The 288,358-nt window shown below is 38.4% G+C and overlaps 1 protein-coding gene across 14 annotated transcripts; it reads left to right on the top strand.

The window, feature by feature from the left end:
- Window positions 1–8,387: 8,387 nt before the first annotated feature.
- LOC126469755 (CTTNBP2 N-terminal-like protein) lies at window positions 8,388–233,266 on the top strand. Of its 14 annotated transcripts, none has more exons than XR_007586065.1 (12): window positions 8,389–8,808; window positions 70,124–70,225; window positions 76,889–77,128; window positions 84,884–84,988; window positions 99,401–99,580; window positions 110,818–110,978; window positions 118,324–118,544; window positions 140,839–141,018; window positions 167,027–167,166; window positions 172,735–173,085; window positions 178,673–178,739; window positions 231,373–233,266. XR_007586065.1 is itself a non-coding variant. In XM_050096972.1 (12 exons), exons 1-11 carry the CDS (start codon window positions 8,683–8,685, stop codon window positions 178,676–178,678), a joined length of 1,812 nt encoding a protein of 603 aa, XP_049952929.1. In that variant the 5' UTR covers window positions 8,389–8,682; the 3' UTR covers window positions 178,679–178,725; window positions 231,373–233,266. The 14 variants fall into 14 exon arrangements, 13 of the variants coding, with proteins under 13 accessions (XP_049952927.1, XP_049952929.1, XP_049952930.1 ...); XM_050096972.1 differs by having other exon boundaries at window positions 178,673–178,725; XM_050096973.1 differs by lacking the exon at window positions 231,373–233,266 and adding an exon at window positions 183,747–185,755 and having other exon boundaries at window positions 178,673–178,725.
- Window positions 233,267–288,358: the final 55,092 nt, after the last annotated feature.

Below are 288,358 nucleotides of genomic sequence, written 5' to 3' on the forward strand. Positions count from 1 at the left end.
GAGATTCAAGTTTTCTTTGAACCGTTCAGCTATTATATCATCGGAGTCGGGTGCTCGGTAGAAGGAGCCAATTATTATTTTGGTACGGCTGTTGAGTATAACCTCTACCCATAGTAATTTGCAGGAACTATGTATTTCAACTTTACTACAAGATAAACTACTACCAACAGACACAAACACACCACCACCTACTTTATTTAATCTATCCTTTCTGAACACGGTTTGCGCCTCTGTGAATATTTCGGCAGAATTTATTTCCGCCTTTAGCCAGCTTTCCGTTCCTATAAGGATTTCAGCTTCAGTCCTTTCTATCAGCGCTTGAAGCTCTGGTACTTTCCCAACACAGCTATGACAATTTACAACTACAATACCGACTGTTGCTTGGTCGATTCTCGTCGTTTCTTTGCCCTGCACCCTTTGAGACAGGAGCCCTTTATGATCTTTCCCGAGACTGTATAACCTAAAAAACCGCCCATTCAACGCCACACAGCCCCTGCTACCCGTGTAGCCGCCTCCTGTGTGTAGTGGACACCTGACCTACTTAGCGGAACCCAAAACCCCACCGCCCTATGGCGCAAGTCTGATTTCAATGTAGATTTTCTAAACGATTCTGATAGTAAAAATGATCAGGAAACTTTAATTGAATCCTTCTGTAATTCAATTTCCAACATGCATAGATAAATACAGTAGGGCCCTCAACTGATTAGTTCTGTGCTGCACTGTATAATCAGCAACATATGCTCTCACTGATGATGACAAAGTGTCAGGACAAATAAGGTAACGCCTCACTGAGCACATATATCTCAGTAAGAATAATCAATGACTTCATGACAAACATTTTTAACCGTCGAGTGGGAGTGGGTATGGGGTGCAATTTTTACATGTGTAAACAATAGTTGTCATTATTTTACCAAGGTAAACATGTGTGAGTAAAATCACAGATCAGTGTTAGTTTAATTAAACAATGATAAAATTAATTTGCATTATATGTGCTAAATCACGGTTTAATTAAACAAGAATAAAATAAACCTTTAATTATAGCACTCTATTGCCTCATACATGTGTCACCCCACAGTAATGATGCACTCAAAGAATTAAACAGCACAGTTGGATTAGATCCCTGCCACCCCATATTTTATTACTAATTATCTTGTAGATAACTGCCTGATTGTGGGATTGTGCAGCTAGCTCGGAATCTTGGCGTTTCCTTGCATAGATCGTAAATTTTTTCTCACCAAGGTTGCTGTTTGTTTTATATTATTGCTGCATGTGGGCATATGACAACATTAATTATTACTGTATTTGCTGAAGCAATAATGAAGGAATTGGTATGGGCTAGCAATTGGAAAACAACAGTGGAACAGAACACTTCAATACTATTTGTGACTGGCGCACTTTATACATAGGCCCAGACACTTGAGGGTTTAGAATAGTTTCCAAGAGGAGACTTGGGATGAAATTTATAATGAACCAAATGCTGACATGAAATTTAATGCAATCAATGATAAATTCATATCATTATTTGAAAAAACCTTTCCACACAAGTTAATTAGAGAAGACATTAAATAGCAATGAAAGTGTCCACGAATCACTTGAGTGATTAAAGTATCTTTAAAAGGAAAAGGAAAATGTATCTTTTGGCAAGAACCAGTAAAGATCCTGACATAGTTGCTCCCTACAAAAACTACTAAAAATTACTAAGAAAAGTTATTAAAAATCAAGGAACATGGACATTGCATCAGAAATTAATAAGTCAGACAATAGACTTAAGTTTACATGGAATGTAGTGAAATGAATGACAGGACAACCTGTCACAGAACAGGATAACACCACTACTGATTTACATGGAAGGGCTATAAATGATCAGTCACAGATGGCATGTATGTTTCATTATAATTTCATGAATTCTGTAGAAAATATGGGACAAACAGACTGAAAGAAAATCAAAGCAGTGCTTTGGTAAAGTAAATCAGATGAAATTCAGTCATATGAATGTCTCACCTATTTCTCCTTCTGAAATTGAGGAAATTATATATTAGCTCAAAAATCAAAGCTCATCTGGATTTCATGGTCTTTCCATCACAGCACTAAAGACTAACTCTAGACTTGTCTGAACAGACCTCGAAGGCCCAACACTACTAAGCCACTGCTGTGTCATCCTCAACCTAAAGGCATCTTTGGATGCAGATATGGAGGTGCATGTGGTCAGCATAATACTCTCCTGGCTGTTGTCAATTTACGAGAGCAGAGCCACTACTCTTCAGTCAAGTAGCTCCTCAATTTGCACTTTGAAACACTGCAAATCTTGAGGAGAGTCAAATCAGGAAGTTTACATTCTTTGCATATTTTCATTCAATAATGTTATCTGGAGTAATGTTCTTGGATACATAATATTTAAGAATGTCTTAGCTGCTCAACAACGCCCTGTCAGAATAATATCTGGTGCTCAGTCATGATCATCTTCTACACAACTGTTTAGGAAGTTGGTCATTGTGACTGCTGCATCACAGTGTATTTACACCCTCACAAGGTTTGTTTAAATAATCCACAGCAGCTCAAAAGGAACTATGATGTCCACACTTGCAACAAAAAAAGAAAAAATGATGTTCAGTGTCCCACATTAAAGCTATATTTAGCATGAAAAAGGTTGCACAATGCTACTGCCAAAATTTATAATCAAATATATAAAATATCTGACAGATAGCTAAGTTAAATTTCAGAACAAGCTAAAAAGGACCTCACTGACAACACCTTCTGTTCTGTAGAAGAATTTCTGTTCTTGTAATCTGTAAAAGATGCTGGGTAATCAGTACTAATTCTTGTTAGTATTAAAAAAAACACTTGTAAATAGTAGGCATGTAGCCATATTTAATGCGAAGGTGTAACTTATAATTACATATCATTACGATTAAAGCCAATTCACACTGGCCATCAAGGCACCGTCACGTCAGGGTATAATCACGCTGCCCATCACGCCATATCACGTCAGTTCAATTCAAGTCATGAGATCTCAACTCATATGATTATCCTCAAATGCTTTTTTGCTGGAATTGCGGTCTTTGCAAAATGATTTTTGACTTTTTTACACATGAAGTGCACATACACAACGTGGTAGCTAATATAAGTGGATGCTGAAGCCCACATTTGTATGAAAATGACATTTATCAGACTCAGATGGTTTGCAGCTTGCAGGGATGGCTTGTATATTAGAGAAGGAAGTCAGAAGCGTGAAAGAAGAAAAAAAAACAGAGTGTTGGTTCGAAAAATGTTATTATGGGGTACAGGAGGGAATTTCCACAGACTGTAGGAGCTCAAGGAAGAGGGCTCTGCATTTTATAAATATTTTAGAAAGTCAAAGTTCCAATTTTTTCATTCATTATGTCATATTGTACCCATAATTGTTAAATGGAACACAGTGCTATGAGCTGCCATCACATCCCATGATAAATTAGCTTAAGATTAAATTCTGTTGCCAGTCCAGTGCGAATATTAGTGCAGTAGTCATATCTCTCTCAGTATCTTTTCCTTCAAGATTTGTGGATTTTCTTTAGATCTTGTATTTGGTTTTCGATAGTTCAAGCCCAGTATTGCTACTGGAACCACATAAATATTGACCACTGATGCTAGCAAAACTGTTTTGCATGCAATCCAGAGAGCTACTTAACAGTAAATAAGCCTACCACAAACACAAATTTAAACAAATATTTCTAATATATTATTTGATGAATACTTCACAAAAAAGCATTTTGCCACTTTCCAGTGTCTGAAGGTTTCAGTCCATTTCTATATCAAACATTACCAATGTGTGACAACATGCAAATAAATTTCAGTTACCAATCAACCTGATTCTATCCAAGTAGTTTTTTCACTTCACGTTGCAGCCATGTTTCAGTCAATTTCATTATAAAATATTAATTATGATACAGGATGTATAAAAATCCACTTTATAAATGTAATAGAGTGCACGTAGTTTACTATGCTCATATTGTACAAATCAGACTGGTGCCTCAGTTAATCTTTTATTATTCAGTATTTAGAAAAGGAATAACAAAATGAAACAACTTTCAACATATAACAACAATAAAGACTAGCAAAGACTTAGAATAACATCTGATGCCAACTATGGTTCAAATGGCTCTGAGCACTATGGGGCTTAACTGCTGAGGTCATCTGTCACCTAGAACTTAGAACTACTTAAACCTAACTAACCTAAGGACATCACACACATCCATGTCTGAGGTAGGATTCGAACCTGTGACTGTAGCAGTCATGCAGCAGTTTTCAAATCTAACATGACAGTATACTTAAAGAAGACAGTTTTTGATCAGTATGTCCTACCAGTTTTAACATATGGGTGTGAAACTTGGACTTTAAATGAATTTTTCTAAAGGAAACTTAGAACTGCTCAGAGAGCTATGGAAAGATCAATGTAAAGTCTCACTAAGAAAGATCGACAGAAAAATGTAGACATTCGAGCAATAACAGGAGTAAAAGATATAGAACGGGTTAAGACTCTAAAATGCCAGTGGGCGGGACATATTGCATGAACGAAGGATGGAAGATGGCCAAAATTAATTTTAGAGTGGAGTCCCAGAGAAAAACAAAGACCACCAGGGAGACCACCTGATCGCTGGGATAAGGAACTCAGGAAAGTTGTGGGCTTCAGCTGGCAGAAGACAGCAGCGGACAGAAAACTTAAAGAGGCTACATCTTGTGTAGATTGAATTAGCTGAACAATAAATACCGAACAGAGACAATCTTAAGAAAATAGCAATAAAAATACCACATTTTGTAATTACTGCCTCAGAAAGAATACCCAAGCTGGTATAAAAACACATAAACTAATAACCATTGATATAGAAGAACCAAACGATCTGTCAATATATCAATCATAATCTTCCTCAGTAATGCGCAAATAATTAATCATTAACTGACATTAACAAGAAACTAGCAGACAGGCCACAAAATTAGTCACTCCTCATATCAGCATTAATCCCGCAAGCCTGAGAAAAGGTTTTAACGAAACCTTTGAAATGTAACAATTTTCAAACTGGACAACTCTTAATTACTGTCAACACATTAGAAAGACTCTTGTTAGGAAAATCACTGTATCAAGCATGCAGTGAATCAGTCTTATCTAAATAATCGTACATTACAACAAACACTTTGAAATGTGCCACCTTCAAGAATTCATAACAGGCAAATAACATAGGTGTATTAAAATGATTCTGTCAGATACTCGTCACCTTGAGTACTCCATGAATTGGACTTTACAGAACAAGCATACACTAAAACAGTACCCTAAGAATTAAAAGACAAAATATATCTTCTCTTACTCTCTGTGTGGAGACAAGAGGCCAAGTTTCTCTCACAATCACAACTTGTCCACACCAGATATTTCTCGTGGAAGATAAACTACAACTGACATGTCTTATTTTTCCGCTATAATATGCATCCACACTTAAAAGTTTGGAGGGTGATAGAGTGCCCCACCAAATAAGCTATATCAACTCAGCCAGGGCTAATGCATGCCTTCCAGTACAACCATCATATCCAATTATTGGAGCTGTTCTGCCATACCACCAGGACTGATAAACAGCTTGGGCAAACGATTCCAGAGACCAGCAGTACAGGCACACTGCACAGTCCAGAGTCTGCTCAAGTTCACCATGACATCATTAACTGTCCAGCCCTGTTCAGACTGTCATATGCCACTCCGCCCATCACTGTGCCCTCTAGCATGCACCAGCGCCATGTGACCTCATCACACAATCAAGTGGAACAGACGACATCTCCATCCCTACAGAAGGGGGAAAATAGTAAATAGATGGCACCAGTGCTGACGTGGAACACCAGACATGTAAGTATGTAAGTTCCTGAATATAAGAGTTACCTTATTTTTCTTGTTTCTTGTTCGTAAATGGTAATACCAAGACATATCCAAATTCCTTGTAAAAGTGGCCTATGAATGAATAAAGCTGCTACACTACTACTAGTACTACAAATACTCCTACTCTAGCTAGGTAGAGGTCTTTGACTGTCTCATGACACCTTTGTCAAAGTTATTCGACTGGATTTTCCCAGTAGATATTTGCCTAAGCGAAGGAGAATTTAAAAAATTAGAAAGTAGGACAGCATCCTGTGCAGACTATATAAGTTACAACTAACAAGGAGAGGTCACCACTTTTTGAAACCACTTATATGGTTGTGTAGATTATGGTCCCATGTATCACACCATGCAGTCACAGTCATATAAAAATAATTATGGCACTCATTTCTACAAAAATGTAAATAAAACACGTGACAGGACTCATGCCCACTACTTTCACCATACTGTCCAAGTAACTTTTAACACTACGTAACAGTGGGGTTTCAAGGATCAACCTTGTTATTGCAGTTTTAGTCACCTAGTGGACCACAGGAAATTATGTTGATTGTTCGCAAACGAAGACCCAACAGAGTAAATGATTACAGGTTGTGATATAGTACTACCTAGATGTAGAACTCTGATCTCAGAGCATGGGACTTACTTGTAGGTGTGCCTGCAGATTCTTGTCTCTTACACAGTCCGCCATTTTGTAGTTATGCAAAAAGAATTTCCACTGGTCTGTACATGAAATAGAATCCCTTTCTTATTACTGGCTTTGAACTTCATATCAATAAGCGGTGTAATGGGCTCGTGTAAGAGTAAAATCGAAAATAATTTAATTTTGTTTTCCCGTGACATTTCTTGGCAGCCACATTGTAGCTACGCAAGAAACGAAATACGAGTAACTTTGGCCGCCATGTTCAGAGAGCTGGAGTTTGACATCCATATAGTATAGAGATCAGTGTGTAATACCTTGGACCGTAACGTACACAACTGTATATGTGGTTTCAAAAAGTCAGTCTCACCCTTCGAGGCCAATGATGAGCCAGGGGCCACGTGGTCACTCATTAAGAGATATTTCAACAGAATACAACACCGTACAACAATCACCTCACGGTGGCTACTACTCAACCACGATATTATTGCACTTGGCCGTTATCAGAAACACGCGGTGACGTTACAGTAAACAACTACAGTTGTGTCGAAGGGCCGGCCTGGGTGGCCGAGCGGTTCTACGCGCTACAGTCTGGAACCGCGCGACCGCTACGGTCGCAGGTTCGAATCCTGTGTTGGGCATGGATGTGTGTGATGTCCTTAGGTTAGTTAGGTTTAAGTAGTTCTACGTTCTAGGGGACTGATGACCTCAGAAGTTAAGTGTCATAGTGCTCAGAGCCATTTGAACCATTTTTTGTGTCGAAGGAAAACGTGTCGCATAGTCAATGCTTTCAGGTCAGTATACTACCAACGCCGATTACGCTCTGGCCAACAACAAACAGATCGAAGCACTCACACGTGCAATAATATGGTGATCGGCTAATACATTGTGCAGAGTTCTGTATTAGACCACTGATGTTAGCTGTGTCCCGACACAAAACATGTGCAGGCTAATGTAGACCGACTCCTACCGACTTCCGGCGATACAGAAATAAGTAGCCCTTGTTCATCTCTTTATGTACAGAAAACCTTTATAAGTAAGCATGCTTATCAACAGTTCCTGTCTTAATAACGTGTAATTTGTCGCAAGAGATAAGTTTATTAAATATTGTCATATATTAACCATTGTAAATAAAAACGTTTGAAAATGTCAGCATTTGGTCACATTTTATTCGTATTTATCGAAAAACATTTGCGTTTGGTTGATGCGAGGATGCGTTTTACTAAAATCTAACGAAAAATATTTCCATTTCGTTCAGTTCCGTACGGTGTACAAATAAATTTTAATTGGAGTTATAGCAGAACTTGGTTCGAAGCTTTTTGCGTTGTATGGTTAAAAATATTATATAAATTTAGTTTTGAAACTTCTTACTGATACGGCAATTTTAGTCACTTATTTCCTGAAAACAGGGCACATGTTGAATTCCTACAATAATATGGAACGTTGGATTGTGTCTGAACAACAAAATGTTCGGGAACTGAAGTCTCAAGCAGGGGACTGCGTTCATATATTACGGGAATCCATTCTGCGTCTAGAGTGACAAACATTTCTTCATAGTTTTATGTACATAACCCTGTATTTCAACTTGTTTTGGAAACACTCTGTTGTGCAAGACCTTTCCTGACGTCGTTGTGTAACAGTTACAACGCAAATGAACAGAAAACTGGCACTCTACCGCTCATTTCTTATTCATACTTATGTAGTTAAAAATAAAGTATGTTTCCATTTATAGACTGAAAAAAGGATGGATGAATATGCTGTAATTGCAGTGTTAAGCGTGGAGATTGCTATCTTCTGGTTGCTGTTTGGAATTATTTAAGTACGATGAAATACATGACAATTTTGACCATAGACTGCTATTCAGCTGTAATAAATATGATGCGTAATGGGTAGAATATGGGAATAAAAAACAAGATTCGACTGTAGCAAAGGTGCCAAAAGAAGGCTGCCAACACACAATTTTACGAAGTCTTTGTAGCATTCGTATCTTTGCCTAAATGCAAGTGAGATTGTGTCATGTGTATGGTGCTACTGGTGCGGTGGAAAACGTATTAGTGGTTGTGGGTGGTTGGGTGTGCGAAATGTGGAAAGTTCGATGAAACATGAGAGACAAAAACGCGTAGAACGGTGTCCGATGATCTAGGAAAGTGGTTTCAAAATGGCCACAAACACAAATGCAACAGCAGAACAAAGCGAAGTTACGATGACAAAGTCGCCGCACAATCGCCAAGAACAGACACCAAATTTTGAGCCACTTGATAAATCATCGAGTAACACTTTGAAGGTACCTGTATTGTGTATGTAAAAAAGAGTGTATATACGTTTTTCCTTGTGTATTCCTAATTGTAGTGCCACCTCAGGGATCTCAATTGCTGGAATCATGTAAATAAAAATTTAATAACTAACACTGCAAACGGTTAAATACTTTCGTATATCATACTACCTCCTCAGCTGCATTTTTCCAGAAAAACGGACTTTTGTTTCAGATCTAGACAAGAGTGAACTGTTGTGGTCGTGTATTTAAACGGATTTTTTTTTTTTTTAAATCACTTCTTGACAAATTATTCTCATGGTCGCCTGTAGGAACGTATATAAAAAGAGAATACTCGCAGGGTTAAATATGTGTGAGAAGTGCACACAAAGCCACAGTTGTTGACATGTTAATTCTGAACTGTTTGTAATGAGAACATGATAAACATGTTAAGTAAGAACTTCCATTATTATTTTATTTACTCATGAGGATGTAGATAGCTTTTAGGCTACATAAGGCGGATTCCTCAGTTGTGTAGATACAGTAATCCATATCTGTTAAAATACAGTTATTATTGGCCAGTACATAACTGCATATTTACATATAGGTACACGGAAAGACACTTTTCATTCAACATATGGAAGCTATAAAGCAAAATTTACTGTAAACATTAATGATGGTTGCTACTCGTACAAGCGTTTACGAGTTACAATCGTTTATAGCTAAATTGAAACATTACTATTCAGTTATTCAACAGCAATGTAGAATGGTTTTTCTTTTCAGTCAGTGTTCTATAACCTTTCGGATTTTTTAAATTGCCTGCTGCCGCACCTCCCCCTGGTAATTTCTTAATGAGTTAATGCTGACAGTTCTATTAGGATGTGTTCCATATGAATGAACTGTAGTAATGCAGTAAGCATCCATTTTTAATCCCAGAAATGAAATTAGGCCTCCTAAATTTCATCACAATGTTGATCCATATGCACTTCGAAAATTTTTTATTCATCTGTGTAACAGTTACATTTTGCGCCTCCCTCCCTCCCCTGGGCTTCTGCAATTTTAGCAGTTGAGGTATACATACATGTTATACAAAAAGATTAGATTAGATGTTCTTTTCATTCCAATTGATCTATAGCGTGGAGATCATCCAGGATATGGAACATGTCAAAAGAACAAGAATACACAAGAAATATTTACAAACAAATTTCAGCACACTACTATACCTTTCAGAGCTCTCAGGTGATGGAAGTGGCATGACAGAAAAAAAAATTCATTTATGATATAATAAACACTTAATAGAAAAATCATTTTACAACATTTATTTACAGTTATCACATTACTACACTGAATTTGTTTGCTATATTGAACAGTTTTTTGAATTTATGTTGCTGTCTTGATTATTGACTATGAAAAGTGCATTAAATTTGAAGTACATTTTGCTATGGTATTGGTCAATCTGATCGACAACCTTTTTCATCTTCACATCCATTGGCTATGCTACCTTGCAACTAATTTGTCATCATTCCCTTTTGCTCTCTGCCAATTATGTGTTCCTTCTTATTATTATTATTCTTTTCCCCTCAGTGAAATGTTAATGTTGTGTTATTCAACATATAACCTTCTGTTTACTGAGAAAGTGCTATATATAAAATGCTGTGTACAACACCTGTTGTATATATGTAGAATCTGTTCATTTTAGTAATCATCTCAGTACTTTTACACTAGTTGGTGTCAAAATATTAGTTAATACACTTCCCAACTTTGATCAGATTTTCTTGTTTGATACACAAGGACTTGGAAATGTGGGTTATAGAAACAGTTGCATAAAACATTTTTCACACAGATGTGCAAACTCAAAATAAATATTGTATTTGTTAAAAAAGGAAAAAGGCTTGTTATTAAGACGGTCCACTTAAAGGTTTTGTGTACAGTGTACTACTTAACATTTAAATTTCCAGTTTAGTTCACGCTGCGAACAATCGAAAGGGATTTGTGGGTAATAAGGAAAAAAATGGAATCCTTATTTGTAATTTTCTAAATTATCCCAATGTTGTCAGTAATTTTTGTCGGTAAACATCTCCACCTTTACACTATATAGCTCCATTCACCCATCACAACCAAAGATATAGAAATGTCCATGTTGAATAAAAAAAGTCTCATTGTATTTCACCTTATTAAGTCATTGGTTATTTCATTTTTATCCATTAGCCAAACATCATGTGTGTTATTTTGATGAATTGTGTCATATAAAGTGTACATAATCCATCAATACTCTGCCATTCAGGCAACTTTTGTGTGACATACTTATGTATCTTATTGATACCAGTGATTCTCTTATATAGTTTTGCTTTAAAAATCTTGAGATTAAAGCTCATTTTTGCCAGTGTTTGCTTTCAAATATGTTTCCCAGAAAGGATTGTGGCTTGAGCAAACACAATTTTCTTGTTTTTAACCCATATGTGTTTGGGTCGACAGAAGCGTCTGATCCCACGCGTCGGCTTTGACCCGTGACGTAAGGGTGTTGTGTGTGACGTCACGACGGCGCGGAGTTTGGTTTGAGTGTGGCTGTCTCCAGTTCTGTTTTATCTTATTTTATTTACTTTTCTGGTCTGTTCGTTCTATCTCGTGAGATTTTTTTAAAAATTTAAAAACACTTATTACTTATTTTAATTATCTGTTTCCTCGAATTTCTGTTTTAGTTTATTATATTTATCTTTCTGATCTGTTTGTTCTATCCCGTGAGATTTTTTTTTTTTTTAAAAGACAAAAAACACTAATCAGCTACTGAAGCATCTTTATCTTCTATGGGTTGCAGGGGTTACGACCCCTGGGGTGGTGGGTGGGTATTCATGCATGGCTGTCTTCACTTACACGTTGTAGCTACGCAAGGCGACTAAATTTGTTTATATTTAGTTTGCCCCCCACCCAAAACACCTCATTTCCCGCGCTTGTCTCGTTAGTATCATTAGGCTTCTTGTGGAAAGTGTGTGTGTTTGTTTTTGTTTCCGCCATATTTGTGATGTCATGGGTCAAAGCAGACGGGTGGGATCGGACGCTTCCGTCTTTCCATGTGTTTCAATGAAGTATCAGCATCATCAGTGGTTTCACTTTATTTTCCGTCAAATAATGAGTAAAAATGTGTGTGATACAGTTCTAGTATTATGGTTATTATGTTCATAGCTTTTTAACAAAATACATACTTTAATAACACATATTGATGTTTCTGAAGCTATCTGTCTGCAGTACCGCAGATAATTTTTGTACAATTCATCATCTGCAGCTAATTTTCATTATAGACATAACATACTGTTCAATAGACATAATGTGCTGTAAAGACATCCTAATTAATTGCGGATGAAAAATTGTTCAGTCAGTATGGCTTTAAATTTACAGTTCACCTGTGTGCAATATGGGGAACTGGTTAAATCACTGAACATTCATTTCAAAGGACAAGAATTCAAAGTCCCATCCAGCCAACCATTTTTATTTACGTATTTTTTTTTTTCTCTCTCCTGTAGTCATTCATTTGCCTTGCCTAAAAGACCTTCAACCTCATGCAAAAAAGGTAATTGCAGTTCTCTTTTCTGATGATGCTGATAACTAAATAAGTGTTACTGCAAAGGGATAGTGAGGGTGGGGGGATGTTTCCTACAATAATTGGGATATTTCAAGAGGTCTTGAATATATTCTGAGTAGAATGTTGTGCCTAAGATACCATGGATAACAACCATTGTGTGTCTGTACAGGGGAAGAAAAAAAGGTTTCTTAAAAGACTGGTGTTTAGCTGCAGGCTCAGCTATCGTTTCATGTTAGTGTCTAGTTTGGTAAGTGGAAGAGGGGTTGATTACTTGTTTTATTGGAATCTGTGGTGTGGTGAACTATTGGTGGACTGAAAACTGGTTAATCACAGCGTAAGATGTAAATGCTGTTGGAATGCTTAAGTGTAATTTTACACTTCTTAGCTGGCTTTGAAACACCTGGAGGTATTCGGAAAAGTTCAGAGCAACGTCATCTATGAGAAACTAGGGATGGTCATTACCTTCTATACTGTCTAAGACACAGCTTAACTGCTGTAAAACTTGTAAACAGCTACACACAGATGCCCATGATGTGTATGATTTTATAGCTTGAACTGTAGTGTCAAAGACATTGGAGGGAGACTTTCTTTGTGCTTGGGCAAACTACATTGAGCCATATTTATGTTTTGTAAAAAAATCTTGATTGATGTAGAGTCATAAAGCTAACACATTTTTCTCAGGAAAGTGATTTGAATGTGAAACACTACTTGGCAGATGGTTCATTGACCCATATTTTAACTATTCCTCTACCATTCCACTTATGAATAGCACATGGGAAAAACAAACTTAATTGTATCAGTGAGAGCTCTTATTTCCATTATTTTATTAAAACAGAAATTTCTCCTTATGTAAATTGGAGTCGGCAAAATATTATTGCATATGCAGGAGAAATTTCATGATTCATTCGTTGTGAAAAGGTCCAACCACAACAAGAAATGCCTTTCTTTTAATAATTGCCACCCCGACTTGTATTTCATATCCACAACACTCTCTTCCTTTTTTTTGTCCTCTGAGACTCCAATCTGTTGAGGCTCACATACCATGGAACAGTACTTCAGAAGAGCACCATCTCTAATGACTTTGTTGTTGATGGGATGTTAAACCCTGATCTTCCTTCCTTCCCTACTTCCAGTAGGGGATGAGAATGTGTGATGTAGGCAAGTCTTTAGTTTGCTTTCCCCCCACAACATTTTCTATGTGATCTTTCAAATACAAGTTGTTCATAATTGTAATCTCTAGGTATTCAGTTCAATTGACAGCCTTTAAATTTGAGCGATTTATCATGTGTGATAAATGTAACAGATTCCTTTTAATACTCGTGTGTTTCACCTCACCCTTTTCCTTTCTTTAGAGTCAGCTGCCACCTTTCTGCACCATGCAAATATCTTGTCTAGATCATTTTGCAATTGGATTTGACTTTCTGATGACCTTACTAGAGAGTAAACAGCATCATCATTTGTGAACAATGTAAGGGTGCTGTTCAGATTGTGTCCAGAATAATTTATATATTTTAGGAAGAGTAGGAGAGCCTCTAACACTGCCTTGGAAATTCCAGTTATCACTTCTGTTTTACTTGACTTCTCTTGTACTTGATGACATCCCATCAGTTACTGGGAACTGTGATCTGACAGGACAAATTCAGTTGCACAACTGTGGTGATACACCATTAGACACCCAATTTGCTAAGATGCTGCTAGCAAAGAGCAGTGTCAAAAGCCTTCTGGAAATCTATAAATGTGTAATCATTTTGAAATCCCCTATCAGTAGCACTCATTACTTTGTATGAATAAAGAGGTAGTTGTGTTTCACAAGAATGTTGTTTTCGTAATCTGTACTGAAAATGTCAATAGATAATTTTCTTCAGCCTTTTAGATGACTCACTACAGAAGTGCACAATTCAATGTATAACTAGAGTGGTTATTGAAGTGTACTCTTGTTACAAATGCAATTAATTGACTTCATTATAGTGCTTTGGGCGTTTGGTAATCACTTCTGCAGAGTATGTAGTTGAGCCTTAGGAGGTATTGATATTACTGCAGTACATTAATATTTTTATAGTTTGTAAGGGAATGTTTTCATTTTGGTATTGTAAATGAAAGCACAACCCCAGTTATGGTAATATTTATCTTAATCTAGTTGAAAACAAATGTTTCATATTGGTTGTATTGGAAACAATATACAGAGTGTGTTCAACTGACAGATGCAGTGGTGGTACTGCACCTTTCTCTACTAGTTTTCTGCTGTTCCTCTTCACCATTGTTTTGTTCACAGTCTGTAGTTTGGTTAGTAGGAGTCTCAATTTTAATTTCTCTCTGTGTGCGTCTTTTATTTTTGTTCGCTTTGCAATATGTTATTAATTTAAGTCTTGTATTATGTGCTTTATCTGCTACAGCATTTGCCTTCTTGGGACTGTCTTGCTTTTTTCTATTATCTAACCTTTTAACTGACAGTCACCATTGTGTGTAATTTATTTCAGTCTATATATTTACACACTTTGTTGAGGTATTGTTGTCATTTAAATTCACTGATTGAGCCCCACTTCCTCTGCACAATTTGAAGTATTTTAATTTTGTATCAACAGTTAATCATGGTAGTTACATTGTGATAGTCTCCATAGTTCTTGTTACTGTTGCTTCGGAGATCATGATTTCGTTTCTTGGTGTCCCCCTTTTTTTTGTCATAATGGTTAAGTGGAAAGGGAAAGAGATATATTTAAGCCCCAGAAGCTTGCTGCAAAATGGCACAAACAAAATTGTTTCTCATTTTGTCAAATGCAGATGAATAAAAACAGTCAGCTTTTATCCTTTCCGCTCCATCACCACACGGCACTTGACGTTGCGGATGCTGTTTTGCACTCCAATGTCGAATCTGACTGTACTATGCATCAGTGCTGATAGTACTCCCCTCCAAGGAAGCCTACATTAACTCGGTGTCACTCTCTAGCAGTTGTATTGAGAAAAAAGTTGTAGTTATTAAGTTCGAGTTAGTAGGTGTGAAATGGCTAGTTCCTCATGCACAGTAATGTCTGAGGAAGAGATTTTAGAGAAATATCTTAGTCAAAACAAGAATGACAATGTTTTTGATGATGGTAATGATTCAGTGAAACAGTCTGAGTGAAATGACAATGGAAATGGTCTACACTGGAGACTTCCAAAAGTATCGCACAGTGAAAAGTTTTGTAGTGTAATGCATATGTAAATATATTTGAATCAAAGTGCAATTTTTGTATTAATGTATACCCTAATTGTTGGCCAGTGGCCTCACTGTTTCCACAAAGAAACTCTCACAATTCTCGGTGGTGCATAGGCCATCCAGGGTGGCTGTAATTTAAATAAAAGTTCCCGGAGACACCCTATGTCTGCATTATGAAGTCAAAGCAGAGTCTTGAGAGTCTTCAAATATCTCGCAAGGTTTTCTGCTGGAAGCTGAAAGGAAGATGTGGTCTTGTTTGTTAGTTAGCTTCCCCACCTAAACTTACTGCTTCCACTCCTAAATTTATGTGACATACCGTAGTATCTTGTTTTGATCGTGCATTAAATATGTTGTCTTTAAAACTCCCATGGAAAATTAAGAGGATTTTCTGGCAAGAATCATAACTTGCAATATGCTTACAATGATTCCTGGAGTGACCAGATGTGACAATGTATTTCAGTGATGTAGTTGCAGTGCAACTGCCATGTCATTTTTAGTAACTATTGTAAGCGTAATTTTTATTCATTCAGCCCATATTTATTATGAAATTTAAAGTTTCACTTTGTGGAATAAGGCATTCGACTGAACCATTTTTTTGACCATCCTCTATATTTTCTGTCATTTCCTTTTATTTGTTGATTGACAAGAGATATAAAAGCTGGCAGATGCACAAACGTGTAGAAACTGGTACTACTACTTCAGCAAAAGAGGATTCATATTTTGAAAGTGTGGGTTTCCAGTCTCGTTGTGCTATGTGTGTTTTATTTTTATAAATGCAGGAATTGAACTAGTGTTTAAGAATTAAAAATGTGTGTTACAATCATGGTGTTATAGAATGAGATTTTCACTCTGCAGCGGAGTGTGCACTGATATGAAACTTCCTGGCAGATTAAAACTATGTGCCATACCGAGACTCGAACTTGGGACCTTTGCCTTTCGCGGGGAAGTGCTCTACCATCTGAGCTACCCAAGCACGACTCACGCCATGTCCTCACAGCTTTACTTCTGCCAGTACCTCTTCTCCTACCTTCCATACTTTACAGAAGCTCTCCTGCGAACCTTGCAAAACTATCACTCCTGAAAGCAAAGATATTGCTGAAACATGGCTTAGCCTGGGGGATGTTCCCAGAATGAGATTTTCATTCTGCAGCGGAGCGTGCACTGATATGATTCATATATCAGCACACACTCCACTGCAGAGTGAAAATCTCATTCTGGAAATATCCCCCAGGCTGTGGCTACGCCATGTTTCTGCAATATCCTTTCTTTTAGGAGTGCTAGTTCTGCAAGGTTCGCAGGAGAGCTTCTGTGAAGTTTGGTAGGTAGGAGACGAGGTACCCTACTGGCAGAAGTAAAGCTGTGAGGACAGAGCGTGAGTTGTGCTTGGGTAGCTCAGATGGTAGAGCACTTGCCCGCAAAAGGCAAAGGTCCTGAGGTCGAGTCTCGGTCCGGCACGCAGTTTTAATCTGCCAGGAAGTTTCATATCAGTGCACACTCCGCTGCAGAGTGAAAATCTCATTCTATAACACCATGATTGTAACACACATTTTTAATTCTTAAACACTAGTTCAATTCCTGCATTTATAAAAATAAAACACACATAGTGTGTATTGTAAACTACTGTGGCTGTCTAGAAATGAAATCTTGCCCTTGGGACTTATGTGAAGAGCTTGTGTGAGAGCCTAAATTAACTACAATACAACTGAAGTGCAGAAGTGAAATAGGGACAAACAGCGATGACAGCTGTCGGCAGATGTAAAGGTGGTGTAGGGCAGAATGCAATTGATAATACTGCACTTGGGTAGTGCAGTTGCTGATAAAAATCTCTGAACAAATGAGTAATTAGTTTCATGTGTTAAAATATCACATATTGAGAACAGCATTGTTACCAGATTATACTGCTAGTCTTTTTTAACACATTTTTTAGGTCGTTCTGTTGCCCTTCTACCTATTCAGTACAAATTTTGCAATTGCTTTTGAGCTGATTTCCCAATGAGCTAGATACTTGACATTTTAAAGATAGCTCAGAACTGATGACAGTGCAATAATGTGAGGGTGAGAACCACCTACCTTTGATAGGGTGAAAATGGGGTGACAAGGAAGCATAACGGAGTTCCTGTAGGATGGCTGTGCTTAGCAGATTGCGCCACAACCTCTACAGGCACACTGTGCATAAATTCCCTGCTGCAGAAAGAGTCTATGACAGTCTATTCAATTTATTGATGCAGCTCTCTGACGCCGTGCAATTTCTAGCAAACTGGGTGCACGTGTAACTTAGAACCTGGAAAAAATTACTGTGACAGCAAGCCCCCTCCCTGAATCCCCCCCCCCCCCCCCCTCTCTCTCTCTCTCTCTCTCTCTCTCTCTCTCTCTCTCTCTCTCTCTCTCTCTCTCTCACACACACACACACACACACACACACACACACACACACACACAAACAACATGCAGCCCTATGAGTTTGTGAGGATGTGAAAACCTGGTACAGTATCAACCAAACTTGGTGTATACCTGACTTATTTTACTACTCTTTTTATTAACTCACTCTCATGTCTGTTCATTAGGTAGAAATTTTCCTATTGGTTTTAAATTAACTTCCCAGTGAGTTGGACACTTGTAACTTTCAGCATATTTCAGACTGGGATGACAATGCAATATTAAAGCACTTTTCTTGTGTGGTGTGTGGTGGAGGGTACATTGCATATTGCTGCCATTCCCCCTTTTTCCTGTTCCAGTTGTGAATGGTTTGCAGGATATAAACAGTTGCTGGAAGCCTACAATGTGAACTTGAACCATTCTAATTTTTATCTTCAGTCTTTTCACAAGATAAATATGAGAGGAGGGAGTATATTGGTAAAATAAGGTGAAGAGAAACTGTAATAAACCTGAGTTTTACCAAGTCTCTGTTGTAATTTCATCAAGATGTTGGAAATTGATTGAAAAATTTTACATGGAAAAAATGGAAATAATTATTTATTTAAAATGTAATTTTTAATATGTTTTATATTGGATTAAATGGTATAAAATAATTTTCCATAAAAAATTAACACTCACAAATTGTCAGAACTAACTGTAATGGTTAGGATTCTGTATGAGATTACACAAAGTTATTTTATACCATTTAACCTACTATAAAACATGTCATATTAAAAATTAATTTTTATTTAAATAATTATTCTATTACATCTATTTGTTAACTTTATCCATTGAGATGAAAAGTTTGAACTTCCAGAAGAAGCTATTTTTGTTTCCTTTAAGATTCAGTAATTATTTGCATTTTGTGATCAGGTGAAGTCTGTGAAGCCTGCTCACATTATTTACTTGCAGAGTAACTAAAAGTGCATTCTCTCGGTGCTGCCCTTTTTGATGATGATCACTAGGGATCAGTGTTTCTGTGATGGATGACATTTCATAGCTTTCAGATACCTGCTACAGTTTTATTGGTAATGCTTCCAGACTTGAAACATGTACATTTTTAAGAAATGAATTTGATGATTTTAGGTGCCATAACTGATACTTCAAAGGCAAAAGTCATTGGTCTAGTCTTGCTAGTGAATGGGTAGGTTGCAATGTTTTGAGACATTAATAGATCCTGAAGTTTTTTGCCTATGAAAAGCCAAAAATTACAGTCAAGAGTGCACAAACTTAGTTTACCAATACAAAGTTGCTGCCCAGACAATATTTTAAACAGACCTTACGCCGTCAGCAGCACAGTCATTGATGTTGTAAAGAGAGATTGAAAGCAACATACACAAATCACAGTGGTCATCATAAATGAATCCATCTGGCAGGGGTAGAACATTTCATTTTAATGAAATAAGAACAAAGTTGAACTGAGGTGTTACACCATGCTATAAATGGTGGTTGATGTGATGTGCTGAGAGATTGATGGTGACACTGAGTGTCTTGCAGTGATACCCTTTGTAACTTTGCTGTTTCTGTCTGCTCCACATGACCATCTTCATTGCTGTCTGGAGGTAATGTAGAATGATCAACCTGTTTCCGAGATAACCAAAAATTAGGTTCAAATGACTCTGAGCACTATGCGACTTAACTTCTCAGGTCATCAGTCGCCTAGAACTTAGAGCTAATTAAACCTAACTAACCTAAGGACATCACACACATCCATGCCCGAGGCAGGATTTGAACCTGCGACCATAGCGGTCGCTCGGCTCGAGACTGTAGTGCCTAGAATTGCATAGCCACTCCGGCCAGCCAAGATAACCAATCTCCCTGTAAACTAGTGCTGTGCCAATGCTGTATTGAGCATTTGTCTTTCCCATCAAGTGTAATAATTCCTATTGATTCATTGAAGAGAGAGTCTCTGTCTGTTGCCCTCTTGGGTTGAATTTTTTCTTTCAGTATCATACTGTAATTATATAGATTGCTTGTAGAGTTGTTGTCCTACCCGTAATTTGTTGCTTTTTCTTTTTTGCGAAGAAAATAATTTAGTCATTTAGTATTCTGCTGTGCAATAGACAGTTGGGGTAGGGAGATGGGTACAATTACCTATTCTAAAAATGGTCTACAAATTGTAATTTAAAATTCATCTAATTAGAAATAGATGTCTGTCCTTTTTATGACAAACAAGGAACAGGTGCAAAAAATTTATGTGAGGGGCCATTCCATACCAAGAAGTCCAGGAAAAAAAAAATGCTTGTTTGTCCTTCCTCAAAAAATTTGGTATTTACTGGATGAATTCCCTAATGTTTAGAGAACACAAAAAAATTTTTAAATTATTTTTTGTTTGTCATTTAGAAACAGTGGTCATTTTTGTTTCAAGCCTAAAGCAATTTTTTGCATTTGCAAGCAGCTGCAGTTTTTTGAATTATTCAGTAATGGATTGCCCTAGGCTTTTCAAATAAAAATAATTAAATTGAACACACCCTGGCCTACAAATTAAAACCATTATCACCTAACTGAACGTATTTCTTAATATGTTTTTAATAGCTCAAGGCTATCTAATCTAATCATTGTCTGGAAATTTAAAAAAAAAAAAAAAAAAAATCATTTTTTTTTACCACCAGTTTTCAAAGGAATAGTAAATTGTGAGCCTCAGTATTTTTTGTGCTTTTATGCTGTATAGTATAGTTCCTTTTTATAAAGTACCAATGATGATAATCTTATACCTAAAAAATACATATTTTAGAAAACAGATTTTTGAAGTTGTCATTTTTTTCTGCAGTATCTTTGTTAGAGGACCTAATAAAAACCTGAGAATTGCAGATGTAATAAACCGTTATGATATCAAACATCAGTATAAATTTCAACTTTCAAATACAACTAGAAGTTATGAAAAAAAATTTCAAATGTGAGTCAGAAATACATTTAACATTTGTGATATTAAGGCTGATGGAAAAAGTCAGTTACATAATTTAAACACATTAAATTAAAGTAAGAAATGATTATTTGCCGAAAGTTTCGATAGGCTAGGACACAGCATCTGCAAGTTTGTACTGTAATGGTGGTTTAGATAAAGAATTTTGTCTCACACAAGGAACTATAAAAGAAAAGTAGAGTCAATGTGCCATATCCTTGGTGTGTTGCTTGCTATTAAATTAATGGCTCTGAGCACTATGGGACTTAACATATTAAATTAAACAAAAAACCTAAGTGAAGGGAAAAAAAGCTTGTGCCATGAATGCAATAATTGAGAAAGTGGCAACTCTTGCGAGAATGAATTTGGAAGTTTCATTTCAAAAGGAAATTTGCACTAAACTAGATAGGAGTTCTACAAATGCACCAACTGAGCGTGATGATTTGCTATGTGGCAGAAACTAAATGCCGTATTTCAAATAAAGAGGACAAAATGATGATTATCTATTGCTAAGTTCTTGGAGTCAAGCAAAAGTTTATGATGAATTTAATGTGTCAGAATGTTTGGTTACACTAACGAGACAGTCAGTAAAAGAATAAGGCATTTTACCGGCATTACGAAGAAAAGTTCATCTAATTTGATAGCCGAAAACACAGTTGTAAAAGTTATTAGGTTTTATGAAGATGACAACAGCCATTTGATGCCGTGCAGAAAAGATTTTTTTATCCTGTGAAGGGAAAGAGTAGTAAATTTCAAGGAAAAAAGTTTAATATTGTGTTAATTAAATGAAATGTTCACTGAATTTAAGAGGGAAATCCCTGACATTAAAATTGGAAAGTCAGTATTTTGTGGGTTGAGACCAAAATAGTGTACTATTGCAGGGGCATGTGGCACCCGTAACACATGCGTTTGTTTGTATCACCTGAGTGTAAAGTTAATGATAAATGAGGCCAATCTGAGACTTGACCATAAAGATCTTAAGCTTTACTTGACATGTTTGAAGAATCGGAAGAAGATGAGTAGATGCCTGACAATATAGAATACCGTGGGTGACCCAAGACAGAACAGAAATGGTGACAGTCATAAAACCATGAGAAGATTATTTTGAAGTGTTGGTAGCTAACCTTGAAAATCTGAAAATTCATCATGTTATTGCCAGAGCTCAAAGTAAATTTATGAAAGATCTTGGCAGTTGATGGATGCTTAGTTCCAGTCGATTTCTCTGAAAAGTATTCCTTTGTTGTTCAAGACAAAGTTGAAGGTTACCACTGGGTAAACAAATAGGCCACAGTTCATCCATCTGTGTTCTGTTATAAAGATAGAGATAAACCAGAGTCACAGTTTTTGTGTCATAAGTGGCCACTTTGAACAGAACAGAACACAACACAACACAACACTACAGCAGAACACACTTTTCAACTGCAATTAACAAACTACATAGAACTGCACCACTCTTTCACGAAAAAACTGACCTACTGCTCTGATGGTGCTGCAAACCAGTGAAATAAAATAAACCATACCATCTCCTTTCACAAAAAACATTTTAGACTTGGTGTAGAGTGGCACTTTTTACATCATGGCATGGGAAGGTGGTGTGTGATGGCGTCGGGGGCACAACAAAGCGAGCTGTCGCAAGTAGTTGTCTGCGACAGACCTATGAAAACAGGTAAAAGGTATTACCTAAGTTTTTGTAAAATGTGAGAAAATACAAGAACTCTACAGCAATGTCTTGGAGGAAAGGTTCAACACTTGTCACAAGAGTAAAAGCACTTCATCTTTTTGTTGTTTTATACCCCAGTCTCACAACTTGCTCAAATTGTAATTTCATATCAACATCCCAATAGTGTGTCTCCTCAGTGTGGAAAACTAGTACCACTGACACCTTTGTCTTTACATTGTGGCTTGTGTTTATAAAGAACAGTTTTGGATTGCCGTATTTGATAGAATTGGTTGTCAAAACCATGATGTGCACGTTACATTTTACCACCCACCAGGACCAAAGATATCGCTTAAAAATTTGAGAAGGATCAACTTTGGGTTGAAGCTCTCTATCTCTATCTCTCTCTCTCTCTCTATCTCTCTCTCTCTATCTCTCTCTCTCTCTCTCTCTCTCTCTCTCTCTCTCACTCACTCTCACTCTCTCCTGGAATTAACAACTGTGACTGGGCTAAATTTTAACCTAATGTCCAAATTAAGTGAAGAAATTTCTCAGATGTTCAATGAACAACATAGTAAATTCAAATAAGATGAGAACAATATAACGTAGTTAGTTGGCTCATTTTCAGTATAAAAAATAACAAATAATCGTAGATATGTTTAAATTAGGTAATTGATATACTTTATACCATTAGCCTAGATATTGTGGATGTTAAAAAACTTTTTTTAATCATATCAGTAATTTTTCATAACTTCCAAGTGAATCTCAAAATTGCAATTTGTACTGAAGTTTGCTATTGTAAAGGTCTTTGAAGTGTGTAATTTCCATATTTTTATCTGGACCCCTGACAAAGGTATTGCAGGCCAAAAAAGGAAAAAATTCAAAAAATCCATTTTTTAAAAATGTGTATTTTTAAAGTGTAAGCTTCTCACCATTGATATTTTATAGAAAGTAACTGTGCTAAATAGTGTATTAGCCCAAAAGTATTGAGGCTGAGAAATTACTCTTTATTTGGAAAACCAGTATCAAAAATTGAATTTTTTTTCATTTGTGACCAATAACTTTGAGCTACTAAAAATGTTAAGAAATGCATTCAGCTAGGTGGTTTTAATTTGTAGGCCACAGTTGCTGAACTAAATGCTTTTTATTTGAAAGTCCCAGGGCAACCCATTACTGAATAATTGAAGGAAAAAGAAAAAGAAACCCTCAAGTGGTATGATGTGACCCTCAGTTGTAATACTCTCTTTAATATGACCCAGATTACAGCACATACTATCCCATTCTTTTATGTTCTTTATTGTTCCCTATGCCTTGTAATCGCCCTTGCTTTCTGTTCCTTTAATTCTGTACTTACGGCATTCCCATGATGATACTGTTTACATTGCCATGTTCTGACAATTACTTGCCCCTTTTATTTCTTTATTTTCTGTGCTTGATTCCCAATCTTACCACTCACCCAGCTCTTTACTCATATTAATCTAATCTTTATCATTATTAACTTCAATTTTATACAGTAGAAACTTGTCATCATGCCATTGAAATATGCTTCATTCTACGTACGTGAGGTTTATGGACAGTTTTATACTGTTATAACGTTCAGGATTTGTAACTACTCAAGATTGTCCTGATCTATTACTGCCACCTGTGCTTCTAAGTCTTGTTAATAAAGTGCATAAAATATGTGATATTTGATCTGAGCTTGGTGCTTACAGGTTTTTCCCCTTCCCTCGGGCTATCAGGGAGTGGAATGGAAGGGATGAGATGTAGTAAAAGTGCCAGACTCTTTCTTCCACACATTTCACTGTGAGTTGTGGAGTATTACTGTAGTTGTAGTGTGACCTAAGTTTCTCATGATCTTATTGTGGGAAAAATTCAATTGTACCTTGACAGAATTCAGGTCTTAGCACTATAAGCAAAGGGTGTGTTAGTTATAATTCTTATTACCAGAAGATTTCTTCACTTAAGAGGTTGTGTGCACAAGTTAAAATATTTGGACATAACTTGTCAACCGGAGAGAGACATCATATAGCATTACTGATAACAAAGATGGACACTAGGTAATGGACATACGATTGTAGTGGTAATACATTCGTAAATATAAACAACTTTAGGAAAATAATTATTGTACTTACAACAGTCCAGTTTAACGTAGATTAAATGCTGAAGTCTGTATGTAAACAAGGTACAGTAGAGTCCCGTTAATCCAAACTAATTGGGATCGGACCTTGTTCGGATTACCGATTTGTTCATATTAGCCGGAATTATGGTAACGAGTATCTAGAATGAAGTATACCAAGCATATAAGTAGGTACATCATCGCAACAAATGGGAACAAGTGTGGGAACAATGACTCACTCTCACTCCCTGCCATTGTTGTTGTGCATTGTTGAGATCTTTGTAGTGCCTGAGGTCAGTGCACTGCCAGTTGACTCGCAAAGCACTTGGTTGTGTTAATTATTGATCGCTGGCACTCATAGTTGTATTGTATTCGTTCAGGTGTAGTGGTGTACGTATTTTCATCATGAGTAAGCAGAAACATACAACAATTACTCTCAAAGAAAAACTGAATGCTTTGAAGTGGATAGACAGTGGTGAGAATGTATCTAAACTGGCAAAGGAACTGGGTGTTGTTAAAGCAACCATTTGTGATTGGAAGATGAACCGAGTGAAGCTTGAACAGTCCTGTGCAACGTCTTCGGGAAGAACACTCTAAATTCGACAGACTTTGAAACAGTTCCAGTATGATAAAGTGGATGAAGCTCTTTTCCTTTGGTTTATGCAGGATAGAGAAAGGGGAAATGGTTATGAGTCTTTTAGTGAAAGTACGGGTTGGTTGTACAGATTCAAAAAACGTCATGGAATCAGTCAGCTAACAATTACTGGAGAGAATCTTTCTTCTGTCCATGATGCAATGAAGGAATACTTGGGTGAGTGTGAAAAAATGATAAGAGAGCGAAAGTATTCTGCCCAACAAATTTATAATGCTGACGAGACTCGCCTTAATTTTAGGGCATTGCCAACAAAAAGCCTGGCACCAAAAGCAAAAAACTATGCTCCTGGTTTTAAAATGTACAAGGATCGTGTGGCTTTATTAGCGTGCAGCAACACTGCTGGTAATCACAAGCTGCCTTTAATGCTGATCTGCTAGGTCCAGAGCTTTTAAAAACTGCAACATGAAGTCCTTGCTGGTATATTATCGCAACCAGAAAAAAGCATGGATGGATGGTAAGCTGTTCAAAGAATGGTTGCACGGCCAGTTTGTTCCCTTTGTTTGACAGTTTTCTAAGGAAAATCATTTGTCTCCCCGTGAAATCGTTTTGATTGATAACGCATCATCTCACACCAGCATTGAGGAATTATGTGATCGAGAAATTATGTGATCGAGAAAATATGGCAAAATTTTTGCCACTGAATGTTACACCACTTCTACAGCTGATGGACCAGGGTGTATTGCAAACATTAAAACTGATTTACAGAAAACAATTTTTAAGACTGCTGATCCAAGATGATAGCATTCTTTTAGTGGACAAAATAAAAAAGACCAATGTGAAGGATGATGTTTATTGGGCCGTTGAGGCACGGCAGAATATTTCAGAAAATACTCTGAGAAAATCGCGGAGAAAACTGTGGACATCTCTTGAATTTCAGGACATCCTAGTTGAAAATGAAGAGGAAAATCTACTACAAATGATACAAACAATTCCTGGATGTGAAGAAGCTAGTGAAGGAGACATAAATGAGTGGATGGCAGTGGATGGGGTATGTGTGGAGAACATTACTGACACTGATTTAGTAGCTGCTGTGACTCAAGACCCGGAGGAAGTTGACTGCTATGACGGAAGTGACAATGAGTGTGAAAGCTACACACAGTGACGTAACAGAAGCCCTTGACCTCGTGCTATGTTATTTGGAGCAACAGCCTACTGCTACACCTGCTGATTTGATGTTTGAGGCGATGGTGCAACTATGCGTCATATAACAGATTGTCTTAATTATGCCAAAAAACAATGACTGAGTTTTTGTCATCTAAAAAGTCCGCTGTATTTTAGTAAGTTTGACAGCTTTTATTGCATTGTTATGCATTGTTTAAACCTAATGTTTTCCTGCCAATTTTTCTAATATTGGTTTACTGCATTGTGTAAATTAAAATAGTGTGTATATACGGCAATTTACTGCACAGTTTTCCATACTTAGATTAACATTTTTCATGTTCGGATTAACCAAACGTTCGGATTTGTGGGACTCTGCTGTATTTGTCTTCTACCATTCAGTTAGTTTGGAATGGCTATCAAATTTGATTGACCTTTACATAACCCATGTGAAGATACAAATACACTGTGCAATACAGTTAAAGGGTCACAGTTTTGAAACACTGTAATTCTCTCCCATTGTGACACAGAAGTTTCAACGTTACCTCATAGGTGCTTACAACCTTCGTCAGTAGTGGTGCAGAAGTGTGGTGGTGCTTTGCGACATCACCTTGGGCTCATCGATGCTTCAGACAGCAAGTTGTTAGCACGTGGGGGAAAAAAAAAAAAAGGTTCAGAGCTCAGAAGTTCAAGTGATGTGTACTGTGGGTGTGTCACCCAGTGGGAAATTAGTCACACCTCCTCTTACCCACATTTCACCTCCTTCTTTTAATGCCTCTGTGATGGTGATCAGAACCACAATGCCCAGCATAGAAATCACATGATTTTCTAATGGGTGGTTGCGGAAAACTTTTCAGGTGCACCACTGCTCAGAATCAACGCAAAGAGACCCCAGGAGTTGGCATAAGCGGTGTGAGTAAAACCACCTCTACCCTTGGGGCAGTGATTCCCATAAATTTCATGGATGGAAACATCAGTCCACGGTGTGGTGAGTGACAGGACGATGTTTTTGACAACTTTTGACACTGCTCACATCCCCTGGACAATTCACACCTCTCTAACAAGGTGAATTGCTCAGAGGGCGTCAACAGTGTTGAACTTTGTCAAGATCATTGTCCTGTTGCGCATCACACTTTGAACTGTGGTTTCTGACTGTGAACTGTGTGGGAATCAACACCTCTGCGGAAGTGGTGGTTTCTTTGACACCCTTTATGCTTCCTCTTGAGGCTTTTCATTTCGATTCTGAATGTCAGTGTGTTTGAAATGTTTTCCTTGGCCACTCATCTGTGTGATTTCAATGCTGGGTGTCGCTGTTCTGACCTCTATTGCAGAGGCTTCGAAAGAAGGCGTGAAATATGGGTAAGGGGGTGTGATGACCTTCCCATGTGTGTGACATCCTCAGTGACATTGGACAGAAGTGTGGTGAAATTTGGTGCCAACGTGACATCATTCAGCCACCTTACACATCATATTCACTTCTGAGCTGTGTCCCTTTTTTTTTTTCCGCGTGTGTTGACACCTTGCTATTTGAAGCTTCACTGAGTGCAAAAGTTATGTTGCAGAGCCTTATAGAGAAAGATTTTAGGCACCTTTGAGCTATATTTCAAAACTTCTTTGTCATGATTTGGAGACAATTACAAGAGTTAAAAAAAGTGAGCCTTTAAACGTGTTGCAAAGTGCAACTTGGAGAAAGCAAATTTCGTGCTTCGAAAACAATGCAATAAGATGAACCAGTGAGGGGGTTCCAGGGGTTTTGTATGTCAGATGTTAAATCTTATTGAACAAATATCAAGAACAAAATGGTGATAGCAGGGATGAATTGTTAATTTGATGACACTTTACCTTCAGCCAAAGGATCATGATGTAAGGAAATTTAAAGTCTTGAATAGCACATGAATAAGAAACCAGATGAGGAGAACAGCAAATTTCATTTTACTTACTTTTTTGTGCTGCAGGACATTATGAAATACTTTTAATTTAGCAGTTATGAGAATGACTCTTACAAAGATGTTTTGTAGTCTGCTAGATAGTCAACACCTCACTTCAGAGAATATTTAATGACAAAACTTGAACACATTGGAATAAAGTATTTCACCTGTGTTGTTAACTCTGTGATAGGAACCTATGGTTGCAATTCATTTAAGAGAGCAGAATTTGATGACACTGACATGCATTAGTTGAGAATTTAGTACAAAGTCTGAAAGAAAGTGGCAGATGGTGCATGCAGTTGTACAAACGGCTATCCATAATCTCTTTATTTCCACAAGAGTTGTGTAATAGTAACTTCAAAAATGGCTGAAAAAGGCATTGGCTACGTCTCGGATCTAGGACGACAAAACCAGTTGATTCCAGTTGCACTGTTTGTGATAGAATTGAATAACCTGCATATGTGAATCTGTAACAATAATGAGTGCTGTGGGATGATTCACTTCCTTGTGAGAACGAAGGATCTTTGCAAGTTAGAGAACATAAAAAAGTGCAATTTGAAGCTAAGAAATATGTCCAACTGTCCTTTACTTAGCAAATGAAAAGGCTCTAAAAAGTCTCTTATTCCCAGGCAATCTGTATCTTCCAAAGACTCATTTTGGAGTCGTCCACTCCAGTTGAAGTGTGATGATATGCTGGACAGATTAGGTGAGGTTACAGATACACAGCCAGAGCACTTAATATATGTTGGTACAGGTTTACTGTGTTAAGCACTGATCATTTTTATTCACTGACATGGCATTTTATTAGCCGCTCAACTTCATTGAAAAGACCAGCCTGGAGGGAAGTGACACTGGAGGGAAGTGCATTTCTTTCTTGAGGTTCTATTTGTGGGTAGCATACGGAAGGTGTTCAAAGTGTTCAGCCTGAGCCCAGTTATATTCATTACATAATTTGAGGAGTGATAAACATTTCAGGTTTATGTTTAATTTCTTGATATGTAGTTAATTCCCCTTTTGCATTAGTTGAATTTCCCTTTGTGTTAACGTTGACATAGATCAACACAAAGAAAATTTGTACAGACTTTCACAGCAGTGAACCACTATTTTGAATTGTGGAGGTAGATGCTGTGATAAACAGCTGGCCTCAGTTTTCATCCTGCCTGTGTCAGTTAACACTTCCCAGACTGCATCCCCAAGGAAGTGGACAAATATGTCCCAGAATGTACTAAATTCAGTTTCAAAAATTCTTACAATCATTGATATACAATTTACCCTGATTTGCCTGTCACTTTAAGTGAATGTTAGTGTAGTTCCTCTAACAAAGTCCTGGCCAAATAAGCCCCTTGTTGTCAGCTATATTTTTGTTGTTATGCATACTAAACGAATAGGAGTATGTATTATGAATTCATAGGCCTTTTTAGCAAAATAATTTGTGATACTCTTCTCGAGTTTGGAGCCAGATTTTCAAGTCAAGGTGACACAATATTTTGACAATCGAACTACCTGTCACCTACAGGTGAGACGCTACATTGTCAACTTGGCATAAAGACCTGGCTGCAGATCCGAGAAGAGTATCATGAGAGTATGTATATTTTGGGAACAGCATTGCTGTTAACGTCGATATAATATTTTATATAAAATACTCGTTTGCAAGTATTTTATTTCTTGTTGCACATAGATTATTATTCATGGTACTTCAAGTTTTGTGACATTGTTTCATAAAGATCTAAATTTTTGTTACTGTTCACACACTTCGAACAATATGGAGAATTTTCTTGCAGAATCGTAATTTCCAACCAATATAAATTTTCTTTCCTATAATTCACATAGTGTTAATGTGTTCAGCTATGGCTGTATTAGAGATCCATACTATTTGCTCAATAGATAAAATACAGTGCATTTTAGTTACAACAGAGGTAAATTTTGAAGTTTGGGACTGGAATAGTTTGTGTGGAAAATGAATGTAATGTGGTTAATAATCATTTTGAACAAACTAGTATATCAAATTAAGTTTATACATTTCTGTACCTGACACAGACGTATTACGAAGTAGTGAATTCCCTGTGCTGCCAATATTCTTCACTACTTCATGTACATCTGCATCTATATCTATACTCCACAAGCCACCTTATGGTGCATCGTGGAGGGCACCTTCTACCAGTACCAGTCATTTCCTATACTGTTCCCCTCACAAACAGAGGTAAGAAAAAAAAGACACTTTATATGCCTCTGTACGAGTTCTAATTTCTCTTATCTTACTTCATATGCCTTAAATGAAATGTACGTTAGTGGCAGTAGAATCCTTCTGCAGACAGCTTCAAATACCGGTTCTCTAAACTTTCTCAAGAAGAACCTTGCCTTTCTTCCAGGGATTTCTATTTGAGTTCCTGAAGCATGTTTGTAATACTTATGTGTTGTTTGAACCTACTGGTAACAAAACTAGCCATCTGCCTGTGAATTGCTTCAATGTCTTCCTTCAGTCTGACTTTGTGTGGAATCCAAACACTTCAGCAGTACTCAAGAATGAATCGATTAGCGTTCTATAGTCAACCTCCTTTACAGATGAACCCCACTTTCCTAAAATTCTCCCTGGAAACTGAAGTTGAGCCTCGCCTTCACTCCCTACAGTCCTTAACATGATCTTTCCATTTCATATCGCATTGCAACATAATGCCTAGATATTTAACTGATGTGACTGTGTCAAGCAGCACACTACTAGTGTTGTATTTGAACATAATGGATTTGTTTTTCCTACTCATCTACATTAACTTACATTTTTCTATATTTAGAGCTAGCTGCCATTTATCACACCAACTAGAAATTTTGTGTATGTCTTCTCGTATCTTCCCACAGTCACTCAATGGTGACATCTTCCCATGCACCACAGGATCATCAACAAATAGCTGCAGTTTGCTGCTCACCATACTCGTAAGATCATTCATGTATGTAGAAAATAACAACTGTCTTGTTACACTTTGCTGGGGCATTCCTGATGATACACTTGTCTCTGATGAACACTCACTATCAAGAGCAATGTGCTGGACTCTGTTATTTAAGAAGTTTGAACGCCATTTACATATCTGGGAACCTATTCTGATTGCCCATACCTTCGGTAACAGTCTGTGGTGGGAGGACCATGACAAATGCTTTTCAGAAATCTAGCTTTATGAAATATCTGCAAAGCTCAAAAGTGTAGTACAGGGACCAGCTAATGGTTGAAATCTATATATGAAACCTTGGATTCAAGTTGTACAGAAACAATTAGTATTTCATGTACTGATAATTGTAAAAAGTAGTAGTGTGTTTTCTATTCCTGATTTAAGATGGAATGTGTTTTGTTCCTGATTTACATTATGAAGTTTGACAGTAACTGTATCACAGGCGGTAAATAGGTAAACTCTGTATTTAATTTCATTGCTCATTGTTCATCATTTCACAGTAATGAGAAATTAATGCAATTCTTAATTTTGATGTGTTCTGGTGTATTTTATTTCATTTCTGTAAGCATGCCAGTTAATATCATAGATCTGTTGGAATAATTAGTTGCAGGAAGTGTTATTTATTCTCTCTTTCCTTTGGTAATGCTTGTTATTCTCATTTGGTTAGGGAAATATTTGCAGCTAACATTGATTTATCCATGTTAATGGTGGTTTGGTAGAGTGGCTGTAGATTAAATTACTTCTCACAGCACAACATTCATTGGGAGAGTCCTTAGAAAATGTAGTCCATCAACAAAGGAGGTGGCTTACAAAACACTCGTTTGGCCTATACTTGAGTATTGCTCATCAGTATGGGATCCGTACCAGGGCAGAGGAGATAGAGAAGATCCAAAGAAGAGCACCGTGTTTCATCGCAGGGTTATTTGGTAAGTGTGATAGCGTTATGGAGATGTTTAGCAAGCTCAAGTGGCAGACTCTGCAAGAGAGGCGCACTGCGTCGCGGTGTAGCTTGCTGTCCAGGTTTCGAGAGGGTGCATTTCTGGATGAGGTATTGAATATATTGCTTCCCCCTGCTTATACCTCCCGAGGAGATCACGAATGTAAAATTAGAGAGATTCAAGCGTGCACGGAGGCTTTCCGGCAGTCATTCTTCCCGCGAACCGTACGCGACTGGAACAGGAAAGGGAGGTAATGACAATGGCACGTAAAGTGCCCTCCGCCACACACCGTTAGGTGGCTTGCGGAGTATAAATGTAGATGTAGATGTAGAACAGCCGGCCTCTAAGCATAAATAACACTGTATAAAAAGTGGCTGGCTGCTGTATTTCTTCAATTAATTTGTGGTTATTGTTAGCTCAGTTTTCTAACACTTCAAACAGTTACACAAATAATTTAACTGGGTGCCTATGCTTGTAGGAACATTGTGAACAACAAAAATTCAGATATAATTTGTAACACTGCAGGGAAATCTGAATGTAGTAATGGGAGACTTATATCCACAGGAGTTTCAAGCAATAAGGGAACGTGAACTGTAGCCACCTTCAAAGTTTTGTACAGAACATGGAATCAAGTGTTCATCTTCATTTACGAAGCAGTGTCCTGGTGTGTTTCTCATTCGCAAAATGACTACCAGATTGATAGTCTTTATTCACATCATTCACAGTTATTTAAACTGCTTTTCTGATCTATATAGCTCACCTCAATCACTTTGAATAAGGTTTTCTATGATTTCATTAAATTACTTCAGAAAAATTCCAAAATGGTTTCTTCTACAGTAGTGTAGCTTATTTCTGCCATTTTCCCCCCTCAGTTTCTCTCTTACTATATAAGTATTAGTTGGTTGTTAAAACATGTGAAAACAAGTCACTGTGATGCCAATTAGATCTTCTCAGCATAATATAAATTATATATTATATTTTGTAAATTTTGTTACTGAAAATTAAAGTACATTGCTTTTCCAAAGTTAGATGTAGTATGTGTGCTACGAATAATGTTGTGCATTGCATAGTTCAGCTTGCACCAGTTTGCCTCTGATGAGCTGGCTAAATATGCCTGTGTCAGAGTTCAGTGAGCTGAATAATGAACTCACTACTGCTCTTGTTTACCAGCTGACTAGTTGAGCAGAGCATGGGTTCAGTGAGCAGTTAAGTGTCTCCAGTAAGCAATATACACATCGTGGGTTGTGTACGCATTTACTAGTTCCTCTGACATTAGCTAACTTCCATTTAGCACTGAGATTGGTAGTTGTCCATTTTCCTTATAAATCTGCCAAGAACTTGTGCATCCCCACATCAGCAGTTTTACTGTATGACTATATCTTTTCTCAGACTTATTCTCTATTAGATTTCCTGCTGAGAACCTAACATACTTGTAGGATGTCAGTTATGGCTTTTCTCACTTTGTTCCTTTCATTTTACACCATATATTTCAGTTATCAGTCTCCACATCTGGGTTTGACATCCACCTTTTCAAAATTCTTTTACAGAATGTGCAGTCCCTGATGGAAAGCTCACCCAGTTCACTTGTGGCAGTAAGTTACGTGTTACATAGAAAATTTAATAATAATTAATTACGTGTTCCATAGATCATTTGAATGATTCTTTTATCGAAATGATGCGGAACAAATTAGTTTACGGAATATGTATACATAAGTAGTGTTAACATTAATGAACATACAATTTTTTAGTTCTCCTCGTGCCATTAAGCTTAATCCATGTAAGGGTCGTCAGGTACCCATACAGTGTTTGCCCCTGACAACATAGGGATCATACTGTGGGTGCCCAAGCTGTCACTTCCCCAGGCATGTTGAGGAGTGGATGCCTGTCTTCTTGGGGGCACCATGCCACTGAGCACTGGCCATTACACCAAGTGACCTTTGCTCTGGCTAAATGGCACTTTGTTTGGAGTAGGCAGCACCATAGCAAGTATTTGAATTCATAAAATAACCAAAGCTATCAGGTGATGGCCATGAGGCTCTGATAATCTCTTCAGACTGACCGCAGTTCAGTGTAGGGTAGATCATTGCAACCCTAGAAACCTACTCTCCTTGGCCATGCCATGGGAGGAAAACAAAACCATGTGACTTGCAGACACTACTCCTGTCAGCTCCTGGTGTGTACGTGAACAGTGTCCTTTTCTGTGTCAATGTTCTTTGTAGATAACATTGCAAATCTACTTGGTAATGTACCTGTTACCATAACATCCCAAAGAACCTAAACATGGTATAGTGATTAGTTATTCACCGGGATCTAATGCTGTAGATGGAAGAAGAGCTGTGAAAACACGTGGAGAGACAATGGATCCATTGTGTATGTCATGTGCATCGAGGCCTGTTTCACTGCAAAGTAGACACTGGCGTATTTATCCTCACTTTTGAGCAGAATTAACTTCCAGAGGAAGTCAAAATATGATTTACTGCTGTCATCCGAAGCCATATTTCGCACTTTAAATGCCAGTGCTTGGGTGTATGTCTTCCCAGTGTACACATGACCTTATTTGTGAAGACTGTGGCCAGTCACTTCACAAAAATGTCACATGTGCTACCACCTGTCTGTGTCAGTTGTGGCAGCGACCATCCTTCCTGTTCCCTGAAGAGTGCTGCTGTAATCAAGAAATGCAAGATCCAGAATTACCTCTCATAATTTGGAATTCAAAAAAATATTATCATTTGTATGCAGTCTCAGCTTCAGCCACTACTGTGACAAGGTCATCATTAGTACCTGCCAACGTATTTACTCCCTACTTCTTGACCTCTGTTAGTCACCAAAATAAACTTGACTGTGGGGGCAATCAGTTGCCCTCTCTAGTGGCACCTGCAGCACCATCTTTGGTAACCACTCCCAGCATCTAGCTGGAAAAGCAGCATACGCCTTCAGTGTTAATTGAGACTTGGCTCCTTCTGAAATCCCTCTCCCCAGACATCTGCAGACCAGCAACCTGACACCAACCAGTGGCTGAGGGAGCCATGTACTGTGGGTCCCAGGGCTGCCCAGTGTTCTTCTGTTCCTACACCCACAGTGCATAAGTCCTCACAAGATTCTCGACTGGCAAAAGTTGTGAAGAAGAAATCTTGGGAGAAGTCTACTCTGGTTGACCTCCAGCAGCGGCAGATCCTCTCTGTACATCATCACACTCCAAACTAATGTTTGTCGTTGTTCACCCACACCAGTGACAGACAGTGATCCTGGGGCTTGACCTGTTCTGTCCCCTTTACACCTAAGTGGTACACCCACAATGCGGTGATCTAATATACTTGCAGTACATATTACTATTACCTACCAGAACAACTACTAATTTCTTCTTGTTCTGTGATCTATGTTGCTCTCCAACAAACACTTCACTGATGATGATTCTCCAACCCTTCGAGGTTACCGAGCATTCCCAAGAGAGCATCTGGAGGGTTCTTCACATTTGTTCACACAAATGCTGTGAGTGGATTCCCCTCCATAGCGCATTGAAAGCAAGAGCAGTGTGATGCAAAAAACACAAGTTATAACCGTTTGTAATGTTTATTTACCTCAAGGCAGGGCAATTTCTTACTTTGAGATTACCACCTTAATCGAACAACTCTCCCTCCCTTTCACCTACTTGAGGATTTCGGTGCACTGTGGGGAAGGGCCACCTCATCTGGCAGGGACCTTCTGGCTGACCAGCTTCTTTCCAATCCTGACGTGTCTCTCCACAATGACTGTACTCATAGTACCACTTATGACACCTTTTCGACTATCGATCTCACAGTTTCTTCTCTCAATGCCGTGGCTTCGCTACAGTGTTCACTGTATGTCGATCTTCGTGACTGTGGCCACTTTCCGGTGATCTTGTCACTTCCTTGTCACTGCGTAATGGTCCACATAATATGGTGGGCTCTTCAAAGAACCTCTGAAGTCACCTTCATCTCCTCTGTCAGATAGCATTGGTGATGAGGTTGTGGGAGACTACTCCAATCTCCAGTGTGATCGCTCGCACTGCTAGAACTCCTGTCTGCCTTTCTGCAGGTCCACTCTGCTATCTGCTTTTGTCATGATGGGCCAGAGACATTGCAACAGCTATTCATGATTGTCAAAGGGCCCTGCACTGTCCCATGTGACATCCTTCACAGCCCCACATCATCTTTTAGGCAGCTCCATGCTAAAGCTTACCATCTAATTAACTGCAGTAAGAAGAAATGTTGGGAGTGTTAAATCTCCCTCTTAGGAACATATGCCTCTCCATACCAAGTATGGGCCAAGCACCATAGTCTACTGGGCTGCCAGAGATGAATTGTCCCAGACCTCCTCCTTCATGTTGGTATATCTACAGATGGATCAGTTCTTGCCAAATGCCTTGTGAACCACTTTGTGAATTCATTGGTGTCCTGTTCTTACCAGGCAACCTTTGAAATGCATGAAGACAAGTTGAAGACATCCTCCCATCCTTTACCTCTGTCAAGCCAAATTATAAAGGGTGATTCTTATTAATGCCTAAAAACCCCCAAAGTGATGTAAAGGATACTGAAATAATTTAATATAAGGCACATGGGAATGTGCCTTATATTTCCCAACAAATGTTGGGAAATATCTCAAAAGTGCATGACAAATGTTGAATGTGTGATGTCACCAGATGATGTACCTTGCCACAAGTGCAGCAAGTGGGGAGTGGGTTTGTCAATCCTATCCTCGTTGGTAGGGTCTGCACTACACATTGCTCTGCTAGGGTACTCTATTTTCGTAAATGTAAACTGATTCATCACAATGTTATATTACCACTACCATGAGCTCTACTGTATCACATTGGGTAATGCAAGAATGCAAACAGAATACACTAGCGGATTGATGTATAGCATTGTTCCCAACCAGAAAGGGTAGGATCACCAAGACCAACCACTGCACAAATGGTGAGGTAAGTCGTCTGGTGAAAGCACGTGTTCAAAATTTTCCATCCGCTTTTGGGGTATTTCCTGACATTTATGGCTGCATATGTTTTATATAAAATTACTTGTCTCAGCATCATCTACAGCTTGTCAGGAGTTTTTAAACATTAATGAGAATCATCCCATACAATCAGCCATTCATTGACAGGGAACTGCTTCAGTCTCTTGACTCGTCACACAATATGGTTCCAGGCCCTGATTCAGTTCATAATCAGATGAGCCAACATCTGAATATTACTCAAAGTCGCTATCTTCTGAGTCCTGAACTATATTTGACTAGAAACTATTTTGCTTCTGTAGTGGTTAGATAGTATCATCTTTTCAATCCGTAAACCAGACGCAAAACCAAACGTCCATTGACATCTACTGACTGCAACATGCTCTGCAAACTGCTTGAGATGATGGATGGTAACCCAATGATTTATTTTGAGTTCTAAAATCATGGGGCCTTCTGTCCCCCTATCATTGTGATATCTGGAAAGTATGAGCTACAGGGGTCCATCTGGTTAGGTGGGAAACAGCACTCCAACAGACTTTTTCTAAATGCCAACACCTCATTGCAGTCTTCTCAGCCTACGTAAGGCATATGACACCATTTGGCACCATGCCATTTTACTCAACCTCCATGACTTGGGCTTTCAAGTCTATCTCCAGATTTTTATTTTGCAGTTTTTATCTCACTGGTTGTTTTGGGTTAGAGTTGGTCAATCACCCAGCTCACCATTGCTCCAAGAAAACGGTGGCCCAGAGGGCTCCATGCTGAGTGTTACTCTTCCTCCTTGCCATCAATAAGTTGGTGACCTCTATCAGAGCACTGGTCACCCACATGCTGTATGTCAACTTCTGCCTTTGGTATAGCTCCCAGTCTGTAGTCTTGGCTGAAAGCCAGCTTCAAGGTGCCATCTGAAGGGTATTTGCTTGGACCCTTTCCCATGGCTTCCAGTTCTATTGTGCAGAAACAATACCATGCATTTCTGTTGTATCACTGTCCAGTCTGACCTTGGTGAAACAATCACAAAAATAATTATGCAAATGAACAGAAAAAAAAGAGATTTTTTTCTTTTGTAACTCTAATATAAACACAAATCAATTTGGACAGGACTCCAATTAATGTCAAGATGTTTTTACAGTTACCTATGTGTATCTGGTGTGATGCCCATGAAAGATTAATGTAATAGTATTCACAACACCTAAAGTTTACAATGAAAATGAAGAAATACAGCTCCACTAATAAACTTAAAGCTCATCCTCTCCTTGCATAAAAAGCCAACTCATCTGGCCCTTTACATGCTTACCCTCAGCCGAAACCACTTTTATGAGGACTATATTTCCTTTTTAGGCACCCATAATGAATTCAGCATTTCTTGAGTCCACCTAAACACAACATAAGATGAGAAGCACCTAGTCCATGTGGAGTACAGCAAGTGAAATAGTACATCATTAGAGCATCAATTAAAGGAACATTATGTATTTGCAGCTACATTGTCCTGAGTCTGCTGTAATTATTTAATAGTGTCCGAGGAGACCTGGACAAAAAGCATCAAGGTATTTAGAACCCTATACATCTGGAACAAAGCAATGATTTATTCAAATGAAAACTATGTCATTTTTTAGTTCTTAATAATGCTTGAAATGTAGAATGTTTGTGCCACATCAGTTTCAGGATTATATTTCCACAACACTTTTAATGTATGCTGCTGTTAATCATCTAAGGAAATTCCCACAGTAACCTACAGAACAGTTTAGGGTTTTGATACCACTGCTTTCAATAAGGGTTAACAGTTCATCTACACTTGCTTTCTACAAGTCATCATACAGAATTTGCCTGACAACTTCTGCAGTGCTGTCAGCCCCCTGCTCTTCCTTTTTTTCCCCCATCTGCAAATGATGCAAAACCAGTTTGAAACTAAGTGTAGGCGTTCTACATGGAAAGTGCACTACTTCATTCTGGAGCCTAAAGAAAGTGTGTGTTTGCTTCTGTCATTTAATTTGCTTGAGACAATAATCACTGGCACAATACTAGAAAGCAGCACTTCAGCAAATTTCATTTCTGTATTATAATTTTTCTTTTTTTACGAAGTCTAAACAAACTGCTGTTTCCTGTGTGTTAAGTGCTATCCATATTCCAGTTACATATAGTGTGTTTTTTGCTTCTACTGACAGTACTTCATAACAACTCTCACTCTGCCTTGTTTTGGAATGAATTTATTCCAGTACTTCAAAAATTATTTAAATAGGCCTATATCAATCAATTATTGCTGATGTAATTTCAATTAATAAAATAACATAATTAACACACAGAGTTGCTGAGATGCTAGAGATAGGAGGCAAAATTGTGGTTGACAGACTACAAGCTATCAATGTGGGAGAGTGATGTAGTAGATTGGAAAACTATTTTGATTCACCTTCCGCACAAAAAAAGATAAGTCAAATCCAAAAAACTATGGACAATTGTCTCATCTGCACATTGCTTACAAAGTAGTTTTTTGTGCCCTCATTCCGGGTTAGAGCAACAGACACAATAGAAGATAGTTGAATACTGGGCAGGTTTTCCACAGCGTTTGACCTTATGTGGAACATGTGTGAAACCTGAAGATGATACTACAGGACTGCAGTCAGTTAGGGATGTTGTCACGTATGTCATTTTTTAAAAAGCCGTGACCTGAGTGACTGTACTATACTGTTTAATATACTGCATGAAAGTGGTGTGGGTAAAAAAAAAAGCTAACTAAATGCAACACGCTTTAACAAACACAATCTTTTAAACTAAAATTAATGTGCAACATCTCTGAAACACTTGAAATAAAAACAGGCATAAGACGCAAAGTCAGCACACAAAATACTTTGGTGAAATTATCGAGAACATTTTCAATGACAAAATAAGTGATATAACTCATCCAAAAAATTGTGTGAAGTTTACACAACCATCTGGAATATTTAAAACAAGAAATCTCATCCCACCAACGCCAAAGTACATCACTACTAAACAATTTGTCTCCCAGAAGCACTGTATGCAGTGGACATAATCATCAGCTGTGAATGTAAATGTCACTGAGGAGATGGAATAACAGATATTGTGGAAAACATTCAGACACATCATACATGATGGTATCTGGATGCACAAAAGTACAGCAGAATTGTATTCCCTGATGGAACTCTTTCAAGTGCACTTGTAAGCAGCCATTCTCCATGCCACTAGCCAACAGACCAGTCATACAAAACCCTGAAACTACTAACAAACCAGAAACAAGCAACAAAGCAGCAAAAGATCCAGTAAGCAGTGCATTAAAATATTTCTGTGCCGTTATAGTCATGCGAAAGAAAACGCCAAACTATTATAAACCTGAAAGTGTGGGTAGAAAACCATCAGACTTTTCCACACTTGTGTTGTCAGACATGTCTGAAGTGTAGAAGTAATGGAGTATGGAGTCGAGTAGAGGGAAGCTGAGAGTACCTCCTTTAAAGAGATTGAGAAATGTTTGTGGTGAGTGTTCCAGAACCATATCGACTGCTCCACTAGCTAATATGGGAAACTATCAGGAGTATTTCCAAGATACACAGTAGACCACCTGTATCACCATACTAAACTGGTGTCTTCTAGCATGAACGGAAATATTGCCTAGACCAGGGCTTCCCAACCTTTTCAGCTGGTGGACCCCTTCTTCAGTCGAAAATCCATGGCGGACCCCCTAGTCAGTCAAGAGCACAGTAACTTTAAATTTCAGGGCGAAACCCATGGGAACGGAAAGCTTCTTAATGCAAGTGCCATGTTCCCAATGACCCCCCCCCCCCCCCCCCCCCCCTTGAAGTATCAATAGTCTTTGGTTTAGAGATGAATGAAAACAACTTGAAATTAACGATCCAATTTGAATTCCCATTGTATCCAGACACTTACTAGTGGATTTACTCACTTCATTCAAAACACTATAGCCTGATTAAAATTACTTGGTAATTGAAATTTCACACGATGGAGCTGTCTTCCTCCAAGAGCAATCAACGTCATGTCCAAACTGTTCGCTGTTGACAAGCTGCTGCTTATGGTCTGTTCACTTCCACTATTTGGCTACTGCTGTGTAAGGAGCATGAAAATTTCGTAACAGTCGTGTGTGCGTGTGCATGTGTGTGTGTGTGTGTGTGTGTGTGTGTGTGTGTAAGGGGGGGTTCGTGAAATCCAAAGAAAAATGTTCAAATGTTTGTAAAGTCTTCCTTTGGTCGTCCTCCCTCCTCATTCATTTTAACTGGAAACTTCCTTTGTTGTGAAGGCAATGGAGAAACTGCACCCTTCTTCAGTGATCCTCACTTCAGCCATCGATCCATGTTAGAAGTAATAAACTGGTCAAAAATCGACTTATAAAATAGGTAGTGCACTGACAAAGCAAGTTTAACATTTAATGATGCCTGCGACCGCATACGTGCCAGCGAGCGCTGTGATTGGTCGACAGAGCTCGCTCCGCGCATGCGTAAAAGGTTTCAGCGCATCTAGCGCCGTGAGCCGCCGCACAAACGACCACCGTATTGTTGCTAAACAGTCGATCAGAGAAGCCGTATTCTCCGGCGCTAAACTGTGTATGCGTTCTCACTTAGGAACCGCAAAGGCTGCTTGGGGATCACACACAAAAAAAAGTGATGAATTTGATTTTCACATTTTTATTCAGTAATTTTACTCATTATTTTACACGATTTGATGAAAGGTGGCCGCGGACCCCATAGAAAGAGCCGGCGGACCCCTAAGGGGTCTGCGGACCACAGGTTGGGAAGGCCTGGCCTAGACAATAGCAGAGCATTCTGCTAAGATCTGCCACCTTATTGCCAGCATTGAGTTGTTGTGAGGACTGTCTTTGGTGCTGAATCAAATCAGCCAAATCAAGTGAAGCATGATGTGACACGTTGGAGACAAAGGAAAGGAAATTGTTCTGCTGGAACTTTACAGTACACCTTAGCAGACAAGTGAATTTCCTAAGTTGTGAAGGCTGGCAATTCTGGTCCACTTCTTCCAGTAGTTACCTATGTGTCATCATGAACCCCTGTGTGTGAAAGATCTTGGAATTAATTGTAAACTGTCACATTGTCTAATAGTTTTTGATAAGTTGTTGGACACTACATGTAGGCACAATATTTGTGGATGGCTCCGTCAGTGTCTCTACAGAGACTGTTCATGTATCCAAATTAATTGTGAAGCATTATCTTTCTTGGTTGAGCAAAAAAATGGGTCCACAGTAAGGATTTAAATTTCACTACTATTCATTTGCAGAAGATTTGGCACCTGCTTGACGTATGGATTAGTGAAACATAAACACCTCAAGGTCATCGACACTTTCACTATGAAGATATTAGTTGGGCTACAGGCACTCACAGGACCAGTCGCGTACGTAACCTCTTCTGTGCTGAGGCTTGGTAGTTGCTTCTTGCCTCCCGGCGGCAGCAGCAGCAGCAGCAGCAGCAGCAGCTTCATGGTGTGTTTGGTGTATAGGATCCTTGTCATTCCAGACTCACTATTAATTGTCCAGTCATTTAACAGGCTTTCAAAAAATGTCTTTAAGGGATGAGGCTAAATTGGATCTGCTCAAAATATTACCTCGTGGCACTTGAAGTGGAACAAATATCAGCCTTAACTCAAGGTTTGAGCCATTTGCTATGCTGGCTACTGAAGAAGCCCAGAATTATTTTTAGCTTTGTAGTAGTACATACTATAGTTTTACAGACCTTCCTCTCGTCACATTATTCTAGATGCAAAGTTAGTAAGGTCTTGTCAATCACTTTGAATAAGTGAACTGTGTTCCCCAAGACAGCATTGAAAGGCTATTTTGCACTAGTTATGGACAGTATCATGCCCATCACAAGGAGCTGCATTCAGTCTGTTTTGTTTGTGAAAAATTAATTTGCCCATCAGCCTGCAACAAGTGATCTTGAATGCAGTGTAGCCATTGTGACATGATAGAGGAATAAATCTTTCATCTGCTCAAATTCTCTTAGTGCTCCTCAGATCCTTTGGCATATGTACCCTACAGAAAAAAAGTGCAGAACGTATGGGAATCCTTTCTCGCACACAACAACAGGTATAGGAGGCTGCATTTGGATGCATATCAGCATATCAGGACACATGAGAATAAGGGATAGATAGTAAGCTGATAGACCAGACAGTGAGACCCTGTTAGGATGATGAAATTGAACATAATGCAAGTCCCCTGCTAGCTACAATTCTTTTATTCAGTTGATTCGCTCACAGTGGGAAGATATGGCTGTAGGTGAGAGACAGCAAGAGCTGTGAATGGTGATACATATGATTTGATATGGCATTCCTCCTACTGCTGAGTCAGAATGTCCATATAAAGTCACAATAAATGTTTTCAATGTAGAAAATAATTTCCTTTAATTGATGGAAAGGCCTTCTTGTTATGGTGTCTATGGTGACCAAATTTCAATTTGTCATGTTTGAATGGAACACATTTAGTGGACAGTAGTACATTTAAATGGGAATCTGTGTGTATTTCAGATGAGGTGTGTGTCTTGACTCCAGCCTTAGTTTTAGGTTTAAGATTTTAATTTGATCATCCTACTCTCATGCAGTGGAAGAGCAATGACTGTAGATGTTGCACATTTATGGCCTTTCACAATTTACAAATAAGTGCTTTACATTGCATAGTTCCATTATTTTTGTAGAGCTTATAATTGTCAACTCCTCAGTTCTGAAAAAAAAACTATTTTTCATATTATATTTAAAATGAGAGAGAAACAAAGCAATTGCCATATTCTGCTTATGGAATGTTCAAACTGGTATACAGTTGGATTTGAAGGGTTTCTGGCAAACTACTAAGTGCTCTTACACATAAAGTAATGTAATGAAATATTTGAAAGTGAATCTAAAGTCCTATACCGTTTATACACATAGACATAGATATCACTGCAATTAATCACAACAATTAGATATCTTGGAGTATCTGTTCAGAGTGGTTTGAGATGAGATAGACAGGCCAAACAAATCTATCCACGGAGAAGGTAAGGCAAATGCCAGACCAAGATTTGTTGATAAAATCAAGGGAATGCAATTGATGTATGAGGGAAACTGATTAAAAAGTCCTCATTTATCCCATTCATATGCATTGTACATTGGTATTGGATCATTATCAACTCAGCTCGATAGAATAGATAGAGAAGATTAAAAGGAGACCTGTACAGTTTTCCATAGGTTTGTTTGTTCAGCATGAGTGTGTCACAGATATATGCAATGAACTCTAAGATAGTCACTGTAAGAATGTGGTTGTTCATCTTTAAGAGCCGTACTCTGAATATCCCATGTGACTATGTTCCAGTAATTAAGAAACTTATTACTTTCTACAACATGTGTCTTGTATTATGACTAAGAGCTTAAAATACTTGGGCATTTAGAGAGGGATACTGACAGTCACTCTGCCCATGTGTCATCCGTGAATGGAACAGGAAGAAAATAAAATAATATTGCCACAATGTATACTCTCTGACACACACCATACGGTAGTTTGAAGAGTGAAATAAAAGTACAGATCTGTTGAGGGCCTTCAACTAACACACCAACTCTACTTCTTGTTCAGGTAGCTTCCAACTGACAAAGATAAAAAAACTGACAGTGTTGGGGACTGAACCATGTGGCAGTTGGATGACACCTCAGCTAAAGAGGGGATCCATTAGCTCATGGTCATATTTAGTGTTTATTGAAGAAAAGCTTTGTATCAGCATACTCTTAATAGTATGTTATGGTTGTCAGCCATATTATCCTCTGCAAATACTATTAGATTTTTTTCTGTATACGAAGCCTAAGTCAATTGAAGCTATTAATGTTTTTCAATTTTGTTTTAATAGACTGGATGATGGGAGAAAGCCAGAACCAATTAATACTATAAATTATACACCAAAGTGTGATTAAAACGGACAATTATTAAAGAAGTCCCAAATATGACCAGTGACTTGTGTGTAGACTTTATGTATCTTCAGTTAATAATGGTATATTTTTCTTTTCTTTTCATAATAAGACTAAACCTCAGTGACATCCACCTACTAAAGAAAATAGAATGCATCCCAAAACAACTGATTAATCTTCCATACAAATTTCTTCATCCTGGTGGTTCATTGATATAAATAATGGTGAATTCCAAACTTTGAGACCTTACGACTGATGTTCTAGAAGCTGTGTGTGAATAGAAGCAACAGGTGAAAATGGTGCAGGTTAAACCTAAATAAAACTTCTGGGGAATCCTAGAATGGTTCCTTTGGCATTCCTCATAAGAACTCAAGTTGAAAAAGTGGGATATGTTTCCTGATTTGCTTTCTTTCAAAGTTGGGAGAGAAAATTCAGATAAATCATGAATCAAGTGGTGGGATTCAGAGAGTGGATTCAATCTTTCACTTTTACCCTTTTATAAAAGTTTTATCCAATACAGACATTTGCACCAAACTTAGGAAACACTTTTCTCTATTATAAATGGAACGTGGCAGTTTTCACCTGTTATCATTGTTACATTAGGAAATTAAACTTCTGTCTGATAACGTACTTGGAAGACAAGGAGAACAATCACACTTCTTTTTTTTTATTGCAATACACAACATAAATTGTAGTTCATCCTGAGGAAATGTTCGCATTCTTTAGAAATTTCACAGTTGATTTAGTATCTATGTCATCTTCAACTGAATAGTATCTTGGAATCAAAGTAAAAAGTGAAAGGAATTAGAAGTGAAGGAACTAAATCCCAATGAACTATGTGATACAAATAGAGGATAACTTAGTAAAGCTGTTATTTCCTGTGTAGTAGTGAATTGTGTACTGTTTTTCTGTTTCTTAAATTTTTTTGTTCGTGACTTCCAATTTGTTTTGTCATTTTAAAGTTTTTCTTTGGAAGGTGTTTTGCATAGTTTGAGATTTGATTTTGTTTGAATAGATTAACATTCTTTGTTGACTATACATATTTGTGTCATTGAAATATGAGGAAATTAGAGATAAAGTAGATGATCTGTTAGTAGATCTAAACTCAGGTGCCAACACATTTCACAGCGTGATTTTCCTCTCCAGATTTGACACGGTGTTAAGTCCGGTCCATAAAAAAGACAGCTAGTTAAATTTGTTGGGGACTTTCAATATTGACTTAACTGATTCTCTCTTCTGTAAAGAAAAATTTTAAAAATAAAAAAAAAAAAGGTTGCTGGCCCTACTTGGGTCATACAACCTGATGCAAACACTGTCTTTTCAAACTACAGTACATATAAACTTTAATAAAATTATAGATGGTATTTCCATAGATTCTGTAGGAGTGAGGGCCACACTAAAAAAAATAGCAATGTGTAGTCAGATTATGATGCACATACAGTAATGCTGAAAGGAATCAAGGAAGTGTCATATACCAAGACAGTAAACAAAAAATTTAGAGATATGGCTCTCCTTGCAGTGCACTCAGTTTAAGCCAATCTTGAAGGACACATTTAGCAAGAAGTTTACAGTACAAGCATCTTCAATAAGAAATATGACATGTTTCTAGGAACTATCATTACTTTCCTTGACAGTTCTTTTCCATCAAAAATCACAGAGAGAAATGCTGTCTTAGAAATAACCAGTTCAGATAACTAATGGTATTAGGGTATCACGTGGGAGAAAGGATGAGTTGTATCATGATATTAGGGACAGTTACAGATAAACTAGAGAATTTCACTACAGATGATACAACAAAATGCTCGTCTATATCTCCAGACAAGCTAAAACAATGCATTACATCAAAAGAATAGAGAGATCTTAGAACAAAATTAAAACTATATGGTCAATTGTTAAAGAAATATATGAGCTGAAGTTGCGTGGTCACAGTGTCGCGCACCTTCTGTGGCGGAATGATTTTGTAAGTGATCCTCCAGAGTTGTGCAAAACATTTAAGTACCCATTTCTTGTCAATAGTTTGAAGAAGGTAATTTATATGAGAGTAGTGGTCTCGGTACACACACTTTCTGAATTTTAACATTTGTTGAATTTGTTAACATTTGTTGAATGAATTTGTTAACATTTGTTGAATGAATTTGTTAACATTTGTTGAATGAATTTGTTAACATTTGTTGAATTTGTGAACGTCTGACTCTATCAAGATAAGATTTTTTCTGTGCTTACCTGATTTGATGTGTACTATGCCTTTTCTATTTACTTCGCTAGTTTGCAGTCTCAGTATATGATAAATATAAGATGTTAAATTGGTCTGATGCGCTGTACAGTCCTTATTACACTTCACATTACAAGCATGGGTGTGTATGGCTTTTTGTCAAGAACTAATTGCTAAATGTCAAGCAGTCTTCAACCCAGATGCATACTTCGGCAAGTGTTCTGATATAATAATTTGTTTTTAAGTGGTAGTCTGCGGCTGTTTTAATCGTTTCTTGGAATTGTTTTTAAGTGGTAGTCTGCGGCTGTTTTAATCGTTTCTTGGAAGTCCATAAAATAACATTTGCATCTGCATCTTAAGACCTGAACCAAATGGAGAGAATGCAACTTCTGAAAGCAGAACAAAGAAAAAATGTTAAGGATAATGATCTTACATGGACACAAGATTGTGGTATCAGACTTGCCAGAGGCTGATGGATTCATTCTGCAAATAAAAATTCATCATGTGCCATTCTATGTAAGATTGCAGTCTGTAAAATAAATGTGGAATAATGCCCTGGGCAAATTCTAATTCTCCACACTCCATATATGTTAACATTATTAGTTACCATCTAAATTGGTACTGAATCTCCATGTTAGCTCATTGTGTGACAACTGTATACAGTTTTGACAAAAGAAATTAACTGTCAGAATTTTTCTTTACATTGGTATCTTTGTCTCTGACATTTCAGCATTGTTAATCATATTTCATGTTTTTTGATTCTTATTTTATTTTTGGCCATTGAAAGGGTTGCACATACATTGATATGTTCAGCTACTTTAAACTTCCAGGAAAAAATGCTTTGAGGAATTGGCATTAAATTTTGCATTTGCTTGTGGCATCCAAGGAAAAATCGTACACAAAGCATGGATGATGGAAAGTTGTTTGAACTAATCCTCCATGTCAGCATGCATATCTTTGTCTGGGCAGTGAGGTATGCTGTCTACACTGGAATGTTGACAGTTTGCTGCAGCGGGTCCCGATGTTGATGGAAGAACCAAATGTGACTGTTAGCTGCAGCTGTTGATCCCCAAGACAGTTGGCAGCATTGGATTCAAATGAGCCTTTTAATGAAAACTGTGTAGGAGTTATGTCTGTATATCCATGCAGGCAGTCTGATTTCATATGGTTTCTGTGTCTTGATGTGACATAATTACTAGTTGGACTCTGTGCATTATATTTCTGAGTGTTTGTATCACTTGGGCCAGCATGTAAAATGAGTAACCTGTTGCTCCTGTTGTCAACCTTTCTGTATGCTGGGTCTGTGGATGCACGTTGCTTTAGGACTGACATTAGAGTATACTGCTATCTTTCATTCAATTTTTCTGCTGGGTGTTGTGTTTCATATGGAGTGGTTCTGTACTGGGAAAGGAAAATTAATAGGCCTAATGGATTACACTTACTGTTCTTCTGTTTTAGCTTTGTCATGTGAGATTTCAGTGTTCTTGCAAATCTCTCAGTGAGTCTGTTTGCTTTGGGGTAAAAGGGTGCAATTTTGAAATATAATATACCATTTGTATTGTTTCCATAGAAGTTATGTGTGACATTTTATCATACAGGGAGATTTAAAAAATGCATCTGTTGACAATCAGACAGTAGCTTCCTAAAAATGGCCCAGCATAACCTGTATAAATATGACCACGGTTCTGATGACTTGGCACAGAAAATATTGCTGTGGGGAAGCTGATTGTTATTTTTTATTATTTAGTATTATTTAGCCAGCATCACATTTATGTCTTTACGTAAGTTTTTTCCAATATCAGTGCCCACTGGCAGTGTATTTGGTATTTACTATGCCCAAGTGGCATTGCTGTAGCATTGGAAGTGCTTTTTGTTTTAGCCCTTCTGCAATCGACACTCATGTGTACTCCAATATGATTTAATTTCTGGTTGATTGCTTAACTTTTTATCTAAAGACCACACAGATTGAATGTGTTGTTTTATTTTGGGTAGTAATTGATCTTCTCACTCTAGTTTTGCTATCAAGTTAGCCATTCAGTGGAAAATTTTCAACTGTATCTTGACATACAATATCCAAAGCAAAACATGCATCAGCAGAAGAATTGAAATTCTTGTCCTATGTTGGCAGCCATGATAGCAAATCTGTGTTCATGTGTTTCAGTATGTATCTATAAACTATTTCATAATTGTAGAATGAGATTGTCACCTGCAGCGGAGTGTGCGCCGATATGAAACTTCCTGGCAGATTAAAACTGTGCGCCGGACCAAGACTCGAACTCGGGACGAGTCTTGGTCCGGCACACAGATTTAATCTACCAGGAAGTTATATTTCATAATTGTAGTTTGATGAAAGCAGTGTGCGTTGCTGTAAGCATTGTGTTGTCCTAGAAGGACCCATATTATTGGGTACTGTTATAGCCATCAGTGGCTTATGACCCATTAGTAGAATGAGTCTTTGACTGTAGATGTATTCATGGGACTTTTTGTCCACAGCAAGAGGTTCCTTTTTGATTTGACTATAATTCCTCTGAGCAATAGTTAGCATTTTGGACACAAACACAATCAGCGTTTCTAGACCAAGTTAAGTCTCAAGTGATAAGACTGCACTAATCCCTATTCAGAAGCATCTGCTGCATTGGTTACTGTTTTAGTTGGATCATATGTGTTGAGACACTTGGTATCTAGTAACTTTAATTTTAATTTGTGAAATGTATGATAGTATTCATTGTTCCATATTAATTTTGTTCCCTTATGCAACAGTTTGTGAAGCAGTTCATAGGGATGAGGCATGTGTAATGAATTTTCTGGAATAAGTAATTTGTCCTAGAACAGGACATAACTGCTCAAGATCTTTGGGAGCTGGAAGATTCTTAATTGTTCTAATGTGTTGTGGTGTTGACCAGATGTCATGTTGTGACAGAATGCATCCTAAGTATTGATGTACTTTCCTTTTGTATATTTTAAACTGGCTTCTCGTAAAATCTTAAATATGCATTCCAAACTGCTCAGTAACTCTTCAGGAGTTTCTCCTGAGACAGTGATATCCATGAGGTAGTTCACAGTGTTAGGTGCTTTCCTAATTAATCGTTCAAAGTATTGCTGGAACAAACTTAATGTACTGGCAATCCCAAATTGTAATCTTTTGGCTCCATAAAGTCCAAACATTGTATTAATGACACACGAATTTCTGTGTTTCATCATCCACAGGTATTTGTAAGTAACCCTCCATCAAATCTAGTTTTGCAAAATATAAACTGCCAGGTAATTGAGACATTAATTCTTCCATTGTTTGAATTGGATAAGAATCAATATTTGGTTGTTCATTGATCACCACCTTAAAATCACCGGAAATCCATAATTTACCTTTAGGTTTTTGTTCAACAACAGTTGATGTTGCTCATTGACATCTAGTAAATGGTGATATGCACTTAGTAATTTTTAATGCTAGTTATTGCTTCAGAAGAATGGTGTCATACGTTTCTAACTTTTTGTTAGAAACATCAGCATGGATCTGATTTGCCCACTCATTTATTATGAAGCCTAGTTTATTGAATAAATTAAGATTCAGTAAATTTGTTGCTTAGTGCAAATTTACTGCTATGGTTCTGGTCTGTCCTGTAAATAGCTTCTTTGCGAGATCAATTATGAACTGCCCATTGACCGATCTTTGCTGGTCGCTGTAGCTAAATAGTGAACTTAGAAATTAAATTAATTTCTGTGAACCTGTTTTTTTCTCCGTGCCATAGATAGATAAGAGAAATGGACAATCCCATGTTAGATTGAAATTTCAGTGGCACTTCATTAATTCCGTGTCACAGATAAAACCTTACTGTTAGCAGTGGTTAGTACACTGGGCTAACATTTGTGAGGACAATGGTTCAAACCCACGTCCAGCTATCCAGGTTTAGGTTTTCTGTGTTTTTCGTAAATCAGGCAAATGGTGGGATGGTTCCTTTGAAAGGACGTGGTTGATTTCCTTCTCCATCCTGGATACAATCTGAGCTTGTGCTCCATCTATAATGACCTCGATGTTGACGGGATGTTAAACTCAATCTTCCTCCCTCTGTCTCTCCCTCCATTACTTGTTAGCTGAAAAGATAGTATTCATTTTATTCTTTGCACATAAATTTTTATCTGTTTGTGTTCATCTTGGACATCATTTGTAGTGCAAGTATTTCTTTACTAATATATGTGCTTTGATGTCTTGTTATATTGTCTGATGTGCTTTGTGTTACACAATTCATATTTATGAATTACAGTATGTGCTTTGTTCATTTATGAACAAACAGTCTTAATGCTGTTGAGTAATATTACAGCATGCACACGACCATAATTTCCCTCTGTTGAATGTTTACAAACAGATGTTCCCTTTTCGTGCCTTGTTGCTGTGACAGATGTTCGTTTTCGTGACCTGACCATGTGGGCTGTTGTTGACTTATTGTGAGCACACTAGTGGGTTTGAACTGCAGCTCAACAGATGGAAGCAATGTCTGTTCATGCGCCCAGATTAAAGGCAAACATTCCAGCAATTATGGACTAGTCAAAATAAGAGGTGTCTTTCTTTAACTTGGTATCAGGCGAGTGCATAGTAACCATGTTACAGTTTAGTCAGTGTAAGACTCTTTGCATTTCTCATTTTCATATAGAATTGTCATTTCTAGGGAGCTGCTGTAATTATGGTGCCCGCTTTTCGTAACCTTGAGTGTGTGTTTGTTTTAAAACACCTGAAAAATTTATGCCTGGGTATTACTATGGGTGCTTGAGCTTCTAAACAAAATTGTACATTATCTTTAATCTGTCACCAGATCTACTTTAGGATAAAGCTTGTGAGTTCATTTGAAAATTTTCACATCAGTGTTGAGAAGAAGAAAAGCTGTTCACTAAACATTACCTGATAATTTGTGAATGATGAAATGGTGCTTAAGTAGTGAGGCATAGATCATCCAGGATCCTATCTTCCAATTGAAAGCTAGAAAGGGCAGTGGTGTCATGAAATTTTGTTGAACATCTTGTTTCTGTTCTAATTTTGATAGCCATTTCTCGAGAAGTTCTTGTGTTGTAGAGATTTTTGAAGAAGAAGAAGAAGAAGAAGAAGAAGAAGAAGAAGAATGGGTTGTATGGTTGAGCCCTTTCTGAAAAATAAAATTCTGAACAGTATATGAAATTCTGAAATATCTTCGTGAAAAGGAATTAAGTGAAACCAAAATAGATAATATTCAGACTGCCACACTAGTTTAAAGGTAGAATTTCTATCATGTTGTTAGGGAAGGTTCATGTTCACTTGTCAGGTTTTTACTCTTTTGTCCTCAAAGCAAAATGTTTGTCATCACTGTTTTTCATAATCAGTAGTTTTTTTTTTTTTTTATATCACTTCTGTTGCCAGGTTTTTGTATTTTATTCACCAATACTTTTGGTGTCAAACATAAATGTGGCAAGAGGAACAACAAAGTAGTGCTGTTATTGATATGGTTTGCGTTTATGCACAAGCTATACAGCCTTATCACAGGGCCAAATATATTTAAGCAAAGTATTATAAAACTGAAGGCAACACAAATTAGCAACAATTTACAGTAATTTGGTAAATGAAATTATAAATTATGTAACTTGAGTTGAAGATGATGCCTAACTTTGTGCACTTGTACTGATTAATCTTTGAACACTGGTCTAGTCCTGAATATAGTGAATGATGACTAACATTACTACTAGAACATCCAGATGGGTCTTCAGGGTGGCAACTGTAGTTAATCCTGATGCTGTCTTGAGGCACAGTGTTGATACATCAAACCAACAATTGATAAACATTCAGAGTGGAGATGTGCATCCACTTATATCCGCATCTGGCATATGGATGTTCACTTTTGAAGTATTTGTATGCCTTTAGGTGGAACCATGACATACTTTGGCATCTGACCGTAACTATGTTGCGCCTCTTTGGAGGCTGGTTTTCTCATGTGGCACCCTCTTTGTGTATGATCATGTGTCATATCTTCTGGCAGACTTGGCGACTTGTACTCTTGATGTCTAAGATCAATAACTGATAACACTATCAAAAAAGTAAAGAAAGTAGTCATTAAGTCGTTGAATCACTGTTTGTGTGGATGCTTATGATGTTAGTCTGTCATTTGGCTCATTCTAAGCAATTTTTCACATGTTTTGACCATGAGATGTGAGACAGAAAAATTAATTTAAAATTGTTGGATTTTGACCCAAACCATTCAAATCAACGGTGCTGAAGATCTGCTGAATGTAGTTCATGACAATTCAGATAGGCCATTTGGGTTATATCTGATGATGAAACACTTTCTGAGGAATTAAGGTGCAAAAACTCTCATGAAGTTCAATGTAATGTGTAGGTTCTACTTTCAGTGTTCTTGGATTTCATTAGTATTGTGCACCGAAAGTTTTTACCACCAGGTTTTATGGTCAGTAAAGGCTGCTGTGTGTAAATTCTATGCCATTTGTGTGAAGTACTTGGAAGATTAAAGGAAATTTTTTTATGATAATATTCTTGCTGCTTGCTCACACTTAACTTCTTGTCCATGCATTTTGAACCATAAACTATATTGTGGTGATGTATCAGCTCCTGTACTCCCTGCACATTGGCCTCAAGCTGAAAAGAACTGTAAAAGATGATGTCTTATCATCACTGAAGATGTAGAAACAGTATCACTGAAAGAGCTAAATGCGATACACAGAACTGTGTTGCAGAAGTGCTTTGAAGACTGGAAAAACAGTGACGGAAATGCATTACATCTCAAGGGGTGTACTTTGAAGGGGTTGAAATTACATTGAAGACCCAAAGAGACTAGTACACCTGCCTAATATAGTGTAGCCCTTCCCCGCAAGCAAGAAAAAGTGCCGCAACGTGACGTGGCATGGAGTTGACTAACGTCTGAAGTAGTGCTGGAGGGAACCGAAATAATGAATTCTGCAGGGCTGTCCATAAATCTCTAGGTGTTCAAGGAGGTGTAGGTCTCTTCTGAACAGCACCTTGAAAGGCATCTCAGATATGCTCGATATTGTTCATGTCTGGGGAGTTTGGTGGACAGCGGAAGTGTTTAAACTCAGAAGAGCATTCCTGAAGCCACTCTTTAGCAATTCTGGATGTGTAGGGTGTCACATTGTCCAGCAGGAATTGCCCAAATCCGTCGGAATGCACAATAGACATAAATGGATGCAGGTGGTAAAGACAGGATGCTTACATATGTGCACCTGCCAGTCGTATCTAGACATATCAGGGGTCCATTATCACTCCACCTGCACACACCCCACGCTATTACAGCCTGCACCAGCTTGAATAGTCCCCTGCTGACATGGAGGGTCCATAGATTCATCAGTTTGTCTCCATATCCATACATGTCCATCCACTTGATACAATTTGTAACTTGACTTGTCTGACCAGGCAATATGTTTCCAGTCATCAACAGTCCAGTATTGGTGTTGACAGGCCCAGGTGAGGCATAACGCTTTGTGTTGTGCAGTCATGAAGGGTACACAAGTGGGCCTTTGGCTCTGAAAGCCTATATCGATGATGTTTTGTGGAATGGCTCGCATGCTGACACTCGTTGATGGCCTAGCATTAAAATCTGCTGGAATTCGCAGAAGGGTTGCACTTCTGTCATGTTGAAAGGGTCTCTTCAGTTGTCGTTGGTCCTGTTCATGCAGGATCTTTTTCCAACCGCAGCAATGTCGGAGATTTGATGTTTTACCGGATTCCTGATATTCATGGTACACTCGTGAAAGGGTCGTACGGGAAAATCCCCACTTTATCGCTAGCTCGGAGATGCTGTGTCCCATTGCTTGTGCGGTGACTGTAACACCACATTCAAATGCACTTAAATCTTGATAACCTGCCATTGTAGCAGCAGTAACCGATCTAACAACTGCGCCAAACACTTGTTGTCTTATATAGGCGTTGCTGACCACAGTGCCATCTTCTGCATGTTGTATTTGAATATGCATGCTGATGCCAGTTTCTTTGGCACTTCAGTGTAGTATTGACGAGTTAATATAGGTAGGTTTTCTAAAATAAAAATTCCCCATTTTTATAACACTACGTAAGTGTTGTCATTTAATTACAAAGGACATTCAAAAAGTTTTGCGTAGCCGTCTCTCTCTCTCTCTCTCTCTCTCTCTCTCTCTCTCTCTCTCTCTCTTTTTTTCAGGAGGAGTATGAAATTTTTTGTGAACATACTTGGAACAATTAGCTATACATTCGGCCTACGCAATGTAGCCTCCATCAGCTGTGACACACCTGGCCCAACATTCTTTCCATGATATAAATGCACTTTGGTAAAATTCTGGGTATTGACTTTTACACCATTGCTTGACACAGGAAATAAGGCCTTTCTCACTACCAAATGTTTTACCACGCAGGTGGGCCTTCAGATAACCAAAGAGGTAAAAATCAGACAGAGTCAAGTCTGGGCCGTAGGGAGGATGAGGAACAATTTTCCAACCCATTTTCCCGATTTTTCTCCTGTGTCTTAAGGGCTCTATGGGGTTTGGCATTGTCATGGTGTAGTCCAGTTAGCTGACCTTAAAGCTGTTGTCGATGGGTCTTGATGGCACATCGCAGCTTGTCCAATGACAAACAGTAATGGTCTCGGTTAATTGTGGAGCCAGGTTCCAAAAGGTCAATGAAAATGATACCACACTGATTCCAGAAGAAGGACGCCATCACCTTTCGGCCTGCTGTTCGTGAGAGTCTTCGTTTCTTCTTCCGAGGGGAACCCGGATGATGCCACTCCATGGATTGGGTTTTGCTCTCAGATTTGGACAAAAACAACCATGTTTCATCCTGGGTAATGACACCGTGAAAACACTGTTTCTACTCTTCAGTAAAGGTCTTCTTCAAACCCTCGCACACATTCTTCCTCATTGTTTTCATTTCTCTTGTCAATAATCTAGGCACCCAACGTGCACAGATTTTTCTGTACCCTAGTTACTGCACCGCATCGTGGATTGTCCAGTAGAGAGAAATCACCTACTTTAAACCTCTGCAGCCACCGCTGGATACTGCTGTGATCCACTGTGTCCTCTCCATAAATAGGGAGCAACTTCCTGTGAATTGATGGGGCAGAGTCATCCCTGGTCTTGAAGAGGAAGTCCAGCACCGACCGTTGTTGCAACCTGCCATCTACTTCACGGTCCATTATGGCTCACCTGTAAATAAAAGAAAATTCTTTTATATACCAACTTATAGCTAAATGTTCCAAGTATGTTCACAAAAAAATTCATTCTCCTCCTGCAAAAAATAAAAAATTAGAGACTACCGTGCAAAACTTTTTGAATGCCCTATGTATTAATAAAATTCACACAAGTACATTGTGGTGGAACAGTTTCTGGCTCTTATTTATTTAACCTGATCTGGTAAGGGCCATCCGGTCTTCTCGACATTGGGCCAGGGTTTTACACATACAGTATCATTTTTAAACCATAGTTACCAAAGAAACAACAATTTTAATGTGACAAACAGTATTAAAATGATTTCTCTGTCTATAGAGACAGTGTGAGTAAATGATACTGACTATGAACTAAGAATATTAATACTGGCATTAGTTCTATTACTACTCCTGCTGCTGCTGCTGCTGCTGTCACTAAGAGTAATATAATAATAATAATAATAATAATAATAATATAATGGAAAAAATATCAATGATGACATGACAGTGGCAGGTCTAAAAAGAATGTTTGCAAAATGGAGATTTTCTGATATAGTGAGTCCTGGGGAAAAGAAATTTAAGGAGATTGCACCAGCAAAAAATACTGGGAAATGGGGGTGACAAGTGCATACAGGGCCCATGGTTGTCATTATTGTTGTTTCAGTAGATATGTCATTAACTATCTTTTTAAACTGGAGATGTATTCAGTTCTTTAATACGGTGAGGGAGGTTATTCCAGAGTTGGATTTCTGCTACTGAGATGGACTTCAAGAAAGTGGCTAATGATTCAGAGGTACAGAAATGATTTTGCTCTGATGGGAACATATGTTTCTGCCATGTTGTTCAAAGGAGAGCCTTAAGGTCAAGGAGAGATATGAGGGACAGTGTACATTGATAAGACTGTAGAAAAGACAGATGGTATGGCAATCTGTGCACTTGTCTGCATGCAACCAGGATAGCTGTGCATATGACAGTAAAATATGACTAAAGAGTTAAGCATCACAGATGTAATGAACACAGGCATTCATAACTAGTTCCATCCACCATGAGCTCTCATGATAAAGACCTTGCAGGATAAAATCGCTGTAATCAGTGATTGGAAGTATAAATGCTTGTAAAAGTTTCTTTTACAGGTGAAGAGGGAAGAACTTTTTTGTATTTTTGTTGGACATGGAGAGATGCTGATACTTTCTTGCACATTGCAGTTATGTGCTGAGTCCAATTTAGATTTTCGTCTAATGCTACTCCCAGACTATTTGCTGAGGGAGAGAAGTTGATACTTGCCCCGTTTAGGATTAAAGATGGTAAGGATTCCCAATATTTTGTACTAATGAGCATATAAAGACCGACCAGTACCATGTGGATTTTGGAGGGGTTGAGCTTTAACAGTCTATACTCTGCCCATTTTGATAAAGCGCGCAGGTTGGTATTGAGGTTCTCAATAACGGTCTTCATCTTTGTTAGTATTGCACTTAGACACAGTTGGAAGTCGTCTGTGTGTATATAGTATTTGCAGTACGGCCAAACTGATGACACATCATTGACAGACAATGAAAAGAAAAAAATCAAAGAATGGAAACTTCAGGTTGGAATATTATAGAACCTAATACTGAACCCTGGGGAACATGTGATACTATCTGCCTCCATTGTGACTTCATGGTGCTGGACATGACACAGTGTGGTGAGACATTAGGTATGAACAAAATCAGTGCACTGCACTTGCCAAGAAATTTAGACTGTTAAGTTTAGCAAGTAAGTCTAAGAAGCATGTGATAGTTGCCTCTTGTGCATTCATGGCAAGCTTGAGGCCATCTCATACCTTTATTAAGGCAGATAATGTGCTGCAATGTTTGCAGAAACCTGATTAGTATTCTTCTAGTAGACTGTTCGTAGTTACATAGTTTATTAGCTGGTCATGGACTTGTGGACTAAATATTCTAAGGCCTTGACAGCACAGGAAGAATGCAAATAGGTCGTTAATGAGAGGGTGCTGTGGAATGTCTTTTTTAGGCGGTGACTTAACTAGGCCCAGTTTCCAGATCTCAGGGGAAATACTTGTGGTTAAGTAGTGGTTGGAGATACCTGTTACAGTGGGCAAGTAGCGGGTCGTAATAACGTTCATTATTTGGATTGTGGTGCCATCATGTCAAGTAGATGCTTATCTGATAGGTATGATGGCTTTTTGGATGGTATTGCAAGTAACATGCTTTAGGTGGAATTTTTTGTGGCCACAGTCATTTACCTTCATAAAGTAATCAATGAGTCTCTGTTCTGTTTGTCGTTCAACTGTGATTGTAGGTGACATGAAGTACTGGTTCAGTTCTTCAGCTGGGACAGTGGGATCAGCGGCAGCTTTTACCTTTACCAAGACCATGCAGGTTTTTCCATAGGACACGTGGTCTATTTCTGTTGTTGCTTAATGTATGGGATGCCTGAGTGTAGCATTTCTTGTGGCTTGACTGACTCTGTTCTGCTTCTGCTTGTAAGCAATATGATTTTCAAGCATAGGGCATAGTTTGTATGCCGAATGTGCAGCATCTCTGAGATATTTGAGCCATTTTAGTTCTTCAGTTAGCCAAGGTGCAGGTGTCCTTACTTTTCCAGTGTTTAGGGGAGCATATTTGTCATATAGTTAAGTAAGCTTGTTAGTAAATCCATAAAGTTTTTCATTTATCTCCAAGGAGGGAATAGAACACATCCCCCAAATTATTGGCAATAATTTTGCCAAAAAACAGAAGTGTATCACCTGCTACAAATGGCTGTAAACCACGGGCCAGTGTCATTTTTGTCAGTTCTCAAATATATATAAAATGAAATAATACTCATGAGATATACAAGGTGTTGGTGATTATAGAAGTATAGGGAAGATTCACAGCTGATACTTCTTATGATTTTGCTTCAGAAATCACAAGAGCACTTAATGCTACATTGGAAAATGTAATGACACGACTTCTGTAATGTTGTCTGTCTCTCAAATGTTCCTTTGCCTTATGGCTTTGTCAGAAACTAAAAGACAGATTGATTATGTTTGGAATGTACATTTTCAGACACTATTGTAGTCCGATAAAAGCCATAACATCATTAGTCTCCATGTTGGTCTATTGAATTGTGGAATATCTGTGTCTGTGTAATGGCTGTTTCATTACAAACGGCACCTATGACTCCATGGAGGAACAATTATAGCTTCCTTGCATGACAAATTTAAATGTTCATTGACTCTGTACTTACGTTTTAATTTAATACACCAGTGAGCCAAAACATTGTGACCACTGCCCACTGTGAGTTTGAATGCCTCCTGGCAATGTTGCGAGCACATGCTACGGTAAGGAAAGGATGTAAGCAGAAGAGAGACAAATTGGTACTAATGATAGTGAAGATACGAGCAGCAAATGCAGAAACCTGTCGCTGTAAGCGGTTTTGACAAAGGGCACATTGTTATTGCCCTACAGCTGGAAACGAGAATCTCTAAAATGGTGAAGCTTGGCATACTGCTGTCATGAGCACCTATGGAAAGTGATTGAAGTATGGTGAAACAACAAGTAGGCCATGTGGTATTGAACGACATGTGTCTTCACAAAATGTAGAGGTCAAAGGATCACCCATTGTGTAATCCAGGAGAGGCAGCAATCTGTGGCAGATCTGATGACAGAGTACAATGATGATGCAGACAAAAGTGTTTCAGAGCACACTGTTCAAATGTCATTGTTAAACACGGAGCACCACATCACACAGCCCCTACGTGTTACTGTATAGATCCAATGACATCATCAGTTATGATTGCAGTGGGAATAGCATCACTGAGGTTTTACCGTGGATCAATAAAAACGTATCGCCTGTTGAATGAATCACACTTCTTGTTACACCAGGTCAATGGTTGGGTCCTTACACGGCGTTATCCAGGTGAATGGCTGCATGAAACCTGCGCCACACCACAGATGCAGGTCATTTAGGGCAGAATTATGCTATGGAGTGCAGTGAGTTGTGTCCATGGGATCTGTGGCGGTAATCAGAGACAGCATGACAGTGTTGAACTATGTGAACATTATTGCAGACTATCTGCTTTGCTTCATGCTTGAAGTCTCCTCCTACGGCAATGAAATCTTCCAGCAGGATAAATTTCCATGTTGCATGGTCAGAATTGAGCTACAGTCGTTTGAGGGGCATTATAGTGAACTCAAATTGATGTTTTGGCCAGCAGGTGGGCCTGATCTGTACCCACAGGAACACACGTCAGGTGCCAGCTGTGTGCTTATAAAACACCATCCTGTAATTTGTAGGAATTTTTTGACTTGTGCATAGATGTCTGGTGCCACATACTTCTGGAATCCTGTCGAGGACTTGGTAGAATTCATGCCAAGCAGAATCTCTGTTGTACTGTGTTTGAGAAGTGGAGCAACATGCTATTAAACACATGGTCATAATTTTTTGGCTCATCAGCATAGGTGCTTAAAGCAATTTGGAGGACGTGGTTATGTTTATCTTGTTAACAACAGCAATATGTGGTAATATCTTATGAATGTCATATAGATCTCAGTTCAAGACACTTTGGATAACAACATTACATGACTAGTGAAATGCCACACATTTTGCATAAAGTATTACATTACACTGTGTTTGGCCAGCAGTAATATTTGATATTGCCACACTTATATTTGTGAAACCAAGTCACTGTTTTGTGAAACTGCAGGGATAGGATCTATGTGTTGTGATACTAAATCAAAGAGGTACTTGAATATGTTATTCAGATCTAGATTCCAAGCAGCTTCTCTTAATCAGACGCACTTGACACTGGTGGCTGTAAAGTTCTGCTGAACCAGTTATGTGGCATTATCTCATACATGGTTCAGTCTGTAGCATGTCTGATATGTGAACAGGCTACGGGAGAATTGGTTATCTGATGTAGGCCCTACTGTGTAAAAGGCATGGTGTTTATGGCAGATAACTATTACTGGTCATTGTCTAGCTGCAATATAGTGCCAAAATTATTTATTTCACTGGTGTTCTGGGAAGTAATATAGTAAGAGAAAGTCACAGGCTGCCCAAAATGTTCAAGGATTTTTCCCATGTCAGCAGAGGTCTCATTCTGTATGTACTTCCTGTTCAAAAGACACCTATTAAATATACAGGGTGTCCATAAAGTCCTTTTACAACTTCAAAATTTTATTACAATGGCAGTTGTTGAAATATTTTAACAACATTTCTTTTATTGTAATCAGTGTTTATAAAATTTTTTTTGACAGTGTTTAATAGACCTCTATATGGATGCCTTTAGTTGCATGAAGCACATCAAAACTGTACTCAATTTCTTGCCATGTTCACTGTAGCATAGCGTCATTAATGGTGGCAATGGCATTATGAATCATTTGCTTCAAGTCAGCAATGTCCCGTATCTGTGTTTGATACATGATATCTTGTACATACCCCCCGTAAAAAAAAAAAAGTCAAAGGGTGTGATATCTGGCGAACAAGGAATTGGCCCATCCCTCGCAATCCATCTGCCTGGAAATGTTTCGTTGAGGAACTGATGAACATGCAGTCCCCAATGTGGTGGTGCACCATCTTGCTGGAATTTTCCAGTGGTGCTACATATTCGGTCAGAAGGTTGAGGTAAACATCTACAGTAATTATTGACCAATTATTCGGTTGCATATGATTCCAGACCACACATTCACTTTTGGACTATTCTGGTGAAGCTCCCTAGTCACATGGAGAGTGTTCAGATCCCCCGACTCGCACATTGTGTCTGTTTAATGTCACAGAAACATGAAAAGTTGCCTTGTCACTGAAACAAACTCTTGAGGAATGCTTTATCCTCCGAAAGGTGTTCCAGCGTGTTGAGTGCAATCTCTGTCTTTTTTGGCTTGTCATTTGGCTCAAGTATCTGCAATAGTTGCACTTTGTAAGCATACAACTGTAAGTTCTTGTCGAGGACCTTATGCACAGTTGAACATGGTAGGTGCAACTGTCTGGCAGCAGTGGGGATTGACTTCATAGGTGAACGAGTGAAGACGTTTAAAACGCAATCTTTGTTTTCCTCAGATGTTCTTGGTCACCCGCTCCTCCCTTTATCCAACACTGTCCCTATCTCCATAAATTTTTTGTCATGTGCGGATTGAAGGGTTCAATGGTGGATCTCTTCCATACTCCGTTCTGAAGTTTCATTGAGTCTGAACATCCGATTTTGTCTCAATAAACCAGGACACACATTGTGCCTTCTCTTGAGGAGTTGCCATTTTATAGAGGTTGAGTTCCTTCCGTTAACAGAGTATCTGAAACACGAAATTTTAGTATATATAAAAACTTTAGTAAACAGTGATTACAATAAAAGAAATTTTGTTAAAATATTTCAACAACTGCTGTTGTAATAAAATTTTGAAGTTGTAAAGAGACTTTATGGACACCTTGTGTATGAGGGTTGCCACTTAATGAATTATCCTGTGAATGCTATACAGCAGTTGGATACCAGTGCTTTACAGCACCTGGACACCAATACTTTACAGGCTTGTATTGGGGCAGTTTGCAAGTAATATACAAATATATGCCACGCGTACTTTGATTCCATACCATGATGTATATAGGGAATGTGATTGTAGTACTCTAAATGTCAATTATTTATTTGTGTCACAGTGCTCATTTATAAATTCATTACTTTTATGAATGTGTTTACATCTTACCATTTTTTGTATCATACACTGTATTTCACTGTCCAGTTTGTTTATAATGCATACTTTTATGAGAGAAAATTGTGTGGCTATTCTATAAACACAATATGGAGGATTGGCTTGACTACAGAATATGTATGGTTTGACTTTGATGAGAAAATTATGCAGTGCAGTTGAATATTTCATGTAGTCTGAAGGAGGATTAAAATTTTGAGGTTAATTGTTCACTGCCTTTAGGTTTGTATTATCTAAAGTAACATTTCAGATCAGTTTAGTTTTTGCTTAGTGTGTAATTCAGTTAATAAGAGAGGCATAAGTGAAACAATCCTTTTATAAATAAGAGGACAAGATTTAATTTCGTGTGTATAGCAAACTGTTCATGAACCATAAAGTTTGCAAAATAGGTTTACATTATTTCTGTGCCAGCCATCAGCAGTGTTCATCTCCTTGTGATGTTGTGTGGAAATTGGTTTTGGGGGGTGGAATGCTAAGAGTAATTAATTCAGTTTGTCACATTATCAGCTTCTAGCACTTTCTAATGTCTTTCAGGCAGTTCTGTGTTTGTTGTTGTTATATCGTGAGCAAAGGGCTCACAACAGCAAGTTAAAAATTAGGGTCCAGGTCAACCATTTAGATTAGATTTACTTTCATTCCAATTGATCCGTAGTGAGGAGGTCCTTCAGGATGTGGAACATGTCAGAAAAACAACAATACACGACAAATATTTACAACTAAAACAAGTAAGCTAATGTACCATTCCACAGGTCCCAAGTGGAATGATCGTCATTTTTTAATGAACACTAAGAGTCATTTTACAAATACTAATGCACTGAATTTAAAATAAAAAAGGTTTTTATTTATTTATAAGGTAATAAACATGTAATACAACTACTGTAATACTTCATCTACATCTACATCTACATTGATACTCCGCAAGCCACCCAACGGTGTGTGGCGGAGGGCACTTTACGTGCCACTGTCATTACCTCCCTTTCCTATTCCAGTCGCGTATGGTTCGCGGGAAGAACGACTGTCTGAAAGCCTCCGTGCGCGCTCTAATCTCTCTAATTTTACATTCGTGATCCCCTCGGGAGGTATAAGTAGGGGGAAGCAATATATTCGATACCTCATCCAGAAACGCACCCTCTCGAAACCTGGCGAGCAAGCTACACCGCGATGCAGAGCGCCTCTCTTGCAGAGTCTGCCACTTGAGTTTGCTAAACATCTCCGTAACGCTATCACGGTTACCAAATAACCCTGTGACGAAACGCGCCGCTCTTCTTTGGATCTTCTCTATCTCCTCCGTCAGACGGATCTGGTACGGATCCCACACTGATGAGCAATACTCAAGTATAGGTCGAACGAGTGTTTTGTAAGCCACCTCCTTTGTTGATGGACTACATTTTCTAAGCACTCTCCCAATGAATCTCAACCTGGTACCCGCCTTACCAACAATTAATTTTATATGATCATTCCACTTCAAATCGTTCCGCACGCATACTCCCAGATATTTTACAGAAGTAACTGCTACCAGTGTTTGTTCCGCTATCATATAATCATACAATAAAGGATACTTCTTTCTATGTATTCACAATACATTACATTTGTCTATGTTAAGGGTCAGTTGCCACTCCCTGCACCAAGTGCCTATCCGCTGCAGATCTTCCTGCATTTCGCTACAATTTTCTAATGCTGCAACTTCTCTGTATACTACAGCATCATCCGCGAAAAGCCGCATGGTACTTCCGACACTATCTACTAAGTCATTTATATATATTGTGAAAAGCAATGGTCCCATAACACTCCCCTGTGGCACGCCAGAGGTTACTTTAACGTCTGTAGACGTCTCTCCATTGATAACAACATGCTGTGTTCTGTTTGCTAAAAACTCTTCAATCCAGCCACACAGCTGGTCTGATATTCCATAGGCTCTTACTTTGTTTATCAGGCGACAGTGCGGAATTGTATCGAACGCCTTCCGGAAGTCAAGAAAAATAGCATCTATCTGGGAGCCTGTATCTAATATTTTCTGGGTCTCATGAACAAATAAGGCGAGTTGGGTCTCACACGATCGCTGTTTCCGGAATCCATGTTGATTCCTAGATAGTAGATTCTGGGTTTCCAGAAATGACATGATACGCGAGCAAAAAACATGTTCTAAAATTCTACAAGAGATCGACGTAAGAGATATAGGTCTATAGTTTTGCGCATCTGCTCGACGACCCTTCTTGAAGACTGGGACTATCTGTGCTCTTTTCCAATCATTTGGAACCCTCCGTTCCTCTAGAGACTTGCGGTACACGGCTGTTAGAAGGGGGGCAAGTTCTTTCGCGTACTCTGTGTAGAATCAAATTGGTATCCCGTCAGGTCCAGTGGACTTTCCTCTATTGAGTGATTCCAGTTGCTTTTCTATTCCTTGGACACTTATTTCGATGTCAGCCATTTTTTCGTTTGTGCGAGGATTTAGAGAAGGAACTGCAGTGCGGTCTTCCTCTGTGAAACAGCTTTGGAAAAAGGTGTTTAGTATTTCAGCTTTACATGTGTCATCCTCTGTTTCAATGCCATCATCATCCCGGAGTGTCTGGATATGCTGTTTCGAGCCACTTACTGATTTAACGTAAGACCAGAACTTCCTAGGATTTTCTGTCAAGTCGGTACATAGAATTTTACTTTCGAATTCAATGAACGCTTCACGCATAGCGCTCCTTACGCTAACTTTGACATCGTTTAGCTTCTGTTTGTCTGAGAGGATTTGGCTGCGTTTAAACTTGGAGTGGAGCTCTCTTTGCTTTCGCAGTAGTTTCCTAACTTTGTTGTTGTACCACGGTGGGTTTTTCCCGTCCCTCACAGTTTTACTCGGCACGTACCTGTCTAAAACGCATTTTACGATTGCCTTGAACTTTTTCCATAAACACTCAACACTGTCAGTGTCGGAACAGAAATTTTCGTTTTGATCTGTTAGGTAGTCTGAAATCTGCCTTCTATTACTCTTGCTAAACAGATAAACCTTCCTCCCTTTTTTTTATATTCCTATTAACTTCCATATTCAGGGATGCTGCAACGGCCTTATGATCACTGATTCCCTGTTCTGTACATACAGAGTCGAAAAGTTCGGGTCTGTTTGTTATCAGTAGGTCCAAGATGTTATCTCCACGAGTCGGTTCTCTGTTTAATTGCTCGAGGTAATTTTCGGATAGTGCACTCAGTATAATGTCACTCGATGCTCTGTCTCTACCACCCGTCCTAAACATCTGAGTGTCCCAGTCTATATCTGGTAAATTGAAATCTCCACCTAAGACTATAACATGCTGAGAAAATTTATGTGAAATGTATTCCAAATTTTCTCTCAGTTGTTCTGCCACTAATGCTGCTGAGTCGGGAGGTCGGTAAAAGGAGCCAATTATTAACCTAGTTCGATTGTTTAGTGTAACCTCCACCCATAATAATTCACAGGAACTATCCACTTCTACTTCACTACAGGATAAACTACTACTAACAGCGACGAACACTCCACCACCGGTTGCATGCAATCTATCCTTTCTAAACACTGTCTGTACATTTGTAAAAATTTCGGCAGAATTTATCTCTGGCTTAAGCCAGCTTTCTGTACCTATAACGATTTCAGCTTCGGTGCTTTCTATCAGCGCTTGAAGTTCCGGTACTTTACCAACGCAGCTTCGACAGTTGACGATTACAATACCGATTGCTTCTTGGTCCCCGCATGTCCTGACTTTGCCCCGCACCCGTTGAGGCTGTTGCCCTTTCTGTACTTGCCCGAGGCCATCTAACCTAAAAAACCGCCCAGCCCACGCCACACAACCCCTGCTACCCGTGTAGCCGCTTGTTGCGTGTAGTGGACTCCTGATCTATCCAGCGGAACCCGAAACCCCACCACCCTATGGCGCAAGTCGAGGAATCTACAGCCCACACGGTCGCAGAACCGTCTCAGCCTCTGATTCAGACCCTCCACTCGGCTCTGTACCAAAGGTCCGCAGTCAGTCCTGTCGACGATGCTGCAGATGGTGAGCTCTGCTTTCATCCCGCTAGCGAGACTGGCAGTCTTCACCAAATCAGATAGCCGCCGGAAGCCAGAGAGGATTTCCTCCGATCCATAGCGACACACATCATTGGTGCCGACATGAGCGACCACCTGCAGATGGGTGCACCCTGTACCCTTCATGGCATCCGGAAGGACCCTTTCCACATCTGGAATGACTCTCCCCGGTATGCACACGGAGTGCACATTGGTTTTCTTCCCCTCTCTTGCTGCCATTTCCCTAAGGGGCCCCATTACGCGCCTGACGTTGGAGCTCCCAACTACCAGTAAGCCCACCCTCTGCAACTGCCCGGATCTTGCAGACTGAGGGGTAACCTCTGGAATAGGACAAGCAGCCGTGTCAGGCCGAAGATCAGTATCAGCCTGAGACAGGGCCTGAAACCGGTTCGTCAGACAAACTGGAGAGGCTTTCCGTTCAGCCCTCCGGAATGTCTTTCGCCCCCTGCCACACCTTGAAACGACCTCCCACTCTACCACAGGTGAGGGATCAGCCTCAATGCGGGCAGTATCCCAGGCAACCACAGTCGTAGTCCGATCAGGGGATGCGTGGGACGAGCTGGCCGTCCCCGACAAACCCCCATCCGGACCCCCACAGTGATGCCCATTGGCAACGGCCTCAAGCTGTGTGACCGAAACCAACACTGCCTGAAGCTGGGAGCGAAGGGATGCCAACTCAGCCTGCATCCGAACACAGCAGTTGCAGTTGCATTATTTACAATGAACACATTACTGCACTGACATGGTGCAGAAGTTAGATTATACTTACACACACACACACACACACACACACACACACACACACACACAGATTTTCAATGAACACATTACTGCACTGAAATTGTGCAGAAGTTATGTTGTACTTATATACAAATCAGTTGGTTTTACTAAGAAATTTATCAATGGAGTAGAAGAAGTTGGCCACCAATAAATCCTTTAGGCTTCTCTTAAACTGAATTTCATTGGTTGTTCAGCTTTTTATGGCTGCTGGCAAGTTATTGAAAATGTGTATTCCTGAATAATGCACACCTTTTTGTACAAGACTAAGTGACTTTAAATCCTTGTGAAGATTATTCTTATTTCTAGTATTGATTCCATGAATTGAGCTGTTGGTTTGAAAAAGTGATATATTTTTAATGACAAATTTCATTAAGGAATAAATATATTGGGAAGCAGTAGTTAGTATCCCTAGTTCCCTAAACAGGCTTCTGCAGGATGTTCTTGAGTCCACACCACATATAACTCTTACTGCACTTTTTTGTGCCCGGAAAACTTTAGCTTGGCTTGATGAATTACCCCAAAATATAATCCCATATGACATTATGGAATGAAAGTAAGCATAGTATGCCAGCTTTTTCATTTTAATATCCCCTATGTCTGACAAAATTTGCATTGCAAACGGAGATTTGTTAAGATGCTTCAGCAGTTCTGTGGTGTGCTCCTCCCAGTTGAATTTATTATCAAGCTGTAATCCCAAGAATTTAGCACTGTCCACTTCTTCTATCTTCTTGTCGTCATATGTTAGACATATACTCTTGGGACACCCCTTACAAGTTCTGAACTGCATGTAGTGTGTTTTTTCAAAGTTTAGTGACAAAGAATTGGCTAGGAACCAGTGATTAATGTCCACAAATATTTTATTGGCTGATCTTTCTAAGACTGCACTTGATTTGCTATTTATTGCAATGTTTGTATCATCGACAAACAAAACAGACTTGGCACCTGGTAATGTTACTGATGAAAGGTCATTGATATACACAAGAAAAAGTAAGGGCCCCAATGGAATTTTGTTTCAGGTATGTTGCTTCATGATGCACAATAAGAAGTTAAATATTGACTTAAACTGTATTTTAGGTTTCTTTGTGCAGCTTTTTAAAGTAATTACATTGTGTCTGTTTCTATTAAATGGACAAAGTAGCTGTCATGTTACCATGATGGATAAATGAAGTTCAGCACAAAGCAGTTTTTCAGAATGTATCCCCTCCTCCCCCTTTTGTTTAACAGTTTCGAAATGGCTCCTTTATTTGCAACAGTTAAGAAATGAGCTGCTGAATTCAATGTGGTTGTACTTTTATTGAAGATAATCCATGTGAAAGTGTCTCAAAATTGCAACCACAGATGAAAAAATTGGGGATGTGCAAGATTGGTTAATCAGCAGGGAACAGACATGAAACAGCCGATGCCATAGGCATTTCAGATGCCAGAGTGCTGCACATTTTATGAAATAATTAATGATGAGATAGCTTTGTTTAAAATGAGTGCTGTGTTTGTTGAATGCTGACTGAAAACAAACTTGAGGAGGAATGCTTGGACATTTTAAGAAAGAACACAACTGATTTTATGCTCAAATGTGTTACTATGGAGAAAATGTGGATTCACGACTCTGTCAGATATAGGACGTTGGATGGAAACTGATGGAGAAATCTCTTTCATGTACTGGAACAGATGTCAAGAGTTTTGTGGGATACAAAAGGTCTTATTGATTACTTTGCAAAGGGTAAAACAATAAGTGGTGGATTTTGCCACCTATTATCTCATCTATTCCAAGTTCTAAAGAAATTTGTGGTTGGAAAAGTTTTGATGTCGGTGAAAAGACTATAGCAATTGCAAATGTGTATTTTGCAAACTTTTTCGGAATCACAATTCAGGTGTGAAATCTACTCACTGGAATAGAATTTGTGCAAAGTTTACGTACTGAAATGGGCATATATTGAAAGTGAGTGAGTACTTTTTTCATGATAGTTATTTTGATTCACAATTTGTGCCTTAAATCAGTTTAGTTGAATTGTAGAACCATGCATGAGTATATTTTTCATAATTTTTTTTTTAAAGATATAGCCTGAGAAGTATTCACAGCTCTCTTGTAAAGAAAGAGTTGTTTGGGGGAACTCCTGGATTTTTATATATCTGTTACTTTTTTGTTGTTGTGCATTGTTCATTATAAACATCGGCAACCCCTTTTTTTTTGTTTCAGAGAAATCCAAAGATGGAACTCAGCAAGACTGATCTTCTCAAACTTCTTAGTTATTTAGAAGGCGAACTTCAAGCACGAGATATTGTCATCGCTACCTTGAAGGTACTAATATACAGTGTCATAGCTATGTGAAATATTGCATGCAGTTTAATGCTATGTATTGCAAAACATACTGTTTTGACATTATCTCTCTAACATTAATATGGGATGTGGTTTTTAAAAAATTTGTTGTTAGCCTATATATGTTCAAATAGACAATTTTACATTTCAAGTTCCACATCATATCTAATAGTTTACCATGTTATTGCTTGAAATTTGCTTTATAAGTGTCAAATTGATGTGGTGGACTTGGAACTGGTAATGCTATACGCATTCATACATATGTAAGTTTTTGCATTCACTTTAATACTTTGAGGAACACACAATATTGAATTTTTTGTTTCCTTCAGATAGCTTAATTTTTTTCAGGAAGTGGCGAGTTTGAACAGTACATGGGGATGAGGATATTTACTATGTACATTCAAATTCCTTAACACTATGAAAGCACTAATCATCTAATGGTGCAGTCTTGTAAATTCTATGTTTAGATCATTTCTATTTATAGTTTCATGCGAATGAATGGCTGGTCCACAAGGTAATGTATTTATATATTTTTGTGGAAATAAGATCTGTTTCAGTATAAAAGGGAAGGTACAGTCAAGATGTTCAGCTCTTGAAAGTGCTCTTGATGTGATTCTCAGCTTGTGATTCCTGTAATTGCTCTTCTAGCTTACTTCTGCTGCATGAATACTGAGCGCCAGGAGAATTACCCCACAGTTTTATTGCATATTGTAGATTTGACTAAAAAAAGGCATAGTTGTTGTTTAGTAACAAACATTTTTAATTTGCTTAACAGAAAGACTACTCTGGGTAGATTGTTACATAACTGTTCTGTGTGGCTGTTCAAAGTCAGTTTGGGATCTAGGTGGATTCTGAGAAGTCTAACAGAGTTGGAATCATTTACTTTTTCATTTAGCTTGTGCAGGAAGAAGTACATAGTTTGTCTTGCTATTGTTTAGGAGAAGCTTGTTATTGTGGAGCCATACGGCAAACTTTTCAAGCATTGCTTTTGTTTTGTTTTTTTCCTCACCTCCTCCAAGTTGTTATCCACAGTAATTACAGTAGTGTCATCACCATATGTTACAGCCTTATGAGGCAAGAAAGTAGGCAGGTCATTCATGTTCACCAGGAAAAGGAAGGGTCTAAGTACTAAACGTTGTGGTTAACCTCTAACAAATGGTAGGGCATTTGATTGACAGTTATTTACCATAACCACATTAGTTCTGCTATTCAAGTATGATTTAATTAAGCCAGTTCATTATTCTTGATACCATAGCACTCAAGCTAATTTATAAATATTCCATGCAGCACAGTATCAAATGCTTTACTTAGATCTAGTAGTAAGGCACAAGTTGAGCAAGTTTCCTCAAAATCGTCAAGAATATCAGTGACAAGTGTTTGTACTGCATTTACTGTTCATGAACCAGGCCTAAAACCAAAGGGTAAAGAGGAAGACAAGATTGTGAGCCTCAAAATAACTGTGAAGTTGCAATTTAATACGACATTCTATTACTTTGGATATTATTGATATGAGCAATATTGGATGATAACTATAACTTTCAGTCCTGTTTTTGTCCCATTTCTTATAAATTGGGATAACAGTAGTAACCTTCAGGATCTTGGAAAATTTCCATGTCTGAAAAGTATTATTGACCAGAAAGGTAAGAGGGGTAACAATAATATCAATTGTTTGTTTAAAGATGGTGTGTGAGAAGCTGTAGAGATTTTCACTGTAGGTTTGTGATAAATTTGAATACTTTTTGGCAGGTATCCAGTTTCCATTTAAAAGACAAGTTATTTAGGTCAGGTATGCTGTTAAGATTACTTCCAGAAGGTCCATCATCTGGTGTAGAGGTAGCAGGAGCTTAGCATTTAGTGCTGTTAACAAAGAATTTATTAAATAATTCTGGCAACATAGGAGTTTTTTGTCTGTTTTTGTGTTTCCATGCTATTTTATTATATTCCAGGTAGTTTTACTTTGTTCCTGGAATTTTCAATAAAAGCACCATTAGCTCTCTGCTTTGCTGTCTGTATTTCTTTGTACCTATCCTACAACTCTAGGTTACCAGTTTTAGCCATTTTATGTAGGACAGTTACAGCGTTTCTCAAGTTACATAATTCAGTTGTAAGCCAGTTGTTCTGCCTTTTTTGTTTTATGCACCATTTGTTTTCACCTTTGTAATTACTTGTGGGCAACAGCTTTGAACTAAGCTTGTTTGTATATTAATAAATAAATTAATTAAAAGTGGTGTTCTTGTCACAAGTATATACTCAATCCCACATGATAATTTTTGCTGTATCTATGGAACAGCTTTATAACAATTTCATCTTCTTAATGTGAGTGGGTTGTTTAGGAGGATAGTTTTCACAGTTGACCATCAGCCATAGACTGTGGTGGTCAGATAATAATATACTCCATACTGATATTCAACTTTCATCAAATTGGAGATTGTTATCCAGACATGCATCTAATCAGGTTGGCTTGTCATTCACGCAGTAAAAGTTGTTGTATCTTAGCAGGTTTTGAAAGTGGGTGACAGTTGGTGTGTTATGTGTGATGTCAATATTTACATCACCAATGTATGTTATCGTGTGGTGCCTGTATTTTACTAGCATTATAGTCTCAATTTGATCAATAAACAGATTCATATTGGAGGTCGGGATGTGATAAATAGAGAGAAGCACTAACTTTGGTTTATAAAATAATAATGCAACAGTTTCAAAAAGTTATTCCGTGCAAAAATTGATCAACTTTTTGTGTTACAAAGTCAGTGTTAAAGTTTTTGTTTACAAAAATAGCAACTCCTCCATGTCTACTTTTGCGTCTACAGTACACACTAGTTAATTGAAATCCTTCTGCAATATACAGAGCAGTCTCAGCATGTGTTTGTTTACACAAAAAATCATGGCATGGGTTTGAGTTTAGGAATACATCTATATTGTTTCTGATTGATTGCACATTTAGATGCATAATTAAAGCTCTATTGTCAGCAATGATAGGTAGAGAGTGTAATGCTTTGGTATTTACAGTTTTGGTTGCACTGGGGTATGATAGTCCATAAAAAAATCTTCACTACAGTTACTCACATACGTGCTTTTGGTGCAATGAACAAGGGGCTGTTGATGTGACTGTATCTGCAGTTCTGGCTGGTCCACTGCTGTTGTTTTCTGTTGAAATGGCTGCTGCTGATGATTCAGTAATGGGTTTTACACATTGTTCGTACCACTCCAGTTGCCTGACTGTTTGTAGGAGCTTACTTTCAGTTGCTTCACTTATCAACTTTCCAAACATGCATTTTCCTTTACTATTCAAGTGAAGTCCATGACTGATAAAACATGCTGTATGCTGACATGTATTGATTTGACATTACTGGACACTTTATATGTTGGTAGCTTATTAACATATAAAATAGTTTTCAATGAGTATCCACTGCAAAATGTTACGTGTCACTTCTCTCTAAACCATACATTGCAGTTATCTGCTGTTTTGAAGTGTTTAAGAAGTTTTGGGTATTTGATCAATGCACAACATAACTATTAATTTTGTTATATAACTTTAAATGATAAATAGTAAGGTTTCATGTTCAGTCTGTTGACTTAAACATTCACTGTCAATGTGCATACCAAAAGATTTTGGCCAGTAAAAATTTATTGCTTTTTTTCTGTTTTCTTGTAAACCATATTCCATACAGTCAACAGGATTACAGACACTCTACGTACCATTCTTTGTTTAAAAGTTAAGAAATATGAACAATTTGTGCCATTGTGTATGTGACTTAATTTTTAAGTTGTGGCTAATGTTTGTGCAGTCTCTAGCATAACTGTGTAGATATGAAATAATTGGTCAGTATAATCATTGTACTATGCTTAGTTACAAAGAGAGGAACCAAATTTTATGACCCATTTCTGAGTATTGCGTGAGTGTTTGGGATCCCCACCAGGTCAGATTCAAGGAAGATGGTGAAACAAATCTGAAGCGTGCTACTAGGTGTGTTACTGCGTTACCAGTAGATTAGCTCTACACACGAGTGTTTTGGAGATACTTCGTGAATTCAAATGGGAATCCCTGGAGCGGAGAGAACATTCTTTCTGTGAAACACTATTAAGAAAATTTAGAGGACAAGTAATTGCAGCTGACTGCAGAATGAGTCTACATACTTTTCGTGTAAGGCCTGTGAAGACAAGATAAGTGAAATTAGGACTTTTACAGAGGCATGTAGATAGTTGTTTTTTCCTCGCTCCATTTTTGATTGTGTTAGGAAAGTGGAATAGTAGTGGTACATGGTACCCTCTGCTATACACCATATGGTGGCTTGTGAAATATGCATGTAGGTGTAGATGAGTGTAGTTCACAGGTTAACAATGGGTTTGTAATGTGTACAAGTTGGATTCTTGTTGTAGCTACACTTTTAAAAATAATGTACCAGTATCCTGTTTGGTTACTCTCCCATACAATTCAACACCCATTTACGTCATCATCTTCTTGTGAAGTAAAGATTACAAAATTTTGTTTGGGAATGATTATTTCTGATAAAATGTGTGCATTGTAAAGGTATGATTCATAATTTTCAGTATAATACACATTTTACTTAGCTTCTTGGGCTTCTAAAAACAAATTTCTTTATTTCGAAACTATACATGTGTACAACAGGCAGTTGCCATTTCACATTGATCTGTTTTGACATTCTACATTTTATGTGAATTTATGGTTTCACATGATCTGAGTAATTTTCAGTCCTTTTAAGATTTCCATTTTTTTGGTGCCACCAATTTCTCCAAATTCATTCTTGTGTTCTGATGCACTGGAGGAGTGATTTATGTTTTAGCTTCTTAAAATGAAATACAAAGCAAGGTGGAGCAGTCGTAAGACACTGGACTGGATTCTCATGCAGGAGGACAACAGTTCTAATTGCCATCCAGATTTAGGTTTTCTGGGGGTTGCTAAGATGGCTTAAGGCAAATGCTGTAATGATTATTTTGAGAAGTATATAGGTAACTTCCATCCTAGTCATTCCCCAGTTAGAGCTTATGCTCTATCTGTAATGACCTCACCATAAATGGATCATCTCATGCTTTCCTCTGTTTCTGTTGTGAAGTTCTTAAATTTAACTGTAGCAGATATAAATCTCTCGTGTGACATTATAATTGTAGTAGTTGATAAAAGTTTTGCCTGTTCTTTACAGATTTCTTTTCCAAAACTCAAAATGTCTAATGACTTTGACACTTTCGTAACAAGAGGAATGAGTTGGTGCAAAAGTCTCTTTAGTGCCATAAATCAGAATATGTGATAAGTCATGTATGACTGTGGTTACAAAGTAATAATATTAATTTGATATGTGGTTAATGGTTTCTGCTGCGTGCTGGACTTTTCTTCAGGCAGTGTTAGGCCGAATTTCAAAACTTGGGCTATACTTTTGTTTTCAAGACTTCTGGAAGTTTAAAAATGTGTCCTTACTTACAGCTGTATTTTCTATTTACTCTCAAGTTTTTCGATCAGATCCTTGAGACTCTCATTGTTATAACAGCAAGTTCAATCCAGTTAAGTACTCAGTGTGTTTGAAATATCTGTACATATTAATAAAAATAAAATTACAAAACCAAAATACCTTTGTAGTGGCTGTTATAAGCAGTGGGGCATTACTTAGGACTTCTTTAATTCTTTACTATTGGGGTTTCATTAATACTATGAAATTTTGTAAGAGTTTGTTAAATTTATTTTTACACACAAATGCTTTTAAAATGTCATGGACTGAAACCCTGTACTTATTGATTGTAGTTACTGGAATAACTTTTCATTTGCCCTGGCTTTACAAAAGTTGACGATCACAATGTTTAAATAATTTTACATTGGATTGATGCTCTGTAGGACTAAGCAACTGTGTAATCTTTCGTCTTCCTCCTTCTTCTTCTTCTTCTTCTTCTTCGTTTTGCCTCTCAGACTGTGGGTATTGCTTGTTTACATATTTTTAGTCTTCATAGTAAATTTTGTAATTTGGTTACTGGTACCACACTATTTTGTAATCAATATTAACACCATCAGTAGTTTGCAAACTAAATATTGCAAATGCTGTTCTGTTTGTTTAGTTGTATTTCTCAATTTCTCCGGCTGAATTTCATTTGGTAGTAGCACAGTTTGTTAAAAAACAATGGGGGTGCTTGTGTTAATGGCTGGGGGGGGGGACTCAGTCATACTTCAGATCCAGTTGTATCTTCATTACATGTGCCTCATTGATCAGCCAATAATATGCATTGACAGGGATATATGGTAAATGGCAGGTACAGTTAAGTAGTTTAAAGCAACTGATTCTTTACTTGCAAGGGTGGTATCTATTTACTGTGAATACTGGTCAGTTTTGTTATCCAGTTAGTATATCACTTATTGTTAAATAAAACAAATAAATAGAAAAACTTCTTAAAATTTTTACTTTTTAGTCAGCAGCATACTTAAACAATGCAAAGAGTTAATGTTAGCACATTGGAACTGCACTGTGCACGTTTCGGATAAGATTACTCTCATGTGATCAGATTCATTAACTCCATTTAAAGCTATTAGTTGCTGTTCAGGAATTTGCACATGTCTTTACTTACAGTAAGTCAGCTGAATATAGTAGTTTCTTAAAGATGGGGTGATAGTTTTTTTTATGCATGTTTGTAATTTTGTTTCAGTCTGAGAAATTGAAGCAGCTGTTAAATCAGGGGCGATACAGAGTGATGCCTGCTAATGATCCAGTAGCAGCTCTACAGCGAGATAGCTTTGCAGCAGCAGAACCTAGAGTTGATGAGGCAGAAATTCGGGCCATTGCAAACCAGCAAATGGCAACATTAGACAACTTGATTTTACAACATCGTCGAGCTCAGATAAAACTTGGTCGTATTTTGAAAGAAGCAGAGGAGAGGCATCGCAAGGTGAATGATTCTCTCTTCACCTTCTGCTTAGTATTTCATACAATTAAAATCTCTCAGTCTATATAGGCCTAATGAAACATTTGGCTATGAATTTAATTTAAATATTGTTAGATTTTTTGTTATAAGATGAAATACTATCTGCACAATTTTGCAGCTTTTGTGTTAGAAGATTATAGCATGGACTGCATTGATGTATGATGGACGAATATAACACAAGGGAGCAGAAATGTCAGAAGTGTAACACAAAGTGCCCCAGCCATGGCTTGCCTATTATTTTTACTATATATTGGAGTTAAGATGTGCTGATACATGTATAATGTAAGCCAATGGCCCAAGTTCCATCAAGCTGTGTTACCTGACAGTGACACATCATGTGAAAGCTCTATTCCTCCTTAATTTTGCACACCAGTGCATTGTAAATCCCAGGCCCAAGATTACAATATTTGCAAAAACTTTAATTTTTGAATATGAAAAAATTAAGGAAAAGTAATGTTATATGAAAAATACATACGTGTATTTCTTGTTTTCGTTATTTGGGGTGTAGTGTCTGTTATAGCTGTTCATGGATTAAAGGTTAGAACCAAATACTCCAAACTATCTGTGGAACTGTTTGCCATAACTTGAAGGGAAAAAAATAAAAGCTGAACCAATTTTTTTTTAATGTGAAGGAAAACATTTGTTTGCGGAGTCTGAACATGAGTAAGGACCAAGAAGAATGAGAGCCATATAGGACAGCCGAGATAAAAAAAAAATCTGTTCACACAGATAGAGATAAGATATGAAACAAAACACTGAAGATGACATTAACTGTTATACATTGATGAACAAATTTGACACCAGAAAAAATCAGTAGGGCTTCTGAATAGCAAGGAAGACAACAGGATTGAGAAAATTGATTATCAATTGAAACCTGTGCTAAATGAAGTTGTGTTTCAATGTTTGTTTGGTGGAACAGACCAGCAGACAGCTTAGATTTCTTGAAAGAATAGTAATTTATAATAATAATAATAATTCCCGTGGAGGCCCGGGAAAAGAATAGGCCTCCGGTGTGTTCTGCCAGTCGTAAAAGGCGACGAAAAGAACAAACCACTAATAGGGCTAACCCCCCTTTTAGTGTGATTAGTTGGTTCAGGACAGAACTAAAGAAGCCTCGGACAAGCGCCGTCATGGTCGGGGACGACGCTTGAACCCTATGCCCACCCACAATGGTAACGACACTGCTAGCCAACTGGAAAATGATTCAAATTCAAATAGAGGTGTTTTGCAGGATATGCTTCCTGCAACCACCCTAGAAGGAAAACAAAGACAGAGGATGAGATGGTCAGATGAAGTTAATCGACACCTCACGTTCTGTTATTACCAAGCAACAAACCTAGGAACCAACACAACTGGATACATATCACAAGTATGCACAACATTTATTACCAGATACCCAGAATTAAAATTTTTAACAGAACAACGACTAGCTGATCAGATCCGTGTAATAATCAAAAATAGCAGGATACCCCAGTCAGAATTAGAAAACATCAAACAGCAAGTACAGGAACAAAATAATGTGCAATCAGAAGAAGAAGAAAATACAGTAATGGACTCAAACATCCCGGAGCAAACAAACAAAGAACAACACGCATCAATTAAACAGTCAGAGGAAAACGAAATCTTAAGACAGCCACCAGAACAAGCACAAATAGAACACGAAGTGACACACATGTTAGATATAGAAGAAAAATTTCAGCTGACATACATAGAATACAAAGACACAAATACAGACATTAGACCATTCTTGCATAGACCGCCAAATAACCCACAAGTCGAAACAACAATAAAAACTATCAACACAATCATACACAACAAAATAAATGAAAACACAACTATGGAAGAGTTACAACTACTGGTTTATATAGGAGCACTCACTACACTAAATATACACACTATGCAGAGATCAAAACCAACCAACACACAGAAGAAACCCACAAAACCAGCATGACAACACAGGCTACAGATCAGAATAGAAAAACTGAGAAAAGACATCGGACAGCTAACGCAATTTATAAGAAATGAAATGTCAGAAAAAAAGGTTAGGTAAAATCTCACAACAAGAAGTGATAGAGCAATTAGATGAAAAGAAGCAGAAATTACAAGCATTGGCCATACGACTTAGAAGATACAAAAAAAGTGAAAATAGAAGGAAACAAAACCAAACATTCAACACAAACCAAAAGAAATTTTACCAGACAATAGATAACACACACATTAAAATAGACAATCCACCAAACATAACAGACATGGAACACTTCTGGAGCAGCATATGGTCAAACCCAGTACAACATAACAGGCATGCACGGTGTATACAAACAGAAACAGACACATACAAGATGATACCACAAATGCCTGAAGTGATAATTTTGCAACATGAAGTCGCCCAAGCAATTAATTCTACTCACAATTGGAAAGCCCCTGGAAAAGATAAAATAGCAAATTTCTGGCTAAAGAAGTTCACCTCAACACATCTAACTAAATTATTTAACAGTTACATTGCAGACCCATGCACATTCCCTGATACACTTACACATGGAATAACTTATCTGAAACCTGAAGATCAAGCAGACACAGCAAACCCAGCTAAATATCACCCCATAACATGCCTACCAACAATATACAAAATATTAACTTCAGTCATTACACAGAAATTAATGACACATACAACACAGAACAAAATTATAAATGTAGAACAAAAAGTCTGTTGCAAAGGAGCACGAGGATGTAAAGAGCAACTGATAATAGATGCAGAGGTGACATATCAAGCTAAAACTAAACAAAGGTCGGTACACTACACATACATTGATTACCAAAAAGCTTTTGATAGTGTACCCCACTCATGGTTACTACAAATATTGGAAATATACAAAGTAGATCCTAAATTGATACAGTTCCTAAACATAGTAATGAAAAATTGGAAAACCACACTTAATACCCAAACAAATTCAAATAATATCACATCACAGCCAATACAAATTAAGGGGATACGGAATCGGATTTTGGGTTAAAAAATCGAATTTTTTTTTATTGGCGTATTATATTCTGCCATGTTTCCTCTTTAAAATGACGTATCATACATAGCTCTACTACAATTATAACTATTTTATTTTTATATATTTGTGAGATCGGGTATTGCGCTTTAGTTATACACGTCTCTCGTGGCTGACCATGAACTTTTTGGCAGTACCTTTAAAGTGACATGAATTCAAATATCCCGGTTTCCAGCGACTATTTATACACTAGTTGCCCGAAAATGTTTCTCTCTGGTTTCCTCAAGTTACTCTTTGACTTTGTGGCGGGACTGTTTTGTAAACAGTGTGATATAAGAAAGTAGTTGTTGTTGAGTTATTTCGTATTTAGTGCTTCATTTTTCGCAGTGAAAATGCCTAGAGCTAAAGCAAAAGTATTTAAAAAGCGTGTGAACTGGCAAAAGAAAAGAAATAATGATTCATTAGCAAAGCAAAGCAGTTCATCATCATCACTGTTGGAAAATGTGAATCCACTTATTACTGATTTGCCGAACGAACTTACACCAAATGAAAACAGTGCTTCTCATAAAAAACTAAGAGATTTGGAAGAGAAATATAATTTACTTGATAGAGGGAATGAAGTTTTTGAACTCATTGATACGAATATATTGTGTGAAGCTCTTGAAAACAGTTTGTGCTGCAAAAAATGTCATGGAAACGTTTCTCTGAAAGTAGAATCCCATGTTGGCCTGGCTGCCCAGTTTAATTTAATATGCAGTGTTTGTAAATACAGCTGTAAGTTTCCAAGTTCGGTTTCAGTATCTGTAAATAATGGATACAAGAAAACTGAACTTTATAGTGTAAATATTAGGTTAGTTTATGGATTGCGAGCAATTGGTAAGGGCAAAGCAGCTGGTGATATGCTATGTGGTGTTCTAAATCTTCCAAGTGCACCTTCAAAGTTTGAAGCTTACAATTATGTACTAGGATCTGCAGTTGAAGATGTAGCACAGAAGTCAATGCAGGTTGCTGTGGAAGAAGCAGTGGAAGAAAATGACGGCAGTCGTGACCTCACAGTGGCGTTTGATGGCACGTGGCAGAAAAGGGGCCACACCTCCAACAATGGTGTTGTAACAGCAACTAGTGTTGATACTGGCAAGGTTATTGATGTTGCAATAATGTCTAAATACTGTAGGTGCACAGGCAGGCTGAAAAATGAACACAGTGATGACTGTATTGCTAATTATTATGGTAGTAGTGGTGGCATGGAGGTTGCTGGGGTGAAGAAAATTTTTCATCGCTCTTCACAGTGGTATAATGTTCGCTATGTCAAATATCTGGGAGATGGTGACTCTAAAGCATTCAAAGAAGTTTTGGAAAGCAAACCATATGGGAACAGTGTAAATATAAGCAAACTTGAATGTATAGGACATGTGCAGAAGAGAATGGGTGCCAGGCTGAGAAGGTTAAAATCAGTTATGAAAGGGAAAAAACTAGATGATGGGAAAACCTTGGATGGCAGAGGAAGATTGACTGATTCCATAATAGACCACATTCAGAACTGCTATGGCCTTGCAATCAGGCAAAATACAGGCAATCTTGAAGAAATGAGGAGAGCTATATGGGCTTTATATTTCCACACCGCATCCACGGATGAGCATCCACAACATGGTTTGTGCCCCAAAGGTGAAAACAGCTGGTGTAAATACAATAGGGGACTAACAACAGGAGAGAAATACATTCACCACCACAGTCTACCATCAGCCATCATGGCAGAAATAAAGCCCATTTTCAGAGATCTGGCTGACAGAAGTCTTCTGATGAAATGTCTTCACGGAAAAACGCAGAACCCCAACGAGTGCTTGAATAGTGTGATATGGCATCGTCTCCCAAAAACAGTGTTTGTCGGAATTAATACACTACATTTTGGTGTGTATGATGCTGTGGCAACCTTCAATCTTGGAAATATAACTAAATGCCAGGTCCTTCAAAAGTTGGGTATGTGTGTTGGTTCCCGTACGGTACGTGCTATGTTCTTTTTAGATCAGCACAGACTAAGGCATGCTGATAATATAATCAAGACATTAGTGAAAAAAGCAAGACAGGTGCAGAGGGGTGCCAAAAGAAGACTTGAAGATGATTATGAAGACTGTGAAGGGGGTATTAGCTACGGATCAGGAATGTTTTAATCTTCTTTCTCCGTTTCCCGTAAGTTTACTTTTTACTTCATCTAGGAACATTATCTCAGGTACTGGTCAACCTAGAAGTCTGAAATTTTTATGACGTAGTGACATAGGTCCCTATTACATACTGAAACAACGATTTTTTAATTACTTGATTTACAAAAGACTTAGGGGTGATAGTCTAGTAAAAAGCGATGGAAAAAATTTACTTAAAAATAAATGTACAATATCTCTGTAAGAAAATACTTTGACAATAAACTGTTGTTTCAGTATTGTTGTAACATATGAATGCACATACAGTAAAATTTTTACCTCTCTGTCTCCAGTAGTTTGTGAGAAAATGTTCCCTATAGTAGGCATATATTAACATTGCGGGGATAGGTGATTCCGTATCCCCTTAAGTGTGGAATATACAAAGGAGACTCATTAAGTCCTTCCTGGTTCTGCCTTGCTCTGAACCCACTATCCAACATGCTAAATAATACAAATTATGGATACAATATTGCTGGAACATACCCACACAAAATCACACATCTGCTATACATGGATGATCTAAAACTACTGGCAGCAACAAATCAACAACTCAACCAATTACTAAAGATAACAGAAGTATTCAGCAATGATATAAATATGGCTTTTGGAACAGACAAATGTAAGAAAAATAGCATAGTCAAGGGAAAACACACTAAACAAGAAGATTACGTATTGGATAACCACAGCGACTGCATAGAAGCGATGGAAAAAACAGATGCCTATACATATCTAGGATACAGACAAAAAATAGGAAGAGATAATACAAATATTAAAGAAGAACTAAAAGAAAAATATAGACAAAGACTAACAAAAATACTGAAAACAGAATTGACAGCAAGAAACAAGACAAAAGCTATAAATACTTGCGCTATACCAATATTGACCTACTGATTTGGAGTAGTGAAATGGAATAACACAGACCTAGAAGCACTCAATACACTTACACGATCACAATGCCACAAATATAAAGTACATCAGATACATTCAGCAACTGAAAGATTCACATTAAGCAGAAAGGAAGGAGGAAGGGGATTTATCGACATAAAAAACCTACATTATGGACAGGTAGACAATTTACGAAAATTCTTTATAGAACGAGCAGAAACTAGCAAAATACACAAAGCAATCACTCATATAAATACATCGGCTACACCACTGCATTTTCATAACCACTTCTACAACCCTTTAGATCACATAGCATCAACAGATACGAAGAAAGTAAATTGGAAAAAGAAAACACTACATGGCAAGCACCCGTTTCATCTAACACAGCCACACATCGATGAAGACGCATCCAACACATGGCTAAGAAATGGCAATATATACAGTGAGACGGAAGGATTCATGATTGCAATACAGTATCAAACAATAAACACCAGATATTACAGCAAGCATATTATTAAAGATCCCAATACCACAACAGATAAATGCAGACTTTGCAAACAACAAATAGAAACAGTAGATCACATCACAAGTGGATGTACAATACTAGCAAATACAGAATATCCCAGAAGACATGACAATGTAGCAAAAATAATACATCAACAGCTTGCCTTACAACATAAACTTATAAAACAACATGTTCCCACATACAAGTATGCACCACAAAATGTACTGGAGAACGATGAATACAAATTATACTGGAACAGAACCATTACAACAGATAAAACACCACCACATAACAAACCTGACATCATACTCACCAATAAAAAGAAGAAATTAGCACAACTAATCAAAATATCCATACCCAATACAACAAATATACAAAAGAAAACAGGAGGAAAAAATTGAAAAATACATCCAACTGGCTGAGGAAGTCAAGGACATGTGGCATCAGGATAAAGTTGACATTATACCAATTATACTATCAACTACAGGAGTCATACCACACAATATCCACCAGTACATCAATGCAATACAGCTACATCCAAACTTATACATACAACTACAGAAATCTGAAATTATTGACACTTGTTCAATTACCCGAAAGTTCCTAAATGCAATATAACATATACCGTACAGTTAAAAGAAAGTCGCGCTTGATCAAGGTCTGCATCACCTTCCATTTTTAACCAGACATAACGTCTGAGACAAGAAAGAAATAATAATAATAATAATAATAATAATAATATTTGCTGATAAATTGTGTGGTGTTTGTATCTAAATACGTTTCTGTCTACTGCATGCTAGATGACCCATAATATTATCTCTGCTTTCTAGATTGTAATGCTTCTCATTTTAATTTTATTTCTTAGATAGTTTTTGTAGATTTCTACACAATGCAATGAATATATAAGAAGTAAGTTATCAAGACCTAGGAAAGAAGAGTATGCGCAATGAAACTAACTGTATAATATGAAACACCAGCTAAATTTTCTACTGGTACATAATAATATTATTCAAAAAATCACCGGCCAAGGTGGCTGTTTAAAAGTAAATGCTGGATTTTACATTACTGCATAAGCTAAATCAATTTTATTTAAACATTTTTAATAAAGCTTCTATTTATGTTTTATGTAATGATGTTACAGGTAGTTCAAGAACTAGATGAAGAAAAGAGAAAACATGAACATGATACAGCTCAGGGTGATGATATTACATATGGGTTGGAAAAGGAACGTATGAGACTCAAACAGGTATGTGCTGAGACAGTTTCTACATGTATAATGGACCCTTATTTTAATAGTATTGTAACACACAGGTTTTAAGAATCACAGTTACAACATTGAAATAACGAAATGGGTAACAATTTCCTTAGATAAAAAAATGTAGCAGCAGTTTATGGAAGTTTATGAAAGTAATAACTGTTGTAAATTTGAAACGATAGTGTACATTACGTGGAGCAAAAATCCAGCGTGTTGAGTTTGTAACAAGACCTGGCACAAGATTCTATCAGTAACATCAAATGTTTCCTGAGAGTTACGTTATGTCCTCATTTCAGCTCTAAAAATGACGTATAATGGAAAACATGGTACAAACACAGAGTTGTATCAGCGTACTCATCGTAAATATATTTGTCCATTACATGATATTCTGAGGCAAAATATAGCAAAGTATTTTTAGTATTAGGTTTTTACACATTTTCTCTGTTCTTACCTCTGCTCTGGCACTTCTGTTGCAGGACAAATCCTGCCTCCTACTATATTGCCCCCTCTCTCCTCCCCCTCCACACCACCTATGTCACGTCTTTCCTATGTCTTGCAGTAGCTTGCTGTCACCTGCAAATGAAGATGTGGGAGATGGTAAATTGTTCTCTTTCAGTTTTTATCAAACAAATTTGTATGTGTGGAAATTTTGATCCATTCACATTTTAACCTAAATATACTGCAAATGACATACTGTCCTCTGTTTCCAATATGGAGTGAATTTTAGGGTTACTTCATTCAATGCGATGTTATTTTGGCAGCTACACTTAAAGATTTTGTAGGTCAGAAGCCTAAAAGCACTGAGAATCGTGAATTTTTGTGGGAATTGTCCATTTGGATGAAGCCAGCTATATTTGCTCCATTTCTGGACGTCTCACTCAGCCAGGCAACCCAACTAAAAATCACAGATGTTGTTTACTAAAAGGGAAGTAGACTGGCCACAGAGGCACATATTACGAGCCTCCACTGAAGCTGGTAAACAGCCACATGATGGCAAGTCTTGAAGTTGAGTCATGGATACTGCCGTTTGATACCACTGCTTGTTCTCCACTGGAGTGAAACTACGTAGATAAATTATGGGACAGAAGCCATTTGGCGTACGTGCTAAGCAGATCACTGGGTGCAAGCGATATCATTGTTTTTCTGTTTTTCTTGGCACTGATTTGTCAGAAGCTCCAGAAATAATTTAGATTTCTTGGGATGTGGAATTAACTGTGTGCTGCACTACAGTGTTAACTGTGTTTCATAACATTTTAGCTGAGCTCTGCAACTTTGTTAAAATTTATATAGCGGATTTAAGGAAAAGTCTTCCTTGTATAATACGATATTGCAGTGTGTGTGTTGTTGAGTAGTATGATGCAGTGTTCCTTCGGGCATGCATGAATATCCCAAGGAATAGGCAGTGCAGTGACTACAGCCATTATGAAATACATGAAATGCGTTCACAGCTGCAAATATGGACAACCAGCAGCTGTATAATTGAATGATGGCAATGAAGATTTGTGCTAGACCAGTACTCAGACCAGGATTTCCCATAAGGCTATCCAAGCATGACTCACAGCCAGATCATCAACTATGTGTCTACAACCTATACTTGTACATCCATTATGTATATTTCTGTATAGGGATACATTGTAATAGTCACCTGCCCGGTGTTGGCTGTTTGGAAAATTGCATCATACAAGACAAGTACAGCAATATTGCATTTATCCGCCAACACTGGCAAGTGACTTTGTATTAAAATTTCTCCTCTTTATGGAAATATGTATAATAGCTGTATGACTGTAGGTTGTAGAAGACACACAGATGAAGACATGTGGAAGTTTGGGTGTGGCCGTGAGTCATGCTCAGATAGCCTAATGGTAAGGTGACCACTCACGATAAGTGCGAAATCCAGGTTTGACACAAACTTTCGTTGTCATCATTCCATTATATACCTGATGGTTCTCCACATTCACAACATTTCATCCTTGTGTGATGTTACAAGCTATAATTATTCTATAGTGCTTTATTCATGGTAAAGGTTTCCATACATAATGAGGCCAGTGTTCAACAAACTTTGCTGTTTATTGGATCTATTCAGTAATAAGCACATTGGTGTATGAAAACTAACAGTTATAGATTACATGAACACAGTTCTTATAGAGAATTCAGGCTGCAAATATCACAGGCTTTCACCAGCCCTTAACGAATTAAAGTTAACTACAAGCACTACTAGATCGCAACTTCATCCCACTAAACTCCTTCATCTTGTTTTGTAGCTCTATATGGTGTCTAAATTGGATAATATTTATACAAATACTACAACAATTATTTAAATAGGTTTCTTTCACACAGTTTATGTTAATGTTATTTTAGTTATTAACACAATTAAATACCTTTCTTTAAGCCTCTTAGTAATTCATATGCCTTTTTAAAAATGTTAGTGGTCCTACTTTTTATGGAACAGTAGCCAAAACATTGGTAGTTTTATTACACTTTGCAGTCGCACATGCGGAAGGATTTTATTGGAATGGACTTGAGCTGTGAATGCAATGCTCTTATATTAAATAATAATCATTATTTATAATGAAATCTTTAAATCAAATCAAATTTCAAATTGTTTCATGTTGGGTGAAATGAAACGCATTTGTCTAACCACTGTAGCTCACTATTCCAGAAAAATTTATTAGCTGTGTCAACATTTTTAGAGGAAATTTTAAATGTCAAGCTTTTATGTAAAACAGAATTTCCTTAGCAAAATTTTCTACACCATAGGAACCGGTAAAACATAAATTACTCTCAGTATACTACGAAACTGGAAAACATCCAGTGAAATAATTGTGACATTTACTTTGTATTTGTCTGAAAGTAAATTGCAGCAAAGGGGAAGAATTATTTTAGGAGTGATACTACAGCAAATGGAGATACACTTTGGTAAATTTCACTTTGTTTTCTCTGTAGTGGTCTCTGAATGTGTTTAAAAAGTTAAGAAATGCAAAGTATTTGAGCAAAATAAATGTTGTGCCATGAAATTCCTCATATGCTCAAATTGTGTAGTTTTCTTTCAAGATATCTGCTGCAGGCATTTAGCCAATAAATAGTTGATGTCAATTCACGTTTACTGAGAGTGTGATAAAGATAGTAGCAAAAAATTGCAGTCCAGTAGATGGACAACATTAAATTAAATTCGATTGGATTTGATTAGATTCAGTTTTCATTCCATTGACCCAAAAATGAGAGGATTCTCGCAGGTGTGGAACGTGTCAGAAAGTATAACAAAAGAAATGTAGAACATTCGAATATACTGCTCACTTCCCTGATCATTTGTCAGAAGATAATCAAAATATGTGAATACATCACAGTGAACTGAAATTGCTAATATTAACAGAATTAATACACTTTCAGAATGAAACATAGTTATGCACTTTTAATAAATTTATCAGACTCAAAATATCTAATCTTGACTGTTGTTACAAGTGCTGTCAAAAACGAAATCTGACATTTTTAGTTAAGCTGGTCTAACACTCCCTGTTAAGTTATTTAATCTATAGCATAGGAGTTGCATATCAAAAAATCTTTCATACTCTGTTTAAACTGTGCTTTATCTGAAATCAAGTTTTTAATGTTTGCTAGCGATTTATTGAAAATGTGTTGGAGCAAGGTCTTTTAGGTCTTAATGTCGATTGTTCATATTCCTAGTATTGATACTATATATTGAGCTATTTGTTGGAAATACACACAAATCACTTACAACTTTCATTAAGGAATAAATATACTGAGAAACAATGGTTAGAATACCTAGTCCTTTGAACAGGTTTCTACAGTATGTTCTTGAATTTACACTACAATTGAATGTTATTACACACTTTTGCACTCTAAAAACTTTTGCTCCGTTTGACCAGTTACCCTAGAAAATGATCCCATATGACACAGTAGAATGAAAGTAAGCAAAGTATGCACTTTTTTTAATGTCTCCTATATCTGATATAATTCGTATTGCAAATACTGACTTGTTTAGGCGCTACAGTAATTCTGTGGTATGCCCTTCCCAAATGAGTTGATTATTAAGTTGTAACTCCAGAAATTTAACACTGTCAACCTCTTCGATCTGCATGTCTTCATTTGTTACACACATGCTGGAAGGAAATCACTTACAGTTTCTGAACTGCATATAGTGTGTCTTTTCAAAGTTTAATGACAGTGAATTAGCTTTAAACTATTTATTAATGTCAGTGAAAATTTGATTAGGGACCATTTCTAAACCTATACTTGACTTCCTATTTATGGCAATATTTGTATTGTCTATGAACAAAATAAACTAAGCATCTGACAATGTAATACACGAGAGGTCATTAATATACACAAGGAAAAAGCCATGTACCCAAGGTGGAACCTTGAGGAACACCACATGTAATTAATTCCAAATCAGTTGGAAGTCAATTTGTTATCTAATGAATTAATTACTTTCTCACTTTACATGCAAATAACTGTCTCTACATTGGAACCCTGAAGGCACCCAAATTGTGTCTTGGACAATACATTATTTGCAGATAGATACTAAAGAGGGCACTTGAACACAACTTTTTCAAATATTTTTGAAAAAGCTGGCAAAAATGAAATTGGTCAATAGTTTGACGGTATCTCTTTATCCCTGTTCTTGTAAAGAGGCTTAACTTCAGCACATTTCAACCAGTCTGTAAATGCTTCACTGATAAAAATTGATTACACAAATAACTTAAGATAGAACTCAGTTCATATGAGCACTCTTTGATTCACTTTGTTGATATGTTATCATAACTGCTAGACTACTTTGATTTTCAGGATTTTAGGATGGATGTGTGGGAGACGTGAGTGTCATTTCCATGTAACTGAAGTTATTTGTAAAGACTGGTCTCAGACACTTCATTGTACTGTTTACTGAACCTGATAACCCCAAGCTGTCAGTATCACAAACAATGTACTTGTTTAAGAGATTTGCAACACTATATGCACTTGTTACCACTGTCTCGTTTATTTTTAGAGCTAGCTGTTACTCTTCCTTTTTGGCTCCACTTCTCTCTCTCTTTACTATATCTCGTATAGTTTTTATTTTGTTGCCTGACGTAATTATCTTTTTCTCATAATAAAGCTGCTTAGATTTCTGGATTACTTGCGTCACTGTTTTTGCAGTATTCTTTGTAATGCATTACAATACTAACATCAGAGCTGTTCCTGGATAGTAGATGGAGTGTCCTTTTTGTCCCACATGATATCTTTATTCCTTGTGTAATTCGTGGTTTATTTTGAGATTTCTGTTTGAATTGAGTTACCTTTGAGGGAAAGCAATTTTCAGGTGATGAATTAACTTTATTAATGAATGCTTTGTGTTTTCCATTTGGGTCAGATGTATTGTAAACATCTATCCAGTTCATGTCTTTGAGCAATCTCCTAAAATTCTCAATCTTTCACTGGTTTATTAATCTCCTGCACTCAGATTTCGTAGTTTGTATATCTTGTAATGTTTCAGCATTTAACGTAAGATGATACATGGCATCAGATAGTCCTTTTACTATTGGTTAAAACCAATATTACTTTTTTCCCTAGATTTGTCTGCAGACGTATTATCAATAGCAGTCTTAGAGCATTTACTTATCCCAGTTTAAAAGTTCACAGTAGGAAGTAAATTCAATGACAGTATCACTGATTGATTGCAATAATTGTTCACTGACAAAGCTTTTCCATAAATGCACATTAAAATGACCAGCAACCACTCTTTCTTTGTTTTTTCCTCCTGTGAGATGGGACAAAAGATCCAAATTTTTTTATGAAGAGGTTAAGGTTCCCTGAAGGTGCTCTGCATATACTTCCTATTATAAAGGACTTATATGAAATACTTTGTCTGTTGTACAAGCTTCTAACTTGTGCTCTGAACAAAATTTATAATATCAATATTCTGGAAATTAAAACAGTGTCTGACAAATGTGGCAACTTCTCCTTTCTCCATATTTTCTCTATAGAAGTAAGAGGCCAACTTGACTCCTGTAAGATTTAACATATCTATGTCAGTAGTCACACGATGTTCAGAGAGACAGATTATATAAACTAGTTTGCTCAACTCTAATTCTTCAACACAAATAAGCAACTCATTAAGCTTACCCATCAATCCTTGGATATTCTGATGCAATAAGGATAACTGATTTTGTACTCTGGCTGAATTACAAATGGATGAACCTAATTTTTCTGTTGATTTTTTTCAATATCTCCGTTTCAACCTGGGACTGTTTGCATGGATTGTACATTAAAATTTGCTTTCTGGCTGCCTGTTTTGTCCCACATTTCTTTTCCCTTCTCCCCCCGTAACCTTCCCAGATCTTGTCAAAATACTTCATGGCTGAACTGCCAGATATTAGTGTCCTACAGGCATGATATTTCGGCAAACAACCACATAGCCATCGTCAGGTAGACTGATGAACCAACTGATTTGGGAGGAGAGGGGGACGGGTGGTGGTGGGGGGGGGGGGGGGGGCTGGCTGGCACCGTGCTTTTATCTCCGGCTTGTTTCCCCTCTGATCAGTCACTCCATCGGCTGTTGGCACCCAGCACCTCTAGCCCCACAGCACCTACTGATCCAGTGTTCTGTCCCAGATGCGCATACTGCCGACACTTAAGCCATTCCTCTGCCTGCCTCCAAAGTCAGTTTTTTGTCTAATGTTTATTAATTTTATTTATTTACACATCAAGTTCCATAGGACCAAATTGAGGAGCAAATTTCAAACGTCATAGAACGTGTCAGTAACTGAAATTACAACATAAAAGTAATAATAGATAAAAATAAAATGTTTATGAACCCAAAAAAAGTCAGTCCATGAATTTAACAATCAACAATACTGCAAGAATCAGCTTAATTTTTCAAGGAACTCCTCGACAGAATAGGAGTGACCCATGAGGAAACTCTTCAGTTTTGATTTGAAGGTGTGTGGATCACTGTTAAGATTTTTGAATTTGAGTGACAGCTTATTGAAAATGGATGCAGCAGTATACTACACACCTTTCTGCACAAGTGTTACGAAAATCCAATCCAAATGCTAGTGTGATTTCTGCCAAGTATTAACTGAGTGGAAGCTGCTTATTCTTGGGAATAAGCTAATACTGTTAACAAGAAATGACAATAAGGAATGTATATATATTGAGAGGCCAATGTCAAAATACTGAGACTCATGAACAGGGGTCGACAAGAGGTTTGTGAATTTACACCACTTATAGCCCAAACTGCCCATTTCTGATTCCTCTTCTTGACTGTTCTGACAGCAGGGTCCCATGCCTTGCTAAGTATCTAGCCGCTATCACGATTTATCTGTGGTTCCATTACTCGAATCTCAAGAGATTGCTTGATGACACAGTTCCAGAATTTGGAGGTCTGTGACAGAACCTTGGTGTGGCTGTAGTTTGTTCCATGCAGTTCAATCAGGCAACGTTCTGTGACTGCCGATTTGTTAGGCTGCTGAAATATGGCATGGCATTGTTGTTCTTGGCAATGATATTGTACAGTACGCACAGCCTGACCTATGTAAATCTTACCACAATTGCAGGTTATGTGATGGACCATGGATATCTGCAGTCCAAGGTCATCTTTCACACAACCAACTTGTGCCTGTGTTTTGGCTGGTGGGCGGAAGATCGTCCTTACGTGGTGTTACCGAAGAATTCACCCTGTCTTGCTGGATAACGTGCCACAAAAAGAAATGAATGCAACACCGGAGTCATCCTGAGAATCCTCTTCTGGTTCCGCTGGTCATATGGAGAGTGTAGGACGTAAGGCTCTCTGAATTTTGCCACTCCTTGTAGTCATTCTTCTGGAAAACTGCCTTCAGATGTTAAAGTTCTTCGTTGATACTTCAATTATCATAGTGCGAGCCCTATGTATCAGTGGTTTGAACACGCCATTCCTCTGAGCCAGATGACGGCAGCTGTCAGCGTGTAAATGTAGGTCAGTATGTGTCTTCTTCCGATAAACGTGGTGGCCCAAAGTGCCGTCCACTCTTCTTATGACCAGAACATACAGAAAGGGGAGCACTTCCTTCTGTTCCACTATCTTCCTATGTCCACAGCCAATCCTGTACAACCATTGAGCCTTATATATTTCCGCAGTTCCCATGCCACTACAATCGTACACATGAAAGAAACTACAACGACCCTCACACCACACCCTGGATCTAACAATCCAATTGCAACTCGTACACTTCTCTCTCATGGCACTCAAATTTTGGCTTTGGCCTAAATTAAACAAGAATAACTTCCTTGACTGTGTTTATATGTTAAACAAGAATAACTTCCTAGACTACTCAGTCAATATATTAAATTTCTTAAAAAGATTATGCCTAAAGTTTGGACACTAATTCAAAAATTCTGGAGAAGTAGAATGTACATACTGTAATGGATCTCTCTGATCATGCTAATGTGCTTTGATTTACATGCATGGCATTCATACGTAATTTGAAGTATGCAAGATTGATATAGTCCATACAGGTAAAAAACTAAAAACAACCACTGTGGCTTTAACTTCTTTATACACTCTTGCAGTACAGTCTTTGATCTAAAACTTTGTCATTGGGTGGCTGTTTCAGAGAATAAGTCTGTGTAATTTCCTAAAGTTGGCAATAAAACTGTCTGCACTGTAGAATGTGGAAGTTTCCGAAGGAAGTGTCATTCTCTGCTTAAGCTGTTGTAGCCTGCTCATTGTTTAATGATAAAATGTGTGGTTTAGTAAAGTCACAAGTTCAGAGTTAGCGCCTTCCTTTAATTTTTAAACTGCAGTTTGGGTGTCTGCTAAAAATATCAGTCTGATACCCCAAAGATAATTTGCTTCACTTTCTGATTCACCAGTAATAGCAAAACCATCCAGAAACATTTCCACAAAAGAGCTTTTTGCTGCATCAAAATAAAGAGTTTATGCTTGAGAGTTTCCTCACTGTACTGTGGCAACATGCCACTGGTCAGCCGACATCAACCACCTGGCACTGTTTGGCATCCACCAAATTGATCATGACTCGGCTCTCTTTGGACACATTTCTACTCTCACCGTGGCCAGTGTAGAGTCATTTATTATTGTAGTTAAATTTTCCAAACAAAATAACGTTGGTAAACCAAGTTAACAAAGAGCAATAATACAACATGTGTAGGTTGCAACACGTGTCTGTTTTAATTGCGATTTTTGTTATTTGGAGTTCCACTACTTACCTTGCAGTTACTTGTTAGTTGAAGCTAATTAATGTTGTTTTTAAGAGTTATAAAATAAGTATTGCAAGTGTAAAAAGTCTCACGTTTGTGGTATGACACAAACTAATGAAAAAACGCTACTAAAATATGCATTCTACTACCACAAGCAGTACTGCACACATTCAGTTTTTTTCATTTTCTTCATGGACTTTTGAACCTGCTTTTTCGGTCATTTTGTATGATTCCCATGCACTGTAGACTTACTTGATTTGGAACTTTTGTTATTAATAACTTGCGAAATGTCAATGTGGATGCTCACATTTTCAAATTGATGCTGTGTTGTCTTTTCATTTGTGTTTCTCTTGTTTTGAGGGTAGTACAAATGGTAGTGTTCTTAAGGAAAACCTTTTTTAAGCTTGCAATGATCAAAAGATGTGTTGCATACTCATAATATTATCAGCATAACCACAGGCGATGCACCAAAAAAGTGAATCACATTTGGTGAATGAGCTTCTCAGTTTTCAGTGTGCTTGAGACAGGAAAACAATTATGACAGTTATTGGTATATGATGTTTAGTTTGTAATCAGGTCATCTGAGTGTTATTAGAAACTACACGGTAGTCCCTAAACCTACTTACAGAAATGAGAATAAAACTCATTGTCATATAGTTTCCGTATTACAGCCTTCAGCATCTGCATCTTTGAGACCCAGACTATACTCACTTCTGAGGCCACTTGACAAACATTTCAGCTATGGAAACACATTTTTCCTACCAGTAGGACAACTGGAACTTTGCAGCAGTGCTTCATATGTTTGGCAACTCTGTAATTGTCAAATTATTTTTTGGATGGCACAGAATTATCCTGCTGAATTACTTGAGATTTTATTGTCATTTCCATTAAATAATCAAAGTGATTTTCACTTAACGATTTTGAGTTCAGAAAGGTCATTCCATGCAGAAAATACAACTGATCCTGCCTTTTATGTTTATCTGTGCTAGCCACCAATGGGGCAGTAAGGGAGAGCTGAATGCTGCAGCTGTTATCTAGAGCTAAAGTAACTGAGTTGCACTGTAAAGTGAAGGCTACATTGATGATGCCTCTTTCTGCATCTGCTTGACATAATTTTTGGGTTTTGTGAGTACACAATTGTATTTATGAAACTGTGGTGCTGAGTAATTCATCAACTGGGTTTCTTTGTGTCTACTCCCAGCAGCCACATTTCATATTAATAGAGTATGACACAGAACGACACACAAACAAACACTGTTTTGAAGTCCAAAGTGTGTAATATCTTAGTAATTCATATCGATTTTTGCACATTAATGTTACAGATTACACAATAGTTAACATAAGAGATAAATTGAGCATGAACAATGAATTCTATCACAGTATTTAAAACAGTCTGACAGTGCTTTGATATTTTACCAATTCAGTGTGTGTAAAAACATACTGAGCTGCAGTTAAAGATGTCAAGAAGCCAGGTTATAGTTCATTTCTGTCCAGAAAGGAATTTTTGTGGTGGTTGTTCAGTAAGGAGCAGGAAGTGTAAACATTTGAGGGCTCAAGTTCGAAAGAATACATGTGTGAGGGATGACTTCTCTAACTCTTAGACAGGTTTCTTGTATTACCATATTTTACAGACTATAGAATCCTATGGACTATAAGACACACCTTAATTTTCAAGCAATTTTTAAAAAAATAACATTTTCACCATTTTTATTATTAGATTGCAAAGCCAGACTAAAAAAATCTTAGTTTTTAAAACCGAACTGACCTTTAAAATCCCTGAAAATTGTAATCTGAGATTTCTTCTTCTTCTTCATAATCGTTATCCTCTTCACATATAAGATCGTCTTTAGTGCCATTGAGAGCATTACTTAGACTGCATTCCGAGGAAGCTTTAACACTAATAATGTTTTCTCTCATTCTAGACTATGACTGTTTTATCCATTGACACACTCGTTTGATTGTAGGTCGTTTTAACATTCCCTTCAACATGAATTCATGTTGAGTTTCATCCAGTGTCCATTTGTTCCATTCCTCTCTCATATACTTTTTACATGGTTTATCAAGACATCAAGAGGTTGCAGTTGTGAAGTGAGTACTCTCGGATTGACAGCAAGCACTGTATTTCTCTGTCTCAATTTCTCTTACACAGAATTTTTCAAGTGACTGCTAAATTGATCTAGCACAAGAGGGGGAACTGTTCATTTCCTTCTCTCCCACACTCTGTTAAACCATAATTTCATACCAGCCTCCTCCTGTCTAACCCTTGTCATGTACACTAACACCACCATCTCGTGGTATTTCGGAAGGTTTTGGCATTGTTTTGTGCTTGAAAATGGTCATTGTATTAAATTTAGTACTGTCAGTACAAAATGAAAGGACAACAGGGTAGCCCATTTTTTCATGTCCACTTGTTTTTATAGTTACACTTTTTGCACTTTTCATGGCAACAGTTCTGTTCTTTGGCACATCAAATGTCAGAGGAGTTGTGTTCATATTCACCATTGGCTTAGTTCCACACTGGTTTTCTTTCAGTGTTGAATAGTAAATTGATGGAAAGAAAATATTTTCTCTTCATACTCTTGTAGCATTTTATGAGATATTGTGGTTTTGGTTTGTGTGCTAAGTCAATGATGTGTCCTAAACATGGAACTCCACCCGTAAAGTCTGTTAAGTTCCACTGTACAGCTAGGTTGTGAGTATGTGTTTGAATCATTTTTGTATTAATTCCAATGCAATTTTGACAATGTCCTTGAATCCATTTCAATATGTCATCTAGTTTTGGCCAGTTTGCATTCAGTCCTCTATTTGCACATATAGTCTTCCACATATTTTTTTTTTTTTTTTCTTTTCTCCAGTTCCTTTTTACTAGACCACCAGTCGTGAATGGTTTTTTCTGTTGTTGGAGGGCCGAAATGCTACTCAGCTGCTCTGCTTCCATGTTCTTCTGCGTATGCTATTACTTCCAATTTATTGCCTGCATCATATGAATACCTTTTATTTGTTTCCATTGTGTAAATAGCTACAACAAAAATATTGTACTGTTACCGATAACACAAACCACTTTAAGTTCAAGTTCACTGGCACTGTTGACTGCGATGACACATCATAGATGTGTTCTAGGTTTGTGATGGCAGGACGGGAGGGAGACACTGTTAGCAAGCTTGTGAATCCCCACAACTCATGTTCGTCACATTGGTGTACTGTCAGTACAAAATGAAAGGACAACAGGGTAGCCCATTTTTTCATGTCCACTTGTTTTTATAGTTACAGTTATAGTTATAGTATAGTTATAGTTATAGTTAAAGTTTTTGCTGCCAGGTGACCCCAACATTGCCAGGTGGAGATAGGTTTTCCAGGCAGAGATAGGTTTTTTAAGAGTGGGGGAATTTTAAATCAAACGCTGGACATTTTTATATATTAATTTAGAGTATAAGACCCACCTGACTTGTGGAAGCAATTTTTCGAAGAAAAAAATGCGTCTTATAGTCTGCAAAATACAGTGTTATTAACATACGGTATTATTAAAATACGATATTATTATTATTATTATTATTATTATTATTATTATTATTATTATTATTATTATAAAAGTCACCAGTGTGTGTTGTCATGCAATAGCAACACTGTATGTGGTTCTGTTGGTTGTTTTTTCTTACGCTGCGACCAAAAGATGTCACAGTTGTTGCCGGCGCCTGTGATGGACACAGCCATGGGAAGGAGTTCATAGTGCACAACACCCTGTTTATGCCACCAGATGCAAAATATTATCAGTCAGTTTGCCTTTTTGCCCAAAGAGATGTCCTTTGTCATGGCTCAGCCATTAATTTCTTTTTAAGAAGTTAACATAACTCATTACCAGTAAGAATGCTCAGTGAGCAAACTGATGGCTTACAAGTGAAACTGCAGTACTCTTACACCCAACTTGTGAACCTTGCCTATTGAATCCAAGTGTTGCAGTTGGGGTAAATGATCACAGTTCATCATATGTGTCATTTATTAAGACTTTCTGAATGTGGAGAATGATTCATGCCAGAATGATTTCCATGAAGCAAGAAAATTATTTCCTGATGTGATTTGCCCCCGTTTCAAGCTGCCTCCTGTTGTCTATGAAACTCAAAGTGAACAATTTCTAACAAATGAACATTTTTCCTCATGACTTTATTTTGTAATGCTTAAACCACATTCGTAAGATTTGAGTATGCTAGTCAAACCTTTGACTTTAAGTTAAATACTGGAACTCCAAATATAAAAAAAAAATTAAATATGATAAATACATTCTTGGTGTCCTATGTCTGATGTCACTGCACTTCATTCACTCAGTTTAATGAAGTTATTTTGTGTGGAAAATCAAATTACAGTAATTAACAATTTTACGCTAGCCAGTGTGAGAGCAGAAAAAGTTATCAAAGGCACACTGTCATGATCACTTTTGTTGATACCAGCTGACATCTGGCTGCCACTGACAATGGCCGGTTGCCACAGTATGGTGAGGAAACTCCTGAGCATAAATTGTTCTTATTTTGATGTAGCCACGAGCTCTTTTGTGCAGATGTTCCTGGAAGGTTTTGCTTTAGCAGACACCTGAAACGTGTTTTAAAAATAAAAGGAAGAAGTGGACTCGAATTCACAACTTTGTGTCTACATTGGGTAACTTTCACTAGTAGATCATGAGTGGACTGCAATAGCTCACGAGGAAGACAACACTTCCTCCAGAAAATTCCCCATCTACATTGTTGCCAGGTTTTGCATATGGCTGGATGTAGAATTCTTGTGGGTGGCAAGTTTTATTGGTACCTTAAGTAAATGACTCAGATTAGTATGTGTGGGAACTAGCCGTTGGCGAGGTTTTATGTCAAAGCCTGTCCTTGTACCAATAAATTAATAGCTTTCTTTGTTTCTGGATCATTTCTAAAGCTAAACTGAATTATGCTCTTCTGTAAACCATCCCGTAAAAGAATTCGTATGAAATTTGCAACATTAATACTAGTGTATGGTCATAACCATTTAATTATCTTCATCTTCTTGGTAAGTGGCTTAATTTACCAATGCCTAGTAGCTTGTGATTCACAAAATAAATGTGTGTGTAGTCTGGCTACTATGGGCTTTTTTAGATTATATTTCCTTACTGTGAAATACTAACAGAGAATTTGCAGTAGTAGTGCCTCTCTCTTATGTTAGTTATTCTTTGAAACTGTTTGAATTGTTATGTTTTAGGAATTGGAGTTAGAAAAGCAAATGAAAAAGAAACTTGAGAAAGACCTAAAGAAATCAAATGATACGTTGGAAGAAGAAAGATCTCGACAAAAACAAATAGTACTTTTATTGCTTGCAGAAAGAAAAAGATTAATCATGAAGTACATAGAAGAAAGAAAACGGTCGGAAGATCTAGCTCAGGTGAGTCTTAACATTTTATTTTTTTATTTTTTTTTTTTTAATATAAACAAGTTTATAGAGCAGCTAAATTGAAAGTAGGGTATCTTTCTTCAGTTTCTCATTCTGAACTTTTGGTAAACTGCTGTTCATGAGGATTTAAATTATAAAAGCATTTGGAAAAAAGAGAGATGGTACTGAACTTCTGGAAAGCATAGCTGTTAAAATAGCATCACTGAAATTCTCTCTGGTACATCCCCCAACTCAAAAAAGAGAGGAGATATCACTAACTATTGTCACTAACTATTGCCACCTAGACGAACTCCAAAAGAATGATAGTAGTTGAAAAGTTTGTGGGACAAATGTTGCACAAGGCAATGGGGGCCAAAATATGATGTTGGTTTCTTGTTGCTAGGTGCGGTCACGTCAGAGATAGGAAGATCAACTTCGTTTTTTTTAAATGGGATGCTATAGTTTGGTACTTATTTTCTGATGGTGGCTCTCGAGATTAGTCCAATGATGTGTAACAGTAAGGTCTTTGAAGGTCAATGAAGGTCAAAAAGGTGGCATGTACATTCATTTACAGAAGGTGTTTGAAGTGATGACCATTGGCATCAATGTAGTGCTGCAATCTTCTTATCATGGCTTGAGTGCTATTCCTTAACACTTTGGCATTTATCGAAGCACATGCTCTGACAATTCTCTCTTGTATATTGTGCAAATAGTAAATATTCGCAGAATACGGTGTATCCATCTAACGTGCCATGCAATGCAACACTAATAGGAACAGTAAGACTAGTATCGTCGAACAAGCGAAAGTGAATGGTGTATTCCTTCGAAGAACAAGTAAATATGTTTCTCATTTATGGAGAATGCCAACGAAATTCAGTGAGAGCTAGAGACTTGCACTCTGAAAGGTGTCCTCAATGCATTCACACTACACGTCATACATTTAAATATGTGTATGATAAATTAAGAACAACCGGATCTTTAACACATATCGAAACATATCCGGCAAAGGGAAGTTACTAACGAGGATACGGAAATTGGTACCCTAGCCACTGTGGTTTGGGATCCTTGTGTTAGTTCGCGTCAAATCAGAAGGGAATCTGGCATGAGCCAGAGTAGTGTTGTTCATGTTCTGCATCACCATAAATATCATCCTTGTCATATCAGTCTCCACCAAGAATCAACTGGTGTGGATTGTATGCATTGCATTGAATTTTGCTGATGGGCTCAACTTCAGATTCAGAGGGATGACACATTCATTAATTTGATTTTATTTACTGATAAAGTTACATTCACAAACCATGGAAATGTTAATTTGCATAACATGCATTATTGGGCAACTGAAAATCCATGTTTGCTGCGGCAAGTTACACACCAAAAACCGTGGTTGGTGAATGTATGGTATGAGATTCTGGAAGACAGAATTACAGGCCCCAATTTCATCAAAGGAAATCTTAATGGTAGGAAGTACACCACATTCTTACAAGAAACATTAGGTCTGTTATTGGAAGAAATACCTTTAGTAACAAGGAACAGAATGTGGTATTGTGAACCATGGATGAAGGGTATCAGACGGATGCCATATTCCTTGACTTCCGGAAAGCGTTCGACTCGGTGCCCCACTGCAGACTCCTAACTAAGGTACGAACATATGGGATTGGTTCTCAAGTATGCGAGTGGCTTGAAGACTTCTTAAGTAATAGAACCCAGTACGTTGTCCTCGATGGTGAGTTTTCGTCGGAGGTGAGGGTATTATCTGGAGTGCCCCAGGGAAGTATGGTAGGTCCGCTGTTGTTTTCTATCTACATAAATGATCTTTTGGATAGGGTGGATAGCAATGTGCAGCTGTTTGCTGTGGTGTACGGGAAGATGTTGTCTTTGAGTGACTGTAGGAGAATACAAGATGACTTGGACAGGATTTGTGATTGGTGTAAAGAATAGCAGCTAACTCTAAATATAGATAAATGTAAATTAATGCAGATGAATAGGAAAAAGAATCCTGTAATGTTTGAATACTCCATTAGTAGTGTAGCGCTTGACACAGTCACGTCGATTAAATATTTGGGTGTAACATTGCAGAGCGATGTGAAGTGGGACAAGCATGTAATGGCACTTGTGGGGAAGGCAGATAGTCGTCTTCGGTTCACTGGTAGAATTTTGGGAAGATGTGGTTCACCTGTAAAGGAGACCGCTTATAAAACACTAATACGACCTATTCTTGAGTACTGCTAGAGTGTTTGGGATCCCTATCAGGTCGGATTGAGGCAGGACATAGAAGCAGTTCAGGGGCAGGCTGCTAGATTTGTTACTGGTAGGTTTGATCATCACGCAAGTGCTACGGAAATGCTTCAGGAACTCGGGTGGGAATCTCCGGAGGAAAGGAGGGGTTCTTTTCATGAATCGCTACTGAGGAAATTTAGAGAACCAGCATTTGAGGCTGACTGCAGTACAATTTTACTGCCGCCAACTTACATTTCGCAGAAAGACGACAAAGATAAGATAATCGAGATTAGGGCTCGTACAGAGGCATATAGGCAGTCATTTTTCCCTTGTACTGTTTGGGAGTGGAACGGGGAGAGAAGATGCTAGTTGTGGTACGAGGTACCCTCCGCCACGCACAGTATGGTGGATTGCAGAGTATGTTTGTAGATGTAGATGTAGATGTAGATGTAGATGTTGATGCTATCAACACGATGGTTGTCAGCCACATTTTTCGCTGATGGCTAGAAATTAGTTGCAGAGAGAGTTCCCATGTCGTTGGATTGGACATGCAGGATATGTCGTGGTCGGTTCGTTTGCCAGATTTAGCGCCTCTGGATTTTTTCTGATTGAGATTTGTAAAAGACATTGTTTATAAAGATGTTCCCACTACACCTGAAGATACGGAGAAATGTCGGAGCATGTGCTTCGATAAGTGCCGATGTGATAAGGAATACCACTCAATCCATGATGATAAGACTGCATTACTGCATTGATAACAGTGGTCATCACTTCGAACACCTTCTGTAGATGGACATTCATGTCACCTTTTTGACCTTCATTGACCTTCAAAGACCTTACTGTTACACATCATTGGATTCATCTCGATGGCTGCTATCAAAAAATAAGTACCAAACTATAGCATCCCATTTAAAAAATAAAGTTGACCTTCATATCTCTGAAGCGACCCCACCTAGCAACAAAAAACTGTCAAATTATGGCCCCCTGTAGTCCCATGCAATTTTTGTCACACAGACGTTTGTCCCTGTCGTACTATTGGAGTTATTCTTGCTGGCAATGGTTAGTGACACACACACACACACACACACACACACACACACACACACACACACACCATTATTGACCTACGGTATTTGAAGGCATTTGGCATGTATAGCCTTAAGCACAAAATTAACATGCTGTTTTCTAGGAATGGAACTGTTTCAGAAACAGATATTTATTTATTTTAACTTCGTACGTGTGGCATGCTACTGATGTTAATAGTTCTTTAAAACTGAATAATAATAATAATAATAATAATAATAATAATAATAACCCACAAAACCAGCATGGCAACACAGGCTACAGATCAGAATAGAAAAACTGAGAAAAGACATCGGACACCTAACACAATTTATAAGAAATGAAATGTCAGAAAAAAACGAAAAAGGTTAGGTAAAATCTCACAACAAGAAGCGATAGAGCAATTAGATGAAAAGAAGCAGAAATTACAAGCATTGGCCATACGACTTAGAAGATACAAAAAAAGTGAAAATAGGAGGAAACAAAACCAAACATTCAACACAAACCAAAAAATTTTACCAGACAATAGATAACACACACATTAAAATAGACAATCCACCAAACATAACAGACATGGAACACTTCTGGAGCAGCATATGGTCAAACTCAGTACAACATAACAGGCATGCACGGTGGATACAAACAGAAACAGACACATACAAGATGATACCACAAATGCCTGAAGTGATAATTTTGCAACATGAAGTCGCCCAAGCAATTAATTCTACTCACAATTGGAAAGCCCCTGGAAAAGATAAAATAGCAAATTTCTGGCTAAAGAAGTTCACCTCAACACATCTAACTAAATTATTTAACAGTTACATTGCAGACCCATACACATTCCCTGATACACTTACACATGGAATAACTTATCTGAAACCTAAAGATCAAGCAGACACAGCAAACCCAGCTAAATATTGCCCCATAACATGCCTACCAACAATATACAAAATATTAACTTCAGTCATTACACAGAAATTAATGACACATACAACACAGAACAAAATTATAAATGTAGAACAAAAAGTCTGTTGCAAAGGAGCACGAGGATGTAAAGAGCAACTGATAATAGATGCAGAGGTGACATATCAAGCTAAAACTAAACAAAGGTCGGTACACTACACATACATTGATTACCAAAAAACTTTTGATAGTGTACCCCACTCATGGTTACTACAAATATTGGAAATATACAAAGTAGATCCTAAACATAGTAATGAAAAATTGGAAAACCACACTTAATACCCAAACAAATTCAAATAATATCACATCACAGCCAATACAAATTAAGCGTGGAATATACAAAGGAGACTCATTAAGTCCTTTCTGGTTCTGCCTTGCTCTGAACCCACTATCCAACATGCTAAATAATACAAATTATGGATACAGTATTACTGGAACATACCCACACAAAATCACACATCTGCTATACATGGATGATCTAAAACTACTGGCAGTAAACAAATCAACAACTCAACCAATTACTACCGAGCGAGGTGGCGCAGTGGTTAGCACACTGGACTCGCATTCGGGAGGACGACGGTTCAATCCCGTCTCCGGCCATCCTGATTTAGGTTTTCCGTGATTTCCCTAAATCGCTGCAGGCAAATGCTGGGATGGTTCCTTTGAAAGGGCACGGCCGATTTCCTTCCCCATCCTTCCCTTGCCTGAGCTTGCGCTCCGTCTCTAATGACCTCGTTGTCGACGGGACGTTAAACACTAATATACTCCTCCTCAACCAATTACTAAAGATAACAGAAGTATTCAGCAATTATGTGACTATGGCTTTTGGAACAGACAAATGTAAGAAAAATAGCATAGTCAAGGGAAAACACACTAAACAAGAAGATTACGTATTGGATAACCACAGCGACTGCATAGAAGGGATGGAAAAAACAGATGCCTATAAATATCTAGGATACAGACAAAAAATAGGAAGAGATAATACAAATATTAAAGAAGAACTAAAAGAAAAATATAGACAAAGACTAACAAAAGTACTGAAAACAGAATTGACAGCAAGAAACAAGACAAAAGCTATAAATACTTATGCTATACCAATATTGACCTACTCATTTGGAGTAGTGAAATGGAGTAACACAGACCTAGAAGCACTCAATACACTTACACAATCACAATGCCACAAATATAGAATACATCACATACATTCAGCAACTGAAAGATTCACATTAAGCAGAAAGGAAGGAGGAAGGAAATTTATCAATATAAAAAAACCTACATTATGGACAGGTAGACAATTCAAGAAAATTCTTTCTAGAACGAGCAGAAATTAGCAAAATACACAAAGCAATCACTCATATAAATACATCGGCTACACCACTGCATTTTCATAACCACTTCTACAACCCTTTAGATCACATAACATCAACAGATACGAAGAAAGTAAATTGGAAAAAGAAAACACTACATGGCAAGCACCCGTATCATCTAACACAGCCACACATCGATGAAGACGCATCCAACACATGGTTAAGAAAAGGCAATATATACAGTGAGATGGAAGGATTCATGATTGCAATACAGTATCAAACAATAAACACCAGATATTACAGCAAGCAAATTATTAAAGATCCCAATACTACAACAGATAAATGCAGACTTTGCAAACAACAAATAGAAACAGTAGATCACATCACAAGTGGATGTACAATACTAGCAAATACAGAATACCCCAGAAGACATGACAATGTAGCAAAAATAATACATCAACAGCTTGCCTTACAACATAAACTTATAAAACAACATGTTTTCCACATACAAGTATGCACCACAAAATGTACTGGAGAATGATGAATACAAATTATACTGGAACAGAACCATTACAACAGATAAAACACCACCACATAACAAACCTGACATCATACTCACCAATAAAAAGAAGAAATTAGCACAACTAATCAAAATATCCATACCCAATACAACAAATATACAAAAGAAAACAGGAGAAAAAATTGAAAAATACATCCAACTGGCTGAGGAAGTCAAGGACATGTGGCATCAGGATAAAGTTGACATTATACCAATTATACTATCAACTACAGGAGTCATACCACACAATATCCACCAGTACATCAATGCAATACAGCTACATCCAAACTTATATATACAACTACAGAAATCCGTAATTATTGATACGTGTTCAATTACCTAAAAGTTCCTAAATGCAATATAACAAATACCGTACAGTTAAAAGGAAGTCACGCTTGATCAAGGTCCGCGTCACTTTCCATTTTTGACCAGACATAACGTCTGAGGAAAAAAAAGAAAGAAAGAAATAATAATACTAGTAGTAGTAGTAGTAGTAGTAGTAGTAGTAAAGCAAACAAGTAAAACATGTAGATTGTGTAACAAATGTATAATGAGTATAAGTTACAATTTTATTTCTTTTTTGCACAGCAGAAAAATCCTCTATGGTATAGAAAGCCTTCTTTTTAAGCTAACTTTATAGTACATTACTAAAGGTTGTTAATGAGGTAGTGTGTGCGTTTTGTGGGAGTGCATTGAACAGTTTTACTCCAAGGTGTGTGTACATGTTGTGAGTCTTACTTAGTCTTGTAATGGGTTGGTAAATCTTCCCTTTATGGTGCATGAAATGATTGCCTTAATGTGTAGCCCTCTCAGTTTTCTTTCTTGTAGACTAGACAATTAACTGTAAATAATGATGAGACTGCCATTATACCCAGTTTTTCAAAAGTGACATACAGGATGTGTTTTTAAAACACTGTCTACACATCTGTTAGCGTTTCCTGCCATGTAGAAACTCTTTTTGCCCTGGTGGAGGTGCCGCAAAGCAGTATGCAGTATGTTACGTGACTATGAAAAAAATACATAACAGGAGCTAAGAATCGTGTTTCTACTCACACATACTCTAAGTTTATGCAGTAGGTATATGACTCTTGACAATTTAGTGCATATAGAATCTGTTTCCAGGTTCCAAGGTTGGAATCTGTGTCATAAAATCGTTGTTGGTATTGTGCAAACTATAAATTCCATTTTCAGTTTTATTCTGGTTTAGAGTTTATACATTGTCTTTAACCAAGGCATTAGAAGTTCTTAGGTAGGTCTTGCTTTGTTCCTTTAGGTGCTATTTCGTCATTTACGATTGCAGTGGACATGGTATCATGTGCATACAGAACAGATTTAGACGGCTTGATACTAGGCTGGTCATTAATGTAGATTAAAAACCATAAGGATCCCAGCATGGAACCTTGAGGCATGCCTGTTGTCTCATCTACGATCCTGAGCTCGTATTGTTGAAGTGTACCCTCTGCTTCTTATTGCCAAGATACAATTTTATAAAAGCAAGTCCTGTATCTCAAATGCCATAGCACTTCAGTTCATCTGTTAAAATCAGATGACTTACATAGTTAAATGTCTTGCTCAGATCAATGAGTTGAGCATCAGCAGATGGTTTTGCTTCAAAGGCACTGAGTATCATCGAAGCATTTTGGACTGCTTTCGGTGTAATGAATTTTCCCTGAAGACATACTGAGTGTTTGTCAGTGTTCTATTGCAGATGAAATCTTCTTCAGTTTTCTGATGCATGCTGTGTCCTACTATTTTTGAAAGTAGTGATACAAGAGAAATAAGACAGTAATTATCAGTGCCTAACTAGTCTCCATTTTTGTGTAGGGAGAACAAATCACAAAAATCCAGTTTATTAGTACACAAAGTGGTTGTAGTGTAATGTCTGTTGTCTTTTTAATAACAAAATTTGACAGACCATACAAGTCTTCTAATTTTGCTATGGCCACTGCAGTGTCAGTGACAGCAATTTGTGCCCACTTGAATACACTGTATTTACATGATTATAAAACAGGGTTTTTTCCCCCAAATTTCTCATTCAAAAAATACAGGGTCATCATATATTCAACGATTAAACTGTTGCTGCTGAGGTCAACATTTTTACACTGTTTGGGAGGTTAATATAGGGATCCTCTTACACTTACAGATAAAGTTTTGGCTATTGAGATGTTGTGCACTATATTTTGAAGAATTCTGAAGGGTAGGGCTTAGCAAACAATGCATTCATTCGAATAGGCTTGAAATTTCCCAATATGCCGAAGCATTGGATACAGTATTGACCTTGCTTGAACAATCACGTGACATTTCACTTGCAGCGCTAATGCTCTGTGCAGGGGATACATGAGAAACTATGAACTAACCACAATGACAATCTAATGCTCTGTTAAAAGAAAAAGGCAATTTTGTGAAACACAGGAGGAAATAGCATTAAATTCTGTCAACTTACAAACTTACATATGGGTACTGAATACATATTTTACATTTATGCTGCTTTTTAAATAAAGGTAACATTCACAGATGTAAATCTTGTCGTTCAGAAAACTATTACTTCACTATTCAGTATTCTATTTGGTTATGAGAAATTTTAATGATTTACCAAGTGGGCTGCAAATGAGAAATTCGATCACTGTTCACATATTAGAACACCAGGAAAAAAGTCACCAGCTTTTAGTCAGCCTTAGAACATGATGGTATGATTAAGATGAAATGAGAAAGAAAATTAATCCAGAATCAAAAGTCTAACAAATGAAATAAACCACATTAAACTGACTGTGACTGTTATCACAAGAATAAATTATGGCAGAAAGACCCTTTGTGGAGATCGTGCCGACAGACATCACTAGATTGTGGGACGAGCGAAAGTGCAGGAATTGCAATGAATTGTGAGTCCAATCTTTTATTTATGTATTACTTGCTGTTGTTACGTGTTACCTACACCCAAGAAGTACTACCGTCTGTGTTTCAGTATTGCTCAAGCGCAACACTACGGAAGGGTTGGAGGGGAAACAGTGACTTAGTTTGGTGGAGAACTGCAATGAGTGCAGGATGGGGAGAGGTGGTGAGTGGGCTGCCAATTTTGTTGTGCTGCTAACGCAGGGAATCTGTACTGTATGCTTTTGCTTTTTATGAACATCAACCATGTCGAAACTGCAGATTCAGAATAGAATTGAGTTTAAAATTGGGCTGTTACTCAACAATAGCATACATTTATGCAGGAGATGCTAAAAGCCTACATGGAGGCCAGTGGCATACATATGTATTTTGTGCAGCGATGTTGTCGATGCTCACGATGAGGTATGACGGGAACAATATGGGGTGTGCCAACTGCTGGTTCTACACAGCCAGTGAGAGCACGGCGCACAGACGATATGTTTGTTAGCAAGAGACATTGTAACATTCTTGGATCAGTATAGAAGTAAAAGCTGTTACATATTTTTTGAAAAAAAGTAAAAAAAGCTGTGTTCTTAGGTCCCACCATAACAACCACCTCAGAAACCACAACACATTTGGAAGAAGTAGCCAGATATTTGTGGCAACATAGATATAAGTTTCATAGCTGTTCTGTTAGGATGTTGACAGTGATGATGGTTAAAAATAGTGATATCATAGACGATAGGCAAAGTAAACAAAAAAGACAGTAAAGATAAAAAATTAATATAAACAATTTATTTCTGTTTCTGTTACTCCTTGTATTATCAAAATGTAGACAATGAATAAATGGCGTAAGTTTAAAATAGTTGTCATGTTAACTTTTTAGGCATATATCTTAAGTCAGTAAAAAATTTGTAATTTTGATTAGACATAATACATTAAAAAATAAATTTTCTCAAGGAACCTGTCAAAAGGGGGGGGGGGGGGGTGTTATATATAGGGTCGTTTTGGTGGTAGATGTTTCAGGTATGTTGTGCAATATGAATAGCCTTTTTTTCTAGATGTTCATTGATGCCTCATTTATAGTTGTCATTTTGTTGACTTGTATGACCTTTGTTACCAGAATTAGTAAAGAAGTTATTAATTTCTTCAGTGTAATATTGGTACTATTACAAATGGTTCTATTAGTATCGTCCAGTTCTAATTTGATAACTCTATGAGCAGCCTTGCATTTGTTTTGTGAGTGCCGAATATAGTTACCATTTGCCACTCATTTCTGTTTTATAATTCTGATCTGTGTCTCTTTTTAGTTGAAGGTGCTGAAGTCTATCCTTTTTCACTTTTCTTTGATCTGCTGTAGAGGTTGATGACCTATGTTCTTGATTTTTTTGAGTTCGGGTAAACTTTTATGATTACTTTTACTTGGTTTCCCCTGTTGACTTTTTAATACTTTAGAACAGCACTTATTGAACATATTAGAAATAAGAATGACCAAGCTGTCAAAAGCTTCACCATCATTCGTAAATTGAGACCAGAAGTTGGTCCATTCTACTGTACACTGCTCTGATCTGAAAGCATTGATGTGATTATTGTTAATAATATATTTTGGTTGTTCACATTGTTCTGTGGATTTTTTTATCAGCAATTTTAACCATTTCTCTTCATGATCTGGTAGATACATAGTATTAAAAAGCCCTAGTCATACATATTTCTTTCTACATTTGTTATAACGTTCTCCAGATATGATAACAGTCTCGTTATCTGCCCAAAACATATAGTGTGACTGAGGACATTGAGCAAGTATAACAACTTCGTTGTTGTAATCCTAATATCAGTTTTAATATCACCAAAGATAAAAATTTTATGTTGATTATATTTTTGCAAGTGGGAAATTGTTCTACCTAGTATGTCTGTAAAGACGTCAATGTTGCTGTCATGGGTACAGTATACAGACAATTAGTTTGGGGTCTGCTAATAATACAGCAGCTGTGTCAGATACACTTTCAGTGCAGAAGATAGTGAGGTACGTGTGACCTAATTAAAATTATTGGCAGTCTCCTGTGAGAAAACCCAGCAATAAATTGATCTCTCTCTCTCTCTCTCTCTCTCTCTCTCTCTCTCTCTCTCTCTCTCTCTCTCTCTCTCTCTCTCTGTGTGTGTGTGTGTGTGTGTGTGTGTGTGTGTGTGTGTGTGTGTGTGAGAGAGAGAGAGAGAGAGAGAGAGAGAGAACATAAAGAATTAAATGGTAAAATTTTTACTTGCTGCTTTCCTAGATCCTTGCTGAGGAGAAGGGACGCATCGATTCAATGGCTGAAGGACTTGAGGAAGAAAGTAAGAAATCATTACAGATGGAGGCAGAACTGGAGAAGCAGCTTGCACAGTTTGATACAGAGCGACAACAGTTGAAAGCTGCGGTAGCCAAAGAAGAGAAGAAGTGAGTTTGATATTTGATTTCATACGTTTCAGTTTTTGTGAAAAAGTGTGGCAATGCATTTCAGAAACGTTCATTCTCTGCTGCAAGCAACTCTGTTTTGTTAAGTTGTGTTTTGACTGCTGAATATCACGACAGAAATAGTTACTGTATAAATGAATGCATTGGGTTTGTTCTGCAGATATTCTGAGTAAGCTCAAGGGACACAGTTGTGATGAGCTACAGAGAACTACTTTGTTAGGGACAACAGATTCAATGTCTTGAGTGTTGTGAAGTGATGTACACTTTGTCAGGATCTAATAAAAATAAAGGAGCAGAGGGTGCAAGGTACAATACATTTACTTCTGAGAGAGAACTTAGAAGAGGGTTCAAAAACTGAGACAAGCAAGCAATAAGAGGGGAGTGATTACAGCTGAAAGTGAGCGGTGAATGGGTAGAATGTTTCGAGTGAGAAGATCAGGTGGTTGATGCTAGTAAATGTTCAGTTGGACCTTTCAGTCTTCATTTCCAAGGCACTCTTTCCCTTAAAAAACTGTTTTGTGCCATAAGATTGAGAAATGCATACAATATGTGACGAGACATGATTTCCATTACCTTTCTTTCAAACTGAAGTGGTCAAAGAAAATTAGGTGTAATCAGGTACTCCAACTTTTTCTTGGTCAAAAGGCTGGTAGGGTTTTGGCAAATGGTGTGAAGGTATCGATGAGCAAGTTGACAATGGTTTTACCAACCGTTGCTTATTTGAATGTATTCATTCAGTAATTCATTCTATTGATTCACTTGTTTACCATGACCAGGTTAGGACCAAATACCTCACATTTTACAGTGTAGACATTCATTGATACATGAAATTACACAAACTATTTGTACTGTAACTGTCTTTCTTAAATTATGATAACTATTACACAAAATGAAAACTTACAGAGATAAGAAAACAAGAAAAGAGAATAGGAGAAAAGGGGAGGGGGATGATGAAAAGAGTTAAAAGGGGTGTAAGAATACTGAGACAGCAGCATTTGTGTGAGTAGGCTTTAGGAGAAGTAAAGTGAGAGCTATCCATTCCCTGAATGTCTTGGCTGTATTGGAGAAAAAGTTTGGTAGTTAACAAATTACAACCGGCAATAAAACCAGATAACCCTCCATTTTGGTGGATTTGAGGTCTATTTTGAGGTTAGTATCAAGAAAAATGTGACTATGATTAGATGAACAGAAAGTGACAAGAATAGTTAGGCAGCAGGATGTGGTCTAGGTCTTTGGACTTTGAATTGAAATAATAGAGGTTTTAGCAGCTCTTGAATATGTGATTACTGTGGCCCACAGACTGCCTTTCCTGTGTGACATGAGGACATAAAAGAAATTTTTAAGACACAATGTATTTCGACTAGTTACCAGTTATCTGTGCTGTTTTCATGTTTTGTAGCTTCTATTGTATCTCAATCCAGTGTTATATCAGTATTAATTTCAAACTTTAATAAAAATATTGTTTAAAATCTTGTACAGTTGTAGCACACTATCAGCAGCAGCAACCATCAAAGTTTTTGATGTTCTATCAATATTTCACATCTTATGCTTATTAAGGGGCTGTGAGACATTTTCCAGATCAGCACGTGAGTCCTATTCTATGATTACAGTGCAGTGTTGTGTATGGTTCAGTTAAAGGTCACTACAAAAACTAACAGTGATGCGGAGACTGGATGTTTGTAAAAGACAATGTTATTTCTGCTGAGATTCTACAGTTGGTTATGTGTTTCATGGATCATTTTGTATGATAGATTGTAATGAAGTGGAATGAGTCATTTTACAATCAGATCACAAATTGATTTGTTCGTATGGTTACATTCTGAACATCTCTCATTTTTAAAGAAAAAAGATATACAGATGTGTAAAGCTGGTAAGTACAGATTAGTAACTCACATTACAGTAACAGAAATTTTTCTACAGGCTAGAAGGATATGTCAAGGAGGAACTTTGTCAATTTGTTTCCAAATTTTAGTTTCCTGTCAGTCGGACATTTTATATCACTGGATAAGTGATCAAAAATTGTTGTTGCAGCATAGTGCAACTCTTTTTGTACAAAAAACAACCTTAATGTGGAGTAATGAATGCCATTTTTCCTTCTGGTGTGGTAATTATGTACATGACTGTTTCTTTTGAACTGTAGTGGATTATTTACAACAAATTTCATGAGGGAATAAATATTCTGCGAAGTAGTAGTCAGAATACCCAACTTCTTAAACAGCTGTCAACAAGATGATTGTGGGTGAGCACCACATACTATTCTTACTGCACGTTTTTGTGCAATGAAGACATTCTTTCTTAAAGATAAGTTACCCCAGAACATGATTCCTTATTACATTGTTGAATGAAAATATGGAGAACATGTTAACTTAACGATTTGTCTCTCCCCAAGATTTATGATGATTCTAAGTACAAATGTGGCTGAACTAAGTTGTTTTAGGAGTTCCAAAATGCCCTTTCTCCAATTTAAATTCTCATCAATGTGGGCAACTCACAGTGTTGGAAGTTTCCACCCTGTTTATTATTTCCTCACCATATGTTACATTTATTATTGGTGTAGTACCTCTAGATGGGTAGAACTGCACGTGTTGTGTCTTTAGCTTTATCTTTTCTTCTGTTTGTATTCGATTTTCTCTCTCTCTCTCTCTCTCTCTCTCTCTCTCTCTCTCTCTCTCTCTCTCTCTCTCTCTCTCTGCGTGCGTGCGTGCGTGCGTGCGCGCATGAGATCTGCAAAAAGAACTAATTCAGCTTGTTGTATATGAGATTGAAGATCATTTACATATATGAGGAATAATAGTAAACCAAAGAGTTGGCCTTTGGGAACCCCATACTTGTTTTTTCACCAGTCAGAATTATGTCTACGGACTATATTGGTTGACTTACTAAGTACAACTTTCTGCATTCTTTTGTTTAGATATGTTACATTTATATATTGGCTATACCATCAGTCTCATAAAACTAGTATGTAATGCTTGCAAAATCTGGTGAGTGAACATGTAAACGGCATTTTCAGTGGAGCAACCATTCTGAGACCCAAAACGTGATTTGCTAAGGATATTATTGTTGCTCAGGTGAGATACTATTCTCGAATGCATCATCATCTCAAATATTTTGGAGAATGGTGTCAGCATTGAAACAAGTCGGTAGTTATTGACATCTTTCTCATCACCTTTTTTAAAGAGGGGTTTAATAATAGCATATTTCAGTCTCCTTGGAAAAATGCCACGAGTTGGTGATGCATAACATATTTCAAATAAGGCTGGACTTATTACATGGGAACACATTTTTAGTACTCTGTTGAAAATACAACCAAAATAAAATGAGCTTTATTTTTGAGATACTGCATAATTTTCTTAATTTCAGAAGGAGAAGTTGGTAGTATGTTCCTATGATTGAATGTTGTGTGAGTTACTTCAACATACTGCTGTGATTTTTCTCTTGCACTTCTTGTCCCTATGTTTCCTACTACATTTAAGAAATTATTATATACATTTCCCACCTGTGAATCAACATTTATAGCTCTTCCATTCAGTTCAATTGTGATGCTGTCTTGTTCTGTGGCTGGTTGTCCTCCCTAGCCTTAAGTGTGTTATTGTAATTACTGATTTCTGACATTATGTACATGTTCTTTGATTTTTAAATAATCTTTTGTAGTAATTTTAAGTAGTTTTTGTAGTGTGCAACTACAGCAGGATCCCTACATTTCCATTTTCCTTTCACAAGATGCTTCAATCCCTTTAATAATCAATGGTTTTTTACATGGCTATTTAGTGTCCTTTATGATCGGCTTATGCGGAAAGCTATTTTCAAATAATGATAGGAATTTATTATGGAATAGATTAAGTTTTTTATGTTAGCATTTGGTTCATTGTAAATTTCATCCCAGGTTAACTACTGTAAACTGTTCTTAAAAGTATTTGTGCTAGAGTCATTAATTATTCTGATTTCCACTGAGCAGTATCCATACTGAAGGCACTGTGTTATTTACCGTAACTAACTGTGCATCATGATCAGCATTTGTTACTGGGTAAACAGTTATTTTCGTGCTTTGAGCGTCACCGTAGAAAACATTATCAGTTTGGGACCTGCTGTCTGTATCCACCTCTGTTGGGAAGTTAATTGCTGAGATCAAATTGTAGGATCCAAATAAGGTCTCCAGATAATTTTTCCTATCAAAATCCTTTTGAAAATCTACGTTGAAGTCACGATAGACTAGTAACTGTGTGCTGCAGTCTGGCAGATAACACAGTAAGGATTCCAAATTGCTCATAAACAGTTCAAAATTTCCTGTTTGGGATCTGAATACAGTTACATTTGAAAGTGAACTATTTTTCAGTACAAACTCACAAGCGCGCACACACTTATGTGCTGATCACAACAGAATCTACTTGTCTCATTGTTTTTGAACTTGTGTTCTGTTTTAGTGTTTTAATAGCTCCACTTTTTCCCATATTGGTTCTGCATGAGGCCGCTGTGATAGTGTAATCTTTCGTATGTAATTTATCTAATCCTAGGGTTATGTGATGCTCAGACACACACAGGATATCTATCTTTTCAGAGCTCTCTATATTTTTTAAACAGAAAATCAGTTCTTCTCCATTATTACTCACTCCTCTAATATTTTGATGGAAATAGGCTAACCTTACTTTACTGTGCATTCTTAAGCATTCAGTGGGCCCCTTCTGTTGTTTTCACTTCTTTCAAAACAGGATGCCTGAAGCCTGATTCTAACCTAAAAGATGTGCCTTTCCGACATCATTATCCTCAGAGATCTTACTATGTGTGATGGTGCACTGCCCCCCACCCGCTGCAGTATATTATCTGCAAGATGATCAGATAGCCTATTTTCCCTCTGCTATTCAGGTGTGGGCATGTCTAGTATATCCACATCTCCCAATTGTACCAACAGACACTGTACTCGTATGAGAGTTCATTTCAGTCAGCAGCAGCCTGCTGAACTCGGTGTTAACAAAGCTTACAGCTGTGTTAACCCAGGGTTGATCATGACACTGCAAGACCTACACAAAATGCACACTGTGTGTGTGTGTGTGTGTGTGTGTGTGTGTGTGTGTGTGTGTGTGTGTGTGTAGTTGCTTCTCCTATTTCATCCAGGTCGCCCTAATACTGTAATTAATGTTCTGGAGTGTGTATTCAAATCAACTTTAGCAAGCTCTGCTACAAAGCCATTTTATAGTGGATACATCAATGAGTGTATGTAATTTTATATTAAAAGAAAAAGTGACACTGAGAAACAATACAATTATGAGAAAGAATTGCTGGCCAGTGAAATGAGGTGAAATATTTAGTACTGCCAGTAGACACATAAGAAGGAGCAAAGCACTGGTCTAAATTTTGGAACTATTAGGTGTTTCCTTGGGTTGGAGAAATGGGTATGTTGGGGAAGGTTAAAAAAGAAGAGCATGTCACTCAAAGCTGAAGATAAGAGCAACCCACTTAACTGTGGGTATAAGTGACCTAGTCTTTCTTTATAACCTTCTCCAACCTATCCCACCTGTTGTAGGTCACTCTCATTCTGAGGTTTGAGTGACTTGCCCTTCTATTAAGGAAAGGCAAAGCTACATCTCTAGCATTTGTAGACTTAGAGAAAGCTTTTGATAATGTTGACTGGAATACTCTCTTTCAAATTCTAAAGGTGTTAAGGGTAAAATACAGGGAGCGAAAGGCTATTTAGAACTTGTACAGAAACCAGATGGCAGTTATAAGAGTCAAGGGACATGAAAGGGAAGCAATGGTTGGGAAGGGAGTGAGACAGGGTTGTAGCCTCTCCCCAATGTTATTCAATCTGTATATTGAGCAAGCAGTAAAGGAAACAAAAGAAAAATTCGGAGTAGGTATTAAAATCCATGGAGAAGAAATAAAAACATTGAGGTTCGCCGATGACATTGCAATTCTGTCAGAGACAGCAAAGGATTTGGAAGAGCAGTTGAACGGAATGGACAGTGTCTTGAAAGGAGGGTATAAGATGAACATCAACAAAAGCAAAATGAGGATAATGGAATGTAGTCGAATTAAGTTGGGTGATAGTGAGGGAATTAGATTACGAAATGAGACACTTAAAGTAGTAAAGGAGTTTTGCTATTTGGGGAGCAAAATAACTGATGATGGTCGAAGTAGAGAAGATATAAAATGTAGACTGGCAATGGCAAGGAAAGTGTTTCTGAGGAAGAGAAATTTGTTAACATCGAGTATAGATTTAAGTGTCAGGAAGTCTTTTCTGTATGGAGTGTAGCCATGTATGGAAGTGAAACATGGAAGATAAATAGTTTGGACAGGAAGAGAATAGAAGCTTTCGAAATGTGATGCTACAGAAGAATGCTGAAGATTAGATGGGTAGATCACATAACTAATGAGGAGGTATTGAATAGAATTGGGGAGAAGAGGAGTTTGTGGCACAATTTGACGAGAAGAAGGGACCGGTTGGTAGGACATGTTCTGAGGCATCAAGGGATCACAAATTTAGCATTGGAGGGCAGCGTGGAGGGTAAAAATCATAGAGGGAGACCAAGAGATGAATACACTAAGCAGACTCAGAAGGATGTAGGTTGCAGTAGGTACTGGGAGATGATGAAACTTGCACAGGATAGGGTAGCATGGGGAGCTGCATCAAACCAGTCTCTGGACTGAAGACCACAACACAACAACAACAACAACAACAACAGCCCTTCTATTTAGCTTTCCCCAACCTATTGCTCCCCAGAGGTCTTGAAAAGGGAAAATTAATTTTTAGTTCAGTGTTCCATCAAATAAGCAGCTACCACAAAGGATTTATTTCTGAATATTAGAAAACTAACTGTTACTTAAATTAAATAGCAGTAATATTGAATACACTGTACCATTTGATGGACCATTAGAAAGGAAGGCACAAGAACCTTCTTTATTGCATTCTGTCTCGATGCTGGACCATGTCTGCTACAAAAAAGGATGAATAGAGCTCTACTTTGGACCACCACCTTGTTTACTGAATATTAGTAATCATTTCTTTCTTTGAGTATTTTTTAAGGCTGCTATGTAGTAATTAAGGCTGTTACTGGATGTATGTTAAATGACACAGGGAATGAGTTGAGTATTGTGTGGATGGTTTTAGGATGATCTAAGGAGCGCATATTGAATGATTGTAAGTTTGTGACCTACTCATAAGAAGCTTGGACAGTGGCTGCTGCTGAAAGCATATGATGTAACAATGTATGTAGGCAAAAAAACATTTTATGGACTTCTAATACAATAGCATTTTTCTGTGTATGTTGTTTGACATTTGTGAAAAACTTTCTACCTGTCACCATGTTTCTGAATATTTTTCCCGTGTTACAAGGAGCAAAGAACTGCAAGCAGAACTGGAGAGAGCTCAAGGAGAACTAGACAGTCTGCGAAAGCAGCTAGCGGAAGCTCATCAAGTTGCCATGTTTCAAGCTGGTGCAAGCCCCCCACGAATGGTTCTACCAGCTCGTCCTGTGCTGACTACATCACCACCACAACCACCAGCAAAACCTGTGGTTATACTACCACAGACTGCACCAAGACCTCAGCCTCCATGTGAGTCTCTCTCTCTCTCTCTCTCTCTCTCTCTCTCTCTCTCTCTCTCTCTCTCTCTGTGTGTGTGTGTGTGTGTGTGTGTGTGTGTGTGTGTGTGTGTGTGTGTGTGTGTGTGTGTGTAGGGGGGGGGGGGGGGCAATTGTTCAATATATGTTTGTTAATATAAAACTGTATTCTGGATCTAAATAGTCATTACTTTTATAGGTTTCCATTCCCAGTTTTCAGCACCAGTACTCTTTTGTATTGTGAACTGATATCAGTTTCAAGAAACCCAAGAATTTTTCAACAGCAATAATAGTGTCACCTCCTGCATTGAAAGCACACAATGTGCCATAACTAGGGACATGAAAAATCGCATTTGCCATGAATGTAAATATAGGTGGGAATTCTACTTCAAAATGCGAAATTATTTAATAAATGTGATCTCAGAGCAAATTGTATCCAGGTGAACTATTTGATTGATGATAGTTTTAAACAGCTTTATTTTCTAAGCACTGAAAAAGTAACCAGAATTTTGGTTAATGGTATTGCACAACATTTGGCGAAGCCTAATTTGGAAAGGGAATATGCATAAGAATGTGTTTTTTCAAAATAAAGAGCACACTTGTGCGCAATATCAGTGTATTTGTAAGTTTGTGCTCTGGTGCCCCTCAACTATAGGTTGTTGAATGGTCTCTCTAACACACTGTTCATGGAAACATAGGATTAAGCTATGGGGCCTAGCATCTTAGAACAAAGAAATGCGTGTGTTTGTCTGCTAGTGAAAGGTGGTTCTATGTTGACACTTAAGCATAGCAGTTACAGGTGGTGACTGTCTCCAACTACAGTTTTTTAAGGTACTGGTAGGGATTGGGCTTGAACTTCTTTATTTACAATGCTGCCAATCTCAGCATGTAACTGCACGTAGCCATTACCAAATGCTTTGTGCATTCTGCTGTACTTTGGGTTGTGCGTTGCTCGTTGTTTTCTTGTCTTATTTTGAAATTAGTGATGAGATTAACCCTAGTCCATATCGAGGCTTCAGTATGGACCTCACAGTAGAAGAAGGGATTGGCAATCCCTGTGACCATGTGTCAGTTGTGCTTCCACAGGAATACAGAACACAATATAGACTGGCTGCCCTGCAAGAGGGAAGCAGGGTTTGTCCTCCCACATTGCTTCTCTTCCTGTGGGTGGTTAAAGTTCCCGTTTAACACTTGCAGTGAACTGATATGTTACGGGGATACAGAATGCCCTATGTTTACAATGTTCATTTTTTTCACAGAATACAGACATATGCTCCGCCTTTCTAGTGAAATAATTGTTTTTGGAAAAAAAGTTTAGTTTATGAGATACTATATTTTTTCTAGATGTTAAAAAGGTTATACATTTTAACAATTATTTTAAGATTAAAGGAGACCACTCACTGAAAAGCAGAAGCATTGAGTTGCTCCGTAGCTATGGAGCTAGTGCTCCATAGCTAGGATCATCGAATTGTCCAACAGCTTCCTCTTGATGGCTCTACTATGCTATCCAGCCATTTTTGAATAGATTTTTACTGCATTATCTGAAGACCTAAGCTGTTCCTTTTCCAAACAGAACACAGCTGCAGCAGTTTGCAATCCTATGCAGAGCCCCCTCTTCTATGAAACTTTGCACTCTGTTATATTGCACTGTTTGAATGATGAAACAGCATTAGAAACGCCATGGTGGTGAGTGTTTATACCCGTAAACACAATTATAGGTAGTCTGTTCCATATCACATTGGTCACACACTGATTTGGATTTGGAGTCTGACCATGAAGAGATTTCTATAGTAGACTAATACCTGCAAGGTCTCAGATTATTGGTTTTATGTCGTCCCGTTATGGCAGGTTGCAAATGATGAGGGTAGTGTATTGCTGTTCTATTACTTTGCCTCTGTTGTACTTGCACCAGCTATCTCCCCCTTTGGATGTAGTCCATATTGGGAATTCTCTTTGCTTGAAGCTGTGTCAAAAAACAGAGCCCAGACAGCTCTTCTCATTAATTCTGCATCTGCTGTAATCTGTCATATTGCTAGACCATAGCACTTCCAAATATGGTCTGTAGCAGCATTTGTCAGCCTGTTTTTCCCATCTGCAGTTTTTCATATGTCTGTTTCTTGCATTTAATGCCAGCCTTAAGCTGTTGAATGATTGATGCTATCCTTTTCTGAATGTGGCCAGCAGACTTACAGTTTGCAAATGATCCCAATGTTCCCATAGGGGATTAGTTCCTCAATTTCTTTGAATGCCTCTGAGTCACCACCTCCAATATAACTTGTGTATCTAACATGTATCACATTACTGAGCGTTGATAAATACTTGTTACTCCAGCAACTTCCGTACCACCACTTGAACAATAATGATTTGCTATGCACTCTTCTTCATATTTATTTTTCATTTTATCCTTTCATCTGCAATTCTTGTAAAGTATTGCCACATCATCTGCCTTGCAAGTGTCCATACTTGTAGCTGGTAAAACACCACTCGGAGATGTGTGGCCTCTCTTCTGCCAGCTCCCATCAAAAACTATGTGGACAAGTCCCAGTTATTATTTTCATTAACAGCTTTCTCAACAGCATATTTCATATTTTCCTGTGCTACATCTTCAACAGCAGAGCCTATTTCCAATGATGTGTGTGTCAAATTTTGAGGGTGGAGCAGGGAGGTCCATCACACAACATAATGTGACACCTGCAGCCCTGCCCTTACCTATAGACCATAATTCATAAACCAGTCTAATATTTATATCATATAGTTTACCTGTATCTGCAGTAATATCTGAGGAATAGGGAAAAAATCACTGTTTTTGCAATGATTGCACATCAACTCTAATTCACAAGCAGGTCCTACATTTATGTTTGTTTTCAGTGAAGCACCACACTTTCCACATTATTTGGAGCATATATTGTTTACCAAAATGTCTGATAATAAAGCCACATTAATTATCTCATGTTTTGTAGTCCCATCATTTAATCTGTTGTATTGCTCGTTAGTTCCAGATAGTTTTCTTTTTGAAGCACTTTCAGTTGTAGTGACGGCATCATCACCCAATGTATCACTACCAGTTTAGAGGTTAGACACTATTGGGACATCAAATACTGATGTAGACAATGCATCAGATGAATTCTTAATACTCTTTACTTTCTTGCGCCAATTACATGCTTTTTAAATACCTTCACACTAGGTCTTGGCTTTTTGAAGGGAAGAAAACTCTGTGACTTTCACAACAAGCACATATATTTAGTCACAAAAGAAGCAATACAGATGGTGGAGAATCAATTGTCAACTGTCTTGCAGTGTATCCAGTAGAAAAGATAGCTCTCTTGTGCTCAGCTATACATCTAGCAAGGCAGGCTATATCAACCATGTTTTGTATCTCATAAAATGTCGTGAAACATTAAAAAAAAAACTATTTGAAATACTTCTGTGCATGTTATCTAGATATTCTCTCATAAAAAAACCCTCATTCCATGTGACTCTAGAGACGTGAAAGCAAAATCAGATAACATATTTTGACCCTGTTGAAGGTCTTCCTGTTGAGCTCGAATAGTTAGTTTCTATTCTACTTCTACTCTTAAGGATGGGTCACATTGCTATGAATGCTCATTTAAGTGCTTTGCAATGTGCTAATCAGTGTTTATATGCTACAGGTTCAAAATAAGTTTTCTGTAGATTTAGTGATTTATGAATTGGGTAGGAAAATAAAGATAATGATTTTTCCTTTGTGGGGGACCACAGTCATGTAGAACTTTTTAAAAGAAATTTCCACCATGAGGCTGTAGATTTGTAGTCATTTATTTCACACAATCATGATTTTGGCATTTTAGCCATTCTCAAGCGCAATTTGAAATCACAAGAAAGACCAGATATATGCCATTTCCACGATGACATGTAATTAAGGCTAATCGATCAAATCACACTTGAAAATGGCTATAAAGACAAAATCACAGTTTTTTTTAAAATAAATGAGTGCAAATCTACAGTCAAATGGTGGAAATTTCTTTCAAAATTAAAATGGAGACAATTTTGAGAAATGCTTTCGATCACAGAAGCACTCTGTTCACAGGTAAGAAAATGCTTCTGCTTCTCAACTGAACCAATCATTTATTAAATCTTAAAAAAACCCAAAAGAATAAAACAATCGAAGACAACTTCAGAACCAAGAAATATTGATGTTTTTCCAAAAGCAAACATTTCAGTCAATAGGCTGTTGTTATACTGAATAAAGACTATGAGGTTGGTGCATTAGTTTGTAGAATTTATGTTGATATTCTGGTTGCTGTGGGTTTATTTATCGACTGCCTTTTTTATTTGTATTCCACTGTTGTTATTTGAGTTTACATATTGTCATTTTGAGATCGTGAGTGGAGCTGTGGTCACTAGAAAATGGAGTGTCAAGTGGAGAAATCAGAATATTTCTGACATTCTCCTATTTGAGTTTAGCAGAAGGGTGACAGTAGCTGAGGTAGCCAAAAACATTTCCGCTGTGTATGGGTATAATACCAATGGACAGAACATGACAATAAAATGGTTTTCTCATTTTGAGGAGCATTGTTTTGATGTTAGTGTCCCTCCACATTTGGGAAGATCTTTGGGGTTTGAAGAAGCTTGTTTGAATGCTTTAATCCGCAATGATTCACATCAGTAGACTTGGAAACTGGCAAATGTGATGAACTGTAATCATTCCACCATGTGACATTTGCATGCAAAGAGGAAGGTTCAAAAATCATATGTATTGGTACTGCATGCTCTAAGCCAAAATAAAAGAAAATCTGTGGGTGGCCATGGGTACATCTCCGTTTGTTCGGCGTCAGTTGGCTCACGAACAACACCCACCTTTCATATCCTGTGTTTCTGGTGATGAGAAATTGTAACAACTGAGACATTTTGCAGACGCAGTCCAAGAACAGTGACGAGGAAGACTTTGTGAACTCATGCTCCTCCATAATAATGCCCACCTGCATTCTGCTAGACTGACAGAAAACACTATATAGGAGTTCAGTTGGGAAGTCATTCTACACACACCTTATTCACCTGATCTTGTGGCCTCAGATTTTCACCTTCTCTGCTCTCTATCGAACTGTTTTCAATGAACTTCCTTTCTAAATGAAAATACGCTTTGAACTGTGCTTGACCAGTTCTTCCCCTCCAAACAACAAGATTTCTACAGTTGCGGAATGAAAAAGTTACCCAACTGTTGTAAACACTGAAGGAGAGTGTATTATTGATGACTAAAGGATGTGTTACATGTATGTATCTGCTGTGTTTATTAAACTTTCAGAAAAACACTACGAAATTATGCACCAACCTAATATTTATTCTCTTTTATTATTATTATTATTATTATTATTATTATTATTTTACATCTTTCCTCCTCCCTCTCTCCCATTTTCAAAGCACAAGTAATTCATCTTCTGGCACATAGTGTGTAACTGTTTGAATTTGAACTTATAATCATTTACAGACAAAGAAAAAGTAGATTATGTTTTCACCAAAAATAGATGCAACATTTTCAGGTCCCTAGCTGTAAGTCCTTACCGCCAGCCCAATGGCATTATACTAGTAGAAGAAATGTGCTTGTGCTTTCTGAACATGGGTCATTGTTTGCTATTGATCTCTCGTTATGTCCTCGTGTACATTGTTCAGTGGGAACTGGCGGATAGTGTGCATCTGGCAGCTTAGCTATGCTCTAAGGGAAGCTGGCAAAGTGAGTGCTTGATAAGGCTAACTAGATGACTCACAGCCAACTTTCTGTGTTCATCTTTAGAGATAGCATGTAGGAATGGGGAGATCTAACGATAAATGTGATGCAACAAGCTGTTGATGCATGTATTCCAAAATACTTCTTGTCACTTGGTGCAGTGAGCAGTGCCCCTTTGCCATCATGGGCAGGGAAGATGCTCTGTGTATGTTCAAAAGCTGATCAGTTGAAGAGAGCCTAACAAATTTGTGGGTCGCTAGTGGCCAAATACCACCAAAGTACTAAGAAGAAGAAGAAGAAGAAGAAGAAGAAGAAGAAGAAGGAAAGAGTGTGGCAAAAGTTCCCACAAATCATTACACCAACATTTAATTGTTAGGGAGACAGTCAGGTGGATTTCAGTCAGTCATGCTATGATGAGGATTTGTTTTCTCCAGAACATGGTGCAGCTTTTTACTTGAACTACTGTCACCACTGTTTAGGGTCCAGATATACACCTCCACATCTTTCCATTTCATATACATATTTCACATCAATATTTGAGTGAAAGGTTGTGTTGAGTTCTTTGAAGCCTGAGAGTAATTTCAGATGTATTTTAAAAGTAAATGCTCTAAACATGTAGTTCAACTAGTAATTTACAATAATATAGATAAAAATCAAATTTTATCGTCGTACAGACCAATTGGTCCAAGTAGGGAGGAGAGAACTCTGTCCTTGGCTGAGTTTGCCCTGCCCATCTGCTGAAGATTTGCCTAGGAAAGCATCCACTATATAAAAGTAGCATTATAAGCAAACTTGAAGGCACAGGAATAGCTGAGAAGAAATTGGATGCATGTTTCCAACAGAGAGAAAATAATTTGGATAATTAAAGACTTTCCCTCCTCCTGCAAAACCAGAGAAAATTGTAGCATTGGGAGTCAGGGAAATGAGTAAGCAGCAACCCTTCAAAGAACCATAATGAGGATGTGCTGTCCCTCCATGAAATGCAATGTCCTATTGAGTCGGAAAGTCTTGTATATCACAACATACAAAGTTATTTTTCTCAGTTGAACAGTCAGCGTACACCCAGTCCAAGCTTAACTGCAGAAATTAATGTCAGTTCAACCAGGGGCTCCAGCTCATAGTCTCAGATTTGACTGAAATTCAGTACACTAATTCTACCGTGTGTGGAACACTCGTGTACAAAGTATTAGTTTCCCCTGCCAAGTAGTTCCAGAATTACGGCTTGTGAAAGAAGGTGGCGTGACCCGGAAATTGCAACCCGCATCTGGCAATCTATCTTCAGACCCAACTTTAGGTCTTGATAACTTTGGAAATATTCCACACAGTCCAGTGAAATTTTTACAACCCAGTAACATCCATTTAGGGAACACAATCCATGAATCAAAACACCAACAACCTATTTTTAAGGGAAAATTCCAAAATGTGATTAAAAAAAAGTAACATGTTAAAAGGTACATATTGTAGGTGCCCTCTATGCCAAATATAATTCACTCAAAAAGGGTATAAATTTTTTGTGGTAGGCTTAATGTGGCCTAAACACACACAGAACTCATCTTGCCCATATCAGTCACAAAAACTGAGTTACATGCACACGAAAATGCAAAAAATTGAAAAATTACCTGAAAAACGTGGATTTTCGAAGTGTGGTAGCACAAAAGGGCAAGTGGTATCAAAGTTAAATTTCACACACTGCATAAGTAGACCATAATGATATATATCTCAAACTTTCAATATGTTATTGCTAGACATTTGTGTACAATGGAAGTTGACATACGTATTTGGTGATGTGGCCATTGTTCCACAACACAACTTTGTAAAAAACATCGTAAACTGTTCTGCCTCTTCTTATCCTCTCCCACAACTGTTTAATCACTAAGCAACAACATGTAGATAGATTAACACAACCTATCATTGTTTACTGCACCTTAACTGCTAAAAACCAATTGATTGTGCTTCGAACAGAAGTTCTCCCACACTTTAGCTAATGTACATTAAGTGGCAAATTGTACTGTCTTCCTGACACTGTGGTAGGAACTGGAACTGTCATAAGAATATGTTCAAAAGGAGTCCAACACCTGTCTGCCAAATGTGGCCAATGAAATGATCTTGCTGGTCCTGCTGGTGCCATGACTTAGCTGAAGGCTATGCTAACTATCGTCTCGGCAAATGAGAGCGTATTGGTCAGTGAACTGTAGCTAGCTACGTCGGCTGTACAACTGGGACGAGTGCCAGGACGTCTCTCTAGACCTGCCGTGTGGTGGCGCTCGGTCTGCTATCACTGATAGTGGCGACACGCGGGTCCGTCGTATACTAATGGACCGCGGCCGATTTAAAGGCTACCACCTAGCAAGTGTGGTGTCTGGCGGTGACACCACAGATTTCACCCCATCTTTCCAAACATAGAATGATTGTATGCCAGAGATATTTTTCTGTACCCAGGCAAATAATTGAAGAGGTGTTAGAATGTGACCTTCTGTAGGGTGCTGCAGACTAGCTCGTGATGCCATGCACTTAATGGCAATACCAATACCATCACATACATTTTTACCACGACTTACGAAAAAATTCCATTCTGCGTGAATCTGAAAATCATGGTAATGCCTGCATAAATTTTTGACATTTTTACAGTTTTTGTACTGACTAGGTGCCCCATCACTGAAGTATTTCGCTAAATGTATGTGAGGCAGCTCGTTTTTCACATATGCCATGACAGTGCGAATGTGGGTATGAACTGCAATGGCATCATGAATTAAACAGTCACTAAAAATGCACAGGTTCACGACAGACACATCACCTGATTCACCTCTATAGTAAATCGCAAATGGCTTGAGAGTTGCTTGACTGTTGTCCCAATGATATCCTTGGATGGCATCTTGAACTATAAATGCATAATTTTCTGAAAAGTATAGTATTACTATAATTTCATCTTGTTTCAAATTATCCTTACAAAACTGGAGATAAGCAGACTGTACGGTTGCTGTGTGTGGTCAGTTTGTCCGTTTTTTGACAACACATTTCAACAAAATCTTCCACTGTACTTTGCTTTGTTTCAAGACTTGTGCGATCCATGTGTGTCCATTGTTTATAAGAAGAAAGTTCGTCGTCATCCATAAGGAGTTCACCATACAGTTTGTTATTCATGTGTTCTGCAAGATTTGCCTTACCAGGACACTTTTCACACCTGTGTATCATGCACTGGTAGGAACTGATGTCACACACTAGCAGCTTCATTGCACCTTTGTAATCCAGACCAGAATCCTTTATAGCAGCAAACATCAGCTTAGCATTTTGATGGGTCTCGCATACACAAACTTTGTGTGTGCACCTTGAACTTATAGGCACTACCCATTTTGGCTGAAGATTGAAAAAAATATGATAAACCTACTTTGGTATTGGGATACTTTTCCTTGAATTCTACATATAGTTCTGATATGTTGCATAGCAACAGTCTTTTTTGCATCTGTACACGTACATTTCCCATTTTCACCATTACATAGTCTTTTTTTTTCCAGGCATTATTCAGCTGTAGTCATTATTTTCGTAAAACTCTGACACTAGCACCTTTATTTCTGAACTCAATTGCTTACACTGAGCCTGTTGAAGTTGTGGAAGCACTCCTTGGGTTGCTCTTATTTTCCTAGCTTGCCTTACCATATATGTAGAAACATTGAATTCCTTTGCAGTATAGTCAATAGACTAGCTGGAAGGTGCAAGGGTAAGAATAGCTACTTTTTTCTGGCGTGTGGATATGGCACATTTTTCTTTCAAATCATGCAAAATTTTGTCCAAATCGGAGCATTTCTGGCATGATTTCTGTTCCTTTGGGTCAAATAGTTCTTCCTCTTCCACCATTAGTGTGTTAGCTATTTTGTGTTTTAATTCCATTTGAGCTTCTTGTAGTTTTCTTCTACCATAGCTGGGCCTCTCTCTTTTCCCAACTTTGTGTGTCTTCATGGGAGACAAACCAAGAGCAGTCACTGAAGTATTTAATTGCTCATCCGCTGTGGTTGTAGGTGGCTGATACTCTTCGTCACTCTTGTGTAAATTATCAGAACATTCATTTTTTTAGCAGTGTAACACACCTGGAACATAACTTTTGTCCTGGTTTCATGTTAAGTCCCATTCACTGATTCACTTTGAATACTGATTTTATATCAATTCACTGTCTTCTTATGAATCCGAAATGGATCAAAACAACTTCTTTGTAGGAAAGAATACTTATCCAGAAACACTTTCATACGATGATAACAAACACTAAAGTTTCCAGGAACTGTACTTCTTGTGCCCACATGGTGTATCCCAGATCTCCATAGCAACAAATCGTGGTCTGATTCATCCAGATCATCCAGTACAAAGTGACTGCCACATTTTGTTCCATATGTTGTTTTATGACATTCAGATGCGTGAGCTCTACCAATATTTCAACTTGTTTGAACAAAAGCAACACTAGTACACTTTTCTACCTCCATACTGACTTTCCATAACAGTACTGACCAGTCTGAACGAGAATCATAAAAACATGAGTAACCTGTAATTGTTGCTTGTTTCCTTTGTTGTTCCTGTCTAACAATGGCCCATTCTGTCCCTGAAAACTACCATTGTTTAACTTTCTGTTGCCTAATGGTTCCCAACTATTGCTGCAGCTTTATCTGAAACAAGCTGTCTGCATCATCACTATTATTTGCTGAATCGTGTTAAAAGAAACATAACCAAATACATATCTGTCAGCCTTTATTGTACACAAATGCCTTGCAATAACAAGTTGAAATTTTTCCACATATTATATAGTGGTCTACTTACGCAGTTTGGCTTCAATATCACTTGTCCCTTTTGTGCTACCACACTTACAAAATCCATGTTTTTCAGGTAATTTTTCAAATTTTTGTATTTTCGTGTGCATGTAACTCTGTTTTTGTGACTGATATGGGCAATATGAGATCTGTGTGTGTTTAGGCCACATTAAGCCTACCACAAAAAAATTATACCCTTTTTGAGTGAGTTATATTTGGCATAGGGGGCACCTACAATCTGTACCTTTTAATGTATTACATTTTTTAATCACATTTTGGAATTTTTTATTTTCCCTCCGAAATATGTTGTTGGTGTTTTGATTCATGGAGTGTGTTCTCTAAGTGGATGTTACTGGGTTGTAAAAATTTCATTGGATTGTGCGGAATAGTTCCAAAGTTATTAAGACCTGAAGTTGGGTCTGAAGATAGATTGCCAGATACGGGTTGCAATTTCAGGGTCACGCCACCTTCTTTCACAAACCATAATTCTGGAACTAATTGGCAGGGGAATTTAAAATTTTGTACACGAGTGTTCCACACTTGGTAGCATTGGTGTGCTAAATTTCAGTCAAATGTGAGACTATCAGCTGGAACATTTTCTCAAATTGGTTGATTTGAAATGGAATGACCCAAATCAAAGGAGACCCACACATAGTCCATAGAATGTGCTGAGCATAAAAGAATGCACAAGCCGAAAACAGTTTGCTGATCAGAGCGCTGTCTGTGGTGCATGTAGACATGCTGCTGGGTACTACTGAGGCAAAGAGACTGATCTGGTTTGCTTCCAGCTGCGAGCCATGTGATTTGGTGGCAGTGGTACTGGTGTGAGGCTGGAGGAACCCATGAGTGCAGTGTATCTTGCAGGCTGAAATCAGATGTCAGTCTGTTTGTCAGGTAAAAGTACAGGATCCTTCTCATCCCTAACTTACCCATAGTCTGCAATTCTGTGATATGGCTGCTGCTTAGGAGGAGAGGTTTGGGTTGAACATGTATTGCGCTGGTAGTTTTTCAACTTTGTCCCCTATAAGAATAGGATGGAGACCACTGTGGTTTGAGCCTGCAACTTCTTCCGTTGGATCCCAGATAACACCCCATGAGTCAGCCTAGCATTTCAGCAGCATTTGACAATCCAGATGTTGTGCTGTGATGCTGATGGAAACGGCTGATGATGCTAGGAAATGCTCTCTGTAATTGAGAGATTGATTATGAAAGGTTGCTGGGTAATCATGGCTGTTGTTATTTTGGTAGCAGACCATGGTTTGTCCAGTGGCGTAGAATGTAAAAAGCCGACTGCCATGACTCCCAAGGATATTTACAGGTATCCAATCTGACAAATGTCCATGTATGTGGGGCAGACCTCGGGGGTTGGACTCTCCTGGAACTCCAGCATGTATGCAGCTGACTGGTGGAGGGCCAGCAGCATAATTCATGGAGGATTTCCACATTTTTCTAACTCTGTATGGGAATAGACATATAAATATTTGGGAACACTGCGAGTACCAGAAAAGTTAATACGAACATGGTCCCAAGGTTGTTGAGGCTTCAGCCGTGGAGAACATGATTGCTGCTCTAAGAGCAAGCCAGACTTGCATGTCTAATCTTTATGTATCTTGGCAAGTGTATATGATGTTGAGTCTTCATTTGTGAAAAACGATTAGGCCATTTGTGATAGTTCTAATACGTGTAGTCTTAGAAAGTGTGATATGACTGCGTCTCTATACATTATTTGGTAATGTAGGGCAAAAAATTTTCCAAAGGTGTAAAATTTTCACTCTCTGTGGTTACAAGAAATGTTTTCTATTTGTGAGTAATTTGTTTGTGCTGCCATTAGTTTCTGAAGCAAACATGATGACCTGCTGGTGCTGTTGGCATCTTTGTGTGGAAGTATACCCTGTGATGCGTGTATCATCTGTCTTTAAAGAAGCTAGATGGACACATAGTCTATTTTGGAAGTAATGTCAACATCTGGATTGCCTTTTCTTACACTCACTAATCCATTCATATTTAATGGTCTTTCACAATAATTTTTTAAAAAGAAAGTTAAAGTTTAGCAACCTTTGAAATAAATTTTTCATCAAAGAATTGCCACAGTAGTGTTATTTAGACAGTTAATACATTTGCAGTGTCACTTCGTAAGTTGCTGGAGGTGTCTGTGAAATGTAGCTGCACCCCCCCCCCCCCCCCCCCCAAAAAAAAGAAAGAGGGAACCACCTTCAGTTCATTTATTAACAGTGATTTCACAATCACTGAATACATGTTATTGATTTAATGACCTTTTGAGTTTTGAGTCATCCAGATCTGCATTCAGTGTGTTGCAGAGGGTAAGTGGTCAGGCATGGAAAAGCCTGGTGTGGTTTTTTTTTTTTTTTTTTAAGAGAGTGTTATGCGGTCTGCGTTTTCTACTGCAAACATAAGATTTGGCTCAAATAGTGATGTTTATTCTTCACATAAATCATCTGGATTGTTGAAAGAAATTGCTTGTGAGGTTATGCTGATTGGATCCAGAATTTAGGTCCAAAAGCATGGAGGAAATGTTTCTCAGCTAAAAATACATTCTGTTTTAGAGGATGTTGCAACAAACAGATGTAATATGCTATTGAATTTTTTGTATGTTGTTACTGTGACTTGTCTATTTAATTAAATTTCATCTTGCATCTGATGCAAACCTACGTGCACATAAGTCCCATTATTAATGAGTGAAACATCTGCACCTGGATATATCTGGGAATTCACTGGAGTATCTAGCATCACAAGTGAATGCATTAGCTTCTGTGAGATGAATACAACCTAGTTATCCCATCACAGCTGCAATGTGGTGACACTGGAGACCTTTGATACTGACACATGCATGTTGTTGCATTACATCTCACTTGTGGCAAAAAGTATGCTATGTCCCAGTGATGACCATTGTGACCATTTTCATTGCAGTATGATTGGAAACATTCTGGGCAAGCCAAAGAGGTTGAAATTCATTGTCTAGCTCCAAGTGTTACTAATGATCTCTTTAAAAGCTATCAGAATTGTATTGGCCAGTGGATATAGACAGGCTTTGAAGATTAGGATTAGGGTGGTGGTGGTGGTGGTGGTGGTGTGGTGGTGGTGGTGGTGGCGGCGGCGGCTAACATTCTCTTTACTTTGTTTCCACGGTAACTCCTGTAGTTCTGCAACATCCATTTCATTCAGAAATGCATTTTGAGCTGCCTGAACTATTTCAAGTATTAACACAAAAGTCACTTATTACGGACTTTACATCTGAATATTTACGGGCTGGATTTTCACTGTAGAATTCACAGTGTGTGAGTGATTGAGGTGCCCTTTCTTGACACAATAAAAACTTAATCATGTCACTTAAAAACTCAGTTCTTCAGACCAAAAACTGAATGACACACTACTCATCTCTGTAAATGGCAAACTACAGGGGAATGATACGGGGTTAAAAGTACAATGAAGTTCAAAGCTTGGAGTTCGAAAAGGAAACAAAAGTGTGTTGCAATGCTGGATAGTTACTGTACATGTTTGAAAGTGGATATGGAGGGGGCTGTGATATGCATCTCAGTCTTCTGGTTCTTTATGGAGTGTTTCAAATGCAGGAGCCAGTGCCAGATGTACCATCAAGTGCTGACTTAAGAGTTGCATAAGTTGTTGTAACAACTGAAATTGTTCCTGATGTTCTCGTCACTCTTTTGTGTTTGCTGTTCCGTACAGACCTCTGCTCTTGGTGTTCTATTGCTGCATTTTCCATAATATTTAATAATTCTGGGCACATAGCACATTGTAATTTGCTGCATATAGTGAAATGCATGTGAAAAAATTTTGCCATTGCCAGTGTATTGTGCAGATAGTATCTCCAGTGGGGTGTGACATGCACACCCATTCATATGTCAGTTCAGCATTAGCATCTGAACAGATCATCATCATCATAATAGTAAACATAATCCACTTCCCGTGGTGTATCTTATTTGGCAGTATGAACTCTCTCCCTGGGACAAACAACAGAACAACTTAGAATGAGAATAAGGGGAAGTGTGAATTACCTGAAAGGGAAGAGAAAAGCCCATATTACGCCACGAACCTGAGGTGTGTACATCTCTCCAGCAGCAGCCCAAGTGTACATATTTGGGAGTGCAGCCTGGTTAACATCAGCCAATTGGACAATACATGTGGGATATTCGTGGCATGAATTTGTGCATGCACGTCAGTCAGCAACAATGTGCAAAACTCAAAGGGGAATGTCTGATTACTTACAAAGTCATTCATTTTAATTAAAATTTTGAGAGAGATTAAGGTTCCTATTTATTATTCAGTAACTGTTATTCTCTTATATAGCTATCACGAAATTGTTATTACTGTTCTGACTTTTTGGCTCAACTGTTTGTCTTACATTTATTTATTTATTTGTGTGCTATTTCTTTTAGTCTCTTATCTACATACAAGGTGAATACATGAATTGCCAATAAATATAGATCATATTGTTTTAACATAATTGCGGATGTTCTAGTATAACCAAGCATTTTGTTGTTTTGGGGGAGGGAGGTTACATTAAATATCTAAATTAAAAAGATGTTTTAAAAAATACTTGTTCAGACAAGCATATGTTTATCTGAAGTCATGTTTATACATCATTTTACACATGGAGGATGCATTTGATTTTGGAGCTGTTTCCCTATTGGTGTCTGTAACCCATAGGATTAGGGCAGAATGACAGTGAGCAAAAGCCAGATGTTGCCAGACTGAATCCTAGGTGGGAAGAAGGAACAGAAACAACATCATATTGTTGCGTCCTGCCTACTCGTGAAATAAGGGGTGCCTAGGAAACCTGCTTTCCCGGATTGATAGACAACAATTCAAGCAAATTGTATTTATGAATTTTATGTACAGAAAATAAATGATAGTATTTAACTTTAGGAGTTTACAGTGGTGTGTCGCAAGCAATTGGCGACAGTCAAATAAGAAGTTTCTTCAGTATATACAATTCCTAATACAAGTGAAACAATACAGTTCATAAGTCGCTGCTGTAGCATTTGTAAAATGGCTAGTTCTGCACTTGGCTGCAGCCCAGTGGAATGAGACTTACGTTCTCTATGCCTAGAGGCCACTGCTGCCTTAGTGTTGTCGTAGGGGGGGGGGGGGGGGGTGTCGGTCAGTGTGCTATTGGCTGATGATGTCATCTCACAGCCCTCTCTGCTCTAACGTTCTTGACCATCGTGCCGCCGCTTGACATTGCGCTGGAACATTCCTGCCTGCCCCCCCCCCCCCCCCCCCCCCCCCAAAGTGATGGACCGTCGACGTATGGAGAGTGAAATAACGGCGGGGGAGGCAGGAGTTTTGATGCTGTGCTGGACTGGAAGTTGTGGCTGCAGGGGATGCCAGGCTTCCAGTCATATCACACCATTCGGCCTTCGCGCTGAGAGAAAATGACCAGAATGGTATGCATCCACCTACTGAGGCCCATAACCAGATGTCAAAGGCGTCGGCTGCTGTGACGTGGCCGGGTCCAGTTCCATTGGTAGGATGAGAGGAGATGGAGGAGGTGAAGGCTCAGTCCCCATGGGGTCATCTTGTGGTGTGGTGATGACACTCTATGGTGGCTGCTGTGGCCATGCTGTCCTTGGGATCCTTGAATCTGGGGGAGAGACACAGAAGGATCACCGTGCACATAATAGTGGCGAATTTGATTGTGATGTCGACATTGCAATCCGTTGGGGCCTGAAATGATATACATGCATGCGCCAAGTCGACGAACGATCTTGCGTCACACCCTTCATGTGCTGCCACTAAAAACCCAGTAAAACACAATATCATGCAGCGTGAAGCAATACTTGCGGCCTTCCTTCGGCACCGGATGCTGAGGAGGGTGGAGCAGATGGAGCAGTGTCCAGTGGCGGCGGCTATGAAGCATTTCTGCCGGCGATGGCCCATCTTGTGGATGCAAACGATAGGAGGCGAGAAAGAGTTGCAATGCTTGATTCCTGGTGTGTGTGGTACGAAGTTTGGCCATCTGCTGCTTGAAGATTCTGACAAAACGTTCCGCTTCGCAATTTGACTGTGGATGGAATGGTGCACTAGTTAGGTGCTGTATGCCATTGCATTCACAAAATGTTTCAAATTCATTTGATGTGAACTGAGGCCATTGTCCGGCACTATAACTTCAGGCGAACCTTTTAAGCAAAAAATAGGGGGCAACGCCTGAATTGTGCTACGTGACGTTGTCAAGTTCATTGACGCAGCAGAAGGAAATTTGCTATGCGAGTCTACCACAATCAATCAGCGAGTGTTCCAAAAAGGTCCCGCAAAGTCTATATGCACACATTGCCATGGTGATTGCGACTTAGGCCAAGCAGAGGACTTTAGTGACGTCATCTGCTCTGTTTGGGTGGCCATACCCTGCCAAGTACTGTGTCGACGCACTAACTGTTTCATATGAACAATCCCCCAGTGTCCTTGGTGAAGTAACTGCAGCACTTCTTTTTTCAAAGCTTTAGGGATCGACACATGTGACTGTCCACTGTCGTTTTGTACAAGAATCGCACCTTGCTGTGTAGCGAGCCTAGCCGACGTGCAAAGTATCGGTTCACTACAGAGTTCTTAATGCAATGCAATGAGCGAGGCCAAGATATATGAACATAATTTAGCAAAATGTTCAAATCTGTATCAGCTCCTGTGGCCTGTGCAATTTTCTGATAGTTCAGAGGAAAGGATTGAAGCAATTCAGAGTCCTGAGCATCAATGTGACAAGAAGATGCAGCAGAAGCATCAAAGTCTGTATCAGGGCCAATCGGGAGACGTGAAAGTGCGTCTGCATTACCATGTTCAGCTGTCGGAGTGATACACTATCTCGTATTGGTATTGAGACAACAACAAATCTCATCGTTGCAATTTTTGGGCAGTTCGTATAGGAACCGTCTTCGTCGAACGAAACAAGGGCTGCAATGGCATGTGATCTGTTACTAAATATAATTTTCTGCAATAAAAATAGTGGTGGAATTTGGTGACACCATACACAATAGCCACTGCCTCGTTCTCTGTTTTTGAATAGTTACACTGAGCTTTGGCAATACTTTTTATGCAAAAGCAATAGGCCTGTCTTTATCACCATTTCTGTGTGAAAGCACTGCACCAATTCCATAAGAAGAAGCATCAACTTGCAACACAACTGGTTTGTCAGGAGCAAAGTGAACTAAGCAGCGATCACTGAGCAATGCATCGTTTAAGTTTTTGAAAAGCTTCTCGGCACTCAGCTGTCCCAGGAAAGGGACATTCTTGTGACATAAGCGATGCAATGGAGTTGCCATTTGTGCAACTTTTGGTATGAACCGAATATAATAATTCATTTTCCCTACAACTGACCGTAATTCTGTGAGATTGTGAGGAACTGGCAAATCTCGTATGGCTAACAAATGTGACGGGTGAGGATGTACACCTTGACTGTTTATGACATGACCAGTGACCAAGATAGTGCAACTCAGGTTAAAAAAAGTCACACTTGTCCCATCTACACTTGTGCCGTGCATCAGATAACACATGAAACAAAGCACACAAATTTTCAATGTTTTCTTCAAGTGCACAACCTGCTATGACAATATCATCCAAATAGTTTGAACAGTTTGGTATCTAAGCAGCCAGCTGTTCCAAATACCATAGAAAAATGGCAGGTGCGAAAGCACTGCTAAAAGGCAAATGCAAATATTTAAACATGGCTAGATGAGTGTTCAAGAACACACACTTTTTGAGATTCTGCATTGAGTGGTTTTTGAAGATCTGCGTCATGGAAATCAATTTTCAAAAAGTAATGACCAGCACCTAATCGGTCTTGAGATGCTCTGGGCATGCAAGGGATATGTATCAATCACAATTTTTGGATCAACACAGGGGTGAATGTGACTTGAAGGGTTGGGGAGTAAACCAGTGGACTTGCCCATTGACTAGCTTGTATGGGCCCAATAGCTCCACAATCTTCAAATGCTTTAAGTTCAACAGCAACTTTATCCCGTAATGCAATGGGAACAGATTTGGTCGGGCAAAATTTTGGTTGAGCTTTGTCTTTCAGAGTAATGTGTGCAAAAAACATTGTTAGCCTTGCCTAAACCTTCAGAGAAGAGTTCCGGGAATTCTTTAAACAAGCTGTCTACACTGTCTTTTGTATTGAATGCAGACACAGACAACACATTGTCCTGAATGTGTAAGCCAAACAAATCAAAAGAATCAGGGCCACATATGTTCTCACAATTGTGTGATTGTTGCGCAGTGAAAGTCACAGTTCGTGTATGGGAGCGATACATAGCAGGCAAAGTACATGTTCTGAGAATGGGAATGTCTTGTCCATTATAAGCCGTCAGGTGCGTGCTAGTTTGACAGGCATGGGGAGCCTAACAGGTCACTTGTGTTACTATTCAGCAATGTAACAGAGGCACCCATGTCCAACTGAAATTTCACACGTTTTCCACCAATATGCAAAGGTACAAAAAGTTTGTTGGACTGGCATAGCACTGAAGACACAGTTTGCTTGCTAGTTTTGCTAGTGCCTGTTGGAGGCTTTGAATGCACTGTATTGATTACATGGGCCTTGTGACTTGATTTTTGTGAGTGGGCCAAATTCTTACGTTGTACCATTGCAAACATATGGGTTGTATGTGTCCATTCTTGCTACAAGCGTAACTCTGTGCTTCTCAGGATGGACAGTCATGGCAATTGTGCCATGAATAGCACTGCAGACATGAATTAATTCAGTTCACATGTGTAGAGAGCTGCTTACACTGTGAGAGAATTGTTTACATGGTGTGGTGCATGCAAACTGCCACTGCCTAGTGGGCCAGTCACAAGCGAGGGACTCGAACCGAAAAATTGCTGGCTGCTCAATTGATCAACCGGCACAGTACCTGAATCGTACTGATCTAGTATTTGAACTACATGCTGACAGGATGGTCCCAGACTGTTTCAAAATTTGTTCTTCAAGTCTGACATCAGTTACATTGTACACGATCGCATCACGCAACATCACATCTGAAAATAAAGCACCACGAGCACATTTCAATTTGCATTTCTTCGTCAGACAGACCCTGCAAAATCTGTTACCCGCTTGCGATAAGTTTGTTCTGACCGTTTCTTGCAATTAAAGAATTGATACCTAGCTGCTACCACACTCATTTGTTAGTCATAGTTAGCGACTCTACAACCTGATCATACAAAAGTTCACTCAAAGTGGCGTTAGGAAATAGCTTCTGAATGAGTCTGAACACTGCACTTCCTACCGTGGACAGGAAATAGGGAAGTTTCACAGTACCTGGTACGTTGTGACCAAGTATGTTGGTTTCAAACTGTTGCAACCACTCGAGCCATTCCTCTTCTTGTTGATGAAACTGACGAAAAGGCCGTTTAGCACTTGGAGCTGCTGTAGGTGGCTGCTGTAGTGCATTCATTTGATTTGCCAGGAGCTGTTGGACCGTATTGAGTAATGATGCAATCTGTTGCATCTGAAACTGAAACATCTGTGTTAGCTGCATTGCATCTATCACTTGCATCTGAGGCGCCTGTGCAGGGGATGGGTGAGGTGAGTAGCTCATATAGTAGGATACAAAGGCAAGCAAGAAAAAGAAATACAAAAGCAAAGAAAATTTCTGCAATGCCCACCTGAAAACACTGATTAGCAAAAACACTATAAGAGATTGTTAAAGCAAGTAAATACATCCCTGCAAAGAGAAACAAATGTAGAATTAAGGCACCAGCAGAACACAAAAGAAAATTTCCGTGGCCATGAGTTGCAGGTTTTTTTTTTTTTTTGAAGGCACATTGCCAGTGTTGTGCCCTGCTTACTCATGAAATTAGGGATGCCTAGGAGATCTGCTTTCTGGGAGTGCTAGACAAGAAGTCAAGCAAATCGTATCAATGAATTATATTTACAGAAAATAAATGACAAAACTTAACTACGGGAATTTATAATGGTGTGTCACAAGCAATTGGTGACAGTCAAATAAGAAGTCGCTTCAATGTATACAATTCCTAATACAGGTGAAACTTTATAAGTGGCTGCTGTGGCATTCGTAGAATGGCTATTCTTCCATTGGGCTGCAGGTAGGCAGAGTGGCACTTATGTTCTCTTCGCCTAGAGGCCGCTGCTGTCTTGGTGTTCTCTTAGAGTGGAGCCGGTCAGCATACTATTGGTTGACGTTGTCTCACAGCCCTCTGTGCTCCAATGTTCTTGACTGTCATGCAGGTGCTTGACGTTATGCCGGTAATGAAGTAATTGAGCTCCCATAGATCCACAGGAATTTTGGAACTTCGTGAGAGTGTACATCTCTTGTATTGACAAGCTGCTGTCGATGATACTGGAAGGGATTTATTAAAGTGACACAGTAATATGAGGCAATTTCACTTATTTGGAAATAAGAATTAAATCACTTATTTATTCATTTGGTAACTTTCTCAGCAACTATTGCCAGTTTATCCTGCCTGGCATGCCGAAATAAAGCAAAATGTACGATCATAAACGTTTGTCGATTAAGGTGCTACGTATACATATGAGACATCACACATGTAAAGTAATACATACATTTACTCAGAAATAATCAACCCTGAGTGTACCTTATTATGATACCGTGGGTTGGGAGGATCACCTTTTGTCACTATATGTTTGGATTAGGAGACTTAATGCTTGTTTGTTTGACTCCATTACTAGAACATGGAGCAGTCAGTACAAAGAATGCTTTTTGCAAACAGCATGTATAAAAAATAATGTGTGCTGTGAAAATACTGTTTTTGTTTAGTTACTACATTTGTGAAAATTTACCCATTAAAATGTGTGCAAACGCTCCAATATGAAAACCTACAGAGATCAACAATGATAGTAAACAATAAGAAGCAGAAAGCAGACTTGGAGTACCCCTTCTGTAGATGCTCATTACTGCCATCAGGTGCGCATGCGCGGGTTCCTAGGAGTGTCGAACTGCTGTCTATTTTTGAGTACGGGTAATGTGTCTGCTAATTCTTTCAGTTCCACCAGTTCTACCACCAGATGGCAGTTGCTGTATACCTGCTTTATTTGTGGGGGGATCATCATGTAATACCCCCCTTCAAGGAGGAACAGGGATACAACACACATGCATTCTGTTGCCACAGTATTCAGTGCTCTTATCCAATAGATTTCTGAACTCTCAGCATTGTCCTATAGTTCTCCATAGAGTACTGCTGACTAAGAAAATTGCAACCGAGGTGGCTATTTTATTGTAAATGCTTCTACCTTAGATCCTCGTCCTAGGTCCAAGTACTGCCTCATGTAGCCTTTACCAAAGCTTCAGGTTATCCTGACAAAGACTGTTAAGTTCATTGTATTTGAATTCACCCAACTTTAAATATTTGAGCGTGTGCGCGCACGCGTGCACTCCTACGCACTTACACACATTTCTAAGAACAAAACTTCTAAAGCTAAACTGGAATGTTGGTCATTTCTACATTTAAAAAAATTGTAAACTAACAATACTGGAGGAGCTGTTTTGAAATAATGGAATAACTGATGTGCAGTGAAAAGTGTGATGGTACTACCAGTGAAATATGTAATTAACTGCAGTGAACTCTTGGTTAAAATAATGTGGCTATTTTGGATACTAACCAGGTTGCCGAACATTTTGGTTTGCAATTTATTTAGGGTAGTACAAGCATATAGAAACTGAAAAAAATTAATTTTCTCTTATACAAAAAATTAAGAAAGTTTAATGTTTACAGACACTTTGAGTAATTAAATAAATTATTATTTTTTATTTTTTTATTTATTTATTTATTTATTTATTATTTTTTTTTTTTTACAGCTGTTGGGCCACTGACACCACCAAAAGTAGGCACGTGGACTGTAAGTGATGGAAGTGTATCACCACCACCACCTTCACAGTCTGCACAACCTCCTGCTGCAGGGACTCCAATGATGAGTAGTGTTGCCAAAGTTGTACAACCTACTGCCACTGTGTCCAGTGTACCTGTGTGTGGGCCAAGTGAGTGACTTTTTATACTTTATGGTTATTCATCTCCACATCCGTCATATCTCTCATCCCCCCCCCCCTCTCTCTCTCTCTCTCTCTCTCTCTCTCTCTCTCTCTCTCTCTCTCTCTCTCTCTCTCTCCACACACACACACACGTACGTTTAAACAGTCATATGAGGTTATATTATAGTTTCAAGTTATTTGTGGTATTATTAATGTTTAACCTTCGTAAGTATGAATGTGCATTTTGAAGAGAAGCAAAAATAATTGGGTGTTCAATGGAGCACCCAAAAGTAAAGAGAATTTTTTTCTGGCAGTTGCTAGAACATTAGTTCTGAATTCTACTGCTAGATGTCTTCACTAGACACCATTTTGTATCAGTTGTCTTAGCAACGTTGGTATGGGAACTTTATTGTGGTCAATGTGATTGTTTTTGTAAGTGATTTTTCAATGTCAGTCAGTAAAATACCAGTGTGCTATCCATCTGGCTCTGTTCACTGTTACGGAAATCAGCAGCATAAACCATTGCAATGCTTCAGATGGATTATGGAAAGGAACATTTGAGCCAGATGAGGGTTTACAAGAGGTGTTCTTGTTTTAAAAGTGGCCAAACATCAATTAAAAATGAAGCACAACCAAGTTGTATCTAAACTTCAAGAATGGACAAAAACCATGTTGCGATAAGGTTTGATCATTATAGAATTATTGGTCAACTGGTGGAAATGGCGGGAATATCCAGGAGTTCATGCCAACAGATTTTAACTGAAGATTGGAAGTTGAAACGTATTGCAGTGAAACTCGTTCTCATTGTGCTATCTGACAACCACAGAGGCAGTCATTTATGCATATGCAGGGCATTGAAAGAACAGCCAGAAATTGATATGCATTTTGATGCAAAAGTCATAATAGCAGCCTACCACCAGAATAATAATAATAAAAATAATAATAATAATAATAATAACAATAATAACAATAATAATTTTTTTCCCTTTGTAACTGTTCTTCACAACATTGATTGGTTTCTTCTTCATTTAAAGTTGGAAGACTAGAAAATATGATCTGCATTCACACTATTTCACGTTCATCAGATATCTATTTCTTTGACTCTGGTTAACATTGAGGAAATGCCTTTTCTCATCAATAATCATTGTTGCAGTTCCATGGAATCCTAGTAAGAAATCCAAAGAGGACTGTTAACCTTAGAAGTCTATTACTTCTGAAGAAAAATTATTAATTGCTTAATTAAGTAATTATTCAGTACTGTGTATTATTCCGGGCGGGAAGGAGTGCCTGGTCCCCGGGAGAAGTTAAAAACAGTTAGTAGTGACAAAATAAATGCTGGCAGTTGCATCTGCAAAAATTGTCCTGCACAAATAATGAAGTTTGACTTTTTGTTTTGTCATAGCATGTTCTTATTGTTGAGTTGAACAGTAAAAGGAAGGCCAGTAAGAGAGAGAGGAGAGGGAAGAAGATACAATAACTTCAGTTCTAATGTTGTTAGTTCCTTTCTTATTCACACTGCCAACATGAATTAATTTATACCGTTTTGGTACATCTATAGAGTCTTAATCCACAACCATCATCTTGTTCACTAAATACAGAATATCAGTGCAGCTGTGACTTACCTTCTTCCAACAATGACAAGCTGAAGAAGTAGCACTTGCAAGGTTAAGGTTGGGACATTGGCCACATGACTTTCTCTTACAATGCATGGAGCTACCAATGTGTCAAAGATGTGGAACACAGCTGTTGAAACAAGACATTTTAATTGAATGTGCTTTATGTGATGACCTGAGGGCACACCTGGGTCTATTACAGGATGTGCCCTCTATTTTAACTGATAATGAGGCAGGTGTGGTTTGTGTTCTTAGGTTTTGTGTGATTTCGGTGCTCATTCCTAAAATATTGGGTGTGAAATTTTTAGTGTAGAACGAAGTGACTTCGCCACCCTTTGCTTCTGAGTAGTCACCCAGTGACAATAATCTGGTTCCCTTTTAAACAGGTATTTTATACTTGATTTTATCTGGTTGATACTTAATTAAGCAATTAATAATTTTTCTTCAGAAGTAACAGACTTCTAAGATTAACAGTCCTAAGCACTTGCTCTCTCCTGTTCAAATTTTCGGGTTGTCATTTATGAATTCTTTTAGTGAATAGTAACATTTCTGCACTAGTTTCTCGTATAAGGAATTTTTCACTTTGTTGTAAATTTTCATACCCATATAATGTGGAGTTTGAGCATAAAGTTTCAAACGGTGTTAACAAATACAATTTCAGTCTATTTTTCCGTGAAACTTCCTGGCAGATTAAAGCTGTGTGCCATACCTAGACTCGAACTCGGGACCTTTGCCTTTTGCGGAAAAGTGCTCTACCAACTGAGCTACCCAAGCACGACTCATGCCCCGTCCTCACAGCTTTACTTCCGCCAGTATTTTTCCATTCCTCTCTGTCTTCTGCAGTCCTCTGCTAATTGTAGCCTGTGACTTTCTTCAGTTCTTTACCCCAATGATTGCTTGGTGTGCCATGTGGTCTTGTCTTTCTCTGGGACTTTGATATTGCATTTGTCCATCCTCTGTCATTTCTTTGTGCAATGTGTTCTGCGCATTTCCATTTTAGAGCCTGTACCTATTCCACAACATTCCTAACTCCTATTATTGCTCTGAAGATATCTTCACTTCTTTCCCTATTTTTCATAATGAGACAGAGGAGTGACCTATCCATAGCTCTGTGAGCTGTTTGAATTTTTCTTTTGAAAAACTTATTTAGAATCCATGTTCCACAGTTGTGTTAGTATGGGAAGAACAGACTGTTCAAAGACAACCTTTTTAAAGTTAAAAATGGTTGTTTCTTCCATAAGCCCACCAATCTAGCTTGATTCGGCAAAAAATTTCAGGTTCTAAGCCTCCTTGGGTATTAATTAATTATCCCAGATAAACATTTTTCAGGTAGTTATTGTTAAATATTATTTGTTTTGCAGTTGCTCGCATGTTGCACGTGGTATTTGTTTTGGACAGATTTATATTAAGCTCCACTTTATTGAAACTCTTTGATAAATCCGTTACAGGGGATTGCAGTTGTATCATGTTCTTGTGTAGGACTGCCATATTGTCTGCATGTTTTAAGTTGGTGAGTCGTCTTCCATTTATTGTAGCTCTCCTTTCTTTCCTATTAATTTTAGACAAGGACTGCTATAAATAGTTTTGAGAATAGGTCACCCTACTTTACACCTCTTCCAATGGAAAATTCTCTCATGCGTTTTCCTGTACTGACAGAAGCCATTGAGGTATCACATATGTTATGTAATATGTTTATGTACATTATTCCCACACCTTGTTCGGTCAGTGCTTGTATAACAGCAGTGTGGCTGGCAGAATAAAAAGTCTTTTCAAAGTCCATAAATGCCATGCATAGAGGCATTTCGTATTCATTGGCTTTACTAATAATTACTTTATGCTATGTGTGTATGTGGTCACTTATGCCATTACCACTGCGGACTCCTGCTTGTTCTATGGGCTGTGCATTTTCCACATTAGTATTGATGTGATTTGTCAAGACTTTAGTAAAGACGACGTAGATAACAGGGAGTAAACTGATGGGATGGTAATTCTTAAAATTGTGAATACTTCCTTTTTTGTGTAAAAGATTATCTTTGCTTCATGGTACGGGCAGGTATACTGTCGTTTGTATACAAACAATAAAGATTTTAGCCAGATATTTTTGTGTTTCATCACTAGTAAGCTTAAGTGTTACAGTTGTTAGACCATCATGACTCCCTGCTTTGCCATACTGCATTTCATTTATAGCTTTTCTTATTTCCTTGGGAGAATTTCTGGAACTTCATCATTTTCATTTGCATAAGCTAGTGTTAATGGTTCATGCGTTTTTGGTGTGTGTGTGTGTGTGTGTGTGTGTGTGTGTGTGTGTGTGTGTGTGTGTGTGTGTGTGTGTGTGTTTTTTTTTTTTGAAACTTCTTGTATACTCCAGAATTTCTTCCTTATCTGTTGTGTGAACTTCATCACTGTCAATTGCTAGTATTAATTTTTTACCAATTGTACACCTTACATCTCCATTTATTCTCTAGTGCTAATTTTGTGGCTTTTTGTCATATCGTGTTGTATTTGCTTTTATTTTCTTCCTTATACACTGACTTAGTTCTTCATATTCTTTCTTGTCAAAAGTAATTTTAATTTTTTATCTCTCATCTCTCTGACAATAAGGCCCTACTGCCTTTTTGCCTTATGTAGGAAACACGTCCAATAAGATCGGTCGTATTTTATGGAAATACGATGTGAAATGTGTTTTCCGACCTCCATCTAAAGTTAGAGCACTTTTGAGTTCCGTTAAGGATGATCCTGGACTGCTTAAGGTGGGTGTATATCGTATTCCTTGTAGCTGCGGCATGGCATATATTGGTCAAACTATCAGGACCGTGGAGGACAGATGTACTGAGCATAAACGGCACACACGATTACAGCAGCCAAATAGATCTGCTGTTGCCGAACATTGCTTGCATACTGGTCACCCCATGTTATATAATAACACAGAGATATTGGCATGCACGTCCAGCTATTGGGACAGTGTCATTAGGGAGGCAGTTGAGATTAAATTAGCAAGCAACCTCGTTAACAGGGATGGAGGTTTCTGTTTAAACTCTGTTTGGAATCCAGCTCTCTCCCTTGTCAAAAAACAGAGGAACAGAGTCAATGCTGCCTCACCTGCGAATTCGTAGTCTCACTATCGATAGCTCTGACTTTGGTCATCTTTGGTGGCACTAGTGTTCTGTGTGTGTGTGTGTGTGTGTGTGTGTGTGTGTGTGTGTGTGTGTGTTATCTTTCCTGCTTCTGTCGGAGAACCGAGGTATTAGAGGTATTAAATTTGCATGTACGCTGCCTGTCCGTTGCAGTTTGCCTTGAAAATGGCGGGGTGTTCTCCCGCCGAAATATCGGCGGTCGCTGAAAGTGTTACATCTACATCTACATTTATACTCCGCAAGCCACCCAACGGTGTGTGGCGGAGGGCACTTTACGTGCCACTGTCATTACCTCCCTTTCCTGTTCCAGTCGCGTATGGTTCGCGGGAAGAACGACTGTCTGAAAGCCTCCATGCGCGCTCTAATCTCTCTAATTTTACATTCGTGATCTCCTCGGGAGGTATAAGTAGGGGGAAGCAATATAATCGATACCTCATCCAGAAACGCACCCTCTCGAAACCTGGCGAGCAAGCTACACCGCGATGCAGAGCGCCTCTCTTGCAGAGTCTGCCACTTGAGTTTGCTAAACATCTCCGTAACGCTATCACGGTTACCAAATAACCCTGTGACGAAACGCGCCGCTCTTCTTTGGATCTTCTCTATCTCCTCCGTCAGACGGATCTGGTACGGATCCCACACTGATGAGCAATACTCAAGTATAGGTCGAACGAGTGTTTTGTAAGCCACCTCCTTTGTTGATGGACTACATTTTCTAAGCACTCTCCCAATGAATCTCAACCTGGTACCCGCCTTACCAACAATTAATTTTATATGATCATTCCACTTCAAATCGTTCCGCACGCATACTCCCAGATATTTTACAGAAGTAACTGCTACCAGTGTTTGTTCCGCTATCATATAATCATACAATAAAGGATCCTTCTTTCTATGTATTCGCAATACATTACATTTGTCTATGTTAAGGGTCAGTTGCCACTCCCTGCACCAAGTGCCTATCCGCTGCAGATCTTCCTGCATTTCGCTACAATTTTCTAATGCTGCAACTTCTCTGTATACTACAGCATCATCCGCGAAAAGCCGCATGGAACTTCCGACACTATCTACCAGGTCATTTATATATATTGTGAAAAGCAATGGTCCCATAACACTCCCCTGTGGCACGCCAGAGGTTACTTTGTCTGTAGACGTCTCTCCATTGATAACAACATGCTGTGTTCTGTTTGCTAAAAACTCTTCAATCCAGCCACACAGCTGGTCTGATATTCCGTAGGCTCTTACTTTGTTTATCAGGCGACAGTGCGGAACTGTATCGAACGCCTTCCGGAAGTCAAGAAAAATAGCATCTACCTGGGAGCCTGTATCTAATATTTTCTGGGTCTCGTGAACAAATAAAGCGAGTTGGGTCTCACACGATTGCTGTTTCCGGAATCCATGTTGATTCCTACATAGTAGATTCAGGGTTTCCAAAAACGACATGATACTCGAGCAAAAAACATGTTCTAAAATTCTACAACAGATCGATGTCAGAGATATAGGTCTATAGTTTTGCGCATCTGCTCGACGACCCTTCTTGAAGGCTGGGACTATCTGTGCTCTTTTCCAATCATTTGGAACCCTCCGTTCCTCTAAAGACTTGGGGTACACGGCTGTTAGAAGGGGGGGCAAGTTCTTTCGCGTACTCTGTGTAGAATCAAATTGGTATCCCGTCAGGTCCAGTGGACTTTCCTCTATTGAGTGATTCCAGTTGCTTTTCTATTCCTTGGACTCTTATTTCGATGTCAGCCATTTTTTCGTTTGTGCGAGGATTTAGAGAAGGAACTGCAGTGCGGTCTTCCTCTGTGAAACAGCTTTGGAAAAAGGTGTTTAGTATTTCAGCTTTACGCGTGTCATCCTCTGTTTCAATGCCATCATCATCCCGTAGTGCCTGGATATGCTGTTTCGAGCCACTTACTGATTTAACGTAAGACCAGAACTTCCTAGGATTTTCTGTCAAGTCGGTACATAGAATTTTACTTTCGAATTCACTGAACGCTTCACGCATAGCCCTCCTTATGCTAACTTTGACATCGTTTAGCTTCTGTTTGTCTGAGAGGTTTTGGCTGCGTTTAAACTTGGAGTGGAGCTCTCTTTGCTTTCGCAGTAGTTTCCTAACTTTGTTGTTGTACCACGGTGGGTTTTTCCCGTCCCTCACAGTTTTACTCGGCACGTACCTGTCTAAAACGCAATTTTACGATTGCCTTGAACTGTTTCCATAAACACTCAACATTGTCAGTGTCGGAACAGAAATTTTCGTTTTGATCTGTTAGGTAGTCTGAAATCTGCCTTCTATGACTCTTGCTAAACAGATAAACCTTCCTTGCTTTTTTTATATTCCTATTAACTGCCATATTCAGGGATGCTGCAACGGCCTTATGATCACTGATTCCCTGTTCTGTACATACAGAGTCGAAAAGTTCGGGTCTGTTTGTTATCAGTAGGTCCAAGATGTTATCTCCACGAGTCGGTTCTCTGTTTAATTGCTCGAGGTAATTTTCGGATAGTGCACTCAGTATAATGTCACTCGATGCTCTGTCTCTACCACCCGTCCTAAACATCTGAGTGTCCCAGTCTATATCTGGTAAATTGAAATCTCCACCTAAGACTATAACATGCTGAGAAAATTTATGTGAAATGTATTCCAAATTTTCTCTCAGTTGTTCTGCCACTAATGCTGCTGAGTCGGGAGGTCGGTAAAAGGAGCCAATTATTAACCTAGTTCGGTTGTTGAGTGTAACCTCCACCCATAATAATTAACAGGAACTATCCACTTCTACTTCACTACAGGATAAACTACTACTAACAGCGACGAACACTCCACCACCGGTTGCATGCAATCTATCCTTTCTAAACACCGTCTGTAGCTTTGTAAAAATTTCGGCAGAATTTATCTCTGGCTTAAGCCAGCTTTCTGTACCTATAACGATTTCAGCTTCGGTGCTTTCTATCAGCGCTTGAAGTTCTGGTACTTTACCAACGCAGCTTCGACAGTTGACAATTACAATACCGATTGCTGCTTGGTCCCTGCATGTCCTGACTTTGCCCCGCACCTGTTGAGGCTGTTGCCCTTTCTGTACTTGCCCAAGGCCATCTAACCTAAAAAACCGCCCAGCCCACGCCACACAACCCCTGCTACCCGTGTAGCCGCTTGTTGCGTGTAGTGGACTCCTGACCTATCCAGAGGAACCCAAAACCCCACCACCCTATGGCGCAAGTCTAGGAATCTGCAGCCCACACGGTCGCAGAACCGTCTCAGCCTCTGGTTCAGACCCTCCACTCGGCTCTGTACCAAAGGTCCACAGTCAGTCCTGTCGATGATGCTGCAGATGGTGAGCTCTGCTTTCATCCCGCTAGCGAGACTGGCAGTCTTCACCAAATCAGATAGCCGCCGGAAGCCAGAGAGGATTTCCTCCGATCCATAGCGACACACATCATTGGTGCCGACATGAGCGACCACCTGCAGATGGGTGCACCCTGTACCCTTCATGGCATCCGGAAGGACCCTTTCCACATCTGGAATGACTCCCCCCAGTATGCACACGGAGCGCACATTGGTTTTCTTCCCCTCTCTTGCTGCCATTTCCCTAAGGGGCCCCATTACGCGCCTGACGTTGGAACTCCCAACTACCAGTAAGCCCTGGCTGAATTCCCGGAAGTTATTTGAAAATAAGGCCCTAGTTTGAGCTTTTAACTTCCTTGCATTTTTAGTAACTTTCATTGAGCCCCCTACTTCTTTTACATATTTCGTTATTGTTTCTACTAGTTTTTCCTCGACTTTTCTAATTCTTCCAAAGAGTCCTCCAGAATTCTTTCTTTTCACACTTAATTTATTTGTGTTGATAGTTTCTTTTTTCATTGATATTAGTTTCCTTCTTTCTTGCTGGATGTTTAGGTCTACCTTTATTACTGTCAGTCTGTGACCCCTTTCAGTATTAAATTGGTTTTAAATTGAAACAGCTTTATTATTGTTTTTTTAATTAGCAATAATAAAATTTATTTCATTCAGAGTCTTGTTATTTGGAATTATCCATGCCCATTTTCTGTTACAGTGTTTCTTAGGAAAGGTGTTCATGATAAATAAATTATTCTTTTCAGCAAACTGAAGAAGCCTTTCAGCTTTTTCATTTCTTTCATCGATTCCATGGCAACCTACTGAAACATTTCCTTGTTGTTTAACATCAACTTTGCATTTAATATCCCAATCCTCAGTTTAAAGTGAGAGAGTTGTGTCCTTTATTGTGTACGTATTTTACCTCCCTGAAAAATGTTTCTAATTCATCATCATCAGAATGGCTGGAAGTAAGAGCATATAGTTGCACGACTTGGAACTTTTCTCTCTGTGATATTTTTACAATATTCAGTGTGATTCTACTTGATGTTCCTTCTATTACTGATACTTAACCAATTATGTTCTTATTTATTAGGGACCTCATTCAGTTTATTGTTAATTCTGGTTCTCCTGAATGTTATGCAATGTATTCTGAGTTCAGTGTCGCACATTGTTCCCCTGTACACCATACTGCTCTCAGACCAACAACAGATCATTTGGTTTCCACTAATTCCTCCTCAGTTTCACTCAGTCTGCGTGCGTACACAAGTGATTACCAGTTGTATGTGTGGATGTACAGAGGTCTGACATTTCCAGCATTAGTAGGTTTCTGTAAGGGTAACATTAAAGCAGTCACATCCCAAAGATCCAGATTAATCCAGAATTTTTTACATTAGGATTACTCTTCATATACCCCTCCGCGGTGGCGGGAATAGAATAGACTCATGGTCATGCCTTGCTGTTGTAAGAGGTGACTAAAAGAAGTCTTATGTGAAGTGAAGCTTTTACATTAACGTCTTGGCCGTATTAGGACACTTGTCAGTTTCAGCTCACTTCACATTCTTTCACCCAACCTTTTTGGCTTAATTACCTATGGTTTGGCCTCCACTTTTCTAAATTCCAGAGAACTGTGGGCTGTTTGGGGAAGGGCACCTTATGTGGTCCATCACAGTGCCATGTGATGTGATCTTCTGCACTTACTATTAGAGTGAGTTTATGTTCTCACCCAAAATCCAGTGCAGTACCCAACACATCGTTGGGGAGGGTCATCATGTACCTTCATGGTTGTAGGGATTGTGCTATTGATGCCCGAGCTGTAACCTTACCATGTATGCTGAAGAGCAAGTACCTACCTAGTCTGGAGCACTGGGACTCCAGGCAGTGGTTACTATGCCAGCTAGCCTTTGTCATGGCTAAGGTGGTGCACGTGGGGGGTGACGTAACAGTGGATAGATAGCAAGCTTTTATACAGAGGCTTGCATCATCATGACGTTTCTGTCTTTGGCCACGCCATTATGTTAGTCAGGTGAAAAGAAATGGAGGTGGACAGTTGACCCAGTCCTTGGTATGCTCTAGAACTGACAGAGAATCTTTTTGGGTCATTCCATGTCAACTCACCAGGGCCTCATTGCTCGATCATCACAGATACCATTGAAATTTTATGTGAACATTCACTCATGTCCCCAATGAACATTGGTGAAGTTAAACCCCTTTATGCCGAGTGTCACAAATCCACGTAGTACCAGTGCTGTGCTAATAACTATTTTTGAGCACCAGTGCCAGTAGTTGCTGATTCTGCATGAAGCTACCAACACCTCTGACAAGTGCTGCATTGTCATGAGTGTTTCAGGTGCCTCAGAAACACCCCGTTTTAATTTTTATCTTTCATCTAGAAATTTATTCAGGTATTAAGGGCTTAACATTCATTAAGACAATATTGGCTGAGTTACAGTCACTTGTTTGACTCCATACACGACTTTTCACAGAGTAAGTGTAAATTTCTGGTGACTTTGAGTTGTATCTTGGGCAGTATTTTTGTTGAAAGAAGTGAAATTTTGTTATCTTGTAAAACTTCTTGCTTTCTATTAAGAATAATAATCAAAAGAATTTTACAAACGATTTCAGCCAGAAAATTTTAGGCAAAAACTCCAAAAAAAAATTGTGTTTTGCTTCTTACGTCTGAGCAACTAGAGGTATGATCAATGCGGAACTTCACTTGTAATAACCTTACAACCCAAATATAAAATTTCATTTATGTGCCACTTTCCAATACTGAATAGATTAAGTATAAATTTGAAGATTTTCGTAAAAAGTTAAAAAGTCCAGTGTTTTTGACCTGATTTTGCAGAACACTGTACTCTTTTTGAAACTGGGCCCATTTGGAAGACCAGTTTTTTAAACTAATGGGCTTAAGTGCAAAAAAAAAGAAGAAAAGGCATAATTGATTATCCTGTTCATGCTAACAATGCTAGATAATGTGAATCAAAATTGGGTGCGAAAATCACGACACCAAAAAAAAAAAAAAAGTTTCAGATTGCAGAGTAAATGCATGTTGAAGGTGCAGTGGTTAGTATCGTAATACAAGGATGAGGAATACAAAATTTCATTCACCTGCTATTTGCCAACAATGTAAAACTTCTTCGAAAAAATGACAACTTTTTATGAAAAGGTGAATATATAGTGTATATTCGACACTTCTTTTATAAATACCATTTTCTGTTGAAGCTTGAGAACCAGAGTCATTTGAAACAACATATTTTAGCCCCCTCCCCTTACCCTTCCCCCCCAGAACAGTGGGTTTCATTTCCAGCATGGGCTAACAATGTTATATGAATTGGGGGGGGGGGGGGGGGGGGGGAAGTAGCCGGAAAAATTATGCTGCGAATAAAGGCATGATAAACATGAATCTTCAGACACAACAATTTAGTGACAAGGTTTTCCAGCATAAAATACTCATGTACTGCTTTCTAAATTTCCACAAAATCAGTTCACACTTTCTTTCCATAAAAATTACAAAAATAGATCATTCAGTTCACTTCTAGAAAATGTTTTCCATAACTGGGTTCAAACTAATCACAATTGGAAATAACATTTTCAAGCATTCAGAAAATCACATTAGATTTTCCAATGTTCACTAACAATACCCGAAAGTGACTGATGGAATGTGCCATGGCAACAGGCTACATTGCAGCAGCCTGTTGCCTGTGTTTCATTGCATGTGCCATCTCAATGTACTGGGTTGGTCCATGGTGACATTGTCACTACTGGTTCAAGATTATGAATTGGCTACCCCGTCATGGTAGAAGTCACACCTGATAGTTACACAGTACCAGCCAGTGGTAAGTTTCTTCTTGCAATTTCCAAGACTGTAATTTGGTTTCCAGTGCCTTGTGGTGGTACTTGTCTGCTTACAAAGCCATTTACTGAGGACTGTATATCAGATTCTTAAGACAATACAAGTATCTCACACAAGTGACAAGCCAAAAGTAATATCTATTTTGATTTTATACTTCTGAGCATTGCAGTTTACATTCTTCAGAATTTTTGAGCTACTTCTGCAGTTCACTTTCTGGAATTTGATACTGTCGGTCACTTGACGATATCGAAGAAACAGTGGCCGTTGAAATGAGGTGTTTGGGTATGCAGTCTGTCTTGGACCAATAAAATGAATGAACTGGGCCTTTGGGCTGCATGAATTATTTCAGTGCATAATTTTGTTCCGTTGATTTGTCAGTAATGTTGCTGATCCACAATTCATTATTGTACACTCAGGCAGTGTAATGCTCATGTAACAGCTCCGTTAATTTTAGACTTAGCGTGGCTGTGCTAGGTACTCTATCAACAAAATTTACTGAGGATTGTTTCTATTTGGAACCATGTGCTCAATGATAGCAATATTATTATTGTAAATTAGAAAATGGGCAGCATCAGTCATTGGAGATTTGAAATCATTTATTGCAGCAAATCAATTTCAGGTGCTGTGTGACCATCTTCAGTGCAAATATTAAAGTGTTGAAGACTTGTATTATAAAAACACATATTACAACTTCAGTTGGCTGTCACTACAGAAGAACATAGCAGCTAACATACAAATTTCGCCAGAAGGTACAAAATGCAGTGAGTCGCAGCACAGAAAAGGTAATTTGTTCACATGAGGGTGTGTTGTGCCCAGAGAGTGAAAGTAGCCATTAGCTACAAAACTATGCGTTAGGAACACACAGAAGGACCACTACAGTGTTCTGTGAGGCAGGAATGATGGCCCAAAAAATATTGTGTGTCTAAGAGCTCGCAAGTAGAAAAGACCAGCAGAAAGTCCCGAAGAAACTTAAACAAAGACATCATGGAACATGAGGCTTGTGCGGGGGTGTTGGAAGGATTTACACCGTAGGAATGAAATGCAAAAAGAGGAAGGGGTGAGGGAGGGCAAAGAAAGGATCTAAATCGCGGGAAATGAAATGAGGAAGAAGAGGAAAGCAAAACATGAAGGGGAATGAGGAAAACATGTAGTGAAAAATACCCAGATAGGAGGAGGGCAAGAGGAGCGGTGTCAACCTCATAAGGACATGCCGTCAACAGCTGCGTAATTTTGGCAGAGACATCAAGCAGCGGGGTCAGCAGTGGGTTTGGCTGTAGGAGGGCAACCATTGTGCAGGACAGGGTGGCAGCTGGGTCCACTTGCTGTGATGCCAGACAACTACACTGGGATGCTGACCATACCCTCATCGCAAAATTTTGTCCGAGGCAGTGCCATCCTCGGGAAGGAGCAAGATATGGCTGCAACATGTGGAGCAGCATCTGGTGCAGCCAGATGACGATGTTGCCTGGCTGACGGATGAGACTGGATGCTCCTAGGACGTAACTTTTCCTCATCACAAAGTTTAATGTTGCACCACCCTTGTTAGGAAGGCCACTCGTGGCCGCATAATTAAGGCAAAGATGCGGGGCAGGAGTACCCACGTTGGGCATGGCTGGAGGAGTGCAGCGGCTGGGTGGCAGATGAGTCCTGGTGCTGTCGGAACGGATCATTATCCTTGTTGCCAACTTGTGGCCTGGACTGTGCCGCCCTCAGAAGTAAAACCGGCCATGGTCACATCTCCTTGGCAAAGACATGAACTGGCAGGGCAGCATTGGATACGGCTGGGGGAGGGGGGGGGGGGGGGGGGGGGAGTGCAGTAGCAAGGGAGGACAACAGTGGAAATTGACTGCTGTTGTTGCAGCATGTACACTTTAATCATTGCCAACTTTTATGTCCCTTGTGTATGAATGCAAACAATTGATGATACCCAGGTGGTAGTATTTAAGTCCACTTTTACCGGCACAACACACAAAAGCAAAGTTCAGTATAAGGCATAGAGAGTAACACACTTGTAAGATTGTCCTGATTTGATATTAGCATGACAAAATCAAAGTCCATGGTTATGTTGGTCACAATGGTCCCTACTAGGCACAAGTACATGGTTCGTTCCACAGAAGCAATATCAGTTCAATGGCACTGAGTCCCAGGAAGGCCAGTGTAGGAAGAGGTGAAGGCTCTGAGAGGGATGGCTAGTGGCTCGCTGTGACTGATGCGAAGTGTCATCCCTGGTGGCTGCTGGAGCGACGTCGTAGTGGTGTGGATGTGGTCCTTGGGGCTGGACTCGACAAGAGCTCTGACTGTGGACTGCAGAACAAGGCCAACGTTAAACCTGGAGAGTGAGAATATGCTTCTTGCTTGCAATTGAGCTGCAGGCAGAAGGATATCGCAGATTGGTCAGCGAACATGTGATTTGTGGATACAACATAGGCCGTGCTATTACAGTGTTGCTGTCACCAATGTGCCCACTGCTAGTGTGCAAGGCTGGTGCCTCTGGTGCACCTGCTGGAGATTAGCGTATCAACATGCATGTTACTGTGAGTCCACAGTAATGTTCCCAAAACACGCAGAGTACTTGCGATGCTCTGCACGTGACTCACTCCGGAGGATTGCCTGCAGCACTGCAGCAGACTAGCTGCTGGTTGTGGGCATCATACCGCAAGCAGAAGTGGCTGGTGAAAGGCCAGGTATAACAGGAACCTCATAGGGACAAGAAGGATAAATCAAAAATTAAACCAATTTCTACTTTTCCAGGCAATCCCCCCCCCCCCTCCCCCTCCCCCATTCTCTGAGTTCAAGCCTATGAATACCAGTGAAGAACTGCACATTCAGGTGGAGCATAACTTGGCAGCAAAGTAATTTGTTCTTCCGTTTTCCTTCACTGCTTTATCAGAGTCCAATCTAATGTTTCTTCAATGTAACTGTAACAGCTCCGATCACCATCAGGCCAAACTCCATCAAAAAGTGACTATTTACACTGCAGTTTGCGTGATGTTTCAGCAGACATGGTTCTCAGAAACTTGATTCCCCATTATTAAAAATTACAAATACTACTGTACAAATAGTAATAATGTTGATAAGACATCAGACCTGCACTCTCATTTCATCTGACACAGTTAGCAGGTGCCACCAACTACTGCATTATAAGCCATGATTGTTCATGTCTACATGTCAGTTAGGGTAATAGTATGTAATATCTGTGTACCCCCTCCCCAGACAAATCTATACCATATCATGCGAGCTGGTGGAACAACTGCCTCCACCCTTCCTCCTACTGGGGGACTTCAGTGCTGACAATCCTCTGCAGCAGCCAAACCATATCTAGCAGCGGCCAAGTAATAGAGCAATTAATTCAGAAATCCTTAACACCGGCATTGCGTCACATTTCAACACGGACCATGGAACATACTCACCCATACATATTACAATCTGCAAACTGACACTTTACTCTTAACCATGTGGTCTGTCCATGGTAACCTCTGTGGCAGTGATCACTGGCTTATCGCTCTCTCTTTCTCCACCCGTCAACCAGTGGAACATGCACCATGTTGGTGTCTTCAGAAAGCCAACTGGCAAGCTTTTGCCTCTAAAGCAATTTTTGAAACTAGTCAAGAGAAGGATATTCATGGAGTGGTACAAAATGCTATGAAAGGAAATCCAGAAATACAGAATCAATCTGAAACCCCTTGTCAATAGCACTCAACACTTCATGCGAATAAAGGGCTAGTTGTGTTTCACAAGAACAATTTTTTCGAAACCCATGTTGACTGTGTGTCAATAGACCGTTTTCTTCGAGGTAATTCATAATATTCGAACACAATATATATTCCAGAATCCTGCTACATATCGACATTAATGATATGGGCCTGTAATTAAGTGGATTACTCCTACCTTTCTTGAATACTGGTGTGACCTGTGCAACTTTCCAGTCTTTCGGTATGGATCTTTCATCAAGCAAACGATTGTATATTATTGTTAAGTATGGAGCTAATGCATCAGCATACTCTGAAAGGAACCTAATTAGTATACAGTCTGAACCAGAAGACTTGCTTTTGTTAAGTGATTTAAGTTGTTTCACTACTCCAAGGATATTTACTTCTATGTTACTCATGTTGGCAGCTGTTCTTGATTCGAATTATGGAATATTTATCCTTTCGGAACACCATTAGGTTCTTAGCAAAAATTTTGGCTGAATTTATCTCCGGCTTTAGCCAGCGCTCAGAGCCTATAACGATTTGAGCATCAGTGCTTTCTATTAGCGTTTTGAGTTCTGGTACTTTCCCAACACAGATACGACAATTTACAACTGTTATACCAGTGGTTCCTGTATCTATGTTTTTCCTGTGTTTGGCCTACACCCTTTGTGACTGAAGCCCTTCTTGTGTTTTCCCGAAACCCTCTAGCCTACAAAATCGCCCAGTCCATGCTACACAGCCCCTGCTACCTGTGTAGCCACCTACTGAGTATAGTGGACACCTGACTCCGCAATCGGTCCTGTTGACTATGCTACAAATGGTCAGCTCTGCTTTCGTCTTGCAAGCAAGACTGGCAGCCTTTACCACTTCTGTTAGCTGCTCGAAACCAGAGAGAATCTCTTCTGGTCCAAAGTGACACACATCATTGGTACCGACGTGAGCAACCACCTGCAGTTAGCTGCACCCTGTGCTCTTCATGGCATCTGGGAGGACCCGTTCCACATCTGGAATGACTCCATCCAGTATGCACACGGAGTGCACGTTGGTTTTCTTTCACTTCTTGGCAGCCATGTCCCTAAGGGGCTCCATAACGCACCTAATGTTGGAGCTCCCAACTATCAATAATCCCACCCTCTGTGATTGTCTGGATCTTGCAGGCTGAGAAGTTTCCTCTGAAACAGGACAGATGACATCATCTGTCTCACTGACAATGTCAGCCACAGAGAGCACCTGGAACCTGTTTGTCAGACAAACCTGGGGAGGCCTTATGTGCAGCTGCCTGGGAAGTCTTTCGCCATCTGCTACGCCCCATGGCAACATCCGACTTGACCGCAGGTGAAGGGTCAATATCAGTGCGAGCAGTAACTGAGCTGGCCAACGGTGAGGGCTGATCAGAGGACTCAGACATGCTGGACATCCATTGGATCCCCACGGTCGGCCCTCAACAGTGGTGCCAATCCACTGCAGCCTCAAGCTTGTAACTGAAGCCATCACAGCCTGAAGCTGGGAGCGAAGTGTCACCAACTCAGCTCGCATCTGCACACAACTATTGCAGTCTGTGTCCATACTAAAGACCGCGGAAAACTAAACTCTGCAGATAAACGGGCTATTGGCACGTGCTGCGCAGCTTTATTGTAGACCCTGATGAAAAATCAGGAACTGTGTTTAACAAATTAGATTCATACGCAGAGATTGTAGAACCTAACTAACGAAGCACTCGGATGAAACTAAAGAATTCGCCCCGATTAGGAACTGGTAATATGTCACAAAATCGGTTTACTTTCTGTTGTAGACAAAACTGCGAGAACTGTGAGAACTGTGGCTATTAGATATTAAATTAACATGCAGAAACACAAGAAACTAAACTATTAAAGCACACAGACGATATTATTAAGTTCGCTCCTGGTTAGGAACTCATAAAAGTCATAAAATTGTTTACTTCCCTGTTGCTGCTTGGGTCTTGGCCGTCTGCTGCTGTGTTTTTGGAATCAATCCTAGTTGACATGGAGGAGGTCATTCAGTTCAAGATCCTTAAATTTGTTTGTGCTTGGAATATGTTCTAAGATACTACAACAAATCTATGTCAAAGGTATTGGATGGTAGTTTTGTGGATCATTTCTACTACTCTTCTTGTAGACGGGTGTTACCTGTGCTCTCTTCCATATATTGGGCACAGTTTTTTGTTTGAGGGATCTATGATAGAGTGCAGGAAGAAGAGGAGCTAACTCAGGTGCAAATTCAAAATATAATCTGATAGGGATTCTATTGGTCCCTGGAGCTTTGTTCAAATTTAACAATTTCAGCTGTTTCTCAACACCACTGACACTAATACTTATTTCACTTATCTTTCAGTGGTTTGAGGATTAAATTGGGACAGTTCTTGTGGGTTTTCCTGTGTAAAGGAACATTTGAAAACAGAGTTAAGCAGTTCAACTTTTGCTTTGCTACCCTCAGTTTCAGTTCCTGTCTCATTCGCTAGGGACTGCGCACCAACTTTGGTGCCACTAATAGCCTTTACATAAAACTAGAATTTCTTTGGGTCTTGTGAAAGATCATTTGACGATCTTCTGTAACAGTAGTCACTGAAGGCTACACGTTTTGCCCTTTTAACAGCCAATTGCATTTTATTCAGAATCTCTCTCTGTCTACAGTCCTACGTTTTTCTGTATCTATTACACAGTAGTATCTGTTCCTTTAAAAGTTTATTTACTGTGACTGTATACCATGGAGGGTTCTTCCCATTATTAACTGTTCTATTGGATACATATCTATCTAGTTCACAGTCAACTATTATTTTAAACTTGAGCCATAGTTCCTATACACGATTCTGCCCTGTGTTGAAAGTTTCAGATTTGTTGTTGAGATATGACAATACTGATTTTTTATCTAATACATATAATGAGGAAGCATCTAGTAAATGTTCCACAGGATGTCTCTATCACACCCACCGCAAACAAAACTGTAATTTTACCAATTGATTGTTGAATGATTAATGTCTCCACCAATGATTACAGTATATTTCGAGAACTTACATACAAGCCAACTGATATTTTCCCTAGTTTTCAATTGCATCGGGATTTGAGTCTGGTGGATGACTTGAGGGCCCAGTTATCATTTTATGCTCACACCTGATGCTGAGTCATGCCCAAACAATCTCGCATGCTGCTTCAATTTCTATATTGGTGAATTTGAGTTTCTTGTGTACAACCACAAATACACCACCTCCATTGCCCATTAGCCTATCCTTTTGATGTTGATGTTGTTGTTGGGTTAAGTTAAGTATCAAAGGTGGGTCAGATATGATAGTCGGATGCTTCTATAGACCACCTGCATCAGCAACCGTAGTAGTCGAGCGCCTCAGAGAGAACCTGCAGAACGTCGTGAAGAAGTTTCGTGATCATACTATTGTAATAGGGGGAGACTTCAATCTACCAGGTATAGAATGGGATAGTCACACAATCAGAACTGGAGCCAGGGACAGAGACTCTTGTGACATTATCCTGACTGCCTTGTCCGAGAATTACTTCGAGCAGATAGTTAGAGAACCAACTCGTGAAGCTAACGTTTTAGACCTCATAGCAACAAATAGACCGGAACTTTTCGACTCCGTGAATGTAGAAGAGGGTATCAGTGATCATAAGTCAGTGGTTGCATCAATGACTACAAGTGTAATAAGAAATGCCAAGAAAGGAAGGAAAATATATTTGCTTAACAAGAGTGATAGGACACAAATCGCAGAATATCTGAGTGACCACCATCAAACGTTCATTTCTGAGGAAGAGGATGTGGAACAAAAATGGAAAAAATTCAGAAACATCGTCCAGTACGCCTTAGATAAGTTCGTACCGACTAAGGTCCAAAGCGAGGGGAAAGATCCACCGTGGTATAACAATCATGTACGAAAGGTACTACGGAAACAAAGAAAGCTTCATCATAGGTTTAAGAGTAGTCGAATCATAGCTGATAAGGAAAAGCTGAACGAAGCGAAAAAGAGCGTAAAGAGAGCAATGAGAGAAGCATTCAACGAATTCGAACATAAAACATTGGCAAACAATCTAAACAAGAACCCTAAAAAGTTTTGGTCATATGTAAAATCGGTAAGCGGATCTAAATCCCCTATTCAGTCACTCGTTGACCACGATGGCACCGAAACAGAGGACGACCGAAGAAAGGCAGAAATACTGAATTCAGTGTTCCGAAACTGTTTCACTGCGGAAAATCGTAACACGGTCCCTGACTTCAGCCGTCGCACGGACGCCAAAATGGAAAATATTGAAATAAACGATATCGGAATTGAAAAACAACTGCTATCACTTAGTAGCGGAAAAGCATCCGGACCAGACGAGATACCCTTAAGATTCTACAGTGATTATGCTAAAGAACTTGCCCCCTTTCTATCAGCAATTTATCGTAGATCGCTGGAAGAACGTAAAGTACCTAGCGACTGGAAGAAAGCGCAGGTCGTTCCCATTTTCAAGAAGGGTCATAAATCAGATGCGAATAATTATAGGCCTATTTCGCTTACGTCAATCTGTTGTAGAATAATGGAACATGTTTTGTGTTCTCGTATTATGACGTTCTTAGATAATACAAATCTCCTTCATCATAACCAACATGGATTCCGCAAACAGAGATCATGTGAAACTCAGCTCGCCCTATTTGCCCAAGAAATTCACAGTGCCGTAGACACTGGCGAGCAGATTGATGCCGTATTCCTGGACTTCAGGAAGGCATTTGATACGGTTCCGCACTTACGTTTAGTGAAAAAAATACGAGCTTACGGAATATCGGACCAGGTTTGTGATTGGATTCAGGATTTCCTAGAAGAAAGAACACAACATGTCATTCTTAACGGTTCAAAATCTGCAAATGTAGAGGTAATTTCGGGAGTACCGCAGGGAAGCGTGATAGGACCTTTATTGTTTACAATATACATAAATGACTTAGTTGACAACATCGGTAGCTCCGTGAGGCTATTTGCAGATGACACGGTTGTCTACAAGAAAGTAGCAACATCAGAAGACTCGTACGTACTCCAGGAGGACCTGCAGAGGATTAATGCATGGTGCGACAGCTGGCAGCTTTCCCTAAACGTAGATAAATGTAATATAATGCGCATACATAGGGGCAGAAATCCATTCCAGTACGATTATGCCATAGGTGGTAAATCATTGGAAGCGGTAACGACCGTAAAATACTTAGGAGTTACTATCCGGAGCGATCTGAAGTGGAATGATCACATAAAACAAATAGTGGGAAAAGCAGGCGCCAGGTTGAGATTCATAGGAAGAATTCTAAGAAAATGTGACTCATCGACGAAAGAAGTAGCTTACAAAACGCTTGTTCGACCGATTCTTGAGTATTGCTCATCAGTATGGGACCCTTACCAGGTTGGATTAATAGAAGAGATAGACATGATCCAGCGAAAAGCAGCGCGATTCGTCATGGGGACATTTAGTCAGCGCGAGAGCGTTACGGAGATGCTGAACAAGCTCCAGTGGCGGACGCTTCAAGAAAGGCGTTACGCAATACGGAGAGGTTTATTATCGAAATTACGAGAGAGCACATTCCGGGAAGAGATGGGCAACATATTACTACCGCCCACATATATCTCGCGTAATGATCACAACGAAAAGATCCGAGAAATTAGAGCAAATACGGAGACTTACAAGCAGTCGTTCTTCCCACGCACAATTCGTGAATGGAACAGGGAAGGGGGATCAGATAGTGGTACAATAAGTACCCTCCACCACACACCGTAAGGTGGCTCGCGGAGTATAGATGTAGATGTAGATGTTGTTGTTGTGGTGGTGGTCTTCAGTCCTGAGATTGGTTTGATGCAGCTCTCCATGCTACTCTATCCTGTGCAAGCTTCATCATCTCCCAGTACCTACTGCAGCCTACATCCTTCTGAATCTGCTTAGTTTATTCATCTCTTGGTCTCCGTCTATGATTTTTACCCTCCACGCTGCCCTCCAGTACCAAATTGGTGATCCCTTGATGCCTCAGAACATGTCCTACCAACCAATCCCTTCTTCTAGTCAAGTTGTGCCACAAAATCCTCTTCTGCCCAATTATATTAAATACCTCCTCATTAGTTATGTGATCTACCCATCTAATCTTCAGCATTCTTCTGTAGCACCACATTTCGAAAGCTTCTATTCTCTTCTTGTCTATACTATCTATTGTCCATGTTTCACTTCCATACATGGCTACACTCCATACAAATACTTTCAGAAACGACTTCCTGACACTTAAATCTATACTCGATGTTAACAAATTTCTCTTCTTCAGAAACGCTTTCCTTGCCGTTGCCAGTCTACATTTTATATCCTCTCTACTTTGACCATCATCAGTTATTTTGCTCCCCAAATAGCAAAACTCCTTTACTACTTTCAGTGTCTCATTTCCTAATCTAATTCCCTCACCATCGCTCGACTTAATTCAACTACATTCCGTTATCCTCGTTTTGCTTTTGTTGATGTTCATCTTATACCCTCCTTTCAAGACACTGTCCATTCCGTTCAACTGCTGTTCCAAGTCCTTTGCTGTCTCTGACAGAATTAGAATGTCATTGGCAAACCTCAAAGTTTTTATTTCTTCTCCATGGATTTTAATACCTACTCTGAACTTTTCTTTTGTTTCCTTTACTGCTTGCTCAATATACAGATTGAATAGCATTGGGGAGAGGCTACAACCCTGTCTCACTCCCTTCCCAACCACTGCTTTCATGTCCCTTGACTCTTATAACTGCCATCTGCTTTCTGTACAAATTGTAAATAGCCTTTCGCTCCCTGTATTTTACCCCTGCCACCTTCAGAATTTGAAAGAGAGCATTCCAGTCAACATTGTCAAAAGCTTTCTGTAAGTCTACAAATGCTAGAGATGTAGCTTTGCCTTTCCTTAATCTTTCTTCTAAGATAAGTCGTACTGAAAGGAGTTTTGCTATTTGGGGAGCAAAATAACTGATGATGGTCAAAGTAGAGAGGATATAGAATGTAGACTGGAAATGGCAAGGAAAGCGTTTCTGAAGAAGAGAAATTTGTTAACATCGAGTATAGATTTAAGTGTCAGGAAGTCGTTTCTGAAAGTATTTGTGTGGAGGGTAGCCATGTATGGAAGTGAAACGTAGACGATAAATAGTTTGGACAAGAAGAGAATAGAAGCTTTCGAAATGTGGTGCTACAGAAGAGTGCTGAAGATTAGATGGGTAGATCACATAACTAATGAGGAGGTATTGAATAGAACTGGGGAGAAGAAGAGTATGTGGCACAACTTGACAAAAAGAAGGGACCGGTTAGTAGGACATGTTCTGAGGCATCAAGGGATCACAAATTTAGCATTGGAGGGCAGCGTGGAGGGTAAAAATCATAGAGGGAGACCAAGAGATGAATACACTAAGCAGATTCAGAAGGATGTGGGTTGCAGTAAGTACTGGGAGATCAAGAAGCTTGCACAGGATAGAGTAGCATGGAGAGCTGCATCAAACCAGTCTCAGGACTGAAGACAACAACAACAACAACAACAAGTCGTAGGGTCAGTATTGCCTCACGTGTTCCTACATTTCTACGGAATCCAAACTGATCTTCACCGAGGTCGGTTTCTACCAGTTTTCCCATTTGTCTGTAAAGAATTCACGTTAGTATTTTGCAGCTGTGACTTATTAAACTGATAGTTCAGTAATTTTCACATCTGTCAACACCTGCTTTGTTTGGGATTGGAATTATTATATTCTTCTTGACGTCTGAGGGAATTTCGCCTGTCTTGTACATCTTGCTCACCAGATGGTAGAGTTTTGTCAGGACTGGCTCTCCCAAGGCTGTCAGTAGTTCTAATGGAATGTTGTCTACTCCCGGGGCCTTGTTTTGACTTTAAATGCTCTGTCAAACTCTTCACGCAGTATCCTTTTGATATACACTTAAATATTCCCCCAAAATCTAACTGCTATCAATTTCAGGTTTCAAATTGCAGATATGCCTTTTTGTACCAGACATTTGCAACCCTTTGATGGAAGGACTCAAGGAATTCATTAAAATTATTTGAAATTAACAATCAAATAGTTATGTTAATATTTTATTGTGGTGAACAAGAACAGTAATGGAATTACGAATGTCTTAAATGTGTTGCATCTACAAGCAGAGTTGTGGTATGTGAAAAGTAATAAGTACAAAGATTATTATTATTATTACTATCATCACCATCATCATCATCATAAAAAGGAAGGTAGTTTACAAGTTTCAAAAAGATGTAGAAGTCTTGAGGATTTATGTAGAATAAAATTGTGGCTCACTGCTCCAGCTTTACTATGATGGTAGCATTGAGAATGACTTACTTCAAAGTTCGCTCTTTCTATATATTACTTTTTGTGTGCCATTGCTCAGGTTGTAGACGTAGCCTCATTTTTGGAATTTATGGTTGTCTCATTTACCTACTTGTACAGTTCTCTGGACAACAAATGGAATGCATCTACATAGACCACTGCAGTGCTGCCAGCTTGAGAAAAAGGAAGCAAGGCTGAGAATGAGAAGGAAGCATTTACAGACAAGGACAGAGATACATATTACCCTGCAATACAAAATATTCTCCACCCTTGGTGGATGACACCAACAGCACCTTGGCAATTTCATGCAACAGCCTGATCCATCACAATACTGCCTGACCAGCCATGCAATATAACTGCCTATTGTAACAATGTTGATAGCAAGATTACCATGGCTGCACATTACTATAAAATAAGGCCCATGTAAATCCACCTTTTGGTTATCTGGTCTGTACACAGCACATGTTGCAACAGTAGAAGCACAGGGTGACACAGTTAAAAGTAGCCCACCTCCCTTTTGAACTCAAATGCAGTAATTTTTTGATCTGTGAAATAGAGTAAACAACGACAACAGTGGGCAGTTTAATACAATAATCAATTGCTGGCATTCTTCTGTCAGCATTTAACTTAATTTCATCAGTGAAGTTGGACGTTTTTCTTTGCAGTCTGCAAAATGACATTCTCAATAGAAGAAAGAGTTGAAACTGTGGAAACATCTGAGAACAGGTTCAATTAAGGGAACTTGCCAAAAATTTTGCATCAAGTATCCAGATAGAGGACTACCAGCAGAGAGAGCTGTGTCTGTATAAAAATTGGTGCATCTACAGATCTGTGCAAAACGTAAAATGACAAATAATTCCTTCAGTTCACACACCAGAAGATGTTGCAGACATTCACTGAAGAATTATTCAAAGCCCAAAGAAGTATACACATAAACTGGCCCAACAGGTGCATGTAAGTAGGAGGACTAGGAAGTTGCCAGTGGATATTGAAAATTCTTAATTTGAAGCCATATTTTGCGACGGTTGTGTAGCGATCGTGGGAGGATAACAGTCAAATTACTGTATGTAGCTTTTGAATGACATCAGCGATGTTTTGTTAGACTCATTCCATGACATCATGAGTGATAAAGCATGGTTTCATCTTTCCAGTCATGTGAATTCACAGAATGTGAGGTACTGGGCAACAGAGAATCATAACATTGTGTTGTGTCAGCAACCACTCCATGATGAAAAAAATCGGCATTTGATGTGATGTAACAGGAATGGGCATCATTGGACCGATATTTTTTTTTACACTACCCTCAAGATGGTTGCATAAATGGAAATTTTTGATACATGTTGTGCTCAGCTCACACAGAATATGAAAGATAATACTGCTTCTTCCAGCAAGATGGGGCAACAAGCCACATAAGTAAGATATCCCTGGTATGAGTCCATGATGGCTTCACTGAGAAACGAACTGTCGGCAAACATTTATGGCCACGAAGTTTACCAGATCTAACAACATGTGATATTTTCCTGTGTGGACACTTGGAGAGCAAGGTCTGTGAAACAAATCCACACACAATACGTAAATTGAAAGACAACATCAGCCATAAAATTTCTTCCATCGATATCTGAACATTACGACAGGTATATCTGAATATGCCTAAGCATGCACAGCTGTGTATTGATGTTGCAGCGGGTCACTATATTTTTCACTGTAAATAAATGGTAAGTTCACGTCACTGCTTTGTTTCTGTAATTTCACTGCATTTTCTTTAAGCTTACATAGACTACTTCTATCTGTGCCACTCTATGGTGTTACATACAGCATTTCCTGCAGTCTTCCGTACACAATTCATTTCTCAATAACAGCTTAAGCATTTTATGTTGAAATATTGTCTGAAACTTTGAAGGTGTGAAATAGAACAGACAATTCCAGTATTTATGTCTTTCCACAATTTATGATGTAAAGAAGCACTAACATTGTGCAGAGACTAGTAGGAGCATTCCTATTTTTCCCCCTTCTCTAGTCAGTCAAATTTTGTTTACCTGTATTATCAGCTAATAAGTAAACTTTTCAACTGTTGCAGCAACAGGCATTGCCCGCTCTGTTTCACCAGGACAAGGTTTAAGGACAGCCCCTTTTTCTGCAACTACAACATCTGATGCAAGATCTGCACCACCATCAGGAAACTGGATGGCCACGACTGCTGAACAACTTGTGACACAGGCAAGTTTTATTTATGTTTCATATGTTTTATCTACATTACTTTGGTTAAGTATTACCAATTTTCTAAAAATGGTATATTACTTTCTGTACACACTCTAAGCATGGCAGATTTAAATAATAATGATTGGCTTCTCTGAAAATTACTCAGAGATCCGTTCCTGAAGGACAATATAATAATTATATGTGCTACAGGACAAGATCATTTTAATGATAGTTGAGGTGACAGGTAGTTAATCATTGTAGGAGTATATGATAACAAATTCAGACCAAATGAAGCACACGACACAGTAAAGCATGCTCGGTCACATCAATACATAGTGTACCCCTTCTGACAACAACGCAGGCATGCATGATCATCGGGTGCGAAATAGCATCCTGTGGTAGACTTTCCCAAGGACCTTGTGTCTTCAGTTGCAATTCAGTAGTGATTTTTGCAACCCTGGAGAATGAGAGTAGGTTCTTGCTTCATGATATGTTCTATTGACGAAAGGTCTGGTGATTTTGCAAGCCCAGACAGTTGTTGTACGCCATGAAGAACTCATTGTGTTGCAGCAGCCTTAAGTGGACATGTGTTGTGCTGCTGGAAAAGCACACCATCTTCTTTCCACAGAAATGACAGTAGCATGGGGATAATGCCTGTGCAATGTAGAAGCCTTAAATGTGATCAGGAATTGTAACAGATGGTCTCAAACACCATGAAGCCTGGGATGGGACCTGTGTGTCTTGGGTGAATGTGCTTTGTAATAGGCTGCTCAACAGGTCTACGCCACATACGTATATTTCCATCACTCCCATACAAACAGAACCTACTCTCATCACTAAAGACAACAGAGTGCCATTTTCCAGTCAACTCTTTCATGACACCATATCTGCTATACTTGATGATGTTGTTGTGGTATCAACCTCGCCAGAAGTGCACGTGATCTTAATCCCTCTGCTAACAGGCAGTTCCCAGTTGCCTCTGATGACATAGAAGGTGCAACATGTGCCCAGATTTTGTCCCGGGGTAATGATTGGACAGCCACTGCCACTCACACAATGTGTCATCTTGACTTGTGTATGTAGTACATAGACATCGAGAACCTGGTCAACAGGTGTGGGAATGTTCCACAGGCCACTGTTGAAAGCGTCATCACACAACCGATACAATGTGGCCAGCATGTGCAGCAATCCATCAGTAAAAGGGTCCCTGTTCAAATGACTGAAACTGTTCAGTAGGCGTACGTACTCCCCTGTGAGACACGGTTGTACCCTAGAATGAATGTTGTAAACACTGTCTGCCTCTAAACTCTCAACACATTTACTGCCAGCAGAGTCAAAACAGAAGATGCACAGACAGGCCTGCCGAGTGCCATCTGATCGCCAGTGGCCGTGACAAATGTCACACTACAACCTCTCAGTACGTACATATCATACTCTGGTGCCACTGAACACAGCCCTTGTGTGTTGCATTTTTTTCTCTCTGTGTATAAAAAAGCTGCAAGCTGAAATGGCTATTGAATTGAAGTAGTTTTGGGGAATCATTTGAATCAGGGATTACCATCAGCTGCATACAACACTAAAATGAGGCGTAAATTTGCTGTGCTTGCTTTGTTTGCTGTTGCCATTTGTCTTTTAAAAAGGCTGGAGAGTGTGCTAGTTATTTGCCTGTTCACATCTATGTCCTACAGGAAGAATGAATAGGTTGACAAAAGTTCATTGGGTAAGTTAATTGCTTGTCCATATTTTCAATGTGTCGTTGATGTATTGTCATGTGCTGCAGCCTTTTGTGTCTAATTGCTGGTTTGGCATTTCCCATATATGTTGTACTTATTTCCTGTAATTAGTCATTGGAGGTCACACTATCAGTTGGTCTAATATTTTACAAGATACATCCAAAGCTTTGAAGAAGTATTCATAATTTTCATAGTAAAAGTTTTGTATTGGTGGAGAGGATCAAGATAATACACTGAAGCAACCATTGAAATCAAGCCCATTGTGCTCAGTAGTATGTTACGCCATAGCTGGTTGGTATTTATGGCCCCATAGAATGTTGTGCAGAAATTGTAGCAGAGCTGGTATGTGATTTGGCTGCTCCCACAGGTAGCTCTGCCTCTGATAGATTAGGACAAGCCTGTGACAAGGCTTTAGTAGGATGTGCAGGTTGGGTGAATTGGGCAAGTCTTGAGCCTGGGACTTACACTGGGATATGACCCATGTGGTAAAGGACTGAGAGAGGTTGTGCCATAGAATGTGGTCCCGAGGCCAAGACACTGGGTCTTCATACCTCCATAGCCTCAATACCTTTTCTCTCATTTGCTTCTTCTGGTGCTTCTGAGCCCAATATGCCTCCCTCCTGGACGTTGACCTCAATCTTTCTGAGGGCTCCATCCATAATTCTGTCCATATGAAGATGACTAGCCATCAACAGTACCCGCCTTTAGACAGCTGTCATCACTACCACACCAAAAAATCACTGCTCTATATTCTGGCCACCTGAGGTTGGCATATCTGCAGTGACAAGAAATCCCATGCTCAGTATGCTGAAGGTCTCACAGAGGCATCTACAGACAGGCACTGTACCTAAAACATCCTCTGCAGACACACACACACACACACACACACACACACACACACACACACACACACACACACCTCCTCCCCAACACCCACCAACCTCGAGAATCAGTTGCGAAGATGCACCAGTATCACCCTGGACTGGGACAACTTGACCATATCCTTTGCCAGGGTTTTGACTCACTGTCCTCGTGCTCAAAAATAGGAATATCCTACTTATAGACCTTCCCAACCGTCCTACGATGGTATTCTCCCATTCACCCAGTGTATGCAACACAGTGGTCCGTTCCTATGCCACAGTTGCTCCCAGCTCCTTGCCACACAGGTCATATTCCAGTAGTGGAGCACACTGCTGAGAGCAGCATGCTCAATTTAAATGGTTGCTTCAGAATCTGTGCCATCTCTATCCTTGCCCCAACACCATCTTCCCTGAACTAAGTAGATAAGAGTTGCCTTCGCCACACATCCTTCATTCCATTAATCCTCCTGGCCTCAATCTCCACTACCCCCTTACCTCACACCCATCTCCACCCTGCCCCAGGACCCTAACTTCACCTACACCTGCACCCACACCTTATCCCATTCTATCAGCTCTTCCCAATCTGTTCCTCACAGATGCCGGTGACCATGAGTCACTTTCCTATGCTATACACACCTGTTACATCTGCTTCGTGCTTTACTGTCCTGTACACCTGTTGCCTTTATTGGAGCTATAAGGCACCCTTTCACAGTCCTCCCTCCCACTTCCCACTTACTCTCTCCCGTCTCCCACTCCACTACCTCCCATTTCCCAGTTACTTTCTGCCCTCTCCCACTGCATCTGAAATAACACATCATCCCAGCCAACCTGCAGAGCTGCAGTACCAACAGTTTGTTTTCAGCTGGCATAATGTATCGATCACACACGTACCTGTGTGTGTGTGTGTGTGTGTGTGTGTGTGTGTGTGTGTCCATATTCTAAATCGAGAAAAGATTCATCCAAGAACTGGTAGGTTTTCAGCCTTTTTTATGTGCCTGTTACTGACCCAACACCTCTGCTGTTGGTTACTCCTTACCTTTTCTCCGAAATTATATATATTCTGCCAGCACTTTCCATTGCCAGATAAAAAGTGATTTCTTTGGTTGCAGTTTACGTTAAAAAGACTTCAGGATTTGGCGAAGAAAACAAAGTTGAGTCTCTTATGTGAGAAAAATCTGTTTTAAAAATTGTCATTGTGTTTCTAAATTGCCAAAAAAGCAACTAGAGGACACCAAGTGATGCCACACTACAATCTAATCTGACAGCTATTCCATGGTAACACCAAAGTGTATAACCAACAGAGAGCATTGTAGTAGGTTCAACAGTTTGATTAATGAGCCACTCAATTTGTTTCTGAAATCTGGCAGTGCACTCTCATCTGCATTTTTCTGTTTATGTATTCCTTTGGTAGGTAATGCTCATTGGACCTGCAATAACTGTAATCAATACTGTATAATGCTGTAGTGTGGGTCATATATTGAATGCTTATTTAGATACTAGTGGAATTTTTTCCAGTTAAACAGTGAACTTTTATAAAATTTTCTCCACACAGTAACGAAATGTACAGATGGAATTGTAAACAGTCTTTAGGGACATTTCCATAAAAATGAGTATGACCACTAACAATTATTATTCTTTGTTTTATGCCTAGTGTTCATAGTGGTATATGTTGCAGTCAAGTTAGTTCACACATCAGATGATGGTCACAAACTGTCAGCTTAGGTTAATGTTCACAAAGATGGGGCTCGGTTGTGGTAATTAGGCTGCTGCTGATAGTAATTGGATGCATTTCAACAGTATTCTTTTTAAGTTGTTGCATTGAGAAACAGTTAGTCTAGAAAATTCCCAAATACATCTCCATGTAGTAGGTACTTTGTTATGAAGTTATTAACAATCGAAGATCATACGTAGTCTTCATATAGCAACCTCGAAGACTATGCTTCAGGTCTGATAGCGTGCAGCCTGTTCTTTTCAGTGTGGGAAATTACCACCAGCCTTGCAGCCCAAGGCGGTCTAATGGGAGTTACGATCTATAAAAATGTAACAAGGTAAATTTCCCAAATTGGAGATATTCCAACCAAAAGATGAAACAGTTTAAAAACAAGGAAACTTTGAACCTTCAGTACTGATCAGTGGACATCATGAAGGTACAAGAATATTTAATAATTACAGAAGACCTGAAAAATCATCATAATAATACTTTCAGCATTTGGGTTTGCTCTATTACCTACTTTTTATGATTCTGATTTAATTTAATCACCATTAGATAATTTATTTTTAAGCTGGTGTAGCAAATAACTTTTGACCATTCAGTTTTTTTATCACTGAGACTTACAGCCCACAGCTGTCCAATTTTTCATTTACAACACTAATCTCAAAAATGGGATGAATGAAAAATTGTTGTGATGCCAACCAGCTGACGTTCTCAGGATGGCTGCATGTTTAAGACCAATTTCAGGGTCGTTTGGCAGTGTCTGTCATAAGTCGACTCAATTTTTCTCTCTCCGTCAGTCGAGGATTAGAGATATAAAAATATATTCTGTAATGAAAAGGCCCCTCTTATCGACAGAAAAGAAGAGGAATTGGATTGTTGTCATTGCAGACTATTAACAGAGCAATGAAAAACTGATTCAGCTTTCAAAATGAAAGTTCGCTTCTTACAACAGAAAAAATAAAACTTCTTAGCTACCCCTGCCCTCCTCCCCCTGCTGCGACTGGGGAGTCCTCAGTCATCCTTCTCCTCATACAAACTAAAGATGGCATTTTATAGACAACTCACAGCTTTCTGCATGCTGCAGTTACTGGGCATATTTTCTGTGTCTGTATGTGGTTTGTGATGACAATATTCTGTAACCAGTGTTGTTTGTTTGGTAGTAAGACTCCTGCCATATCAGAAGACGTTACACAAAATTTCTACTGAGTGTACATCCATTTTGTAGCATGATATCTTTATTCTTATTGTAATTACACAGTTCCTTTATTCCCTATTTCAGGATAAACGTGCACAGGTAGTGCAAGTAACACCACGTGTCAGTCTGACGACGTCACCAAGCTCCAAGGTGTTTGCATCTCAGGGTAACAAAGTAATGTTTCATGTGACATCTAGTACTGCTGTTCAACCGGAGACTCAAACTCCTCCCAAAAAAGTAGCTGCCCCCAGCAGGGGTGTTCCCCCTCCTGTACCTCCAAATAAACCTATAGTGCCACCAAAGAAAGAAGCTGTTGTAAGACGATCTGAGCCCTCATCCAACACTTCTGAAGCTGTGGACGGAAAGAAGAAATATGCAGTTGCCAAAGAAAAAGTGCAGGAAGGTGAAGTGCATGAGAATAGGAGAGAACCACAGGTGGGTTCTCAAGAGGAAACAGGCAGTGCACGTCTGCATGAAAATCTTTCTGGTCAAAGCTTAGAAATTTTAGGGCAGGAGTTAGCAGATTTTCAAAAAATTCTTTGTTCCATGGGAGCAGGTAAAAAAGCTTAAATTTCCTATAGTCATTTATCATGTTTGCACTGGATACCAATTACTGGTGAAATATGGCAGGTTGGTGAATTGCTGCTTTCTTCAGTCCACTTTAATTTTCCTCCTACCTCCTTTCCTCAAAATTTTGTTTGAGCTACTGATGTGACATGAACTTTTTTGTTACTTTTTTCCACAAAAAGAAATTAGGTTACCTGTCTCCCTCTTACCTTGAGAAATTATGTTTAGACAAAACACACACAAGTAAATATCCTCTTTACTTAATGTCTTGTGTTGATAGTTTTTGTTTTGTGCTTATAATGCAATGTAAACTGTTTAATGGCTGTTAATGTGATGTAATATCTTGTCCTATACATTTATTTAACTCATAATAGCCAATTTAGACTGGTATTGTTACACGAATGACAGAATTGTCATTCATTTAGCATTGGAAAATTGTTCATATTGCCACATCGTAAAACGTTTTTCTGTAGTATAACTGCGTTTATAGGATACAGTGTTTCAATGGAGTGCATGTTCTTAGTTTATTTATCATTTACTGTTTTAATATTTGTGGTGATAATATATTGCATTTAGTTACGTGTGTGCTCATCATTGTTTTAAGCTCAATATAGCAAGAGAAGACTGGGAAGATTGGAATTAAGTGCTTGATGGGTTGTGTAGTCTTTATACTTAAAACAGTCGCTTAAACTCACAGTCCTGCAATGCTCCTTCTGTTAAGATGTGTGATATGTGCTTGTTTTAATTTTTATTCAGTAGTTGCCAGTCATGGCTTCCAGGTGTGTTTATTTGGGACATGCCAAATTAGGTTTGATGGTTTAATGATTATAGACTAATTCCTAGATTTCTGTTATTAAAAGCGTGGTCTTCACTCCTAAGAGACGACATTTTTAATTACAGTGTTATTTCTGGGATGTAAAAGATACAAAATGTCTTTGTCATATGTATTGATACCAGCATTGATACTGCGTAAATTACTATATGTAGTTAGCAAAAAAAAAAAAAACGACTGTTACATGTTCTAGATTATTGAATTGGGGCTGTGCCCTGCAAGATTTATTCCAAAGCATATAAAGAATATGCCAAATGCATGGTAATGCAAAGAGTTTACCATGTGCAAGTTACTGAAGTCTTATTTCCTAGTGGAGATCAGACTCATTTTAAAATCTGTGAATCAACTTAATTGAAGCTAATTTTTATCCAGTGTTGAGTGCCTTGTGGAATTCAGAAACAGAAATTTTCCAGATGCTGCAGTGGTATTTTTGGCGTAGTTAAATTGATACAGGTCTTGGAATTTGACCTGTTTACTTACGGTGGCAGAAATACATATGAAAACCTTCTAGCAACTACTTGATACAAGAAATTGAAAGTACTGAGTAGCTTTCAAAAAGTATGGTTACCAGTATCACTTATTCATGTAGGTAGATAAATAATAGGTGACAGTGGAACCTGTTTTCTTAAATTTTCACTTCATTATTTTTTTTTATGTGGCTCTCTTCAAAACATTCATATTATTTTAAGACAAAGTTGGCTGTTAGAGAATTAAAGGGACTTTGAATATGTATCAGCCTTGAAGGGAATCAAGTATTCTCTTTTGAACTTAAGTGATTCTCCTTATTCTGTTGTATAATTGTCATTTTTATAATGTTCAGGGCCATTAGACGACTTACTAAGGAGACTCTATGGACTGGCTTTCTTCAATTTTCTTCATAATTAAAGGATCTGGATATCAATATCTGGACATCAATTTCCTAAAACGGTACAAATGCACTTCTAAAAAACACTTGAGAAAATTAACTTTGAGACTATTAAGGTCGTATCACTGTTAAGTAAAAATAATATCGATCTGTATCAGTCAGTCAGTCACCTTGAACTGTGTGTGTGTGTATGTGTATGTGTGTGTGTGTGTGTGTGTGTGTGTGTGTGTGTGTGTGTTGTGTGCTAACTTTGTAATTGCGAGGTTGTTGATTAGTTTCTCACTAGTTGCATCTTTTTACTTCTATTTGAATTCTGTGTTTATTATAAAATTGAAATGTTAATTAATAAACATTGAATAATAATAATTTTCTAATAAAAACACACATTCTTTTGTTAATTTCTAGTCACATGAAAATGCGAGTATTCATAATCAATTAAAATTTGGTACAAAAATGAGAAACTTGAAATAGAGAAAAAGATATTTGGCCTGGCTAAATGCATATCATGAGCCATTCTCCTCCGGCAAGTGCTTTCCCCTCCAACTCGTCTCGGGCATTGCTGTCACGGTCCTGAAACAGCTATTCCGGCCAATTACAGGGATGACTGTAATTCATCATGAATGGTGAGCCTATTCCCAATATGCGAATTCAAATTATATAAGTGATTTGTGTGTTAGAAATGATAATACTGATAAAAAGTGAATCCTGAAGTTTATTTTCAAATTCCAAAGTATTCGATTATACCTCTTAATTAAGAGACTTGAAAAGTTCTTTTATAAGCGCAAAAACAAAAAGAAAATAAAAAGAGCCAAACAGTTTCCTGCACTCAAAAATGAATTTCAAATGAAGAAATATAATATTCAGCATCAGCATTTACCAAAAGTTGCTTAAATTTTCTATGAGATGGTGATGGACTTTGTCAGTGTATTATATACTTGATTTTTATTGCTAACGGCATTCTAACACTGTTCCCACGTAATACTTCTTAATGAATAATACAATGAAAAGTTAAACAATTTATTCTCTTTTTTTCATAAATGGCCAACAAAACCGTTTTTGCCACTGACTGAAGCTTGTGTACCAGTGGTACAAATTGCAGAGCATTTTTGGGAACCACCAGTTTTGTTGCATGGTGTTATCACCATTAAAAATATCCAAAACTGGTGTTTGAAGACATACAGATGTGAGTTAGTAATTCCTACCCACCATCTTTTACACATTACAGTAATACAATAAAATTAGTAGTTGACTGAGGTCCATTCAATCAGTACCCTTCATTGGCAGTTTGCAATGAGATTGTCTAGTTCCTTTTAGCTATGACCCATATCAGGACAGTGTCTTTCACAGTGTTAGGTTGCAAAGCAGCAAGTTTTATGTTAACTCTGTAGAGTTATAGCTATTGCTTGCTGTATGATCAGTGTTAAAAGCCAAAATAAGTAAATAAGAAGGCAGCTGTTTTTAAATGTTCATCATCATCATATCCAGATATTTTTGCAATATCTGTTGCACATTCTATCGCAGGTGTGCCATTACAGAAGCATTTCCGATCTTTTGCCAATTTTAAACATACCACATACAGTCCAGTTGAACACTTTTCTGTAAGACTTGATGGTTCGGGCAACTGTTTTCTTTTTTAACTTATCCAGTAAAGGGAATCATTCGTCAGGACAGTAACATACATGAATTGCTTCATTGAGTGAAAAGAAATGTTGAGCAAGATTACTACCTTTGCTTTCACGTAAATGTTTTGGGGTTTTAATTGGAATTGTGCACAAAAAATACTCAATAACAAAAAAAAAAATAGCCACAATATTAACCAGAATAATAGCCACAGTAACAACCAAAATGACCAGAGCCATAGTGCAATATTAAAGAGAGCAAATCTTAACAAATTGCTAAGAGCAACCGATGTCTGTCAGGTAGGGAGTGAAGGTGCGATAAGCTATGCTTTGAGGCCAGTTGAAGAGATGTTGCCCTCTGAACTGCTGATAAACAGGAGGATTGTATGCTGCAGCATGGCCCTAGCAGCACATACAAGTAAAGTTGGAGGGAGAGCACTTGTTGGAGTACAGTGACTTGCAAGCTATGCTTTGTCAGCCCTAATATATATTATAATTATGGTTCAATATTTGTTAACTAACTTTCCAGTTTGATAAATATATAAATCGAGTAAAAGAAAAAGTTTTTGCAAGTGAGCATCAGACCATTGTACTCAAGATTACTGGGGTGGAGTGCTATGGATGCAGTTAGAGTTGTCTGCATTCCAGCAATGTTAAAAATAGTTTATACTTAACAGTGCTTGGGTCTTCAGAGGTTTTTTTTGAGAAGAGTACCATACTGCTTTAGGAAACTGGTGTCCAGGCACTGATCCTCAAATCCTGTAAGTGCGAAGGAAATCGAAAGCAGCTAATCTGCAAGGTCCCCTTGTTCGATTTTCAACCGCATTGACCTCATGCACTGCATGTTACAGGCTTGAAACTAGTAGTTCAAATTTCAGGATATACTTTTGTGTTATTGATCACTATAACCATATCATATATGATATTTTGAAGTGGCAACATCTTTATTATATACTTATCAGTAATGAGCCGTGTTTTGAGTAACATCAGTCAGGAAAGCAACAGTTGAACATACGTTAAAAGTACACCGTGTAATGCACAGACTTTTCCGTTAGTTATGCAGTGTTGAAAGTAATCTGAATTTATTTCATGCCCCGATTAATTTCATATTCTAGCTGTAATATTGCATTATAGTTTACAAGGCATATTTCAAGTATTAGTACTTTATTTCTTGTAAGGGAATGGCTGCTGTTAATTTTTAGTTACTTGGAAAATACTGTCTGTGATTACGTATACTGATAGATGTACTGTAGGATATCTAGTACACGTGTTGCTCATTTAGTCCTTTCAGTGGGATTTTGGTGGGGCTGTAACTAGATATCTTTATCTCCAGGCTCAGAAGTACTTGATTTCATTAACAAATTTTCAGGATGTTTTTTAACATATAATTACTGAACATTCACAAACAAGTTTGGAAGTTTTTTGACACTTACATTAATAAATTTGTAAGATTAGTGAACAGCAGTAAAGAGTAATGTTTGTGAAACATCATTTTGGCCTAGAAACTAATGGTTGTTGTTACATAAACTGTTTAAAAGGAAAAGGAATGATTGTTGGAAGCTACCTGTTGAAGGTGGTGGTGGTGGTGGTGGTGGTGGTGGTGGTGCAACACTGCATGAAGACGTAGTGTACACGTAACAACTCGTATTTATTTTGTGTAATTATATTTGCTGTGACTCACATACTATTTCTGGAGCTCTTGCAGTATACACTAATAAATGACACAACATTCTTGGCAATTCCGCGTATGTAATTATGAGGCATCGCATGATCAGTATGTGCTTATATAGGCAGAATATGTTTCTTATATATAGCTTGTTGCTAATAGGGCAGCACAAAGGGGCTATAAAGTGATGTTTCTTTTTGGAAAAATTAGTGTAATAAATTGCGAAGTGAGAAACGTGTAAAAGACAGTCTATATAGGTCTTTATTCATATTTTCAAGTCCAGGGAAGTTTCCATAATTGCTTATCTAATAGCAACTGTTACTTATCGAAGTTCTTCCTAGCTGGTAGTTCTGCCCTTTTTTCTTGTTCTTACAGCAATGTGAGCATAGTGTTGGTCATTTATGAAATTCACTTTCTTTGTTTGTTGCATTGCAGTTGAGCTTTAATTATTTCAGTTTTTTCTCTTTTGGCAGTCGTGATGCTGACTGGGACGTGTGGAAGTGGAGGATATTGAGCATTTTTAAATGTGTGTATTAAAAAGTTGAGTTTCTTTTCCATTTGTGGCTTGATATGTGATGTTCTGGTCATTGATATTAACAGAATGTTAAGAGAACACTTACTTTAAAATGGCCATTTGTATTTGGAACATTAGAGTTAAATTTTTGAGAGAAATTGATGATACCTGTACTGACTGAGAAGCTTAGGTACTTTTAAGTGAGTTGTGTATCATATTTAGTTGTATGAGAGCTGAAACATTGGAGTTGCATGTTATTGTGATTCATTATTGATCATAATTACCCCTTTCATTCACCTGCATTTACTTTTCCACAAGGAAAGTTAACCTTATGTTGACAACAACAGTACTAGTACTATAGAAATGTTTTGTATGTCCTATTTTATTTATGAATGAATGAGTGAATGAATGTTCCGTCCTCTCTTACCCATCTCTATCTCGCTATAAGATGCTAGAAAATAGCATTTTAAAGCTGTACTTCAAATACTGTTACCTGCATTACTTTTAATAATCATCATGGATGGGTTAGATCATATGTAGCAGAATGCTGTCTTTCTGTGTTACAGATTTCCAGTTTTTACACTTACTGAGGTGTTGTCTTTGTTATTAATGTTTGGTGTAATTTTCTAGGCATGATGTCTGTAGGTATCCCTCACCTTCCTCTCTCTCCATGTCACCTCAGGGTGCCTACTTTTAGGCAGGAAAGCAGTCGGTTGCTAGTTTAGATGCTAATATCCTTTTGCAGTGTTTTTGTTCTGTTCAGAAATTCTTGACATTAAGATTCTTTGAGGATAATGTTGTATAGTATGGTCAGAAACTGTGCACTACCACCTCTTGTGGTCCAATTTGAATGATGGAAATTCATATTATGTGAACTCAAATCAGTTAACCTTCAGTCACCATCAGTACCACCACATCACTATGATTTAAGTGCCCCATATAGGAAGACATGCATGTATAAATATTAGTAAAATTCATGACAACATGATTGTAGCCAGTGTGTTAGATAATACACCACTTTCAATGATTTCTACATTTGGGTGACTTTCCACACATGAACTGTACTATGAGATCACAGTCAGAAAATTGCTCCTGTCCATTGTTTGTCATATGTAAGTGACATGGTGCAATGGTTAAAATACTGAATTTGCATTCAGAAGTGGGGTTAAAATCCCTGTCTGTTCATCCTGATTTACATTTTCCATGGTTTCATTAAACATTTTAATACAAATGCTGTCATAATTTCTTTAGAAACGACCCATGCAATCTCCTTCCCATCAGTTGTGCAACCCAAGTTTGTGCTCCATTTCTAATGACCTCATTGTTGAGAGAACTTTGAATATCAACCTTCCTACCTTCTTGTTTTTTTTTGGAATGGATCCATGGTGTAAGAATGGTTACATTTGCAATTGTTTATTTATGATGTGAATATGTAAAGCAGCTAATTTAGGTAGAACATTAAAAGTGTCTTTCCTCTCCCTAGTTTATTGAATTAGGTTGTACAGTGATAAAACGATAGATGTGCGTCCAGGAGAACCCAGTTTCAAGTTATGGTCCAGTCTTCATGTAAGGTTCGCAGCTGCTGTTCCAAATCGTGCATCATTGGTGATTAGATGGTAGCTTCAGCATGGTTACAGCCAGATATTTGCTGAAGTTCCTTTTGAAATTTGGTCTATTCATTGCTCATGCCAGACATATTAAGGTCCACAGAACATTAACTTTCTTGTTGTTGACATGTTTGCAATAATTAAATTTCGCGATGGGCAAGTGTTTGCCAGGTTGCTTCCTCCAGTCCATGTTTTCCTGCTACTTTTCCTTCTTTTCTTGTTCCTCCTATCCCCATCACAACTGAGTCTTTGTTTCCTGAAGGATTTTGAATAATTTCTTTTATATTAACCTTTTTTCCCCAACCTTATCACCTATAAATCTAGTAGCTATGTATATTTGTGCTACTGTGGGGGTCACATATTTGTTATGATAATTCATTGACTACAATGTATGTTGTATAGTGTTTTGCCCATATTTTTGTTTTCTTTTTCATTATTATACCTACTCCTGCATTATGCATATTTGATTTTCTGCTGCTAACCCTGTACTCATTTGAGCAGAAATCCTTCTCTTTCTGTCACTGACTTTACTTCACTTCAATATATCCATTTGTTTTTCCAAGTTACTTAACCTGTCTACACAATTAAGGGCTCGTAACAGTCTACACTATGTCTCCAAGAACACTAGATTTGGTTTTTCCTAATGACAACATCCTTCTGAGAAGTCCCCAACCAAAGATTAGAATTGGGTACTATTTTACATTGGAATATTTTATGGAAAAGAATTCCACCATTATTAAACGGTGCAATAGAGTTGCACATCGTCAGAAAATATAGTAGTCTTAATGTCCCCTTGCTTTCAATAAGGTCATTGTGGCTTATGTTATAGGGCCAGATCAGTCAGTAATCCCAACTGTTGTCCCTCTTCAGGAGCCATATATTAATCTAACCTCTCCACATATAACCTTCCAGCTGGTTTGTACCTGTGAATTGGCAGTTTGTATTGTTGAGGCATACAAACCATCTCACTTAGCCAAGATCCATGATGAACACTGCAGTTGGAAGAGCTATTAGCAGTAGATGAAAAATGTACACATGCTGTAGAATTTTGTTAATCCCAATATACTTTTGCTTCACTGTAAATTTATTTGCTTTGCTCATAATATAAATAAGCATCTGTATAACCGGTTTCATTATTAAATACTCATCTTCAGATCTACAAAAAGTAACTTTAGTTTTCATAGATGCCTGCCGCGGTGGTCTAGCGGTTCTAGGCGCTCAGTCCGGAGCCACGCGACTGCTGTGGTCACAGGTTCGAATCCTGCCTCGGGCATGGATGTGTGTGATGTCCTTAGGTTAGTTAGGTTTAAGTAGTTCTAAGTTCTAGGGGACTGATGACCGTAGATGTTAAGTCCCATAGTGCTCAGAGCCATTTTTCATAGATATTTGATGGCTATTAAAAAAGTGAAACCAAATATCTGACTGCTTCTTTATATTGAGATTAAGATAAATAAATTTACTGAGAACTATTACTGAATGCATTTCTCCTTAACTGCCTAGGTCAGTGATTACAGATACTTTTGTTTGTTTAGGTATCTTGTTACAGAATAGTAACTGTCATTTGCCCATTGAGTTCCTGAATATTGATTTGACATACATTATGATGATATCTGCATGAAGTAGTATTTGTAGTTGTCCATAACAGACTTACTTCTTGATATAGTCTTAGGCCATGTGTGAGGATATAATATTATGCAGTGGTATATCATATTTGAAAGTTACTTTGACTGGGTAGTAAAAGCATCACACCAAATTTTCTAAATGTGTTTCTTAATATGTGAGTGATCAATTTAGCTGCATTGAAAAGAGATTATTTTATTTCTGTGTTTTTGACGAGAACCTAAACATAATTTTCTCTAACTCTTTTTCAAGATATGGGAAGGGGAAAGAAGAATCATCTTGTATACTGTCAGTCTCAGAATAATTCACATTAGATATGAATCTGAGAATAAACATGTTAATTAAATATTGCAGCTATTCATTAATGTGGTGATTATATATTATTATACTTAGACAGAACACTGCCAGTTGTTTCCAGGGAGTCAAACCATCTACTCAGAATCTACCAAGTTTATTTTCATTCTTCGTATAATAGAATTTATATATGTTCATTATCAAAAGTAGTTTTTATGAGCAGGTTCAAAATGTCAGTTTTAATTTTATTATTGTTGTTCCATTTCTTTCTTGTCCCATTGTTACGTTAAACATATGAAATGATGTCGAGAATGAAAATTTGTTATTTGGCATCTCATTTCATATAATGTTGCTGGATGAAGTCAGGTTTTACATATATATTGTTCAACAGTCTTAATGAATATGGGCAGTCTTGGTTTGCATGTATATATATCACCAGCTAAACCTTTCTTGCCTATTTAATTATCATCAAGATGGGATACTTTTTCTAACACTTTTTATCATCAACTAATGACATGAATTGCTTAGATGACCCATTTACCACTAACGTATGTCTTTTGACATTATTTGCATATTCTTTTACTATGTTAGCTACTGTTATTTTTGTTTCAGCCTGTTTAAAACCAAAAATGACCTGTTATTGCTATGGCAGGTTCAGCATCATAATATTATTATTATTATTATTATTATTATTATTATTATTCTCTCTCTCTCTCTCTCTCTCTCTCTCTCTCTCTCTCTCTCTCTCTCTCTCTCTCTCTCTCTCACACACACACACACACACACACACACACACACACACACACCAAGTGAGGTGGTACAGTGGTAAGATACTGAACTCACATTTGAGAGGATGGTGATTCAAATCCCTTTCCTGACATCCAGATGTTTGTCTTCCATGATTTATCTAACTTGCTTAAGGTGAATGCTAGAATGGTTTCTTTCAAAGCGCATGAACAATTTCCTCCCCTTTTTGAGCTTGTGCTCTATGTCTTAACAACCTCATTGTTGATGCGACCTTAAACCCAGATCTTCCTGTTTCTTTTCTTATCCAACCCCCCTCCCACCTCCCTCTCCTCTTTCAAATAATGTCATAATGGTTTTAGCTAACTGTCAAGTGAAGGCCACGTCTAAAGAGTCTGATTTGGTGAGTTGTAGCATGGATCTGATGTTTGTATCTTTGTCCTTACTTGACTTTTGCACTTCAGAATGCATGTTAAATATTTCAGTTGTAATGCACATAATGTTTCTGTGATATTCCATCAGCTTATTAAGATGGTAAGTAAATTATCTTGCCGTTAGTACCTTCTTGTAATTGTCTGTTTTTAACAGCATTGCCTTGCATTCCTTGCCATTAATATCCTTGTACAAAGACTGCCTTATTACTTAGTGCTAGAAAACTGCATGTTATAATTATTCACTTCCCTTCACTGTTGCAGCTACTAATGAGTGAGAATAATGTGGTGTCATTGTTACTTACTTGGCATGAAATGCATGCTTACCTTTCAACAGGTATGGAGACTTCCATCCAGAATGCTTGGGAGTTAGGAAGAATGCGAAAGAAAGTTCAGCACGTAACTGCTGTATGCTAAAAGTCAATTTCATTTGAACTGATGTATTGGTTTTCAAACAACTTGCAGAAAGGGAAATAGGTGAACAGATACTTACAGAAAACTTATTGAAATGCTGATAATAGAGATTCATTGGTTTGGCATAATGTTAAAAATTAATAGCTCTTATAAGAACATTTGTGAACATTCTGTGTTTGATCTGAGACTTAAAAGTTTTTATTATGCTTTAAAAATATATGTGTTTGCTTTGCAAACTCATTTTTTATCGCTGTCACTGTGTCAGTTATAAATATTTAGTGAAATATACATTGTAGTTACCATTGCCACTAGCATATGATTGTCTAAATCAATTACATTGTTGAATGGATTATTAAGGTAGTTAATCAATAAGTATTCACTTTTCTGTTGATGTTGATTATTTAAAAAATAACAATTCTATATGCTTGAGTTTTATATTTGTGGAGAAGTCAGAGAGCATTTGCTTCACTCCTAAGAGAGTATTAGGATTGTAATGTAACAAATACATCATAATTAAGAGAACACATAATATAAAAAATAATATGGAGAGTAATAATGTGATAAAAAGTCATAATGATGATTGTGCAGTTTACTTTTTTATTGTTCTTTCATCTAAGAGAATCATAATTTATTAACTTTTCAGTAAATTCAGAGGTAATCTCTCTGACTTACGGGCCTAGTGATATTTGCAGCAAAAAATAAGTATGTACAAAAACTAAACTAAATTTACACGTATGTGGGAAGTTCAACATCTCTTCATATGGTTTATTTACATGTCAAGTATTTTATGATATTATGATATTAAATTGTTCTATACACTTTACTTTAATTTTTCGAAAGTATCGAAAATCGAGTTAATGTTTGATTAATTTTGCTGCCACTCATTTATGCTGAGTGATTATAATCAGATGTTTATTTTACATGTAAGTCCATAACTATTGTACAGAAGTTTTTATAATTTTACAGTCCTGCAGTACGTAACCTAATGGCACTTTTCCTTCATTATTATTCAAGGATTACGGTTTTATATGAATGTAAACAATTTTCTATGTTCTAACATCAGTAGAAATAAGATATTTTTAACATATACAAATTGCAGTGATTGTTTTATAGTGTGATTGGTGGTCAGTAATTCTGTATTCTCATTTGTGCTTGTCTTCCATCTACTTTGAACATAATTAGGACAATTTTTTTAGACATTCCTTACTCTATATTTGTATAGTCTTCTGTGCATGATTTTCTATGAAAATGTATGAATACGATAGTTTTTTTTATACCATCTCAATTAAAATGAGGTGACTTTGGAACTAGTCATTTTGTAGTGCATTTTATTTGATATAGGGCAATATAATGGAAAGTGTCTCATGGTCTGAGTAGAATTTTAGTTTTTTTTGTACATAATTGCTAGCTTGCCCTTGTGTAAAAAAAAAAGTAAAAATAAAAAAAAAATTGTATGTGAAAGAATTGTATGTTGTTGCTAGTGCTTTTTGTGCATTGTTAATTTCAATAAAAGCTTTTGCAGTGAATGAAAATAAAACATTTTGTTAAACACAAAACCAGTTCTTCAGTGGGCTTTGACTAGCTAACTTTCCAACTACTCATTTGCATTCTTTGTTTTTACTTTAGAAATGACATTATATATCACCATAAGCTACTATTTAAATTCTTCTTTAATTTTGTGGCTGTTAAAAGTGCACAGTGAGCAATAAATCTGTATGACACATTATCACAATTTCATAATTACACTTGAACATTGGTGCGGTGTTATGTAACAGGTGTGTAAGACAGTGAAATGTGGGTACAAATATTACCATTCTGTGTAATAACACAAATATTACCATTTAAACTTCTCTCTTCGTTCAAATTCTTGAGGCTTCATATATTATAGTGCTGTTTGAGCCAGCCAAAGCATTTTGACCTTTGTTAAAGTTTATATTTTTAGATTTCCTCCACTTTCTAAAATTGCTTGGAATTTTCATTACTGCTGTAGGGTTTAATTTGCAAGTCTTGCATTTAATTTTATATGCAAAGTCACCTGAAGTGCTGGTTTTCTGCATTCACATATTTGGTTATTATTCTTCTGTTGCAGTTTTAAAGTAATGGTTGTGAATGATTTGAAACCTTGCTTGTTACTGTGCTTTATTAAAAAAGTAGAAAGGCATGTTGCACTTCATCTCTGGTTGAAGTGAACCTTGGAAAAACAGAATGTACGTAAAAAAAAGTAAGCACTGCGCATGGAAATATAAGAACATGTGTAATTACAATTAGTTAATTCCAATTTAATTGTGTATATTTAAGATCGTTGAACTTAAGTGCATAAAAATTGTTTTCTTATAACTCGAGCAGTTTTCATCACAAAAATTTAATAAGAATGGTTACCATTATTACTTCTGGTGACAGCATGTGTGCTCATGAAACTTACACTGTTCACAGCATTGTGTTCACATTGCAAGTCATTGTACAGTGAGATCCTGGTATTCAGACATATCCTGTAGTCTTTGTGCACATTCATCTATGATGCATGGGGTGTAGTATGCTTTTGTGCCACAAATGCATTTTGCATTTGCCTTTCCTCATGCAGTCTAAAATGCTTTCTCTTTTTTTCCAGTTGATATTACAGGGGCACTTTTGTATGTCACTCTGACTGTTTAAGATGCAGACCACCTGAAGTGTTGTTTACTTTTTATGGAACCTTTGAATGAGTTTGAGTTCACACAACATATTTATAAACTGTTGTAGTTCTTTTGACTTTTGCAATGTACATGTTCTTTTAGGAAAAAAGTTCAGATTTCCATTCCACCATACTGATTTAGGTTTTAGATGGTTCCTCAGAATCAGTTCACACGAATGCTTACATTTTTTCTTCAAAATGTAGATCAGAGTGTTTTCTTGTTAACAACTCCTACACTATAAAGAAATTCATGGAAAGAAATAATCAGTGAGTTACTAATCTTTAAATGGCCACCATTTAGCTATATAAATATTCTAATTGTCTCTGCGATCTTTTGTTAAAATAGCACGTTCCTCTTCGTAATGTTTTTTTGTAAGTAAGATCTATGTGAGACTGAACAGACTAACTAATTGAAAAGTCACAGCTAATTCCCCCCCCCCCCCCCCACACACACACACACACACACACACACACACACACACACACCTGTATCCCTGTCACATTGTCCAACTAAACTAGTTGCATAACCACTAATAACCTAGCTGAGCCATTAATCTCTAATCTGCCTTCTGCAGTATGCAAGTTGCTCTCTAACTGATCTTACACAGAAGAGAAAGTAGAATGACATGGAATTCAGTGATTGTAAAGGCCAACTATTTGATTCAGGTAAGGCACCTGATACATTTTATAATGGTGAATCCTCAGTAGTAGACCAAATGATTAAGTGTTCAGTTTTATGATACTGTAAAAGGCCCTACACACTCACAAGGAATTTTTTTATAGTTTAAAAAGAGATTTGGGAATATGAGGATAACTGCTAACATATTTTTCATTTATGCTGAAACGAAGAGAACAGTGCACATCTTTCTGTAAGATGATCACGAAAGATTAGAAGTGCAAAATAGGTTTATTTTATTTATTATATGAGAAAATAATGCAGTTCTTCTAGAATACCCAATACTCTATTAATGGATATGTGCTTTAGAATGAATATTTTGTTCATTAATGTTTGAACTGCATCCTGCATGAAGTATGTGAACTGACACTTAAAAGCATTCTTATAGTCCTATTGTGGGATAAGAATACCATGCACAGTTGCAGTGGAAAGGAAACATCACCAACTCAATCTCATACTTCAAGGAGCAAAAAGCACATGTGCAAAATATCAGGTTCTGCACGAAAGGTTTTGCCATAATTTTGACTTTACGCAGTTATGACCTTCTGAAAGTACAGATTTTAAACTTCTATGTACACCGGTTTGTTTGTCATTGCTCCACCCCACTGCAGCCACCTATTGCTCAAGTGTGATGTGCTCTTCAGTGATGTGACAACCAGAGCCTGCATATTTGCAGGGTTTTGAAGGCAAGGGAGGAGGAGGGGGAAGGTGCACAGGTGTGGTGAACGCGTAATGAAATCTGGTTTGAGAATGTGTTTTTCTACGTGAAAGATAGGTGAGTAATTTGAATGTGGTATACTATATGTCAACCTCGCAAACATATACATACAATATTGTTTAACAATATTCTCATATTGATATTCGGCAGCTATATATACTCCTCAAAAGCAAAATGGGTAAATCAAAGCAACTAAAGAATTATTACGAAATGAATTTATAATTATTTTCAGTTTACAATTTAATGTTGCCAATCACATTGAAGAATAGTGTGTTTCCTGCATATGTACTTCACTTTAACATTGTCAGCTTTAAAATCCAAAGAAAAATAACACACAACACTGGTGTTAATAGTGCTTTGCTACTTTTTTAATAACACCATTTATTTATTTCATTTACACTTTGTTTCGGAATCATAACATAAAAACATTAAAAGCAAAGAGTTAACTGCAGGTTAGAATTTGTGCACTTTGACACAATGTTACTGACATCAAAACAGTTTTCACAAACCTCTTACTCACTCCAATGTGCCATATTTCACAGTCTGGCATTAAGCGGCTTCTGCAGTGTGGAGTGCGTGAGAAACACCTGGTGTGTACAAAATTTAAAAGCTGTATATTCAGGAGGTCATAAGTGCGTACTGTCAGAATTATGGCCCAAATTATTGTGCGGGATTAATTGCTGGAGCTGATATCTCGCGTGTCTTTTTCTCTTTAAAATCCAAGGTCGACTTGGTTATGTTTCCTTGTCAGTTACTTTACAATATGATACTACAGAACATGATACAGTAAAAATAAGCAAATTAAACAAACTACCTCTGGAAGTTGAGAGTATTCTTATAGTGAAGACAAAAGCAGTCATATTCTACAGTAGAACCTGAATGTGAAATATCCAAGGAAACATATTTGCCTTCATTTCCAGGAATTTAACATAGTTGACAATGCTCATTATTTGATCATCTTGTGACTATAAATTGTTGGCTGTATGAGGTATCTGGGTCCAGCAATTATATGTACTATGTTTTGTTACAGTTACATGATGTGTTTTTGTGTATTTGACACACATATTGATGTTGCCCACTATGATGTTCATCGAATCATTTACATTAAATTTTATGTCTTTTGCAGCCATACTTGCATCCTCTGCTCATATAATTCTTTCAATAATCATCTGTCATGAGCAACAGTTCATATATCTATTATCTAATGCTTAAGACAGCCAAAATGGTAAATATAACTTATTTAGTGATTAAGACATTAAAACCTGTCTTGGTTTTATGTTAATCAAACAACTTGTGGAACATGGTAGTTATGTCATGGCATTGCCATCTACTACGATGGCTTTCATGGCAGCATTCACCAATGATATGTGTGCAATAAATGAAATGTTCCCATTGGTGTCCATAACCATAAGAAGCAATGTTCTCTTTACATGCATATTGTGTGGAGTGGTTAGATATATCCCATTTGAAAACAGACTTAATCATTCTTTTTCAGCTTGTCAGGTAGTTCTGTTCCACATCTACCAACAGCTGACATCACAGTCATTACTGAGGAAGAATTTGTAAGAGTCAGTCAGTAGTATTAATGTTATATAATGAATTACTTATGAATTGTTGGTGTATTCACACCCATCCACGAAAAGTTTGAAAATACCAAAAACTAGTAAAGGATAATACAATGTTGTTTTCTTCAGTCGAAAGATTAGTGTTATGGAGCTCCCCATGCTATTCTATCGTTTGCGAGCCTCTTCGTCTCCAAATAACTGCTACAACCTTACAGCCTTCTGAATCTGCTTACTGTATTCACCTCTTTGTTTTCCTCTATGATTTTTATCCTACAAACTTCCGACCAATACTAAATTGGTGATCCCTTGTTGTCTCAGAATGTGTCCCATTAACCGATCCCTTCTTTGAGTCATGTTGTGCCACACATTTCTTGTCTCCACAATTATATTCACTACCACCTCATTAGTGATGCATTGACCCATCTAATCTTTGACATTCTTCTGTGGCACCACATTTTGAAAGCTTCTTTTCTCTTTTTATCTAAACTGTTTTGTCATCCACATTTCACTAAATTACACAGCAACACTCCATACAAATACTTTCAGATAGGATTTCCTGACACTTAAATCTATATTCTATGTTAACAAATTCTTCTTCAGAAATGCTTTGTTACCATTGCCAGTCAACATTGTGTATCCCCTCTACTTCGCGGGTCACCAGTGATTTGCTGACCAGATAGCAAAGCTCATCCACTACTTTAAGTGTGTCATTTCATAATTTAATTCCCTTAGCATCCCCTGATTTTATTAGACTGAATTCCAACATCCTTGTTTGTTAATGTTCATCTTACATTTTCCTTTCAAAACACTGTCCATTGTGTTAAACTGCTCTTCAAAGTCCTTTGCTGTCACTGACAGAATTACAATGACATCCACAAACCTCAAAGTTTTTATTTCTTGTCCCTGGACTTTAATTCCTACTCCAAATTTTTCTTTTGTTTCCTTTACTGCTTTCTCAATTTACAAATTAAATAATGTTGGGGGTAGGTTACAATCTTGTCTCATTCCCTTCTCAACCACTGCTTCCCTTCCATGCCCTATGACTCTTTAAAACTGTCATCTGGTATCTGTACAAATTGTAAATAGCCTTTTGCTCCCTGTATTTTACCCCTGCCACATTTAGAATTTGAAAGAGATTATTCCAGTCAACATTGTCAAAAGCTTTTTCTAAGTCTAAAAAAGCTGTGAATGTACGTCTGCCTTTCCTTAACTTATCTTCCATGAGAAGTTGTCGGGTCAGTATTGCCTTGCATGTTCATACATGGTGTTTCGCCTGTCTCATAAACCTTGCACAGCGGATAGAATAGTTTTGTCATAGCTGGCTCTCCAAGGTAATCAGTATTTTTAAACATTCGTATTTCCTTTCACCTGCTTCATTTCCTGCATGTTTAACTTTCTCCACTCATCAGTTCAATTCAGTTTTTCTTGTGTTATCCAAGGATTTGTACTAGACCTTGACTTTTTCACCTATTTGACCCTCTGCTGCCTTAACTATTTTGTCACGTAAAGCTATCCATTCATCGTCTTCTGTATTCTTTCCCCCGTGCTCATTCTGAAACTCTCAACAACCTCTGGTTCTTTCAGCTTATCCAGGTACCATCTCCTTAATTTCCTATTTTTTCCAATTTCTTCAGTTTTCCTCTACATTTAATAGCCAACAAATGGTGGTCAGAGTCCACATTTGTCCCTGGAAATGCTTTACAGTTTAAAATCTGGTTTCTGAATCTGTCTAACCATTATATAATCAGTCTGAAACCGTCCAATGTCTCGAGGTCTCTTCCACAAATACAACTTTCTTTTATGATTCTTAAACCAAGTGTTAGTGATGATTAAATTCTATCAGTTGGCTTCCTCTTTCATTCCTTCCCCTAGTCCATATTCACCTAATATTTTTCCTTCTCCTGCTATAGAATTCTAGTCCCCCATCACAATTAAATTTGGCTCTCCTTTAACTACCTTAATAATTTCTTTCATCTCATCGTACACTACTTCAATTTCTTCATCTGCAGAGCTCGTTGGCATATAAATATGTACCACTGTGGTAGGTATGGGATTTGTGTCTGTCTTGGGTAAGATAATGTGTTCACTATGCTGTTCATAGTAGCTTACCTGCTTTCCTATTTTATTATTCATTATTAAACCTACTTCTGCATTACCCCTACACAACTTTGAATTTATAATCTTGTATTCACATGATCGGATGTCGTGTTCCTTCTACCACCGAACCCCTCTAACATTTCACATTCTGATCCATAGAACGCCAGTTTTGGTTCTCCTGATGACGGCATCTTCCTGAGTAGTCCCAGCCCAGAGATCCAAATGGGGGACTATTTTACCTCCGGAATATTCTACCCAAGAGGACGCCATCATGATTTAACCCTACAGTAGAGCTGCATGTGCTCGGGAAAAATTACTGCTCTAGTTTCCCCTTGCTTTCAGCAGTTTGCTGTACCAGCACAGCAAGGCCATTTCAGTGGATATTACAAGGCCAGATCAGTCAGGCATCGAGACTGTTGCCCCTGTAACCACACATTTGTCTGGCCTCTCAACAGATACCCCTCCATTGTCGTTGCACCTACGGTACAGCTATCTGTAGCGCTGAGGCACACAAGCCATCCCATCAATGGCAAGGTCCATTGTTCGTGGGGTGGGGGATAATACAATAAATTTGATAATATTAACCAAAATGGTTGCTGCAAATCTTTCCTCAGTTGTGCGTAATATAACTATAAAATATACCAAAAATACCAGCTTCCTTTCACTATAAAGTTTTTTGCATTACTGTATCAAAAATGTGTGAAAGAATAGTATGGCACACAATGAATTTGCTTTTATCCATAAACATTGTGAATAATAGGTTTTCAAAGTTATTGCACCATAATATAATAGCATAGTTACTGTTCTACCTTCGTGAATCTCACACGTCGTAACTAAAGATTTATGTCTTCTTATTGTGTCATATCTAAAAGGCTTGGTTATGGAAACACTTCTTTTTTTTACATTGAAATTACCATATATTCTGTTTATTCTGTTGTTGAATCATGTGAGTAAAGTTTTATCATTTATTAAGATTCATGCAAAAGGCATTTTAACTCAAACTCCACTCACATTCTATGTCTGCGAAAAATAGTGAATCAAATGGTTGTCACTGCAGACAAGTTTTTCACTTTTTATATGTTTCTGAAGGTGAAGAATATTATGTTCTGATAGTAAAGTAAATTTTGGGAACTTAGTTTCTCACTTTCTTCTTTTCTTTTTGTCAGACTTGTGGCCACTGCACCGACTGACCCGTCTTTCAGTCAATCAGTATGCATTTGTTTCAAATGTGAAAAAAAAAATTAGAAAAGATATGTGGAGCAGTGCTTGTGTATTTTCCTCATTTTGGAAGTATTCCCATATGTGCAGTCCAATTTTTGGAATGAAAGTAATGTGGCATTGAATGCGATAACCCGGGTGGATATGGACAAGAATATTGTCTTGTATTTCAAAGGACTATTATTCTAGCCATCATGATGACTAATTCTGCATTCCTTCTATCACCTTCGTAAGTTGGAATACTGGCAGTGTATTCAAAAAACAGAATGTAAATGCCTTTATGTATTATGACTGGCTAAACATGTAAAACTGGTCTAGTATCAACAGTAACAATCTTGTTGAAGCAAAACATAATGTGGGGTCTGTTTCACATCATATGTCCTACAAAGTTACTTTCACAGAAATCCAGATTCACCTTACATTTTTAAATACTTGATGAAAATGATGAAGTACTTGAAATTTTGCTAGAGATTACAGTCTGCACTATTGTATTAGGCTTTAACCGTCTGAAAAGTTCTAGGTCTCAAGTACATGTGCAGTTCTGGGTAAAAGCAGTAGTTAAAACTTGTCAAACTTCATAAGGAAGTTGTGTGCAAAGGAGCATTTGTGGAAATTCATCCAAATTTTGCTGAAGAAAAGATTTCGTCATAAGCATCCAGAGTCATTTCTAAGTGATAACATTATTTCAAAACTTCATTATAGACATTATTTAATTAATTAAGGAATTACCGTGCAGATGATTGAAATCATCAACCCATCTGCAAATATAGAAGAAATAGTACATACCTGCTGACAGAACCTCAGAAACCACACAAAAGTATTTAAAACTTAGAGAAACAGGAAGTCTATCTGTTGTTGAAAAAGCAGTAAATATTATTTGGAAATAATTGTGGCAGTTCTTGGGATATGAATAGTGGGAGGAGTAAAGATAATAACTCACTGTCTAATTAAGGCATTTAGTCATCAATAAGCACATCAACTAGCCTGAGAGCAATGCTAACTTTCAGATGAATCCTTTGTCAGAACTAATAGAATGTGCATGGTGGGGGAGGGGGCAGGGCATAGTATTAGCTCTGAAGAACATTTCATCTCAAATAAAGTTACATTCTCAATCTTGTCTATGTTCCTACTGATGACCCCATGCCTCAACTATGTGGTGAGTTGTTCCTTTACTCATTTCATTATTTATCTTGAAATAAGGTTTTAATCTAAAGCAGCAGCTAACTTTCCACCTATGTGGTTGTATGCCCTGAAATCTGAAAACAGAACACATAATATTTGAGATGATATGTTACATTTGTAGTTCCTGTTTTTGGCAATCGTGAGATATAAAATAGTTACTCCTTTAATTCATAGTGAACTGTTCATTCCGGTGTGTAAACTGGTATCTGTTTGTGACTCTGAGAAATACTTACAACAGCTAAGTTTAGCTGGGAGAAGCAGATGACCATAGTCAGTTGGAGTTGATATTCTTGCACAAAGTGTTAAATATTTAGATATTTTCAATTATAGAAGTTCATTTTGCCAGTATTTTCTCTAGAACGATGTTAGAAACACTTAATTTCAGCTACTAGGAATTGTTAGCTTGACATGTATCTTCATTAAGGGAGCTTTGATGGTACATACATGCTAAAATGTTGTGGAACTATTTTATGTGATGCGACATTATGTAGAGGTATCCATCTACATGCATACTACAGAAGGCACCATATGGTGCATAGTGGAGAGTACCCTGTATCATTACTGGCCATTTCCTTTCCTGTTCACTCTTAAATAGAGGGAAAGGGAAAAGAAACTGTCAGTATGCCTCTGTACGAGCCATAGTTTCTCTTATCTATGTGGTCCTTGTGCGAAATGTTTGTTGACAACAGTAGAATCATTCTGCAGTCAGCGTCAAATGCCAGTTCTCTAAATTTTTTCAGTACAAGTTCTCTAAATTTTCTTGATAGTACTCCTTGAAAAGAACGTCGCCTCCCCTCCAGGGATTCCCATTTGAGATTCTGAAGCATCTTCGTGCTAGTTGTAGCAGAAAACAAAGAACCAACAAGTCTTGTTTATGCTGCCAGCATTACTCACACAAGTAACATATCGTCAGAGACTTCAGTGTACAACACTCACCCTTGTTCTCTATTGCACAGATACCAATTGAGTATAAGACTTGTCTTGAAACTTTGATCCATTCCTCCCTCTGCCCCAAACATATTAGACAAATGTTCTTTGAATATCACAATTTAAAACTCCATTGGAAGTGAGATGGTACTTAATTTTATCCAGTATTTAGATGAACCTCAGTACATTAAGAGTGGAAGTATGTGTAGTTGTTCCATATACTTGTGAAAGAAGTAGTCACAGTAGCATACAAAAATAATTCTGTAATTTACAATAACTGTGTGCATTATTTCTTAGTCAGTGAACATATTGTTTGCTGTTGCAGAGATTTCTTAACTCACTACGTAAACGGTGCCTGCAGAAATCATTTTTATGTGATAATGTGTGTGTCATCAATTACGCTATACATGGGTCTGGTGGATATTTCATTTGTATGTGGGTGGTCTCCATATCTGCATCAGTTAATTTGAATCATATGTATAGTGAATCAAGTGTCCTTCAGCAAATTGCTATGTTATCAACAACTCTCCTTTGCAGTAAAACCAATATTGTTAACTGTCTTCTAACTGTAGACTGTTTTATGCATATGTGATGAATAGTAACAGTTAAATGAAGATTTGTTAATTTTGTCCATGCAAGGTACTGAAGTTTAAGTTGATTTTTTCCCTCGTCTCTCCTTTTTTTGTCCTATTTATTTATTTATTTTCAGTCCATATAACAAAAAGTTTTCGGACATTGTCAGGAAAATTTAGCTTACATTACACATATACGGTAAAATATTTACATTCTTTCATAACATCATATGGATCAGACACATGTCTGTACACACTATTTTTCAAAAGGGCACTACAAGTAGATTCCTCTATAGTGTAACACAATTTAGCTTATATTTATAATAGTACAGTACACATAATACAGTGTATAATTACATTCTTTCATACCACTGATAGATCGGAGGCATTATCTATATACACTGTTTTCCAAGGTGGCACTACAACTTAAAGTCCTCTATAGAGTAACAACACTTCTCTATTAATAATTGCTTCAGTCTACTCTTTAGCATATTTAGATTTTCTTTCATGAGTTCACAGGATAGTGCATTGTAGAAAATTGCTCCCATTCTCTGTGGGCTGTGGTCCGTTACCTTTTTATTGGTCACAATTCTATGAAAATTTTCCCTTCCCTGTGTCTCATAGTTGTGTACATTACTGTTTGTCATATTAAATTCAGGATTTTGTTTCACGAACATGACTGTCTGCAGTATATACATGGAGTACACTGTAAGAATTTTGTATTTTCTAAAGATGTCTCTACAAGGCTCTCTCTTCTTTACCTTGGCTACCATTCTTACTGCCTTTTTTGTAATCTAAAAAGTCTTTCTATATGAACTGCTGATGCTCCTCCCCATATCTCAATACAATACTGAAGGTGCGGATGAATCAACCCAAAATATATTTGCCTTAAAGTATGATGTTTCAAGAAGGCTGATACCCGTTTCAGTAGATACACATTTGTACTGATTTTCTTGCAAATTTTATCTACATGTTCTTTCCATGATAAGTGTTCATCAACAACGATGCCCAAAAATTTATTTGAATTTGCATATGCAAGACCCAGTGGGGATTTTAATACAGTATCAGTTATGGCAGCATTATAACTGAGGATGAACTTCATTATTACTGTTTTGTCCTTAATTACCAGAATGTTGTTTGCTGTAAGGTATGCCGACAGAGTATTGAAACTGATCTCGGTACTGTTAGCTGCAGACTGCATATCACTGCCACAGCTCATGAAGGATATGTCATCAGCATAGCTTACAACCATGCAATTTTGGGGCTCAAATAAGTTATTTACATATACAAGGAACAGTATGGTTCCTTGAGGCACGCCACATTGAAGTGTCCTGAAGGTTGATTTGGTTGTTAGGAGCTGCTCATTATTTTTATAAGTTAGCTTTACACAGTGTTTCCTGTCTTTCAAATAGGAGGTAAGTAGTTTCAAGGCTAGTCCTCACAACCCGTACTCTTCCAGCTTACACAGAAGAATGGTATGATTCACAGTATCAAAGGCTTTACTCGTATCTGTTACCTTGTCACTTTTGTCATATTTCATGTATAAAAGGTGTTACTGCTGTTGTAGTAGATCTCCCTTTTCTAAATCCATGTTGTAGGTTGTTTAACAGATTGTGCTTGGTGAAATATGATTCAACTTTATTTAGTATTACTCTCTCAAACAATTTGCCTAGTTCTGAGGTTAATGATATTGGCCTGTAGTTTTTAGTGTTAGTTTTTAATCCCTTTTTATGCACTGGTGTAATTTCAGTAATTTTCAAAAGGTCAGGGAATACACCATTACTGAGGGAGGTATTTATCAAGTGAGTCAGGGGTTTCACTAATTCATCCCTGCATTCCTTTAGCAGTTTAGGTGAAATGTCATCCCAGCCACAAGACATTTTTGGTTGAAGTGCTGATATGATTGCTAGGACGTCCCTCTCAGTAATGCCGAGGATATAAAAGGACTGGCTAGATTTTTCAAGACTAAAATTTTGTGGCTTGACATGAACTTCATTTGTACCAACTGTACTGAACTTTTGTACAAATTTCTCACATGCTTCTTTTGGGTCATTTATTTATCCACCATTTTCTTTTAATGTTATTTTGCTGCGTTCACAAGAATTCTGTTTCCCAATTTCTTTATGCATTATTTTCTAGGCAGCTTTACTAATACAGCTAGAGTCCCTTATTTCAGAGGTACATTTCTGTGCTTTTAGGTTAGTCAAGAACACACTGTATGTTTTTCTGAGCAGTTTATATTTTGTCGAGAAATATTGTAGTTTAGTATCTCTAAAAAGTATATAGCAATCTTTCATTTTCTCCCTCAGTTCAATAATTTCAGAAGGGAGATTCTCGGCTTTATGGTTTACAGCTTTATTTACGAGGGTCAGTCAAAAAGTAATGCCTCCTATTTTTTTTTTCTACGTTTAATTGTCAGGAAATTTAAATGCAATTACATAGGTTGAAAACCACAACATTGAGGATCATTTTGTCATTTTTCAATGTAATCTCCGCCCATCTCTACAGTTTTGGTCCATCTTTGAACAAGGGCATGTATCCCAGCACGGTAAAAATCACAGCTCTGCTTCCTAAGCCATTGACGCATGGATGTTTTGACGGCCTCCTCATCTTTAAAATGAATCCCACGATGAGCTTCTTTTAGTGGCCCGAACAGATGGAAGTCTGATGGTGCCAGGTCAGGGCTGTATGGGGGATGAGGCAAAACTTCCCATCCAATTTTGACAATCTCGTCAGAGGTGTGACGACTGGTGTGTGGTCTTGCATTGTCATGCAAAAGAAGAACATCTGCCATTGATTTTGTTGGGCGAACTCGCTGAAGACGTGCTTTAAGTTTGTTGAGGGTTGTGACGTATTGAACAGAATTTATTGTGCATCCCTGCTCCAAAAAATCAACCAGAATCACACCCTCTGTATCCCAGAAAACTGTTGCCATAACTTTCCCTGCTGATCGCACAGTTTTGAATTTTTTCTTCCTCGGCGAGCTTGTGTGACGCCACTCCATTGACTGCCTCTTTGATTCGGGTTCAAAAAAATGCACCCATGTTTCGTCCCCGGTCACAATTTTTTTCAGAAACTCATCTCCCTCCAAACGGAAGCGCTGCAAGTGTTGGGAGGCTATTGTTTTCCTTGCCTCTTTATTCTGATCGGTTAACATTCTTGGAACCCACCGTGCACAAACTTTTGAGTACCCCAATTGTTTAATAATCGTGATCACACTGCCTTTACTAAGAGAAATAATGCGACACACTTCATCTGCAGTCACCCGACGGTCACCACGAATGATGTCATCAACATGCTGAATGTTGTGTGGAGTCACTGCACTCACCGGCCTGCCGCTCTGCTTTTCGTCAGTCAACGGTGTTTGCCCTTCAGCTTCCTTACAACGACGAACCCATCGTCTAACAGTGCTGACATCCACTGTCACAACACCATACACCTTCTTCAGTCTTTCATGAATGCGTATGGGCGTTTCACCTTCTGTATTCAAGAATTCAATCACACAACGCTGTCTCAAACGAACATCGATGTCGGCCATCTTACAAACTTCTGCTGTGCTGCCACCTGTTGCCACAGAAAGTTACTACTGCAGTGGACTGCAGAAGAAGGTTTGAGGAATGGCGCCAAATTCAAATTTTTCACTTAACTTAATTTCTTTAAGTAGAAAAAAAATGGGAGGCATTACTTTTTGACCGACCCTCGTACTTTTTTAACTAAAGGACAGGTTTCATTTAAAGTTTACTGTATAACTTATAGAAATATTCCCATTTTTCATTCACTTCAGTTGCACTGTACACTGGTTCTCATTTTTCATTCCCTAGTGCCATCTTAAGTTTAGAATAATTAAATTTTCTTTTAAATATAACTGTATCACTTTCAGTTACATCTATGTTCCCTACATCAATTTCCATAGTAAGGTCTCTGTGATCACAAATGTAGTTTTCTAATGTGTTTACATTTACTTTCTCTTTTCCTACATTTGTGAGACCATGATCAATACATGTCTTCGTATTTGCAGTGACTCTTGTAGGTTCTGAGTTCATTTGTTTAAATTTATAACACTGTAATACATCAGTATAGTGCAAATAATTAACACTATCATTGAATGAGTCTATGTTGATGTCTCCAACAAGCAACAAGTGTTTTTTATACACTGCTGTCCCCTCCAGCAAGTCCTCTAGGCAATTTAGAAGCTCTTCTGTATTACTTCCAGGTGACCTACACAGTGCTGCTATAATAAGGCTGTTGTTTCCATACTTTAGGTTTACTGCTGCAACCTCAAATACCATTTCAGTACTCAGATCATCTATCCATTTCACTTTTTCACATTTTACATCATTTCTACTATAAATGCCTACCCCACCACTTTTGTGTGTCTTTCTGCAGTACAAGTTTATAAGTTTGTAATTTTTTAGCCTGTAACAATATGTTTTCTCTTTCTTGCATCCCAATTCACTCACTAGGAAGAGGTGTGGCTTAGTTTCATTTAGGTAAACACTCAGCTGCTCTGTTTTATTAGTTATATACTGGACATTCCGATATGCAAGGATTAATTTATTATGCTTTCCTCTAAAAAAACATCATTATTTACTTTGTGACTGAGAAATTGTTTAATTCATCTTTTTCTTTGATAATTTCCCATATTTTGTCACACAAGAATTTTTTGCCTTCAAAATTTAGGTGCATACGATGTCTGGTATGTAGGCTTCTGTTCAGTTTGCCTATATCTAATATTTTACATTTGCCAAAACGAGCACACATTTGTCTCATTTTAATGTTTGTTTTTCGAATCAATTGTACATGAGATCATACCTGTGAGGCAGCATTGTAATAATGGTGTTTCATGATTTATTTGCTTCTAGGAAGTTTTCCAGGCTTGCTAGGCAATTTCGTTCTTCATTTCTTGCAATGTCATGGGCACCAGCTATACACACTACATATTCATTCTCTACCTTCTTGTTTCCCTGCAGGTCGACATCAGTAACAGATTTCGTACTTGCACCTGATTTCACTATTCCTATTGCTTGGATATCTTTGTAATTGTCCTGTAAAACACTCGCCAAATTTCTGCCATGGCTGTCTGTTAATAAGAGAACATTGTACCTTTTTTTCGGTGGTTTGACAATCGTATTTTTTACCGTTTTTTTTTGTTTGTTTCTCCACTGCATAGTTTACAAAATTCGTTTTCGCCACATTTCACACTTTCATATTTATCACTGTTGGTTTCTGGTAAGAGCTGAGGCACAGGTAGTGCAAATCTAACTGTTTTGCGGGAGTTTTCACTTCTTTTGCTATGAAGATTACTTTTTGTAACGTTTTCCATAGACACACTCAAATTTACCTCATATTTTGACCGAGTCACTTGACTACAGTTTTCGGAATAAAGGATATTAAAATTGTTTTCGCACTCGAAACTTGGTTTACTCACTGTCGGTGACATTTTTTGGCCTTGTGCTTTACATTTGCCGTTCACTGTCTTCCATTCCGTTGACTTATAGGTTCTAACTTTTGGCAGTATACCCATGTTTTGTTTGGACCTAAGCTCCATTCAAAGTGTACCATTTTATTGAGCTGTTTTCGAAAGTTTCTGTTTTAATTTAATATTAAAACATTTGGATGTAATGCTGTTGTGCTGCATACAATGATTAAAAAGTGGCTTCCAATCATATTGTGCCAGTCCTTTCTCTCAAACGTTGTTCAACTTTTTTAATGAAAATACGTTGTAGATATGTCTTTAAGGATGAATTGATTGGTGAAATTTATTTTACACGAAATCTGTTGGAAATTAATTCGGAGTATCAAATGAGATGATGTGACAAAATTAGTATTCTAATAAATCTCTCAAAATGCAATATTTTTGTGGGAAGTTTTTTTGTGTATGTTGCAACAACACCTGGCTTTTCGTAAGGAAAGAAACAGAAATTGTATGTCATAATTCATGCACTTAAAACAGGTTTTTAATGTAATGAGAATGAAGCTTTTTCTCTGAGTTCTAATTTTAAGTAAATGTGTTTTGGGGGATTTTGGCATTAAAAATATCATGATCATTAAATTTTGAATTGAAACTTCCTGGCAGATTAAAACTTTGTGCCGGACCGAGACTTGAACTCGGGACCTTTGCCTTTCGCGGGCAAGTACTCTACCAACTGGGCTACCCAAGTACGACTCACGCCCTGTCCTCACAGCTTTACTTCTGCCAGTACCTCGTCTCCTACTTTCCAAACTTGAGTCATGCTTGGGTAGCTCAGTTGGTAGAGCACTTGCTCGCGAAAGGCAAAGGTCCTGAGTTTGAGTCTTAGTCCGGCACACAGTTTTAATCTTCCAGGAAGTTTCATATCAGCGCACACTCCGCTGCAGAGTGAAAATCTCATTCTGAAATTTTGAATTATGTAGCAGTATTGTCAGTAGATGACAAATGTGAAGGGTGCTGCAGTTGTTTGGTAAGAAAAGTTGAAGACATGTTTAAACAATTTTATTGTTCCTTGCTGCTACCAGTTATGGGCATAATATTCATCTTGAGATGGCTCAGTACATTCATGAGGCAAATAACTTGTCACCATCTTTTTTTTAGTGCTGTAATGCCCTACAATATTGGAAAATGAAATGAAGATAATTGCTAAGCATCACGCAAAATCAACAAGAAAAATGTATTGCGCATGAACTTAAAGTGAAATCTTACATTTTAATGTAAGGTACTATGACACTCAAATATATGCAACAGCTTATCAATAATTCGTTGTACTGTAACCATTGAATGAATATTTTGTTTGAAATGGCAGTGACAAAGAATAATAAAATTATTTCAATAGATCATTAATTTTATTGCAGGCAGATTTCTCACTACTTATGAGGTGTGATCAAAAAGTAATGGGAATTTTTTAATTTCATTGGCTTTATACATCTTACTCAAATTTTTTTATCTTTTTGGTATACATCTTCATGATGTATGTTTGCATTTTCAGCTGTTTTCAATATTTAGTTTATTGTTGACAGTCGAAAAGGCTATATGTGTTTTCGAGTGCCCCATGAATTTATACTTTCGAAAAAGATGGATCAAAGAATTTGCATTAAATTTTGCAGCACTGCATTTGAAATGTTGACTGTGGCTTTTGACGAAACTACTAGGAGTAAGATAACAGTTTATGAATGGTATAAATGTTCAAAGGGGGTCAAGATTATGCTGGAAATGACGACTGTCCTGTGTGCCCTAGCACATTAATTACTGATGACAGTGTGGAAGAGATAAAGAAAATGGTTCCGCAAAATCACCATCAGAGAGATTGCTGATGATGTCAACATATCCTTTGGCTAATACCAAGCAATTTTTTGGATGTTTTGGACGTGAAACATGTAGCATCATAAGTTCATTCTGAAATTGTTGAATGTCAACCAAAAACGACATCATGTAGACATCACTCAGGAATTGCTGAATGAAGTCAACAGTGATCCAGAACTTCTAAAGAAGGTTACAACAGGTGACGAAACATGGGTACGTTTGGCATTGAAACCAAAGCCTAGTTGTGCCAATAAAAACTACCTGCAGAGCCAAGACCAAAAAAAATTCGACAAATTCGATCACATGCGAAAGTTATTCTCACTGTTTTCTTTGATTATAACAGGATAGTACATCATGAGTTTCTGCCTTATGGTCATACAGTCAATAAGGAATACTACCGGGAACTTATGTGCCATGTACATGAAGCAATCCAAAGAAAACAACCAGAACTGTGGCAAAACCACTTGTGGAAATTGCATGATGATAATGCTCTCACTCACGCCTCAATGCTTGTTTGTGATTTTTTGGGAAAAGACAAAACTGTTATGTTTCCTCAGCCACCATATTTGCTGGATGTGGCCTACTGCGACTTCTTATTATTCTCGAGACCTAAGAGAACAATGAAAGGATGCCATTTTGCCGCCATTGTTGTATCTGAGGGTGATTATCTTGAATGGGGGAAGTTGATTTTGATGCATAAGTAAAGATCCTTTAAGAAAAATAAAAATTCCTATTTCTTTTTTTTGGTCACATCTTTTATCATCAAAGTTAAGTGACAGAGGGGATTTAAAATTTGTCAACTGCATTGACACATCCTCCAGTCCATCCCTCTCTATCCATCAACTGAGAAAAATTTGATTTATAGTGTGTACTTGTCCTTCCAGGAAAATAGAACCAGATATTTATCATGCCCCCCCACACACACACACATATACATTGTATTCTATAAATACCAACGTGAAGAAGAGCCTTGAGAGATATAGAACGAATCAAGTTATATATTACTTGTACATTACTGGCAGAAGTAGCCACTACCAGCTACTTCTCTAAAGTTTACTAATGAATAATATTAATCTACATAGGTTGTTAGTTATGGTAATTACTTCCATTCCTTTTTATTTGGTATTTATATTAGTGGAAAAGTAGCTGCTGTGTTTGACAGTCATATTGCTACTGCAGTATTTATACCAACCCCATCAAGATTACTGGTTAATTGTATCCAGCCATTTGCCAGGTGAGATTTCGCAGTGGTTGGGTCAGTGAACTTTCATTCAAAGGGAGTAAGATTCCCTATACTGCTATCCAGATTTACATTTGCTATAGCTTCCTGAAGCCAAGTAAAATGAAGCCCATGATAATTACCTTGAAAAGGAACCACCAACTTACTCCCTTATTTTTGCCCAATTTGTGCTTGTGCTCTGTCTTTAATTATCTCATCATTGGAGGGGTGTTGAACCCTAATCTCCTTTCCTGCCACCTGGCCTCTTTTTTCTAGTGAGTGCCTCCATTTGCTGTAATAAAAAGTGACAAAGAACCTCTGTTTGTTGCTAATCCCAGCAATATTCTCAGAGCATCATAATCATTTCAAAGTCCCACCCCCCTCCCCCCAAATTTCTCTTAATTAGCTTACACCATTAATCTGTGAATAACTGAAGGAATTAAAAATCATGCTAGAAAATTTTGGTTTACCAACCAGACAACACTTATAGCTAGACATGATGAATGTAGAGAGGAAATGCAATTAATACTCTCTAGCATCAATTTTTCCCAGTTACTTGTTTTGAACAAGTAAGACTTTGCACACTGAAACATAGCTAACAATTCTTTAAAAGTAAGAGCTCCAATTTTATGTAGCATTACATCTGTTCAGTTTAATGTGTACATGAATAATAAGGTTTGGTGATACAGTCTTTGTACTATGGCAGGTCTACTAATAAATCCTTTTTTCTCTAGTATGAAGTCATAAGAAAAACTTATTCCTAAGTGAACCATGTTCATAAATCATGCCGATTTATTCCATATTTTCTATATTCCATATCAAAATAAAGACATGTGGGATATAGTGAAGGAGGAGACTGATACAACCAGACATGAAGAGAGACAGATAGCAGTAAAAGATGCATTGGTACCAGGTGTGCCCAGTGTTGCAAAACTTGTTAAAATGCATTTCATACTGTTACTGAAAACAAGAGGTTGTCACGTTCAGTAGCTGCCTCCATGGACTATCTTAGACCAGTCACTAATGTGAATATGACCATGACTACACCAGCAGAAGTAATGTCTTCCATAAAATCATTAAAATCAAAAAATTGTAGTGGTTATGATAAAATAACAAAGTTAATTAAAGGGTATGCTTCTGACTGGAACACACTTCTTCAGAAAAAAAAACATGCACACGTTCATTCACGCAAGCAAGGAAACTGTATGCACACATGACCACTATTTCTGGCAGCCCAGACAGCAAATAGTATACTGTCATTTTCTCTGCTCTAATTTCTAAAGGGTCTTGATACTGAGAAGGCTATCTACACATAAACTGAAAACACACTTAATTCATTAGACAGCAAATTACTAGCTACTGGTATATTTTGTGATCTATCAAAGGCATTAGACGGTGTAATTTTCAGTATTCTTTTAAGTAAATAAGAATATTATAGTGTAACATAAAATGGTTCAAATCCTGTATCTCAGACAGGAAACAATGGATGTCATTAGGAAAGAGACATGAATTCAGCTGTCAGGCATCATCCAACTGGGAACTAATTACATGTGGGATCCATCTTAGGACCCTTACTTTTACTTGTGTATGTTGGTGACCTTTCATCTGTAACATTACTATATGCAGTGTTTGTTTTGTTTGCAGATGATGCAAACAATGTGATACATAGCAAATCAAATATATATAGTCTTAGGAAGATCAGTCAATAAAATTTTCGTGCACATTATAAAATGGTTCCTCACTTTTTTTTTATGTCATTAAACTTTGGAAAAAAATATATGCAGTTCAGAACCTGTAAGAGATTTCTTAGCAGTATATGCCTAAAATATGATGACAAACAGATAGCAGAAGTTGACAGTGTTAAATTCTTTGGATTATAGCTTGATAATAAATTGAAGTACGAGAAGCACACCACAGAATTGCTGAAGTGCCTCAACAAATCTCTATTTGAAATGTGAATATTGTCAGACATAGGTGATGTAAAAATAAAAAAAGAGGTGGAATACAATGCTTGCTTTCATTCCATAATGTCATAAGGGATTGTTTTTTGGGGCAACTCATCAACCCAAGCCAAAATTTTCTGGATCCAAAAACACATAATAAGAATTATTTGTGGGGTGAACTCAAGAACTTCATGCAGAGACCTGTTTGGGGAACTAGGGATATTAACTACTGCTTCCCAATATATTTATTCCTTAATGAAATTTGTCATTAAAAATATATGTCTTTCAAACCAACAGCTCAGTTCATGGACACAATACTAGGTAGGAATAAGGATAATCTTCACAATAATTTTAAGTCCCTTACTTTGGTCCGAGAAGGTGTCCATTATTCAGAAACACACATTTTCAGTAACTTATGAGCAGTCATAAGTTTAACCAGTAATAAAGTTGAGTTTAAGAGGAGCCTGAATGACTTATTGGTGGTGAACTACTCCTACTCCATTGGAGAATTACTTAGTCAAAGTAACTGCTGTGTATATGTCAGTAATAATATCAAATGGTGTGAATGTTAGTACTTGGGTACAAAATCAGTGCAGTAATGAGATCATTGTAAATAAGTGTTATTAAGTGATTTTTCTATTTGATGATGCATGATGCATCATATTCACCTGAGTGTGCTGAACATTTACATTTTTTAAGTTATTTTTCATTTTAAATGCAAATATGCATAAGACTTTTTTTTACTCCATATCCATGATGACCATTTCACTTGTGATCTGTGGAAGGTACATTAGCACATTTGTTTTTCTTTAAAGACATTAGTTATGTATTGTTGTTTTTCTGACATGTTCTACATCATGGAGGATCTCCTCACTATGGATCTGTTGGAATGAAAATTACATCTAATCTAAACACCATTGCTTTTGTATAAACTGTTACATGTTTATGCCACTAATATGCTGCTCTGCCCATGGCATGTTAACTAAGTGAGTTATTTGACAGTCAAGTATTTCGCCAGTTTATTGGTTTGATGCTTAGCTAGTTAGTTACTTGTTCTGTAGATAAAATTCACAAGAAATGATACGATGTGGATCATGCCAACAGAACAAACATGGAACATTTATATACAAGTAAATAAAAAATAACATTTACATGGCTGCATGGTGCTCATTTATAGGTTTTTCAATGCCTAATTATCTCTACTCAAGAAATCCTTTGTGGTATAGAAGGAGTTGTTAAGGAGAAAGATTTTTAATTTGGAATGAAATTTTCACTCTGCAATGGTGTGTGTACTGATACGAAACTTCTTTGCAGATTAAAACTGTGAGTGGGACCGAGACTGAAACTCAGAACCTTTGCCGTTCGCAGGCAAGTGTTCTATCGATTGAGCTTTCCTAACAAGACTCATGACTTGTCCTCACAGCTGTACTACCCCTAGTACCTCATCTTCTACCTTCCAAACTTTGCAGAAGATCACCCGTGAAAGTTGCAAGACTAGAACTGATGGAAAAAAGATATTTTGGAGAAATCTCTTAGCCATAGCCTGGGGAATGTTTGAAGGTAGGAAATGGAAGGTAGGAGATGAAGTATGGGTGGAAGTAAAACTGTGAGGATGGGTTGTGAGCTGTGCTTGGGTAGCTCAGTTGGTCGAGAAGTTGCCTGTTAAAGGCAAAGGTCCCGAGTTCGAATCTCTGTCCAGCACACAGTTTAATCTGCCAGGAAGTTTCATATCAGTGCACACTTCACTGCAGAGTGAAAATTTCACCCTGGAAACATCCCCTTGGCTGTAGCTAAGTCGTGCCTCCTCAAAGATTGGCGAAGAGTTTAATAGCTGCGTATTTCACTCCTTTCTTTGCCAAAGTTAGATTCATTAAACTGCAGTGCATATCATGTTTCCTTCTACTGCTGTACTTGTGAATACCTCAGTTACTCTCAAACTTAGATGGATTGTTGATAACAAATTTTATAAGTGAATAAGTGTACTGTGAGGCTGTGGCTAATGTTCCCAGCTGTTTAAACAGATACTTGTAAAAGGTACATGTACAAATTCCACTCATATACTGCACAACAGAGTAAAAGACTAAAATTTTTGAAATGCTCTAATTGCCACCCATTGTAAGGCTCTGTAATGCTGCAAAAGTGTGACATCCTGTGTTGTCACACTCGGGCTCAATGACCCTTCAAACAGCAAGGTGTCCGCACGTAAAAAAAAGGGGCCACAACTCAGAAGTTCATCTGATGTATAACATGGATTCATGAAGCCACATTGGCATCAAACTTCACCACAATTCTGCCCAATGCCACCATGCATGTGTAACATGATTGGAATGTTGTCACACCCCTTCTCACCCACATTTAACTCCTTCTTTTGAAGCCTCTGTGATGGAGCTCAGAACTGCAACACCCAGTGTTGAAATCATTATTGTGGGTGGCCAAGGAAAACATTCCAGACACATCACTGCTCAGTATTGGCAGAAAAAGGCCACAGGGGATGCCATGAAGAGTGGCAATGAAACCACCCCTTTGTCTGAGGCGCTGATTCCCACACATTTCACTGTTGAAAACGACAGTTTGCAGTGTGATGAGCAACAGGAAGACATTCTTCACAACCGTTGACACTGCTGACAATCAACTATGGTTGCACCCATTTGGAGCACAGCACAACCACAATTTTTCTCTCATGTTCATACTGGAACCACTAGGGACTGTTCAACACCATTCAACAACATTTGAATGTGATCTGAAGCAGCAACGTGTGTGTATGATTTTTCATCCCTCCTATTTCATGCCCTCATGTGGCATGGTGCACACCTAAGAACTTACAACATTCTACCCTGTTTTTTATGTCTTGTTGATATGCTATGTTAATAGGAGATGGGATTTTTTGACAGTAGAAAACTGGGTGAACTACATTTTTTAAAAGTTTAAAGCTAGCCCATTTCTGCAAAACCATTCAGTAACTATTACAAAAACAATAGTTACTATTTTCTCGAGTTATGCTTCTGAGCTCAGCTTCACAACAATGCTTGGATCATTGGTGAACATGACTAATTTTGCCTTCTGATTCAAAGAAAATGGCAGATCATTAACATAAAGCAAGAACAGTAGTGGGCCAATGATTGAATCCTGTGGGACCGCCGTCATAATTTCTCCCCATGCAGATGATTTAGCATCTCTCTCTGTATTACTGGAACAACCTAAGGTAACTTCCTGCATTCTATTTGTTAAATAAGAACTAAACCAGGCATTTGCCAAACTGCATATTCCATAAAAATCTAACTTCTCTATTCGAATAGTATGACTGACAAAATCAAATGCCTGTCACAGAAGATCCTGCTGGTGATATTTTAGTATTAAAAGATTTTATTACGTGATTAGTAAATGTATAAATAGCTGACTGAGTAGAAAGGCCCTTTTGAAATCCAAACTGTGGTCTGCTAAGTATCCCATTAATACACAAGTGTGTGACATTAAGGATGCATGCTTTGTATAGAGCATTAATGATGCATTGCATAAGTGACTAATAATATTAAATATTGTAGGGCCAGAACTTTTTAGCATCTTATTGGAGATATCAACCACCACAAATGACCTTTTACTTTTTAGAGTCATGATGATCTTCCATCTTTCAGATGGGGATGTGAGATTAATTTTTAATTCACACAATGCCCTATGTTTTGTTTCTGCACTGAACTGTTTTGGTTTCTCTTCTGAACTATTTGCACCAATTTTCTCATCTATTGTTAAAAAAAAAATTATGAAAAAAAATCTTCTATGCCTGAACTTTCTGTTACAGTGCTCTAATTCTGTTTAACAGAAATAATATTATCTTCGATGGCTTCTTTCCTTGTATTTTTAACAGTATTTCATATTAATTTTATTTTATTATATGAACAGCCAATCTCTGACAAGATGTGCTATTTTTTTCTTCTTTTTTAAATACTGTGAGGGTCAGTTAAAAAGTTCCAATTGAAGGTGGTGCTGCAATGTATATACAACACAGCATGACTTCAATGTGAACATACAAGCACTGACATGTAGGCAAGGGATTAGTGAGGAATTTGTGTCTTCCAACAAGCACGTGGTAAATGTGGACTGTTGTTGTTGTTGTTGTTGTTGTTGTTGTGGTGGTGGTGGTCTTCAGTTCCGAGACTGGTTTGATGCAGCTCTCCATGCTACTCTATTCTCTGCAAGCTTCTTCATCTCCCAGTACCTACTGGAACCTACATCCTTCTGAATCTGTTTAGTGTATTCATCTCTTGGTCTCCCTCTATGATTTTTACCCTCCACGCTGCCCTCCAATACTAAATTGGTGATCCCTCGATGCCTCAGAACTTGTCCTACCAACCGATCCCTTCTTCTAGTCAAGTTGTGCCACAAACTTCTCTTCTGCCCAGTCCTATTCAATACCTCCTCATGAGTTATATGATCTACCCATCTAATCTTCAGCATTCTTCTGTAGCACCACATTTCAAAAGCTTCTATTCTCTTCTTGTCCAAACTAGTTATCGTCCATGTTTCACTTCCGTACATGGCTACACTCCATACAAATACTTTCAGAAACGACTTCCTGAGACTTAAATCTATACTCGATGTTAACAAATTTCTCTTCTTCAGAAATGCTTTCCTTGCCATTGCCAATCTACATTTTATATCCTCTCTACTTCAACCATCATCAGTTATTTTGCTCCCCAAATAGCAAAACTCCTTTACTACTTTAAGTGTGTCATTTCCTAATCTAATTCCCTCAGCATCACCTGACTTAATTCGACTACATTCCATTATTGTCGTTTTGCTTTTGTTGATGTTCATCTTATATCCTCCTTTCAAGACATTATCCATTCCGTTCAACTGCTCTTCTAAGTCCTTTGCTGTCTCTGACAGAATTACAATGTCATTGGCGAACCTCAAAGTGTTTATTTCTTCTCCATGGATTTTAATACCTACTCCGAATTTTTCTTTCATTTCCTTCACTGCTTGCTAAATATACAGATTGAATAACATCAGGGAGAGGCTACAACCCTGTCTCACTCTCTTCCCAACTACTTCTTCCCTTTCATGTCCCTCGAGTCTTATAACTGCCATCTGGTTTCTGTACAAATTGTAAATAGCATTTCGCTCCCTGCATTTTACCCCTGCCACCTTCAGAATTTGAAAGATAGTATTCCAGTCAACATTATCAAAAGCTTTCTCTAAGTCTACAAATTCTAGAAATGTAGGTTTGCCTTTCCTTAATCTAGCTTCTAAGATAAGTCGTAGGGTCAGTATTGCCTCACGTGTTCCAATATTTCTACGGAATCCAAACTGATCTTCCCCGAGGTCAGCTTCTACCACTTTTTCCATTCGTCTGTAAAGATTTCGCGTTAGTATTTTGCATCCGTGACTTATTAAACTGATATTCAGTAATTTTCACATCTGTCAGCACCTGCTTTTTTTGGGATTGGAATTATTATATTCTTCTTGAAGTCTGAGGGTATTTTTGCCTATATCATACATCTTGCTCACCACATGGTAGAGTTTCGTCAGGACTGGCTCTCCCAAGGCCGTCAGTAGTTCTAATGGAATGTTGTCTACTCCCGGGCCCTTGTTTCGACTCAGGTCTTTCAGTGCTCTGTTAAACTCTTCACGCAGTATCGTATCTCCCATTTCATCTTCATCTTCATCCTCTTCCATTTCCATAATATTGTCCTCAAGTGCATCGCCCTTGTATAGACCCTCTATATACTCCTTCCACCTTTCTGCTTTCCCTTCTTTGCTTAGAACTGGGTTTCCATCTGAGCTCTTGATATTCATACAAGTGGCTCTCTTTTCTCCAAAGGTCTCTTTAATTTCCCTGTTGGCAGATCTATTTTACCCCTAGTGATATAAGCCTTAGCCATTTTGCACTTCCTGTCGATCTCATTTTTAAGACGTTTGTATTCCTTTATTGCCTGCTTTATTCACTGCATTTTTATATTTTCTCCTTTCATCAGTTAAATTCAATATTTCTTCTGCTACCCAAGGATTTCTACTAGCCCTCGTCTTTTTACCTACTAGATCATCTGCTGCCTTCACTACTTCATCACTCAAAGCTACCCATTCTTCTTCTACTGTATTTCTTTCCCCCATTCCTGTCAGTTGTCCCTTATGCTCTCCCTGAAACTCTGTACAACCCCTGGTTTATTCAGTTTATCCAAGTCCCATCTCCTTAAATTCCCACCTTTTTGCAGTTTCTTCAGTTTTAATCTACAGTTCATAACCAATAGATTGTGGTCAGAGTCCACATCTGCCCCTGGAAATGCCTTACAATTTGAAGCCTGGTTCCTAAATCTGTGTCTTACCATTATATAATCTATCTGAAACCTGTCAATATCTCCAGGCTTCTTCCATGTATACAACCTTCTTTTATGATTCTTGAACCTAGTGTTAGCTATGATTAAGTTGTGCTCTGTGCAAAATTCTACCAGGTGGCTTCCTCTTTCATTTCTTACCCCCAATCCGCATTCACCTACTACGTTTCCTTCTCTCTCTTTTCCTACTACCAAATTCCAGTCACCCATGACTATTAAATTTTCGTCTCCCTTCACTATCTGAATATATTATTTTATTTCATCATACATTTCTTCAATTTCTTCGTCATCTGCTGAGCTAGTTAGCATATAAACTTGTACTACTGTAGAAGGCATGGGCTTCGTGTATATCTTGGCCACAATAATGCGTTCACTATGCTGTTTGTAGTACCTTTCCCTCACACCTATTTTCCTATTCATTATTAAACCTACTCCTGCATTATCCCTATTTGATTTTGTATTTATAACCCTGTATTCGCCTGACCAAAAGTCTTGTTCCTCCTGCCAGCGAACTTCACTAATTCCTACTATATCTAACTTTAACCTATCCATTTCCCTTTTTAAATTTTCTAACCTACCTGCTCGATTAAGGGATCTGACATTCCACGCTCCGATCCGTAGAACACCAGTTTTCTTTTTCCTGATAACGACGTCCTCCTGAGTAGTCCCCGCCCGGAGATCTGAATGGGGGACTATTCTACCTCCGGAATATTTTACCCAAGAGGACGCCATCATCATTTAACCATACAGTAAAGCTGCGTGCCCTCGGGAAAAATTATGGCTGTAGTTTCCCCTTGCTTTCAGCCGTTCGCAGTACCACCACAGCAAGGCCATTTTGGTTAGTGTTACAAGGCCAGATCAGTCAATCATCCAGACTGTTGCCCCTGCAACTACTGAAAAGGCCGCTGCCCATCTTCAGGAACCACATGTTTGTCTGGCCTCTCAACAGATACCCCTCCTTTGTGGTTGCACCTATGGTACGGCTATCTGTATCACTGAGGCATGCAAGCCTCCCCACCAACGGCAAGGTCCATCGTTCTTGGTGGGGGGGGGGGGGGGAATATGGCAATGTTATCCATCAGATAATGAAGAATGGGTATGGGACAGCACGTCTTTTGAAAGCCTCTGTTGTTTAATGATGTGCCAAATTCCATAAAGGGGTGCTACTGCTTCATGATAATGCATGTCCCCATGTCACAGATATTGTAATTCAGAAGTTATGTCAACGCAAGTGGGAGACACTTAAGCAGCTGACTTGTAGTCCTGATCTCTCGCCATGTGATTATTATCCCTCTGGTCCCTTAAAAAAGGCCTTGAAGGCTCATTGATTCCTGTCAGACAAGGATGTGCAGCGGGCGGTTACAGACTTCATCATGCAGTACGACACAGTGTTTTACCAAACAGGTATCTCCAACCTGGTGCATCAGTTGGATGATTGCCTCTTTCAAGGAAAATGATTTTCAGAAGTAGGCATGAACTGATTTAAAAAAATGTAAATTTAGAGTTAGCTTTAGACTCATTATAAACTTCACTCCAGTCAACATTTTTTAAGCTTTTTTTAAAAAAATTCACAGTAGTTTTGGCATTAATCAGCCTCACTGTTTTCTTACAGTGTTTCCGAACCATACATGCAGCTAAGGTGTATAAAGTGAGTAACTGTGGCTTGTGATCTTACAATCTGGTAACAATGGACAGGCATGTTTCTCTTTGACATCTGATTTTTGAATGTATACCTTATCTGTAAGGGTGCTACTGTCGTGATCTACTTGGGTAGGGAAATTTATGACTGATACCAACTTATAAATGGCTAAAAGCACCTCTAGATCATTAGTCCTTTCAGATTATTTCAAGATTTTTTCATTAAAACCACCACAAATTAATAACACCTTCCTTCTGTCAAACAGAGAGCACAATAATTCATGAAACATTTTAATGAAAATATCTCAATTATCGAATGGAGAAATAAATTGTAACAATCACAAATATTACATTTCCCAATGGTAATTCACAAGCACATGCTTCTGTATTCTAATCTATACAGAATTCACTTGTTTCTACACTTTTGTGTTTATGTCCCTTTTTTATTTATGTGACAATGCCTCCTTTATCCATATTGGGTCTACATGAATAAGCATTTAACTTGTAACCAATGACATAAAGATTTTATGTCCCTATGATTATACACTGTTCAGACAGACAGATGACATCAGTTTCTTTCCAACTACTAAGGTCTTGCAAACCAGTTAACAGCTCATTTACTTTATTTTTTACCTCCATTACAGTCTGATGAAACAAGTTTATTTCACTTTTTCCTCTATTATTATGAGATGAATTGGGAGTCTCTGTCACTCTAATTTCCTTTAATGCTATCTTCCTGAATTCTAACTTAATGTCAGTGTCTCATCTGACCCCAGTAACCACAGGGATTTGTTTTTGCATGTTGTTGGCCCCCTTATGATTCCTGCTAACAGACCTTCTGACTTGGCCTTTCCCTTTCTACTGAGGTGTAGACCATGATAAGTATATCCATCTGAAGGAACTCTCTCAACTGCATGTTTACTCAGTTTACAGCAGAGTTAACTCAGCACATAGTGCCACAAAACCCACATTTGTGTGCGCAGCAGCTGCATATATTTTGTCCTGGTCACCCCTAATACTGTACTTTCTGTTTTTATCCAGCATGTTACCAGCTCCCCCAACTATCCACACTTAATCCTCTTTGTCAAAATTCTTACACATTTGATCTAAGTTTGTGGTTGCCAGAGTAACACCAGCACTTGGTTTCACAAAACTTGTGATCTGGTACTCTGCTCCAAATTTTTGCTGTAGTTGCCTACACCCATCCTGTGACTGCTACCTAGCAGCAGAACTCTTCTTTTCCTGTTCTGCTTTTCTCCTGACTTACCTGTAAGTTTCTTAGCATTGTTCTGCTGCACCCTACATTTCTCTACATCTGTATGAGGATCTTCCTTCTGTAGTTTTGACAGCAAGTGAACACTGTTGCTTAACAGAGTTTAAAATTTACTAACAAGATTTCCCCCTGGCGCCCTTTGTTTGCCACCTTTTCCCCACACCCTTGTCTTCCCCCCCCCCCCCCCCCCCCCAACCCTTAAGGTTTTATAATTCAAATTTACAACTGGGTGAGCTGGTTCTCAGGTCAGAGAAAAGCAAAGAGTAACTGTAGTATTCAAGAGAATTTTTGGTTTGATCTCTACTTTACTTTAGTTTTATATTCTTCTACATCCTAGTACACATTAATTTCAAATATGTTGTTTGGCAATCACCCTTTGAAGTGGATGTATACAGTTCACCACTTTCATCCTGTCTGCAACATCTTTAGTTTGACACGTTCTGTGCACCTTAATTTTTGATTTATGTGTTTTGTGTATATATTTCAAGTCTCATAAGGATAGATATCAGTATTAACCACTTTATTGCACATAACATTGTAAACATTCCATGTGCTCTTCTTTTGAGGCTTTTTTTGTGACAATGTTTCATATCTTATTTTAGTGTTTCAGTTATAATATATATTGTTAAATTTCTTCTGTCTTATACAGTATAACACATTAAAATATTCAATTTATGTATCAGAAAGTGTATTTGAATAACTTTGTTTTGGTGGTTACATTAGGACACTGTTATATGTATGGTCCCTCTCCTAAGAATTGTTAGGCACATTTTCTAATGTGTTTCAGCAGATATTTGCAGTTTTGCCACTTGTAGCTGGAGTCAGCCCAAACAAATACTGCTCATCACATCTTTCAGGCAATTCCCAACATTGATGGAAAGTGTTGGTTTGTTTTAGGTTACAAACAAAATGATAAAATGATTTTTAAAGTGGAATTTTATATGCCCATTTGACAAAGTTGTCCCAAATTAGTCTAATGTGATATTCCTTTTATCAATGTGTGACTGTAAAACATGAAGAATAATGAGCAGCAACAGCACCACCCTTGCCCACTCTGACGTAATGACATTCAGAAGTGCTGCTCAGTCGCTGCTGAACTACTAATTATTCCTTGTGTTTTACTGTTCCCATTAATACATATTATAAACAAAATAACACACTAGACTAATATTATGGGACTGCTCTATTGAATGGCATGTAAAATTCCACTTTAAAAACAATTTTGTTTGTAATGAGAAACAGGCCGACACTTTTCGTTGACACTGGGCATCATATGAAAGATGTGAAGAGCAAGATTTGTTTTGGCTGACTCCAGCTACACATAGCAAAAACTAAATTGCAAATATATGTTGAAACGCCACAGAAAATGTGTCTAATGGCCCATAGGGGGGACGTGTGTGTGTGTGTGTGTGTGTGTGTGTGTGTGTGTGTCTGTGTGTCTAAGAGTATTCATATGCAAATATCATCAGTATATCCTACTCTGTTGTTTTGCATATGATTTGAATATTTTGTATGCATTTTTTTTTATATATGTAAATTATTTCCTGCTCAAGATCAGCTTCTGGGAGTCACTTGCAGTTAGTAATCTAATATTAGGGAGAATGTCATTGGATTTTTCCATGGTTCCTATGTTTTAGGAAGGCAAAGGCATAGACATTGTGCCTAAAGGAAACTGTACAGCTCCTTCAATATGACTGTGTAGTGTTTTAATTAAATTTATGGTTTTTCAGTCCAGAATTGGATTTCCTGTGATAATCTGCTTTAAACAACAATTTATATCCTTTACTTTTTTTATAAATTCAACCAGTGAAAGCATGTATGTACAAAAACTGCAATGTCCTGGTTTATTAACAAGCAGCAAAGACAGCTTGAAACTTTAGAAATTAAGACTGTAGGTGGCTTTGACTGCAAAAAAGATAGTGACAAATGGTATGAACTGAGATGAACAACCAGAAACAAAACACTACATCCTCTGGACAGAGGAGTGGAAGAAGAAAACTGTTCACAATGAATATAAGAATTGGAGCATTGAAGAAATCTAAGCTCCCTGCCAAATTTAACAAGGCTTAGAATGGTGTAAGTTAGCCTCAATGAAAAAAAAATTGTTCTTGGTTGTTTGTCTCATTTTATCCCATTTGTCACTATCTTTTTACAGAATAGGTTCCTGTCAAAGGCTTTGATATATAATGTTTGGAGATTATCTTTGGTGTTTGTGAACCAGGGCATTGAGAGTTTTGGCACAGTGTTGAGAAAACCGAAAGTCGTTTTGGTTAGCTTGTTTCTGAACATTTGTCTGAAGTGACCATAGAGTTTTGGCTCTCTTATGCAGATAACTTTTGTGCTTTGTTTAAGTTGATTGTTAACTTCTTTGTTGGACTTTTTTGTGAATGTTGTTCTTGTAATTGAATACCAGTGATACATATAAAGATTTTGTACGTTTTGTTCTCCATCTCTTGAAAGAGTCCTTTACCACTGCTCCAGTACAGGGTTTTGATTACATACAAAACTACCGGTTTTGGAAATGTTCTGTAATGACATATGCTGCTGTTCTCAGAAAACCTTGTTTACTGTAAATGGTCTTATGTTAGCTCCACTCACCAGGTTCGGATGAACACAATTGAAAGGCAACAGAGTCAGACCATAACTATTTGGAATCCTATTTTCATGTTAAAAAAATGTGAGGTACATCTGAGGAACTTTACCTTGGATTTCTTGACTGTCAGGATGGCTCTAATTATGGCCAGCAGTTTGGTTAATTCATTAAGCATGTTTAACAAGACCTCATGGTCTATCAAGTCATATGCTTACTCATAGTCTAAAAAGACTGACACAAATGTTTTAGATGTAAGCATACAGTATGTGACAATTATCTGGGTCTGTTTGGCTGTTGAGTTCTCTCGGTATTCACCTGTTTGATTCTCAGCATACACTTCTAATTGTTCCAAGAGTGTAAGTGATAGAGTTTTGTAGGTCACAGGTGGATGGAATTTTCCAGTCTTCGGTTAGGGTTTTCATATTCCAAATTTCTGCTATTTACTTTGTGATGGATTTCAGTTGATTCTTGGGTAATGTTTCCAGAGTTCTGTGACAGCTGATTCATCTTGTGCCTTGCTTTATTTACATCTTGTAGTGTGATGATTAATTTATTCGTTGTCTGACAGTCTGGATTCTGGGAACCTGAACAGGGCACATGGTCTCAATAGAACTTGCAGGGAAGAATATATACCAGCATATATTTTAAATCTTTTTATTTTTTTTTCATTAGCTCAAGTGAGATGCATTATTGCAAAGTGGTTTTTTGCTGATAGACCTAACAGGAGACTGTTGTTTTCTCATTGTTTTCTGTAGTTATTCCAGCTCCACTTAGAATTCACAATAACTGGTGACAATATTATGAAAAGGAAAGTTGCTACTCACTATACAACGGAGATGCTGCAACTTCCTTTTCATAATTTTGTTATTTTCATCATATTGTTACAGTCCATCCTGGATTTTCCATTGCTTGATTCAATAACTGGTGAAGCATTGTTTTGGTTCTGGTGCTGATCTCAGTGAGGACACACATTTCCTGTCCCACGCCTGTCTAGTCTAAGCTTGTGCTCTGTTTGGAATGACCCTGTCATTGATGGGATGTTAAACCCTTCTATCGTATTTAATCCATATCATACTGTACAGTTTATTTTGTTTGCTTCAGAGTTCGTTTACATCTTTATCGTCTGCCTTGTGTTAATACTATGTTATTTGGTTTGTGGGAGTTAAAGGGACCAGACTGCGACGGTCATCGGTCCATACTATGTTATTTATTTTTGGACAAAAAGACACTCTCCAATTTATTGTTGGGCATGTACCTTGTTTTACATGAAATTAATGTAAGTAAAATCTATGTTGTAAAAGTTTCTTTGGTATTGCAGTATTACCTAAATTAGCAAAGGAACTGAGAATAATCCCTATTGCTTACATTATTTATGAGAGTATCTGTCAAGTACTATACATATTGAGCAGAATATTACAAGCCATGTATCACGTTTTAACATGTGTTAGGGAGAAGCAGTTTGTGCCATGTCTGTGACAAACCTGAAAGATTCTACCTGGATATAAATACTACAAGTTCACATGGACGTGCACACACACTCACTCTCTCTCTCTCTCTCTCTCTCCCTCTCTCTCTCTCTCTCTCTCTCTCTCTCTCTCTCTCTCTCTCTCTCTCTCTCACACACACACACACACACACACACACACACACACACACACACACACGGGGGGAGAGAGAGAGAGAGAGAGAGAAGAGAAGAGGAAGGAGAGGGGGGAACTGTGAAATATTAATCCTGGAATCACAGTTACCAGAGCTCACTGTTGTGACAAATTTCATGAGAGACAAACCCTGTACGTACAGATATTAGCCCACTGCTCCAATCACAAACAGATTATAGCCCCAATTTATTCTGTAAGGCTTGAGGAACAATTTAAGAGCCCTTGTTTACTTTCTTGGAATAAATACTGTGAATGCAGTTTGCTTTTATTCACCTTGACCTACATATTTTTAGTCAGTTGTGTAGATGTGTGATATAAATGACTGGCGTGATTGGCTGGTAAATGCAATGTTCTCTTTGAGTTTACAAATGAAGGGAAAAGAAGCATTTCGAAAGAACCTTGTTCATTACTTGCATGACCATGAATGTGCATAGGATAAATAATACTGAAGATGTAGAACCATTAGACAAGAAGTTCAATATAGTAGCTTTAATTACAGAAACAGAACTAAGTGATAAAATGATAAAATATTAAAACCATGTGTGATCAAGATAACTAAATTTGAAACTCCTGTCTCTAGCTTTCTTGATTTAAGTCTTCTGTGCATTTTCTATGCTATTCAGCGAGAGCCCATGAGAGTTCTTGGAGAGTATTGTGGATCAAGACAACCATGAACACATCTGACAAGCATGTTCCATGTGTCCAAGATGAGTCTTAGGTTGGGACTCACTGCCAACCATTCCACTACTTCATTGTCCTGGCTTCACATGACATTTCTGATGATACTGACCACATTGGCCTGAGCATTAGGAGAGCCACTACCGTACACAACAGACACCACAAGGTCTAACTGCAATTTTTGATGTATTGCCTGGTGATAGGCAACCATGAACAACCACATTCTTCTGTAACACCAAATCTCAAATGCTTGAAATTCTTTTCCTTTCTGTTTTTTACACAACCAATGATTCATGTGCATACAGTGTTGTGCTCCAAACATACATTCTCAGAAATTTATTTCTTAAATCTGATATAATAGATTTAGTTGAAAGGAATGCTCTCATTTCCTGTGCAACTCTACTTCTTTCATCTTCCTTCCTCACTTCATCCATCATGCACTACTTTCCTGGCTGGAAGGTTTGTTATCAATCCATATTCTGTACTCAAAGAAATGTTCTTTCCACTCAACATGTCTTTTAATTCTTCTCCACTTTCCCAGATGATAGTAATATCAACAGTGAATCTATTATTGACATTTCCTCCTCTTAATTTTAATCACACTTCGTAACCTTCCATGTATGTAGTTCACACTTCTTCTATATACGCTTTGAACTGTAGGGTCTTCCATTCTCATTGTTTCCTGTTTGTTCTTATATATATGGTGTATTACACACATTGTTCTGCAATTTATAACTATTGTTTTGAGGATTTTTGAACATCGTGTGTTCCTTTTCCATAGTCAATCTGTTTTTCTACGTCAATGAATCCTATAAAAGTACCTTAATTTTTCTTTAAGTTTTCTTCCATTACATGTAACGTCATAACTGCCTTTCTAGTGCATTTATCAAGTTTAAGGCCAAACTGTTTGACATTTAACAGATCCTCAATTGTATTTTCCATTCTTTTGTGTATTGTCCTCATCAGCAACTTAGATACATGAACCATCCAGCTGACTGTGCAATAATTACCACATTTATCTGCCTATTGTATATCTGTGATTGTGTGGATGATATTCTTCCAAGACTCTGATGGTCTGTATCTACCACCACTTTGATTAATTATTTGGTTTCCACTTCCCCCAATGATTTTATAAATTCCATAGGAATGTAGCTCACTATGCAATAACTGCCACATTTATCTGCCTGTCGTATATCTAGCATTGTGTGGATGATATTCTTCCAAAACTCTGATGGTCTATATCTGCCACCAACTTGGTTAACTGTTTGGTTTCCATAGGAATGTTAACTACTGCTTTTGCATTGTTCACTCACATGTATTCCAAAAGGTCAGTCAGACTCTGATTCTAATACTAAAACCCCTATGTCCTCCAAATTGTCACCCATTTCATCTTCTACCATGCTGTCAGTGAGTCCGTGGCCCCTAGCAGAGGTCCTCTATCCGTCCTTTTTATCTATCCCCTCTCCCCTTTGTATTTAACAGTGGGATTCCTCTTGTACTCATAATGTCAACACATTTGCTTTTACATTCTCTGGCAGTTGTTTTGACTTTGCTTCATAATGAATTTGTCCAAATGACATATTTCCTGTTACCATTTCATGTTAGCTTCCTTCCACTTCCTCATGATTTCATTTCTAACTGAGATGTATTTATGTATTCCATTCTTTTTGTGGAGTTTTTGTATTTCCTTCATCGATCAATTGAAACATGTCTTCTGGCATGTCCAATTTCTTCACAGTTACTTTTTTATATCTATATTTATCTGTCCAACTTCAGTGATAACCCTTTTCAGAGATTTCCACAACTTCTTCCCTTAATCACCTACTGTGTTGTTCATTACCACAGCCTCAGGAAACATTGAAAACATATCATCAGTCCACATTTCCTTAATATTCCACTTCCTTGTATGTTGATCATCTTGGGGTTTCTCTTAAACTTCAGCCCACTCCTCATTATTATTAAATTACAAACTGAACCTATATCAGCTCCTGTGTACTCCTTAAAATACAGTTATGATTTTGTAAGATCAGTCTAACCATGAAGGAATGCAGTTGATGTCTCTCTGCATCTCCTGGCCTTTTTGATATATGCTGCCTCCTCTTGCAATTTTTGAACCGTGTATTTATCTCTACCAGTTTGAATGTTGTGACTGATTTGACTGTTTGGTAATATCAATAAATTTTACAGTATGATTTTACTATATGAAAACTTGAGTACATTGTGTAGTAGAAAAAATTTAAGCAATATTTCGGGATAGGAAAAAGAGGAAAATTGTATAGTTTGGTCAGAAAAAGCCAAAGTAAAGTTAGTATCCAGCATCTTTAAAATATTTATGAAAATCTTGTTCTTAGTAAAATTAATTCATAAAACAGAACAGACAGCAAATCAAAGAAGTTATTGGATTCTCGATTTTCGAAAACCAGAACCCCATGAAAGTTCACTAACTATAGTGCATCACATTTTATTAGTTTTACTTGCACATTTTTGTGGATAGATTAGATTCATATAATTTATACTTTATTTCATTGGATATTCATTAAGTGAAGTCCACCCTCTTAGCGAAGTGGTTATTCCATCTGACTACCATGTAGCAGGCCCAGGTTAAATTCCCAACAAGGTCAAAGATTTTCTCAATTCAGGAATTCAGGAACTGGGTGTTTTGTTGTTATCATCATTTCATCATCATTGACACGCAAGTCACCCAGTATGGTGTCAACTGAACAGACTTGCAAATCGGTGGCCGAACATTCCTTGGTGGGGACTCGTGGCAATCAGTGCCATACGATCATTTTGTTTCATTAAGTGAAAATATCTACCAAAATTATTTCTTGCTGAATGTGATAAACCCGTGTGATAATGTCATGATGCTGAAAAACTACATCTTCCTTTAGACACATTTTGACAGTGCTACTATTGAAAAGTGTGGAAATTAGTACTGGAAATTGGATTTTGCATTTGTAATAGAAAAAGATAAAGCAGTATTGTGATGCAAGTGTGATTATTTGGAGAAATAATTTGCTAGCATAGGCTGTGAAAATTTGAAAAAGAATATACAGGGTGAGGCAGCCAAGTCATAACACCCCTTGGATCTCCCCAACCGTAATAGATACAAAGATGCCATTTGTACAGTGAATTGCAGGGATAGGGGCTACTTGAATACATCACATTTCATGTTTGTGCTATTTTTTATTACAGAGGTATGAGCCCATCTTTGTTTTTTTTTAAATGGAACCGTATGTTAAATTTTAGCATACCATGATGGGCTTAAAAAGACGGTTTCAAATATGTGTATATCATAATATTCAGGTGAATAGTTTTTGAGACACAAATATGTTAGCGGATTGTATTCATCCGTCTTAGCAGCATAGTCCTATTCGACCTTTCCTGTTGACCACTGAGGATCTTAACAGGAAAGCCATTGTTTTCCTGCTTCTCGATAATGCTGCAAGATGACACACAAGGTAGCTGGAGAGAAGGCTATAAATGTGCTGCTGGGGTAATGAGACATCGCATTTCCATCACAGTTTCTTGGAGCAAACATGTACACCAATGAAGAAAAGTTAGATATGATTCTAGTGTATGGTGAAAGCAGAAGAAATGCTGTTAGAGCACTAAAGTGATATGGACAGCTGTATCTTGATCGTGAGTGTCCTACGTGTGAGCTTCTTGCACGTATTTGCAAGAAACTACTTGAATTGGGATCACGGAATGCCATGCTGAGGACAAGGCAGAAAACCACAACTGGCGAGGTACATGAAGAGGGCATTCTAGCATTGGTGCATAACGACCTAACTGTTTCATTGCGATGTATCGCCTCGGAATGTGGTTTAACTCAAAAAAGTGTTCTACGCATATTGCACCGGCATAGATTTCACCTGTTTCACCTCTCGTTACATCAAGCACTCTGCGGTGTGGATTTTGAACAGCGCAAGGAATTTTGCCGGTTTGCTCTGCAGCGCTTACAAGATGATCCAACGTTTCTTCAATGGGTGCTTTAGCGACTTTCACCAACCACAGTAATGTGAATTTGCATGATATGCATTACTGGTCAATAGAGAACCCTCATCGGCTTCGACAGGTACAGCATCAGCAACCATGAAGTGTTAACGTGTGGTGGGGCATTGTCGGAAATGCCATTGTGGGGTCGTATATCATTCTGGGTATACTAAATGGCAATAAATATGCACAGCTTTTGTGAAACGTTCTGTCCGTTTTGCTGGAAGAGGTACCACTAACTATGTGTCAGTGCATGTGGTTCCAACATGACGGCTGTCCTGCTTACTCTTCCCGTGTGGCTACAGAGCTGCTAAATGAAAAGTTCCTGGATTGTTGGATAGGAAGACGTGCTGAAGTGAAGTGGCCATTCTCGCTTCCTGATTTGACCCCTCTCAATTTTTTTCTGTGGGGAACAATCAAACATAAAGTGTATGCTCAAATACCAACTACACCAGACGATATGAAGCAACATATCATTGAAGCGTGCGCTGATATCATACATGACACCCTTCACAGATCATTCAAATGGTGACTACGAATGTGCATTGCTGCAGAGGGGAAGCATTATGAGCACATGCTGCAGTAAATTTTTGTATCCTGTACAGTATTTATTTTGCATGTTTGTGTGTTTTAGCTTTTTATTGCGATCAATAGTAAATATTTTCAAATAGAAAACAAATATGTATGAAATAATTGTGACCAATAAGGGCCTCCTCATTTACATTTGTATTTCTGTTACTTAAAATGTATTAACATCTTGTAGTATTTTAATACTGTATGTTGTCTACTATTTTGGTATCACAGTTGTCAAATAACTGAATAATATTTGCGCAACATCATCAGTTAATTTTTGTGCAAAGTATCACAGTATGTATTACTATTGTTGGGTAAATGGACGTGTAAATGGATGGACTCGCAACATTTACGATGTACTCTACACAACAGGAAAGGTCACATTGGACAATGCCGCTTCGAATGACAAACGTGATACAAGAATACATCTGCATCTCAAAAACTATTTGCCTAAATATTATGGTATACACATATTTGAAACCGTCTTTTTAAGCCCATCATGTTACACTAAAATTTAATATAGGGTTCCATTTAAAAAAAACCAAAGATGGCCTCATATCTCTGTAATAAAAAAAATGTGATGTATTCAAGTAGCCTCTGTCCCTGCAATTCACTGTCCAAATGGAATCTTTGTATCTATATCTGTTACGGTTGGGGAGATACAAGGGGTGTTATGACTTAGCCGCCTCACCATGTATGCATGTGTTCATACATAATCAGAAGATAAACCAGGAAGCAGACAATTTCTTTGTGGGATGTCATTTACTTTCAAGCAAGTGGAAGATTTTTTGTTATTTAATCGATGCAAAAGTAGTCATGGTGGGCTGGTGGGTAGAGCATTAGACTTCTACCCTGTAGATCCCAAGTTCAGTTCCAGATAAGGGTAGGGATGAAACTTCCTGGCAGATTAAAACTGTACGCCGGACCGAGACTTGAACTCATGACCTTTGCCTTACGTGGGGAAGTGCTCTACCAACTGAGCTACCCAAGCACAACTCATGCACCATCCTCACAGCTTTACTTCTGCCAGTACCTCGTCTCCTACCTTCCAAACCTTACAGAAGCTCTCCTGCGAACCCTGCAGAACTAGCACTCCCAGTACATTGTCCTCCATGGTGAGTCTTCATCAGAGACAAGGTATAGTCTGGAGTGCCACAGGGAAGTGTCATAGGACAACTTTTATTCTCTATATAGATAAATGACCTGACAGGCAACGTGTGCAGAAATTTACAGCTGTCTGCTAATGACACTGTGGTGTATGGGAGGTTGTCATAGATGAGTGACTGTAGGAGTATACACAATGACTTAGACAAAATTTCTACTTGGTCTGATGAACAGTAGCTTGCTCTGAATGTAGAAAACTATAAGTTAATGCAGCTGAGTGGGAAAAACAATCCTGTACCATTTGAATATAGAATTATTAAGGTGCAGCTTGACACAGTCACAATGATTAAATATCTAAGTGTAATGTCATAAAGTGATATGAAATGGAATTAGAATATCAAGTTGGCAGTAGGGAAGGTGAATGCTTGACTTTGTTTAATTTGGAGAATTTAGCAGGGGCTGACAGGACAGGAAGGGGTAACTTGGGTGGAGGGTGTGGGGACGCAGATTATTGGAGAATGAGGCCAAGACAAATATGGAAGCATGGATTTATTGCAAGAATAACTTCCATCTGTGCAGTTCAGAGAAGCTTTTGGTGGAGGGAAGGATCCAGACAGCTCAGGTTGCGAAGCACTCATTGAAATTGAGCATCTTATGCTCACTTTCATGTTGTGCCACCAGCTGGTCAACTTTTTCCTTGGACTAGTTTGGCAGTAGCCATTCATCCTGGTGAACAGCTGATTGGTAGTCATACCAACATAAAAAGCTGTGCAGTGTCTGCCACAGAGTTGCTACATGAGATATTTGTTTTCACAAATGGTGTGGCCTCTGATGGGGTAGGAAAAGCTTGTGACAGGAGAGTGCTGAGTGTGTGGATTGGGCAGGTCCCGCAGCTTCGTCTTCCACAGATATATGATGGGTGGCTGATGGAACACCAATTTAGAAGGTGTTGGAAGGATCTTGGGTAGGATGTCCCTCATTTGAGGGCATGATGAGAGATAATCAAAGCCCTGACCAAGAATATATGAGGACACAGTACTGGCTGATCCTTGGGGGTGGTGAGAGGTTTGGGGAGTGTGAGGATATGGCATGGAAAATTTATTTGTGGACTAGGTTTGTGGGGTAGAACCTGCCTGTGAAGGAATTCAGGAGACCTTCAGTATATGGGGTAAGGGAGTTCTCGATACTGCAGATATGTCGCCTACAGGTGGTCAAGCTGTATGGGAGTGATTTTTTGTTGTGGAAGGGATGGCAGCTTTCAAAATGTGAGTACTGTTAGTGATTGGTGGGTTTGATGTGGACAGAGGTGTAGTTGGAGCCATCATGGAGGTGGCAGTCAACATTTGTGAAAGTGAAGCAGATGGGAGAGAAGGTGTTGAGGTTGTGAAGGAATGAGAGCAGGATGTCATGGCTCTGAGTTCAGATGATTAAAAAACCATCAGTGAACCTGAATTAGACTAGGGTTAGGAAGTTCTGTGAGGCTAGAAAGGTATCCTGTAGATGACCCATAAATAGGTTGGCATGGGAGGGTGCTGTGCCTTCCATTTGAATTAAAAGTAGTCATATGTGAAGTTATAGTTGGTGAGATATATAAGGAATGAGATGGTGGGTTTGGAGTCTGAGGGACACTGGACGAGGTAGTGTTCAATAGTGGCAAGGCCATGGGCATGAGGGATGTTGGTGTATAGGGCAATGGCATCAATGATGATAAGTAGGGATCTAGGAAGTAAAGGGATGGGTGTAGTGGATAGTTGGTGAAGGAAGTGGTTAGTATCTTTGATGCGAGACGCTACATTTTGGGTAATTGGTTGGAGTTGTTGGTCAACAAGAGCAGAAACTCTCTTAGTAGCAGCACAATAGCCAGCTACAATGGGGCATCCTATATTGTTTGTTTTTTGGACTTTGGGGAGTATATAGTAGCTGGTCATGTGGGTAGTTTTTGGGGTGAAGAGGAGGGGTGAGGTGGACTCAGGTGAGAGCTTCTGGGAAGGGACTATGGTTTTAGAAGGGACTGGAGGTTATGTTGGACTTATGGTATGGGATCACTATGGAAGAGCTAGTAGGTGGAAGAGTGAGACAATTGGTGAAGGCCTTCTGCCAGGTAGTCACTGCAACTCATTGTAACACAGGTGGAGCCTTTGTCTGCAGGTGGGATGATTAAGTAGCAATTTGTTTTAAGTTTGTATATGGCTGTCCTTTTTTCTGCAGAAAGATCATTGTTCTTAGGAAGAGATGTGGGGTAGGATAGTGAAACCAAGTTCAAGGTAGGAATTCCTGGAGGGTGACCAGGGAGTGGTTAGGTGGGAGGGAGCAGGGACATGATTGGATGGTGGTATGAACTGCAACACTTGCTACTTCAATCCTATCATAAGCTTTCCGGCCCCATCGGAGGCTGGGCCATCTGTGAAAACAGCCATGTCATATACCAACTCTACTACAAACACTGCATGGCTTTTTATGTCAGTATAACTACCAACCAACTGTCCACCAAGATAATTGGCCACTGCCAAAGTGTGGCCAAGAACAGAGTTGGCCATCCAATGGCACAACATGCAGCTGAGCATAACATACTCAATTTCAGTGGCTGCTTCACAGCCTGGGCCATCTGGATCCTTTATTCCACCAGCAGCTTCTGTAAACTATGCATATGGTAATTATTCTTGCAACACATTCTTTGCTCCCGTAATCGTCGTGGCCTCAATCACCAGTAAACCACTGTCCCCACACCCTCTCCAACATTTTCCACTTCTCCCCTCCTGTCATCCCTCCCAGATTCAAATCCTGACATCACCTCCACCAGCTCCAACAACCACATGTCACATGCCTAGCCTGTGCACCAGCCACACTTCCCTCTCACATTCCTAGCTAGCAAACTAGCTGCCTATCCCATAGCCACTAGCCACCCACTTCCAATCCCTCTTCTTGCCTCCCATCTCTCTCTCCCTTTACCCCCCTGACCTGACACTAGCCCCACCACAACCTAATCCACCTGATGAAATGCAGCACTGGAATTGTAAGCCTAGCCTACTTTTCGGGCTGTGGGCTCTTTTAATCCAAAAGTATTTACATGTTACCATAAATTTCCTACAAAATTTGAGCATCATGTATGCTCACAGATGTCTTGCTTAGCACACAGCACATGAGGCAAACTGGTTAAGTCTGAGTTGTGAAAGGGAATAATTTTGTAGTTCTTCCAGAGATATTTGCATGAGTTCAAAGTGAGAATTTATGCCGTGAATTACAAAGGTTTTGAGAAAACAGAATGTTAATATCTAACTCACTACAGTAGGTTTCTATGCAATCAATATTTTCTAATAGAATGTACTTCTTATCATGATGTTGTTTTGGTATGTGTACTAGATTAAGCAAAAGCCATAAAACTTAAATGCCTATTTTGTGTAAAAACCAAATGTTGTGGACAGAAATAGATGTCATATAAAAATAAAACATTTTACTTATACTGTTGAGGATGTGTCAGAGAACTAAATGGTTCCTGCAAAATTGATATATGTTTTCCATTGCTGTTAAAGCAGTGAACTAAGTGACTCCCAATGTAGCAAAAACAGGAATTCACTCAATAACTAATTCTCCCTCCCCTCCTTCCTGTCTGGTGCCCTTTATCCATACAGTTCCAGATTTGGATTGCTATTGTATTGCTATTCTATGGAGAACCAAACATACACATCTCTAGGCTATTGTTACAGTGGGATCATCACTCTCAAAGACATTTAAAGCTTCTGCTAGCTCTCTTCAGGAAGCATGTACCTCTTCTGTGTGTGTCTAGTGTAATCGCATGGTCAAATGTGACATTGTGTTCCCAAGTGTTTGCTCATTGTTTATCTGAGGTGGGAACCAGCTCAGTATATACCTAGTTTCATGTCGGAAACTGCCTAGAAACTACATCCAGACTGGCCGGTATACCTGCCCCCTTTGTTAATCTGCGAGATGGATTTGATCCACGGCCAGTGTGCCTCCTCACGCCCTGGAAGCAGGTGCTTAAATGTCCTCAAGTATCTGGGCCAGTCACTGAAGAACTAATTCTGTCATTTGTAGAAAGAAGGAACTGCAGATACAATGTTTCAGACTGTTTGTTATGCTTTACCGGGTTCAATGTAAAATCTGTAACCATCACATCAATATTTGCAATTTATTAGAAATCAGGTTAACTGCGCTACCACATGTCTAATAGTAACCCAAAAAGCAGTTCAACTGTTAAAACCAAGCTTGATTTCAGCTATAAATGGGAGAAACTGTTTGTTCAACTTTGCATAGGGTATAATGACAGTACCTTCACTTCTTGCCTTCCATCAGGGGACACAGATGTTGGTCTCAGTTGTTAACACAGCAGAGATAGAGGCGTACATGGTCTGTTAGTACCTATGATCTTAGTTTTTGTGGAATTCTAATTTTGAGACACTCTGACAACAGTCTTGCAATCAAGATTTTTTTTTCATGTCTTTGTATTCCCATTTTTGTTTACTCTTCATAAAGATTGTAAGACTCAGTATTTTTTGCATCCTCATTTAAAATCTTATTTCCTGAAGAAACTGTCTTACCTTCACTGGACATATCCAAAGCCTAATAGTGGTTATATTTCATAAAAACTGTGGAAGATGGCTTTTCAGACAACTCTCTTCAAATTTATATTCAAATTAGGCCATATTTTCTATGATCTATGTATGGAAATGTGTGTATGGTTTCTTTTAACTCTTCTTTGCAATTATTGTGCCACCAAAGACTGATATAAATACTAGGCACACCACTCTTGCAAAGAACCATTGTCATAGTGTAGAAATGTGGCTGAGTTAGCTACTCATCTCCAAAAGACAAAATAAAATACAGAATAGTAGTTAAACGAACAAAAATTTAACTTTTTTAAAGTATTAGGGGACAAAACTTTCAGAGAAACAATCAGTAAGCTGCGTTTTCAAGGGTCAACATGAGAATTTTGCCATAAATACAATTAATGTTTATTATTAAATTATGTTGTCATACTGGTTCCTGAACATGAATGTTATTGCTTAGTAATGACTCTCTTGCCAAATCAGTAACTGAAGAATGATGTTCTTATAATTCACCATGATATTACATTGACTTTCCTAGCTAACTGCATGTAGCCTTTATTTTTACCACATAGTCTCAATTTGAGAAAACAAGAAAATTTTATCTACTGCAACAGGAATTGGAAAAACTGTGGCAAGGTAGGCATCAATGCTAAACTGCTGGAGATGCATCTTGAGCTTTTTGAAATAAAGGTTCATTGAAAGTTGAGTGATAAATAGTCTAGAGGGATAAGTGTAAAAATTTGACATAAGTTACAGAGGATTCAAGTTTCAGATTAAGGTACTAGTTGCAAATAGACAGTAAGATTCAAGCAGTTATATCTGGGTCTGTTATTCTATGTGGTATCTATCATTCTGCATTGTTTCTACATTTCCTTCAGTTCCTTGATCCTTTAGTTACTCAAAAAGTCATTCAGATACTCAAGATTTGTCTTGAAGCATTTAGCATTACTGCAAACTCAAGTGTCAGTTCTCCCAATTTCTGCTGTTGGTAAGTACACAGCTTTAGGTTATGAGCATAGGTTATCACTCTCATTTTTTACTTTTACTTGTTGAATTAAAGATATACTTTCTGTTACAGGTCCCGATGACATAGCTGCAAGAATTGTTCATTATTCTGGCTACTAATCTGTGTGAGAGAACAGCACTGCTGTTTTTTATGTGCAGTGAAATGCTAAAATAAAACAGTACGCGTTTCACTTTTCTTGGATTGAGACACATCAGAACAACATGTGATTGGAATATCCCCAGCTACTTTATATGTGCATGTAACATCCACTATATTCCAGCCCAAAAAAACAAAGAAAAGAAAAAAAAGAGAATATAACCATGTATTTATGCACAGTTGGGTAGGCTTATAGCTATGTCCATCTGCATGAAACATTAGAACTTAATCAAGACTCCTCAGAAAGAAACACAGTGCCCGTTATTGAGTGCATGTACTTTAACTCTTACATAACGCCATCTCTTAGTGTGCAGTTTCCAAGTAGTGAAGGGTGTTGATGGATAAAATAGTTCAACTGCAGTAAAAGTCTATTCACAATAATAATTTATATTGGAAATGAAATAGCCACCAAATATGACTGTGGTATAAAGCCTTCAGCACTAGTGGGTCACACACAGGTCTTGCGTGAAGGTTCTGTAATGATACAATATGTACATATGAATAGCTTTACTGTATGTTGGGCTTGAAACTGAAGTATTCTTCCTTAAAATTTGTTTGGTATTAGTGGCTACATGAAATAGTCAAAAGTGTAATGCATCCACTGCGAGGTTTATGAACTGTGTAGAACTAAACAGCCTCCTTTCCAATGTCATTCCAAGGTACAAAGGCAGACATTTTATTATTTTTAGAAAAGTTAGGCAGAAGATTACAGTAATAAATGATATTCCTCATAGGCAATGATCATTTATGTGCATTGTATGTCACTAATTATGAACAAATATCATGATACTCTTAAATCTTTATGGATGTATACGTGTGTCTGTAAGGAGGTGTTTCGTGGCTTTTTTTCTTTTTTTGTGTTACTATTAGCATTCATCTGAGTTATCTTGCATCCTCTGGTATCATAAAAATACATTTTGTGTACATTATTATCCATATTCTAACCCTGTGCTGTATAAGCAACTCACAGTATGTTACATCCTTTGGTATTATATAAATAAATTTTGTATACTTTATCATCCATATTTTAACCTCTTGCTGGACAAGCAAGCCATAGCATAACTGATAACTGTCTGGTTAAGCAACAATGCTTTGAAGGTCTATATAGTGGCAAACTCACAGTATACACAAAGAGACTTGATCTGTTACAAACATTCCTGAAATTGTTTTTCTTATGTATTTTGCCACTTTGAATATTCTTTCTACAGTTGAAGCTGTACATGTGAAAAAACACGTGAAGAAGAAGAATAAACAGTAGTATAAAATGTATACTGTTTTGATTAATTGATCTCAAAATTATTTTTAACCATAGTGAAATAAAGTACAAACATGAATACTGGGAGAACATTTCATGTCATCTCACTTTATAAAGAATAGAATGATTACAATGACTGGTGAAATATTCTCATACTTCTAAATCTGCTAATTATTTCTCTGTGAAATAGCAATAAACAACACAGGTGCATTGTAATGTCCTTAAGCTTTGTAATATATGCCTGTACAATGTAGCGATAAGGTTTTAAGTCCAAGGCTAAGACTAATATAGTCATCTGCTGATCCAACTGTTTAGCATACAAGACTAGTGAAATTTTCAGCTTATACATTATAGTACTTGTGTGTATATAGAATGAGACAATGGAAAAGGGAAGCCAGTCATTGTGCAATGTTGACTCTTTGGAGAATGGTTTTTGGAATATCTATGTACATGACCACTGTGTAGTGGTTGAGGTACATGTTTGTTTGACCCTTCAACCTTTTTTGCCAGATAATGTAGAAACATTGAAAATACATAACTTTTGTCAGTTTTGTATGTTGTTTTCACTTTCTTATGTGCAGTGTAAATGCTGCATAGATTCGAAAAGTAACAATAGTAAGAGTAGTAGCACTGACGTAACTGAAATTTCATAACTGACTGGACAACAAAGTGGCGTTGCTTATGCTGTCATAAGTGTGTATGGATCAACTTAAGTATTTTTGAAGAAAAAGTATTTGTACTAGGGAGAGTCAAAAATGTAACCAGAAACTAGAAAGTAAGAAAGAAAATAAAAATGAGACGCATTTGGTGGATTTTTTTGTATGAGGTGATTTAAAAGAAGTGAAACTACCATTAGAGATACTTTTGGGAAAATACAGAAAATAAAAAGTAGCATCAAGCTCTGTTTTTACTGAGAACAATTTTTATGATTTGTAGACAAATTATTTTGAACTTCTTTTTAAGAGTTCTAGCTATTATTATCTGTATTTGCATACTTGTATGGTATACATGAACTGTTCTCCACTGTAGATAAAAAAATACTGAAATTTTGGCCAAGTTCTCACTGTAAAAAAATAAGAAAAATATTCAACAGTAATCGGAAAAACACTTTTCCTCCAAACAAAAGTACAAAGATGTAACCATCATTTTAAAAATATCTTATTTTTGTGTGTGTGTGTGGGGGGGGGGGGGGGGGGGGGACTTTCATGTGTTTGATAACATATATTCTTTTTCATGTCTGCTACATGTATGCTAATTAGAATAATGTTTTAATCCTTTGTTACAATGGAATAATGAAAAGCTCTCATGTTCCCAGCTGAGTGAAACTGCCATCCAGCTGGAAACCTGAGGGCTTTTCATCAGTACTATATGCTGGGTGAGTCTACATTCAGACAATGGAAAGAGTTGTGTGCGTATTTATATAAATCCAATACTAGCACAAAGAACATTCAGTTTGTGAGTTTTCTGATGCAGTTTGTTTTTGTGATTAAGGGGTACTGTTGTTGTGAATGCTAGAGAAACACAAGAGTAAGAAATGATTAGAAAGTTTTGGACAACCTGAAGGATGCTACACGTATATTTGCAGCTTATTTTGATTTAGACTTCTTATTTACGTGTTCCATGAACCATTTAAATGTGACAACATAATGACAAAGATTGAGTCATTTTCAGGCATATTTAACATCTGCATCTACATCTACATCTACATCGATACTTTACAGTCCACCTTAAGGCATGTGGCGGAGGGTACCCCATACCTCTACTAGTCATTTCCTTTCCTGTTTTACTCACAAATAGAGTGAGGGAAAAGTGATTGTCTATACGCCTCTGTATTAGCCCTAATTTCTTATATCTTGTGTCTTTGTAGTCCTTAAGCACAATATATGTTGGAGGCTACAGTGAGCTTTAAATGCCAGTTCTCCAAATTTTCTCAATATTGTTCCTCGAAAAGAACATGGACTTCCCTCCAGGGATTCCCATTTGAGTTGCTGAAGCATCTCTGTAACACTTACATGTTGTTCAAACCTACCAATAAGAAATCTAGCAGCCCGCCTCTGAATTGCCTCGATGTATTCCTTTAATTTGATCTGGTATGGATCCCAAACATTCAAGCATTACTCAAGAATAGGTTGTACTAGCATCCTATGTGTGGCCTCCTTTACAATGAACCACACTTCCCTAGAATTCTCCCAATAAACCGAAGTTGATCATTCACCTTTCCTACCACAATCCTCGCATGTTTGTTCCATTTTATATCATTTTGCAATGTTATGCCCAGATATTTAAACAATATAACTATGTCAAGCAGAACACTACTGATGCTGTATACAAACATTATGGGTTTGTTTTTCCTACTCATCTGCATTAGCTTACTTTTTTTTACATTTGGAGTTAGTTGCCATTCATCACACTAACTAGAAATTTTGTCTAAGTCATCTTGTATTCTCCTACAGTCACTCAACTTCAGCACCTTACAATGCACAACAGCATCATCAGCAAACAACCACAAATTGCTGCCCACCCTGTATGCCAAATCATTTATTTATAAAGAGAATAGGAGTTGTCCTATCAAACTTCCCTGGGACACTCCTGATGATACCCTTGTCTCTTATGAACACTTGTCATCTAGGGCAACATTCTGGAAGTCTTTGAGCCACTCACATACCTGTGAAACTGTTCCATATATTCATACCTTCTTTAACAGCCTGCAATGAGGCACCATGTCAAATGCTTTCCGGAAATCTAGAAATATGGTATCTGCCTGTTGCCCTCCATCCATAGCTCACAATATATCATCTGAGGAAGGGGAAAGATGAGTTTTGCACAAGCAACACTTTCTAAAACCTTGCTGATTTGTGGGCCTAAGCTTCTTGGTCTCAAGAAAATTTATTGTATTCAGACTGAGAATGTGTTCAAGGATTCTGCAGCAAACTGATGTTAGGGATACTTGTCTGTAAATTTGCAAATCCATTCTTTTACCCCTCTTATACGCAGAAGTCACCTGCACTTTGTTTCCAATCTCTTGGGACTTTACACCATGTGAGAGATTCATAAGAAATGCAAACTTAGTAAGGGGCCAATGCTATAGTGTGCTTTTTAAAAACTGGATTGGGATTACATCCAGACCTGGTGATTTATTTGTTTTTAACTTCTTCAGTTGTTTCTCTATGCCAGGGATGCTTATTATTATGTCATCCATTCAGGAGTCTGTTTCATAAAACAATGGTATATTTGTATGATTCTCCCGCATGAATGATTTCTTGAATGTAAAATTTAAATCTTCAGTTTTCGTTTTGCTATCTTCAACTGCCACACCACATAGGCCAACAAGTCACAAAGCTGTAGATCTACTTAGTGACTACTTTACATAAGACCAGAATTTTCTTGGTTTCTCTGCCAGATCTTTTACTAACAAGGGGAGTCCGCCAATTGTGAAATTCAGATTCAATTCATACTGCGCATAATAAAAGCTCATGGCCAGAGGTGTAATGTGGCAAAGCACCCAGATGCACTTCTCAGCCATTGTCGAGAAAATCGACAGTTAAAAGAAACCGTTGCGGTGAAATACTCTCGACGATCAGTAATTTTCTACAGCGTCGTGGCGCAGCGGTAAGCGCTCGGGTTCGTAATCCGAAGGTCGCTGGATCGAATCTCGCGCCATGCAATTTTTTTAATTAGTTTTTTATTATTAGTTTTTTGTAATTCAAATATATATATATATATAAAGTATTAATGAATTGCTTATGCATGTTGGTGAAGGCGGATCGCTCTCCAATTGTACCGCCTCCATTTTTCCGTTTTTTTTTTAACAGGGTGTACCAAAGCTCTCCCGTCCGCACTGATTTTCGACAATGTTATAAGTTGCGCTAGGGACCGCATCTACCTTCTTTCGAAGTTAGCAGGCAACTATGCTGTTATGCGGCGGCACGTTTCGGCCCATTCAACATGTCATTCAAGTGTAACGAGCGAGTAACGGAGTTTATATTTCATACCTGCCACAGCAAATTTGTGTTCGTGGGGTCTCTATTCTAATTCGAACATTTGACTTACGCTATACGTATTCGTTTCGGAATATCGTTTCTACGTCTTCCGTTAACTATGCGTGGTTAACATTATGAAGACAATTAATAACATTTGTGAAATACAACTTGTTTGCGGAAAACGTAATGATGTTCGAAGTCGCCAGTTTTTCCACGACAAACGACTTTCAACAACTTATTATATGCATAATTGTTGCAACTGATTGCCGGGAATAAAAAATATATATATATAAAGTACGAACCATACAACTACTACCATCCTCATACCTTACAAGGGGAGGCCGCCAATATATATATTTGAATTATAAAAAACAAATACTAAAAAAAAAGGTTGCATAGCGTGAGATTCGATCCGGCGACCTTCGGATTACAAACCAGAGCACTTACTGCTGCGCCACGATGCTGTAGAGAATTATTAATCATAGAGAGTATTTCACTGCAACGGTTTCTTTTAACTGTTGATTTTCTCGACAACGGCTGAGAAGTGCATCTTGGTGCTTTACCACATTACACCTGGCCATGAGCTTTTATTATGCGCAGTATGAATCGAATCTGAATTTCGCAATTGGCGGCCTCCCCTTGTAAGGTATGAGGATGGTAGTAGTTGTATGGTTCGTGCTTAGATCTTTTCACAGATGTACGAATCTCTACTAGCCTTTACTTGTCATCATTTGCGCATTCTCTTTTGAACTCAGCATGCAGCAGCCTCTGTTTGCTCAGTATTTTCTGAGTCCTGTTATCAAACCATTGTGGGTCTTTCCCATCCTTAATCCACTTACTAGGCACAGAATTCTCCAGACCATGATTTACAATCTGCCTGTAATTCCTCCACATCCACTATAATGGAACTAAGTGATGTCAATTCACTGTTTAAGTGAGATGCTAATAACTGCTTATCTGCTCTTTCTAGCAGAAACACTTCCCTAACCTTCTTAACTGATTTATTGACTTTTGTAACCATGGTTGTTATAATGACATCATGATCGCTAATCCCCATTTTTATACTGACATTGTCATAAGGTCCAGCCTATTTGTACCTACGAGGTGTGAGAAATTTACATTCCATATGGGCTGCTAAACTAGCTGCTCAAGACAGTTTTCAGAAAATATTTTTAAAAGTACTTCACATGACAGACTGTCTGTAACCCCTGCAATAAATCCCTACACATCCCAGTGTACACTCAGTAGGCTGAAGTCGCCTCCAACTAGTAATGCGTGATACAGGTATTTACATGCTACTGACCATAGATGTTCTTTGAATGACTCCAGGAACTATTGATATTTATGTATGGCTGCATACTGGCAATTTGTCAACAAATTTATGTAACAGTAGAAAATACACTAATGGAAATACTACTAAAATGAAACTCCAATATCTCCATAACCATGAATATTTTGATTAAAACTCAATGCTATGTGAGATTATTTTCAGTATATAAAATGGTCACTCTTACAGATGAAAAATGGTGCATGTCTACAATTGCTGTTGTGTGTTTGCAACATTACTGAAGCTTTTCAGGTGAAGATCACAACATAGCAAGGCAAGAGAACATGCACATGTAGCTTATCACTATCTTTCCAACTTTGAGAAACACTGTATCATTGGCATGAGGGACATTGGAAAATCATACCAAAATGTCGTAATGACTCCAGAACAAGTAGTAACAAGATGGACTCAGGACAACAGTATGCAAGAGGAGTGGGCGTGAGTCCTTCCCGAAGGACTACACCAGGGCTTCACAACATACGTTCTCGCGGGGCAAGCTGTGAGCAGCAAGGCGCGAGCATGGAGCAGCGCGCGCACGCTACCCTCACTACCGGACCAAAGCGGAGAGTGGGGAGAGTCATTTGGGGTACACAACAGCTGCCGCCAGTCAATGTAAATCCGCGGCTACCTGCAGGGATATCACTCACGAATTATTACTGCGACAAATGAATCAAATAAAGGAGAATGTACACGTGCCACATAATGTTATTAGCTTAGTGTATGCCTCTACCATCTGTAGACACTGAAACTAAAGAGTTCCACGACAATCCTATATTTTCAACACTTTCTTCAACACTACTTAAAATATCACCTCCGGTTGTAGTGTTCTTCATGGCTACTACATCGAGGAGCTCCTCCCTCACCTGAAGATCTCTATTAACACCTCTAATAAATATGGCAAGCTGCGCTGTACCAGTGATATCAACACTTTCGTCCAGAGCTAGAGAATACGCCATAAAATCTTTACAGATATTTGCAAGCTGGCTCTGGACGTTGTCTGCCATGTCCTGTATGCGACGCATAATGGTCATGTTAGATAATGGCACAATCCGAAATTGTTCAACTTGAGATGGACACAAATGTTCCGCTGCAACTACCAAACATTATTTTATTAGCTCGCCATCAGTGAAGGGGCGCAGGGATTTTGCTAAAAGCAAAGCAATTTTGTAACTCACTCTGAGAGCTGCCTCAGTTGATTTTTCTTTGTCGTCCAGATCTTCTTCTGATAGCTTCCTATTAAGTTTAATAGCTTCCTGTGCACGATCTGGTCCATCACTTTTTCCACGTCCGTAGTCTTTCGCGTGGTACGACATATAATGTCACTGCAAATTAAATTTTGTAAAAGAATTCAGCATTTTGTGACATACTAAACATTTTGCAACACCATCTTTTTCTGTAAACAGATAAAATTCCTCCCAATGGGGGTTGAACTGCGAAAGCATGGTTGGGGTTACACAACGGCGACTTGACATGATTCTTAACCAGCGAAGTGACTGTTAGAGCTAATCGTAGTACTTTAAACGTTACACAGTCGGCGCGAATTCAATAGGCACGCAGCGGCCCTATTCAAACGTGCGTGCGCATTTCCCCTCCCCCCCTCCCTCCCTACTTCACGACCATGCACCTGCTCGCGAGCACGTGCCTGAGCAGACGCGAGTACTCGCGCTCAAAACCGGCCAGTTGTTAAGCCCTGGACTACACCATAAGTAGAACATACGACTATTTGACTTGCTGTGACGAATAGATGGACAACAAATGGAATATGAGCTGAGCTGAGGCAGAGGTAGAATGCCACCACTTACTGTTGTGAACAGGTTGCTGGAAGCTGGGTTGAGATTCTGTCACCATAAACTGTTTACGAGTTCCACAATACCACAGATGACAGAGAACTGCATGGTGCAGAGCTGTACTGACACATGTAGTGGCATTCTGTAGTGTTCAGAAATGAGTCTTGCATCTGTTTGTGTCAGTCAGATAGGTGCCAGTGCATTCATAGATGACATGGTGAAAGACTGCAGGAAGCAGTGATTCTTTGATTTGTCACCCAAAGAGCATGTGTGGGGTGTGATGATAAGAGATATAACTTCATACCAGCCTCCAGCCAGCAATATTCATCAACTGATACAGCATGTCTTTCAGGCATGGCAAGAAATTCCTCAAGGTAACATTCAGAGGTTGTTTGTTTTCATTTAAAAGTGAAAACGAGAGTGCGTTAGTGCCTCATACCAGTGGCTATGACGGACTTCTGAATGAAATGGGAGTTTAATAATTATATAGCCACTATATGATGATCATCTCCACATTGTTTGATAGATATTAGACTGGTGCTTCATGATATAAAAATCTCTTTATTTTACAGGTCCATCTTGATCAAGATGGACCTGTAAAATAAAGTGTCAAAAACATGATCACAGATTCATTTTCAGACTTTATGTCTCTATTTCTGTCAGTGTATTTAGTTTAGTAATGAAAGAAAATGTGTAATGACTTTACAGCACATAAGCTACGCTGCTATACCCTTTATTCTTTTTTTGCTATGACGGTTTGCTCAGCAGAAACTTTTTGAGCTTGCTTTCTAATTTAGCTATGCTATCCTTAAAGCATTTTAGATAAAAAAAAAGCTGATACCAGCATATTTCACTGTTTCCTAAACATCAATCAAATTTAGTGAAAAGCAATGAGGATCATTTCAGTTTCTAGTTTTGTAGTTGCAGATACCATTATCCATCTGAAGTATAATGGCTTGTTTACAGTCAAATTCATGAGAGAGTATCTACATTATACATATAATGCTGAAATCTTTAAATAGTTGTGTGCATCATATTTTAACTGAGCACTGCATATTATTCTTGTTGTTGTTTTTGCTATTGTTGTTGCTGTGGTCTTAAGTCCAAAGACTGGTTTGATGCAGCTCTCCATGCTATTCTACCCTGTGCAAGCCTCATCATCTCTGAATAACTACTGCAACCTACATCCTACAGAATCTGCTTCCTGGATTCATCTTTTGGTCTCCCTCAATGATTTTTACCTCCCCACTTTCCTCCAATATTAATTGCTGATCCCTTGATGTCTCAGAATGTGTCCTGTTAGTTGATCCCTCCTTTTAGTTAAGTTGTACCACAAATTTTTCCCCCAAATTCTACTCAGTACCTCCACATTAGTTATGTGATCTATCCATCTAATCTTCAACAATTTCTCTAACACCACATTTCAAAAGCTTCTATTTACTTCTTGTCTAAACTGTTTACTGCCCATGTTTCATTTCCATAAGTGGCTCCTTTTCAGAAAAGATTTCCTAAACCACTTAAATCTACATCTGATGTTAACAAATTTCTCTGCTTCAGAAACCCTTTTCTTTCCATTACCAGTCTACATTTTATATCCTCCTTACTTCAGTCATCATCTGTTGTTTTACTGTCCAATAGCAAAAGTCATCTATTACTTTAAGTGTCTCATTTCCTAATCTAATGCCCTCAGCATCACCTGATGTAATCTGACTTTATTCCATTATCCTTGTTTTGCTTTTTTTTATGTTCATCTCATGTTCTTTCAGTACTCTGTCAATTCTGTTCATCTGCCCTTCTATGTCCTTTGCAGTCTCTGACAGAATTACATGTTGTTGACAAACCTCGAATTTTATTTCTTCTCCATGAACTTCAATGCCTCCTCCATATTTTTCTTTGGTGTCTTTTATGCCTGCTCAGTGAACAGATTGAATAACATTCGAGATAGGCTACAACCCTGTACTCACTCTCTTCTCAACCACTGCTTATCTTTTATGCCCCTAGACTTTTATAAATGCCATCTGGCTTCTGTACAAATTGTAGATAGCATTGCACTCGCTGTATTTTAACCCTGCTACCTTCAGAGTTTCAAAGGGAATATTCTGGTCAACCTTGTCAAAAGCTTTCTCTACATATAGAAATGCTATAAACATAGGTTTGCCTTTCCTTAACTTATCTCATAAGATAAGTTGTGGTTTCAGTATTGCCTCATGTGTACTTACAGTTCCCCAAAATCCAAAGTGTTAATCCCCAAGGTTGACTTCCACAAGTTTTTCCATTCTTCTGTAAAGAATTTATGGTAGTATTTTGCAACCATGAGTCATTAGACTAGATTAGATTAGGTTAATAATTGTTCCATATGTCATGAATATGACATTTTGTAATGATGTGGAATGTGTCAGATTAACAAAAGGTTTCTTTAAATGCTGTAATTCAAAGTTTTTGTATTTTACTTGTAAGATTACAAATTTATATCTGAAAATTCATCTATTGAGGTGAAGAAGTTGTCATTCAAAAATTCTTTTAATTTGTTTTTAAATGTTCATTGGCTAACTGTCAGACTTTTGATACTATTTGGTAAGTAAACAAAGATTTTTGTGGCAGCATAGTTCACCCCTTCCTGTGCCAAAGTTATATTTAACCCAAAGTAGTGAAGATCAGCTTATCTCATAGTGTTGTAGCTATGCAAATGGCTATTGCTTTTGAACTGGGGTGGGTTATTAATAACAAATTTCATAAGTGAATATATATGTTGCAAAGCTACTTTGAATGTTCCTAGTTCTTTAAATAAATGTCTGCAAGGTGATCTTGGGTGGGCTGCAGCTTTTATACTGATTACACACTTTTTTGCAATGAATACTTTTTCCAATAATGGTGAATTACCCCAAAATATAATGCAATATGAAATCAGTGAATGAAAATAGGCATTGTAAGCTAATTTACTTATATGTTTATTGGCAAAGTTTGCAGTAACCCTAAGAGCATAAGTAGCTGAGCTCAAAAGTTTCACTAGATCATCAATGTGTTTCTTCCAATTCGATCTTTCATCAGTGAATGCACCCAAAAATTTGGAATATTCTGCCTCAGCTAAAGACTTTTGTTCAAATTCAATATTTATTAACAGTGTTGTGCCATTTACTGCACAGAACTGTGTATACCATGTCTTATCAAAATTTAATGAGAGTCAATTTGCAGAGAACCACTTAATAATTTTCTGAAAGACATTATTTATAATTTCCTCAACTAATTTGTGTTCAGTAGGTGTGATTACTATACTTGTATCATCAGCAAAAAGAACTAGTTTTGCATCCTCATGAATATAATGTGCCAAGTCATTAACATATATTAGGAACAGTGGGAACCCAAGATTGAACCTTGCATGACCCCATTCTTGATACCTCCCCAGTTTGAGGAATCTGCTGATTTTTGCACATTATATCAGCTGTTTACTTCAGCCTTCTGTACCCTTCCAGTTAAATATGAATTAAAACATTAATGCACCGTCCCACTCATACCACTATACTTAATCTTATCTACAAGAATTCCATGATTACACAATCAAAAGCCTATGAGAGATCACAGAAAATCCCAGTCGGTGATGTTCAGTTATTCAGAGCATTTAATGTTTGATCAGTGAAAGCATATGTAGCATTTTCTGTTGCAAAGCCATTCTAAAAACCAAATTGGCATTTTGTTAGTACTTTATTTTTACAAAAATGTGAGGCTACTCATAAATACATTACTTTTCCGAGAATTTTGGACTAAGATGTCAGAAGTGAGAGTGGACAGTAGTTGTTGGCACCAGACCTATTCCCCTTTTTATGCAATGGCTTAACAATAGCGTATTTCAATCTGTCAGAAATAATGCTCAGTTTCAGTGAGCTATTAAATATGTGGCTGAGAATTTATTTGTTGGGAACAAGCGGATAGTACTTTGGTGGAGATGCCATCTAGCTTTTACATTTGAGTGAATTTATTATTTTCCTAACTCCAGAAGGAAAGGTGGGTAGAATTTTAAATTTATTTCCTTTTCCATATGTAGTTTACCTTTTCTAATGAACATCTGGATTTTATTTTCTCCACAACATTTAAAAAATGCTTATTAAAATATTTTCAACCTCTGACTTTTTGTTCATAAACTGTTCATTCGGTTTGATGGTAACCCAGTCTTTCTGTGCACCTGGCTGCCCTGTTTGCCTTTTAACAGCATTCCAAATTGTTTTAATTTTATTATCAGAGTTACTAATCTCAGACATAATACACATCCTTCTGGACTTAGTAATAACTTTCCTTAATATAATACAGTAGTTTTTCTGATGTTTGACTGTTTCTTGGTCATTAGTCTTTGTTATTATTAGATAAATTTCCTTTTTCTGGTTACAAGATTTTTTATCCCATTACTAAGCCATGGTTTTCTACGTAGTTTCTTACAATTGTATTTCACAGTTTTCTTAGGGAAACTGTTTTCAAAACTACTCACAAACATAATCATGAAATATGTTATATTTTAAATTAGCATCAGGTTCCTGGTACATCTCATCCCAGTCAAACTGCTGCAAGTTGTTCTTAAAATTTGCAGTCATTAAATCATTAATTGATTGTATCAGTTTTGAGGATTGTTTTGCATTACTGCATGGAGCTATGTCATATACTGTAATTAACTGTGCATCATGATCAGAATGTTTATGTGATTAAATTTATGTTGGTCTATGTAACTATTACCTATCAGTATACTACCCAAGTAGGAAAATCAGTAACTGACATGATGCTTTAACATACGTTTCTTCTACACGTTTTTTTTTTTTTATTTTTATTTTTTTTATTACTTTATATCTAAAAATTCATGTATTGAGTAGAAGGAGTTGTCATTCAGAAATTCTTTAAATTTGTTTTTAAGTGTTGGTTGGCTATCTGTCAGACTTTTAATGCTGTTTGGCAAATGGCCAAAGATTTCTGTGGCAGCCTAATTCACCTCTTTCTGTGCCAAAGCCAGATTTAACCCAGAATAGTGAACATCATCTTTTCTTCTAATGTTGTAGCTATGCACTTTGCTGTTATTTTTGATTTGGAATGAGTTATTAATAACAAATTTCATTTTTCTTCAAATGTTGTAGCTATGCACTTTGCTGTTATTTTTGATTTGGAATGAGTTATTAATAACAAATTTCATAAGTGAATATATGTACTCTGAATGCACTGTGAATATTCTGAGTTCCTTAAATAAATGTCTGCAAGGTGATCTTAGGGGGGGGGGGGGGGGGGGGGTCCAGCTGTTACTCTGATTACACACTTTTGTGTGATGAATACTTTTTCTCTTAATGAGGAATTACCCCAAAATATGATGCCATATGAAAGCAGTGAATGAAAATAGGCATAGTAGGCTAATTTACTGTATATTTGTCACCAAAATTTGCAATAATCCTAATAGCATAAGTAGCTGAACCTGACCATTTCAGCGGATCATCAATGTGTTTCTTCCAATTCAATTTCTCATCAATGCACACACCCAGAAATTTTGAATATTCTGTCTTAGCAACAGACTTCTGTTCACTGTCTATATTTATCAATGGTGTTATGCCATTTGCTTTCTCAAAATTTTTGGAAAGATGTTATTTACACTTTCCTCAGCTGATTCTCGTTTATTGACTGTGATTACTATACCTGTATCATTAGCAAAAAGAACTAGCTTTGCATCTTCATGAATATAGAGTGGCAAGTCATAAATATATGTTAAGAACAATAAGGGACCTAAGACTGAACCCTGTGGGACACCTTCCTTGCTACCTCTCCTGTTAGAGGTCTCTGCTGATTTTTGCAGACTATCTGTATTTTTGGAATGAAATTTTCACTCTACAGCAGAGTGTGCGCTGATATGAAACTTCCTGGCGGATTAAAACTGTGTGCCGGACAGAGACTCGAACTCGGGACCTTTGCCTTTCGCGGGCAAGTGTTCTACCAACTGAGCTACCCAAGCACGACTCACGCCCTGTCCTCACAGCTTTAATTCCACCAGTACCTCATTTCCCTACCTTCCAAACTTCACAGAAGCTCTTCTGCGAACCTTGCAGAACTAGCACTCCTGGAAGAGATTCTTTCTTCCAGGAGTGCTAGTTCTGCTTCTGACTTCTTGTTAACAAACTTTTCATTGACCTTGATAGAAATACAGTCATCCTGTGCTATCGGTTGCCCTGTTTCACTTTTAACAATGTCCTAAATTGTTAAACTGTTGCGAGCTTTCCCTAAAATTTGCAGTTGTTGACTCATTAATTGAACGGACTATTTTGGAGGACTGTTTTGCATTACTGTATGGAGTTGTGTCATATATTGTAACTAGCTTTGCATCATGATTAGACAGACCATTCTTACCAGGAAAAGTTTTTAATTTGATTAATTTATCTTGGTCTATAAAAACATTATCTACCAGTGTGCTGCTTTCCTGTACCACCTGAGTAGGAAAATCAATAACTGATGTCAAATTGAAAGAACCAAGTAATACTACAAGGTCAAGCTTTCTATCAGACTCTTTCAGAAAATCAACATTTAAATCCCCACAAACAATAATTTGCTTTCCTCTGACATCACAACAAAGAATCCAAGTTTTTCAAAAACAGCTAGCTGAAAATTTCCCAATGGTGACCTATACACAGCTATAATTATAACAGTACCATTATTTAGTTTAAGCTCACATGCGCATGCTTCTGTATGTTTCTCTACAAAATTTTTTTTAGTTTCCAAATTTTCCACACTATGACTGATTTTAACATACATGGATGGCAACTCTCTCCACAGTGTCTCTACTTACATGTGCTGAAAGCTTATACCCACCTACGTATACCATTTCTATGCCTGTGACTATATGATGTTCAGACAGGCCTAGTACATCTATTCCACCCTCAGTTTCTAAATCTTCTAAACAAACAAGAAGTTCATCTAATTTGTTTTTTAATCCACTGATATTCTAATGCAATATACTAATATTACTTTTGTAAGAATCTTGTGGTATTTTAACATCTTTAGTACCTGCCTGTCTAAGCTTTTCATCATGTTTGATTCCTTTCAGTGTTGTATCAGTGTACACTGATCTTAGCCTAAAAAAGAGGTACTCTCATGAGTTTCAGTGTGCCCCATACTCCTTAGGATTTTGTTATCAACCCAGCCAATTTAGCCTTCCCTTTCCTATTGGGATGAAGGTCATGCCAAGTGAAATCCCACCTACCAATAACATCAACAGGAGCCAAACTCATGTCTGACTCAGTAGCTGCCATAAGCAACCAATATAACTCCATACTGACCCTTCTTACATAGCTGTACAGCTGGGGTTGATCATACTACATGAAAGCATGGTAATATTCACACCTGTCAACACTTGTTTTCTTTGGAGTTGGAATTATTACATTCTTCTTTAAATCTGAAGGTATTTCACATCTCTAATACAACTTGCACACCTGGTGGAATAGTTTTGTCATGGCTGGTTCTTCTATGGATATCTGTAGTTCGGATGGAATGTCATCTACTCCAGGTGCCTTGTTTCGACCTAGGTCTTTCAGTGCTCTGTCAAATTCTTCTTGTTGTATCATATCTCCAACCTCATCTCCATCTATATTGTCATAATTTTCTATAATATTGTCTTCAAGTTCATCTCCCTTGTGTGCCCCCTCTATATAATTCTTCGACATTTGAGCTTTTCCTTGTTTTCTTAGTACTGGTTTTCCACCTGAGCTGCCGACATTCAGACAGCTGCTTCTCTTTTCTTGAAAGGCCTCTTTAATTTTCCTATAGGTGATTTCTATCTTTCCCCTAGTGATCTATGCTTCTGCATCCTTACATTTGTCCTCTAGCAATTCCTGCTTAGCCATTTTGCATTTCCTGTCAGTCTCATTTTTAGGTTTTTGTATTCCATTTAATCTGCTTCATTTGCTGCATTTAATATTTTCTGCTTTAATTGAATTCAATATCACCTATGATATCCAAGTATTCCTGCTAGGCCTTGTCTTTTTAGCTATTCATATTCATCTTCTACGGTATTGCTTTCCCCTGCTTCAGCCAGTAATTGCCTGATGCTCCTTCTGAAACTCTCTGAAACTTTCAAGTTATCCAGTTCCCATCTCCTTAATTTCCTACCTTTTTGCAATTTCTTCTGTTTTATTCTTCAGGTCATAACCAGTAAATTGTGGTAAGAGTCCACATCTCCCCCTGGAAATGCCTAATAGTTTAAAATCTATTTCTGAAATCTCTGTCTTACCATTATATAATCAGTCTGAAACATTCCAGTGTCTCCAGTTCTCTTCAACATACACAACCTTCTTTCATAATCTTTGAACATAGCTGCTAAGGTTCAGTGACTGTGTCAGAATTATATTGTAACAAATAAGCCCTCAGTCACAAATATTAAGTCAAAATTAACCTGGTTTCGACGCTACTATGAGTGGCTGAAAATATGAGCACTTCTGCAGGTTCCAACAGAGGCATGTTTGTTCTGGCAGTGTGAAAACTCACTAGAAGTTGTGGAAATGGTCTTCTGTATCTGTTCTGTTTACTATGGTTTAATTCAAGTAATATGGGAAATGTTCTGTAGTAATTGCTCCAGGCACCTTTGAGAAATTGATGGTACATTTGCCTAACAGCAGCCTATGGAACTGGTATAATCCAAATGGTGTATAGATGACCATGAATGTTTGAGACTCTATCAAGGGAAAGCTGCAAATATGCATGAGAGGTGTCAATCTTTGAGTAGTAATGCCCAAGAAAATAATTCTTTAGGCTGTGTTAATGGGTAGGTATCTGTTACAGCTTAGGCATTGACTATGGCCTTGAAGGCACCACTGATGTGAAGAGATTCATCTGGTTCGCACATGCAGATTGTGAAATGGTATCAACACAAAGAGTGATATGTCCTCAAGACCCTTTTGCACGCCCTAAATCTTGTTGAAAGAGTGAGGTGGGAATGTTTAAAATGATGTTGATTTTTTGGAAAAGAGTGACTAATGATACCACACAAACAGTCTGTAATGATGAAACAGAATACATTAAAGAAGTACATACAAAATATGTTAGGGGCATACTTATGGCTGACTATCACAAACAGAAGATGGCAGGTAACCATGTGCCTAAAACTGGAATTGACACTTGACCATACCTAAGCAGAGGTTTGCTACAGTGCAGACAAGAGGCAGAGCTCAACTGCTTATATGTTTCTATGGACAATGTGTTGGCTGTAATAGCAGTATCTAGCTGAAATGGTATCTAGTGGCCAGAATGTGGAGGTGTACCCATAACCACTTGACATGAAACCCATTCTACATCATGAGGAGCATGTCGACCTCCATTGTTGGCAAGAGCCCTACAGTCTGTCCTCAGGTGCTGGGACAGATGGCAGAAATGTGGCCTGTCTGACCACAAGGTGTACAAAGAGCTGCAGGATAGGGGTAGGGGCTGCAGCTGTGGTAGTATAAGTGCTGTGGGCAAGAGGGAAGGTGGATGGCAAGGATGGCTATTCTTTGAAGCTGTGAAGGTGACATCTGTCACATGTGATTATAGACACTGGGCTGTCTGAGTTATTTCAAGTGATCATGTGTGGGCTAGGACTTCTTCCAATCTATGCTCAGGTAACTTGAGGATATCAATGTAGACTTGATGGTTAGGTGCATCTTGAGCAAGCCTGTCTTGTATGAGGCTATTGCTGTAATATTGACAACAACTGCTGCTGATATACACTACCAGGCAAAAAAAGTGAAGCCCGCAGCAGAGTGCATTAGCATTGTTCATGTTTAGTCTTGTTACCTGGTTTGGTAGAGTGTATAAGGGGGCATGAACAGCATTAGATGTTGAGTGGTCACTGTGAAGCATATGGAAATGCCATGTACATGCATGAGACTGCATTATCAGCATCTGAGAGAGTCAAAAAGGGGCCTCATTGAGGATTTCCAATTGGCTGGTTGGTTTAATAATGCAGTATTCACATTTTTGTGTATATGAATGTGACAGTGGCCTGATGATGGACTGCACGGAAACACAAGGGTACACTTGATGTCAAGTTTCTGGTCAGTGAAATTTGACCACCACAAGTGAGGCTCACCATATTATGCACCAAACACATTGTAACCCCTTCGCACCTGCACCTGCTATCCAAGAGCACATAATGGATTCTCTGTAACGTTCTGTGTCATCCTGCATCATTGGTCAGAGACTAGCAGCAGCTGGACTAGGGAATTACTGTCCCATGAATAGGCAGCAGTTATCACCACAACACAGTTGGGTGCATTTGGAGTGGTGCCATGACTGGGATGTATGAACAGCTGATGAATGGCACAGCATTATGTTCGGTGATGAATTGAGGTTCTGCACTACTCTGAATGACCGTGGTATGAGTATGGCAGTGGCCATTTAGTATGGCAGTGAACTGGGAGCGGTTTCATTCTTCCAATGTTTTGGATGGGCACAGTACTGTTACTCCTGACATAATAATGTGGGTGGGTGACTAGGAATGCCTTACAGTCATGGCTGGTAGTGACTGGGGGAACTCTCATGACACAACAGTACGTCATGGGCATCCTGCGTTCTCGTGTGTTACCTCTCATGCGACAGTATCATGGTTCCATTTTCCACCAGAACAATGCTTATTAACACATGGCACATTTGTTTATTGACTGTTTACGTGATGCTAAGGTACTCCCGTGGTCAGTAAAACCCCAGGTCTGTCCCCAATTGAACGTCTATGGAACAAGCTTCATGTCAACTCCATCACAGTGCTGGTATCCAGGATATCAAGAACCAGTAGCAACAGCTGTGGGCCATCTTGCTTCAGGAGAGGATACAATGGCTTTCTGACAACCTTTCAGACCAAATCATGACCAGAGACAGTACAACATGATACAAATAAGTGGCTCATACTGCCAAGTGGTTTAAAAATTGTACTCAATTTTGTAATCACCAAAAAAACATCATGTACCCTCTCAACTCATGAAGTTTCATTTCTTTTCTGCTCTCCTTCTGGGTTCTTTGCTTTTTTGTTGGGATATCACTCAAATTGTTCCTGCCACTGCCATTGTTCCTGCTGTTCCAATTGTTGCTGCTGCTGTTGTAGCTGTAGCTATTGCTGTCACTTCTCATACAGTTTTTCCTGTAGTTCCAGTTGTTTTTGCTCTTGTTTTGAACTGCTGCCTCCATCTTTGACACTCTGTCCTTCTTTCACAAACTGGCTAGACCTAGATACTGCTCTGGACTGATAATGTATATGGTCAATGATACTGTAGCTGTCTTGCATGCATGAGACTAATACTTCATCGTCATTTGCTGCAACCTGCAGCAATAAATAAAAACTTGTACTATTACAGTATATGACATTAATTCAACTTAAATTGCCTATTTTTGTATCTGGGAAAAATTAAAGACCAAAAGAAAAATAAACAATGTAGGAGGAACTGACACTTGAAGTACCAGAAGGTCAGCATCTATCACAAGATGCAATCATTGATACTTGATAGTAAGGTGAGCAATTTCAGAGTGTTCCACTCAACATTTTTTTAGAATCACAAATGTCCAGAAGAATTATTTTCAAGTCTGTCACCTATAGTTGAACACTGGTGACATAGTCAAACCCCTGTAACAGTAAAGAAGGGCTAGATGACAAATTCAGCATATTACAGCTGAGTGAAGCAATGTTGTAATCTGATTCCTGTGGGAGTGGCAGTGAGAAGACTGTGGCTGCCAATAGTATGCTTGTGCCTGAAGAGAACTGACTTCCACCTCTTTTGTGGGCAGTTATATTTCCATCTTCATAGACTCTACCCCTTTTAATAACGCCTGTCAAGTACAAAATTTATTATTAATTTTTTGGTGCTGTGGAGGCCCAGAGCTGTATGATACTGTATAGTGTTATGGTTTTTAAGTTTAGAGGGATACATTTGTACTAAACCAGTCACTAATGAAAGCATTACAGTATTTAAAATTTTTGCAGTTGCGTAATGTCTTCTGAGATTTACATTAATATTCATGTCATCTGCAAAAATAACTAATTATACTAGCATATTAAGTGAATTGCTGTTTTAATATATGAGAAACAGTACTGGACCTGAGGCATAATCTGTGCCCCTATGAATCTTTCTTTCTGATTCAGTCTTATGGAACTCATTTAATAATTTCTTCTCAGTCAGAAGAATCTTCCCTAACTACATTTTTTTGCATGGCACCAAGCAAAGTGGACTCACATTTTGGAGAGGGAGGTTTCAAATCCCCTTCAAACCATCCAGATTGATGTTTTCTGTTGTTTCCCTAAACTGATTAAGGTGACTGCTATGGTGGTGCCTTTGCAAAGGGCACCATCAGATTCTTTCACTATGTTCATCAAATCTGCATTTTGGCTCAGTCTCTCTTTACCTCTTTCAATATAATGTGAAACCCTAGAAATGCTAAGTTTCTTCCATTACTTGAACTGTGCAGCACAACAGCTTGTCATCTTTTCATTAAATACAAGGGTGGTTTGAAAAGTTCTTGGAATTACCACGAGAGGTCAGCTATATCACAACAAGTTGTTCACATGATATTCATTGGACTATTGCCTGCAAACAAATGCCACATCAGTGCTCTTGGAAGAGAGCTGTGGTGGTGACATGGCTCTGCTGTTGTTCCCGCATAGTGATTTGCGAAGATGTAAAACTCGAGATTTGAGCAGTGATTAAGTACTTCTTAAAGAAAGATATGAAAGCAAAGGACATTCATCTGACTTCCAGAATACACTGGGGGTTTCTGCTCCTCCATATTAAACTGTTGTCAAGTGGCCAAATGAAGTTAAATTTGGTTGGGAGAGCTTAGATGATTATCCATTCAGTGGCTGGCCAAGATGTGTCACTACTCCAGAAATCATTGCAAAAGTGCACAAAATACTCATGGAGGATCACTGATTGAAGTGTGTGAAATTGCTCACACTTTCCAGATGTCATCAGAAATGGTATATCACATTTTAACTGAAGAATTTGAAATGAAAAAATTATCTGCAAGATGGGTGCCGCGACTCTTGATACTGGAACAGAAACGCATGAGAATGTGTAATATTCCAGGCTTATGGTTACCACTCCAGCATTATGTATTACTAGATCAATACTCTTAATTCTCCAGCTATAATTAAATTCAGTTACTTTTTGATAATAGGAAAAAGGCTTTTGGAAGAATTATAGCAATACCAAACAATAATAGTTTCAATACCCTTTGTACCATAAACAATCAAAATCAGATTCAGGTAATTGATATATGAAAAATGTTTAGATAAAAGAATAATATATTTCGTTCTCATCATCTGTAAATGTTAGGAATTAAATCTCAAACAAAATATAGATAATTGATCGTTTAGCATTGTTAGAATGCTTATTTCTGCAATTTCAATATTAATGTGATTTTTTTGTGTTTAGAAAATGTCTTAAACTCTTTCTAGCAAAGTAGGGAATATTATAGAGTGTTTGATAATGTTGTTAAACTATTTCATATTATAAATTATGTTCTGCATTATTATAACCAGTAGTACATCATAGGATGAGTATAAATACTCGGCCTCGAATATTGTTAAAGCAGATGAGTGTTGGACCCACTAGAGGACAGATCTGTGTGTACAATTGAGATAAGTTCTCGGTGCATGATTCAGGTTTGGATTTACAATAGAGCAACTCGTGTGTTGGACATTGTCTAAAACAGCATATTAGAACAGTGCAGTGACAGATTATTTCAAAGTGTTAAAGAGTTTGATTTAATATTGCAAAAGGCAGAATGATATGTGACTTTATATTCATACTTTGAGGAGTATGAGTGTTAAGCAATGCAATGGAACTCATACACCTATTTCTATCAACTTACTGCATCTGGACTATTTAATATCACCAGTGTAGTATGTGCTACCATCGGTTAGCTGTAGTAGTAACAATGAGGCTTATTACATGGAAGATTGATCATGAGCTCATAAGATACAGGTTTTGAAGTGAATAAATCTATCGCCTTACTTTACTTCAGTTGTGGCCTACATCATTGTAGTGAAATCCATTATGGTATCCTGTATTTATTGAACAGGCATATTTTAGCTCATGTATACAGCCATCAAGGGACACCGAAGGCAAGATATTCACAGTTATTTAAACCATTTTTAACTACTCACTAACTGGTGGTACGTTACAAATGGACATATCGGAACAATGTTTGGCCCATTTTGGGAGAAACAAACAAGATTTTTTGCGGCAGTCTGTGACCACAAATGAAACTTGGGTGCACTGCTATACCCCAGGGACAAAACAACAGTCAAAGCAGTGGAAACATGCTGATTCTCTGCCACCAAAGAAAGCAAAGACAATTCCTTTGGCGGCAAAGGTCATGACATCAGTGTTCTTGGATGCGAAGGGGATTTGTTTGTAGATTATCTCCCCACTAGGTAAGCAATTACTGGTGGATACCATGCTAACCTCCTGGACAAAGTGAAATAAAAGACATGAGAAAAAAGGCGAAGTTTAGCAAAGAAGAAAGTCATCTTCAATCAAGACAAATGTGCGCCTGCACACATGTGCCATTGCTATGGCAAAATTACAGGAACTAAGGTATGAATTGTTGCCACACTTACATTCACGTGATATGACCCCATCAGACTTCCATCTCTTCCCAAAACTGAAAATTTTTCTTGGTGGACAAAGATTCACTTCAAATGAAGAATTGATACAACTATTTTGCAGGCCTGGAAGAAACTCATTTTCAAGATGGGATCAAGGCACTGGAACATTGTTATACCAAGTGCACTAATCTACGAGGAGACCACACTGAAAAGCAAAGAGGTTTCAGTGACGTAACTATTGTTTTTCTATTTCGTTCCGAGAACTTTTCAAACCACCCTCGTATTTTGTGAAGACCTTGTTTGTTATTCACTTACTTCCAGAAAACATTAATTTTATTACAGAAAGTAATGACTTACATAATCAAATGCCTCAAAGAAAGCACAAAAAATATAACAACTGGTGCCAATGTTTGTGAATCTGTAGTAATACCTGAGAATGCAAACAAAAATTTTGAACACAACCTGAAATTCACAGTGGAGGATAATATTGGGATAATATTGGTCACATTTGCAATGTGAAGGCCATAAATAGAACGAAAAGCTCTAGATAAAATGTTCTCTGGAATGCATTAATGAGAAATTCAGAGACTTCGGAAAAAGGGAGGGGTGTTTACACATGGCTGTCCATCACTCTCTTGCATCATATGTTGCATGATTTGCATTTGAACGTTTCTGGTAAGATGCTACCTGCATGTGAAATTCGTTAAAGTACCAAGACAGTTCCTATGATATCCCATTTTTTTCCAGTGTTTTCTTTAATTTTTTTTCTCCCTCCTCCCCTCCCCCCCCCCCCCTACCCAGAGTACGGAGTGGTACTGTAAGTTCAATTCCAATTGAAACTCTTAAAACCAAATAAAAATACAGCATCTTGAACAAAATCAAATCCATCAACATATACAAAGCTGTATAAAAAGAAAGCTTTGTTAATTAAACCCCTCACAAACCGTGGATGTTGGTAGAGTGGTGTCACTTGCATGCCTGATTGATACAGATAGCTTCACCATAGGTGCAGCCACATTGGAGGGATATCTGTGGTGAGACCTGACTAAAATATGGCTGCTGAAGAGGGGCAGAGGGCTTTTCAGTGAATGCAGTGGCAACACTAGATGATTTACTGATCTGGCCTTGTAAAATTAATCATAGCCTTACTACATTGGTAATCTCAGTGGGTAAAAGCAATAGGAAATTACAGCTGTTGTATTTCCCAAGGGCATGCAGCTCTCTGCTGTAGTGTTTAATGAAAATGGCATCCTTCGGGTTAAATATTTTGGTGGAGGAGGATGTCTTTACGAAACCAAAATTTACCATTCTACAGGTGGGAGTGTGAAATGTTAACTCTCTTAATTGGATAGGTAGGCTGGAGAATTTAAAAAGAGATGCAAATAGTTTGGAGTTTGTAATCTTACCCTCGCACACATCACTATTAAAATTATCTGTCTTTGTGCCAATTTTGAAAGCTTTGAGAGGCATAAGATATACAAAAGAATAACTTTTTACTTATCTTCATTATCTCATTGTTGTTGTCAATGGCTCAAAGCCTTGTCTATGGGAACATTCTTGCAGCTGAATTTTTGATTTTGTAGGTTCATGACGAGTAAATAAGTAATGAAGATTTGCCTGTATTATTCGTGAATTTTTTTCTTTGTCACATCTTTCAAAATCACACCATTTTTACATTTTCCACATTCAAGAAAACCAATAATTACATTGTTGGTGACAAACTTAGAAAATGTTTACTTTCATCAGAGACATGTCACCATTACTTACATTCTGCTGTACTCACATTATTCCAAAGAGTTTGCAAAGCAAGAGAGTTTACAAACTTTCTGTACCAAAGAGGACTCTTCACCAAATTATATCACTTTTTATAAATAAATCCAGAAATAAATTTAATAATTACAGTTAGTTTGTGCAGTTAATAATATGAATTTTAAGTATGCCAGAAATTTCATAATTTCTAATATTTTTAAAAGAAAAGTAATTTTAACTGTTAGTACATATCGATTGTAACAGATTAATTTCTTTTTTTATACATTTTAGCCTGAAGTATAATACACTGTATACAGAATCATATGAATTTTTTTAATAAAACAGCTGAGATAATTTTAACCTATGCAAGGATCGATAGTATGCATAGTATCAATATTCTCTATATAAAAAAAGTAGTGTTAGAGGAGGATGATTCATTATAAGTTTTACATAGTTACAGTTGGTGATGTGTTGTTGCAAGATGTGTAGGATATTTGGTCAGCAAGAACATGGTAAAAGTAATGCACTAGGTATAGTAGTAAATAAGAAAATAGGAATGCATGTAAGTTGCTATGAACAGCATAGTGAAGTTCCTTTAGTAGTATCATGATATAGGAAAGAGAGTGTCATTAAAACAAATGCAGTTTTCTTTGTTGTATCACATCAAGAAATTTCAGTCACCAGCCTACTCATCTGAATGCAAAAATATTTTGTTCACTTCCACATACATAGGGACAAATGATAATTGTGATAAGGATTAAACACAGTTTTCACAGAAGGATTTAGGTCAAGGTCAGCCACAGCATGTCAAACTACATGTTGGCACAATGTATGGGCCAAGGCTCAGGCTGTCTCATCTTTGCATGGTACTTCTTGAAAATACTCGGTACAGCACGACATTTTATTTAGCATAACAGTGCAGCATTTTTCGGTTCACATGACTTTCTGCAGTTGGGCAGAATCATCATTTCACCTCTGTTTTCTCTTCACTGTGTGTTCGTGGTGCAAAAGAAGTTCACAGATCCAATGGCTACATGCACAGAAAGTGGAAGACTAGCTATACACACTGATGAGCCAAAACATTATGACCATCTGTTTAATAGAGTGTTGTTCCACTTTTCAAACACAGTACAATGAAGATTCTGCTTGGCATGGATTCTACAAGTCCTTGACAGAATCCCAGAAGTATGTGGCCCCAAACACCTACTCACAGGTCAAGCAATTCCTGCAAATTACGGGATGGTGGTCTACGGGCATGTAGCTGGCTCCTAATATGTGTTCCAATGGGTATAGATCAGACATATTTTCTGGCAAAGACATCAATGTGAGTTCACCATAATGCCCCTCAAACCACTGTAGCATGGTTCTGACATTGCAACATAGGCAGTTGTCCTGCTGGAAGATGTCGTCACCGTAGGGGGAGACTTCAAGCATGAAGCGATGCAAATGGCCTGCAATAATGTTAATGTAGTTCACTGCTGTCATGATACCTTTGATTGCCACCACATATCCCATGGAAGCACAACTCAGTGTATCCCATAGCATAATTCTGCCATCACTGGCCTGTATCTGTGGCGTCATCCATGTTTTTTACAGCCATTCACCTGGATGATGGTGTGTAAGGCCCCAACCATCGACCTAGTGTAACAGGAAATGCAATTCATTCAACAGGTGTCACATTTCTATTGATCTGAGGTGAAACTTCAGTGATTCTGTGTCCACTGTAATCACAACTGACAATGCTGTTCGGTCAACACAGTAACACGTAGGGGTCATGTGATGTGGAGCTCCATGTTTAACAATAATCTTTGAATGGTGTGCTCTGAAACACTTGTCCCTGCACAGGCATTGTACTCTGTTGTCAGCTCTGTCAAAGGTTGCTGTCCGTCTTGGATTACACAGTAGGGGATCCTCTGACCTCTACGTTTTGCGATGAGACATAGTCATCCAATACCATACAGCCTATTCATTATTTCATCATCCTTCAACCACTTTCCATAGGTGCTCACGACAATAATACATCAACAGGTGACTAGCTTTCCCATTTCAGAGATTCTCATTTCCAGTCACAGCGCCACAACAATGTGTCCTTTGTCAAAACTGGGTATATCAGTGGATTTCCCTGTTTGCAGCCATTATCTTTGTTACAACTACCCATTTGTCTTTCTTCTGCTTACATTCTTTACTTACTGCATCACATGCTTGCAACACCACCAGGAGACATTCAGTCTTGTGGCAGGCCGTGGTCACAATGTTATGGCTCATTAGTGTATCATCACAAGCCCTTAAGATGAATGGAAATGACAGGAGAGAAGGATAAGAATTCTCAATACCACACAATAGATGTACAGTTGCATAATCAATGGGTTGTGCAAATTTGCTATGGATCAATTTAAAGATATAGTTGACGATGAAAGAGCAAAAAATTACAAGGATCCACAGACAGAGTTAATTGTTCTGTACATCAAGTGGCAACTTCTGCTAAATTTGCAGGCATGGAATACATGATAAAATCGATGGTATGAATAATAAATTTTCTAAAGCCACACACATTATTCCAAGGTCAGTTGAAACAGTTTTAGATGGAAATGAACTGCGAGTAATGGAAAAATTATATACTACTGCAAACTATGTTGTTTAAGTCAAGGGGCATACCTGGAATGATTTTTTGACTTGAAACTTGCTATTGTTGAATTTATGGAGGAAAAAGGAGTGCAGGAACGAAAATTAGAACATCCAGAGTGAATTGCAGACCATGTACTTTAAGTGGAGTGAACAGCACACTGCCAACATTTGACATTGCAAGATGAGAAACAACTAATTTCTAATTTTATGGGGATTCATTTAAAAAGAAAATCGCCTTTTTGAAGGGACAAATTCTGATAAGAAACACCATCCATTTCCCTAAGTGCACTGGTGTTAAAACAAACACAAGGTTTGATGAATTCATTGTGGCCTTGAAAGAAATACAAGGATAGTTTTCCAAAGATTTTGAGGGCAGTGTTGATCTTACATTGTTTTTATAGCTATTTTCATGACCATTTGCTGTTTCAGCTGGAGGCACCCCTGTGTATGAGCAGAGGACATTGATTAACCTCCAATGTAATTGCCATTTAAGAGACAAATTCTTATAGGTTAAAACTGTCCAGCAGGTCTGGGCTACGTTGTTGGCCTCAGGAAGAGTTTCCACATCTCCATAATGTGGTTGCAAAGATGATAAAATGTTTCGATAAACAAGGCTTTGAAATAAGTCACAATTACATTTCGATCTGAGTGTGAAAATTTGTGAAACTTCATGATGTCAGTATACCAACAGTATGTACCACATAAATATTACATTACATCCTCAACATGCCAAAAGTAATTAAATAATATTCAAAATTTGTTTTGTTTTTGACCTGTGTTGTTGAGAAACGTGAAATATAAAACTAAGTCATATACAGTGTGACTGTATTGCCATTTATATGCAGTTCACCTTTGTAGTTTCCCCCTGCTCATGCTTTGATAGCATGGCATGGTGATGGGAGAAGTGTGTAGCCAAGCTGAACACTACGGCACTCATGCCAGAGGATGACTCGCATGCCGAAATCTTGGCCATTGCTGATTTAGGTGTTCATTTTCCTGCCTTCTGTCTGAGAGTGGAATGATCAAGAATATAACCCGTATATCAATCACTTAATATATGTGGATGTAGATCGACACTACAATAGTGCATGTTAAAACGTCTACTGGTTTGCAGATGAAGAGACTGAAAAAAGTGTATGATGAGTTAAGAAAGTTTATTCATATTAAAGACAAATACTTATAGTATCTATGTTGCTCAGTAATATTTATTTTACAGTTAGTTATGAACAAGGTTACAGCTTTCTTGACCATCTATTATAACAAACAATAAAATTTATATTACCTTACTATGGAATGCTGTTCCTCCATGTTATGACAGACTATACCAAAAAAATTACTCACATTATTACATGAGACAAAAATTTTATTGTGATGGGGACTGGAAGTCAATCAAAGAAAAAGTAAGAAAGGAAAAATAGTAGGACATGGACTGAGGCAAAGAAATGAAAGAAAGCAACAAGTAGAATTTTGGATGCAGAAGCACTGAAACATTGCTAACACTTAGTTTAAGAATCGTGAGGTAAAGTTGTCTATATGGAAGAAATGTGGAGATAATGGACAGTTTCAGATCACTTATATGCTGTTCAAAAGACTTACTGGCACATGTGTATCAATATCTAATATGTTAAATCTACTTTCATACATGAGGCACCAGTCATCTTATTGCATGCAATGAGATCTTTGCTTTCATTGTAAGCATCAGTTAAAACCAGTCACCATCTATTGGCTGTGTGTTGAACCCCTCCCCCCCCCCCCCCCTCAGAAGGAAGTGAGTACTGGTGTCCCATAGTTTTCTAGTGAGGTACACAGATGGCAGCTGTCATTTGTAGACATTGTGTTCAATGAAGCACACACAATAACACATTTTAATGCAGTGCAATTTGCAAGGGCAGTCTTTTTGATAAAAAAAGGATGGACTTTCTATAATGTTGCTGCAAATGGCGATGCCTCTCCATGTGTCATCAATAGGTTGTGGACATGCTGCAGGGAGACAGGTCATTACACAAGGCAGGTTGTACAAGGTTGCCAACACGACAGCCCCACCTGAAGACCAATAATGGCCCATTTCCGCATTGTGGTATTGTACGGATATTGCCAAAGTACTGCAAGATGATCTCAGAAGAGCCACTGTGTCTGATCACACTGTACTGAACAGATTATGAGAAAGGACCTTATGGCCTAGACACCCTGTCTGAGTACAACACTTAACATGACAAAATCTTGCAGCTTGCCTTCAGTTCTGCCGTCCCTATGTCAAATGGCAACTTTGTCACTGGCAAAATGTGTTATTTGCAGATAAATCTAGATATCCTTCGACACAAGGTGATGGCTGTGTGCATGTGTGGGGTCCATGGTGAGCAGTGCATGGCAAATGTTGTCAAGGAAATCAACAGATTTCTATGGTTCTGTGATGTGGGGAGGCTTCAGTGATGGCAGCCATACTGATCTTGTGGTTGTTCATGGTTGCCTATCACCAGGCAATACATCAAAAATTGCAGTTAGACCTTGTGGTGTCTGTTGTGTACGGTAGTGGCTCCTCTAATGCTCAGGCCAATGTGGTTGGTATCATCAGAAATGTCATGTGAAGGCAGGACAATGAAGTAGTGGAATGGTTGGCAGTGAGTCCCAACCTAAGACTCATCTTGGACACATGGAACATGCTTGTCAGATGTGTTCATGGTTGTCTTGATCCACAATACTCTCCAAGAACTCTCATGGGCTCTCGCTGAAGAAGTAGAATTGACATGACAGTGTGACCTTCACAGACTTATACACAGCATGCCACATAAGTGGCAGGCAGTGATAAATGCACAAGGACAGAATGCACCTTTCTTAAGCTCTCAAAGTCCAATGAAAAGCACCCACAGTGATTGTTTTCCCTTTGTTTTCAGCACCTGTTGGATATTTCAGTTCTTTTTATATAAACGATCGAGGATGTAATGATGTTTTGTTGTGTACTAAATTTGTGATCAATGAAGGAATAATCTGGTCACATACCCAGTTTTCAATTATTGCTCAATATAGTATGGCAGTCATCCAATGTCATTTTCTCCTAATTCATTTGGCCAGTGTATAATGAGTACACACAGATTTTTGAAAGTTTATTTTAAACTGTAAAACATTTCCACTGACAAATGTGGACTCTGACAATTATTAACTGTGTAGTAAGACAAAAGAGATTGCAGAAAAGTAAGAATTTACAGAGATGGGACCTGGATAAATTGAAAAACTCACCGGTTCTGGAGAGATTCAAATGGAGTATTAGGCAATGATTGATTGAAATTGTGGAAAGGAAATCAGCAGAACATGGTTCAAATGGCTCTGAGCACTATGGGACTTAACATCTGTGGTCATCAGTCCCCTAGAACTTAGAACTACTTAAACCAGGGCTTCGCAACATACGTGCTCGTGGAGCAAGCTGTGAGCAGCAAGGCATGAGCACGGAGCAGCGGGAGCACGCTACTCCCACTACCGGACCAGAGCGGAGAGGGCGGAGAGTCATGTGGGGCACACAACAGCTGCCACCAGTCAATGTAAATCCGCAGCCACCTGCAGGGATATCACTCACGAATTATTACTGCGACAAATGAAACAAATGAAGGAGAATGTACACGTGCCACATAATTTTATTAGCTTAGTGTATGCCTCTACATTCGTATTAATTTGTGAACTGTTACACAATAAAAGGTGTCACTGAAGTGTGGGATTCTCGGTTATCTTGTACTTTTTGCCCTTTACAATTGCATCTACGTTCGGAGTAATTGTTCTTTTGCATTGTAGGCGCAGCGTGCAGTTTAAATTTCGATCAGACAATGCGTTTCTCAGGCGCGTCTTGTTACATTTCATTGCAGAGAACAGTTGTTCACAAACATACGTGGAACCGAACATTGATATAATTGTAGCTGCCAGTTTGTGCAAACGAGAAAATTTATCCTGAGGGAAGTGTCTGTAGAATTCCAAAATGTTTTTCTTGTTCTGAAATTTGTCTCTGTATTCTCTGTCACACTGCAGGTCAATAATTTCTAGTTGTAGCTCAGGACGAATCTCTTCAATATTTGCCGAATATGGAGAGGAGAACAGATCAAAATCACTGTCTAGTGCTGTCAGATCTTGAAAGCGTTGATCAAATTCTTCCTTAAGGGCAACTAAACTATGTGAATAACGTTCACAGTCTTTGTGAACATCTTGCATGGATAATAATTTAGGAAAATGAGCTAGATTTACTGTTTCCAGCTGACTCACCCAAAGTGTCAATTTCATTTTAAAAGCTCGTATTCGGTCTATGAAATGAGTAATTAGCAGATCTTTACCTTGTAGTGAAGTGTTCAAAGCATTCAGATGGCTAGTTAAATCTGCTAGGAACGCGAGATCACATTTCCATGAAGGCTCTTCCAATTCAGGAACACACATGTTATTTATTTCCATGAACATATTTATCTTATCTAATAGGCAAAAAAATCGATTTCATAATTCGCCACGACTAAGCCAGCGGACCTCGCTGTATTAAGGCAGGCTACCATACTGGCTTTCTACATCCTCAAGAAAGCTTTTAAATTGCCTGTGTTGTAGCCCATGCTTCCTTATATAATTGGTTGTACGAACAACAACACTCATCACATTTTTTAGAGCGATACTCTTTGCACATAATTTTTCCTGGTGGATCACACAGTGAACGCCCCTTATTTCATTCGGCACGGTCAGTTTTTGCATTTTCTCCTTCAACAGCGCAACGAAACCTAATTTTTTCCCTGTCATCGCTGGTGCACCGTCTGTAGACACTGAAACTAAAGAATTCCACGACAATCCTATATTTTCAACACTTTCTTCAACATTACTTAAAATATCACCTCCGGTTGTAGTGTTCTTCATGGCTACTACATCGAGGAGCTCCTCTCTCACCTGAAGATCTCTATTAACACCTCTAATAAATATGGCAAGCTGTGCTGTTCCAGTGATATAAACACTTTCGTCCAGAGCTAGAGAATACGCCATAAAATCTTTACAGATATTTGCAAGCTGGCTCTGGACGTCGTCTGCCATGTCCTGTATGCGACACATAATGGTCATGTTAGATAATGGCACAATCCGAAACTGTTCAACTTGAGAGGGACACAAATGTTCCGCTGCAACTGCCAAACATTCTTTTATTAAATCACCATCAGTGAAGGGGCGCAAGGCTTTTGCTAAAAGCAAAGCAATTTTGTAACTCACTCTGAGAGCTGCCTCGGTTGATTTTTCTTCATCGTCCAGATCTTCTTCGGATAGATTCCTTTTAAGTTTAATAACTTCCTGTGCACGATCTGGTCCATCACATTTTCCACTTCCGTGGTCTTTCGCGTGGTATGACATATAATGTCGCTGCAAATTAAATTTCCTAAAATAACTCAGCGTTTTGTGACATACTAAACATTTTGCAACACCATCTTTTTCTGTAAACCGATACAATTCATCCCAATGGGGGTTGAACTGCGAAAGCATGGTTGGGGTTACACAACGGCGACTTGACATGATTCTTAACCAGCGAAGTGACTGTTATCTGAGCTGATCGTAGTACTTTAAAACGTTACACAGTCGGCGCGAATTCAATAGGCACGCTGCGGCCCTATTCAATCGTGCACGCGCACTTCCCCTCCCTCCCCTCTCTCCCTATTCCACGACCTTGCACCTGCTCGCGAGCACGTGCCTGAGCAGACGCGAGTACTCGCGCTCAAAACCGGTCAGTTGTTAATCTCTGACTTAAACCTAACTAACCTAAGGACATCACACACATCCATCCCCGGGGCAGGATTCGAACCTGCGACCGTAGCGGTCACGCGGTTCCAGACTGAAGCGCCTAGAACCACACGGCCACACCGGCTGCAGAACATGAATGAGGAGCTTTGAGAAATGAAATAATGAAGGCAGCAGAGCATCAAGTAGACGAAAAAAAAAAGAAAAAAAAAGACCTACTGTGTTATGTCATGGCTACATCTCATCTAAATCTACATCATACTCTGCAAGCCACATGACAGTTTGTGGTGGGGGGTACTTCTGGTAGCATTAGCTGGTCCCCCTTCCCTGTCCCACTCACAAATGATGCATGGTAAGCATGATTGTTGGTGATATGTGGTTTCACTTGAGTGACTTAATCTATAATAGTGGTAGTCATGCACTTTACTTTTGCACAAGTTTTATATGAGTGGGTTTGAGACTGTTGCATCATGTGTGGAACTGTTTTATTTATGATTCACACTGCCTCTACCTCGTTATTCACTTGTGACTGCAATATCTATAGCTCAAATTAATTCTCACATCTTCCAATGGTTTTTCTGGCAGAGTGGGCTTGATTCTTTGTATCTCACAATCTGGATAACTGGCCAAGTCTTGCTCAAATATAATCAGCATTTAACTTCTAAGCAAATATGTTGGCACACATGCACGGAAGCAGTGGAAGACAAGGTGGAAACAAATCTGAAAAGAAAGCTACCTTAAAGCAACTACAATAAAGTCAATTTGGCATGTTTTTTGCACAAAGAAGAATCTCACTATGTTGGCAGAAGACAAGGATGGTGAATTATTTTGTATGCTTTCTTATGGAATTATTTCAATGGGGAAATTTTACTACAGTAAATAAAATATTTATCCAACAAATTATAAAGATATTGGGTGAAGCAGATAACCATGTGTCCTCCAAATGTCTCTTTAAATGTCTTTGAATCCTGAAGAGGCATATATGCAGATACAGCATGTTATTATTTTACAAATATCCATGTTGTCACTTATAATATTAAACTAGGAATAGGAGATAAACAACAGCTATTGCAAATAATTGAGAAATGTGCAGCTTGTTTCAAACTAGCAGCTTTCCTATGAACTTCGCTTTAAGCTAGGAATAGGAGATAAACAACAGCTATTGCAAATAATTGAAAAAGGTGCACCTTGTTTCAAATTAGCAGCTTTCCTATTAGTTTTATTTTGTTACATTTAACTTGTATAAGTACCAAACATAATACAGAACAGCTTAGTGATAATTAATTGTCATATAGAGCACGGAATTGGTTTCTAACAGCTGCTTCTTTTTTTAATGTATACATATTGTACTGGTCAGTTGAGGGAGTGGGTGTTCAAGATGAACATTTGAAATGAGATCATATGAACTAGGAAAATACATGAAACTTCCTGGCAGATTAAAACTGTGTGCCCGACCGAGACTCGAACTCGGGACCTGGCGTGAGTCGTGCTTCGGTAGCTCAGTTGGTAGAGCACTTGCCCGCAAAAGGCAAGGTCCCGAGTTCGAGTCTCGGTCGGGCACACAGTTTTAATCTGCCAGGAAGTTTCATATCAGCGCACACTCCGCTGCAGAGTGAAAATCTCATTCAGGAAAATACATGGTCTCCTATTTTTCTTGAGAGGTATACAAAACTGCACATCTGGGGAAGGTGAGCCGGTCACTTGTGACTAGGAAGACCCATCATGGTAAGCTATGATGGACAGAGGTATGATTAGGAGGAGACATCACAGCCAGGTTACAACCAACAGAAGTCAGGTGTGGAGGATGGATGTGTACTGTCAGGTCAGAGGCTGTGGGCAGAGAGCATGATCCTGTCTGTGACCAAGACTCTCCTGTCACCCCCTGCAATCTAACGTGACTATCTTCCCCTACTCTGGGTTGGTGCCTGTAGGTGATACCTGTTTTTATCCACGTTGAATCACCTGAAGCCTGTAACATTGCCCAATTCTTGTGTGCAAGTCATGGGAACAGTCCGGTGAGCGTATGCCTACTTTGAACGTAAGAGAAACAAAATTTAATAATTTAAAAATCCGTTAAAACACTCCCATGATCCTCCAGACATGTGGACAGCTGCGCAATCCTTCCCCTTTTGCATGTAGCAGATAGAATAATATTTTTCTTTTACTGGAATGAGAGGCATGACAGAACACTAAAATATTAGTTTCAGTGTGAAAATGGCAATGTACTGCTGAAGGCAGTACACTGTAAGGTTTTATCCTATGACAGAGCTGGCAGGCAATATGATTCCAACAAACTAATTCCTGTTAAGAAAGTTAGATTTGTTTAGTACATAATATCAAAACTATACGGTGCCCACATTCAGTGAGAAAGCTTTATATCAACTGTGTTGTATGTACTGTGTTATACAGGGTGAGTCCATGATGGTGTTACAGACTTTAAGGGATGATGGAGAAGGGTAAAATGCACAATATATGATGAAAAGTATCCAGATACTTGACTGAAAATGACTTACAAGTTTGTGACACCCTGCATCAGTAATGCTGGAATTCAATATGGTGTTGACTCACCCTTAGCCTTGATGACAGCTTCCAGTCTCACAGGTCCCGGCGGAGGTTCGAGTCCTCCCTCGGGCATGGGTGTGTGTGTTTGTCCTTAGGATAATTTAGGTTAAGTAGTGTGTAAGCTTAGGGACTGATGACCTTAGCAGTTAAGTCCCATAAGACTTCACACACATTTGAACATTTTTTTGAACCAGTCTCACAGGCATATGTTCAATCAGATGCTGGAAGGTTTCTTAGGGAATGGTATCCCGTTTTTCACAGACAACTGCACTGAGGAGAGGTATCGATGTTGGTCGGTGAGGCCTGGTACAAAGTCGGCGTTCCAAAACATCCCAAAGGTGTCCTATAGAATTCAGGTCATGACTCTGTGCAGCTGGCCACAGTAGCCGAGCGGTTCTAGGTGCTTCAGTCTGGAACCGCGCAGCTGCTACGGTCGCAGGTTCGAATCCTGCCTCGGGCATGGATGTGTGTGATGTCCTTAGGTTTGTTAGGTTTAAGTAGTTCTAAGTTCTAGGGGACTGATGACCTCAGATGTTAAGTCCCATAGTGCTCAGAGCCATTTGAACCATTTGACTCTTTGCAGGCCAGTCCATTACCGGGATGTTATTGTCATGTAACCACTGCACCACAGGCTGCGAATTATGAGCAGGTGCTCGATTGTGTTGAAAGATGCCTTTACCATCCCTGAATTGCTCTTCAACAGTGGGAAGCAAGAAGGTGTTTAAAACATCAATGTAGACCTGTGCTGTGATAGTGCCACACAAAACAACATGGGGTGCAAGCTCCTCCATGAGAAACATGACCACACCATACACCGCTACCTCCAAATTTTACTGTTGCCACTACACATGGAGGTAGATGAATTTCACCGGGCATTTGCCATACCCACACCCTGCCATCGGATCACCATATTGTTTACCATGATTCATCACTGCACACAACGTTTTTCCACTGTTCAATCATCCAATGTTTACGCTCCTTACACCAACTGAGGCATCATTTGCAATTTTCCTGATGAACCCAATCTGAGGAAAGGAATTCTTATTACCCTTTCCACCCCCTATAAGTCCGCTGCTGCACTGGACAGTTTATCTCACCTACGTTATGGATTTTGCTATACTTACACCTAAGAAACACAAAAACATAAATCTCTTAGCTCCCAGGCCTTAATGCATACAGAATTCCTCCCATTGGTTAGTCCATAACCTCCTGCTCACTATTCTGCCCCTTCTTTTTTTCTTTTTTCTTTTTTCCAGTCCCATGACTCCTGAAATAACCTCCAGACTCCTCCAAAATACTTTCAAATGTCCCACATGTACAATCATCGTCCTTGTTGACAACTGCATCTTCATGTTCAGATGTTTCTTCCCCTTCCCCTTCAGAGTATAGGAAGTCGACGACATTATCCATACCACATTTCAAATGTCCCTTATCACTCTTTCAAACTCTTCTTCTCAGCTTCTCTGTCTTATCCATCTTGGCTTATAACAACATGTCGAACAGTGACAGCATCTTACAACCACATACCACTTCATATGGTGACAATCCTGCGTTTTTTGCCAGCCGCGGTGGTCTCGCGGTTCTAGGCGCGCAGTCCGGAACCGTGTGACTGCTACGGTCGCAGATTCGAATCCTGCCTCGGGCATGGATGTGTGTGATGTCCTTAGATTAGTTAGTTTTAAGTAGTTCTAAGTTCTAGGGGACTGATGACCACAGCTGTTAAGTCCCATAGTGCTCAGAGCCATTTGAACCATTTTTGAATCCTGCATTTGTGTGCTGCTTCAGGTTCTACACTGAGGCCACATACCTTAAACAGGTATCCCAACCGGTATGATGTGCCTCCACATAGTCTCCTAAAGTCTTCACTATAGGTCTATGAACCCATTCCATTCTTCTATTAGCTTGAGAATGTAGACAACTAGTCCTCAATTTCTTCACGTATGACCGGTGACACAATTCTTTGAACAAATCTGATGTAAAGTTGGTTCCCTGATCTCTCACTGTCATCTCATGTACCCTGAACTTCTGTATACAATTGTTTACGAGTGCTTCCGCCACTATTCCTACCTGTTGGTTGGGCGTCGTGACTCTTACCATATATCTCATATAATGGTCTATAATCATGAGTATATACAGGGTGTTACAAAAACGTACGGCCAAACTTTCAGGAAACATTCCTCACACCCAAAGAAAGAAAATATGTTATGTCGACATGTGTCCGGAAACGCTTACTTTCCACGTTGGAGCTCATTTTATTACTTCTCTTCAACTCACATTAATCATGGAATGGAAACACACAGGAACAGAATGTACCAGCGTGACTTCAAACACTTTGTTACAGGAAATGTTCAAAATGTCCTCCGTTAGCGGGGATACATGCATCCACCCTCCATCGCATGGAATCCCTGATGCGCTGATGCAGCCCTGGAGAATGGCGTATTGTATCACAGCTGTCCACAATACGAGCATGGAGAGTCTCTACATTTGGTACCAGGGTTGCGTAGACAAGAGCTTTCAAATGCCCCCATACATGAAAGTCAAGAGGGTTGAGGTCAGGAGAGCGTGGCGGCCATGGAATTGGTCCACCTCTACCAATCCATCAGTCACCTAATCTGTTGTTGAGAAGCATATGAACACTTCGACTGAAATGTGCAGGAGCTCCATTGTTCATGAACTACATGTTGTGTTGTACTTGTAAAGGCGCATGTTCTAGCAGCACAGGTAGAGTATCCCGTATGAAATCATGATAACGTGCTCCATTGAGCGTAGGTGGAAGAACATGGGGCCCAATCAAGACATCACCAACAATGCCTGCCCAAACATTCACAGAAAATCTGTGTTGATGACATGATTGCACAATTGCATCGGCATTCTCATCAGCCCACACATGTTGATTGTGAAAATTTACAATTTGATCACGTTGAAATGAAGCCTCATCCGTAAAGAGAACATTTGCACTGAAATGAGGATTGACACATTGTTGGATGAACCATTCGCAGAAGTGTACCCGTGGAGGCCAATCAGCTGCTGATAGTGCCTGCACACGCTGTACATGGTACGGAAACAACTGGTTCTCCCATAGCACTCTCCATACAGTGACGTGGTCAACGTTACCTTGTACAGCAGCAACTTCTCTGACGCTGACATTAGGGTTATCGTCAACTGCACGAAGAATTGCCTCGTCCATTGCAGGTGTCCTCGCCATTCTAGGTCTTCCCCAGTCGCGAGTCAGAGGCTGGAATGTTCCGTGCTCCCTAAGACGCCGATCAATTGCTTCGAACGTCTTACTGTCAGGACACGTTCGTTCTGGAAATCTGTCTCGATACAAACGTACCGTGCCACGGCTATTGCCCCGTGCTAATCCATACATCAAATGGGCAACTGCCAACTCTGCATTTGTAAACATTGCACTGACTGCAAAACCACGTTCGTGATGAACAGTAACCTGTTGATGCTACGTACTGATGTGCTTGATGCTAGTACTGTAGAGCAATGAGTCGCATGTCAACACAAGCACCGAAGTCAACATTACCTTCCTTCAATTGGGCCAACTGGCAGTGAATCGAGGAAGTGCAGTACATACTGACGAAACTAAAATGAGCTCTAACATGGAAATGAAGCGTTTCCGGACACATGTCCACATAACATCTTTTCTTTATTTGTGTGTGAGGAATGTTTCCTTAAAGTTTGGCTTTACTTTTTTGTAACACCCTGTATATTATTCATTTTTTTACAAAATGTACCCTATAAATACTGCATCAGTTTGAAAGCAGAGCAAGAGCTTCATTTAGTTTCACTGCCCTGGGCATCTGACAGACTTAGCCCACCACTGCTGGTATTCTTGCTGCTATAATTGTGGGGCATGTACACTACTGGCCATTAAAATTGCTACACCAAGAAGAAATGCAGATGATAAACGGCTATTCATTGGACAAATAGATTATACTAGAACTGACATTTGATTACATTTTCACGCAATTTGGGTGCATATATTCTGAGAAATCAGTACCCAGAACAACCACCTCTGGCCGTAATAATGGCCTTGATACGCCTGGGCATAGAGTCAAACAGTGCTTGGATGGCGTGTAGAAGGTACAGCTGCCCATGCAGCTTCAACACGATACCACAGTTCACCAATTGTGTGTGAGGAATGTTTCCTGAAAGTTTGGCCGTACCTTTTTGTAACACCCTGTATTTGTTTGCAGCAGTGTTTTGTAGCAAGGACTTAAGACATCAGTCCCAAGCAACTGAAATAATGCTAATACTTCAAGTAAGCTCTGCAGTGGTAGGTCTACTCTTCTTTGACACAAATCCACTCTCTGTGCACACTGTATGCAGCTCTGCACACATTGGTCTATGTTTGCCTTCCTATTCCTCCACACCAGTACCTCTCTGCTACTCTCCCTTGGTAGACCTACATCTCCCATGACTCGCTAACATGTGATCATGCATCTTCTTTAATAGTTTCTGTCTGAACATCGTTGGTACCAACATTCATGGTGCCCACTCAGTTTCTCTGCACAGCAGCCCATCCTGCACACAAAACTGCGACTGTGTATGAAGCTGTTTACGTCCACTATACATCTTATGTGCTCTCTACCATTCCTTAAGCTCATTACCTCCTATTTCTGGTACCGCTACTTTCCTGCTCAATCCATCTACATGCTTGTGTTTTCTTTCTGGGCTTATGTATGACCTCAACATCAAATTCATTCAACTGTACTCCCCATCATGTCAATGTGATAGACGGAGTCTTCACCCCCGAAACAATTTCAATGCTGCATGATCCATTATCACTCAAAACTTCTCTCCATAGAGAGTAAACTTGAAGTAGGGTCATAAATAAGGCTCAACATTTACTTTATCATCATGGAGCAATTCTTCTTCACTGAGTTCATCTGCCTTCAAGCACACTCTGAACTGCTGCTCTGCACACAATTAAGTGCATGGTAGGACACATCGCACGACAGAATGAATTCCTTATTGAAGTTTGGAAAAAGTAAGACTGGGCTCACCATCAAAGCTTCCTTCAGTTTACCAAAAGCACGCTGACTGTTCTCCAGCCACACAAACTATGAAACTTCCTTCAGCAATTGTGTTAATGGTCTGGCAGTATCCACAAATCCTTCTACAAACCTTCTATAGCAAATCACGACACCAAGAAATGATTGCAATTCCTTCACCGATTCAGGTACAAGAAATTCATACACAGCTTTAAGTGGTCTTAGGTCCATATTAAGTGGCCTTAGGTCCATAGTAATCCCATCCTTAATAATTATGTGACCAAAGTATGCCAGCTCTTCCAACATAAAATTACACTGCTCTGTACTCAATGTTAAACCTGCAGCCATTAATCTCAGGAACGCCTCTGTTAATTGTTGTATGGCACAGGTGTGGACATCCTCCTGAGTTGATCATGTTCTCTCAGCGAGGAAAATGTTGTTTCTGGACGGTCATCTGGAGACACTTCTAGCAAATGGTAGCCGCTTCTTAAGCCCACCATTGGAAAATACTTGCTCTGGCCTACATAGTCTATGGTTGTCATAATACTCAGCAAAGAATAGGCATCTGTCACAGACTTGGAATTTAGGTGGCGATAATTGCAACAAAACCTGTATTTTCGTGCATTACACAGATTTTTTGGCCATGACTAAAATTCTGCCCTACCACTCCCTCCCCCCCCCCTCCCACCCCCACCCCAGAGGTTATTACTTTCCTCAATAATCCCATCCTTCAGCAGCTGCTGATCGATTAATTTCTTCAGAATTGGCTGCAAGTACCTCAATACACTATATGGTTTGCAGGAAACCAGTGATGCATACCCGCTGAGTATTCAGTGCTGAGTTATATTCATTGCTGGCAACAGCCCTTTTGGATAAAGCAAACCCTTGAATTCCAATAGCAACTCTTCCATCTGTTCCTTATCACTGCCCTTCAGGTGCTTCACTTTCCCTCGTAATGCAGTCTGAATGATGTTTGGTGATCGTCTATTGGTGATACTCCTTGGGTATCACTCATTCATATCCAGTCTGTCCACATTAGCAGTTAACAAGCCCTTTGTTAACCTTAAACCCTCAGTGATGAAATTACCCACAGATTTTTTGGCCATGACTAAAGTTCTGCCCTACCACTCCCTCCCCCCCCCCCTCCCACCCCCACCTCAGAGGTTATTACTTTCCTCAATAATCCCATCCTTCAGCAGCTGCTGATCGATTAATTTCTCCAGAATTGGCTGCAAGTACCTCAATACACTATATGGTTTGCAGGAAACCAGTGATGCATACCCGCTGAGTATTCAGTGCTGAGTTATATTCATTGCTGGCAACAGCCCTTTTGGATAAAGCAAACCCTTGAATTCCAATAGCAACTCTTCCATCTGTTCCTTATCACTGCCCTTCAAGTGCTTCACTTTCCCTCGTAATGCAGTCTGAACGATGTTTGGTGATTGTCTATTGGTGGTACTCCTTGGGTATCACTCATTCATATCCAGTCTGTCCACATTAGCAGTTAACAAGCCCTTTGTTAACCTTAAACCCTCAGTGATGAAATTACCCACAAGCACAAGTAGCATTCTCTGCCTCCCCTCCCCCTTTACCTCTTGTACATGTACAATGCCTCTTTTCACTAAGCAACATGCCTGAGCCAATACTTAATTTACTTCCAACAGTTTCACCCCACACAACATCCCTACCGGTAAGTTAGACTTAACATTAACCCAAAGAAATTTCTGGTGTCCTTAGGCACACAATGATGTGAACAGAGTTTTAGTGTGACTGCTCATGGTTTAAGTGGTTTTCCGTACTTGACAGACTCCCCTTGCAACATCATTACACTGGCAACAATTTCACCAAACTCAAATCATTTTTATGCCAAGCTCCACCATACATTGCCAAAGGTTGATTTTGGCACAATGCTGATGCAAGATTTCCAACCCAAGAATTATGTCATAGCCCTCAGTTATGTGTGGGACAATTTTCACACATTGTCTGAACCAAAATATACCCAGGAAAAAAATCTATGTCCACTAATCTGAATGGTGTGACATATTTATCCACTACTCCACGCAATTTATACAGTGGTGTGTTCCAATGCTTATGTTACATCAGTTATCCACTGATACCTTTCAAGTAACCCCCTTTTAAATTCTTAAAATGTTTCAGTTTCTTTGAGAGCCTCCATAAATCCAGCATAAGTTTTTGCTTCTCCAGTTAATCTTAATTTTGTTACCCTCAGACCATCTTTCAATCTCTGCAAAACTCCCAAAATCTTCCACAAACACTTGTACATCCTCAGTTGATGTAACAGAGAAAGGAGCAACTAAACTCGCAGCTCACAAATCTATACTTCACTATGGCAATTACACTTCTAATAGAGCATGTAACTCCCTGTTAACTGCTGTTAATTGTACTACCCATTCCAATAATTTATGAACTGACTTTGGCTCTGAAACTCCTTGTGTCCCTGACTCTGCCAAAGTCTGCCCTTCACGGTACTCATTTTGGAACACCAATAATTACAAAACATACAAAATAAAACACGTTAACTAAATTCTTACATCTGATCATCAGCCATTTTGATTCGCAGCACTGTCTGGCCTTATGCCTGTAACACTTAAATATGAAACACACTACATAGTAAAGCTTCTTTTCCATGACAAAGAAACTTTGACAACAACACTTAAATTTCTTGACTCACCAAACTCTGGGCTGTAGGTTGTGATATAGCACTCAAACTGCAATGCCAGTACTCTGGCATCAACCGTAAATGAGTTGATGGATTGGGGAACTAAAGAACCTGTAATTCCAAATGCTTTATTTTGGTCCCCCACTGTAACTCAGTACTGGAAGTGACAGCTTGGCAGCAGTATTCAGTGTGGCCTCCTGTGTGTTGTCAACCAGCAATGTTGACAAGAGTGCAATGTCAGTGGGACAGTAGCCTGCGACGCAACTGCTTCCGTAAGTGACAACTCTATCTCCAGGCAGCCTCAGCTAGCAGTGACCACATGCACTGTCATGTGGCTCACACAATCCACACTGTCTAGAAGGCAGTAGGCCAGTGGTGTAAAGGCAGTGACCCACTGTCGGTGAGTCAATGGCTGGTGAGCTGCTTTCCTGGGCTGTTGTTGGCCCATTGTGGCAGCGTCTCCAGGTCCCATGGTCTCAGGGCAGACTGCCATGACACAGAGTCGAATTATGGTTCATGAATAGCATAACAGATGGCAGCCAAGTGACACAGCTCCATGCTGATAAGGGTACTAGCAGAAGTAACTTAAGTGTAAATGGCTAGGTATTTGTACCCTTCCAAACTGCACTTGTTTGGTCATTGTTATACATTGTGGCACATATACTAACCGTTTTGGTGGCCGCTCCATATTTAGCAATTATGTACAACCGCTCACTCACAGAAAGATCTGTACCTAAAACTGGAAAATAGCTCTAGTCACACCAATACCCAAAAAGGGAAGTATGAGTGATCTGTTGAATTACAGGCCCATATCAGTAACGTCAATTTGCAGTAGGGTTTTGGAACACATACTGTATTCGAACATTATGAAGTACCTCGAAGAAAACGATTTATTGACATGTAGTCAGCATGGATTCAGAAAATATCGTTCTTACAAAACACAACTAGCTCTTTATACTCAGGAAGTAATGAGTGCTATCGACAGGGGATGTCAAATTGATTCCATATTTTTAGATTTCCAGAAGGCTTTGGCACCGTTCCTCATGAGTGTCTTCTAACCAAACTGAGTGCCTATGGAATATCGCCTCAGTTGTGCGTCTAGATTCATGATTTCCTGTCAGAAAGGTCACACAGATCGTATTAATACACGGAAAGTCATAGAGTACAACAGAAATAATATCTGGTGTTCCCCAAGTAAGTGTTATAGGTCCTCTATTGTTCCTGATCTGTGTTAACGACACAGGAGACAATCTTAGTAGCCATTTTAGATTGTTTGCAGGTGATGCTGTCATTTACGGTCTTGTAAAGTCATCAGATGACAGATAAGATATCTGTCTAGTGCGAAAAGAGGCAATTGACCCTGAATAAAGAAAAGTGTGAAGTTATTCACTTGAGTACTAAAAGAAGTCGTTTAAATTTCGATTATGTGATAAGTCACACAAATCTGAAGGCTGTAAATTCAAATAAATAATAGTAGTAGAGGTACCTTCATACAGCCTCACTCTCCATTCTTGCCAGATGTATCCAGGATGGCGGCTGTGACGTCATCCATGATGGCGGATATAGCGGGAAGATAGGTCAATTGGGCTACCTCCACTAACCTAACCGTCCTCCCCTGCCCTACACCAGAAAAATGGCGGGAAGTTCAAAATCCAACAGGGTAATGCATCACACCACGGTTATTTCTACTAACCTAAGAAAATCACAGGAAGATACGTCACTTGGGCTACCTCCACTAACCTAAGTCATCTGACCGCCACGTCTTCCTAGGAATTGGTGGGAAGTTTGAATTTTAGAGGGAAGTTAGGTCAATTGGGCTATCTCTAGTAACCTAAGAAAATGACGGGAATGAAAGGGCAATCCCACTAACCTAAGTCACCCAACTGCCACCTAGTCATAGGAATTGGCAGGGAGAAGACTCGACCTGTGCTGGACATAAGTTTTTATTATTTTGCATGCACTATTTATTTAAACAATTTGATGCAGTACAGCCATCCAGTGTGTTCTCCACGAGGTCCAGACTCCAACTGCCCTAGTACACAGTACCACCACCAGAGGGCTCTGTCGTCCATTCTGTGACATAATCCAAGATGATCGCTGTGACATCAGATGATGACGTGAGTACTGTTACCCAAGATGGCGGGAAACAGTGTGTTCACCACGAGGTCTGAGCCTAGTACACAGTACTGCCACCAGAGGGCACTGTCATTTGTTCTGTTACATAATCCAAGATGGCGCCGATGACGTCAGCTGATGACATACGTACCGTTATCCAAGATTGTGGCAAACAGTGTGTTCACCATGAGGTCCGGGTCTAGTACACGGTACCACGGTACCATCAACAGAGCGCACTGATGTCCATTCCGTGACATAATCCAAGACGGCCACAGTGACGTCAGCTGATGACGTGAGTACCGTTACCAATATGGCGGCAGACAGTGTATTCACCATGAGGTCTGGACCTAGTACACAGTACTGCCACCAGAGAGTGATGTCGTCCATTCTGTGACGTAATCCAAGATACTGGGGGAAATGGCAGGAAACAGCGTGGTTGCCATGGGGTCTGGAGTTCAACTAACCTAGTACACGGTACTACGACCAGAGGGTGCTGTCATCCATTCTGTGATGTAACCCAAGATGGCGGTCTGGGGTGGGGGAAAATGACTCTACCTGCGCTGGATATGAGTCCTTATTTTGCAGGCAACTTCTCCACCATGAGATCTAGACTCCAACTGACCTAGTGCACAGTACAGCCAGCAGAAGATGCTGTCACCCCTCCTGTCATGTAATCCAAGAGGGTGGTCTGGAGGGAGAAAATGTCGCGAAAATGACTCAGCCTGCACACAGTTGCTGGAGAGAGTAAGGACGGAGTGTACTTTATTTATTTTGAAACAATTTATTTAGGGATGGCGTATATCTATCACACTGATACAAGACATATGCTTGGGGTCACGCCACACAGCACACAGACCTGTAAACTACTCCTAAATAACGCTCTGCAGACAAATAAACAACTTCTAATTTACCAAAATAATTTCAGTACAGAGATGCAGACTCCTCCTAAATAATGCACTACACTGATGTGTAGACACGCTCAGTACTTGTAAACCGCCCAAATAATGCATAGCGCAGCCTACAGACGTGCTCGCAAAATAATGCAACAGACACGCAAACTACGTATGCAGACACCGCCCGCCGCCCCCTGTCCATTTGACTGCGCAGGAGGCTACCGTACACGCTCCCAGAAGCCATGATGCACTGACACCCCCCGCATAGTGACACACAGATGCCTGTTCGGGTCCCACTCACATGAGGTGGCGACATCCCTTTCATACTTGCACCCTGAGAAATTCCTCTGGAAATACGTGTTCACCCAGGCACCATTGCTGACGCGACTCGATGGGAGCGAAGACCTATTTACAGACAGCAGACGCTTCAAGCTGTGACGCGAGTGCATGTGTTTGCCGCAGCTGGCAAACAAGAAGATGAAAATTATGGATCCACAGTGCCTGGAAAACAAGACCAGTACAGGGAGAGTTTCGAACATTATTTTCTCATCTCATAGATGATGAGACTAAGTTTTATGAATAATTAAGGATGACGCAGTACACCTTCTGTGAACTTTTAAAGAAACTAGAACCAAGAGTGAGAAAAAACGACACTTTCTGAAGAGTATCAGTTTCACCCTATCAGTTTCACCCAAAGAACGACTGGCTGTTTTTTTTTAAGGTACGTTACAGAAAAGTACACAGAACACAAATAAATAAGAAGTTTTAAGGACAGCATTTTTATTTTATTACTTTATTAATTGAAAGTTAAACACATAAGTTAGTAAATAATACAGTTAAATTTCTACTACTCTAAGAAAAACTAATGAGGACTATTCACTGAATTAGTTTCTGAAGCTGATGAGGATGCAGGGGAACTTGGAGGATGATGGCTTTGGTTATTTATATACGAATTGTGGGAATCCCTTTGCAGATCCAAAAGCTGCTGTGTAGGTTCTGTTGACTCGTTTTCCACAGGTGATGGATATGGTGTTGAAAGAGATTTTGCTGAGGAATTGGAGGATGATGGAGTGAATTGATGGACTGATACGTCATTCATAAGTTGCTTCGGTTCAAAGTCTTGTACAATTGAAAAAATCCTATTTTTAGCTTCATGAAAAAGTAGTGAATGCAACGATTTTAGGGCTGGTGCTATACCAGCCAACTGGGTTTTGTATTTGTCTCTGTTTTTCATGTAAGCTATGAGGTGGTTTGATGCAGATTATTGTGGTTTATCGTCACGCTGAAATTTTCGTTTCAGTGGTGGTTTCATAAACGTGTTCTTATTTGAAGTGACGGACGAATGAGCTGAGGACGTCTGGGAATGCCGAGTGCGCTCTACCAAATTCTCTGTTTCACTACCCTGGGTTTTAATGATCGATTCTTCATCTGCAATGTCTTATTGTGTAGACTCTTTTTCGTTTTCAACAATAGACTGCCCCTCCTGGGAATCTGTATTTGATTCTTATTTATTCTCATTACGGTCTTGCATGTAAGGAACATTGGAAACTGTTTCTCGTTCTACCATGTAAGGTAGCAGAAACTTTAAGAGATCTTCATACTTATATTTATGTTGATGAACAGCAGCTTGTCCTGAAACAGTTTTCCTTTTCTGCAGGGTATTCCTTAGTTGAAATTGTCTCCCAAACTCTGTCTTTGTACTCGATATTCCTGTAGTTTCCACTTCCCTGATCGTAAAGAACAGGAAACTTACGAACTTCTTCTATTAGTCTTTCCACATCCATGTTTTGTACACAGAACAGTCTTGCGCAGTTGCACAGCTCACAAGACATTTCTACCGTCAGGCCGTGTCTGTCACATGAAAAATTAAACACGGCGAATCTCGCCCGGCCCGGCCCCGGCCCGTTGACGTTCCCTGTGCACGGCCCGGTCAAGTGGAGCCCGCTACATTTGTTTCAATGATGTATTTTGTTGTCTGGGTGACGGCCGATACTCGGACATGTCTCGACACGGACACGGTCCGGACATGTGTGTCCCGACCTTTACCCCTCCTGCTTTCAACATACACAAACGTACACAAATTAAACATGGCCAATCTCGCCCGGCCTGGCCCCGGCCCGTTGACGTTCCCTGTGCACAGCCCGGTCAAGTGGGGACCGCTACATTTGTTTTAATGATGCATTTCGTTGTCCAGGTGACGACCGATACTCAGACGTGTCTCGACACAGACACGGTCTGGACATGTGTGTCCCGACCTTTACCCCTCCTGCTTTCAACATACACAAACGTACTCACTGCTAGGTAGAGACTCCTATATCCCAGCACAAAGGATGTCTTGTGAATGAATGGGGGATTATGATTGGCTCTTATCGAATTTACCAGCTGAATTACTGATGCCGTCGGTGTGGAAGCCCCATCTGCCTTTTCTTTTTCATTCTGCAGATGAGACTTCAAGATGAAAAAAATATTTTACACTGATCGCCATACTGCACTGACAACTAAACCTTGCAATGTGCCTTACATACTGTCAAATACGGAAAGACTCTTACTCAATTACACTGCATTCCCACTGAGGACAGCAGCTTGAATACTAGAGTGAAACCGATCTACAATCCAGCAATATGTCACCGCGTATCGTGTCGATGTAGTAAACATACAATTCGTATCCTACATCATACAAAAATCGCCCCTTTTACATCATTCGTACATATACTGCAAAGACAGATAGCACCATAGATATACTCGTGGCACTAGATAGTTCCCTGCAAGGTTGGCAGTCATCCACTCCCAACGTCTGACCAGAACGCCCTCAATGGGCCGAAATCACTCTCAGAACTCTTCTATAAATTCAGGCACGTTCTCCCTCAACACAAACGCGTTATTGGTTCTGGTCCGGACCTGATTCCCTGCTTGCTTTTTTCTACACCCCTCTCCAGACTCGGGGATTACAAGAACAAATATATTTTCATATGGTTCGCACACAGCATATCCTACCGATCGCTCAAGCAACATAATTCCGAGGATGCTGACTGGGAATTATTTCTCAACAAACCCGAAATTTTAGCTAGGTGGAGCATGCTCTAGACCACTGAGTAACTAGAAACTTATCCCATCTGCAAAGACCTTTACGTGAGAACTCAAAGCAAATAGAGGATATAGATATTCCACTCTCGAATACCAATGTCAGTGATGTAACAGATTCCAAATCATCTCTATAATTTACAAGGTCAACTAAGGTGGTTTTCTAGAGAGCCGGCAAATGTGTCCTCCACGTTCTAGACACACACGCCACAAATGATATTCTCTCAACTAAATAAAGACGGGAAATATGAAGAAACAGTCAACCAAACAATTTACATGGGAGGGAATAACAGTCCAGTGCAAATGCATCTCCATATTCAATCTTCTCAAATTTCCACTTGATCACGATAGCCATTCAACACATACTAAGTATTAGTTCGCTATTCGATGGTCTAGAACAACATGGTTAATTCATCTACATTCCTACACTCCAACAGGCCTCTCCATTCTGACAGCTCCTACCATTAATGGGAAACGTGAATCATTCCCACCACAGGCCACATAGACATGGAATCATCCTCTGAATGCTAACTCGGGTCTACTACTGGTCCTGGAAGCCATCCATGACACATGCATATACACAGACATACAGAAAACAGAGGAAGCACTCTCCAAATGTGGAGGTGACTGGACACAATCGAGTGCAGTGCTATACTACAACTCCCGATCTGTGCATGTGGGCTAGGTGTTGGCAGCTGTGCTATATTTACAAGCAATTTTAGAACACAGAACGAGAGGTTATGTCATGATTGCATGATCACATGGATAGAACTGATATAGAAAAATCGGTAGAATTGCGATAAATGACCAGCAGATAGCTATAAATTGACCGAGTATACACCAAAATGTGGAGAACTTGAGGAAGTACTTGCATATCTTTTGGTTTGCGCAGAACAATATGTACGTGCTGGCGAGTATGCGGCAAGAAAACGCCGACATGGAAGCGAAGGGGATCGGGGAAGCAGTCGGTATTTTCTCCTTTGAGGCAGCATTATACTGCATGTCTGTTGAGGTATCAGTGATACATGCGAGTAGACTACTGTATTTGATACTTTTCAGGAAGACCTGGAACCATCCGCCTCTAAACTTACATGCATCTGCGTTAAAGGATAATGGAGAGTGGATGGGATGGAGCTGTAAAAATGTACGATTTAATGGTAGACTGATGACGCATTCTAGAGAGGTCTGAAGGTCCTGCAGGTCAATTTTTTCACTGTTCTGACAGGATGCATCAGTCACATGACATAGCATGCGTTCGACTCATATACAGCCACATGTTCTGTATGTGGTTTAAAGCACTGTCTGCTTGCAATCGTTAACGGTAAACCTGTTGGGTATCCGAGGACTTACATCTCATGTGTGATGAAACGTGGCACATTCTTCTAAACGACCTGTGATTTATGTGATGTGCTCCATCTCCCTGTCGCATGTTGGGTGTAAAGTAAAGACTTCAGCTTCATAACTAAGTTAGCGATAGGTGCTTGTGAGGTGCTGCTAACCCCGTGTATAAATTTTCCTGACAGATGTGCTGTTTACAGAGTTAGTGACAGAGTGACTTGTAATTTTCACTTGTCGGACGCTGCTGCGTGTTTATCTGTTTTCTTGTAAGAGTTACTAACCATCATTTTATGTAGGGCTGATGCAGGCATAGTATAATCCCCGAACCATGATCACATGTGAACGGTGGGTGCTATACATATCCAGAAAGTTATATTGTACTTGTATCACACACAGCCAATGTTTTAAGGAAGTAGTTTTTTCGTTTTACAGTTCGATAACATTGTTTACTGTAGAGGAACTGGGAAGAAGGATGTATGTCATCTGCTTGAAATATATTTCTTACATTGGAATATTAACAGCACTACATTCCATACGACTGATAGGTCGGAAACGCAGGCAATCTAGCATTATAGCCTGTTTTAAGTGGGGAACGTTGTATCCTTAGGAGTGTGTGTGCTTATGTTCTCTCTAACCAATACCGTCCAGGTACCGAGCCTAGACTCTAGAACAGTACTTTATAGTTGATAGCTTGGTTAATTTACATAAAAATGCGTCGAACTCTACCCGTCTGGAGCTCCAGCATGCATAAAAATCATTTGTTTCTTGTTCTTCTTAACCATCTGCTATTACATCACGACACTTTGAAATCTGTTACTGTACATAGATAAAGAGTGGTAAACTCCTCGACATGGGTGTATCTAGATAAATCTTGTGCACTTGGATGGGTGAGGACTCAGAAAGCTCCATTCATTCACGAGACGTGGAGTGTAGTGCTCTACTTCTGGTCGGTTGCAGATTAATTCGGTAATGGTGTTGCAGGGCAGGTTGGCCAATGACAGTGTGATGAGGGTCTTTCACTCTCTAATTTGACCCTAAGACAGCTAGAATGCTCTCTGATTCTCATACGCAGAGTGATAGATCGTAAATTAAGCACTATGCTCAAGGTGTTAGAAATATGTAGAGCACTGTCTGATATACCGGGTGATCAAAAAGTCAGTATAAATTTGAAAACTGAATAAATCACGGAATAATGTAGATAGAGAGGTACAAATTGACACACATGCTTGGAATGACATGGGGTTTTATTACAACCAAAAAAATACAAAGGTTCACAAAATGTCCGACAGATGGCGCTTCATCTGATCAGAATAGCAATAATTAGCATAACAAAGTAAGACAAACCAAAGATGATGTTCTTTACAGGAAATGCTCAATATGTCCACCATCATTCCTCAACAATAGCTGTAGTCGAGGAATAATGTTGTGAACAGCACTGTAAAGCATGTCCAGAGTTATGGGGAGGGATTGGCATCGGAAGTTGTCTTTCAGCATCCCTAGAGATGTCAGTTGTAATGGTCGCCTAGTAGTAGATATTGCTATAATCACACTATTTCACTCCCATTTATGGAGCTTTTTTAGCACTTGATGTTAGATTGGCGCCATTAAAATGCATTGTGGTAATCGCTGCTGCTTGCTGGATTGTTGCTGTGTCTCGATGCTGATGCTGGCTCTAAATCTGGTTGTCTAAGGGTAAAAAGATGAGGTCCTGTGTTTTTGATGTGCTTTTGATGATAAATAACGAGCAAAACCAACAAATATTTAAACTTCAAATACTTATTACTCTGGTGGCCATCTTAATTCCACTGTCCACCAAAGACAATGACACAACACAAAGTAGTACTTCTTTTACATGTTCTTTGCATTGTTTATCCACCTCGGACAATAACACACTTTACCAAAGTGACATTCCGATTGCGCTCCCAACCCTTCTTGCTGCTTGTATTTATAACCTTGTCAAAGAACTACTAAAAAGAGATATAGCTTATAAGTCACATGTACATCTGTTATCATAATTTGTGCAGAAAAGTTATTAATTTACATCGAGTGACACAAATTAACATGTTATTAAAATGACAGACAGATTTGTTGACTTGACAAAATAATTCTTTGGTACAAAAAGGCCGTTTTTTAGAAGTTTGTCAACTGACTTCTCTAATTTACATAAATAAGTAAATAACATGAATTATTAAGAATTACATTGGTTTTCGTCTAAAATAGGAGTGTTTACGTGAATACTGAGTGAAAACGGTCCTAGTGAACAAATAGGTTTCACTGGGTGATTTTTATTTAACGAGATCCAAAATACATTAGTTGGCCACTATTTTTCGTACTTCATATTAATTATGTAAGATGAACTTAGTGTTTTTACACTACATCAGTGATCAAGTGATATTAACTTTTGTGTGGGTCAGTTATTCAGTATAATTTAATGGGTTGACTGTTTATGGAGACATGTTATGCAATCATTGTTAACCTACACAATAACTTTTCTATAATCATAAATACTTGGTAAACTGGTTGAATTTGGAGGGTATTGCATACTTAGGTAAAGTAAAGTCTTTAATATGTTCCATTACAATACCCCCCTCGGGTAATATTATTTACAGAATGTTAATGATATTAGCCAACTAGGACAAATGTGTCAAATGGCTAACATTTGGAAAAGTTCTACTTTAATAAATTTTTTTTTCTTGGCATAACGTGTATGTATACAACGACCGTTACACCGTTTCAAAATGACTTCTTCCTGCAAATATTTTAGTTGCATTGTTTCAAATGTACTTTGTGTTATGAATCTCAGTAACACAGCATAATAAAAATATTTAGTAACATATGAAAGAAAAAAAAAATTGTATTATCTTTGCTCCCAGTGAGCCACATGGAAAATGGTCAAACAAAGACACACAATATATCACATGTGACGTTGAGATAAAAAAAAAAATGTCAATTATTTCAAAGTCAGCTCTCATTGAGTCACAGAATAATCAAGATAATGGAAGGAACATAAATATACTGTATTACATAGATGGACAGGTCATATGTCCATAAGAAAATATTGCAACTGTCTGCTCTTTTTGAGCAACATAATGGGAATGAAAACAAAGAACATAATTATAAGTATGGACATGATATATATACATAAACACTAGACAAGTCACATGTATGAATATAATATGCATTTGAAGAAGAAAAAAAAAGTTTTTTAAATATTGTCTCCCATTGAGACACACAGTCAAGATAGTACAAGAACATATTAATACCAAAATTGCACACTTAAATTGGTAACAACATAACACAAACGTCAAACTTGGTGAACATCTGATTAGCTGTAGAAAATTGTACACAAATCGTATGCCTAAGAAAAGAATAGTAACAAAATGATGGGTCTTGGACAACAATTTTTACATTGTCTTTTATGTTTGGTGCAAGTATGTCCCATATTCAACAATACAAAAAAGAATATAATAAATGTTGGTCACCTCTTTGGGTGCATGGTTAAACTTGCCCATTGCAAGTAAAGAAGATGTCTCAAAATTTAATATTCAATAGTGACAATAAAAATATAAAAACATTCTCTCAGAGATCTGGAACTTTTCCAGAGTCTATAGGATGAGTGGTAGTTGCTATTTGACACACCCAGTAAAAATCTTTGCTGGCAAAATGCTTTACGGAAAATGGGTAAGTTATTGTATCCAAACAGGGAAATGTGCTTGATCATGTTTATATGGTTTCAATTCAGTGATGTTTCTTAATCCAAATAACCTTCTTGATCTGGGAAAGATAAGTCTATACACATTAGGATGTGGGCTTTCTTTTATTTCAAATGGACCAATGTAAATATCAAAAAACTTCTTAAGTTTGGCTGACAATAATTTTGATTTCTCTTGTGTCTTGACGAGTACAAGGTCCCCTGGTTTGAACTGTGTAGCTTTTCCTTTGGCTGCATGTCGCCTTTTTCTTGATTCCCCTTGTTTTTTCATGGTTTCCCGTATACAGTCTTCTCTTTCTTGGGGTGACATAATTTTGCAAGGTGGGTACTCTACGTTTTCAGTGAAGAAACTAGCGGGGTATTGGTTGTACATTATTTCATGTGGGGAAATCCAGTGGAAGAGTGCTGTAAACTGTTCATTATTTCTTCAAAACTATTTATGTACTCTAACCAATTAGTGTGGTTCTGGCTACAGTAGGTTCTGCGCAGTCTTCCAATCTCTCTCGTGTATCTCTCAGCAGAGTTGCTTGACGGGTGGTAAGCAGATATTAAAATGTGTTTAATTCCCGTGTCTTCAATAAAAGTTTTCCAGTATTTAGAGGTGAACTGAGACCCATTGTCTGAAAGTATTGCCTTTGGTTTTCCCACAGTGCTGAAATAATTACTTGTAATTTTTTAAACTATCTGTTTGCTGGTAGCTTTCCTTAAGGGATAAAGCTTTATAAATTTGGAGAAGATGTCTACCATGACATAAATATATCTGTAACCCCCCCTTGTCTTGGGTAATGGTCTGTAGATGTCAGTCGCAACGAGATCCAGTTTATTTGTGGGTAATATGTTCTGCATTATTCCCCTGGTTGTTTGGTTAGTCACTTTTACCCTCTGACACCTGTCACATGTTGATAACTTTTTCTTTACTCTTCTGCTAATGTTGTAAAAATAAATGTTCTCCTGTATTTTCTGAATACACTTAGTGGTGCCACAGTGGTCAAAGCTTTCATGTACATAAGTAATGAGCGTATCTATTTGTTGCTCAGGCCAACACAGTTTCCAATAGTCCAAATCCGGTTTAGGTCTTCTGAATAGTATCCCCTTGTGCACTTTATAGTATGCTTCTACCTTTTCTCCCCCAGTTTTTCCTATGTAACTTTTGACTAGTTTCCAGTTTTCATCGCGGTTCTGAAACCCCCTAATGTCGTTACAGATCTTTTGTATTTCCTTTTCCTCTTTAATGCCCTTTAGATACATAATTTTTAAAATTCTCTCCTCCTCCCCACTACTTCCTTCCAAATCACTTCCCAAAGGTAGTCTTGATAAAGCATCTGCTACCACATATTGTTTTCCCTGAATGTACCTCACTTTGTAATCAAACTGCTGGAGACATGGCCCATCTTGTGAGTCTGTTATGGTATAACCTGCACTCTTGGAGATAGCTTAATACTTTGTGGTCTGTCTGTACTATTACTTTATGTCCCAAGAGGTAATTTCTAAATTTTGTAAATCCCCAATGTATAGCTACTAATTCCTTTTCTGTCACTGGTAGTGTTTTTCATGTTTTTGCAGAATTCTGCTGGCAAATGCAATTGTTCGGTGTTCCATTTTTCCATTTACTTCCTTTTCTTGAAATAAATGGACTCCTAAACCTGCATCGCTGCTTTCAGTACCTAGCCAGAAAGGACTTGACATGTCTGGTCTATGTAGAAGTTGGCTGTTACATAGTTGCATTTGGTTTTGTTAAAAGCATCTTCACATTCTGGTGTCCAATCCCACACTACATTTTTCTTAAGCAAGTTATACAAACAAACAGCATTTCATGCTTGATTACTGATGAATTTTCTGTAAAATCCTGTGAAGCCAAAAAACGATTTGAGTTGTTTCTTGTTTCTAGATGTTGGAAAATTTTTGTGGCTTTTATTTTGTCTTTGTCTGGCAATATCCCTTGTTCTGTAATGATGTGTCCGAAAAATTTTGACTCATCTAGCCCAAATTTACATTTTTCTAATTGTAATGTGAATCCTCCCTTTCTGAGTTTCATAAATACCTCCCTTAATAATTCAAGGTGTTCTTCCCAAGTTTTCCCAGCAATTAAAATGTCATCTACATTTTGTACTTGGTAATGAAACTAGTTCAATATTAACCATTTGGTTAATTTTGAACTAGTCTCATGACCAAGTACAAAATCTAATGCTCTGATGAATTCTGCAACTGATAAATTGAGACCAAATGGCACGACTGTATACTGATAACATTTACCATTATATAGAAATGCTGTATATTTTCTCGAATCTGGACTAAGTTCAACTTGATGAAAACCAGCGGTGAGATCTAGGCTTGTCATATGTTTGACACACTCAAATTTACCTAACAGCTCATCTATACTTTATGGGTGGTCGTTTTCTCTGATGAGATACTTGTTCAGATGTCTGGAGTCTAATACAATCCTAACACTATTGTCTCCCTTTTTTACAATGACCAACGGGTTGTTGT

Source organism: Schistocerca serialis, chromosome 3, assembly GCF_023864345.2.
Source record: "Schistocerca serialis cubense isolate TAMUIC-IGC-003099 chromosome 3, iqSchSeri2.2, whole genome shotgun sequence".
NCBI classification, from domain to species: domain Eukaryota; kingdom Metazoa; phylum Arthropoda; class Insecta; order Orthoptera; family Acrididae; genus Schistocerca; species Schistocerca serialis.

Coding starts and splice junctions, on each gene's coding strand:
- LOC126469755 (XM_050096970.1), top strand. CDS start 8,683: ATGGCCACAAACACAAATGCAACAGCAGAACAAAGCGAAGTTACGATG. Junction 8,809..70,123: donor CATCGAGTAACACTTTGAAG/GTACCTGTATTG, acceptor TTTTTGTTTCAG/AGAAATCCAAAGATGGAACT. Junction 99,581..110,817: donor GGTCGGAAGATCTAGCTCAG/GTGAGTCTTAAC, acceptor CTGCTTTCCTAG/ATCCTTGCTGAGGAGAAGGG.